Source organism: Pinus tabuliformis, chromosome 1_1 (assembly GCF_031772625.1).
Source record: "Pinus tabuliformis cultivar Carrire ecotype Pingquan chromosome 1_1, CPIR1, whole genome shotgun sequence".
Lineage (NCBI taxonomy): Eukaryota > Viridiplantae > Streptophyta > Pinopsida > Pinales > Pinaceae > Pinus > Pinus tabuliformis.
Window position 1 is genome coordinate 362,868,606 of NC_142297.1, and position 288,358 is coordinate 363,156,963.

The window sequence follows — 288,358 nt, forward strand, 5'->3', positions numbered from 1 at the left end:
TTCCGAATCTTGTTCTTCCAATGATGGGAAGAAGGTTGAAAAATCAAAAGTGTGATGCTTTCATTTTCATGATGGAGACTTGGTGGTTGAGAGGGAGCATGTATTACCACTCAACATGCAGAGCCAGAAGAAGTCTCAGACAATTGTGGAGGAGCCATGATTGGTGCAGCAGCTTCAGGAGGTTGTGGAGTAGCCACAACAAGGGAAGCTGAGAGGAAATTGAGTAGAGACATCTACTCATGTAGAGACCTCTAGTAGGGGGAAACTTCGAGCCAGGTGGGCTGAGGGATCGCATGCACCCATACCTCTAGGTAGGAGGTGGGGTGATGTGGATTGATTGTCCCAAGGAGGAGGGGCAGGATCCTTGAGGTACCCAACCTCTTGGATGAGACCTTGCTATGGGAGCCCCAGATGTGTAGTAGCAGGAAATGACTGATTGGGTAGAGACAGATGCGGATGAAGCGGCAGAGAGAGCGACAATGCAGGGAATCCCAGGACAATGCATAGCTAGCAGGCTACAACAATGCGAGAGGCACAAGTGTTTTGCACAGTGCTAGGTGGCACAGAGAGGTGTGAAATGGTGTGAGATGCATGGAGATGTTGCAGTAGCATAGATGTCAGAGAGGGAGCACTTGTCAGCAGCAGGTAGAGCTTCAGCATCAGAGGGTGTTTCTAGCCAACAGGGAGGTCAGTTGGGAGGTGAAGTGTGGATGCAATGCTGGGAGATAGAACCAGCAGCAACACGGATGCAGTCAGAGATCAAGGTGACAGAGGCTAGAGCAGTCAGATACTGAAGAGCACAGAGATGCAAAGTCTTCAGTCGATAGAGGCAATAGCAGTCAAAGACTTTGATGATAGAGCAAGTGGACCGGCCAGATGTGTTGCATGGAGAACATTCTAGAGTTACAGGATCGGGTTTGAGAGGAAGCCTTTCTTGTTGAGAGGGAGTGTTGAAAAGTGTGCAACAAGAAATTCTTGTTGAGAATGTAACAAGATGATCGAGCTTAGTGAAAAGAGTCACCTTCACTAAGTGGGCCCGCAGGCAAATTATGGCGCAAGTTCTATTTTTGATCACAGTGTGGATGATCACAGTATGAGTGATCACAGTGTGGGTGACCACAATGTGAGTGATCACAGTGTGGGTGACCACAGTGTGAGTGATCACAGTGTGAGTGATCAAAGTCTATTTTTAGACTCGCTGTCAAAAATAGAAAAGTCAAATATTATTGTCTCATAATAATATTTGGACTATAAACTTGATATTATTCTCTTGGAGCATTTCAGGATGAGCTACGGATGTGGTACATGCATATCCCAGAGGGAAATACGTGGTTACCTATGGGATGACTAATATTTGCATGCAGGACTTCAGTTAGAACTCAAGTGAGTTGAGTTTAGTGGACTGGAGGTGCAGTTGATGGAGTTGTGTTCAGTTTAGCTTTGTTAAACTAGTTGTATTTAGTCTAACTGATCAATAGACTAGAGATGAGTTGGGTGAATTAGTTATTAATTAATTCACAAGTTATTAACTCATAATGAAACTATAGAATACATCAGTTAACTTAGTTGCATGTCAGTGCGTGTTCAGTTCAGCAGGGACAGGTGTTAGAGGATCAGATTGCTATCAGATGTGACTATAGTTGTGCATGATGATTTGCTTAATCAGAGGGATTGAGTATGCCAATGAATTGGCCAATATCAAGAATTGTAGCCTATGATCACGTCCAACAGAGTGTGAGTGATTATTTGTAGGTCAAATACGAGTTTGGTAAGCCATTCTCATCAGTTCTTGAGCAGGTATTGAGCTGGAGAGGCAGGCAAGCAGTGGAATAGATTTGGAGATCAGATCTGAGCTGTATTGTGTGTAACAGGTGGAGCTGGTATTGGATTGCTTGTGATAAGCATTGTACTTTGTAATGTTACATGATTCAATCAATATAATATACAAATAGTTGGGGTTTTTAGCGAGATGCTTTCCCCGGGATACATACTGTGTTGATATGTGTGATTGATGCTTCTATGTACGCCTATGAATGTTTCTGCTTCTGTAAATTGATGATCAATGTAGAGGAGATTATGTATTATACATGTTCCGCTTATAATTGTATGATCAGGATAATCTCTGTGAATATGTGTTAAATTATTTAAAGTTTCTACACACTCATTGAACATGCTCATGAAATTTGAGATCATTGGACATGGTTAAGATGCTTTGGTTAACACAATCTAGTATGGTGTGAGGGCCTTGCCTACAATGAAATCTTTCCAACTCCCTTTACAACAACATTTCTTCACAAAAGGCATTTGACATTGATTCATAATTTTCCCTTTGTATATGAGAAAGAAACTAAATGTTACTTCTCCCTTATCCAAGATAATGCTCTTGATTACAAATTGAACAATATATCATGACATTGCCTTTCTCTATTTGTGTGAACTTGCTCATTTAGCATCTAGATACCTTGTGAGACAAAACTCAATGTATTTATTGTATTTGGTATTGTGTCAATTACTCAATTTTTATGTCCTAATATTGTGTTAATGGCCTTCCAATGCATGGTCAGTCTTGAATTAAAATTTTGACATGGAAAATCCCAATTTTACAATTTTGGCAATCAGACGCACAATGTTGGGACAATGTGTATCCATCTTGGTGGAAAATGGGGCAAAAATAAAAAAATATTGATGCACAGTTGGTGGAGTGTAGAGGCATTCATAGATTGGTATATATCCTAAACAATGTGGGCGAGAGAGGATTCCCATGCTTCACCTCAGTTGTCTTATTGATTGTTTGTTTGATATGTTGAGGATATGGTTGATGGTTTGATATTGAAGTCAAAATCCTTCACTGACCCTTTAGCCAAAGAGGTGTCTCCTAAATTATCTCCAATAATATCCTATGAAGAGTCATAACATTTAACCTGGAATTATGGCCCACCATGATCATCTAATAATTAATTGAAATAGCACTAAACCCCAATTTAGGGATTGGGTGAATCATATGGTGGGACTATGCTAGTGGGAACCCTAAATAAATGACTTGAAAACCCCTTGATTTTCTACCTTGATGTCATTCATCTCCCAAATTTCTTGTTGGATACACAAGTCCTAGAAAACATGACAAGGAAGATGAGAGGGAGTTGACAAGGACATTAGGTTGTCCTAGAACATCATAAATTGCATCCACATGGATGAACATGGAATGGGAATTAAGGTCATAAAGTATACTAGAGTGTTAGACAAATAGGGTGCATCAAAATATTTTTGGAGTGTCCCAAAGGGAAATATACAATTCTTATCTCCTCTAAAATACAATATACATTTATTGTGGTGATAGTAACCACAAGATTCTTAGAACTAGTGGTATAGTGTTTGGTCATGAATGAATATGTGGAAAAGAAATCTAAAGCTTTCGACTCACTAGCATAAAATAGTTCATGGGGCCGAATCAAAATTTCAAGGGACATGTCAAGGATCTCTGGTAAAATGGGGTTAGTAGCCAAAGGATACCTTTCAAATAATTTAAGGAGAGTAGGGAATATTTAGAGGAGGCCAACTCAAGAAACCATAAGAAAGAAAAGGGGGAAAGTATCTAACAAATATGGTTAGAGTAGGCATCAAAATCCCCATCCTTGAATGAAATGGTGGTTTACACAAGGCTCATGAGAGAATATGGGATGGAGGGTAGATTGGCATGGTTAAAAAATAAGAGAAGGGTTTTATCTACTAAAGGAATATGGGATGGAGGTTATGTCTAAGTTTAGGGAGGCCTTTAGCATTTTTGACAACGATGGAGGTGGATGTATCACAACAAAGGAGCTTGGGACAGTAATTCATTCTTTGGGTCGAACCCCAAATGTATATTGGAAGTGATCCAAATGTTTTATATTCAATAATCTATTGCCAAAAACAATAAACCACAAAAGAATAGTTTGAATCTGCCTGTAAATGGAACATATTAAATACACCATTCCAAATTGATTTTACTATGGAGAATCAAAGAAATAGATGATTCTAGTCATCCATCACCTCCATACAGAGTAAAAAACAACCAAGCCCACTCTATCCTTTACGACACAAATTGTCCCATGCCAAGATGAAGCCGGAAAGATACATTTACTGATATTCTTAGGTAGAGCAAAAATATGAAGCCAATATACAGAGATGCTCTGAAGGACTACTCGAACTAGAGTCAATTTGCCTCCTAGGGAGAGCCTCTTGTGTGCCCATGATAAAAGTATACAGTGGATTTTATCTATAATTCAACTCCAATCCTTAATTCCATAACAATTAGTTTGGAGCATAAATCTAAGATATTTAAAATCTGCATCCAATGCAGTGGAGATAACACCAAAAATATGATAAATCTCCAGTACCAATGCATCATCTGGGTAATAATAAATCATATGAGATTTAGTATTATTCATAAGGAGTCCAAAGACCAACCAAAAGAAGTCAATCTACCAAATAGTAACACATCATCGACAAAAATCAAAGGAGTAACTATGACTTGTCTACCTACACACATGCAGCCAAAATTACATTTAATCCATCTACCTCCACACCTGCAACCAAAATTACCACCCTTGTGAATTTTGTGACTAATTCTTCGAAAATCCAATCTTTTATCCTCAACATCTTCTTCTCGCAAAAGTTGTCATAGATATTTTGAAGTAGGCATATTGTCTACTAACGAATATTCTGTAATTTGCCTCCACCATCCTTGTAGAAATTATGGTGTAGAGTTGCAACTACTCATGAAGTTTTAATCAAAATCATAAGACACAAGCCTACTCTACTACTCTCCGGAAGTTAATTCACAATTTAGAACCAAAATTTCATACATGCAATAAGAAATAACACACATGCACACAAAATTTTTCCTAAGGAAAATAATATGCTAAAAACCCCAATGTCTGTTTGCATTAATATGATCAATAGAAATGTATTGCAATTTATTTTCTCAACTGAGCACAACCTACAAGTGAATAACCTGTCTCTCTTCTCACTGAGAAGCTCTAAGCCAAACTTAGTAAATTTCTACCTCTTCTTGAGCCCATATTTCCTTGCGCAATTCCTTGAGAAATTAGGCCCTTATTATTTAGGAATTTTTACAAAATGGATTGCGAAATTCCCAAGGTTGATCATCTGACTGTATGCAACACCTGTACACTCAAGGCTAGTCTACAGTTGATGTTACACTGCCTTGGAATCTCCACCACAGTTGGGGAACTCGAATTCTCCATGCATTAGCTATTTTGGGTTGATTGATTAGTTAACTGGATGATCACTGAGTTTGACTAAAGTCCCACTGCACAATTGGCCTTCCACTAGTTCCTCAAGCAGTTGGAACTAGTTTAATTGAAAATAACTTGAGATAACTGACTTTGATTGCTACAAATTAATAATCATACATGCTTAACTGAACTATAACTCCTCCAACTTGAATTTACTATGTAAACCAGGTGACACAAGCCATGTCACACAAGTTAACTGCATCCAAGCTGTCTGTTGATGTGGAAATTCAATTTTTCTCAATTTAATCAAGGAAAAATCAAATTGAGAATTTCTTGCTACATTTTTTAAGACTCCCTCTCTGCAAGAAAGGGATTATCAACCACCCCTATCCTGCACCTAAGGAATTCGAACTTCCCTCTTGACAAATATTTTGTCAAAATGTCAACATCTTACTCCTCTATTAGAATGGAGTGTAGCAACATCATCTGCCTCTAGACACAGTCTCGTAAATGGTGATATTGGATATCTATATGCTTGGATTGATCATGAAATATAAGATTCTTAGAGAGATTGATGCAACTCTGATTATCACAATTGGATCCATCATCTGACCAAATAGTCCAACAAGTATCTTTCTCATCCATATCGCCTCACATGTTTCTTGACTTGCAGCCATGTATTATGCTTCTGTCTAGCTGAGCACCACAGATCTTTGCTTCCTGTCGTACCAAGAAACAACTACAAACCCAAAAACAAAAATTACACTTGATGTACTCTTTCGTTCTAATGGGCTTCGTGCCCAACCTGCTTCTATAAAGCCGCACAACTTCACTCCCTCTGCTCGTCTATACCATAGCCCAAACTGGGTAGTGCCTATGAGGTATTGTAAAACATGCTTAGTTGCCTTCCAAAATAGTTTGGTTGACATAACCATAGTGTGTCTTAGCTCATTGACTGCACATCACATATCTAGTCATGTGTTCACAAGATACATGAGTGGACCCACTAGCTGTCGATAAATGGTAGCATCCACTTCACCTGAAGTGGCATCCTCCTTTCTCTAGTTGTTCGTTAGAGGTGTTTCCATGGGTTTACAACTCTCCATGTAGAATCTCTATAGTATCTCATTTTCACACTTGCCTTGAGTGACAAATAATCACCCATCACCTTGTCATACTTCCAACCCGAGAAAGTAGTGCATGAGACCCATGTCCTTCATTTAAAATTCCCTTGCAAGGTCCTCCTTGTAAGATATGATCAACATCTCATCACTAGTTAAAATAAAATTATCAACATATAAGACAATAATAAGAAATTTACCTTCTATCCATACGTGATGAGGTTTACATCTAGTTCACTTATGGTGAAGCCCAAACCGGTGAGATAACTATTGATCTTGGTGTACCAAGCACGAGGTGCTTGCTTGAGATCATACAGTGCTCACTTGAGTTTGCACACATGAGACTCTTGATCAAATGTCTCAAAACCTTTTTGTTACTCTATGTACACCTCCTCCTTAATAACCCCATTCAGAAATGTTGTTTTTACACCCATCTGGTGGATATTCCACCCAATTTGTGTAGCGCAACGAAGAATTGATCTAATGGATGAGTACCTTACTACAAGAGAAAATGTCTCCTCATAGTCAATTCACTCAACTTGAGAGTACCCCTTGGCCACAAATCTGGCCTTATACTTCCCTATTCTTTCATTTGTTGCCTACTTCACCTTGAAGATCCATCTCAAACCCACTATTGATTTATATGTTGTTATTGGTATCTTTTCCCAAACACGGTTCCTTGCAATGGATTCATATTCCTCCACCATTGCATCAACCCATACAGGTTTCTCTTTTTCTTCCTCAAGGTAGGATGGCTCAATATCTGTAAGCTCAGTCATAAGAGCCATGTCGCCAGTGTACCTCTCAGGTGACCTCCTTTGCTTACACAAATTTGAAGGATATCCCACATTCTCCCTCGCATCCTACACATGTATATCAACTTCCTTATTTATTTTTATGCCTTCTCTGGAGGATTTGCTTTAGTGAATGTCTCCACTCCCTGCTCCACAATTTGTGGTTGCTCTACAACTTCTTGAGGTTCCTCTTTTTGAGCTATAATCTCATCTTTTGGCGGCATCTAAAGATCCCTCTCAAGAGAGCATCACATAGATTTCTCCTCATCAAAATTTACATCCCTTCACATAACTATCATTATGAGTGATGGCAAGTACACATGTTAGCTGTGGGGAGTTTTTGTGTAACCCACAAATACCCCGAATTTTGCTATTGACTAAAGCTTCTTCCTTGATTCTTTGGAGACATGGCAGTAAACAGAGGGTCCAAAAATCTTATAGTGCGATACATCCGACTTTCTTCTCGAGAAATCCTCCTCCAGTGTAATATCATGCCAAGAATCTGATGAGAACTTCAGTTCTACAAACAAACTATTGTATTGCATGCCTCAACCCACAAATGCAGAGGTAGGCCTTGGTCATGCAACATCACCCTTGTTGCTCCAAAAATGCTATGGATATTTCTCTCAACCACCCCAGTCTAATGTGGGTTGTGGGGTGTTGTCAACTCTCGTCGAATGCCTTCTTTCGCACATAAATTTTTAAATTCATTCAACACATACTCACCTCCATTATTGCTCCAGAGAGCCTTCACCTTCTTGTTGGTTTCTTTCTCAAACAGTGCCTTGAATTCTATGAACTTGGAGAATGTCCCATCTTTCTTCTGCATGAAGAGATCCAACACTTATGTGAGAAGTCATCAATAAAAGGACAAAATATTTGTGTCGGGTAGTGGAGGCTATAAAGAAAGGTCCATAGACATCAAAGTGGATCCTTTCTTGGACTGCATGCGCTTTGTTGTCCCAATCATGAAATTCGGATTTTATGTACTTCCCCAAGGTACATCCTTTGCATACATCCTGCTGCTCAAGTGCTCCTTTAGGGAGGCTAGTGGATATTTGTTGTATACTATTCGAGGTGCCATGATGCAAATGGCCAAGGCTTATGTGCTAAAGTTCACCTACATCATGGCCCTGCACTTTCTCTTCCTTAGTTTTTAATGCAACACAATCTTCCACATCTAACTTATATAGATTCTTCACACAAACCTCGATCTTCTTCACCTGTCTCGTGGCTATGTGTCTCAGGAATGTTTTTCCTTTGTTGAAGATCACATCATAACCACGGTCTTCCAAAACTGCAACAGAGATGAGATTTTTCTTTAGGCCTACAACAAACATGACATCCTTGAGCCTGAGAGGGGAGCCTGACTCCCTCTGAAAGTTGACTGTACCAATACTGGTCATGTTGTACCTTCCGTCGTCCCCTAGCTTGATGTACATATGGAGATCTTTCTCCTCCAAGTCACTGAAAAGTCTCTACACCCTGTCATGTGGAACAATGCACCTGAGTCCTAGTACCACACGCTCCCCATCACTATGTTGGGCATGCATGCGATAAGGATAAATTCAAGGTCGAACTATGAATCCAAGGCTTCACCCACTGCTCCTCCTAAGGTCTTCTCACTTGCCTCTTTCTGTGGGCACTTCGTGGCATAGTGCTCATATTCATGACAATGGAAGGATTTAATTTTTGACAAATCTTTCTTCTTTCTCCCTTGGTTGGATTCTGGTTTGGTTTGATATTTCTTCCCATTTTCCCTTCTTTCCCTTTCCAACCAATGCAAATTTTTCTTCATCCTTTCCCTTGGATGAGGTCCCATCTCTAGTATTCTACCTTATTTCCTCTTGTACCAAATCGTACCATAAGTGTTCCCAATTCGGTAGTTTCTCCCTCCTGTTCACTTAATCTTGATAGGTATGCCAACTCTTGGGAAGGCCTAGAAGGGATATTCTTACCAAGTCATCCTTTGAAAGAGTAACACCAACTCCTGCAAGCTCATCATGAACTTGTGTGAACCTCCTCAGATATTGCAGGGTAAAGTCATTCTTCTACATCTTGATATTTCAAAGTTTATCCTTGAGCACCAACTTTTTGTGGTCACTACTATTCTAGAATAGATTTGTGAGTGCCTACCACATTCCATAAGGATTTTCTTTCCCATGGAGATTGCTGACAATGTGGTCTCATACTCCCTCCAATATTATTATCCACACCTTGGCTACAACTTTCTTCCACTGAGCAAGGTTTTGGGCATCAGATTCTGTTGGTTTTGTAACATCTCTCTTGATGTATTCTAGCAATCCATTGTCATCGAATACCTCCTCCATGCGATCCTTGCAGTCAATGAAATTAGAGTTGCCTTCCAAGGAATACTCTAGCCTCAGCCCGTTGAAGGTCATATTTTCAGTTCTTAAGAGATCTTACTACACTGAACTGCAAATTTGAACCTCCTGAGAAACAAATTCAAAATTCATGCTCTAATGTGAATCCTGCTATGATACGATGTAGAAATTATGGTGTAGATTTGCAACTCATCATGAAGTTTTTTCAAAATCATAAGACACAGACCTACTCTACTACTCTACGAAAGTTAATTCACAATTTAGAACAAAAAATTCAGACATGCAATAAGAAATAAAATACATGCACACAATATTTTTCGTGGGGAAAGCAATCTTCTAATAACTCCAATGCCTTCTTGCATCAATCTTATGAATATAGATGTATTACAATTGATTTATTCAACTGTGCACAACTCGTAAGTGAATAACCTATCCCTCTGCTCACTAAGAAGCTCAAACCCAAACTTTGTCAATTTCTACCTCTGCTTGAGCCCCTATTTCCTTGTGCAATTCCTTGAGAAATTAGGCCCCTATTATTTAGGTTTTTTCCAAAATGGATTGCACAATTCCTAAGGTTGATCATGTGACTGCATGCAACACCTATACACTCAAGACTAGTCTACAACTAATATTACACTGCCTTGGAATCTCCACCATAGCTGGGGAACTCGAATTGTTTGCATGCACTAGCAATTTTTGGATGATTGATCACTTAACTAGATGATCACTGCATTTGACTGGAGTATCACTGCATAACTAGCCTTCCACTAGTTCCTCCAACAGTTAGACCTAGTTTAACTGAAAACAACTTGAGATAACTGACTTTGACTACTACAAATTAGAAATCACACATGCTTAACTGAACTCTAACTCCTCCAACTCGAATTGATTGAGTAAAATGGGTGACACAAACCATGTCATACAAGATAATTGCATCCAAGTTGTCTATTGATGTGGAAATTCAAATTTTTTCAATTTAATCAAGGCAAAATCAAATTGAGAATTTCTTGCCACATTTTTCAACAATCCTTCAAGTGAATCTAATCCATGTTGCCAATCTAGCACAAAAATTTTCTAATAACAACAACCAACGTATATAAGTAGCGTTCAAAATAAATAAAACAGTAAAAAAACACATATTAAAAAACAATCGATGGAAACCCCGAAAATTACTCCAACTATGTTACCACCCATTAATGTTCTTCAAAAGTGCCTCCATCGCTCCTCTCACGATGCACACCTCTGTTTTCAGCCTCCATTGCCATAAATCCCATTAGCTGTTGTCAATATCCATCACTCTACTTCCCAAAGAAACCATCAATAGCGTAAAGACAAACCCCTAATCCTTTACCTTTTTTACTAGCGCATCATATTGAAAATTTTAAGACAAAAGATTTATTTTGTCTTAAAATTCCCCTCCATGTAGTAGTCTAGAATGCAACGACATACTTTAGGAAATTGGTTCACTAAATTATTGCCTAAGGTAAAAGAAGGTTTTAATATGTAAAAACCTATCCTACATGGTGCATTTTGATCAACCTAGTAATACATGACTAGGTGATCATTTTTTGGGTGATAATAGATTGTTGCCCAACATAAGAGTTTGAGGAGCACATCGTATGACGAAAATATGTTGTAGCTTCACTTTCGCAAAACACCGAAGGGGAGTCATAGGGAGAGAGAGAGATCACTCAAGTAATAGGAAGGAGTGAAGTTGGAGGGGGTGAAACCTACCTGTGAGATAAAAGTTTCCTTTATTGATGAGTACAAGATCTCAATAAGGCGGGGGAGATATACCCATACCTACGAGATAACCGAGTACAAATGATAATGGTGTGCCTAACAATCTAGGCTTGAGGTACATAGTACATGATACATGATATGCTGGCATCAATGGGGCAAAAAATGATACAATGAGATAGTGATCCCCATATAGATAATTTCCTCGAATATAGTGGCCATGATTGATACAATTAAGTATGTTGATTTGAGGACATGAGACATAATTCCCCCACGTTGGTGTGGTGAAGGGGGGTGGGGCGGGGGATCACAACCAAAGAAGCCCTAATGAATAGGAGAGGTATTTAAATATCTCAATGGACTATTTTAAATATAGGTTCATGTGGTGAGTTATGAAATCGGCAGAAACAAATCCACTCAAATAAAAATGACTTCTTCTGAGGCTAGATCATAATTTTATGACATCTAGGTATGTGAGGGGCTACTTGAAGGGACATCCCCTCATGAGGTCTAGAAAATCTCACACACACCTCAAAAAATCTAGGAAAATCTGCTAGATCACTAAACCACCAAGTGTATGTTTCTTGATCGTGTGATAATGAGTTGAATTTAAGCATGCGAGAAAAAACCAAGTAAAATGGAAATAATGATTCACTTTGCTTGATTAGAGGCACCAAGAAAGGATGAAGGATGAAACAAAGGTACACCATCCTCTAGACTACTCTCCTGGAATAAATGTGTTGATGTTAACAAAAGCAGGCCTACCAGAGTTTAGGCAATTATGAATCCTCAACAAAGGCCCAAGCATCATAGTATTATTCCTAATAATGACTAACACCGGGGATGATAATTGGAAGATATGGGGACTTGTGGAGTTATGATTTACCTTGTCAGAGCATAACATGCAAGGTTGACCTCGTAGTGACTGACATAATTCCATAAGGGATGGTCAATTACTTAGACGGAGGATTTTCAAAGGCACATGAGGATAGATGGAGGTCAAATATAAGAAAAATGGGATGAATGCGACACATAGATGGATAATATATTGTAACAGGACTCAATGGGACTTTGAATAGAGTCCATAGATGTAGGGGTGACTCATCTGTAATGCTTTGAAGAAAGGTGACTATATGATGCTTCCACATGGGAAAGGCCTGCAGCGTGCCATAATAGAATGAGTAAATAGTGATTACTCGTGATAGAACTTGACTCATAATTCTAAAAGTTCAAAGGGAAAGTGGTACAACAGTACATATGAATCATATTAAGAGATTTGATTTAATGCGCCAAAGTGAGACCTCATGGAAAAAATGGCTTTGTGGCAAAGTTTCAAATTACGAGAAACATGGAGACCCATTATAGAGATCAGTGAGAGAATTCCAACAGTGCTAACGGTTTGTCAAACCGAGCTACCATTTACTCCTAATGGCAAAAAAAAACTAGATTTTTTCCTATAAAAGGGCTTCTTGCCCCCAATTCCAATTCATTTGTACATTGATTTGTTGGAGAATTTAGAGAAGAGTAAGAGGTACTAAATCTTGGTGAGCTCGTAGCAGAGTCATTGGATTTCGAATCTATGACTTAGTAGGTGGCCTTACTTGTCTAGAAATGGCCTTAATGCCTCTTGGAAGGATGGTTTCTCATGAAGAATTAAGGAAAGAAGGTTGTCCATTTAATTTATGAAAAAGAGACATTATGTATGGAAAAAATACAAGTGAAAAGATGTTTATTTTGAGAATAGACGATATCTCCTATCACTCTCTCATCCCAATCCCAAAATCAATAAGGAATATCGTTTAAATTTAATGCCCCGAGCAACATTTTTAAGACATAGTTAGGATTCTTGAGAAAAATACCCAAAAGGTAACTCAATTCTTGTTATTGTTAGACATATGCATTAAGGGTTTCTCTAACATCCACTTTAACAAGCATCTTTCCATGTGCTCAATATTCTCAATAAAAAAAACATACTTTGTGGTGTTGATGAGTAACTTCTATTAAGTTTCTGCTTTTATGGATCTTGGGGAATTCCTAAACATAAACTTCTTAGACTAAACAAGAAGCAATCGATTTGTAATATTCTTTTTTTTTGTGGATATGGTTAAAGTGGACAGAATCTACACATGGTATTTACCGTGGTAGTTGCCAATAGCATTGACCCATGGTATTTGCCTTCGTTTTTCGAGTGAAAACAATAAAATAAAGTCTTTAGAGATTCAATGAAGCATATAAAAGGGGATAGGAGCCTAACAATGTAATCATCGAGAGTTATTTATCTTTTTTTCTTTTGTTGAGAGCTTGTCAAGGCAAGTTCTAGTTGATCCCAAGGACGAAAACCCCATGGGAGTAATTTCTCTAGTGTATCCATCGAGGATCTAAGACGTTTCAGCATCTTTAATTTCTTTGTTGATGGGAAGCCATACATGCCAAGGCACGAGCTTTACTAGTGCTTGTGTGGGCATGTAATTTTGTTTATATTTATTTACATAAATAAGAGGTTGTGTTGTCAGATCTTTATTGTGTTCGGTGTTTTTTCTGCAAGAATTTTATTAGAACACCTATAATGTACCAGAATTGATTAAAATTTTGATGATTGGGAAATTATAGTGGTATCAGAGCTGTGCATCCCGCCAGCCTGAGGGTTTTATTGGAAAATTCTAAATTATTTGCAGGGTTATTTGGAGGTTTCATGCAGGGAACTTTGGTGGAATTTATGCTCACCCTAGCCAACATTTCCATCTTCGATGGTATTTCATATCATCCTAGTTGGTTCTATTTTTCGGTTGATTGGAAGGAGAATTTTCTGCATTATTTTGAGAGTTATTATTTTATTGCAAACAAAAGAGAAAACATTACTTTGCCAAATTTTTAGATTGGACCTGGGTCTGCTTTACCATATTTATCCATTCAAGTTTACGGGGTCGAGATCAAACCCCTATCAGATTTGAGGGTCTCTTTTCAATTGTATTGCAAGGCTATGAGATTTGTTGTAGGAAGTACTACCATCTTGACTATAATTTGATTACAGGTCTATAGAAATCCAACGGAAGAGTTCATCTCCTTCTAGTGGGTCAAATACCAAGGGTTCAAAGGCTAAATTTTGAGCACAAGTATCATATCAGATTATATTCGTTTCATTTCAAGATCAATGGTATGAATATATTTTGTAATCTATATTGGAAAGAGGCTAAATCATTTAAATCTAAGGAGGAGACCCTACCTTTCGATGCCATTTTTAACTTTCTCATAGATCTAAAGTGTCTCCTTGAAATAATTGTGGATTGATTTCATTGGAGGTAAAAGAGGTCAAATTGCAAAGGTTGGAAGGTCAAGTTTCTAAACTTGATCCCAAGGAAGAATATAAATTGTTTAATCAAGCTCATCCTAGGATTGAGGTTGAACCCATAGCCAAATTTGGAGATTGATCACTTGGAGGCCACATTTCTTTTCCAAAGACTGAGGGTTTCAAGGGTCCTTGCTCCATGCATTTTCCAGAATTCTTTCTCTTGTAGTGTTTTCTTCTCAAAGATGTACGAAAAGAACCCACTTAAGATTGTGGATGATAAACATTATCAATAATATAAATGGCTGCTAAAAATTGTAAATCTACAACAAATGATAGAGACAAAACTTGCGAAAGTCCTAATCTATGCCACAATCATAGTTAAAAAACAACAAAAAAACAGTAATAACTCAAATAATCCAATGGAAACTATACGTTCAAAGAATAGATTTTATTATAACACCTGTGAAGGGAACAAATAAATGTTACTTGTCCCCCTCTATGGGATAGGTTCTTGTCTATCTTCAAACGTCTTCATCTTCTTTAGTGTCTCTTTCCTCTATAATGTGAAAACCCAACAAATAAAATGTTTGAGCTTAATGGGAACTCAAATGGCAGAGAAATGGAGTGCATCAATGAAAATAATCAGAGTTACAGTAGTGAAACAGTGTAAACTTTGAAACGGAAACTATAAACTCAAAACGAGAACTCTGCCCAAAAAACCCCGAAAAAAGATGAAAAACCATGCTAAAAACGAAAAGTGTGTATACTAGAATGATGGTTTTTTTTTTTAGGGTCATTTGAACATGTTTTAAAAATGGCAGTGAGAACGAATTTTTTGTGCAAAAAACAACCTGAAAATGAAAAGTTCTAATAATGGAATGACAGATGTTTTTTTTAGCATCAATTTTCAACATTTTAAAAAAATGCCAGTAAAACGACATTTTTATGTGCAAAAATTGTGCAAAAAACACCCTCAAAACGAAAAATGTTGATGCTGGAATAACAATTTTTTTTTTTTTTGGTAAATTTTGAACATTTTGAAATAATGGTGTAAAAGATTTTGTTATGACTCCAAAAAACATTAAAATTTCAAAAAAATAATGAAGACCTAAAATAAAAAATAAATTGAAAAAAAAAAGTTAAAAAATTACCAAAACATAAATAAAAATTTATTTAAAAAAAAAAATCATTAAAATGTAAAAAAAAAAACCAAAATTAACCTATAAAGTATAAGAATTAAATTTTTTTAAAGAAAAACATATTTTCAAAAAAATAACATTTTTTTAATGTGGTAAACCATAAAAAAATTTGTAGGAAAACATTAAAAAAAAAAAAAAAAAAAGAGCATTAAGAAAAACTAAAAAAATAAAACAAAATAAAAAACAAACTAGATAAAAAAAAAAAATAACTACAAAAATTATGATTAAAAACATTTTCAAAAAATCCTAAAAAACAAAAATATTCTGAAATTTAAAATAAAACAAAAACCTGAAAAACAATTAAAATTTAAAAAAATACATATTTTCAAATTAAAAAATAAAATAAAAAAACATTTCAAATTTTATATTAAAAAATTTAAAATTTGCATTTGCCAATGATTTAAAATTTGGATTTAAAAACAAAAAGACATTAAAAAAAGAAAAATAAAAAAATAAAAAAATCTAAATATATTTTTTATATTTTTTTAAATAACGTTTAAAATATATATATATTTTACAAATATATATAAAATTTAAAAAAAACATTTAAAATTTGTATATATATATATATATATAATAAACATATTTAACAATTTTTTTTTATTAAAAAAAAATAATTATATTGGCAAACGCCCCCACGGGCGACCGGACGGTGACTATTCGATTCCGAGAATCGAATAGCCACTTCCCGGCCACCCCCACGGGCAGTCAGGGGGTGGTTATCTGATTCCGAGAATCGGATAGCCACCACCTAACCGCCGGTGGGGGTGGTTATCCAATTCTTAGAATAGAATAGCCATCGCCCAACCCCCCATGGGAGTGGCTATCCGATTCTCAGAATCGAATAGCCATCGCCCAGATGCCCGTGGGGGTGGCTATCCAATTCTCGAAATTGAATAGCCATCGCCCGGTTTCCCATGGGGGTGGCTATCTGATTCCGAGAATCGGATAGCCACCGCCCAGCCACCCGTGGTGGTGGTCAGGCGGTGGCTATCTGATTCTCAGACTCAGATGGCCACCGCTCAACTGCACGTGGGGGTGGCCGGGCGGTGGCTATCCGATTCTCAGAATTGGATAACCATCCCCATAGGCGATCGGGCGGTGGCTATCCGATTTCGAGAATCATATAGCCACCGCCTGACTGCCCACGGGGGTGGCTATCTAATTCTCGGAATCGGATAGCCACTGCTTGGCCGCCCATGGGGGTGTGGCCCTGGGTGGCGGAGCTGCGTGCATATATATTTTTTAAATTTTTAATCGTAAATATATGTTTTTTAAAGTTTTAAATGTTTTTTATTTTTTAAAAATTGAAAATATATGTTTTTTTTAAATTTTTAAATGTTTTTTTTTTAATCCAATATATATATATATATGATTTTAATTGTTTTCTAGTTTTTTATTTTTTCATTTGAGTATATTTTGTTTTTTTAGTTTTTTTTTTTTTTAATCTTGATTTTAATAGTTTTTTAGATTTTTGTTGGCTTTTTTTCTATTTTTTAATCTAGTTTTTTTTTTAATTTTTTTTTTTTTTTTGTAGTTTTTTGTTAATGCTTTTTAAAAAAAAAATATTTTTAGTTACTTAATTTTATAGTTTAAAAAAAAAATGATTTCTTTTTTTTCTTTTTCTTTTCTTTTTTTTTGCTTTTTTCTTCTTCTTTCTTCTCTTTTTTTTTTTTTTTTTTTTTTTTTTTCAGCTTTATTTATGGTTTACACACACACACATATATATACATTTTATGTTTTTATTGCCTTTATATATATATATATATATATATATATATATATATATATATATATATATATTTATATTTGCTTTTTATATATATATATATATATATAATTTGACATAAAAAATTTGAAGTGTAAAAAATGTAACATTTAAAAAAAATATCCACACTTAAAACATTAAAAAAGTTAAAGTGTCAAAATTTGTTAAATTTAAAAAATAATTATTTACATTTCATACATTAGAAAATTTAAAATAAAAAATTGTTCTTTTTAAAAAAGGCTTGATGTAGAATCGCCACTTTTTTAAATTAGCATGCAAATTACTAACATTTTAAAACGTAATGTACATAAAAAAATTTAAAGTGCTAAAAACTATGCTCTAAAAAAAATATGTGTGCTTTGCATCCTCCCTTTTCAAAATCGGGTCACTCTTTTGCCATCTCTACAAAACGGGTAACAATATCAGTCTCCGTTTCAATGTTTACATTGTTGTGAGTGTAACAATGAAAATAGTCAAAAGTGAATAATGAATGGAAATCCCTTCTATTTATAAAAAAATATTGAGTTATCCTCGAATAATGAGCAATAATAAAATATTATTAACACCATTCTTGGAATAACCACTTGGAATATTTTATTATATTTGGTTAGGAGGGAAAAAATATTCAAATTTTTATTTAGAAATAATAAATAAATAAATGATTTATTTACCATCTCAACGAATTGGTTAAGGAATAATAAAGAAATAATGATTTATTTAATTATTCCCAAGGGATTTTTCAAATTTGACAAGGAATAATAATTGAACAATGGTTTAATTAATTATTCCTAGAAGAAAATCAAATAAATAGTGATTTATTTAATTATTTTGCATGAGTTTAATTATAAATTACTTAACAAAGGTGGTTTATTAAGTAATTTTTCACAGTGAAAGAAATTTTACTATTGTAAAATTCACTTTACATGGTGTAGTTCGATCCATCTAGTAAATTAGGCTAGATGATCAATATTTTGGTGATAACAGATTTCCCCCCAACGTATGAGTGTTAGGAGGAAAACATATGACCGAACTGTGTTGTAAAGACACAATCACTACACAACAAAGTGGAGTGAGAGAGAGAGAGAGAGAGAGACCAATACAACTGAAGTAGGAGGATAGGGACAGAGGGGGCAAGACCAATGCAAGTCACCTTTTATGTTGTGGTACCAGACCTCAATGAGGCGGGGGAGGCATACATATACCCACCAAGATAACTTAGTACAAAAATAATGGTGTGCTGAGAAACATCAAACTGAGCAATGAAGTACATGCTGAATGGTACATGACATGTTGGCATAATTGAGTCAGAAAATAATACAAAATGTCCCATATATATAATGCACCTGAAAAAATATGAGCGAGGATTGAATATAATATGAACTAATTACATGAGATATAATGGCCTTTCTCTCAAAAAATGGGTTGGAGGGAGGGTACAAAAATCAAAGAAGCCCTGTTGAACAAGGAAGGGATCTGCAAAACTAAATGGATCATCTGAAGGAGATGTGCATGTTATGAACACTGTGATTGGTAGGAACTAAACCCATTATATTTGCGGAACTGCATCTAAGGTTGTAGCATAATAGGAATGCATCCGAGCACGTGGGGGGCTACCTAAAGGGCCACCCCCTCATGAGGTCTCAAACATTTCATGCACACCTAGGAACCACTGGTACAATCTGTTGCATCACTAGACCATCAAGTGTATGGATCACGAACATGAAACAACCAAGTCAAAGGGCAATAATGAGTCCCTCTACTCAATCCAAAGTACCGAACAATAATAGAAGATGAAATCAAGATACACCACCCTTTAGGTCGTTCTTATGGAATAAATGAGCTGATGTCGACAGAATAGGGCCCACGATAGGTGAGGCAATGAGGATCCTCAACTAAGGTATGAGGGAAAATAGTAATGTGAATGATGGACTAACACCAGGTATAATGGAAAATGAGGGATTGAGGGACAGTAGACGACTTCCCTTGTCAGAGCATAAAGTGCATGGTTGACCTGGCAACGACTGACTCAACTCCGAATGGGATGCGGACAGTATGACTGGAGGCCAAAATGGGCAAGACAGGATGAACAATATCAAAATATGGATGGAATACTGTGATATGATATAATGGGATACGAAACAAACTCCATGGATCCAATGGTGACTCATCACGGATGCTCTAAATAAGGGTGATTCGATGACGCTGCCACATAGAATAGGCTCGGTGGGGACCATGAAAAATGAGTAAATGATGGTTACACATGATGGAAATTGACACGTGAGATGAAAAGTTCCAAGTGAAGGTGGTCCCCAAATTACAAGCGCCGCATATGAAGAAATCCGATTTTGAGAGGCGATGAAGTGACCCTTCTTGGAAAAATGGCTTCCTAGTGAAGTTTCAAATCATCCAAAACTGAGAAAGACTCATTATAGTACTCGATGAGAGATTTCCAATGATGTTATGGTTCATCATGCTAAGCTACCATTTGGTCAATGCGAGCGACAGAAAAATTGTGGATTTTTCTATGAAAGGACATTTTCTCTCCAATTGGAATTCATTTTTTAAGTGAGTTATGGTAAATTTGGAGAGGAAGAAAAGGCCCTAAATCTTGTGGAGATCATAGCGGACAAACCGGCCATTAGAATCAGGATCTGCGACTTTCAGGTAGGTGGCCTTACTCATCTCTTCAATTTCAATTATTTATTTCATGATTTTTGGCTCCTGGCAGCTCCCTGGGAGACCCTTGCTCCTCTTCACGGTCTAATCACACTTTTTGTGCCTAGAAGTGCAATTTGGATCATAGGAAACAGGTGAAAACCTGCAAGCTCACACTTTCTGGGCATAAAACTGTGATTTGGGGTTGAAAAGAGGGGTGGTTTTCTCAGGTCTTGGGCAAAAAAAGGGGTGGTTTCCGCATCTGTGCTATGGGTCTTGGGTAGCCATGCGTTCCACCACATCACTGGTGGGCAGATGATGCTGGTTGAGATTGTTTTGGCTAGGACCTACTATGGGTGGGCCAAGATGATGCTATCGTCAGTGAAACGATAGTTAAGTCTATGCAGGTGAGCCATCACTATGCTTTTGGTACAGTACTGTGTGCATTCTTCTTTGAGAAGATACCCACCATCCTTCCTCATGTATAGATCTGATATGGGGGCCCACAAGAGCCCAGGATCCCCCGTTGGGGGTAGCTACTGCGGACAGGATGACAGGGAGTTGGACGGGTGTTCCAACCTACGTTTTTTGCACATTGGGATCAAATGCCCCTCTAGATTAACGATTATCCTCATAGCGGGATGAACTATCAAGGAGATCCTGAGTTGCCACATTCACTCAGGCAGCCGTGGGGACCAAACGGTAATTGTTAAGTTGCTATTTTTATGGTGCATTTCATATTTTTATCACATGTATATGGTACTAAGTGTAAAATATGTGGTATGCAGACATAGCACCGGTAAAACTGGCAAGAAATGTAAGACAAGCCACAGCGCCTGTGGCTGCAGATTGGGGAACATCGTCATCTTGTCAGGGTCCAAAGGATAGTGTGCTACTCGTTTATCTACACTGTAGATGTGGGGTACTCTTGACCAGAGTTTCTAAGCACGGATGGCATGAGCTAGACGATCGATACATATATGAGTGTAACGGCCTTCCCTTAGAGTGGCGAGGTATCATGCGGCGCATGGCGATGGCTGGTCATGCAGTACGTGATCTACATGCAGGTGGGGCAGAGCCTTTGGTGCATGATCCTTCAGATAGTGACTAGATATGGGGACATGTGGGTCCCTTTGATTTTTATTTTTGTAACATGTTATGGGCATGTCAGATGTATTTAGAGCTATGGGATCCGAACACTTATATGATACATAATATGATTATGCATTTTTATATTACGATGATGGTTTGCCATTTGTTTTGTTTATGGTTGTCTTATGTGGTATACATGTGATAAATGCCAATCTAGAATGTTATTTGCAATGGTATCTACATAGTTATTTTGGGCTCTAGGAACTTGACTAAAAGTAATGGTTTCAAATTCACGTACCAACAGCTTAACACGCAGATATTTTCTAAATATGACTTGGTTATGCACATGATACACACCATTAAATTGCATGAAAAGTAGCAAGGAATATAAACGAACATGAAGATGAAGGATGCGATGAGAAATGGAATCGACTAACAAACCTATCACTGCATCATATTCAGCCTAGTTATTGGTGGCATATCCAATGCACATGTCGTTTGAAAGGACTAATGTATGCAAGGGGGTAAAAATGGCCCAGGTTGTTGAGGCTATATTCCTGGAGAAGCGACTTGCACCATCAACATGACCGATATATGGTGTGGATGATGGATCCATATAAAAGGTGCAAAAGATGATAGATGAGATGATGCATCCTACCTAACTTCATGACAGAAATAAAGACATGCAAATCAAAGAGATAAGCTATGAGAAAAATTTCTTTAGGTAGATTGCATTGGGATTATTAGGAAGGAAATGGCCTTTAGAATCCTCCAAAAAATATTCCCCCTTGCCTAAGTGCAAGGGTAATTAGGGGTAGACATAGCTTCCATGATGTCCTCATCAAAATGGAAGATGAGTAGACGAGAGGAATATTGACTACATCATGCGGTGTAGTACCTAGTGCATCAACCTGAGAAAGAAGGTTCACATACACATCATATGGAATGGTAGACGACGAGATAGTAGATGAAGGATCTATGTATGTTGAGACCTGGGATTCTGTCGAAAGAGGTTGAATAGAAGCGCGCTCAGAAACCTCAGAAAGGATTGCCTATGAGGAACTCAAGGATGACGACAGGTAAAGGATATGGCCCGTGGTGTCCATCATCTCGACATCTGGGGAAGGGATCATGATGGTGGGACCAGATTCCCCCTATTCTGGTTTACTATTGGTACAAAAATCCATAGGAAGAGGAGAAGGTGATCCATTATGAGTGGTCTCGTATTCGCGAAGTGCCTTAAGGAAATCACAAAATTCGTTGAGATGAGGGCAACAATGGGAGTAGTCACCATGATGATCACACAGGGCACAAGGGTGATTTTTGCATAACGTTCTGAGTTTCTTGGGTGGACCTGGTAAGTTAACATGGACTTTAGGGATATTTGACTCAGGGAACATTTCATGAACCAAAGGTTTGAGATGAGGAAGCTCAGGACAATTATTGGTCGCGTGCCCCACAACTTTACACAAAGCGCATGGAGGTGACGACTTTGGGGCCTTGGGGACTAGAGGAGGTTGGGGAGCCTTGTCCTTAGGTTCTTTCCTCTTAGCTTTTCCCCCCTATCCAGATGCTTTCGCAACAGGAGTGGGTTTCTCTTGAGGTTGTGATGGAACTAAAGTAGTGGTAGGGGCCGTAGGGACTAGTTGAACTAGGGTCAGAGCATGATAAGGTCTTAGCTGACCAGGAAGAATGCTTGCAGGGGGATCAATGTACCATACGAGGATCCCTAAAGTCATGTTAGGAAGGACCAACGAAGCCATGACAGGGACATAAAATATTGTGGGAGGGGGAAATAAGAAAGGTATCTGGCCTGCAAGGTAATGTCCCAGCGGAACAACAACTGGATGGTTGAGACCTAGAGGAACAGTTCCTGGGGGGAGATAGAAGAGGCACCCACAAATGGAGGAGGTCCTGGGGGGTGGATCTGGATGGCTTGGCTGGGATGGTAACCGCACGGTGCGGAGGAGCTCATTGTGGTTCAAATGTACTAGACTACTTGAGGACAACCCATGACGCTAAAAGATTTAGGCTCTAAGATGAGAGGGGGAGGACCAGGGAAAGAACCCAACAATGAGGAATCTTTATAGACTCTCAGTGAAACACCAGTGAGAGGAGTTGAAGAATTCTTATCTAACACTGATGAGATAATGGACTGGGGGACATCACGGATGTCAGCTCGTAGTAAGTCAACTGATCTATGGTAACGATCTTCCCTTCATGGGGGAAGCACATCTTGCGGAAAACTGTAGATGTGATAGCTGACATGGCATATGTGTAACTATGACCCAAGAGAATGTTGTAATCTAAAGGGGCATCAATAACCTCAATATCTACATGGACAGTCTTGCCCACAAGGGTCACTAGATAGTTGCGGTACATGCTAAGAGGCTAGGAGGAGTGTCTGTCCCAAGCATGCAAAGTGATGGTGGAGGGGGACAACTCAGGTGACTAAAGTTTTTTCCAAATGGTAGTGGACATCACACAGGTGGATGCACCATCATTAGTAATGCATTGGGAGATGATGACATTACGGACTCGGACTAGTACCTAGAAAGCAATGGAGCAAGGCAATGGGGGATGTTCTGATGTATCAACTGGGAAGACAATCAAACAATTGTCAGAAGGATCTACTACGCCCAAAGAAGTTATTAGAGCTTTCTTTTGAGATGGGCACGACTGGAGTATATCCAGCGTCAACATGGTGGCAGGTGATTGCGCCAAGTCATCTGCTATACTGTATGTATGGGCAACTCGGTTAGAAGCCATGTTATGGCATAATGGTTCCTTTGGGATCTTGGGAATTGCCTTAGCTCTAGGTTGAGGGACCTGTAATGGAACATTTGATGTCATAAGAGGCTTAGTAGAAGCTTTGGCTTTGGACTCAGTGGTGGACGAAGTTGATGGCTTATCATATTAACGTGATCGAGTTTGCAAGTTGATATCGGAGGGATTAACCTCATTAGAGCTCATCATGAGGATCTAGTAGTCACCAGGACCAGAAGGTTGGGGAGGGTGGGCTGATTCACCTAGGTGAGGTTGAGAAGAAACAAATCCTTGTTGAGGGAAAGGATTTGTAAGCACTGTTGGTTGAGATGGTGCATGATTCTAAGGCAATTGTTGGCCTCTATAAGTTGCTTAAGCTTCCCACATTTGGCGCATCTGGGGTAAGATAGGACACTCATGTGTATAATGGCCATGTACACCACAACATGCATAAGGCTTGTTCATACGAATAGCCTTGTTCTGCTTGGGTTGGCTTCCCTGTTGCTGGTTGTTGGTGTTAGGTTGGTTCCCTTGGGATTCACTAGGTTGATTACCTTAATTACCCTAGTTACCCTTGTTACTGTTGTTACCCTTCCCCTTATTATTTTTCTTCAAATTTTGGGGATTGGTTGCACTCTGCTGTGCAAACACCTGACCCTAAGGGGGCAGTAGCTGTGGGGGTTGAGGATGCATGGGAGGCTGTGGTGTTAATGCTTGAGGGGCTGGAGTGCTCAACTGTTCATAAGGAGGAGCAATGGTTTGGTAGATAGGTTGGGGCCCTGAAAACATGTTGCTAGCAGGAGGGGCATAAGTGTTGGAGGAACTGGTGCCCCCCTGTGGATGGCCATAACTTTGCTGAGTATATGGGGAAGGATGTGAAAGGGTTCCAATGATACCGTCGGCAACGTGAGATTCCCCCGGTGCATTGGAACCTCCAGGATGGGGAAGGTTTGGAATGATGGTATAGACAGAACCAGATTGCACATAAATCAGGTCATATCTCAGAGCGGTTTGGAGAGCTTCTTCCTCAGTCTGAGGAAAATGGGACGTGGCATCTTTTCCAATGGGTGCTAAAAGGCTCCTGAGAAACCAATCTAGATAGACATGGTCTTCGAAGTGTGGGGCACGACATGTGCTCCTCCTTCTACGCCACTCTTGAACATGGTCGGAAAGGCGAGTGGAAGAGGACTGACAAAATGAGGTCAATATCTTTTTACCAGTGTTGTATCGGAGAGGTAGCTAGAAATATGAGAGGAACAATTTAGCAAGCATCACGAAAATGCAATGCAATGTTGTGGGCTAGACTACATACCATTTTGTAGCGTCTCTAGTGAGTGTGCATTGGAATAGCCGAAAACGAATGAAGTCATCGGTAATGGAGTTGGAATGTGGAAGGAGTGAGCATGATCGGTAGGATCCTCTCCAGAATTACCCTCAAACTTTGGGATATTTGAGGGATGCTTAGTCGGCATAGCATGCCAACCAGCATCATGGTGTATTGGGTCATTTATCAACTGGCTAAAATCCAGGAGACTTAAGCCAGAAATAAAAGGGAGTATGGGAGTTTTCTGGATGGTTCATGAGATTGCTCCTCTAGATGTGATCACTAGGGTAGAACTGGAGCCAACACTAAGTTGGGTTCCTACACCAGCTGTGGGTCCAAACATGGTGACAATATGTGGTGAAGGAGGTTCAGAATCAGATGAGCCAGGAGAAGAGTCGGTATGGGGACTCAGAGGGCTATGAACTCGAACCCAGTGGGGAGGAGTAATATGCTCGAGTGGAAAATGGGGATGAAGCTATAAGAGTCTCTGTGACAAACGCCTTGGTGGTGCAATGGTGGTAGGACACATGTGACATGCAAATGGTGAAGGGAGATCAACAATATGACTTTGTCTCGATGAGGGGAGATAAATTTATTATGTTGGTCTTAGCTTGAGGGTGTAAACCAACTGCCCTTTGCTTAAGGTCTGCTTGTGTGTGCAAGTGCATTTATTGATTAAGCCTAGATCATGTTTTTAAAAAAGAAAAAAGATTGCTGAAAATAAACTAAAATTAACAACAGTAAATGAACAACAAGACCATTAACTAAACCCCACCCAAACTGAGTATGCAAACACTGTGCTGGTTGGTGGTGAAATCGACTGAAAAACACTAAAAAGTTCAAGGGATCTAAGTGTCGGTGTGACTGGGATGAAATGACACTAGGCTACTGGAAGGTGGTGCAGCGAAAAGAAAAAACTAGAGAGGAAGATCACTACAAAAAGATAGGGAGATGTGTGTAAATCCTAGGGCAACCGATGGGACCCTAAGGCCAATGACCAAACAAGGATTAATACAAAATCATGGATGGAAAAAACCTATCTTTGGGGATCTGAAAGAAAAGGGTAAATATTTGGAAAATATGGCTGAAAGTGCTGGAGAAACTCAGACTTCTTACTCAGCTAAACTCCTCCTATAAAGGTGGAAGCATACTAGAAGCCCTAAGGGGATAAATTCCACTTTGACGAGTAAATCAGAGTAGATCAAGGCCTAAGCAGGATGAGACAGAGGTCAAACAACCCAACACATAGCTCTCGACAAAACACAGAAATAGATCTGATAAAAACCTAGAAATCCTAAAATTGCAGGTACTAACCTATTTTTAGGGGGGGATTGCAATTTTTGGTGTGAAATATGCACTCTAGACTCGAGATCGCACTTTTTGGGCTAAAAAGTGTGATTTCTGATCCTTGATTCCCGGTCGAAAAACCTCAGAAAAACTATCGTCTCTGTTGTAGCTCGTTCTTGTGACCTACGGAAAATACCAGAAAACTTGTAGAAGTTAGAAAGTTGACATATCTAGGGTTAGAAAGCTAGTAAATAACATTAAGAGTTTGAACAAATAAGAAACCCTAACCTGAAAACTGAAGGTCACCCAAGTTTCTGGATCTGAAGTAAAAAACCAATGGAGTTGCCAATTTTATTGTAGTGTTTTCATCTCAAAGATGTACGAAAAGAACCCACTTAAGACTGCAGATGACAAATAGTCTGAATAATAAAAATGGCTACTAAACATTGCAGATTTGCAGCAAATGATAGAAACAAAACCTAGAAAAGTCTTGACCTATGACACAATCATAGTTAAACAGCAAAAAGAAACAGTAATAATTCCAATCATCCAACGGAAACTAGATATACAAAGAATATATTTTATTATAACACGTGTGAAGGGAACAAATAAATTTTACCAGTCCCCCTCTATGGGATGGGTTCTTGTCTATCCTAAAACATCTTCAGCTTGTGTAGAGTCTCTCTCCTCTATAATGTGAAAACCCAACAAATAAAATGTTTGAGCTTAATGGGAACTCAAATGGCAGAGAAATGGTGTGCGGCAATGAAAATAATAAGAGTTACAGCAATGAGTGCAACAACGAAAATAATCGAAAGTGAATAATGAATGGAAAACCCCTCTATTTATAACAAAATATTGAGTTATCCTCGAATAATGAGCAATAATAAAATATTATTAACTCCATTCTTGGAATAACCACTTGGAATATTTTATTATATTTGGTTAGGAGGGAAAACGTATTTAAACTTTTATTTAGAAATAATAAATAAATAAATGATTTATTTATCATCTCAAGAAATTGGTTAAGGAATAATAAATAAATAATGATTTATTTAATTATTCCTAAGGGATTCAGTCAAATTTGACAAGGAATAATAATTAATTATTCCTAGAGAAAAATAAGATAATTAATAATTTATCTTTCGATTTTTCATAATTGGGTCAAATATGGCAAGGAATAATAATTGAACAATGGTTTAATTAATTATTCCTAGAAGAAAATAAAATAAATAGTGATTTATTTAATTATTCTTCATGGGTTTAATTTTAAATTACTTAACAAAGGTGGTTTATTAAGTAATTTCTCCCAATGAAAGCAATTTTACTATTGTAAAATTGACTTTACATGGTGTACTTTGATCCATCTAGTAAATTAGGCTAGATGATCAATTTTTGGTGATAACACTTTCATCAAAGGGGACCGAGTTAAACAGGGAGAGAGGGTAGAATATTTTTTCTTTAGCAAGTGAATCTGAGGGCCATTGAGGATAGAACCAATAGCCATAGGCATAGATTGCATCAAAACACTCTATTGACATTACTGAGCCGTGGATCAGGTCAACAATGGTCTGATCCACCGTTTCACCTTTCGGGAGGCACCTCACCACGAAAGGGAGTATTCAAATCACTAGAGCAAGGAGGTCGGCCGAAAATTGCGCAGACCCATCGAATCAATCGCATGGGACTATACCACTGACAGAAGGGAATTCGAGGCACTCATAACCAAACAGTCGCATTGTTGATCTAAAGAGTGATGTTTCTTAGTAGCAGTCAAGGTCGCGAGGAGGGTAATTTTGTGTGTTAAAATGAACACCGAGCCATCTAATGAGTAGAGGTGTTAGATTGGTTTCAGCCTCTGATTCGTTTCAATGGAAGGCGAAAGGGAGTATGAGTGTTGCATGTTGATTAGTTGATATAGCCTGAGCATTGGTCGCATTGCCAAAACACTATCACAACAACTGTCTGAGCAGAGAAAGGAGTTGAGCGTCCCCATATCTGTTCTAGGCGAAAGGAAGTGGACATAGCCTGGGAGTTGCACTATCACGACAACCCTCTAAGCACAGGAAGGAGCCGAGCAAGTTTCATAGGCTTCGGTTCTAGCATTGACCATCAATTGATTACGAGAGCCAAAGTTGTCATCACTCTTAATAACAGAGACAAGATTATTTTTATCATAGCATCGGTCAAGGAGCGAACCATGGTCCTCTTCAGGTGCATGCCAAAGTATTTGTTTAATTACATTAGATAAGTTGATCTTGCTACATCAAGATCACTCACACATTAGTCATAGAGGCAAAGATATTGTGTTTTTGCGGAATCAAGTAAATTATATTTCATCAAAAGATTTTGTGGTGGGTCACCATAATTAAATAAAGTAATGCTATGTCTTTTTTCGTTATGTAGTATGTTGCATTATGTGGTTGGACTGGTGTAGAGGTTTATCATTGTCGAATATAGTCTTATGCCTATACATTTGAAACCTCTAACATCAAATTCAATCTCGAACATGATCCATTGATCACTTACAAGGGCATAATTATTGGGTCCACAAGCTCTTGGTTAGCGTATGAAGATCTAAGTCTTTACCTGATAACTTATTCTCTTTCCATCTAGACAAATATTCCGCTCAAAAATCTCAGTGTGGACACATGAAAGATGGCGGGTTGTGGACTAAACCATGTTTATAGTTTTGAAAATTTTGATTGGTTTTAGCATTTGACAAGGGGTTTGTCAAATTTTGGAGTTTGACGATAGAAAGGAGATTTTGTGTTTAAAAAAAAAAGGGAATAGGAAAGGAAGGAGGTGGTACAATCATCTTACTATTAACAATCAATTTTGTATTTACCTTATCTTGGGGTGAAATCCATTGAAGAATTAGTGTATTCATGCTTTGGTATGAGGGGAGATGGGACTTTCCCTAGAAAACACTCATAAAATTTTGGACAAAATTCTAGATAAAATAAAAGAAGCATGGGGCCTTTTCTTAGCAATACCACTTTATAATAGAATAGCAAGTCTTTCTCAAAAATTGTCTATGCCATTATGCAACAAAAATGCCCATGGGAAGTGAAGGAAGGACAAGGAAGAGGAGCTAAGTTCTTCGCACTTGGATCTTAATTGCAATGAACAAAGTCAACCATAGACCTTCAGAAATTGGAGGAATTAGACACATGGCTCTTAGAGGTGGGGCAACCAAAATGGAGGAAGCTTAGTTGGAATCTCAAGCCATCTATGCTTGCATTAATACAACCCAAACTCTCAGAGCATCCTTGTGAAGAGGTCAAGCTCACAATTACTTCTTGTCTAGCAAGATCATAGCTTTTGCATCCTGAGTATTGTCTTACAATAATGATCTTATGAGGGAGATATTGTAGTTGATAGTGGAAGGCCTTAAAGGGTTGAATAACATCATGCTTCCTACCTTTTAGAATCGATGTAGAAATTTTAACAATCATAGCAGAATTCAACTTTGGCACATTCATACTGAATTTGGAATGTGCTGAGTTGATCGTTTAGTTTCTCCATAACTTTTACACCATTATTACATCAGCTCATTCAGACCATGTTAAAACAAACATGCAAAATATTGTGTCTCTATTATTAGAAGGCCATTCTCACATATTCAAGATATTAAGATGTAAATTGTTGACCATTTGGAGGAAGGAACACAGGGATCCTATGATATAGTTGAGAAGTTTGTCAGGAAAAACATAAAGTTACTCAAAAGGGTGCTCACTACAAAGGAGTTGATAAGTATTGATGGAGGAAGCAAGAAACAAATATGCATCAATAATGAATTAAGGATGAGAGGACTATGCTTTATCTTGAAGGGACCTTGGGCCCTTAACCATTCATGTCTAGGTGATAAGAGGAAACAAGGGTAGATCATGAAGATTCATCCATAGTTGGTTTCACTGGTTTTTAGAAGAGAACCTATGAAGGATCCAAGCAGTCAAGTACAAATGGTGAGCAACAACACCATGTTTTTCAGAGAAACTTATAGGACAAGCCGATGATAATCAATCAACTTGAAAAAGTAAATCGCCAAAGGAAGGAGGGAATTCCTCCTGATGATGAGGTAGTTGAGTCTATGGATATCTAGGAGAACATCCACAAAGAGTATGGACAATCAGGTATAGATAACAGTCCACCAATACATCCATGTTTGACAATCAAAGAGGTTGGACAACTTATGCCCACATGTGAAAAAGGCCAGGAAGAAGACATTAAGGAGAACCAAATGAGGAGCGAATAATAATAAACCGAAATGATAAGCATGATCATGCAAGGTATCATGACAAATGTAGTATGCAGGACAAGCCATTTCTGGAGGGTCAAACAAAAGTTCAAGTTAAAGTTGTGGTCATGGGGCATCCGGTGCAGTCAAATATAGAGACATTCTACAGGGCATGAGAATTTCTAATAGAGGAATTTTGGGAAAGGATCATGCATTTCAAGACAGATCTTACGATGTTGAGGTAGAGAGTCGGGGCAGCCTGAGACACTGTCTTACAGGAGAATAGAAAAATTGAGGACCTCATAGGGTTATGTGTTCAATCAATGACCCAATTGTCTAGTGTTGAGGAACGACTCAAGTCCCTCACAAGGCAGGAAGAGGAGTTGTTGGGTCCCTATAATACTAGTGATTACCCCATTACTATTGTAGTTATACCCCTTATTTATATTGTTGTGCCCCTATTACCCCCATATTGTTATTTCTGTGCCCCATAGAATCCCTCTATTGTTATTTTTGTGGCTTTATATTATTATTGTTAGGTCGGCTGGATTATATTGTGACTCCTTAGACTCCTATATATAGAAAGGAGGTTTTGTCATTTGAATCATCCAAGAATTGTTCATTTATGTAATGTAAAGGAGTTTCCCCCTCGAAGAGGCTGAATTCTAAGGCGTTGATCTATCTTTTCTATCTTTTCTTGAGCTGGTTTCATAACATTTGGTATCAGAGCTTTGGATTCTAGGGTTTCGTTGCTCCAAACAGGTCATCGTGGCATTTTTGCTATAACTTTGTTTCTATGAAGTTTCAAAAGTCGCAAAAATAACCCATTTGAGAAGAAAGCACGTCGAACCTCGGGTCTGAATTTCAGAGATTTTCGAGCGATACTTGTGGAGATATGATCTGAGGAAGTTGGTCTTTTTGCAAACTCTTGAATTACATTCAAAACAGGTGACCTGGGGAAAATCGTCATAACTTTCTCTCTAGGAATCAGATTGAAATTTTGTAAGAAGGTACAGAAAGAGGATAGACTTTAGTTTCTTGTATATCTTTTTCAGAACCAAATATCGAAAATTGTACATGTGGCACTTCATACAAATTCGCTCTTCTGGAAAGGTCTATAATCATGTCATCTTGGGAGATTGTGCATAACTCTTCCTTGGAGAATCCAATTTTGATCAGACTGGTGGCATTGGAAAGAGAACATAGAGAACTACTACAGGTCACAAATTCAGAACTAGATGATTGGAAAGTACAGAGATACATCAGAGGCAATATCGAGCTCCTACAAAGTGAAAAAAGGTGTGTAGATTTTTTTAAATTTTTGCTTAAGCTTGGTTTGAAAATTTATTTTGAAGGAATTCAAAGGGCATAGTAGAGCATTATTATCGGTAACTGATGCCCCGAGGAAAGAAAATGAAAACACCTAGTAAGGAACCTGAAAGCTCTAGCATGACTCATGAAGAAGAGGAAGAAATGCTACATGATATATCAAAATTACAAGAACAAGTGCAACAAATGTCACGCTCACAAAAGTTAACAGAAGCTAAGATAAATGGCGTGGAAGCTAAGATGAAAGGGATGGAAGCTAAGATGGACAATTTGAAGATAGATTTGAACACAAATTTGAAGACAGGCATGGCAGATTTGAAGACAGATTTGACAAATTTTCTACAAGAAATACTTACTAATGGTGAAAAGGTAGTAAAGGAAACTCATGATGAGAACAAAAGAAATAATCATGATTCCATAGATGCTAATGTTGGATCGAAGAATCACCATATTCCAAAAATCGATATGAGGAAGTTTGATGGCAAGGATCCCGCCACATGGATATTACAGATGGAGCAATTCTTCGATCTCAATAATGTGCAAAACACACAAAAGGTACGTATGGCAACTGTATATTTGGAACCAAATCAGTTTGTATGGTATCAATGGCTTTTTTCTCGTAAACAATTTATCACTTGGGCAATTTTTACGGAAGAATTGATAGCACATTATGAGGATACAAAAAGCAACACTTTTTTTAGCCAATTGATAAGTCTCAAACAAAAGGGTTCAATAATGGAGCACATTGAGGAGTTCCAAAAATTGAACATAAGGGTAAAAGATATTCCAGAGGAGCATAGGATTGATGTGTTCATAGGGTCTTTAAAGGATAATATCCAACATGATGTTCGCCTTTGGGAACCTGATTCATTAGAGAAGGCATTCAGGTTAGCAAGAAAAATGGAAAGCAAAATTATGGCAACTAGGAAGCATACCACTCACAACTATAAAGACGGAAGTGTTGTTGCCCCTAGTCTTCCACAACCTACAAGGTTGACACCACAACAATTGGAAGAAAAAAGAGCAAAAGGGCTTTGTTACAGTTGTGATAGCAAATACACAAAAGGTCATAAGTGTGCTGAGAAGAAATTATTCTACATAGATTGTGAAGAGGAAGAAGAAAAGGAGCAAGAAAGGTCAAAAGAAGAGGATATACTCCAGGAACAAAGCCTAGATGAAGAACAAATAAATCCGACCATATCTTGTAATGCATTGGCGGGAATTACCACTCCTCAAACCATCAAGATAGAAGGACAAATCAAGAAGAAAAAGGTAATAGTGTTGATTGATTCAGGAAGCACCCACAATTTTATTCATTGTAGGGTAGCAAAAGAATTGAATTGCTTCCTATATCCAGCACCAGAGTGTCAAGTGATGATTGCAAATGGAGGAACAATAAATTGCTCTGGAAAGTGCCATAATATCAAGCTATCCATGGGAGAATATGTATTGACTAGCCCAATGCTTTCCATTCCAATGGGAGGTGCTGATGTTGTACTAGGAGTCCAATGGCTACAATCCTTGGGTACAATAGCTTTTAATTTTCAAGAACTTTTCATCAAATTTTCTACGGAAGGAAAGGAAGTTGAATTAAGGGGTATTGCAGGGAAACCAGGAAAGATAATCAGCTCTAATGGCATGACAAAGCTTCTAAAAAAGGAGCAAAGAGGTGTAATTGCACAATTATGTTCGCTAGATGTTTCCACATTGGAATCATCTATTTCTCCAGATCTCCAAAAAGTCCTGGACAATCATTCCAAGGTATTTGAGACTCCCAAAGGTCTCCCACCTATGCGTGATCATGATCATGCTATTCATCTGATTCCAGGAAGTGTTCCTCCAAACATCAGGCCGTACAGATATCCCTATGTCCAAAAAAGTGAAATTGAACGTATGGTTGCAGAAATGCTAGAGGCTGGTATAATTCAACCGAGTCAAAGTTCTTTCTCAGCTCCAGTAGTATTGGTGCACAAGAAGGATGGATCATGGCGCATGTGTCCAGGTTATAGGGAGCTCAACAAGCTCACTATTAAAGATAAGTTCCCCATTCCTGTCATTGATGAATTACTGGATGAATTGCATGGATCAATTTACTTCACCAAGTTGGATCTTCGTTCGGGATATCATCAAATCAGAATGAAGATTGAAGACATTTCGAAAACGGCATTTAGAACTCATGAGGGTCATTATGAATTTTTGGTCATGCCTTTTGGCCTTACCAATGCACCTTCAACATTTCAAGGTTTGATGAATTCAATTTTCAAACCATTCCTTAGAAAATTTGTGTTAGTATCTTTTGATGATATACTAATCTACAGCAAATCTTGGTGACAGGGTGCTACAACTATTGGAGGAGAAACAATTATATGCAAAAAGATCCAAATTTTTCTTTGGAGTCCAGGAGGTGGAATATTTGGGTCATATTGTATCTCATGAAGGAGTTAAGGTAGACCCTAGCAAAATTAAAGCCATTAAGGAATGGAAAATCCCCACATCCATAAAGCATCTGCGAGGATTTCTTGGGTTGACAGGGTATTATCGCAAGTTTGTTAAGAATTATGGGAGAATAGCAGCACCTCTAACAACATTATTGAAGAAAGATTCATTTTCATGGACTCCGGAAGCAACAAAGGCCTTTGAACATCTTAAAGAGGCAATGTGCCAAGCACCGGTCTTAGCTACACCGGACTTCACAAAAACCTTTATTGTGGAATGTGATGCTTCAGGAAATGGAATTGGTGCTGTTCTAATGCAAGATGAAAGACCCATTGCTTTTGAAAGTCGTCCAATCAAGGGAAAGTTTTTAAGCAAAGCTATTTATGAGAAGGAAATGTTGGCAATACTCCATGCACTTAAGAAATGGCGACCCTACCTAATGGGAAGACACTTCAAGGTAAAAACGGATCATGATAGCCTTAAATACTTTTTAGAACAAAGATTATCCTCTGAAGAGCAACAAAAGTGGGTCACAAAGATGTTGGGTTATGACTTTGAAATCATCTACAAAAAAGGGAAGCAAAATGTGGTGGCAGATGCACTCTCAAGAAAGGATGAGGATGTGGAAGCATTGTTGTGTGCCATTTCTATTATCCAACCAGATTGGATAAACGAAGCAAGGGAGGAATGGAAGAATGACGAAGAAGTGTGGGCACTTATTCGAAAGCTACAACAAGATTCCAGTACTTCTGATACATTTAGCTGGCAAAATGATTCGTTATGGTACAAAGATCGCTTATACCTCTGTAAGAATTCCCAGCTAAAACAAAAGATTCTTATGGAATTGCACACTTCTCCCTTAGGAGGGCACTCAGGATTTTTAAAAACTTACCACAGGGTTAAGAAGGAATTTTTTTGGGATGGCCTTAAATCAGATATTCAAAAGTTTGTGGCGGAATGTTTGGTTTGCCAACAAAATAAAGTTGAAACAATTAAGACACCGGGTCTATTACAACCTTTATCCATTCCAAGCCAACGTTGGGAGGAGGTTTCAATGGATTTTATCACAGGTTTACCCAAGTCTGAGGGAAAGAGTGTCATCATGGTGGTAGTTGACAGACTTACCAAGTATGCACACTTTTGTGCATTATCACATCCATTTAAAGCCAGTACAGTTTCTACTGCATTTATGGAAACAGTTCAAAAGCTACATGGAAACCCAAAGATTATTGTAAGTGACAGAGATCCCATTTTCACTGGAAATTTTTGGACAGAATTATTTTCTTGTCTTGGTACTCAGTTAGCTCATAGCTCATCTTATCATCCTCAATCTGATGGGCAAACTGAGATAGTAAACAAATGTTTGGAAGGATATCTTCGTTGCTTTGTATCTGATAAACAGACACAATGGGTCAAATGGTTGCCTCTGGCTGAATGGTGGTATAACACTTCCTTCCATACAGCAACAAAAATGACCCCATTTATGGCACTTTATGGGTATCAACCACCATCCATCACATCATATTTAAGAGAAAATTCTAAGGTTCAGGCAGTGGAACATCACATCGAACATCAACAACAAGTCCTCCAACTCTTAAAGGATAACCTCGTGTTGGCACAAAATAGAATGAAACAACAGGCAGATCAACATCGCAGTGAAAGAAGTTTTGATGTAGGTGATTGGGTATTCCTATGGCTACAACCATATAAGCAAATGTCCCTAAAGCAAGCTAAGAAGCTAAGAAGGATAATAAATTATCACCAAAGTATTATGGTCCGTACAAGGTGTTGCAAAAGATTGGTACTATGGCATACAAATTGGAGCTTCCTGCAGCTTCTCGATTGCACCCAGTTTTCCATGTTTCATGTTTAAAGAAGGTTATAGGCGACAAGCTCCCAATTCAAACAATATTGCCAGAACTTGACGAGGAAGGAAAAATTATATTGGAACAGGAAGCAGTCACAGAAACAAGAACTCGACAGCTACGAAATCGATCAATTTCAGAGTATCTTATCAAGTGGAAGAACTTATCCGCTGAAGATTCCACATGGGAGGATGAGAATTTTATGCAGAAGTATCCAGAACTACTCAAGCGTTGAGGACAACACTTTTTTGAAGGAGAGGGGCATGTTGGGTCCCTATAATACTAGTGATTACCCCATTACTATTGTAGTTATACCCCTTATTTATATTGTTGTGCCCCTATTAACCCCATATTGTTATTTCTGTGCCCCATAGAATCCCTCTATTGTTATTTTTGTGGCTTTATATTATTATTGTTAGGTCGGCTGGATTATATTGTGACTCCTTAGACTCCTATATATAGAAAGGAGGTTTTGTCATTTGAATCATCCAAGAATTGTTCATTTATGTAATGTAAAGGAGGTTTCCCCCTCGAAGAGGCTGAATTCTAAGGCGTTGATCTATCTTTTCTATCTTCTCTTGAGCTAGTTTCATACCAGGAGTACATTTCAGAGTTGCAGAGTAGCCCTATACAAGAGTACATAGATAAGGCTTGCAACTCTACCAACCTGCCATTATACATTGGGGATAGCAAGGAAGAGTTATACAAATTGATCATGATGGGTGATCGGGTGCAGCAACATGAGTTGAGAATTAGGCAACATCAGCATGGTAGATTTATTCCATGTGAAGGGATTCATGCATTATATACTTCCCACGAGATGGATTTATGAGAGATTATGAGTTTGAACTCTATTGATGGAATACTCTTAGCCAAGCGCATATTGCAACTTGGGCCCTCAAGCACAAGCAATGATGGAGGGCTGAGGTGGTGTCATAACCAACATGTCGTAGGACTTAGGTGGCATTGAGATCTAGGAGAATCCATTGGGGGTAGGATCGACCAAAGGATTGTTTTGGATTTAGGTATCGAAGGATCCATTCATGATCATTTAGAATGGAGGCATGGAATAACACATTGGGTTGTATGGTATCTTGGTATCAATATACAAATGCTACTTTTTTGGATAGAAGTGGATTATCTGAGGGCAAACAATCTTTGGGCAAGAGGATTTGTAATATATATATATATATATATATATATATATATATATATATCTATATATATATATATATATATATATATATATATATATATATATATATATATATATATCTATATCTATTTGGATATGGTAAAAGTGGATGGAATCTTCCCATGGTATTTAATGTGGCAGTTGCCCATAGCATTGGCCCATGGTATTTGCCTTTGTTTTTCGAGGGAAAACAATAAAATAAAGTCTGTAAAGAGTCAATCAAACCCATAAAAGGGGATAGGAGAGTTATTTATCTATTTGGATTTTGTTGTGAACTTGGAAAGGCTAGTTCTAGTTGATCCTAGGTATGAAAATCCATGGGAGTAATTTGTGTAGTGGATCCATCTAGGATCTACGATTGTGCTTCAATATATTTAATTTCTTTGTTGATGGGCAGCCATACATGCCAAGGCATAGGTCTTGTGTGGGCATGTAATTTTGTTTCTATTTATTTACATAAAGAAGAGGTTGCATTCTTAGATCTTTATTGTGTTAGGTGTTTTTAGTGCAAGAATTTCATTAGAACACGTAGAGTGTACCATATCTCATTAAAATTTTGATGTTGGGATATTACAGGATTCAATCATGCAATATTTGCATGTTAGTGGAGCCCTATAAGCCAAGTAGACTTTCTTCATGGTTTTTCTAATATTTTGACAAAATTATCACCATTCAACAATGGGGTTAAGGTCCATTGCAATTTATTCGTTTTAAATGAAATAGTCAATGAACACTGCTTTTTTGTGGGGAAAAATGCCTATGCAGGACGATCCTATCCACCTAAGGTGTGACAGTGCCTTAGCAACAAATAGAAACAGCTATTCTAGTATTCTTCCTTTATGAATTAAGAATGAAGAGAGATGGATGGACTAACCGGTGTCTTCCGTTTGTCCCTCGATCCGGTTTCTCTTCTCTTTGAGAGCTCCCAGCTACTTGCCTTCTCGCTCACCCAGCTTCACCAAGTTCGTGCAAGATCACGAGAAGGGAACACTACACAAAGACATGGATTCATATTCATAACTAGTTTAGGATTAGAAATAAACTAAACATACTAATGCAATCATACATCAAAGACACATCAGCATGTAGGAGAAACCAAAATAGCTTTATTGATGAAATAACAAGGTTCAGGAGGAGATACAACCAAGAGAGTTCCAATCCAGCATCTACCTCCCAGCGAATGAAATCCTTTCTTCAGCTCCCTTCAAAGCATAAAGCACCCAATGCTTCCAATCTCAAACCAACAGCAATTCTTTGCAATATCCAAATTCCAGCCTCTAGATCTCATGGAGGAGAGATCCATATATAGATGTTTGGAGAGAGGATGAGTCAGCTTGAGATCTGACTAGTGTCCTCTCTCTCTGTCAGTTCTTGCTTCCACTTGGAGACTAAGAGCCTCTTACTCATCACTTAGTCGAACTCAGCAAGGCAAGTGTCATGGAGGAAGATTCTGGAAGCTTCCACAGTCTTTACACCTCGCACAAAGGACCCTGCCATTTGTCATTTCCCACTCAACGCACCCTGGTAGTGCATTTGGGTGTGTTGCAACGCACCTAGCTAGTGTACTGGGGTGCTTTGCAACGTAGGTGGCCAGTGGAGCCACTGAAATGATCCTGATTTGACTTGTTTTTGAGCAGTTTCTGGTGGAGAAATTCTGTGAATTGCTGTGGTTTGCTGGCCTTGTTCCTCTAGGGGTAGGAACAACATGTTTAGGGACTTTGGATCCCTTGGATTATGGACATTTCATGCTTAGATCTGTAAGGCACAAAATTGTCTATAATAGTTGCCCCCTAAAGTATGAGGCCGTTTATCGGGTGAAATGCTTTATTAGGAGGATCCGAAGTTCTTTCAATGCTGGGAGGAGACCTGTAATACAATACAATACAATACATTATTTTCATACTTTTTTCATGATCTAGCTGAGGTGGGCATTCCCATGCTCAGCTTTATAAATTCATTTTCATGTACATATAACAGACAATCGTCTGATGATAGACTGATGATTCTGATAGAGCCATCATCCTTTTGGTAGGATGATTATCTGTGCTGCAAAGCTGTACATTTCCATGTCTTTATTTTCTGAATATATATCGCAGCCCGGATGGATGAAACTAGATCTGGGGTCTTCAATCTCGTCCGATCTTCAATCTAAGTACAAGTCGATCCATGTGAGAATTGCTCTGAAGTCGAACATGGAAAGACATCGCTTGATTACCAGTCAATGATGTAAACTGTTAACAAGCGCGAGAGGAATCACCGATAACGATGATGACCCTCAAGGTACTGCAGTACAATTCACGTGGTGTGAATAGAGGACTTGGCGTCGAACACCACGCAAAATCTTTCGATCGAAGGTCATTGATGTATACCTGTCGCCGGAAGTGAGAAACTTGCCATTGAGGCATGCAAGCTTCAAAGTACTGAAGGGGTTGTTCCTAGATCAACTTCTTGGATAATGAGCTGATGTCGACAAGAAGCGATCCGTCAAAGGAGGGCCTTGATGAATCCCACATCAATGACATGGAACGGAGCTAATGATTTTGATGGAGGTGAAAACGATCTGATGACATATGATTCAGGGTGGCGGTCATGAAAGAGTATAATGTATGGTAGTGGATGGGACACAGGTGACTTCTTTGAACGACTTCTCTTGAACATATGGTGACACTTATGCGATGGATCAGTAGCATTACCCCAAATATGGATGGTATGGTGAGACCATGGTGATGTGACCGGTGAATGAAACAACCCAACCCGATTGTGGTACGGAGGAAAAGTGTCATGTTCAAGAGCGACTTGCTACCATCAAAGTTTCTTTGAGTTTCTCCCAATTTTTCCCCAGTCATTACTGACCAGTACCTCTTTATTTTTGTCAAGCTTGAGGAGGATAACATATGCTTGTTCTATAATTTTCCCTTTGGGCAAACCCATCGCTATGTTTTAACAAGCCTAGCGATAGTGAAACTCGTTCTCGTCTAAAGACAAGTTTGTTGCTATTTAATGCATTTAACGAGTCTAACGACAAGGATAACTCGGTCCTTTTCATTTTTAGAGAGTCTGAAAAGGTACATAAAGCTAACTCGGAAAGTCCTTTTTCGTCATCTAATCCCTTAAGTCCGAAAAAGTATAAAACAATACAGAAGGGATGGATTTTCGATAATTTTAACGAGCTGAATAAAACAAGCGCTTGATCTTTTTGTGCAATAATCCCTCAGGTCCAAAAAGATTAAAATCTAGAGGAGGGATAGCTCTTCCGGTCACTTTAACGAGCTGGGAGGCCAAAACTCGACAATCTTTTCATATTTTACGAGTCAGATGAAAAGAGCTTAAAGAAGACTTGTCTTTTGAGGAACGAGTGATAAAATGGGTAGTAGCTGATTCCAGGGAAGGATTGGAATTTCCAAATCATGGCAGTGTCACAAGGATGGCTAGTGAAATCACTCTTCGCAGCTGTTCCTCAAAATGGGTAAACAATCATATGGAGGTGAATGTTCGGCCAATGGAAAAGTGGAGGTGATGGGCAAACACGACCAAGGCTTTAATGGCTGATGATGCTACATTCATGGTATTTTTTACCGGAATAGTTCATTTTTTAACGAGCTTAAACGTGGGTGGAAACATTTGCTCGATCTTATGTTTATTTTTTAACGAGCAATGAGCTATGTGCTAAAATTGCTCGGATCTTGCGTTTATTTTTTTTAACGAGCATGAACTGTGTGCTAAAACTGCTCGATTCTTGCGTTTATTTTTTAACGAGCATGAACTGTGTGCTAAAACTACTCGATTAATCCAGTCATATGATAAGAATGTCTCATTGCAAAACCAGGCAATCTTTCAAGCGTTGCCCCACATCCTTCCTTTATGCAAGTTAGGAAACGACTAATCCTATGAGTTTAAAGGGTTAGCCTACAGGTTTAAAGGGAAGACCTAAAAATTTTAAAAAAATAAATAGCCGTCCCTTGCTTGCACTCCAAAAGGTTTGCATGCCCCGAGGTATAAAATATGGTTTCAAGGTTACCCCTCAATTTTCAGACAAAACATTTGTTTTATCAGGAAAGGCCTACCTCTTTCAGGTTACCCAAAGATTGTTCTATTTACAACGTAAACAAAACACTTCTTCGGTGATGTTTCTCGAAACAAACAAAGGTGAGTGACGATGCCCGCCAACTCACATAACTTTGACAAAAGAATCTTTTTCTAGAATAACCCCTCTTCCCCACGGACGGGGTATAGACTAGTCATATTCTCCCGCGGAAACCTACTTTATACCCAAAGTTTTCCTGCCGAAGCAGACCAGGACGCATGCCCCCTGGGTTCCAGTCATGTCCTTCCGGATTACTTACGCTCATCAGGAGGACGGACCGTGGGTTGAGACATTTCTTGAGTGAAGAGACCATTTAGGGACGATATATGACTATTTGCGATGCGTGATCCGGGAAATGAAGGTTGGTCCACGAGCTTGACCATTCTTCCTTCATGCGGAAAACACATTACTCTAAAGAGTGAGGAGACTATAGCTCCCATGTAATAAATATAGTCCCGTCCAAGGAGTAGGTTATAATCCAAGGGTCCTTGAACGACCATCACGTTCATTTGAACGGTCTTCCCTTTCAATGTTATTGGCACATTGGGAAGAATCCCTAAAGGTCGACTGGTTCCTTTATCAAAGCCTGTCAGATTTCTCATTTCAGGCAAAAGCGATGGTGAACCAAGTGCTTTTCAAGCAGTAGAGGAAAGGATACTCACAGAAGCCCCCTCATCAATGATGGTACCAGCCATGACCATTCTATATATTTGAACGATAATTCTGAATGGTATGCTTGCTGGTAAGCGGGGTCTGCCTAGTTGATTCCAGTCGAAGGATACAACTAGGTTGCTTGGAGGTGGGACCGAGTATACGGCCGGGTATGACTCTGACGAAGTTCCTTCCTGCGATAAAGGAATGGGCAAATTGCCCCCTTGTTCGTCGGAGTCTGTGTTGATGAAGAGAATTTGGACGGTGTCGTCTTTATTCTCTTCTGTGATGGTATCATTCGAAGATAGAACCTCTGAAGGCAAGACCGGGTCAACTGCCGCCTCGACCTTTTGACTTTCGTCAGGTATGGATTCAGATGGTTCATCCTCAATGATAGGTGCTTCGGCTGACCACCTGAGCGGGCTAGCCGGGTTTTCAACTGGTGAAGGACTCGGCAGGAGTTTTTGATATCCAGGAGGAAGTCGCGCTGGTAAAACCGGGTGATCTTCCAAAACTTTTTTAGCCTTGTCTAAGAAGGGACAACGGTGGATGGCCTGGTCGCCTTCACATAGTTTGCAGTGAAATCTAGTTTTCCCTCTCTATCCTGTGGCTTCACTTTCACTAGTTGACGGTGTGCAGTCAACTTGGCTATCAGAGGTTGACGCCACCGAATTGTGCAAGCGGGGAGACCAGTCCCTTAGTATCCGAGGGATGCAAGGACAATCTCTGTGAAAGTGGTCTCCCTTGCATATGACACATGGCGATTTAGGCCTAGTCAGTGCAGTGTGTGGATTTTCGTTAGACGCCATTCGTTTGCCCCTAGTCGCCTTTGGCTCCTTCTTCTTCTTCTCTTTCTTCTTCTTTTCCTTCTTCTCCTTAGGAGCTTGGCTTTTTGCTTTTCCAGCTCCATCAAGCGAAGAGGAAGGAGGAGAGGAAGAATTAGAGGAAGTGGAAGGTTGGTGGGAAACTCTGGACTGGTCTAACTGTTGATTCGATTGTTCAGGAATAGTGGTGTTTTGATGAACATTGGTTGAGAAGAGCCAGACAGGCAAACCGATTGTCAGTCCTGGAAGCGACAATGTGGCCATATGGGGCGCTCCAACATCTCCCCAAGAGGAGAAGGGACTAGGATTTCCACCAAGGGGAATTCCTTGGTTGGAGGGCTCCATTTTCTCAACTGAAAGATCAACGCAGGAATAAGGGTGATTTATTATTCCGTTTAAAATAAATTTTAACGACGCTTTAGACACAACTTGTTTTTTCAATTTTAAAGAGTCGAGAAAAAACAAAAGATGACTCTAGTCGCCTTCGATGTTTTAACGAGCCCGAAGTGACAAATGCTCGGATGGACTTTTTCTGTTATAGAGTCTGAAAAAGGCCAAAAGGAACTACTCTGGAGATCTAGGTAGAGGGTGTGCCAAACCAATCACAAAACTACAGAATACGTTTTACGGTATGGCAGTCAATCTTCCCAAATGCTGTGTTCAGTGCATTGCGATCAGTAGGGCGGTCGACACGGCTTACTAAGGATAAAGGTTTTGAGCCTATAGGGGTCTCCCAATATATACGTGACGGTACGTGGGAGCACAATCCGTACTGGCACTTTTTGTCCCTCAAGAAGAATCACCCAACCATCAGCTAGGCCAATAGATACCAAGTTTTACGACGCTGGAACACGTCTCTAGCCTAGACCTCTATGTTGTGCGTTATGTTACAAAGCGTTATTAAGTTCATTTAGTTTATTTTATGTTGATCTTTCTTAGAAGTTTGCCTTTTGAGGTTCACCACGAGATGTAGATACAAATCCTAAATGCAATCTAAAAGATGATAAGCAAATCTTTATCTCTTTTTCAACAATGAAAATCCTAGCTACAAAGGGAAAAGAAAGACACCACCTTTTCTCAAAGAGCAATCAGCACTCTATAAATGCACATTTCCTAAATCAATCCAAGCAAAATATCAACATGCAAATGCACAATGCAAGTGTTTGTTTTCCACTTTCTTAATATTGATGCCTAAAAAGAAAGTTTTTGCACAACTTTGAATTTGCTTTTAAATGACAAATACAAACAAGTTTGCTTTTTCGAAATCAAAAAGGGTAGAAGAGATTACAACGCTTTACGATTTTCGAAATGAACACTTATTTCGACACTTAAAAGAGACAAACTCAAACCAAAAGCAAAAGTAAATGTATAACCAATTGTAAACAACCAATGAACTCTCTCCTAAGACCACAATCAACAGATCTGAATCAAGGGCTACAGGATGACTATTTCACTCTTGCAATGGAAAACTGTAAATGACGCCACAAACACATAAAAACACTCACAATCTTTTTGTACAAAGGAGGCGGAATTGAGGTAGAGAAAAGGGGTTATCAGACAGGTACCTATGCTGGTTACAGGCTGCAAAAATCAGAGATCAAAACAAGGCAAAACAGAGCAAAGAACCCCAGCTGCACAAGGCATAAGCTGGATCAGCGCACCTGTATAACAGAGAAACTGAATTGCAGCGCAGGTAGCCCTCTCGGGACCTGCGTTGAAATGCAGAGTCTCTTCACAGAGCCTGTGCTGGAGTAGAAACGAGAGTTCTCTCCGGGTTCTGGGTCACGGTTTGCAATTTAATCTACAGTTTCAGGCCAAATAAAAGCAACAAGCAAGGTACAATCAAAGGGATGATTTGAAGGAGGGCTAAGATCTATCACAAAGGATCATCAAATCATTTGTGAGTCCATTGTTCTGATCATAGACAAATCCAATGATTGGATCAAAGCAGCAGCTATCTACTTTGCATCTGAAAACAGCAAATGCAGTTCGATTGCTGCTCTTGAGTCTATGAAACAAGCAATGCTAGAAACACAAATAAAATGACTAAACATATCTCCCCAGTGGAGTCGCCAATTTGTTGTGGGGAAAAATGCCTATGCAGGATGATCCTATCCACCTAAGGTGTGACAGTGCCTTAGCAACAAACAGAAACAACTATTCTAGTATTCTTCCTTTATGAATTAAGAATGAAGAGAGATGGATGGACTAACCGGTGTCTTCCGTTTGTCCCTCGATCCGGTTTCTCTTCTCTTTGAGAGCTCCCAGCTACTTGCCTTCTCGCTCACCCAGCTTCACCAAGTTCCTGCAAGATCACGAGAAGGGAACACTACACAAAGACATGGATTCATATTCATAACGAGTTCAGGATTAGAAATAAACTAAACATACTAATGCAATCATACATCAAAGGCACATCAGCATGTAGGAGAAACCAAAATAGCTTTATTGATGAAATAACAAGGTTCAGGAGGAGATACAACCAAGAGAGTTCCAATCCAGCATCTACCTCCCAGCGAATGAAATCCTTTCTTCACCTCCCTTCAAAGCATAAAGCACCCAATGATTCCAATCTCAAACCAACAGCAATTCTTTGGAATATCCAAATTCCAGCCTCTAGATCTCATGGAGGAGAGATCCATATATAGATGTTTGGAGAGAAGATGAGTCAGCTTGAGATCTGACTAGTGTCCTCTCTCTCTGTCAGTTCTTGCTTCCACTTGGAGACTAAGAGCCTCTTACTCATCACTTAGTCGAACTCAGCAAGGCAAGTGTCATGGAGGAAGATTCTGGAAGCTTCCACAGTCTTTACACCTCGCACAAAGGACCCTGCCATTTGTCATTTCCCGCTCAACGCACCCTGGTAGTGCATTTGGGTGCATTGCAACGCACCTAGCTAGTGTACTGGGGTGCTTTGCAACGCAGGTGGCCAGTGGAGCCACTGAAATGATCCTGATTTGACTTGTTTTTGAGCAGTTTCTGGTGGAGAACTTCTGTGAATTGCTGTGGTTTGCTGGCCTTGTTCCTCTAGGGGTAGGAACAACATGTTTAGGGACTTTGGATCCCTTGGATTATGGACATTTCATGCTTAGAGCTGTAAGGCACAAAAATGTCTATAACATGCTTCCATAATTAAGTATAATTTGTATAAGTTCAAAATATATATCCAAATATGCATATACCAAATAAATGGCTAACATGCATACATATAAGCATAGTAGTTATATTTCTCATAATGCATTTTCAATGGGGGATTAGCCAAAAAATATATTCCATCATTCCCAACATAGCTTCATCTACAATATCCTAGTACGAATGAAATAACCAAAATTGCTTCTCTAGAAGGCTTTGAGAAGACGAAAACTTCAAAAGGGAAGACAATTTCAAGAGGAGCGACTGCTTTTAGGAGGTAATGAGACAATATGTGTTTTACTTGAATTGTTATTAGAGTTTTAAATATTGTGATGAGGGATTTTCATTGTTTTTAAGTATTTTTAGAAAGTATTGACATCTTGAAAATAAAAATAGAGATGTAGTTAGAGTAAAAATAATTGGGAAACAATCATGAGACATCATGGCTTATTGAGGAGGACATCATAGCTTGCTTAGAAAGATTTTTGAGTTTAGCACACTGATAAATAAATTCTAAAAAATGGTATTTTGGACAATAGCTTGGCAAGGCCACAATAAGTGGTGTCTAAGAGGAGTTATGGCCACAATGCGTGGGTGTCTAAGAAGAATAACTCCTCTGAAATAGTACAGTGAGTAGTTGTCTCTTTAAAAGTCTATGTACATTATTTTTAATGCGAGGACAATAGCTTGGCAAGGCCACAATAAGTGGGTGTCTAAGAGGAGTTATGGCCACAATGCATGGGTGTCTAAGAAGAATAACTCCTCTAAAATAGTACAGTGACTAGTTGTCTCTTTAAAAGTCTATGTACATTATTTTTAATGTGAGGACAATAGCTTGTGAAGGCCACAATAAGTATGAATCCTATATAAATGATAAAGACTCCCCATTGAGATACATCGAGTCTTAGTTTGTAATCGAGGTCTACTCTGTTGGAGGTTTCCCCCTCGAAGAGGCAAGTGAACATTGCTTTCATCTCTTAATAATAAAATACTTGTTGTTTTTCTCATTTTGTTCTATGTTCTCGGTTGTATTTCTTTGCATATTTGGTATTCTGGAATTTCTCGCAGGTCAAGGGCATAACAATTTATGAGTGGTACATGGAGGCTTTTCAAATGGTTTTTAAAACTACCATTCTCCTTCAACATACCATGCGTGGTTCAACAAGTGCAAGGTTATGTTATGATTGTGACACCTTGTTAATCTTTGAAATATCTTGCAACATTTTCTTTGCAAAGTATAAATGAATTTGATCATTCATCCCATAACATTTGTCTTTATATAATCCTTGGATTTACTTCCAACATGTGAATAGATTTTATTGAGACTTGTATATTGAAGATGCCAACTATTAACATGATTTTAATGGTGTCTTGTGCTAATAATAACAAATCATATATAAGCTTACATAACACAATGCCTTAATTTGTGGATGATATCATCAAGGCTAGCTTTATTCATGAAATTTTGAAAATGGCTACAACACTTACAATCTCAAACTCCTTCCTAAAAAACAAAATCATAGGGGTCAAAGGAAAGGTTTTATGAAACCTCTTTTCAACTTGAAACAAAATATAAGGAGGCAGGTGATAGGTTCTCCACCACCCCAACTTAAGTTCAAATGAATGGTTTATAAAGTAGTATGAGAGATTCATCACAACTTATTTGAGAGGTAAATCTTCCAATATGGAACTCAATTATTTTTCCTTAAAGATATCTTCAATAACCACCGAATATCTATAATAGTAATCTTATTATAAATCCAACTAATATTATTACATGAAAGCAATTGATACTAGATAAAACTATATACACTTTTAATAATATTAATTATGTGTATAAAAAACTATATACATTTTTAATAATATTAACCACAAAAATAAATTTCTAGGAAAATAATGAATTGAGTGATTCTATTGAAATAAATTCTCAAAAAGTAAAAAAAAAAGACAAAAACAAAAAAAACAAACCATTTATTAACAAGACTACCAAAACCTATCTTACATAAACAAACTTATTATTATCTTACATAAAAAAACCTCATTATCTTACGAGCAAGGTGTAACATCCACGGCAATAACAACAAGGTCGACCGTAGGTTCAACACCAGCGACAAGAACGTCATTGGCACCAACACCCGGATTCATGGGAATCCCATCTTCGGCGACAACAGTGGCAACAACAACAAGATCGATGACAATCCCGTCATCAAGAGCAACAACACCATGAACAATTCCGTCGTCGAGAGCAACAACACCATGAACAATTCCGTCGTCAAGAGCAACAACAACAACAACAAAAAAAGGAGACACCAACAACAACAAAAACAAAGTTGGTGGCAACAACAGGACGATAAAATTGTAGAGCAACTTATGACACCAGGTAATGGCAACTTAACTAGACCAACTTATACTAAGTGGCTTTTGTTTTCCTCTCTGAAATTTATGCTTCGCTTTTGCTTCAGTACTGCACTATATGCACAAATATGTCATCGTTAATAATTTTGGCATTAAATATTTCATGAATTTCGTTTCCTTAGGGTTAATTACATTGTCATTGTATGGCAGGTATGGGAAAGAATAAATGCAGTCAAAGATTAGCTGTTTATCTAAGATTGACTATGTGTTGATATATAGTTAGTTTAGAGCCAAATAGTCTACTTATAAGGCATTCCCGTATCAATTCAAGGTTTTGGTTAAGTACATTATTATTGCATGCCAGGTATGGGAACGAATAAATGCAGTCGAAGATTCTATATATATCTAAGACTGACTATGTGTTGATATATAGTTAGTTTAGAGCCAATACTCTATTTATTTATAAATAGAAGAAGATGGATGTTGGTATATTGTAATTATGATTTATGTATGAGGAAAACCTACCTGCGTGGTTACTTTGTTTTATTGATGGTCGGGTCGTGATATCTCCTAATAAGTAGTTAATTGAATAATTAATTAAATAAACAAATTAAATAAAAAATTATCAATCAAAATTAAATTAAATGTATATATCCTTTTAAATGTATCTAATTAAATTTAAGTGTACCTATTGTTACATATTTATAGATATTTATGTGTTATCTTGCTTCATATTTCTTTAGTGCATTACATGCAGTTAAATATTTCTTCAGTGTAGTATATGCACAAATATGTCATGGTTCAGGATTTTTCTTTCTTTTTGGTCTACACAAAGGCATCATCGATTTCTTTTGTTTTGGTTTTGGTTAAGTACATTACTATTGCATGACAGGTATGGGAAAGAATAAATGTAGTGCAAGATTATCGGTTTATCTAGGACTAACTATGTGTCGATATACAGTTAATTTACACAAGGAGGGTTTTAAGACAATTTCTGGGTAAATTGTCTTAACATAAGGCAAAAAAAATTGTGTATTGTCTTAAATATTGTCTTTAAGCGGGTGTCTCAAAAAATTTTGTCTTAAAGATTATTGTCTTATAAAATGGGTGTTCTAATTTGTAACTTTGATATAATTCGATTTTTAATTTGATGAACTGCATGCTTATTCTGTTAAAATAGAAACGATGTGTTTCACAATTTGGTGTATGCCACGCTAGAGAAATTGAAACAACAACATTCTCCATTTTTTCATTCAAATAAATTATATATAAAGAAAGCTTTATTTATTTTTGGTTTATGGTGAAGGTCAGATGATATCTAATGCTTAGCATATCAAACAGTACTGAATGTTAAAGACCCTGTAGTGAAAGGCAAAGCAAAAAGAAAGGCAGATGATATTTAATGCTCAGTGTATCAAACATTAATGAATGTTAAAGACATTGTAGTGAAAGGCAAAGCACAAAAAATAATTGAGGACTCAATTGTCCATAAGACCCAAGTGCAATTTACCCATGTAGAAGACCCCACACAGTTGGACATCATATAACAACTAAAAATAATAATAACCTGAATGACTTGAATACAAACATCCCATGTAAGACTAGTGATAGAACAACCCAGAGTACACCAGGACATTTTCAGTTCATTTGGAGACCGATTTCTGCAGTCTCATGAAAGAAAAAAAGTTTTGAAGTTGGCCCCCATTTCTAACATTCAACATAACTGGATATGAATAGCCAAAAGAGTGCAGCTCAATGCACCCTTTAAAAATTTCATTTTGTTTTCCATTTTTCTCCATTATATCATATAGACATGTTATGCTCAATTGAAAAAATGATTCATCACCACCACCACAGCAAAATCTCACTGTTTCAATCCACTCCAAACTTATTTCATCAACTACATAGGTTTACACACATACGCATCTTATAATAGAAGTGAAAAAGGCTCTGCTAGGTATTGGAAACTTTAGATTCAATCTCAGAGAAAAAAAGTAGAAGGAAAAGATAAAATCCAGAGCTGCAACATCGCTATATAAGTTGGGAAAGGGAAAAGAAAAGTGATACAATGAATCTAGTTCTTCCTCAATTGAATGAAACTATGAAATTACAAATGTGTAATGTAGGAATACTCTGATTATCATCTAGAATCCAACTTAAACTCTATCCACTAATTCCTCCAAGAAAGATTTCCAGCAACTAATAAAAAGGCGAATGTAAGAATAAGCCAACTGTCAACAACCATATAGGTAAGGTAGGTCTACCCTTCCCTAAGGGCAAGTGCCGAATAGAATTGTGAGCTTTTGCCATTAAGTCCAGCAACCTTGTTAGATCCTTTGGGGGCAGTGACTAGGCCGAGAGTACCCTAGGTGACCAGGCCACTATGACCTTATCATAAATGTGCAGACTGTAATTGAGACCAAAAGGGATTTAGGAGTGTGGCATACTACATTGAGAGAGCCTCAGGTCACTAGGTCATTATGAACCTAATCGTAAACATGCAGACTGTAACTGATCAAGAATTGTCGCACAAAATATTACATTTGTTGAACCCCGAGCTTTACCAACTCACACCTAAACAATAAATGGATATGGAAAAAAAACTGAAATAACTAATTTGAGGATGTTCTAGTTTCAAATTTTCCTTGAAATAATTTTCCTGACACTATTGGAAAAACAATATATGTAAACCAATCAAAATGTCCATATCCAAAAGACTGAAAGAATATGAAGATGAAGTGTGGGTTTACTGAAAAAACCGCTCTTTTCCTCAAACCTGCTCTTAAGGGCTGTAACAAATCATTCTCAAGTAGCCCATGGACAAGCAAAAATTCAATCAATCCACAGATGCACCAATAAATCAAAAAAATAATACATAGAGAAAGGAATGGGAAAAATGTTTTAAAAAAAGATAAGAAAAAAACCAATTTAAAAATAAATAAATAAAATAAAATAACCCCAAAAAGCAGTTTTCAGAGTGCATGAGAACTTACCCTCTCAATCTCATCCTGGAGATATGTTTTGAAATAGTACCATTGGTAGCAGTGTGTGTGCTGAGCTACCAGGCTGCAATGATGGAACCTAATTTACCAGGAACAAAACTTAGGAAAAGGACTCAAAATAGATGTGCATATACATCCTATTAAACTAGCAATATTTATAGTAAATAGAACTAATATCTCAACTATTTTCACATTTTATGAACTGTACCTGTAGAGTTCCAACAACTGCGAGACCAAAAGAGTTATTCTAAAGCTTCAAGTTGTAAAAAAATTGACCATCGTGCAATATAAGTTTCCCACTGATCTGAAGGCCTTGACATACTGATGTTGCAAGTAAAACAGGCAATGGAGGCTTGCACAAAGCATTAACCAAATATCACAAGTTTCTTTAATCAGTTTGACACTTATCATAGTAAATACAATTCACATCTAACAACAATAAAGCCAATATTTTCCATTTTTTATTTACAAAATGAAATGGAATTTACTATCTAATACCCACCCAGAGCCTATTGCTCACTAATCTCTAGGGACAAGTGCATTCCCTAAACCTATCAAATAACCAAGAAGATCTAGGAGAGGAGGTGGAGTTGCTGCTATGGGTACTACTTTTGATTGAACATTGGGACCTTTGGCATGTGAAACATTGATTTCTGCCTCAGTGGCTAACAATTCTTCATATGGAAGGTAACAGTTTACTTGCAAGTTTGGAGGTAACAAGGTACATTGCGAGGTAACAAGGTACAAGGTACATATGGAAAGACATATGGGAGGTAACCTGTACAAGCATAAAAAGTGCTTAGAAAAATATATGTGTGCTTTGACTTCTCAGAAACATCAAGGAAAGACTTAATTTCAAAAATAAATTCTCTAGTGATCTCTATACCTATTACTTACCACTTCAGATAGAAGTGTTGAGCGTGACAACTTCCAAAAAAATATATTATTATTAGGCATATTGGAAGAAAACTCCTTGAACTAAGCATAAAATATAATACTTATACTAGAAAAACCTATACAAATGCAAACATCTCAAACAGTGACAGATGAACTTAAGCCTTTTCATTGAAATAACTTACCACTTCTTTGGTATCCATTTTAGAATCCAAACTAAATCCCAAAACTTAGAAGACTATCCATTCTTGAACTTCTTTCCTTCTTATTCTCCAGCTCAAAATGGTGAGCCCCATGCTTGTGATCATAGGGCATAATAGAAATGGCATCCAACAATCCAGATGATGCCATCAATTGCAAATCCTTCTATGCTAAGTACTTATTGTAGCTTTTTTAGAGGATATAGAAAATGTACCATGTATAAGCATGAGACAAATGACTTTCTAATATCTAAAATATCTTTGTTAACTTTGAATAGTAGATTGTCGTCATTTGAGGTTTAGGAATATTCTTGAGCATACACAAGGCCATGAATATCTTCTATAGAGTGAAAATCTTCCTGCATATCATATGCCATCCATCATAAGAAATAGTATAAGGAAAAAATATATTAAAAATAAAAATAATTTGCTCACAGATTCTATAGTAGGTTCATGAAATTTCATTCAACCCAAAGCTTCCTCTGCAATAGGGTATTCTCCAATAATTAATTCCTACAAGATCAAACTATATAAACCTTACCATCTACACAAATATAATCCTATATCTAATTCAGTAGATAACATTTTATATTTTTGGCCCCCATTCGATAGTGATACCTTCTTAAAGGTGTGCCAAAAATCTAATCAACATGACATTGTAACTATTTACATCATGGGAAATATGGGTAAACTCCCAACCAAAGATAAATGGTTTCTAGAATATGATTTTTCTACACATTTCCCTCATCCCATTTCACAATGGCAGCCAACAATCTAGATGATGCCATCAGCTACAAATCCTTCTATGCTAAGTATTTATTGTAGCTTTTCTGGAGGATATAGAGCTTGTACCATGCATAAGCATGATACAAATGACTTTCTAATATCCAAAATATCTTTGTTAACTTTGAATAGCAGATTGTCATCATTTGAGGTTTAGGAATCTTCTTAACCATACACAAGGCCATGAATATCTTCTATAGAGTGAAAAGCTTCCTACATATCATATGCCATCCGTCATAAGAAATAGTATAAGGCAAAAATATATTAAAAATAAAAAATTTAGCTCACATATTCTACAGTAGGTTCATCAAATTTCATTCAACCCAAAGCTTCCTCTGCAATACGGTATTCTCCAATAATTAATTCCTACAAGCTCAAACTATATCAACCTTCCCATATAGACAAATATAATCCTATATCTAATTCAATGGATAACATTTTAGATTTCTAGCCCCCATTCGATAATGATACCTTCTTAAAGGTGTGCCAAAAATCTACTCAACATGACATTATAACTATTTACATCATGGGAAATATGGATAAACTCCCAACCAAAGATAAATGTGTTGTGCCTTTTCCCGTAAGCATTTATTAGCATACCCTTTTTAGTTGAGATAAGATCCTTTGGATAGTGGGATACAATCTTTAGTTCTTGTGAGGGCATCCAAAAATCACCCTTGGACAATTGACTACTAGCATCTTTACAACAGTTTTTGCTCACTGACTTGATACTTGTCTCAGGGGAGTTTTCCTTGAGGGTCTTTTGCCCAACACTTTGCCTTAAGGTAAAAGTGTGTATACATTGTTGTATGTAATCTTGATCTTCCATATTATTAATACAAGAAGATACAGATCCACTAGTGGAATATGCAATAAGTGTGAAATTAGACAGCTCAAACTGTTCACACTGTGTTTTCATCGAAGTTCGCTGATGTTGCATGTTCTTCATCAGAATTTGTCCATAATTGTCCATACTATTGTATTTTATTTTTCTACAATACAACTTTCATCCACACTACCCCTTGAATGCGATTTCTCCTCATTCATTTCTTCAACCTTATCCTCATTATACATCATACTAGACAATCATCATTCTAGTATAGAACAACCTTTGGATATTATTGGTGAATAATTATAGTTGATGGGTTCTCATGTAATGATTCCCAATACCAATGGAACAACATATAATTTGAATCACTCAAGTAATGAATCTCAATTTAACAACATTATAATATAATTACATTCTACCATAAATACACATCAAGAATGCTTTGCCTTGTAGATTTTAGCACCCATGTATTCAATGGATTTATGGGAATGAAGGGAAATTGGAAAGCCAATGATCTCCTACAGTTATGTATGGCCTTGTCTAGTACCTATGGCCTCTTAGACAACCAAGATTGAGCTCAAACTCACCCCAACAAATGAAAATAATGCTCAGGGGAGAGGGAAACGACTCTAGTAAGTAGAAATCCACCCAAGAATGCTTAAGAACACTCCAGGTAAGGAGAGAGAAATTCTTAACAGTCGTACAGAAACCAAATTAGCAACTCCTTGAGGAAATGCAACAGCTCCAGAACTGTGGCAGTTGATCTCTAACTCAACAAGAAAGTGGATTATGAGTAACTCAAAGTTGATGCATTTCATAGATCATCAATCAATCAAGAGTTTTTGAATGATACTAATAGAAATTCAATGGAGAGTTATTTATTTCAGCCATGAGCACAAAGACAGGGAGCACATATAATATAACTAAGGAGTAAGAATGATGATAACTCATACAACATAAGTTTATTGTAGCTTAGCAACATATATTAGATGAGAACCTAGCACATTGCCTTCATTGTCAAAAGAGAGATGTCCATGTGCAAATTAACCCTCGCTCCATGTGAGACTATTGCAGCATAGCTACTATGGAAAATGAAGGAATTGGTCATGGCAGTTAAACATCGAATTGAATTAGTTTCAGTGTTATCCAATTAGGGATATTGCATCTTGTCACAGGCAAAGATTGCAGGACATTTCAACATTGCAAAGGCAACAATCCAGGCATAGTCACTCTTTGTTTAGTGAAGTCGAAGCTCATGGAGAATGATATCCAGGCATTTTAGCCTATATTCGACTTATTTTGGATAGCAACCAAGAAAGTGAAAAAGATCGAAGGTTGTAATCCAACGGGAGAGGAAAAACTGAGGATAAAAAGAAGTCTACAACACTTGAAGAAACCGAAGTCTATGACTAAGTTGAATCTCAATATAAAGCTATCTATTTGCAGCAGGATCTGAATATCTGTGGTAAAGAGTCAAGGGTTTGCTGTAGTAGCCGAAGATCAGTAATAGAAGGCAAAGAGTCTGTAATTGGAAGTCAACGTATTATAATAAGAGACTAAACCTGCAATAAGGATAGAAATTCAGAAGCTGCTTCTGACTTTGACTAGGCAGAGACTCAACTATTGACCTTGACTTAAAGAGGAGGGCTAACTTGGAGGGACTCTTTGGTCTTGTGTTGGATATCTCATTTTGAATAAATTCAATAAGAGGAGGATTGTTGGGTTTTCCCCTATTGAGAGGTTTTTCCCTGCCTTGAAAGCCTAAATCTTTGTGTCTCGTACTTCTTTGTGTTCTTGGAAGAACAATTTGTGTAATTACTTGATGAAAGAGAAATATTAACTAACAAAGAAAAGAATACTTATATAGGAGTTTACTTCCAACTATGAAGGAATACAATGAGGACATAAAATTTGTAAATCTTAAACTTGGCTAGGCCACTGCACCTCCAAAAACCTGACTCATTAAGCCATAAACTAGAAACCTTCTATGGAACTCCAAAAACAAATGAATTAGAATGAATTATCAACCAGAATCAAGGGCCTTTACACTTTACATTTGACAATCTATTGCAGTATGAATATTGAGGTCACAACTATTCATTTATATTGCACTGTTGTAAGAAAGGATGATCATATTTTATATATTTTGTCTAGTAAGGCCTGCACTTTGTCATTGCCAGCTCTAACCAAGGTTTCATGTTCCCATTGTAATGAACAACAGCTGCATTGTCAATCTCTGAATAGTCCATGCTAGGATTATATCTTAAACCCAGCACATGCCAAGACTTGTCCAAAGGATGGGTCAAGCCATAAAACGTTCAATCCAAGGGGTAGTGTTCCAAGCTTCCACAACACTCTATCCTCATTCTCACATACAATAAAAGAAAAACTTAGAAATCGAACAAAGAAAAACCATTTAAGTTTTCTAGCTATAACTTTTCCGAGTTGTCTCTAGAAGTCATTTTCCTTTGCTTGATGTACACCGTTAGAAATAGAGAAGCACCCCTACCAATTTCAGTTTTCACTTCCTACTTAATACAACCCTACTCAACTACATAGATCATCATCACACAGGTTTCTTTACATGTTCAATAGAGAAAATAACCAAAATCTTCACCAATTGTAACTCAGAGTTAGTAATATCCCTTTGGTTTACTTCGGAGGGCTTTTCTAATACCCATGAGGAAGATAAATCATTCTGTCCAACAATATATAAGTTTAGAGTTCCTGATTCCTCTATGTTAGCTGTTATGACATCAATCTCCTGCCCAATAAATAAAACTTATTTTCAATTCTCTGCTTAATAGGGGAAAAATCAAAACTAAGATATCCAAATGCAGTAGGTTTCTTATAGTTTCCTCCTTTGGGAAGAGAGAGTCAATGCTCTCTATTAAACTTTGCTTTCTCTAGTCATCTGCCTGTTCCTGTGAACCCCATAGATAAATAGATAAGAGTGATTTTAAACATATGACAGAGCTCCAGTATCCTCAATAATTCCTCTCTATTTCAATCCACTCAAGTCGATTAAATTTCAGTTTAGGGACACTATTTATTTTCTAGGATTAGACTAATGTAAGTGCAAGTGCATTGCCCAGATCCTGAAAAAGAACAAAATGGCCATAGAAAAATAGAATTGGTTTTCAAGATGTGGAAAGAGAATACCATTCTAACAGATCCATCTCCTGAGAAGTTGTGCCCTGCTATTTTAAATGACAAAAAATGCATAAAAGGTCAGGTAGAAAGACTTGATGGAGAAGAATATCTATAAAAATACTGAAATGCTAAAAAGGGGGTTGCTTTGCTATCATGCATATGCTAAGATCAAGATTTCATTACACATCAATAATAAAATGGTGTGTATAATATCTATCGTTTGTTTTGGCCAATGTGCTCTGAACACTGTGGGAACAGTGTGAAAATGATATGTATAGTAGAAAGTAGTTGGTGAACAAGATTGTCGTTGTGAATTGGGTCTAGGTTGGGTGGATCAGAACTGGTTTTAGCTTGACTGATGAGAAGTGGATTTAGCTTTATGGATGGAAAGTGGGTCTGGCTTGGATAATGAGTGGACGGGAAGAATGATTGTTACCCTTCCCACCCAGATTCAATTCCCACAAGATTCAATTCCCATGAGTAAGATGTTGAACTGAACTCTTAACAAATATATTTTTATAATACCCATCCAGCTTATGCAGAATCCAACGCACACTTAGTACCATCCTCCTCAGAATGAGGAGTGCCCAGTGAATTCACCAAGTAGTTGCCCAGCAAATTTACCAGTCATATGCATTTCCCTTTGTTAAAAAATGGAAAGAGAATTGTTATTTCTTGCTATCGGGATGAATGGTTTCATTATCTTTGGCAAGGGAAATTACCCTAGGGGTAGTTGGTAAAACCTTTGCTCTTGCATGAGAGAGGTACAAACTTTGAATCTTTCTCCTGGTAGGTATTGTACCGTGTTAATGCAGAGATGGAGTTCACAGCTTCACACAGATCAAATGAAAGGAAACCTATAAAGAAAACTCACAAAATGTTTGGAAAAATGCTAGAGGTGCTAAACTTTTGACAATAAGCGAGGAAAGTAAGTTTGATAACATTTGCGCCTTCAGATCCTGCGAAAAAGCTAAAAGGAAAATCAAATTCCAAAGTAGGTCCATGGGGTTTTGGTTCAATGGTTAACCGGGGGTGGTGAAGGCAAATCAAATTTTGAAGCAGGTCCATGGGGTCTTGGTTCAATGGTTAACCGAGGGTGATGATAATTCCCCGCCAAGGCTCAAATCACATAAATACATTGTTCAGTGGGTTCTCAATGAAAGGGATCTTTCTAAAATAGTATAAGATGACTACACTTCATTGTAATGGAGATCTTACTTGAATGTTGTAAGAAGTCTACACTTCATTGTAATACTACCAGATTAAGAAAGGGCATGCTTGCCAATAAAGATAAATTAAACATTGACCCACCCAAAAAAAGAGACAGAAGCAACCTAACGAGAGAAGAGGACAGGAAGAAGCTTACCAGCGAGGGAGGAGGGTAGGAAGAAGCTTACCAACGAGGGAGGAGGGAAGGAAGAAGCTTACCAGTTGCAGATGTAGATGCAGAGTGACGAAACCTAGCTGCCAGAAAAACCAATGGCATGACCACAAAGATAACAAGGAAGCCCACCACAGCTATTTGATGATGAAAACCCCAACCTCCCCATCCTCTATTTCTACCACGCTGGTAGCCCTACCACCCTCCATTCCACACACCTCCTCTTTTCATAGACATCTTTAGCTCTCAACCCTAACACCAATTTTCTCCTTCTCCTCCTCCTAAACAGATATCGAGCAATGCAACCCTTACTCAATCATAATCCTCTACATCAAAACCATATCATGGTTAACAAAAATATATGAAGTCAACAACAACCAAAAAAACCCTTAGATCTCATATATACTTCAGAGCATTTGATAGAAAAATTTACCAAAGGCATTACGAAATGGATAGATCAATTGATTTCATGCAGTTTTGAGAAAGAAAGGGACACTGACATGGTAAAAACCTAGATGAAAATGGGCATAGGGGCCAGAAGTAGACATATTTGAGGGTCTCTATCTCTGTTAGCCTTTTTTGTTAAAAAGAAAAACATATAATTAAGGGAAACACATCATTCAGATTCAGATGCCAACATAGATGTTATTATTAATGGGGATCCTCACCAGTCTAGCTGATTGTTCATACACTACAACATAGGAAGAGGAAGAACAAGCGGACAGTGTTGGGTATATATGACGCCCCTCAACTTACTAATTTGACTGAGCAGGTACCGACTTGGCATGCCTTGCATTGAGGCATGTAAAGGTAAAGGGAATGCTAGGGGGATAATTTGATGCAAAGCAAGGGTGAATTATGCCTCCCTAAATGCACATCATGAGACTGTGTTTAAGATTCGCGATTCTGAAGCTACAAGAATACTAGAGTGTAAGCACAAGAGAGAAGCTAAACATATTGTGATCTAACATTTAAAGTGGTGACTTGTTGATTGATTTCTCATTTAGAATGAAGAGAAAAAATTTGATGATTGGGGGAGATAAATGATGAGTGTTGTATTGAGTAAAGGATATACATCATTTTGAGGCCATGGATAGATCTTAATGGTCTGTGATGCCAGTGTTAGTAAAACCTTACCTAAATGCCTTATGACTACCACATGGATGAGTGTTACACTTACATTATTGATGCACTAACCATAGGGAGTTGGTATAATATTCATGGTTATGGGTGCTTACAAAAATGGGTTTTCATATACCTATGAAGTGAAAGGGAAGCAAGTACCCTTTATTCAAGATAGGAGTAAGGATATAAGCTTTAAACCAGTTGACAGAGAAATTTTTTGTTAAAGAATACATTTTACACATCCTGTGTCCATTAGTATGAACTGGTTTATAAACATAGTGTTGGATTAATGTCATAGCACTTCTAGAAGTTGTTTTGATTCTCAGAAAACATGTTGTATGTTGTCATCTACTTCAAATTTTGCATAAGAAATAGTTGGTCCTTTAACAAGACTCGAGTGTGCCAACATGGACTGAAGAAGAGGTTATTAGCATTGCAAACCCTCTTCTCAGATCAGTATGTCAATTTTAAATTTAGCAGAAATTGGCAATAAAACATATGATGTTCTAGAAGCTAAAAGACAGACAACACAGGAATCTACAACTTCTTACCTCTATTGTTGTCATGTTTAGCTTGCCCCGCCAGAATGGTATCAAAGTTAAGGTGAGGGCAAGGTATCAGAGCTAAGGTGAGGGCAAGCCCAAGCAAGGAAGAAAGAAATCACAAGAAGTTTTCTGACAACACTGACCTCCTTCCTCTTCAAAGATCAGTCATTGTGAAGCACTGAAACTCCTATTGCAAAATTCAAGGTTGCAGATACTAGAAAGGAAATGAGATCAAGGCCTCATCAATCCAGCATCTATAGGATAGATCTCTCTGTTAAATTTTTGGTCAAATGATCTATATCTAAGGCATTTTGTCATGATTATAGCCTGGAAGCTTTGGTTGCTTTAGGGTCAAATCTTCTATTATGAAATCACCCTTGAATTGAATTTGGTTTGGAGATAGTGTCTCACTTGGAATTCCTTCTCTGTTGCAAGTTTATATAAAATCATATCTGAAGCTATAAAGTTCCTAGCATCTAAGCTCATATATATAATATTATTCTTGAGCTCATTGACATGCCTTCGGCCTTGTATTAGGGCTTTGTCTGTCTCACAGAGAAGTATAAAAGGCTACAAAAGGTGAAGTATCCTCGGCCCTTGGACATCAATCAAGAGGGTTTGAAAAATAGTGTTCATGGTTTTCCATTGGGTAGATGCTTATTGAAGGTAAAGGATCAACCTTTGTGCATCTCTAAGATTCTAGTATCAAAGGAAAGGGGGTTCATGACAAATAAAGATCATTTCAAGGATCTTGAAATCTGAAACACAATGTTCTAAAATCTCATTTAAATAGGTATGACTGTTATTGGTGTCTAAGCCAAATGCATCTCAACATTTCTTCTCATATCAACTCATTGAGGCAATCAGGACACACATGTGGGTTTAGCCTAGAGCCATCACTTTTTATATGATTTTTACATCTTGGGTTTAAAAAACCTTTATATATTCTAATTAGTAATTTCGAGTACCCATGCTCGGTGCATGCTGCACATTATTTTTCATCACTGCCAAATTTGCATTCCATCAATTAAAGCTTGGATAGAATTAGTCTTAGTCAAAGAAGTCTATTTTATTTGATGGACTTAAACTGAATTTAATTTACTATGGTTTTTCATTTCCTTTAATTTACTCTGGTTTCAATAACCATCAAATCTTCCAAAGACAGAAATTTGATAATAGAACTGGAGTCAGATAGAGACTTACCGTTGCGAGAAATGGATACAATCGAAAGTTCTTTCCGAAGGCTTAGCGGGTTGACAGGCTCTGTGAATTTTTTTCCGTCTTCCCCATATTTATCAACGGCCTTTGTTGCAGCAGCCTCAGAGGGGTTTTTCTTGCCTGTGCTAGGAAAATTGTATGATTCCGAAGGGGATGTCCAACAACCAAAGCTTTTTCATTAGTTACTTGAGTCCACAATTTCTAGAATAGGTCTATCAACCTCTTTCACTGCCTTGGAGGAGAAGGCGACAACCTATAGAGAGAGAGCGGAATTTTTTGGGTGAAGGTGGAAAGGAAACGTCTTGTTTGAACCTTATGTGGGTCTGGGGTTCCATAGCAATATCAAGGAGCCGCACAAGTTCCAGTTGGGTGTCCCGTTCCCTGCAAAAAACCCCAACAATCCCTTACCTCTATCAAACTAGAAGGGAGAAATAGGATACTCTTAGAAAAACGTTGGTCTCCATTGCTAAAACCTCCTCCAGAATTCAAAAATTCATGGTTTGAACAAAATTGTTGAAACCTTCTCCAGAATTCAAAAATCCAGGGTATGAACAAAATCGCATCACCCATTATTCTTATTCCATTGTTGAAAGCTCCTCGAGGGTGCTCCTTGAGGGTGTTAGAGCCTAAATCTGCCTTAGGCTAAAGGAAGGAAAAATTCAGGATAACCACAAACCACGCTCAGCCTTGTAGCTAGCCCTACGAGGACAGGATAGGGCTTTCTCTGGGTCAATCTCAGCAAAAGTGTTTCAGTGAGGCTTGAGATGACTTAAAATGGGAAACTGATTTTAGGCTAGTAAATATATATGAAAAAGAGATAATTGATTGAATGACTGAATTTTCTGGGCTGTATGGGACCAAAGGATAGCATGAGCTGGGAAATTAAATCAAAGACACAGAGTGTTTCATGAGGCAAGATAGGCAGGAGATTTAGCAGTCAAACTGAAATAATATGGAGTCGAAAGACAGTTGATGAGCTGAAAGGGGCATGCACATGAATCCTTTTCAGACAGAAGAAAACACACAAAGTATGAATGCTTTACAAGGCAGAGCATGAACTGGATTCTACCTTTCCTACTTAAGAGCATCCAAATGGAAATGATTCTGAACGAAATGTAAAACATAACAAAGCACATACGAAATAGAAAGTGGAAACATCTGCTAAACTCATATTACATGAATCTCATGAATCAGAGCTACATCATTTTATTAAATTCCTGGCCCAACTGTACAGTGAAGCGCTGAGTTTTTTCTCCACACCTTTCCCAGAAATTCCAACCCTTTACAAACGATTTACAATACAATAAATAGGACCAATTTGTCAGAATATAGATCAACAGAGAGGGGAGCTGTTACAACAGCTCAAGAACTTAAAACTAAAGATAGAGAACAAAAGCCAAATAATCTTCAAAAGGAAGAGCTGCGTTACACTTGAAATCGGTTTGATAACCCACGAGGAAGAAACACCTGTAGCGTAGATCTCGTAACTGAAGACAAACATAGGTAGTCGAATCCTATTTGAATCGCTTTATTTTAAGCTCCGGTATTTGACTTTTCACCTTCCTCGTTTGAATTAAAACCAATTTTATATAATCAGCATCCAGATGTCTAGTTTTACAAGCATATCTCCCAACTTGTCCTGAGAGAATTCCATAGCCACTGTATGTTCTATATTATTTCCATTCTCTCTGTTGTGGTAGATATTTTCACTTTAATTTTGGCTTTTCCCTTAATTGATGTTTGTTTATTTGTTTATTAAAACACTCCATTGCAGATTCTCAGCCTTGATACCTGGTGAATTGTTACAGTTGCAATGAAATCTCCAGATCTGGTGCTTGGTTTGAGATCAAGCTTATAGATGCTTCATTTTAATTGGCTTCTGAAATGATTCCATAGAGAGTTTTGGGTGCCATCGTCTGGCAGTGACATAAGCACGTTGATTCCTCCACAGCAGCTATGGCCTATCACCAGTATATTATTCACCTTGAGATACAAAACAGCATATGCCACAACAGAACCCACTCCTGGAAAACCACTCTTCTCGTAGGGAGGAACCATGTTTGCGACGTTGCGCATCACGAATGCTCCCCCCAGATTGAATTTGAGAACATAGGTTGGGCTTACTCTCGAGTCCACGCAGACAACCACCATGAACTTGGGAGTTTGGCCCTTGGGCAATTTGGAGACCAATTATTTCTTCTTATCATAAACCTCGGTTTTGAAGTTTTTGAATCCATTTTTGACCTTCTGGATTGGATCAAATATAGTCTGCTCTTCTGCAACTGCCTGATTGATGATTGCCCCAATTCTCTTGATAGGCGCACAGATTCGATTTGGGACTTGCCTTATCTGTACAGTATTGAAGCTTCGTGATATATCAGACTGTTGACGAATTTCCGAACCATAGAAACCAATACGTCCGAACCTTGCTACTATGCTTGCATCCATAGTGTGATCTGGCAAATCCGTGCGGGTTATTGGAAATCTGGAGGAAATTTGAGCAGTTTCGGGCCTTCAAGTCTATGCGCCACGCAGTTCTCCCAATGCGCCGCGCGGCCCTTCAACGCACAAGTTCGGCTCTTAAACACAGAATTCGCTCCTCCAACACTCAATTCGATTTCATTTGACCTCTTGATATAGCAATGAATATTTCAAGCAATGAACATGTCTAACGGAGTGATGAGTTTGATTTGTTATTGAAGCCACGATGAGTTTTTGTCTTGAGGTTCTGTGCGTTGCACGCAAGCCCAGTGCACCGCGCCCCATGGATGCACCGCGCCAGAGGAAAAATACATGGTGAATCCACGCCCAATGCGCCGCGCTCCATGGGTGAGCCGCGCCCTATCCCAATGCGCCGCACTATATTCCAACACACAGTTGGCCTTCTAAACTCAAAATTTCGTCCCTTCAAACTCCAACATCGACTTCTCTCTTAGATTTTTAAATATCTCTTGATGCAAATGGATTAATAACTTGAGAAATATCTTATATAGAGATGGATTAAATTTTTGCTTCTCAATAACCCATTTTGTAATGTGTTTAACTTTGGCACCTTCACATTTGAAATGTACTCTGTTTTCTCGTTTCCTATGACTTTAGGACTAATGATGAACTTACTTTGTCAGCTTGCAGGGATGATTGGCAGTGGAATTTGGTAAAGGTGACCAGGGCTGCGAATGAAGGACTGTAGAACTAAAAAATTACATATTTATTACAAAAAACAATGTTAACGATTTCTTCTTCAAAACAGGGTTTTGAAGAAGAAACATTCTCAGCTTTATTGGTGATGAAAACTGTGGAACGAAAACTTATTAGGAACCTCCCTCATGGGTCTACTGGCATTTTTGGACATGGTTGAAGACCAAATCAACTAACCCCAGACCTAGAGACTGAAATGACTCTTGCTGATCAAGAGACTAAAACGGGACTATAAGTGAGTTTAAAACTTGATTTTGATGAACAGACCTGAGCTAGTAGGTACAAAGCATGAGGGGTAATGACTGAAAAAGACCCTTCCGTCAGATTATGGCATGCCCCTAGTGGAATGCAACTGAGTGAATCGAGCGAGACAACTAAAAATGAAATGCAAAAAGAGTTTTGATCTCTGACGGAGGACTGACAGGACCGACTCTAATAGAGGGTTTGAACAAAAATGGCATCGCCCACCTTGAAATTTTATTTGGTGACTGGTACGTGGGAGACAGAATGTCTTATATAAATTTATTAAATTTCCATGGTATGTTTTAACAAGCTCTTATGAAAAATATATATATATATATCTTCTAATGCCTCTCAATGTCTTCCATGGGGAATTTTGATTATGATAAATTTAATAAATAAAATGAAATTTTAAGATGAATTCATGTAGTAGTGATTCAATGGAATGGAATCATTTTTAAATGCTTTGGAAACATTTTTTCACGATGTTTTCAGATATATATTTTTTTCTAGACAGTTTCACCTTTTTTAAAGGGGGAAGAGGCGATAGTCTCTTGTAGTAGTGATTCAATAAAATGGAATCATTCTTAAATTTTTCGAAACCTTTTTCCATGATGCTTTTAGACATTTACACTTTTTCTAAAAAGTTTCACCACTTTCAAAGGGGAAAGAGGTGACAGTCTCTTGTTGCTCTTTCACAAAAGGTGTCATGTCACTCCTTGTCAAAGGGACTAGAGTGACACGCTTCAAAATGTCACATTCTGCCATGGTTTGAGTCTAGATTTTAAGCCAGTGAGGTGGAAGGGTCTCTAAGCTTGTTTAGGTGTACAGTTAAAAATGAACATTTCACTGTCATTCTCATCTTCAAATAAAAGCTCATGGAAGAGCTCAGTCTTCTCTTTTTATCAATCTGATAAATAGTTTACATATGGAAGAGGGTATATCTTGGCTACAAACATGGGCTATAAATTTTGGGGCAGCATGGGACAACAATAAAAGGGTCTGTTGACAAATGTAGATCCTCCCAATCTCCCCCCAGGAATAGGCCTCGGTGCAAAATGGCTACATGAATCTTCAAAGGAAATTTAGGATGAATATTGTGCTCGCAAGTTGAAGTTTCATGAACAAGAGATGGGAAAGGATATTGTTGGGACATTTAAGAAGAATTTAAAGCAAGATACGTAAGCTCAGAAACCCCAAGGAGAAACCCAAGATAAACATATGAGCTCTAACCCTCGTCTTGAGTCATCCAATGCTACTTCTTAACAAAAAGTCTATTATTGGTGTTGGTGGATAAAGAAAAAAAGGAGAGGGATGCTAATGATAGGGAAGGGAGAGTGAAGATGAGATAGATGAGATCGACGTTTCCCCTAGACAACGCCATTTCCCCTATCCGCCAAAGTCTGTTTCCTCTTCTTAATGAAAGGCATATTACATTAAATATATAAATAATTATAAGCCATGCATTTTGACACCCTTGTACATTCTTTTTTATTAATGAAAAATATTCGACTTACAAAAAAAATAACACAATATACTCACACACAATGCAATAAGCAAGCCCCCGTCGATGTTATGCACTACTTTAAATGGGTTTAATAGCCTTGGATGGCTCTATCAATCATAGTTGAAGGTATATGATGTTAACTAATTTAAGCAAAAAAAACATGCCTTCGACAATGGTAACTAGACTTACACTCCATTTACTGCATTAAACAATCAAGTGAGGCTTTAATAATTGTAACCAAACATACAAGTCGTTGAACAAGTTAACCAACCTAACACAACTTTAATAGTGATAACCAAAATGTACATGTTACTAATCAATTGACCATTGTGTCATGCCTCTAACATGTGCAATTGAACATAAATGTTGTTGATGGGGTTGACCTATCTAACATATCTCCCACAATTGTAGTCAAACATGCATGTTGATTCGGTTAATCTCCTAGATAATGTTAATCAAAAATACATATTAATATCCAACCTAACATGTCACTAATAGTGACAATGGAATGTGCATGTCAATGACTAAGCTAATTGACCTTATATGTTGTTCATTGAGATGATTAACACATAGCTCACTAAGCTGACCAAGTTGACAAACCATTGGTTTTGTCATTGAACTAACATGCCTTTAATAGACACAACTAAATGTACATGATGTTACGCCAGTAAACCATCATGAAATGCCTTTAACAGTACTAACAAAGTGCGCAAGTTCTTGATTGGGAAAACCAAACTAATATACCTATGATAATCATAATTGACCATACATGTTTGTTGTGATCAACCCTTCAAGTTTTCCCTTGCTTCTATACAAAATTAAGCATATATTCCATGCAACTCTCAAAGTAACTTTGATACATATACAAATTAAGTTTGTATTTACATGTTCGATTTGTGTTAAAGTGTTTCCTCTTTAGGGGTCACAGGATTCAATCCAATGGAAATTAAGGTATGTACACATCCATAGATTAAATAGTTAAAGCATTGAATGGAGGGCATCCCTTGTCTCACAAACAAGGGGGTCTCATATGTCAACTTGGCAGCTACTTGCATTATAACTTAATATTAAATAATATTCTTATTTTTTCAATTAATATGAATGCTTCTAATATTTAATATATTGTTAAGGAGATTACCCCTTGACTAATTAGTGAAGTATTTAATATTGGATGAGAGAGTTGTAAGGATGAAATTTTGGCTGCCATGGGTTAAGTTTGGTGTTTGTATTATATTAATGCAAAATTAGATTTCACACCTCTCCAGGAATCAATAAAAATCATTTACACATACCAATCAAAGGCATTCAATAGATGGTTAAAGAAGTGGTTGGGAGGAGTTCACTGTCATATCCATCCAAGGGTTTCCAAACTAGAGAAACAAGGGCATGTGTTTGATTTATGGGCTAACGTTTGAAAGATTGCTACAAGGAGAGGAGTTGGTGGGAGTCCTTCTTATGAAAAGGCCCTGCACCTCTTCATTTATTTCTTAAGGTAGGCTTGAAATAAGTGATTATATATATATATATATATATATATATATATATATATATATATATATATATATATATATATATATATATATATATATATATATATATATATATATATATATATGATACATATAATATGCAAACCACTCACAACACAACAATATTGAACATTTGCATGAGATATAGCTTAATTTATTTTCAATATATTTTTGCTTTAAAAAGGAAAGATATGCTACCATGATGTAATACAATGATTCACCGATTTTGGGCACCAAACAAATGACTTGGACCACAGATGTTATGTACGATGACAATCATCCACCATACGCTATGATTATTAGCCACTTTGACACCCCTCATTTATGGTCACTCATTGAACATGCTCATGAAATTTGAGATCATTGGACATGGTTAACATGCTTTGGTTAACACAATCTAGTATGGTGTGAGGGCCTTGCCTACAATGCAAGCTTTCTAACACCCTTTACAACAACATTGCTTCACAAAAGGCATTTGACATTGATTCATAATTTTGCCTTTGTATATGAGAAAGAAACTAAATGTTACTTCTCCATTATCCAAGATAATGCTCTTGATTACAAATTGAACAATGTATCATGACATTGCCTTTCTCTCTTTGTGTGAACTTGCTCAATTAGCATCTAGATACCTTGTGAGACAAAACTCAATGTATGTATTGTATTTGGTATTGTGTCAATTATTCAATTTTTATGTCCTAATATTGTGTTAATGGCCTTCCAATGCATGGTCAGTCTTGAATTAAAATTTTGACATGGAAAATCCCAATTTTACAATTTTGGCAATCAGAGGCACAATGTTGGGACAATGTGTATCCATCTTGGTGGACAATGGGGCAAACAAATTTTTTATTGATGCACAGTTGGTGGAGTGTAGAGGCATTCATAGATTGATATATATCCTGAACAACATGGGTGAGAGAGGATTCCCATGCTTCACCTCAGTTGTCTTCTTGATTGTTGGTTTGATATGTTGATGATATGGTTGATGTGACAAATGTTGAGGATATGGTTCATGGTTTGTGGAGGCCAACTCAAGAAACCATAAGCAAGAAAAGGGGGAAAGTATCTAACAAATATAGTTAGAGTAGGCATCAAAATCCCCATCCTTGAATGAAATGGTGGTTAACACAGGGCTCATGAGAGAATATGGGATGGAGAGAAGATTGGCATCGTCAGAAAATGAGAGAAGGGTTTTATCTACTAAAGGAATATGGGATGGAGGTTATGTCTAAGTTCAGGGAGGCCTTTAGCTTTTTTGACAAGGACGGAGGTGGATGTATCACAACAAAGGAGCTTGGGACAGTAATGCATTCTTTGGGTCGAACCCCCAATGTATATTGGAAGTGGTCCAAATGTTTTATATTCAATAATCTAGTGCCAAATACAATAAACCACAAAAGAGTAGTTCTAATCTGCCTGTAAATGGAACATATTAAATACACCATTCCAAATTGATTTTACTAAGGAGAATCAAAGAAATAGATGATTCTGGTCATCCATCGCCTCCATACAAAGTAAACAACAACCAGGCCCACTCTATCCTTTACGACACAAATTGTCCCATGCCAAGATGAAGCCGGAAAGATACATTTACTGATATTCTTAGGCAGAGCGAAAATATGAAGCCAATATACAGAGATGCTCTAAAGGACTGCTCAAACTAGAGTCAACTTGCCTCCTAGGGAGAGCCTCTTGTGTGCCCATGATAAAAGTATACAATGGATTTTCTCTATAATTCAGCTCCAAACCTTAACTCCATAACAATTAGGTTGGAGCATAAATTTAAGATATTTAAAATCTGCATCCATTACAGTGGAGATAACACCAAAAATATGATAAATGTCTAGTACCAATGCATCATCTGGGTAAGAATAAATCATATGAGATTTAATATTATTCATAAGGAGTCCAAAGACCGATCGAAAGAGGTCAATCTACCAAATAGTAACACATCATCAACAAAAATCAAAGGAGTAACTGTGACTTGTCTACCTACACACATGCAGCCAAAATTACATTTAATCCATCTACCTCCACACCTACAACCAAAATTACCACCCTTGTGAATTTTGTCACTAATTCTTTGAAAATCCAATCTTTTATCCTCAACGTCTTCTTCTCGCAAATGTTGTCATAGATATTTTGAAGTAGGCATATTGTCTACTAATGAATATCCTATAATTTGCCTCCACCATCCTTATGGAAATTATGGTGTAGAGTTATGACTACTCATGAAGTTTTAATCAAAATCATCAAACAAAAGCCTACTCTACTGCTCTCCAGAAGTTAATTCACAATTTAGAACTAAAATTTCATACATGCAATAAGAAATAACACACATCCACACAACATTTTTCCTAAGCAAAACAATATGCTAAAAACCCCAATGTCTGTTTGCATTAATATGATCAATAGAAATGTATTGCAATTTATATTCTCAACTGAGCACAACCTACAAGTGAATAACCTGTCTCTCTGCTCACTAAGAAGCTCTAAGCCAAACTTAGTAAATTTCTACCTCTTCTTGAGCCCATATTTCCTTGAACAATTCCTTGAGAAATTAGGCCCCTATTATTTAGGAATTTTTACAAAATGGATTGCGAAATTCCCAAGGTTGATCATCTGACTATATGAAACACCTGTACACTCAAGGCTAATCTACAATTGATGTTACACTACCTTGGAATCTCCACCATAGCTGGGGAACTTGAATTCTCCATGCATTAGCTATTTTGGGTTGATTGATTAGTTAACTGGATGATCACTGAGTTTGATTGAAGTCCCATTGCACAATTGGCCTTCCACTACTTCCTCAAGCAGTTGGAACTAGTTTAACTGAAAATAACTTGAGATAACTGACTTTGATTGCTACAAATTAACAATCATACATGCTTAACTGAACTATAACTCCTCCAACTCGAATTTACTATGTAAACTAGGTGACACAAGCCATGTCACACAAGTTAACTGCATCCAAGCTGTCCGTTGATGTGGAAATTCAATTTTTCTGAATTTAATCAAGGAAAAATCGAATTGATAATTTCTTGCTACATTTTTTAAGACTCCCTCTTTGCAAGAAATGGATTATCAACCACCCCTATCCTCCACCTAAGGAATTCAAACTTCCCTCTTGACAAATATTTGGCAAAATGTCAACATCTTACTCCTCCATCAGAATGGAGTGTAGCAACATCATCTACCTCTAGACACAGTCTCGTAAATGGTGATATTGGATATCTATATGCTTGGATTGATAATGAAATATAAGATTCTCAGAGAGATTGATGCAACTCTGATTATCACAATTGGATCCATCATTTGACCAAATAGTCCAACAAGTATCTTTCTCATCCATATTGCCTCACATGTTTCTTAACTTGCAGCCATGTATTATGCTTCTGTCTAGCTGAGAACCACAAATCTTTGCTTCCTGTCGTACCAAGAAACAACTACAAACCCAACACTAAAAATTACACTTGATGTACTCTTTTGTTCTAATGGACTTCGTGCCCAACCTACATCTGTGAAGCCGCACAACTTCACTCCCTCTGCTCGTCTATGTTATATCCCAAACTGGGTAGTGCCTGTGAGGTATCATAAAACATGCTTAGTTGCCTTCCAAAATAGTTTGGTTGACCTAACCATATCGCACCTTAGCTCATTGACTGCACATCACATATCTGGTCATGTGTTCACAAGATACATGAGTGGACCCACTAGCTGTCAATAAATCGTAGCATCCACTTCACCCGAAGTGGCATCCTCCTTCCTCTAGTTGTTCATTAGAGGTGTTTCCATGGGTTTACAACTCTCCATGCAGAATCTATACAGTATCTCATTTTCATACTTTCCTTGAGAGACAAATAATTACCCATCACCTTGTCATACTTCCAACCTAAGAAAGTAGTGCATGAGACCCATGTCCTTCATTTAAAATTCCCTTGCAAGGTCCTCCTTGCAAGATATGATCAACGTCTCATCACTAGTTAAAATAAAATTATCAACATATAAGACAATAATAAGAAATTTACCTTCTATCCATACATGATGAGGTTTACATCTGGTTCACTTATGGTGAAGCCCAAATCGGTGAGATAACTATTGATGTTGGTGTACCAAGCACGAGGTGCTTGCCTGAGATCATACAATGCTCACTTCAGTTTGCACACATGAGACTCTTGATCAAATGTCTCATAACCTTTTGTTACTCTATGTACACCTCCTCCTTAATAACCCCATTCAGAAATGTTGTTTTTACACCCATCTGGTGGATATTCCACCCCATCTGTGTAGCGAGATGAAGAATTGATCTAATGGATGAGTACCTTACTACAAGAGAAAATGTCTCCTCATAGTCAATTCCCTCAACTTGAGAGTACCCCTTGGCCACAAATCTGGCCTTATACTTCCCTATTCTTCCATTTGTTGCCTACTTCACCTTGAAGATCCATCTCAAACCCACTATTGATTTATATGTTGTTCTTGGGATCTTTTCCCAAACATGGTTCTTTGCAATGGATTCATATTCCTCCACCATTGCATCAACCCATACATGTTTCTCTATTTCTTCCTCAAAATAGGATGGCTCAATCTCTATAAGCTCAGTCATAAGAGCTATGTCGCCAGTGTACCTCTCAGGTGACCTAATTTGCTTACACAAATTTGAAGGATATCCCACATTCTCCCTCACATCCTGCACAAGTCTATCAACTTCCTTAGTTCTTTTTCTGCCTTCTCTGGAGGTTTTGCTTTAGTGAATGTCTCCACTCTCTGCTCCAAAATTTGTGGTTGCTCTACAACTTCTTGAGGTTCCTCTTTTTGAGCTAAAATCTCATCTTTTGGTGGCATCTAAAGCTCCCTCTCAAGAGAGCACCACATAGATTTCTCCTCATCAAAATTTACATCCCTTCACATAACTATCATTATGAGTGATGGAAAGTACACATGTTAGTTGTGGGGAGTTTTTGTGTAACCCACAAATACCCTGAATTTTGTTGTTGACTAAAGCTTCTTCCTTGATTCTTTGGAGACATGGCAATAAACAGAGGCTCCAAAAATCTTGAAGTGCGACACATCCGGCTTTCTTCCCGAGAAAGCCTCCTCCAGTGTAATATCATGCCAAGAATCCGATGAGAACTTCAGTTCTGCAAACAAATTGTTGTATTGCATGCCTCAACCCACATACTCACCTTCGTTATTGCTCCAGAGAGCCTTCACCTTCTTGTTGGTTTCTTTCTCAAACAGTGCCTTGAATTCAATGAACTTGGAGAATGTCCCATATTTCTTCCACATGAAGAGATCCAACACTTATGTGAGAAGTCATCAGTAAAAAGGACAAAATATTTGTGTCGGGTAGTGGAGGCTATAAAGAAAGGTCCACAGACCTCAAAGTGGACCCTTTCTTGGACTGCATGTGCTTTGTTGTCCCGATCATGAAATCAGATTTTATGTACTTCCCTAAGGTACATCATTTGCATACATCCTGCTGCTCAAGTGCTCCTTTAGGGAGGCTGGTGGATATTTGTTGTATACTATTTGAGGTGCCATGATGTAAATGGCCAAGGCTTATGTGCTAAAGTTCACCTACATCATGGCCCTGCACTTTCTCTTCCTTAGTTTTTAATGCAACACAATCTTCCACATCTAACTTATACATATTCTTCACACAAACTTCGATCTTCTTCACCTGTCTCGTGGCTATGTGTCTCAGGAATGTTTTTCCTTTGTTGAAGATCACGTCATAACCACGGTCTTCCAAAAATGCAACAGAGATGATATTTTTCTTTAGGCGTACAACAAACATGACATCCTTGAGCCTGAGAGGGGAGCCTGACTCCCTCTAAAAGTTGATTGTACCAATACTGGTCATGTTGTACCTTTCGTCGTCCCCTAGCTTGATGTACATATGGAGATCCTTCTCCTCCAAGTCACTGAAAAGTCTCTACACCCTGTCATGTGGAACAATGCACCTGAGTCCTAGTACCACACACTACCCATCACTATGTTGGACATGCATGCAATAAGGGTAAAGTCAAGGTCGAACTATGAATCCAAGGCTTCACCCACTACTCCTCCTAAGGTCTTCTCACTTTCCTCTTTCTGTGGGCACTTCGTGGAATAGTGCTCGTATTCGTGAAGGATTTAATTTTTGACAAATCTTTATTCTTTCTCCTTTGGTTGGATTCTGGTTTGGTTTGAGATTTCTTCCCCTTTTCCCTTCTTTCTCTTTCCAACCAATGCAAATTTTTCTTCATCCTTGCCCTTGGATGAGGTCCCATCTCTAGTATTCTGCCTTATTTCCTCTTGCACCAAATTGTACCATAAGTGTTCCCAATTCAGTAGTTTCTCCCTCTCGTTCGCTTAATCTTGATAGGTATGCCAACTCTTGGGAAGGCCCAAAAGGGATATTCTTACCAAGTCATCCTTTGAAAGAGTAACACCAACTCCTGGAAGCTCATCATGAACTTGTGTGAACCTCCTCAGATATTGCAGGGTAAAGTCATTCTTCTGTATCTTGATATTTCAAATTTTATCCTTGAGCACCAACTTTTTGTTGTCACTACTATTCTAGAACAAATTTGTGAGTGCCTACCACATTCCATAAGGATTTTCTTTCCCATGGAGATTGCTGGCAATGTGGTCTCGTACTCCCTCCAATATTATTATCCACACCTTGGCTACAACTTTCTTCCACTGAGCAAGGTTTTGGGCATCAGATTCTGCTGGTTTTGTAACATCTCTCTTGATGTATTCTAGCAATCCATTATCATCGAATACCTCCTCCATGTGATCCTTGCAGTCAATGAAATTAGAGTTGCCTTCCAAGGAATACTCTAGCCTCAGCCTGTTGAAGGTCATATTTTCAGTTCTTAAGAGATCTTGCTACACTGAACTGCAAATTCGAACCTCCTGAGAAACAAATTCGAAATTCATGCTCTAATGTGAATCCTGCTATGATACAATGTAGAAATTATGGTGTAGATTTGCAACTCATCATGAAGTTTTTTCAAAATCATAAGACACATACCTACTCTACTACTCTACGAAAGTTAATTCACAATTTAGAAAAAAAAATTCAGACATGCAATAAGAAATAAAATACATGCACACAATATTTTTCGTGGGGAAAGCAATCTTCTAATAACTCCAATGCCTTCTTGCATCAATCTTATGAATATAGATGTATTACAATTGATTTACTCAACTGTGCACAACCCGTAAGTGAATAACCTATCCCTCTGCTCACTAAGAAGCTCAAACCCAAACTTTGTCAATTTCTACCTCTGCTTGAGCCCCTATTTCCTTGTGCAATTCCTTGAGAAATTAGGCCCCTATTATTTAGGTTTTTTCCAAAATGGATTGCACAATTCCTAAGGTTGATCATGTGACTGCATGCAACACTTGTACACTCAAGACTAGTCTACAACTAATATTACACTGCCTTGGAATCTCCACCATAGCTAGGGAACTCGAATTGTTTGCATGCACTAGCAATTTTGGGATGATTGATCACTTAACTAGATGATCATTGCATTTGACTGAAGTCTCACTGCACAACTAGCCTTCCACTAGTTCCTCCAACAGTTAGACCTAGTTTAACTGAAAACAACTTGAGATAACTGACTTTGACTGCTACAAATTAGAAATCACACATGCTTAACTGAACTCTAACTCCTCCAACTCGAATTGATTGAGTAAAATGGGTGACACAAACCATGTCATACAAGCTAATTGCATCCAAGTTGTCTGTTGATGTGGAAATTCAAATTTTCTCAATTTAATCAAGGCAAAATCAAATTGAGAATTTCTTGCCACATTTTTCAACAATCCTTCAAGTGAATCTAATCCATGTTTCCAATCTAGCACAACAATTTTCTAATAACAACAACCAACGTATATAAGTAGCATTCAAAATAAATAAAACAGTAAAAAGACACATATTAAAACACAATCGATGGAGACCCCGAAAAGTACTCCAACTATGTTACCACCCATTAACGTTCTTCGAAAGTGCCTCCTTCGCTCCTCTCACGACGCACACCTCTGTTATCAACCTCCATCACCCTAAATCCCATTAGTTGTTGTCAACCTCCATCACTCTACTTCCCAAAGAAACCATCAATAGCATAAAGACGAACCCCTAATCCTTTACCTTTTTTACTAGCACATCATATTGAAAATTTTAAGACAAAAGATTTATTTTGTCTTAAAAAATTGTCTTAAAATTCCCCTCCATGTAGTAGTCTAGAATGCAACAACATACTTTAGGAAATTGGTTCACTAAATTATTTCCTAAGGTAAAAGAAGGTTTTAATATGTAAAAACCTATCCTACATGGTGCATTTTGATCAGCCTAGTAATACATGACTAGGTGATCATTTTTTGGGTGATAACAGATTGTTGCCCAACGTAAGAGTTTGAGGAGCACATCGTATGACGAAAATATGTTGTAGCTTCACTTTCGCAAAACACCGAAGGGGAGTCATAGGGAGAGAGAGAGAGATCACTCAAGTAATAGGAAGGAGTGAAGTTGGAGGCAGTGAAACCTACCTCTGAGATAAAAGTTTCCTTTATTGATGAGTACAAGATCTCAATAAGGTGGTGGAGATAAACCCATACCTACGAGATAACCGAGTACAAATGATAATAGTGTGCCTAACAATCTAGGTCTGAGGTACATAGTACATGATACATGATATGCTGGCATCAATGGGGCAAAAAATGATACAATGAGATAATGATCCCCATATACATAATTTCCTCGAATACAGTGGCCATGATTGATGCAATTAAGTATGTTGATTTGAGGACATGAGACATAGTTCCCCCACGTTGGTGTGGTGAAGGGGGGGGGGGTTCACAACCAAAGAAGCCTCGATGAATAAGAGAGGTATTTAAATATCTCAATGGACCATTTTAAATAGAGGTTCATGTTGCGAGTTATGCAATCAGCAGAAACAAAGCCATTCAAATAAAAATAACTTCTTCTGAGGCTAGATCATAATTTTTAGACATCTAGGTATGTGAGGGGCTACCTGAAGGGACATCCCCTCATGAGGTCTAGAACATCTCACACACACCTCAGAAAATCTAGGAAAATCTGCTAGATCACTAACCACCAAGTGTATGTTTCTTGATCGTGTGATAATGAGTTGAATTTGAGCATGCGAGAAAAAACCATGTAAAAGGGAAATAATGATTCGCTTAGGATGAAAGATGAAACCAAGGTACACCATCCTCTAGGCTACTCTCCTGGAATAAATGTGTTGATGTTAACAAAAGCACGCCCACCAGAGTTTAGGCAATTATGAATCCTCAACAAAGGCACAAGGATCATAGTATTATGGCTAATAACGACTAACACCGAGGATGATAATTGGAAGATATCAGGACTCGTGGAGTTATGATTTACCTTGTCAGAGCATAACATGCAAGGTTGACCTTGTAGTGACTGACACAATTCCATAAGGGATGGTCAATTACTCAAATAGAGTATTTTCAAAGGCATATGAGGATAGATGGAGGTCAAATATAAGAAAAATGGGATGAATGTGACACATAGATGGATAATATACTATAACAGGACTCAATGGGACTTTGAACAGACTCCATAGATGTAGGGGTGACTCATCTCTAATGCTTTGAAGAAAGGTGACTATATGATGCTTCCACATGGGAAAGGTCCGCAACACGTCGTAATAGAATGAGTAAATAGTGATTACTCATGATAGAACTCGACTCATAATTCTAAAAGTTCAAAGGAAAAGTGGTACGAGAGTACATGTGACTCATATTAAGAGATTTGATTTAATGCACCAAAGTGAGACCTCATGGAAAAAATGGCTTTGTGGCAAAGTTTCAAATTACAAGAAACATGGAGACCGATTGTAGAGATCGGTGAGAGAATTCCAATAGTGCTAGCGGTTTGTCAAACCAAGCTACCATTTACTCCTAATGGCCAAAAAAAACTAGAGTTTTTCCTATAAAAGGGCTTCTTTCCCCCAATTCCAATGAATTTGTACATTGATTTGTTGGAGAATTTAGAGAAGAGTAGGACGTACTAAATCTTGGTGAGCTCGTAGCAGAGTCGTTGGATTTCGAATCTATGACTTAGTAGGTGGCTTTACTTGTCTAGAAACAGCCTTAATGCCTCTTGGAAGGATGGTTTCTCATGAAGAATTAAGGAAAGAAGGTTGTCCATTTAATTTATGAAAAAGAGACATTATGTATGGAAAAGATACAAGTGAAAAGATGTTTATTTTTAGAATAGACAATATTTCCTATCTCTCTCTCATCCCAATCCCAAAATCAATAAGGAATATCATTTAAATTTAATGCCCCAAGCTACATTTTTAAGACATAGTTAGGATTCTTAAGAAAATTTCCCAAAAGGTAACACAATTCTTGTTATTGTTAGACCTATGCATTAGGGATTTCTCTAACATCCACTTTAACAAGCATCTTTCCATGTGCTCAATATTATCAATAAAAATAACATACTTTGTGGTGTTGATGAGTAATTTCTATTAAGTTTTTGCTTTTATGGATCTTGGGGAATTCCTAAACATAAACTTCTTAGACTAAATAAGAAGCAATCGATTTGTAATATTCTTTTTTTTGTGGATATGGTTAAAGTGGACAGAATCTACCCATGGTATTTACTGTGGTAGTTGCCCATGGCATTGACCCATGGTATTTGCCTTTGTTTTTTGAGTGAAAACAATAAAATAGAGTCTCTAGAGATTCAATGAAGCATATAAAAGGGGATAGGAGCTTAACAATGTAATCATCGAGAGTTATTTATCTATTTTTCTTTTGTTGAGAGTTTGTCAAGGCAAGTTCTAGTTGATCCCAAGGACGAAAACCCCATGGGAGTAATTTCTCTGGTGGATCCATTGAGGATCTAAGATTGTTCCTCAGCATATTTAATTTCTTTATTGATGGGAAGCCATACATGCCAAGGAACGAGCTTTAGTGGTGCTTCTGTGGGCATGTAATTTTGTTTATATTTATTTACATAAATAAGAGGCTGCATTCTCAGATCTTTATTGTGTTCGGTGTTTTTACTACAAGAATTTTATTAGAACACCTACAATGTACCAGAACTGATTAAAATTTTGATGATTGAGAATTTACAGTGGTATCAGAGTTGTGCATCTCTCCAGCCTGAGAGTTTTATTGGAAAATTCTAAATTATTTGTAGGGTTATTTGGAGGTTTCATGCAGGGAACTTTGGTGGAATTTATGCTCACCCTAACCAACATTTCCATCTTCGATGGTATTTTGTATCATCCTAGTTGGTTCTATTTTTCGGTTAATTGGAAGGAGAATTTTCTGCATTATTTTGAGATTTATTTTTTTATTACAAACAAACGAGAAAACATTACTTTGCCAAATTTTTAGATTGGACCTGGGTCAGCTTTACCATATTTATCCATTCAAGTTTATGGGGTTGAGAATCGAACCCCTATCAGATTTGAGGGTCTCTTTTCAACTGTATTGCAAGGCTGTGAGATTTTTTGTAGGAAGTACTACCATCTTGACTATAATTTGATTACAGGTCTATAGAAATCCAACATAAGAGTTCATCTCCTTCTAGTGGGTCAAACACCAAGGGTTCAAAGGCTAAATTCTGAGCACAAGTATCATATCGGATTATATCTATTTCATTTCAAAATCAATGGTATGAATATATTTTTGTAATCTATATTGGAAAGAGGATGGATCATTTAAATCTAAGGAGGAGACCTTGCCTTTCGATGCCATTTTAACTTGCTCATAGATCTAAAGTGTCTCCTTGAAATAACTGCGGAATAAATTCATTGGAGGTAAAAGAGGTCAAATTGCAAAGGTTGGAAGGTCGAGTTTCTAAAGTTTATCCCAAGGAAGAATATAAATTGTTTAATCAATTTCATCCTAGGATTGAGGTTGAACCCATAGCCAAATTTGGAGATTGATCACTTGGAGGCCACATTTCTTTTCCAAAGACTGAGGGTTTCAAGGGTCCTTGCTCCATGCATTTTCCAGAATTCTTTCTTTTGTAGTGTTTTCTTCTCAAAGATGTACGAAAAGAACCCACTTAAGACTGTGGATGATAAACAATATCACTAATATAAATGGCTTCTAAAGATTGTAGATCTGCAACAAATGATAGAAACAAAACCTGCAGAAGTCCTAATCTATGCCACAATCATAGTTAAACAACAAAAAAAAAGTAGTAATAACTCAAATAATCCAATGGAAACTATATATACAAGGAATAGATTTTATTACAACACCTATGAAGGGAACAAATAAATGTTACTTGTCCCCCTCTATGGGATGGGTTCTTGGCTATCCTCAAACGTCTTCATCTTCTTTAGAGTCTCTCTCCTCTATAATGTGAAAACCCAACAAATAAAATGTTTGAGCTTAATGGGAACTCAAATGGCAGAGAAATGGAGTGCATCAATGAAAATAATCAAAGTTACAGTAGTGAGTGCAACAATGAAAATAGTCAAAAGTGAATAATGAATGGAAAACCCTTCTATTTATAACAAAATATTGAGTTATCCTCGAATAATGAGCAATAATAAAATATTATTAACCCCATTCTTGGAATAACCACTTGGAATATTTTATTGTATTTGGTTACGAGGGAAAAAATATTTAAAATTTTATTTAGAAATAATAAATAAATAAATGATTTATTTATCATCTCAACAAATTGGTTAAGGAATAATAAAGAAATAATGATTTATTTAATTATTCCCAAGGGATTTTTCAAATTTGACAAGGAATAATAATTGAACAATGGTTTAATTATTTATTCCTAGAAGAAAATCAAATAAATAGTGATTTATTTAATTATTTTGCATGAGTTTAATTATAAATTACTTAACAAAGGTGGTTTATTAAGTAATTTTTCACAGTGAAAGAAATTTTACTATTGTCAAATTTGCTTTACATGGTGTAGTTCGATCCATCTAGTAAATTAGGCTAGATGATCAATATTTTGGTGATAACAGATTTCCCCCCAACGTACGAGTGTTAGGAGGAAAACATATGACCGAACTGTGTTGTAAAGGCACAATCACTACACAACAAAGTGAAGAGAGAGAGAGAGAGAGAGAGAGAGAGAGAGAGAGAGAGAGAGACCAATACAACCGAAGCAGGAGCATAGGGACATAGGGGGCAAGAGCAATGCAAGTCACCTTTTATGTTGTGGTACCGGACCTCAATGAGGCTGGGGAGGCATACATATACCTGCCGAGATAACTTAGTACAAAAATAATGTTATGCCGAGAAACATCAAACTGAACAATGAAGTACATGCTGAATGGTACATGACATGTTGGCATAAGTGAGTCAGAAAATAATACAATGTGTCCCATATATATAATGCACCTGGAAAAATATGAGCCAAGATTGAATATAATATGAACTGATTACATGAGATATAATGGCCCTTCCCTCAAAAAATGGGTTGGAGGGAGGGTAGAACAACTGAAGAAGCCCTGTTGAACAAGGAAGGGATCTGCAAAACTAAATGGATCATCTGAAGGAGATGTGCATGCTATGAACATTGTGATTGGTAGGAACTGAACCCATTATATTTGCGGAACTGCATCTAAGGCTGTAGCATAATAGGAATGCATCTGAGCATGTGGGGGGCTACCTGAAGGGCCACCCCCTCATGAGGTCTCAAACATCTCACGCACACCTAGGAACCACTGGTATAATCTGCTGCATCACTGGACCATCGAGTGTATGGATCATGAACATGAAACAACCAAGTCAAAGGGCAATAATGAGTCCCTCTACTCGATCCAAAGTACCGAACAAGAATGGAAGTTGGAACCAAGATACACCACCCTCTAGGTCGTTCTTATGGAATAAATGAGCTGATGTCGACAGAATAGGGCCCATGATAGGTGAGGCAGTGAGGATCCTCAACTAAGGTATGAGGGAAAATAGTAATGTGACTGATGGACTAACACCAGGTATAATGGAAAATGAGGGATTGACGGATAAATAAATGACTTCCCTTGTCAGAGCATAAAGTGCATGGTTGAGCTGGCAGCGACTGACTCAACTTTGGATGGGATGCGGATAGTATGACTGGAGGCCAAAATGGGCAAGACAAGATGAACGGTATCAAAATATGGATGGAATACTGTGATATGATATAATGGGATATGAAACAGACTCCATGGATGCAAGGGTGACTCATCGCGGATGCTCTGAACAAGGGTGACTCGATGACGCTGCCACACAGAATAGGCCCGGTAGGGACCATGAAAAAATGAGTAAATGATGGTTACACATGATGAAAATTGACACGTGAGATGACAAGTTCCAAGGGAAGGTGGTCCCCAAATTACAAGCATCGCATATGAAGAAATCTGATTTTGAGAGGCGACGAAGTGACCCTTCTTGGAAAAATGGCTTCCTAGTGAAGTTTCAAATCATCCAAAACTAAGAAAGACTCATTATAGTACTCGATGAGAGATTTCCAATGATGTTGATGGTTCATCAAGCTGAGCTACCGTTTGGTCAAAGCGGGCGATAGAAAAATTGTGGATTTTTCTATGAAAGGACATTTTCCCTCCAATTGGAATTCATTTTTTAAGTGAGTTGTGGTAAATTTGGAGAGGAGGAAAAGGCCCTAAATCTTGTGGAGATCATAGCAGACAAATCGACCATCAGAATCAGGATTTGCGACTTTCAGGTAGGTGTCCTTACTCATCTCTTCAATTTCAGTTATTTATTTCGTGATTTTTGGCTCCTGGCAGCTCCCTGGGAGACCCTTGCTCCTCTTCACAGTCTAATCACACTTTTTGTGCCTAGAAGTGCAATTTGGATCACAGGAAATAGGTGAAAACCTGCGAGCTCACACTTTCTAGGCATAAAACTGCGATTTGGGGCTGAAAATAGGGGTGGTTTTCTTGCTTGGTGGGGGTTGTAGGTTGATTAGTGTAGACCAATGTTTTCTTCTCTCAACTGACAAGACATGTGGTGTTTTGTAGGCATGGCAGAGCTAAAAATCAACTGGTGTGAGTGAGACTTGGATACCCTCCGATCTAAGATTCAAATGGATTAGGGGGTTCGAGGGGCATTGGCTCACTATGGGGTTCTCAAGTTGGTAGAGAACCCATTGATGAGGGTAGGTGAGCCCTTGCTATTGAGAATTGTGAGCTAGACCATGAGGTATTTGTCGTGTAGGGGCACAATATTGAGCTCACATTACAGGATATTTATTTCTTCACCGGACTCCCTCCCCTCAGAGTGGTGGGGGATATCCATCTAGTGTTTCCTTATGGGAGGAACATTATAGAGTTTGTGGAGCGCCATTATCCACATGATGTGCATGTGAAGGGCATGACTATCCCGATTGGTGATTTAGACCGGCTAGAGACATAGGTTGTTTCTGCAGCTATGCTACGGGTCTTGGGTAGCCATGCGTTCCACCACATCACTGGTGGGCAGATGATGCTGGTTGAGAGTGTTTTGGCTAGGACCTACTGTGGGTGGGTCGAGATGATGCTGTCGTCGGTGAAATGATAGTTAAGTCTATGCAGGTGAGCCATGACTATGCTTTTGGTACAGTATTGTGCGCATTATTCTTTGAGAAGATACCCACCATCCTTCCTCATGTATAGATCTGATATGGGGGCCCACAGGAGCCCAGGATCCGCCACTGGGGGCAACTACTACGGAGAGGAGGACAGGGAGTTGGACAAGTGTTCCAACCCGTGTTTTTTGCACATTGGGATCAGATGCCCCTCTAGATTAACGATTATCCTTATAGCGGGATGAACTATCAAGGAGATCCTGACTTGCCACTTTCGCTCAGGCAAGCATGGGGACCAAACGATAATTGTTAAGTTGCTATTTTTATTGTGCATTTCATATTTTTATCACATGTATATGGTACTAAGTGTAAAATATGTGGTATGCAGACATAGCACTAGTAAAACCAGCAAGAAATGTAGGATGAGCTGCAACACTTGTGGCTGCAGATTGGGGAACATCGTCATCTTGTCAGGGTCCAGAGGATAGTGTGCTACTCGTTTATCTACACCGTAGATGTGGGGTACTCTTGACCAGAGTTTCTGAGTGCGGATGGCATGAGCTAGATGATCGATACATATATGAGTGTAATGGCCTTCCCTTAGAGTGGCGAGGTATCATGCAGTGCATGGTGATGGCTGGTCATGCAGTACGTGATCTACGTGCAGGTGGGGCAAATCCTTTGGTACGTGATCCTTCGGATAGTGACTAGATATGGGGACATGTGGGTCCTTTTTATTTTTATTTTTGTAACATGTTATGGGCATGTTGGATGTATTTAGAGCTATGGGCTTCGAACACTTATATGATACATAATATGATTATGCATTTTTATATGACATTGATAGTTTGCCATATGTTTTGTTTATGGTTTTCTTCTATGGTATGCATGTGATAAATGCCAATCTAGAATGTTATTTGTAATGGTATCTACATATTTATTTTGGGCTCTAGGAACTTGACTAAAAGTAATGGTTTCAAATTCGCGTATCAACAGCTTAACACACAGATATTTTCTAAATATGACTTGGTTATGCACATGATACACACCATTCAATTGCATGACAAGTAGCAAGGAATATAAATGAACATGAAGATGAAGGATGCAATGAGAAATGGAATCGACTAACAAACCTATCACTGCATCATATTCGGCCTGGTTATTGGTGGCAGATCCAATGCACACGTCTTTCGAAAGGACTAATATATGCAAGGGGGTAAAAATGGCCCAGGCTGTCGAGGCTATATTCCTGGAGAAGTGACTTGCACCATCAACATGACCGATATATGGTGTGGATGATGGATCCGTCTGAAAGGTAGAAAAGATGACAGATGAGATGATGCATCCGACCTAACTTCATGACAGAAATAAAGACATGCAAATCAAAGAGATAAGCTATGAGAAAATTTTCTTTAGGTAGATTGCATTGGGATTATTAGGAAGGAAATGGCCTTTAGAATCCTCCAAAAATTATTCCCCCTTACCTAAGTTCAAGGGTAATTAGGGGTAGACATAGCTTCCATGATGTCCTCATCAAAATGAAAGATGAGCGGAGAAGAGGAATATTGACTACATCATGCAGTGCGGTACTTAGTGCATCAACCTGAGAAAGAAGGTTCACATACACATCATATGGAATGGTAGACGACAATATAGTAGATGAAGGATCTATGCATGTTGAGACCTGGGATTCTGTCGAAAGAGGTTGAATAGAAGCGCGCTTAGAAACCTCAAAAAGGATTGCCTATGAGGAACTCAAGGATGATGATAGGTAAAGGATATGGCCCGTGGTGTCCATCATCTCGACATCTGGGGAAGGGACCACGATGGTGGGACCGGATTCCCCCTATTCTGATTTACTATTCGTACATGAAGAGGAGAGGGTGATCCATTATGAGTGGTCTCATATTCGCGAAGTGCCTTAAGGAAATCACAAAATTCGTTGAGATGAGGGCAACAATGGGAGTAGTCACCATGATGATCACACAGGGCACAAGGGTGATTTTTGCGTAACGTTCTGAGTTTCTTGGGTGGACCCGGTAAGTTAACATGGACTTTAGGGATATTTGACTCAGGGAACATTTCATGAACCAAAGTTTTGAGATGAGGAAGCTGAGGAAAATTATTGGTCACGTGCCCCACAACTTTACACAAAGCGCATAGAGGTGATGACTTTGGGGCCTTGGGGACTGGAGGAGGTTGGGGAGCCTTGTCCTTAGGTTCTTTCTTCTTAGATTTTCCCCCCTGTCTAGATTCTTTCACAATAGGAGTGGGTTTCTCTTGAGGTTGTGATGGAACTAAAGTAGTGGTAAAGGCCGTAGGGACCAGTGGAACCAGGGTCAGAGCACGATAAGGTCTTAGCTGACCAGGAAGAATTCTTGCAAGGGAATCAATGTACCATACGGGGATCCCTAAAGTCATGTTAGGAAGGACCAACGAAGCCATGACAGGGACATAAAATATTACAGGAGCGGGAAATAAGAAAGGTATCTAGCCTGCAAGGTAATGTCCCGGCGGAACAACAACTGGATGGTTGAGACTTGGAGGAACAGTTCCTGGGGGAAGATAGGAGAGGCACCCACAAATGGAGGAGGTCCTCTGGGGTGGATCTGGATGGCTCGGCTGGGATGGTAACCGCACAATGCAGAGGAGCTCGTTGTGGATCGAATATACCAGACTACTTGAGGACAACCTGTGACGCTGAAAGATTTAGGCTCTAAGATGAGAGGGGGAGGACCATGGAAAGAACCCAACAATGAGGAATCTTTATAGAATCTCGGTGAAACACTAGTGAGAGGAGTTGAAGACTTCTTATCTAACACTGATGAGATAATGGACTTGGGGGATGTCACGGATGCCGGCTCGTAGTAAGTCAACTGATCTATGGTAACGATCTTCCCTTCATGGGGGAAGCACATCTTGCGAAAAATCGTAGATGCGACAACTAACATGACATGTATAGCTATGAACCAAGAGAATGTTGTAATCTAAAGGGGCATCAATAACCTCAATATCTACATGGACAGTCTTGCCCACAAGGGTCATTGGATAGTTGTGGTAATGCTAAGAGGCTAGGAGGAGTGTCTGTCCCAAGCATGCAAAATGATGGTGGATGGGGACAGCTCAGGTGACTAAAGTTTTTTCCAAATGGTAGTGGACATCATACAGGTGGATGCACCATCGTCAGTAATGCATCAAGAGATGATGACATTATGGACTCGGACTAGTACCTAGAAAGAAACGAAGCAAGGCAATGGGGGATGTTTTGATGTATCAACTGGGAAGACAATCAAACGATCGCCAGAAGGATCTACTATGCCCAAAGAAGTTTTTAGAGCTTTCTTTTGAGATGGGCATGATTGGAGTACATCCAGCGTCGACATGGCGGCAGGTGATTGTGCCAAGTCATCTACTATAATGTATGTATGCAAAACTCGGTTAGAAGTCGTGTTATGGCATAATGGTCCCTTTGGGATCTTGGGAATTACCTCAGCTTTAGGTTGAGGGATCTGTAATGGAACATTTGATGTCGTAAGAGGCTTAGTAGAAGCTTTGGCTTTGGACTCAGTGGTGGACGAAGTTGATGGCTTATCATATTGACACGATCGAGTTTGCAAGTTGATATCAGGCGGATTAACCTCATCAGAGCTCATCATGAGGATCTAGTAGTCACCAGGACCAGAAGGTTGGGGAGGGTGGGTTGCTTGACCTGCGTGAGGCTGAGAAGAAAAAAATCCTTGTTGAGGGAAATGATTTGTAAGCATTGTCAGTTGAGATGGTGCAGGATTCTGAGGCAATTGTTGGCCTCTAGAAGCTGCTTGAGCTTCCCACATTTGGCACATTTGGGGTAAGATAGGACACTCATGTGTATAATGGCCATGTACACCACAACATGCACAAGGCTTGTTCGTACGAATAGCCTTGTTTTGCTTGGGTTGGCTTCCCTGTTGTTGGTTGTTGGTGTTAGGCTGGTTCCCCTGGGATTCACTATGTTGATTACCTTGATTACCCTGGTTACCCTTGTTACCGTTGTTGCCCTTCCCCTTATTATTTTCTTCAAATTTTGGGGATTTTTTGCACTCTGCTGTGTAAACACCTGACCCTGAGGGGGTAGTATCTATGGGGGATGAGGATGCATGGGAGGCTACGGTGTTAATGCTTGAGGGGCTGGAGTGCTCGACTGTTCATAATGATGAGCAATAGTTTGGTAGATAGGTTGGGGCCCTGAAAACATGCTGCTAGCAGGAGGGGCATAAGTGTTGGAGGAACTGATTCCCCCCTGTGGATGGCCATAACTTTGCTGAGTATATGGGGAAGGATGAAAGAGTTCCAACGATACTGTCGGCAATGTGAGATTCCCCCGTTGCATTGGTATCTCCAGGACGGGGAAGGTTTGGAATGACGGTATAGACAGAACCAGATTGCACATAAATTAGGTCATATCTCAGAGCGGTTTGGGGAGCATCTTCCTTAGTCTGAGGAAAATGGGATGCGAAATATTTTCCAATGGGTGCAAAAAGGCTCCTGGGAAACCAATCTAGATAGACACGGTCTTAGAAGTGTGGGGCACGACATGTGCTCCTCCTTCTACACCACTTTTGAACATGGTCGAAAAGGTGAGTGGCAGAGGACTGACGAATTGAGGTCAATATATTTTATCAGTGTCGTATCGAAGAGGTATCTAGAAATATGAGAGGAACAATTTAGCAAGTGTCATGAAAATGGAATGAAATGTGGCAGGCTAGTCTACATACCATTTTGTAGCGTCTCTAGTGAGCGTATGTTGGAACAACTGAAAACAAATGAAGTCATCAGTAATGGAGTTGGATGAACACCACATGTGGATGGAATGAACATGATCAGTAGGATCCTCTGCAGAATTACCCTCAAACTTTGGGATATTTGAGGGAAGCTTAGTCGGCATAGCATGCCAACCAGCATCGTGGTGTATTGGGTTGTTTATCAACTGGCTAAAATCCAGGAGACTTAAGCCAGCCATAAAAGGGAGTATGGGAGTTTTCTGAATGGTTCATGAGATTGCTCCTCTAGATGTGATCACTAGGGTAGAACTGGAGCCAACACCAGGTTGGGTTCCTACACCAGCTGTGGGTCCAAACATGGTGACAATATGTGGTGAAGGAGGCTCAGAATCAAATGAACCAGGAGAAGAGTCGGTATGGGGACTTAGAGGGCTATGAACTTGAACCCAGTGGGGAGGAGTAATATGCCCGAGTGGAAAATGGGGATGAAGCTATAAGAGTCTCTGTGACAAGTGCCTTGGTGGCGCAATGGTGGTAAGACACATGTGACATGAAAATGGTGAAGGGAGATCAACAATATGACTTTGTCTCGATGAGGGGAGATAAATTTATTATGTTCAGTCTTGGCTTGGGGGTGTAAACCAATCGCCCTTCGCTTAAGGTGTGCTTGTGTGTGCAAGTGTATTTATTGATTAAGCCCAGATCACATTTGTAAAAGAGAAAAAAATTGTTGAAAATAAACTAAAATTAACAACAGTAAATGAACAACAAAACCATTGACTAAACCCCACCCAAACTGAATTTGCAAACATTGTGCTAGTTAGTGGTGAAACCGACTGAAAACACACTAAAAGTTTCAAGGGATATAAGTGTTGGTGTGACTGGGATGAAATGACACTAGGCTGCTGGAAAGTGGTGCAACAACAACAAAAAACTAGAGAGGAAGATCGGTACACAAAGATAGGTAGATGGGTGTAAATCCTAGGGCAACCGATGGGACCCTAAGGCCAATGACCAAACAAGGTTTAATATGAAACCATGGATGGAAACAACTTATCTTTGGAGATCTAAAAGAAAAGGGTACAGATCTGGAAAATATGGCTGAAAGTGTTGGAGAAACTCAAACTTCTTACTCAGCTCAACTCCTCCTATAAAGGTGGAAGCACACTCAAAGCCGTAAGGGGATAAATTCCACTTTGATGAGTAAATCGGAGTAGATCAAGGCCTAAGAAGGATAAGACAGAGGTCAAACAACCCAACACAGAGCTCTCAACAAAACCCAGAAACAGATTTGATAAAAACTTGGAAACCCTAAAATCGCAGGTACTAACCTATTTTTAGGGGGGGTCGCAGTTTTTAGGGTGAAATATGCACTCTAGACTTGATATCGCACTTTTTGGGCTAAAAAGTGTGATTTTCGATCCTTGATTCCTGGTCGGAAAATCTCAGAAAAAACTACCATCTTCGTCGCAGCTCATTCCTGTGACCTGCGGAAAAGACCAGAAAACTTGCAAAAGTTAGAAATTTGACATATCTAGGGTTAGAAAGCTAGTAAATAAAATTAAGAGTCTGAACAAATAAGAAACCCTAACCTAAAAACTGAAGGTCACCCAAGTTTCTGGATCTGAAGTAAAAAACCAATGGATTTGCCAATTTTGTTGTAGTGTTTTTGTCTGAAAGATGTACGAAAGGAACCCACTTAAGACTACGGATGAAAAACAGTCTGAACAATATAAATGGCTACTAAACATTGTAGATTTGCAGCAAATGATAGAAACAAAACCTAGCAAAGTCCTGACCTATGACACAATCATAGTTAAACAGCAAAAAGAAACAGTAATAACTCCAATCATCCAATGGAAACCAGATATACAAAGAATATATTTTATTATAACACCTGTGAAGGGAACAAATAAATTTTACCAGTCCCCCTCTATGGGATGGGTTCTTGTCTATCCTAAAACGTCTTCAGCTTGTGTAGAGTCTCTCTCCTCTATAATGTGAAAACCCAACAAATAAAATGTTTGAGCTTAATGGAACTCAAATGGTAGAGAAATGGTGTGCGGCAATGAAAATAATAAGAGTTACAGCAATGAGTGCAACAACGAAAATAATCAAAAGTGAATAATGAATGGAAAACCCTTCTATTTATAACAAAATATTGAGTTATCCTCAAATAATGAGCAATAATAAAATATTATTAACCCCATTCTTGGAATAACAACTTGGAATATTTTATTATATTTGGTTAGGAGGGAAAACGTATTTAAACTTTTATTTAGAAATAATAAATAAAAAAATGATTTATTTATCATCTCAAGAAATTTGTTAAGGAATAATAAATAAATAATGATTTATTTAATTATTCCTAACGGATTTAGTCAAATTTGACAAGGAATAATAATTAATCAGTGATTAATTAATTATTCCTAGAGAAAAATAAGATAATTAATAATCTATCTTTTGATTTTTCATAATTGGGTCAAATATGACAAGGAATAACAATTGAACAATGGTTTAATTAATTATTCCTAGAAGAAAATAAAATAAATAGTGATTTATTTAATTATTCTTCATGGGTTTAATTATAAATTACTTAACAAAGGTGGTTTATTAAGTAATTTCTCACAATGAAAGCAATTTTACTATGGTAAAATTGACTTTACATGGTGTACTTTGATCCATCTAGTAAATTAGGCTAGATGATCAATTTTTGGTGATAACACTTTCATCAAAGGGGACCGAGTTAAACAGGGAGAGAGGGCGGAATATTTTTTCTTTAGCAAGTGAATCTAAGGGCCATTGAGGATAGAACAAATAGCCATAGGCATAGATTGTATCAAAACACTCTACCGACATTGCTGAGCTATGGATTAGGTCAACAATGGTCTGATCCACCATTTCACCTTCCGGGAGGCACCTCACCACGAAAGGGAGTATTCAAATCACTAGAGCAAGGAGGTCGGCCAAAAATCACGTAGACCCATCGAGTCAATCACATGGGACTATACCACTGACAGAGTGGAATTCAAGGCACTCATAACCAAACAGTCGCATTGTTGATATGAAGGGTGATGTTTCTCAGTAGCAATCGAGGTCACGAGGAGGGTAATTTTGTGTGTTAAAATGAACACCGAGCCATCTAATGAGTAGAGGTGTTAGATTGGTTTTATCCTCTGATTCGTTCCAATGGAAGGCGAAAGGGAGTATGAGTGTTACATGTTTATTAGTTGATATAGCCTAAGCATTGGTCGCACCAAAACACTATCACAACCACTGTCTGAGCAGAAAAAGGAGTTGAGAATCCCCATATCTGTTCCAGGCGAAAGGAAGTGGACATAGCCTGGGCATTGCACTATCACCACAACCCTCTAAGTGTAGGAAGGATCCGAGCAAGTTTTATAGGCTTTGGTTCTGGCATTGACCTTCGATTCATTATGGGAGCCATAGTTGTCATCACTCTTAATAGCAGAGACAAGATTATTTTTACCGTAGCGTTGGTCAAGGAGCCAACCATGGTCCTCTTCAAGTGCACACCAAAGTATTTGTTTTATTACATTAGATAAATTGATCTCGCTACATCAAGATCACTCACACATTAGTCATAGAGGCAAAGACACTATGTTTTTGCGGAATTGAGTAAATTATATTTCATCAAAAGATTTTGTGGTGGGTCACCATAATTAAATAAAGTAATGCTATGTCTTTTTTCGTTATATAGTATGTTGCATTATGTGGTTGGATTGGTGTAGAGGTTTATCATTGTTGAATATAGTCTTATGCCTATACATTTGAAACCTCTAACATCAAATTCAATGTCGCACATGATCCATTGATCACTCGCAAGGGCATAATTATTGGGTCCACAAACTCTTGATTAGCGTATGAAGATCTAAGTCTTTACCTGAAAACTGATTCTCTTTCCATCTAGACAGATTTTCCGCTCAAAAATCTCAGTGTGGAAGCATGAAAGATGGTGGGTTATGGACTAAACCATGTTTATAGTTTTGAAAATTTTGATTGGTTTTAGCATTTGACAAGGGGTTTGTCAAATTTTGGAGTTTGATGATAGAAAGGAGATTTTGTGTTAAAAAAAAAAGGGAATAGGAAAGGAAGGAGGTGGTACAATCATCTTACTATTACCAATCAAGTTTGTATTTACCTTATCTTGGGGCAAAATCCATTGAAGAATTACTGTATTCATGCTTTGGTATGAGGGGAGATGTAACTTTCCCTGGAAAACACTCATAAAATTTTGGACAAAATTCTAGATAAAATAAAAGAAACATGGGGCCTTTTCTTAGCAATACCACTTTATAATACAATAGCAAGTCTTTCTCAAAAATTGTGTATGCAAAGAGGAGCTAAGTTCTTCGCACTTGGATCTTAATTGCAACGAACAAAGTCAACCATAGACCTTTAGAAATTGGAGGAATTAGACACATGGCTCTTAGAGGTGGGGCAACCAGAATGGAGGAAACTCAGTTGGAATCTCAAGCCATCTATGCTTGCATTAATACAACCCAAACTCTCGGAGCATCCTTGTGAAGAGGTCAAGCTCACAATTGCTTCTTGTCTCAGCAAGATCATAGCTTTAACATCCCGAGTATTGTCTTACAATAATGATCTTATGAGGGAGATATTGTAGTTGATAGTGGAAGGCCTTAAAGGGTTGAATAACATCATGCTTCTTACCTTTTAGAACCGATGTAGAAATTTTAACAGTCATGGCAGAATTCAACTTTGCCACATTCATACTGAATTTGGAATGTGATGAGTTGATCTTTTAGTTGCTCCATAACTTTTACACCAGTATTACATCAACTCATTTAGACCATGTCAAAACAAGCATGCAAAAGATTGTGTCTCTATTATTAGAAGGCCATGCTCACATATGCAAGATACTAAGATGTAAATTGTTGACCATTTGGAGGAAGGACCACAAGGATCCTATGATCTAGTTGAGAAGTTTGTTAGGATGTAGGTTTTAACCCTGTATAGAAATTAGCTGCATACGAATTCTAAAACACATAAAATAAACAATAGTGAGAGCATAACACATAAAACACATATACACAGAGATTTTCCCCTGGATCCCAAAACCGGGACTACCAGCTTGAATTTTCACTATGTTCCTTTCAATGTTATAATACATATTTATACATGCTGAAGCATCCAATACAATGGACTGAAAAAACCATCGTGTCCAATACCATGGACCGATAACCATCGTGTCCAAAAAAACATGTGCGGAAATCGTGCACAAAACCATAGGTGGGTTTGCCCAACCTAACATAGGGTCCAAAATCAAAATTTTCTGGGGCACTACCCCGGATCCCATAAAGTGGTGTTACGGGTGCCCCTCAAACCCCCTGTTAACTATGTGGAAAGAATATAACACAACCCAACATTATCCCACTTCTTGTTTTCTTTCCATAGGGGGGCCACAAGAGAGCTTAGTCATTTATCCAGCCCTACAACACCCATTGTTTCTCTACACCAAGAGAACTTCTCAGAGCTCACAAATTTTGCCAGTGCATCTACAGTATTCTTCAAAGTGTCCACCTTTATCAGCAACACCTTTTTGTCTTCTATCATATCCCTCACAAAGTGATACTGAACATCAATGTGCTTTGTCTTTGAATGATATGCGGGGTTCTTTGCCAAGAAAATTTCACTTTGGCTGTCACAGTCTATCTTTATAGCTCCCTGTACTAACCCAATACTTGAACACAATCTCTGCAACCAAACTACTTCCTTGCTTGCATGAGTGGTTGCCATGTATTCTGCCTCTGTAGTTGATAGTGCCACTACAGATTGTTTCTTACTCATCCAACTGACTGGCCTCCAAATAGGTTAAACACATACCCACTTGTAGATCTTCTTTGATCCAGATCTCCAGCCCAGTCTGCATCAACAAAGCCATGAATATCCAACATTTTGTCCAATCCTAGTCTTCCTTGGTAGCACAAACCATAGTCACTAGTGCCACACAAATACCTAAAAACTTGCTTCACTGTTGTCGAGTGCTCCTTCCCTAGTTTTGACATAAACCTACTCAATACTGCCACTGCATGTGCAATGTATGGTCTAGTACATACCATTGCATACATCAGGCTACCGACTGTACTTGGATATGGAACACGGGACATGTCCTCTTCCTCTTATTGTGTCTTGGGACACTGTTCAGTTGATAACCTCACACCTACAGGAATAGGAACCTTCACCGGTTTACTATCCTGTATATTAAACCTCTGCAGTATTGTCTCGACATACTTCCTCTGGTTTAACCAGAGCTTCCTCTTTGCCCGATCTCTTTTAATTTCCATGCCCAAAATATAGTTTGCAGCACCAAGATCTTTCATGTCAAATTTGGAGGACAATTGGGTCTTCAAATCATGGATAATTTCTTTGTCATTTACAACCAGCAACATATCATCCACATACAAGACCAAATAAATAACATAGTCACCAATTAATTTAAAATACACACAATGATCTGCTCTGCTTCTGCTGAAGCCAAGTCCTTGTATAAATGTATCAAATTTCTGATACCACAACCTTGGTGACTGTTTTAACCCATATAAAGACTTCTTTAACTTGCATACCAGTTCTTTCTTACACTTCACCGTAAAGCCTTCAGGTTGCTTCATGTAGATTTCCTCTTCTAGATCCTTGTGAAGAAATGTTGTCTTCACATCCATCTGTTCTACCTCAAAATCAAAAGTAGCAACAACAGATAAAAGTAATCTAATAGAAGTCACCTTGGCAACAGGAGAAAAAATATCACCAAAATCAATTCCTGGCACGTGGGAATAACCCTTGGCTACCAACCGAGCTTTGTATTTCTCCACCTTTCCTTCTGCATTTGTCTTCTTCTTGAACACCCATTTGCTGCCAATGGGTTTCCTTCTAGCTGACAACTCCACCAAATCCCAAGCCTCATTTTTGTGCAAAGATGCCATTTCATCAACCATGGCCTCTTTCCAGAGTTTTCCATCCTCTGCATCTACTGCTTCCTTCACAGTTCTGGGATCATCATCAATAATAGATAGAGCAAAATTTTAACAAAAAGCAGATGGACTATACCTTTTTGGCTGCCTTCTTTCTCAAATTGATCTTCTGAGACCCGAAGTTTGTGGCTCTTCATCTTCTGATTCCTCCTCTGCTTTAGAGTATGATTCTTCCTCCTTTAGCTCAAACTCTATCTTCTCAGGTTCCTTTGGTTGGACTTCATGTTTAATAACATCTTTCGCCTCTTTGAACAGCACATCTCGACTGTAAACAAACTTCCTTGTTACTGGCTTCCAAAGCTTATAACCCTTTAAACCATCTTTATACCCAATAAAGATGCACTTTTCAGATTTACTATCCAACTTGGTTCATTTCTCCTTTGGAACATGTACATATGAATCACATCCAAATACCCTCAGATGTGAAAGAGAAGGTTTCTTACCATTCCATACCTCTTGTGGAGTCTTATCCTCCAACACTGATGAAGGTGACCTGTTGACTAGGTAACATGTTGTATCCACTACCTATGCCCAGAATTCCTGCCCTAACCTGGCACCACTGAGTATGCTTCTTGCCCTTTCCATCAATGTCTTGTTCATTCTTTCTGCAACTCCATTTTGCTGAGGTGTATATGGAGTAGTCTTATATCATGCTATACCACACTTCTTATAGAATTCTTCAAATTCCTTGCTGCAAAACTCTCCACCATTATCTGTCCTCAACACCTTTATTTTCTTCTCTGTCTAATTTTCCATGAGAGCATTAAATTCTTTAAACCTGTAAAAGACTTTAGATTTCTTCTTAAGGAAATATATCCATGTATTTCTTGAGAATTCATCTATAAATGATACATAGTACACAGACTTACCCAGTGATGGAACCTTCACAGGTCCAAACACATCACTGTGCACAAGCTCTAATATCTGTTTCGCCCTCTTACCATGAGAGAGGAAACTCACCTGATTCTGCTTCCCATATACACAATTTTCACAGAAATCAAAATCCAGAGAGCTATTACTCATACCTTCTACCATACCTTTACCATGAAGTATTCGAAGGCCTTTCTCTCCTATATGTCTAAGCCTTTGATGCCACAACATGGTCTTCTCTCTAGAGACCACTATATTTTCTGCTCCACTTTCACGAACCATAGAACTGTTGCACCCATCAACAACCGTGCAACCTTGCAGCTTGTACAGAGTTCCAATACGAACTCCCCGCATCAATACCAGTGCTCCCCGAACCATCTTGCAGGTATCTTTCTCGAACACTGTCTTTACACCTGCATCATCCATCTTGCTTACAAAAATCACATTTCTAGCCAATGTAGGAATATGTAGAACACTAGGAAGTGTTCTAACCCTTCCACCTTGCAACTTCAACTTTACTTTTCCACGACCAATGATTCTATCCTTCCTATCATCCCCTAAGAAGACATCACCACCATCGTATTTCTCATACTCACAGAACCACTCTCTATGGGAAGTGAGGTGAAAGGATGCACTTGAGTCAATCAACCATGCCTCATGATCTACATGTGTACTTGAAGAAGCCAAGTACACATCCCCACCTTCATTTGAGGTAGTTTTCGCCTCTGTAGAAGGAGCATCATTAGATCCCTTTACTTTATCAGGAGCTTTAGATTTACAGTCCCTTTTGTAGTGCCCTTCCTTTCTGCATTTCCAGCACACCACCTTTACAGGTTTTCATAAAGACTTAGATCTCCCTCTAGATTAAGATCTCCCACTCGATGACTTATTTTTGTTTCTATTCTGGGACTGTCCTCATACAGACAAGGCATTATCGTTCTGGCTACCTATTTCAATAACTAGACTATCCCAAGAATCTGGTAGAGAACACAACAAACATAAAACACATATACATAGAGATTTTCCCCTGGATCGAAAAACTGGGACTACCAACTTGATTTTTCATTATGTTCCTTTCAATGTTATAATACATATTTATACATGCCAAAGCATCCAATACCATGGACTGAAAAAACCATCGCGTCCAATACCATGGACCGAAAACCATTGCGTCCAAAAAACATGTGCAAAAATCATGCACAAAACCATAGGTGGGTTTGCCCAACCTAACATAGGGTCCAAAATCAAAAAAAATTGAGGCGCTGCCTTGGACCCCATAAAGTGGGGTTACGGGTGCCCCTCAAACCCCTTGTTAACTATGTGGAAAGAATATAACACAACCCAACATAGGAAAAACATAAAATTACTCAAAAGGGTGCTCACTACGAAGGAGTTGATAAGGATTGATGGAGGAAGCAAGAACAAAATATGCATCAATAATGAACTAAGGATGAGAGGACTATGCTTTATCTGCAAGGGACCTTGGGCCCTTAACCATTCATGTCCAGGTGATAAGAGGAAACAAGGGCAGATCATGAAGATTCATCCATAGTTGGTTTCACTGGTTTTTAGAAGAGAACATATGAAGGATCCAAGTAGTCAAGTACAAATGGTGAGCAACAACACCATGTTTTTCAGAGAAACTTATAGGATAGGTCGATGATAATCAATCAACTTGACAAAGTAAATTAGGAAAGGAACGAGGGACTTCCTCCTGATGATGAGGTAGTTGAGTCTATAGATATCCAGGAGAACATCCATAAAGAGTATGGACAATCAGGTATAGATAACATTCCACCAATACATCCATGTTTTACAATCAAAGAGGGTGGACAACTTATCCCCACATGTGAAAAAGGCCAGGAAGAAGACATTCTAGGAGAACCAAATGAGGAGCCAATAATAATAAACCAACATGATGAGCATGATCATGCAGGGTATCATGACAAATATAGTATGCAGGATAAGCCATTTCTGGAGGGTCAAACAAAGGTTCAAGTTAAAGTTGTGGTCATGGGGCATCCGGTGCAGTCAAATATAGAGACATTATGTAGGGCATGAGAATTTCTAGTAGAGGACTTTTGGGAAAGGATCATGCATTTCAAGACAGATCTTACGATGTTGAAGTAGAAAGTCGGGGCAGCCTGAGACACTGTCTTATAGGAGAATACAAAATTTGAGGACCTCATAGGGGTATGTGTTGAATCAATGACCTAGTTGTCTAGTGTTGAGGAACGACTCAAGTCCCTCACAAGGCAGGAAGAGGAGTACATTTGGGAGTTTCAAAGCAGCCCTCTACAAGAGTACATAGATAAGGCTTGCAGCTCTACCAACCTGCCATTATACATTGGGGATAGCAAGGAAGAGTTATACAAATGGATCATGATGGGTGATTGGGTGGAGCAACATGAGTTGAGCATTAGGCAACATCAGCATGGTAGATTTATTCCATGTGCAGGGATTCATGCATTATATACTTCCCACGAGATGGATTTACGAGAGATTATGAGTTGGAACTCTATTGACGAGATACTCTTAGCCAAGGGCATATTGCAACTTGGGCCCTCAAGCACAATGGAGGGCTGAGGTGGTGTCATAACCAACATGTCCTAGGACTTAGGTGGCATTGGGATCTAGGAGAATCCATTGGGGGTAGGATTGACCAAAGGATTGTTTTGGATTCAGGTATCGAAGGATCCATTCATGATCATTTAGAATGGAGGCATGGAATAACACATTGGGTTGTATGGGATCTTGGTATCAATATACAAATGCTTCTTTTGTGGATAGAAGTGGATTACCTGAGGGCAAACAATCTTTGGGTGGGAGGATTTGTAATATATATATATATATATATATATATATATATATATATATATATATATATATATATATATATATATATTTGGATATGGTCAAAGTGGATGGAATCTTCCCATGGTATTTAATGTGGCAGTTGCCCATGGTATTTTCCTTTGTTTTTCGAGGGAAAACAATAAAATAAAGTCTCTAAAGAGTCAATCAAGCCTATAAAAGGGGATAGGAGAGTTATTTATCTATTTGGATTTTGTTGTGAACTTGGCAAGGCTAGTTCTAGTTGATCCTAGGTATGAAAACCCATGGGAGTAATTTGTGTAGTGGATCCATCTAGGATCTATGATTTTGCTTCAATATATTTAATTTCTTTGTTGATGGGTAGCCATACATGCCAAGGCACGGGCTTTAGTAGGTCTTGTGTGGGCATGTAATTTTGTTTCTATTTATTTACATAAATAAGAGGCTGCATTCTTAGATCTTTATTGTGTTAGGTGTTTTTAGTGCAAGAATTTCATTAGAACACCTAGAGTGTACCATATCTCATTAAAATTTTGATGTTGGGATATTACAGGATTCAATCATGCAATATTTGCATGTTAGTGGAGCCCTATAATTTGTGGATGAGATCATCAACGCTACCTTTATTCATGAAATTTTAAAAATGACTACAATACTTACAATCTCAAACTCCTTCCTAAAAAACAAAATCGTAGGGGTCAAAGGAAGGGCTTTATGAAACCTCTTTTCAACTTGAAACAAAATATAAGGAGGCAGGCCATAGGTTCTCCACCACCCCAACTTAAGTTCAAATGAATGGTTTATAAAGTAGTATGAGAGATTCATCACAACTGATTTGAGGGGTAAATCCTCCAATTTTGAACTCAATTGTTTTTCCTTAAAAATATCTTCAATAGCCACCAAATATCTATAATAGTAATCTTATTATGAATCGAGCTAATATTATTACATGAAAACACTTGATACTAGATAAAACTATATACATTTTTAATAACATTAACCACCAAAAATACATTTCTAAAAAAATAATAAATAAAGTGATTCTATTAAAATAAATTCTCAAAAAATAAAAAATAAAAACATTTATTAACAAGACTACCAAAACCAAAATATCTTACATAGACAAACATATTATTATCTTACATAAAAAGACCTTATTATTAGTAATAATTAAAAAATATACCACACATACACTAGATTTTCCTTCAGAAGTATAGAGTTACATGTGATACCTAAATTCAATGCAAGATTACCTTATTATTAATAATAATTAAAAAGTATACCACATACACTAGATTTTCATATAACCACACTAGATTTTCCTTCCGATGTGATACCTAAATTCACATGCAAGATTATGGTAAAAGTCCACCAAAAAAAGAATTCACATGCAAGATTATGCTAAAGGGTCAGTGGGTCCCATGATAAAAGTAAAAGTTTTTGAACAGTCACAAATACTAAAGAAACCATATTTATGATTAAACACTTCAATCCAAATTCCAAGAGCACCAATAATTCAGGTTTGTTTATTTTTCAACTAATTAAATCATATTGGCAATGTTCAAAAACAACGCCTCACCAAACTCATTCCTGTGTTGGTGTACTATTTGTCACGACACAAATAGTACAGCGAATCAAATAGTACAGTGCTTATTCTATTTTTTTTTGTTTTGGAGATGGATTTTTTTTTTCTAACATTTGAAATTTTGACAAAATGAATATAGTACTCTGGATGATCCGAGTCATAATTTTCTAAACAATAATCACAAAAAGTTAAAAATGTACCTTATTTTTAAAAACTAAAAATATTTATTTTTTCACTTTAATCAGAACAAAGATTGTTTTTAAAAATATTGACATTTTTCGCTCTATAATAACAAAGATTTCAATTTTTTTTCCGCCCAAGAAAAATAACTCCTTGGTCACATTGCGCGTGCAGAAATCTCGGCAGAGTTTTTTTCTTTAGCAGAAAACTCGTCTGCCCATCTGTGCGAATAAATCTCAGTAATCCCCGTAATTATGAATGTCTTTATGACCTTATTGTGGAAAAACAGCTTAGTCTTAATTATTGGAGAAACTGAAGGTAGCGTGGCACCGTAATCCCTGCGCGGTGTACTGACATAGAAGGTTTTGGGTGGTACCGTTTATGAATGCACTAACTTAACCATGTGTATCAAAAACTATATACATTTTTAATAATATTAACGACGTGTATCAAAAACTATACAATTTTTAATAATTCTTCATATGGAAGGTAACAGTTTACTTGCAAGTTTGGAGGTAACAAGGTACATTAGGAGGTAACAACGTACAAGGTACATATGGAAAGACATATGGGAGGTAACCTGTACAAGCATAAAAAATGCTTAGAAGAATATATGTGTGCTCTGACTTCTCAGCAACATCAAGGAAAGACTTAATTTCAAAAATAAATTCTTTAATGATCTCTGTACCTATTACTTACCACTTCAGATAGAAGTGTTGAGCGTGACAACTGCCAAAAAAACATATTATTATTAGACATATTGGAAGTAAACTTCTTGAACTAAGCATAAAATATAATACTTATATTAAAAAAACCTATACAAAAATCCCAAAACTTAGAAGATTGGCCATTCTTGAACTTCTTTCCTTCTCATTCTCAAGCTTAAAATGGTGATGCCCATGCTTATGATCATAGGGCATAATAGAAATGCCATCCAATAATCCAAATGATGCCATGAACTGCAAATCCTTCTATGCTAAGTATTTATTGTAGCTTTTCTGGAGGATATAGAGCTTGTACCATGCATAAGAATAATACAAATGACTTTCTAATATCTAAAATATCTTTTTTAACTTTGAATAGTAGATTGTCCTCATTTGAGGTTTAGGAATATTCTTAACCATACACAAGGCCATGAATATCTTCTATAGAGTGAAAGGCTTCCTACATATCATATGCCATATGTCATAAGAAAGAGTATAAGGAAAAAATATATTAAAAATAAAAATAATTTATCTCACAGATTCTATAGTAGGTTCACAAAATTTCGTTCAACCCAAAGCTTCCTCTGCAATAGTGAATTCTCGAATAATTAATGCCTACAAGATCAAACTATATCAACCTTCCCATCTAGACAAATATAATCCTATATCTAATTCAATAGATAACATTTTAGATTTCTGGCCCCCATTCGATAGTGATACCTTCTTAAAGGTGTGCCAAAAATCTACTCAACATGACATTATAACTATTTACATCATGGGCAATATGGGTAAACTCCCAACCAAAGTTAAATGGTTTCTAGAATATGATTTTTCTACACATTTCCCTCATCCCATTTCACAGTGGCAGCCAACAATCCAGATGATGCCATCAGCTGCAAATCCTTCTATGCTAAGTATTTATTGTAGCTTTTCTGGAGGATATAGAGCTTGATACAAATGACTTTCTAATATCCAAAATATCTTTGTTAACTTTGAATAGCAGATTGTTGTCATTTGAGGTTTAGGAATCTTCTTGACCATACACAAGGCCATGAATATCTTCTATAGAGTGAAAAGCTTCCTACATATCATATGCCATCCGTCATAAGAAATAGTATAAGGCAAAAATATATTAAAAATAAAAAAATTAGCTCACATATTCTACAGTAGGTTCATCAAATTTCATTCAACCCAAAGCTTCCTCTGCAATAGGGTATTCTCCAATAATTAATTCCTACAAGCTCAAACTATATCAACCTTCCCATCTAAACAAATATAATCCAATATCTAATTCAATGGATAACATTTTAAATTTCTAGCCCCCATTCGATAACGATACCTTCTTAAAGGTGTGCCAAAAATCTACTCAACATGACATTATAACTATTTACATCATGGGCAATATGGATAAACTCCCAACCAAAGATAAATGTGTTGTGCCTTTTTCCCATAAGCATTTATTAGCATACCCTTTTTAGTTGAGAGAAGATCCTTTGGATAGTGGGATACAATCTTTAGTTCTTGTGAGGGCATCCAAAAATCACCCTTGGATAATTGACTACTAGCATCTTTACAACAATTTTTTCTCACTGAGTTGATACCTGTCTCAGGGGATTCAGGGGAGTTTTCCTTGAGGGTCTTTTGCCCAACACTTTGCCTTAAGGTAAAAGTGTGTATGCATTGTTGTATGTAATCTTGATCATCCATATTATCAATACAAGGAGATACAAATCCACCAGTTGAATATGCAATAAGTGTGAAATCAAACAGCTCAAAATGTTCACACTTTGTGTTTTCATCGAAGTTGGCTAATGTTGCATGTTCTTCATCAGAATTTGTCCATATTTGTGCATACTGTTGTATTTTCTTTTTCTAAAGTACAACTTTCATCCACACTGGCCCTTGAATGTGATTTCTCCTCATTCATTTCTTCAGCCTTATCCTCATTATACATCATACTGGACAATCATCATTCTAGTATAGAACAACCTCTGGATGTTATTGGTGAATAATTATAGTTAATGGGTTCTCATGTAACGATTCCCAATACCAATGGAACAACATATAATTTGAATCACTCAAGTAATGAATCTCAATTTAACAACATTATAATATAATTACATTCTACCATAAATACACATCAAGAATGCTTTGCCTCGTAGATTTTAGCACCCATGTATTTGATGGATTTATGGGAATGAAGGGAAATTGGAAAGCCAATGATCTCCTACAGTTATGTATGGCCTTGTCTAGTAACCATGGCCTCTTAGAAAACCAAGATTGAGCTCCAACTCACCCTAGCAAATGAAAATAATGCTCAGGGGAGAGGGAAATGACTCTAGTAAGTAGAAATCCACCCAAGAACGCTTAAGAACACTCCAGGTAAGGAGAGAGAAATTTTTAACAGTTGTACAGAAACCAAATTAGCAACTCCTTGAGGAAATGCAATAGCTCCAGAACCGTGGCAGTTGATCTCTAACTCAATAAGAAAGTGGATTATGAGTAACTTAGAGCTGATGCATTTCATAGAGCATCAATCAATCAAGAGTTTCTGAATGATGCTAATAGAAATTCAATGGAGAGTTATTTATTTCAGCCATGAGCACAAAGACAGGGAGCACATATAATATAACTAAGGAGTAATAATGATGATAACTCATACACCATAAGTTTATTATATCTTAGGAACATATATTAGATGAGAGCCTAGCACATCACCTTCATTGTCAAAAGAGAGATGTCCATGTGCAAATTAACCCTCGCTCCATGTGAGACTATTGCAACATAGCTGCTATGGGAAAATGAAGGAATTGGTCATGGCAGTTAAACACTGAATTGAGCTAGTTTCAGTGTTTTCCAATTAGGGCTATTACATCTTGTCACAGGCAAAGATTGCAGGACATTTCAATATTACAAAGGCAACAATCCAGGCATAGTCACTCTTTGTTTAGTTAAGTCAAAGCTCATGGAGAATGATATCCAGGTGTTTTAGCCTATATTAGACCTCTTTTGGGTAGCAACCAAGAAAGTGAAAAAGCTCGAAGTCTGTAATCCAATGGGAGAAGAAAAACTGAGGATAAAAAGAAGTCTACAACACTTGAAGAAACCGAAGTCTGTGACTAAGCTGAATCTCAATCTAAAGCTATCTATTTGTAGTAGGATCTGAATATCTGTGGTAAAGAGTCAAGGTTTTGCTGTAGTAGCCAAAGATCAGTAATAGAAGGCAAAGAGTCTGTAACTGGAAGTCAGTGTATTATAATAAGAGACTAAACCTGTAATAAGGATAGAAATTCAGAAGTTGCTTCTAACTTTGACTAGGTAGAGACTCAACTATTGACCTTGACTTAAAGAGGAGGGCTGACTTGGAGGGACTCTTTGGTCTTGTGTTGGATATCTCATTTTGAATAAATTCAATAAGAGGAGGATTGTCGGGATTTCCCCTATCGAGAGGTTTTGCCCTCGGTTGATAGCCTAAATCTCTGTGTCTTGTACTTCTTTGTGTTCTTGGAAGGACAATTTGTGTAATTACTTAATGAAAGAGAAATATTAACTAACAAAGAAAATAATACTTATATAGGAGTTTACTTCCAACTATGAAGGAATGCAATGAGGACATAAAATTTGTAAATCTTAAACTTGGCTAGGCCACTGCACCTCCAAAAACCTGACTCATTAAGCCATAAAATAGAAACCTTCTGTGGAACTCCAAAAACAAATGAATTAGAATGAATTATCAACCAAAATCTAGGGCCTTTACACTTTACATTTGACAATCTATTGCAGTATGAATATTGAGGTCACAACTATTCATTTATATTGCACTGTTGTAAGAAAGGATGATCATATTTTATATATTTCGTCTAGTAAGGCCTGCACTTCATCATTGCCAGCTCTAACCAAGGTTTCATGTTCCCATTGTAATTAACAACAGCTGCATTGTCAATCTCTAAATAGTCCACGCTAGGATTATATCCTAAACCCAGCACATGCCAAGACTTGTCCAAAGGATGGGTCAAGCCATAAAACGTTCAATCCAGGGGTAGTGTTCCAAGCTTCCACAACACTCTATCCTCATTTTGACATACAATAAAAGAAAAACTTAGAAATCAAACAAACAAAAACCCATTAAGTTTTCTAGCTAATTACTTTAGATTTACTTCAAATACTTTAAAGTAAGCATCACAGGAATTAACATAAATAAACCACACTACACACTTACCGTGTTCTACCACTTGTGATATATTCCAATTATATCTTGTTTCTCCCATTCTTTGAGATAAAATACATTCATCCCATATACCCAACCACAAGAATTAGGATCAAAGTGCCTGGCTATGTGCGGATTGGAAAAATTAAGGTATTTGTCAAACCAGGGAAAGCTTTCTCCACAAGTTTCCACTGAACTATTAACCTTTCCATGAAGATCTAGTGACCACAAGAGCGTCAAATCTTTCTGCACCACAATATCATCATCCAAGAAAAAGATCTTGTCCATTTTGGGATAAACTTGTGGAAGATAGAAACGAAGATGATTTAAAATGGATAAATATTTTAGATTTATATATTTCAAATTGGAGGAACGCGCTGAGGGTGTAGTCGAGTGATCTGCCTTGAAATAATACTCTTTCATAGATGCAGATTCAAGTTGGCGAAGCACAGGGCAGTAGGAGGAATTGAGCCATTAAAATCATCAACATTTTCTACATTTATCACAGCGTTCCCTGGGTGATTAAATAAAAACCACATTTTCATGGCCCCAAAATTGAACTTGTCAATGATGAGATGAAATAAATGTTTCTCAGATTCCTGCAAACACATGTAAATCACCTACAATGAGATCCAAATATTAAATGTAAAATGCAGCAAAACTGTTGGACTTCCAAACTTTAGAGTATTTTAAATTAATAACACTTCACCTTAGCATTCATGACAGTTGAATTCACAACCACAGATGTAGCCAATACATTGTCAAAAAATAATGCATAGTGATAAAGAGTCAGATCCTCGAACCTGTCCTTTTTAGCAAATTATCGCTTTTCAAGAGGAAGAAAGTAATAATCTATGGTCAATCGCATGGACAGACAGTGTAGGCCGTTCGGAACAGACTTTGTTGCCACCTGACTTAAAAGTTTACTTTGCTTTTCTAAGGTCCTTACTTGCTTTTCTGTAGACTGAAGCATGGCTTGCAACTTCGTTGTTACTGTCACACAGCCATAAGATTGTTCTCTAGCCTTGGATAGGACATGACCCATAGCCTTGATCTTTTTAGGTGCACTGAAACATTCATATCAATTATCGGTCATGAAAAAGAGAATGAAAAGAAGAAAGATTGACACACAGACTGCAACTTTAAAAGAAACAAAGGATATGAACACCAAATGCAAATGGAAGCACTTACTATGCTTGATTTAGAAGCAGCCAATGTGAAAATCTAGGGGGTAGTGTTCCAAGCTTCCACAACACTCTATCCTCATTCTGACATACAATAAAAGAAAAACTTAGAAATCGAACAAAGAAAAACCCATTAAGTTTTCTAGCTAATTACTTCAGATTTACTTCAAATACTTTAAAGTAAGCATCATAGGAATTAACATAAATAAACCACACTACACACTTACCATGTTCTGCCACTTGTGATATATTCCAGTTATATCTTGTTTCTCCCATTCTTTGAGATCAAATACATTCATCCCATATGCCCAACCACAAGCATTAGGATCAAAGTGCCTGGCTATGTGCAGATTGGAAAAATTAAGGTATTTGTCAAACCGGCGAAAGCTTTCTCCACAAGTTTCCACTGAACCATTAACCTTTCCATGAAGATCTACTGACCACAACGGGGTCAAATCTTTCTCCACCACAATATCATCATCCAAGAAAAGGATCTTGTCTAGTTTGGGATAAACTTGTGGAAGATAGAAACGAATATGATTTAGCATGGATAAATATTTTGGATTTATATATTTCAAATTGGAGGAACGTGCTGAGAGTGTAGTCAAGTGATCTGCCTTGAAATAATACTCTTTCATAGCTGCGGATTCAAGTTGGTGAAGCACAGGGCAATAGGAGGAATTGAGCCATTTAAAATCATCAACATTTTCTACATGTATCACAGCTTTCCTTGGGGGATTAAGTAAAAACCACATTTTCATGGCCCCAAAATTTAACTTGTCTATGACGAGATGAAATACATGTTTTTGAGATTCCTGCAAACACAAGTAAATCACCTACAATGAGATCCAAATATTAAATGTAAAATGCAGCAAAACTATTGGACTTCCAAACTTTAGAGTATTTTAAATTAATAACACTTCACCTTAGCATTCATGACAGTTGAATTTACAACCACAGATGCAGCCAATACATTGTCAGAAAATAATGCATAGTGATAAAGAGTTGGATCCTCCAACTTGTCCTTTTTAGGAAATTTCACTTTTCAAGGGAAAGCAAGTAATAATCCATGGTCAATCGCATGGACAGACAGTGTAGGCCCTTGGGAACAGTCTTTGCTGCCAGCTGACTTAAAAATGTACTTTGCTTTTTCAAGATCCTTACTTGCTCGTCTGCAGACTGAAGCATGGCTTGCAACTTCTTTGTTACTGTCACACAGTCATAAAATTTTTCTCTATCCTTGGATAGGACATGACCCATAGCCTTGATCTTCTCAGGTGCACTGAAACATTCATATCAATTATCGGCCATGAAAAAGAGAATGAAAAGCAGAAAGATTGACACACAGACTGCAACTTTAAAAGAAACAAAGGATATGAACACCAAATGCAAATGGAAGCACTTACTACTCTTGATTTAGAAGCAGCCAATGTGAAAACTATTACCTTTGAGGTAGATCAGAATCTGCATTAGCCTCACCCAATGTACGCTGACATTCTTTAATACGAAGCATCAATTCATGGTATAAATCAAGATTATTCCTAGCCTCGGAAATGCTTGAATACAACCTAGCAATGATCAGTTGGTTTCACATCAATCTAATAGTGGAGTCAGAATTCTCGTTCTCATTCTCCCACCTCCAAATGCTGTATTTTCCCAGGACAGTAGAATCTACCTCCTTGGAACATTTAATTGCTGCGTTTTCAAGCTCAACTCGTTTTTCTTCATCCTGTTGAATCAGCTCTGTTGACCTTTTCTCCCTCCTCTTTTGTCTCAATTGTTGTAAGCATTAAACTACTATAAATTAAAGCATACTATGCTAAAATCTAAAATATATAAAATTTTCTATTGGAGAAGTAACATTCAAAAAGGATTTTGGAAAATAATATAACAATTCCCTTTTCCATGAGAACAAAAAGTAGCGATCTAGTGCAGCAAAGAATTTTACCCTCTGCAAAACTTTTGTTGGACTTTCTTCAAGCTGCAAATGGTCTGCATTACAACAACCATTGTCCTGAGAGTTTGACTAGACATTACCTTATAGTAGGCTACCAACATCATAGACCAGTTAACTAGGGAAAATCAAAACTTACCATCAAGATAATTCTCTTTGACGTCTCAATGTTCACTTCCTATGTCATCCTCTTGAAACCTCATAAGAAGTTCTTCGTCATTGGAAGTTTTTTTCTACACCTCATCATTCATTTTACCCCCCTCAGGATTTTCCTTGCCTTCTTCATTGAAGATCACACCATCTTGTTGCGAATGTAACTTTTCTAAGCTGTCTCCAGAAGTCGTTTGCCTCTGCTTGATGTACACCATTAGAAATAGAGAAGCACCCCTACCAATGTCAGTTTTCACTTCCTGCTTAATACAACCCTACTCAACTACATAGATCATCATCACATAGGTTTCCTTACATGTTCAATAGAGAAAATAACCAAAATCTTCACCAATTGTACCTCAGAGTTAGTAATATCCCTTTGGTTTACTTCGGAAGGCTTTTCTAGTAGCCATGAGGAAGATAAATAATTTCGTCCAACAATATTGAAGTTTAGAGTTCCCGAGTCCTCTGTGTTAGCTGTTATGACATCAATCACCTGCCTAGTAAATAAAATTTATTTTCAATTCTCTGCTCAATAGGGGAGAAAAAAAATTTAAGATATCCAAATGCAGCAGGTTTCTTATACTTGCCTCCTTTGGGAAGAGAGAGTCAATGCTCTTTGTTAAACTCTGCTTTCTCCAGTCATCTGCCTATTCCTATGAACTCCACAGATAAATAGATAAGAGTGATTTTAAACCTATGACAGATCTCCAGTATCCTCAATAATTCCCCTCTATTTCAATCCACTCAGGTCAATTAAATTTCAGTTTAGGGACACTATTTATTTTCTAGGAATAGACTAACGTAAGTGCAAGTGCATTGCCCAGATCCTAAAAAAGAACAAAATGGCCATAGAAAAATAGAATTGCTTTTCAAGATGTGGAAAGAGAATACCATTCTAACAAATCCATCTCCCGATAAGTTGTGCTCTGTTGTTTTAAATGACAAAAAACGCATAAAAGGTCAGGTAGAAAGACTTGATGGAGAAGAATATCTATAAAAATAATGAAACACTAAAAATGGGGTTTCTTTGCTATAATGCATATGCTAAGATCGAGATTTCATTACACATCGATAATAAAATGGTGTGTATCATATCTGTCTTTTTTTTTGCCAATGTGCTCTGAACACTGTGGGAATAGTGTGAAAATGATATGTATAGCAGAAAGTAGCTGGTGAACAAGATTGTCGTTATGAATTGGGTCTAGGTTGGGTGGATCAGAACTGGTTTTAGCTTGACTGATGAGAAGTGGATTTAGCTTTATGGATGAAAAGTGGGTCTGGCTTGGATAATGAGTGGATGGGAAGAATGATTGTTACCCTTCCCACCCAGATTCAATTCCCACAAGATTCAATTCCCATGAGTAAGATGTTGAAATGAACTCTTAACAAATATATTTTTATAATACCCATCTAGCTTATGCAGAATCTAACGCACACTTAGTACCATCCTCCTCAGAATGAGGAGTGCCTAGTGAATTCACCGAGCAGTTGCCCAGCGAATTTACTAGTCATATGCATTTCCCTTTGTTAAAAAATGGAAAGTGCATTGTTATTTCTTGCTATCGGGATGAATGGTTTCATTATCTTTGGCAAGAGAAATTACTCTAGGGACAGTTGGTAAAACCTTTGCGCTTGCATGAGAGAGGTACAAACTTTGAATCTTTCTCCTAGTAGGTATTATACTGTGTTAATATAGAGATGGAGTTCACAGCTTCACACAGATCAAATGAAAGGAAACCTATAAAGAAAACTCACAAAATGTCTAGAAAAATGTTAGAGGTGCTAAACTTTTGACAATAAGCGAGGAAAGTAAGTTTGATAACATCTACGCCTTCAGATCCTACGAAAAAGCTAAAAGGAAAATCAAATTCCAAAGTAGGTCCATGGGGTTTTGGTTCAATGGTTAACTGGGGGTGGTGAAGGCAAATCAAATTTCGAAGCAGGTCCATGGGGTCTTGGTTCAATGGTTAACTGGGGGTGATGATAATTCCCCGCCAAGGCTCAAATCACATAAATACATTGTTCAGTGGGTTCTCAATGAAAGGGATCTTTCTAAAATAGTATAAGACGACTACACTTCATTGTAATGGAGATCTTACTTGAATGTTGTAAGAAGTCTACACTTCATTGTAATACTACCAGATTAAGAAAGGGCATGCTTGCCAACAAAGATAAATTAAACGCAGACCCACCCCAAAAGAAGAGATAGAAGCAACCTGACAAGGGAGGAGGGCAGGAAGAAGCTTACCAGCGAGGGAGGAGGGTAGGAAGAAGCTTACTAGTGAGGGAGGAGGGAAGGAAGAAGCTTACCAGTTGCAGATGTAGATATGGAGTGACGAAACCTAGCTTCCAGAAAAACCAATGGCATGACCACAAAGATAACAAGGAATCCCACCATAGCTATTCGATGATGAAAACCCCGACCTCCCCATCCTCCATTTCTATCGTGCTGGTAGCCCTGCCACCCTCCATTCCACACACCTCCTCTTTTCACAGGCATCTTTAGCTCTCAACCCTAACACCACATTTCTCCTTCTCCTCGTCCTAAACAGATATCGAGTAATGCAAGCCTTACTCAATCATAATCCTCTACATCAAACCCATATCATGGTTAGCAGAAAAATATGAAGTCAGCAACAACCAAAAAAACCCTTAGATCTCATATATACTTCAGAGCATTTGATAGAAAAATTTACCAAAGGCATTATGAAATGGATAGATCAATTGATTTCGTGCAGTTTTGAGAAAGAAAGGGACACTGACATGGTAAAAACCTAGATGAAAATGGGCATAGGAGCCGAAAGTAGACAGATTTGAGGGTCTCTATCTCTGTTAGCCTTTTTTGTTAAAAAAACAAAACATATAATTAAGGGAAACATGTCATTCGGATTCAGATGCCAACATAGATGTTATTATTAATGGGGATCCTCTCCAGTCTAGCTGACTGTTCGTACACTACGGCATAGGAAGGGGAGGAACAGGAAAGCAGCGTTGGGTATATATGACGCCCCTCAACATACTAATTTAACTGAGTAGGTACCGACTTGGCCTGGGTTGCATTGAGGCATGTAAAGGTAAAGGGAATGCTAGGAGGGTAATTTGATGCAAAGCAAGGGTGAATTATGCCTCCCTGAATGCACATCATGAGACTGCGTTTAAGATTCGCGATTTTGAAGCTGCGAGAATACTAGAGTGTAAGGACAAGAGAGAAGCTAAACATATTGTGATCTAACATTTAAAATGGTGACTTGTTGATTGATTTCTCATTTAGAATGAAGAGAAAAAAAATTGATGATTGGGGGAGAGAAATGATGAGTGTTCTATTGAGTAAAGGAAATACATCATTTTGAGGCCATGGATAGATCTTAATGGCTTGGGATGCCAGTGTTAGTAAAACCTTACCTAAATGCCTTATGACTGCTACATGGATGAGTATTACACTTACATTATTGATGCACTAACCATAGGGAGTTGGTATAATAGTCATGGTTATGGGTGCTTACAAAACTAGGTTTTCATATACTTAGGAAGTGAAAGGGAAAAAAGTACCCTTTCTTCAAGATAGGATTAAGGATGTAAGATTTCAACCAGCCAACAGAGAAAATTTTTGTTAAAGAATATTTTTTACACATCCTGTGTCCAATAGTACAAACCGGTTTATAAACATAGTGTTGGATTAATGTCATAGAACTTATAGAAGTTGTTTTGATTCTCAGAAAACATGTTGTATGTTGCCATATAATTCAAATTTTGCACAAGAAACAGTTGGTCCTTTAACAAGACTCTAGTGTGCCAACATGGACTGAAGAAGAGGTTATTAGCATTGCAAACCCTCTTATTAGATCGGTATGTCAATTTAAAATTTAGCAGAAATTGGAAATAAAACATATGATGTTCTAGAAGATAAAAGACAGATAACACAAGAATCTACAACTTCTTACCTCTATTGTTGTCATGTTTAGCTTGCCCCGCCAGAATGGTATCAAAGTTAAGGTGAGGGCAAGGTATCAAAGCTAAGGTGAGGGCAAGCCCAAGCAAGGAAGAAAGAAATCGCAAGAAGTTTTCTGACAACACTGACCTCCTTCCTCTTCAAAGATCAGTCATCGTGAAGCATTGAAACTCCTACTGCAAAATTCTAGGTTGCAGATCCCAGAAAGGAAATGAGATCAAGGCCTCATCAATCAAGCATCTCTACGATAGATCTCTTTGTCAAATTGTTGTTCAAATGATCTATATATAAGGCCTTTTGTCATGACTACAGCCAGGAAGCTTTGGTTGCTTTAGGGTCAAATATTCTATATGAAATCACCCTTGAATTGAATTTGGTTTGGAGATAGTGTCTCTCTTTGAATTCCTTCTCTATTACAAGTTTATATAAAATCATATCTGAAGCTATAAAGTTCCTAACATCTAAGTTCATATATATAATATTATTCTTGAGCTCATTGACATGACTTCAGCCTTGTATTAGGGCTTTTTCTATCTCACAGAGAAGTATAAAAGGCTACAAAAGGTGAAGTATCCTCGGCCCTAGGACATCAATCAAGAGGGTTTGAAAAATAGTGTTCGTGGTTTTCCATTGGTTAGATGCTTATTGAAGGTAAAGGATCAACCTTTGTGCGTCTTTGAGATTCTGGTATCAAAGGAAAGGGGGTTCATGACAAATAAAGATCATTTCAAGGATCTTCAAATCTGAAACACAATGTTCTAAAATCTCATTTAAATAGGTATGACTGTTATTGGTGTCTAAGCCAAATGCATCTCAACATTTCTTCTCATATCAACTCATTGAGGCAATCAGGACACACACGTGGGTTTAGCCTAGAGCCGTCACTTTTTATATGATTTTTACATCTTGGGTTTAAAAAACCTTTATATACTCTAATTAGTAATTTCTAGTACCCATGCTCGGTGCATGTTGCACATTAATTTTCATAGCTGCCAAATTTGCATTCCATCAATTAAAGATAGGATAGAATTAGTCTTAGTCAAAGAAGTCTATTTTATTTGATGGATTCAAACTGAATTTAATTTACTATGGTTTTTCCTTTCCTTTAATTTACTCTGGTTTCAATAACCATCAAATCTTGCAAAGACAGAAATTCGATAATAGAACTGGAGTCAGATAGAGACTTACCGCTGCGAGAAATGCATACAATCGAAAGTTCTTTCCCAAGGCTTTGCGGGTCGATAGGCTCCATGAATTTTCTTCCCTCTTCCCAGATTTATCAATGACCTTTGCTGCAGTAGCCTCAGAGGGTTTTTTTTTCCTGTGCTAGGGAAAATGTATGATTCCAAAGGGGATGTCCAACAACCGAAGCTTTTTCATCAGTTACTCGAGTCCAGAATTTTTGGAATAGATCTATCAACCTCTTTCACTGCCTTGGAGGAGAAGGCGACAACCTATAGAGAGAGAGGGGAATTTTTTGGGTGACGGTGGAAAGGAAAAGCCCTGTTTGAACCTTATGTGGGTCTGGGGTTCCATAGCGAAATCAAGAGCCGCACAAGTTCTAGTTAGGTGTCCCATTCCCTACACAAAACCCCAACAATCCCCTGCCTCTATCAAATTGGAAGGGAAAAATAGGATACTCGTAGAAAAACATTGGTCTCCATTGCTAAAACCTCCTCCAGAATTCAAAAATTCATGGTTTGAACAAAATTGCTGAAACCTTCTCCAAAATTCAAAAATCCAGGGTATGAACAAAATTGCATCACCCATTGTTCTTCTTCCATTCTTGAAAGCTCCTCGAGGGTGCTCCTTGAGGGTTTGAACAAAAATGGCATCGCCCACCTAGAAATTTTATTTGGTGACTGGTACATGGGAGACAAAATGTCTTAAATAAAGTTATTAAATTGCCATGGTATGTTTTAACAAGCTCTTATGACAGAATATATATACATATCTTCTAATGCCTCTCAATGTCTTCCATAGGGAATTTTGATTATGATAAATTTAATAAATAAAATAAAATTTTAAGATGAATTCATGTAGTAGTGATTCAATGGAATGGAATCATTTTTAAATGCTTTGGAAACTTTTTTTCATGATGTTTTCAGATATATATTTTTTTCTAGACAGTTTCACCTTTTTTAAAGGGGGAAGAGGCGATAGTCTCTTGTAGTAGTGATTGAATAAAATGTAATCATTCTTAAATTTTTGGAAACCTTTTTCCATGATGTTTTTAGACATTTACCCTTTTTCTAAAAAGTTTCACCACTTTCAAAGGGGCAAGAGGCGATAGTCTCTTGTTGCTCTTTCACAAAAGGTGTCATGTCACTCCTTGTCAAAGGGACTAGAGTGACACGCTTCAAAATGTCACATTCTGCCATGGTTTGAGTCCAGATTTTAAGCCAGTGAGGTGGAAGGGTCTCTAAGCTTGTTTAGGTGTACAGTTAAAAATGAACATTTCACTGTCATTCTCATCTTCAAATAAAAGCTCATGGAAGAGCTCAGTCTTCTCCTTTTATCAATCTGATAAATAGTTTACATATGGAAGAGGGTATATCTTGGCTACAAACATGGGCTATAAAGTTTGGGGCATTATGGGAAAACAATAAAAAGGTTTGTTGACAAATGTAGATCCTCCCAATCTCCCCCCAGGAATAGGCCTCAGTGCAAAATGGCTACATGAATCTTCAAAGGAAATTTAGGATGAATATTGTGCTCGCAAGCTGAAGTTTCATGAACAAGAGATGGGAAAGGATATTGTTGGGACGTTTAAGAAGAATTTAAAGAAAGATACGTAAGCTCAGAAACCCCAAGGAGAAACCCAAGATAAACATATGAGCTCTAACCCTCATCCTAAGTCATCCAATGCTACTTCTTAACAAAAAGTCTGTTATTTGTGTTGGTGCATTAAAAAAAAAGGAGAGGGATGCTAATGATAGGGAAGGGAGAGTAAAGGTGAGATAGATGAGATCGAAGTTTTGCCTAGATAATGCCATTTCCCCTATCCCCCCAACTCTGTTTCCTCTTCTTAATGAAAGGCATATTACATTAAATATATAAATAATTATAAGCCATGCATTTTGATGCCCTTGTACATTCTTTTTTATTAATGAAAAATCTTCGACTTACAAAAAAAAATAACACACTATACTCACACACAATGCAATAAGCAAGCCCCCATCGATGTTATGCACTACTTTAAATGGGTTTAATAGCCTTGGATGGCTCTAACAATCATATTTGAATGTATATGATGTTAACTAATTTAACCAACAAAACATGCCTTCGACAATGGTAACTAGACTTACACTCCATTTACTACATTAAACAATCAAGTGAGGCTTTAATAATTGTAACCAAACATACAAGTCATTGAACAAGTTAACCAACCTAACACAACTTTAATAGTGATAACCAAAATGTACATGTTACTAATCAATTGACCATTGTGTCATGCCTCTAACATGTGCAATTGAACATAAATGTTGTTGATGGGGTTGACCTATCTAACATATCTCCCACAATTGTAGTCAAACATGCATGTTTATTCGATTAATCTCTAAGACAATGTTAATCAAAAATACATATTAATATCCAACCTAACATGTCACTAATAGTGACAATGGAATGTGCATGTCAATGGCTAAGCTAATTGACCTTATATGTTGTTCATTGAGATGATTAACACATAGCTCACTAAGCTGGCCAAGTTGACAAACCATTGGTTTTGTCATTGAACAAACATGCCTTTAATAGACACAACTAAATGTACATGATGTTACACCAGTAAACCATCATGGCATGCCTTTAACAGTAGTGACAAAGTGTGCAAGTTCTGGATTTGGAAAACGAAACTAATATAGCTATGATAATCATAATTGACCATACATGTTTTTTGTGATCAACCATTCAAGTTTTCCCTTGCTTCTATACAAAATTAAGCATTCCATGCAACTCTCAAATTAACTTTGATACATATACAAATTAAGTTTGTATTTACATGTTCGATTTGTGTTAAGTGTTTCCACTTTAAAGGTCATAGGATTCAATCCAATGGAAATTAAGGTATGTACACATCCATGGATTAAATAGTTAAAGCATTGAATGGAGGGCATCCCTTGTCTCACAAAAAGGGGGTCTCATATGTCAACTTGGCAGATACATACATTATAACTTAATATTAAAAAATATTCTTTTTTTTTCAATTAATATGAATGCTTCTAATATTTAATATATTGTTAAGGATATTACCCCTTGACTAATTAGTGAAGTATTTAATATTGGATGAGAGAGTTGTAAGGCTGAAATTTTGGCTACCACGGGTTAAGTTTGGTGTTTGTACTATGTCAATGCAAAATTAGATTTCACACCTTTCCAGGAATCAATCAAAATCATTTACACATGCCAATCAAAGGCATTCAATAGATGGTTAAAGAAGAGGTTGGGAGGAGTTCACTGTCATATCCATCCAAGGGTTTCCAAACTAGATAAACAAGGGCATGTGTTTTATTTATGGGCTAACGTTTGAAATATTGCTACGAGGAGAGGAGTTGGTGTGTTTCAGGGAAAACTAGTGTCTATTCAGATCTGCTAGTCCCACTAAGACAGGTAGCTATCTTAGAAACAAACAATTCAAAGTAACTTTTGTTTTCCTTTATGGGAGATAGATGAGAGAGACGTAGAGAGCACCAACCTTAGTCTTTCGCTTGGCTCCTTGCTTGTTTCCTCTCTCCTTTGATAGAGCTTCGCCACTCCTTTGTCACTTGTCCTGCTTCAAAGAACACCTATAGAGTCAAAGCAGCAAAATACCATCAAAGCATAGAGATCTATGATACCATAAACAATGTAGAATCAGATGTACACTAACCATACAAATGCATACACAAATACAAGATTCATAAGTACACAAGTATATGGAGGAAAACTCAAATAACTTTATTGATAGTAGAAGTTAGAAGAGAGGATTACAACCCAGTTGTCTGATCCAACATCATCTTCCCAGTATGAAATCCCTCTTCACCTCATGAAAAGCTAGATCACACAACAATACAATGTTTCACAGAGAAACCAACAATACTTCCTTACAAAATACAAAATTCTAGTCTCTGGATCTCTAGGATGAGGGATCCATTTATAGTTATTTGCAGAGAGGTGAGTCAGCCTTTGGGTTTCTGATTAGTGTCATTTCACTGATAGTTCTTGGTTCCACTTGGAGATTTCATGATCTCTTACTCATCTCTGGGCGAATTCAAAGAGGCAAGTGTCATATGCGCAATTTCTAGAAGATTCTCTGAGTTTCCACCTAGCAAACTGCCTCTTCCATTTGTTTGCTCTCTCTCATTGTACCCTATAGAAGGGATTTTCAGTATGCATCACACCCCTTGTGTGTAACAAGTGAGATGCATCACACCCTCAGCATGGAGCAGTTTGTATGGTCTAGTTTTGACCAGTTCTGAGTAGTTTTTTAGGGAGAACTTATGGGAAATGATGTAATCAATTGACCTTGATCCTTTAGGGTTTGAAACAACACTTTTAGGGGTTTGAGAGCCCTTGGTTTATTGACATATGTGATTGGGGTTGCAGTTCCCAAATATGTCTATAACAGTTGCCCCTTAAAGCATGAGGTCGTAAATCTTCTGATGTCGGGTGAAATACTTTATCATGAGGATCCGAGGTTTTTCGAACTGGAAGGTGCCCTGTAATAACATACAATACAATACATTATCTTCATAATATTTTCATGATCTAGCTGAGGTGGGCATTCCCATGCTCAGCTTTATAAATTCATTCTCATGTACATAGGACAGACAACTGTCTGTGTGGTAGACTTATGATTCTGGTAGAGCCATCATCCCTTAGCTTGGATGATTATCTATGCAGCTATGGAGTACATTTGATGTCTTTATTTTCCTGAATATTTCGTAGCCCAGATGGATGAAACTAGATCCGGGGTCTTCAAACTCATTCAATCTTCACCCGATGTACAAGTCGATCCATGTGAAAAAATGTTCTGATGTCGAACATGGAAAGACATCACCTGATTACTAGCCAATGATGTAAGTTGTTAACAGATGCGAGAGGAATCACCGATAATGATAATGACCCTCAAGGTACTGCAGTATAATTCACGTGGTGTGAATACATGAGTCGATGTCGAAAACCATGCAAAATCTTTCAGTCGAAGGCCATTGATGTAAACCTATCGCCGAAAGTGAGAAACTTGCCATTGAAGCATGCAAGCTTCAAAGTACTGAAAGGGTTGTTCCTAAGTCAACTTCTTGGATAATGAGCTGATATCGACAAGAAGTGACCCATCGTAGGAGGGCCTTAATGAATCCCACATCTATGACATGAAACAGAGCAAATGATTTTGTGGAGGTGAAAACGATCTGATGACACAAGGTTCAGGGTGGCGGTCATGAAAGAATGGAGCGTGAAGGTATTGCAGTGGATGAGGTGTTAGCTGGGTTGGTGAATTCTCTGAGTGACTTCTCTTGAACATATCGGTGACACTAAAATGGATTGGTAGCGCTAACCCCAAAAAAGGATGGTACGGAGGACCAATGGTGATATGACCGGTGAACGGAATAACCCAACCTGACTCAATCATGGTGATGGAGTGAAAGTGTCATGTTCAAGAGAGACCTGCTACCAATGAAGTTCTTCAAGTTTTCTTCCCCTTTTCCCCAGTCATTGCTGACCAGTACCTCTTTATTTTTGTTAAGCTTGAGGAGGATAACATATTCTTGTTCTATAATTTGCCCTTCGGGCAAACCTGTCGCTATGTTTTAGTGAGCCTAGCGACAGTGAAACTCGCTCTTGCCCGGATGGACAAGTTTGTCGCTATGGTTTTAACGAGTTTAATGATAAAGATAACTCGGTCCTTTTCATGTTTAGAGAGTTTGAAAAGAGACGGAAAGGAAACTCCAGTAGTCCTTTTTCGTGGTATAATCCCTTAAGTCCGAAAAAGTATAAAATAATATGAAAGGGATGACTTTTCGATAGTTTTAGCGAGCCGAACAAGACAAGCACTCAATTTTTTTGTAATGATCCCTCAGGTCCAAAAAGATTAAAATATAGAGGAGGGATGGCGCTTCCCTTTACTTTAACGAGCTGGAAAGGCCAGTAGCTCGGCAATCTTTTCATATTTTATGAGTCTAAAAAGAGCTTAAAAGAGACTCATTTTTGAGGAACGAGTGATATTTTCAGGTAGCAACTGGTTCCAGGTAAGTTTGGAACTTTTCAAGCACGACAGTCTAAAAAGGTTGGCTAACAGAATCACTCATCACAGTTATTCCTCAAAATGGTAAACAATCAAGTGGAGGCGTATGATCAGCTAAAAGAGTGGAGGTGACGGTAAGAACACGACCAAGGCTCAAAAGGCTGATAGTAATTTGATCACAAAGGTTATTTACAGAAAGGCGGGTTCATTTTTTAATGAGCTTGAACCTTGTGCCAAAATGTGCTCAGTGTCAGGTTTATTTTTTAACGAGCTTGAACTTTGCGGAAACATTGCTCATACCAGCCGTCTTTTAAAGATGTCTCTTATTAGTAGGTTCATTTTTTAATGAGCTTGCCCCATGCGAAACTTTGCTCATGAGCCTTTTGTATGTAGGCTAGGAACAACCAAATACAAAACTAAGAGTTAATAAACTACTAAGGTTAGGTAGGATAGTTTCGTACAAAACATTTCCTTTGCTTTGCCGGGCTGCTGACAAAGGTGAATGGTGGATCAGACCAATCACCTAACCTAAGCAGTTGAAGTTAGTAAAATACTACGGGGTTAGAGTTACGATGGTTGCTTTTCACTTGCATAAAAAAGGTTTGCATGCCCCCAGGTATAAATAAAAGTAGAGTTTCCAGGTTACCATATGGAAGTCCTTACATTAAAGCAAGATTTTTTTGTCCACATAGTAGACAAAACACTTCCTTGGCTTTGTCCATCGAAATAGACAAAGGTGAATGGTGTGAGCTTCCAATCACATAATCATCAAGGAGATCTTGTTTCAGACTGATCGCATATTCTATATGGACGGGTGTGTCAGACCAATCATATAACCTATGGCGAGGAAATCTTTTTCCAGACTGATCCCATATCCTAAACGGACGGGTGTGTCAGACTGGTCATATATCCTACGAGGAAATCTATCTTTTATTTGGGTTTTCCTGCCGAAGCAGACTAGGGTGCATGCCCCCTGGGTTTCGTCACATTCACCGAATCACTCGTGGTCATTAGGTGGACGGACTGGAGGTTGATGAGACATCCCTTGTGCAAAGAGACCATTCAGGGATGGAATTTGACTAGTAGCCATGTTTGAACCGGGGAATGAAAGCTGGTCAACAAGTTGTACCATTCTGCCTTGATATGGGAAACACATCACCCGAAAGAGTGAGGAAACAATAGCTCCCATGCTGTAAATGTAGTCACACCAAGGAGTAGATTGTAATCTAGTGGCCTTTGGACTACCATCACATTCAAATGAACGGTTTTCCTTCTCAAAGTTATAGGCAAATTTGGAAGGATCCCGAACGGTCGACAGGTTCCTTTATTGAAGCCTGACAAATTTTGAATCTCAGGCAGAAGCGATGGCAAACCAAGCGCTTTCCAAGCAGTTGAGGAAAGGATACTCACAGAAGCCCCTTCATCTATGATAGTGCCAACCATGATCATTCTGTAAACTTGTACTATGATTCGGAATGGTACATTAGATGGAAGGCGGGGTGATGCTAGTAGATTCCAATCAAAGGAAACAACTAGATTTCTTGGAGGAGGGACCGAATAAACGGCCGGATGAATCTCTTGAAATGGGGAACTTCCCTCTTGTGGTAGAGGAATGGGTAGATTTTCCCCATGTTCATCAAACTCTATGTTAACAAAAATAATTTGAACGGTGTCTTTCTCATTCTCTTTGGGGACTGTATCATTTGAAGGTGGACCTTCTAAAGATAAGAGTGGGTCAACTGCCATCTCAACCTGTTGACTTTGGTCCGGTGTGGACTTAGAGGGTTTATCTTCAATGATATGCATTTTGACCAGCAATAGAGGTATGTCAGTCAGATTTTCAACTAGCGATGGACTTGGCAAGAGTTTCTTGTATCCAAGTGGAAGTCGCTGCGGTGAAGTAGGATGGTTATCCAAGACTCTTTTAGCTTCATCCAGAAAAGGAAAATGGTGGAGGGCATGATCACCTTCACACAACCTACAAGGAAATTTAGATCTTCCTTTTTGTCCATTGACTTCATTTTCACTAGTTGATGGTGTACTCTCAACATGATCGACAGAGGTTGAAGACACCGGATTGTGCAAGCGGGGAGACTAGTCTCTCAAGATCTGCGGGATGCAAGGAAAATCTCGATGATAGTGGTTTCCTTTGCAAATGACACATGGAGATTTGGGTTTGGAAGGTGCAGTGTGTGGATTTTTGCCGGATGATGCATGGTTGCCCCCTTGCGCGGCTAGCTTCTTCTTCTTCTTCTCCTTCCCTTTCTTCTTCTTCTCAGCTACTTGGTTTTTAGTATCACTAGTTTCACCAAGCGAAGAGGAAGAAGGAGAGGGAGAAACAAATGAAGTAGAAGGTGGGGGAGCAACTCCAGTATCATCTGGTTATTGATTTTATTGCTGAGGAATTACGGTGTTTTGAACGACAGAGGTCAAGAATAGCCATACAGGCAGGCCAATTATGAGTCCTAGAAGGGACAATGTAGCCATGTATGGAGAACCAATATCTCCCCAAGAAGAGAAAGGACTAGGATTTCCCCCAAGGGGAAATCCTTGATTGGTGGACTCCATTACCTCAACCTAAGACCAACGAGGGAACAATGATGTTATTCTGAATTAAATAAATTTTATGACGCTTTGACACAACTTGCTTTTTCAATTTTTAAGAGTCGAGAAAAAGCTAAAGGTGACTCTAGTCGCCTTCGATTTTTAATGAGCCTGAAGTGACAAGTGCTCAAATGGACCTTTTCTTTTAAGGAGTCGAAAAGGAACAAAAGTGACTACTCTGGAAATCTAGATAGAGGGATTATCAAACCAATCGCAAAACTGCAATATACACCTCGGTGGTAAATTATAGAGAAATTACCGAGGGCTTTACGTACAAAAGTCAATCTTCCCAAATGCTATGTTTAGTGCATTGCGATCGATAGGGCGGTAGACACAGCTTCCTAAGGATAAAGGATATTAGCCTATTGTTGTCTCCCAATATATACTCGACGGTACGTGGGAGCACAAGTTCATACTGGCACTTGTCGTATCAAAGAGGAGGAATCACCCAACCTACGATGAAAATGATAGTTACCAGGCTTTACGACGTCGGAATACGTCTCTAGCCTAGACTTTTAGATGTTGTGCATTAAGTTCCAAAGCATTTTTATGTTCATTGAGGTTTATTTTATAGTTGATATTTCTTAAGAACTTTTCCTTTCAAGGTTCACCATGTGATGTAGATGTAAAATTCCTAAATATGCAATCTAAAATGATAAATAGTCGTTTATTTTCTTTCAGCAATGAAAATCCTAGCTACTAAGGAATGAAGAGTAAGATTCTTTCAACAGAGAGCAGAGAGCACACACTAAATGCACTTTTCCTAAATCAATTTCGTCATTCAGTCTAAATGCAAATGCACATGCATGTATTTGTTTTTTTGCTTCCTTAATGTGTGAATGCCAAAAAGGAAAATAAGTACAGATCTGAACTACTTTCTTCAAAGCGACATTTTAGCAATTTCTTTTCAAAAATGAAGGGAAAACTAAGAGGACACTTTCAATTTTGAATGGAAAACTGCTTTCGACACTTCAAAGAATTGACAATTCAAATCAAATACAATGGAAAAAGCACAATCGACTATCTAAAAGAGGAATACTTTACGACACTCTTTTTCTTGATTGAAAACGACAGTTGCGACACTTTCAAATCAAAAGACGACAGTTCGATTAAGCTACTTTTTGCAAAGGAGGACTGCAAATGACGAAAAATACATAAAAACATTCACAATTCCTTATCAATGGAGGCTGAATAATGTAAAGGAAGAAGGCTTCAACAGTTATATACTGATCATAGGCTGCAAAACTACTGAATAGAGTTGAAAACAATGAAGAAAAAACAAAAATAAGGAGAGAGAAACAGTCTCATTCAATCATCGCACTTGTCCTTAAGGGAAACAAGGATGCATCTCACCTGCAGAACGTGGGAGGTGTGATGCATCTAGACTGCCAATGAGAGATAGTGCGATGGTCCAGGGACAAGACTGAGCTTAGTTTTCACCCATAGTTTGCAACTAAGTTCAGGGATTTAGGCTGAGCTTATGATAGACAGTAAACACAAAGTATAGAGGTATGATCTAATGAGGTTATTGAGCTACCACCAGGGCACTTAGGATGTTTGCAAGTCAGATGTTCAGTTCATAAACCAACCCGGAGATTGACTGAAGTAGCGTTGATCTACTTTGCAGTTGCATAGAAAAAGTAGTTCGAAAGCTAGCTGGCTTAACTTCAGGCTTCGTCTGCAGTTTATAAAGCAAACAATAGTAACAAACAAACAAACTATTCACTCCCCAGTGGTGTCGGCATTTTGTTTCTAGGAAAACTAGTGTCTATTCAAATCTGCTAGTCCCACTAAGATGGGTAGCTATCTTAAAAACAAACAATTCAAAGCAACTTGTGTTTTCCTTTATGGGAGATAGATGAGAGAGAAGCAGAGAGCACCAACCTTAGTCTTTCGCTTGGCTCCTTGCTTGTTTCCTCTCTCCTTTGATAGAGCTTCGCCACTCCTTTCTCACTTGTCCCGCTTCAAAGAACACCTGTAGAGTCAAAGCAGCAAAATACCATCAAAGCATAGATATCTATGATACCATAAACAATGGAGAATCAGATGTACACTAACCATACAAATGCATACACAAATACAAGATTCATAAGTAAACAAGTATATGGAGGAAAAATCAAATAGCTTTATTGATAGTAGAAGTAGAAGAGAGGATTACAACCTAGCTGTCTGATCCAGCATCATCCTCCCAGCATGAAAGCCCTCTTCACCTCATGAAAAGCTAGATCATCCAACAATACAATGTTTCACAGAGAAACCAACAACACTTCCTTACAAAATACAAAATTCCAGCCTCTAGATCTCTAGGATGAGGGATCCATTTATAGATATTTGCAGAGAGGTGAGTCAGTGTCTAGGTTTCTGATTAGTGTCATTTCACTGATAGTTCTTGGTTCCACTTGGAGATTTCATGATCTCTTACTCATCTATGGGCGAATTCAGAGAGGCAAGTGTCATATGAGTAGTTTCTAGAAGATTCTCTGAGTTTCCACCTAGCAAACTGCACCTGCCATTTGTCTTCTCTTGCTCATCACACCCTACAGAAGGCATTTTTAGTATGCATCGCACCCCTTGTGTGTAACAAGTGAGATGCATCACACCCTCGGCATGGAGCAGTCTGTATGGTCCAATTCTGACCAGTTCTGAGTAGTTTTTTAGGGAGAACTTATGGGAAATGATGTAATTAGTTGACCTTGATCCTTTAGGGTTTGAAACAACACTTCTAGGGGTTTGAGAGCCCTTGGTTTATCGACATATGTGATTGGGGTTGCAGTGCCCAAATATGTCTATAACAGGTGGGAGTCCTTATTATGAAAAGGTCCTACACCTCTTCGTTTATTTCTTAAGGTAGGCTTGAAATAAGTGATTATAGATATATGATACATATAATATGCAAACCACTCACAACACAACAATATTGAACATTTACATGAGACATAACTTAATTTATTTTCAATCTATTTTTTCTTTGAAAAAGGCAAGATATGCTACCATGATGTAATACAATGATTCGCCAATATGGGGCACCAAAAAAATGACTTGGACCACAGATGTTATGTATGATGACAATCATTCACTATAAGCTATGATTATTAGCCACTCTGACACCCCTCATTTATGGTCACTCATTGAACATGCGCATGAAATTTGAGATCATTGGACATGGTTAACATGCTTTGGTTAACACAATCTAGTATGGTGTGAGGGCCTTGCCTACAATGCAAGCTTTCTAACGCCCTTTACAACAACATTGCTTCACAAAAGGCATTTGACATTGATTCATAATTTTGCCTTTGTATATGAGAAAGAAACTAAATTTTACTTCTCCCTTATCCAAGATAATGCTCTTGATTACGAATTGAACAATGTATCATGACATTGCCTTTCTCTCTTTGTGTGAACTTGCCCAATTAGCATCTAGATACCTTGTGAGACAAAACTCAATGTATGTATTGTATTTGGTATTGTGTCAATTATTCAATTTTTATGTCCTAATATTGTGTTAATGACCTTCCAATGCATGGTCTGTCTTGAGTTAGAATTTTGACATGGAAAATCCCAATTTTACAATTTTGGCAATCAGAGGCACAATGTTGGGACAATGTGTAACCATCTTGGTGGACAATGGGGCAAACAAAATTTTTATTGATGCACAGTTGGTGGAGTGTAGAGGAATTCATAGATTGATATATATCCTGAGCAACACGGGCGAGAGAGGATTTCCATGTTTCACCTCAGTTGTCTTCTTGATTGTTGGTTCGATATGTTGAGGATATGGTTGATGGTTTGATATTGAAGTCCAAATCCTTCCTCGACCCTTTAGCCAAAGAGGTGTCTCCTAAAGTATCTCCAATAATATCCTATGAAGATTCATAACATTTAACCTAGAATTATGGCCCACCATGATCATCTAATAATTAATTGAAATAGCACTAAACCCCAATTTAGGGATTGGGTGAATCATATGGTGGGACTATGCTAGTGGGAACCCTAAATAAATGACTTGAAAACCCCTTGATTTTCTACCTTGATGTCATTCATCTCCCAAATTTCTTGTTGGATACACAAGTCCTAGAAAACATGACAAGGAAGATGAGAGGGAGTTGACAAGGACATTAGGTTGTCCTAGAACATCATAAAGTGCATCCACATGGATGAACATGGAATGGGAATTAAGGTCATAAAGTATACTAGAGTGTTAGACAAATAGGGTGCATCAAAATATTTTTGGAGTGTCCCAAAGGGCAATATACAATTCTTATCTCCTCTAAAATACAATATACATTTATTGTGGTGATAGTAACCACAAGATTCTTAGAACTAGTGGTATAGTGTTTGGTCATGAATGAATATGTGGAAAATAAATCTAAAGCTTTCGACTCATTGGCATAAAATAGTTCATGGGGCCGAATCAAAATTTCAAGGGACATGTCAAGGATCTCTGGTAAAATGGGGTTAGTAGCCAAAGGATACCTTTCAAATAATTTAAGGAGAGTAGGGAATATTTAGAGGAGGCCAACTCAAGAAACCATAAGCAAGAAAAGGGGGAAGGTATCTAACAAATATGGTTAGAGTAGGCATCAAAATCCCCATCCTTGAATCAAATGGTGGTTTACATAGGGGTCATGAGAGAATATGGGATGGGGGTAGATTGGCATGGTCAGAAAATGAGAGAAGGGTTTTATCTACTAAAGGAATATGGGATGGAGGTTATGTCTAAGTTCAGGGAGGCCTTTAGCTTTTTTGACAAGGATGGAGGTGGATGTATCACAACAAAGGAGCTTGGGACAGTAATGCATTCTTTGGGTCGAACCCCCAATATATATTGGAAGTGGTCCAAATGTTTTATATTCAATAATCTAGTGCCAAATACAATAAACCACAAAAGAGTAGTTCTAATCTGCCTGTAAATGGAACATATTAAATACACCATTCCAAATTGATTTTAATAAGGAGAATCAAAGAAATAAATGATTTTTGTCATCCATCACCTCCATACAGAGTAAACAACAACCAAGCCCACTCTATCCTTTACGACATAAATTGTCCCATGCCAAGATGAAGCCGAAAAGATACATTTACTGATATTCTTAGGCATAACGAAAATATGAAGCCAATATATAGAGATGCTCTGAAGGACTACTAGAACTAGAGTCAACTTGCCTCCTAGGGAGAGCCTCTTGTGTGCCCATGATAAAAGTATACAGTGGATTTTCTCTATAATTCAGCTCCAATCCTTAATTCCATAACAATTAGGTTGGAGCATAAATCTAAGATATTTAAAATCTGCATCCAATGCAATGGAGATAACACCAAAAATATGATAAATCTCCAGTACCAATGCATCATCTGGGTAAGAATAAATCATATGAGATTTCATATTATTCATAAGGAGTCCAAAGATCGATCTAAAGAGATCAATATACCAAATAGTAACACATCATCAACAAAAATCAAAGGAGTAACTATGACTTGTCTACCTACACACATGCAACCAAAATTACGTTTAATCCATCTACCTCCACACCTGTAACCAAAATTACCGCCCTTGTGAATTTTGTGACTAATTCTTCGAAAATCCAATCTTTTATCCTCAACGTCTTCTTCTCACAAAAGTTGTCATAGATATTTTGAAGTAGGCATATTGTCTACTAATGAATATTCTGTAATTTGCCTCCACCATCCTTGTAGAAATTATGGTGTAGAGTTGCAACTACTCATGAAGTTTTAATCAAAATCATAAGACACAAGCCTACTCTACTGCTCTCCAGAAGTTAATTCACAATTTAGAACCAAAATTTCATACATGCAATAAGAAATAACACACATGCACACAAAATTTTTCCTAAGGAAAACAATATGCTAAAAACCCCAATGTTTGTTTGCATTAATATGATCAATAGAAATGTATTGCAATTTATTTTCTCAACTGAGCACAACCTACAAATGAATAACCTATCTCTCTACTCACTGAGAAGCTCTAAGCTAGACTTAGTGAATTTCTACCTCTGCTTGAGCCCATATTTTCTTGCACAATTCCTTGAGAAATTAGGCCCCTATTGTTTAGGAATTTTTACAAAATGGATTGCAACACCTGTACACTCAAGGCTAGTCTACAGTTGATGTTACACTGCCTTGGAATCTCCACCATAGTTGGGGAGCTCGAATTCTCCACGCATTAGCTATTTTGTGTTGATTGATTAGTTATCTGGATGATCACTGAGTTTGACTGAAGTCCCAATGCACAATTGGCCTTCCACTAGTTCCTCAAGTAGTTGGAACCAGTTTAACTGAAAATAACTTGAGATAACTAACTTTGATTGCTACAAATTAACAGTCATACATGCTTAACTGAACTATAACTCCTCCAACTTGAATTTACTGTGTAAACTAGGTGACACAAGCCATGTCACACAAGTTAACTGCATCCAAGCTGGCTGTTGATGTGGAAATTCAATTTTTCTCAGTTTAATCAAGGAAAAATCAAATTGAGAATTTCTTGCTACATTTTTTAAGACTCCCTCTCTGCAAGAAAGGGATTATCAACCACCCCTATCCTACACCTAAGGAATTCAAACTTCCATCCTAACAAAGATTCTGTCAAAATGTCAACATCTTACTCCTCTATTAGAATGGAGTGTAGCAACATCATCTACCTCTACACACAGTCTCATAAATGGTGATATTGGATATCTATATGCTTGGATTGATCATGAAATATAAGATTCTCAGAGAGATTGATGCAACTCTGATTATCACAATTGGATCCATCATCTGACCAAATAGTCCAATAAATATCTTTCTCATCCATATCGCCTCACATGTTTCTTGACTTGCAGCCATGTATTATGCTTCTGTCTAGCTGAGCACCACAAATATTTGCTTCCTGTCGTACCAAGAAACAACTACAAACCCAACACTAAAAATTACACTTGATGTACTCTTTCATTCTAATGGACTTTGTGCCCAAACTATATCTGTGAATCCACACAACTTCACTCCGTCTGCTAGTCTATACCATAGCCAAAACTGGGTATGGCCTGTGAGGTACCGTAAAACATGCTTAGTTTCCTTCCAAAATAGTTTGGCTGACCTAACCATAGCGTGTCTTAGCTCGTTGACTGCACATCACATATCTGGTCATGTGTTCACAAGATACATGAGTGGACCCAGTAGCTATCGATAAATGGTAGCATCCATTTCACCTGAAGTGGCATCCTCCTTCCTCTAGTTGTTCGTTAGAGGTGTTTCCATGGGTTTACAACTCTCCATGTAGAATCTCTACAGTATCTCATTTTCATACTTGCCTTGAGAGACAAATAATTACCCATCACCTTGTCATACTTCCAACCCGAGAAAGTAGTGCATGAGACCCATGTCCTTCATTTAAAATTACCTTGTAATGTCCTCATTGCAAGATATGATCAACGTCTCATCACTAGTTAAAATAAAATTATCAACATATAACACAATAATAATAAATTTACCTTCTATCCATACGTGATGAGGTTTACATCTGGTTCACTTATGGTGAGGCCCAAACCGGTGAGATAACTATTGATCTTGGTGTAGCAAGCACGAGGTGCTTGCTTGAGATCATACAGTGCTCACTTGAGTTTGCACACATGAGACTCTTGATAAAATGTCTCAAAACCTTTTTGTTATTCTATGTACACCTCCTCCTTAATAACCCCATTCAGAAATGTTGTTTTTACACCCATTTGGTGGATATTCCACCCCATCTATGTAGCAAGACGAAGAATTGATCTAATGGATGAGTACCTTACTACAAGAGAAAATGTCTCCTCATAGTCAATTCCCTCAACTTGAGAGTACCCCTTGGCCACAAATCTGGCCTTATACTTCCCTATTCTTCTGTTTGTTGTCGGCTTCACCTTGAAGATCCATCTCAAACCCACTATTGATTTATATGTTGTTCTTGGGATCTTTTCCCAAACATGGTTCTTTGCAATGGATTCATATTCCTCCACCATTGCATCAACCCATACAGGTTTCTCTATTTCTTCCTCAAAATAGGATGGCTCAATCTCTATAAGCTTAGTCATAAGAGCCATGTCGCCAGTGTACCTCTCAGGTGACCTCCTTTGCTTACGCAAATTTGAAGGATATCCCACATTCTCCCTCGCATCCTGCACAAGTCTATCAACTTCCTTAGTTCTTTTTCTGCCTTCTCTGGAGGTTTTTCTTTAGTGAATGTCTCCACTCTCTGCTCCACAATTTGTGGTTGCTCTACAACTTCTTGAGGTTCCTCTTTTTGAGCTAAAATCTCATCTTTTGGTGGCATCTAAAGCTCCCTCTCAAGAGAGCACCACATAGATTTCTCCTCATCAAAATTTACATCCCTTCACATAACTATCATTATGAGTGATGGCAAGTACACATGTTAGTTGTGGGGAGTTTTTGTGTAACCCACAAATACCCCGAATTTTGTTGTTGACTAAAGCTTCTTCCTTGATTCTTTGGAGACATGGCAGTAAACAGAGGCTCCAAAAATCTTGAAGTGCGACACATCCGGATTTCTTACCGAGAAAGCCTCCTCCAGTGCAATATCATGCCAAGAATCCGATGAGAACTTCAATTCTGCAAACAAACTTTTGTATTGCATGCCTCAACCCACAAATGCAGAGGTAGGCCTTGGTCATGCAACATCACCCTTGTTGCTCCCAAAATGCTATGGATATTTCTCTCAACCACCCCAGTTTGATGTGGGTTGTGGGGTGTTGTCAACTCTCATCAAATGCCTTCTTTCGCACATAAATTTTTAAATTCATTCAACACATACTCACCTCCATTATTGCTCTAGAGAGCCTTCACCTTCTTGTTGGTTTCTTTCTCAAATAGTGCCTTGAATTCTATGAACTTGGAGAATGTCCCATCTTTCTTTCACATGAAGAGATCCAACACTTATGTGAGAAGTCATCAATAAAAAGGACAAAATATTTGTGTCGGGTAGTGGAGGCTATAAAGAAAGGTCCACAGACATCAAAGTGGATCCTTTCTTGGACTGCATGCGCTTTGTTGTCTCAATCATGAAATTCAGATTTTATGTACTTCCCCAAGGTACGTCCTTTGCATAAATCCTTTTGATCAAGTGCTCCTTTAGGGAGGCTAGTGGATATTTTTTGTATACTATTCGAGGTGCCATGATGCAAATGGCTAAGGCTTATGTGCTAAAGCTCACCTAATTCATCGCCCTACACTTTCTCTTCCTTATTTTTTAATGCAACATAATCTTCCACATCTAACTTATATAGATTCTTCACAAAAACCTCGATCTTCTTCAGTTGTCTCATGGCTATGTGTCTCAGGAATGTTTTTCCTTTGTTGAAGATCATGTCATAACCATGGTCTTCCAAAACTGCAACAGAGATAATATTTTTCTTTAGGCCTACAACAAACATGACATCCTTGAGCTTGAGAGGGGAGCCTAACACCCTCTGAAAGTTGACTATACCAATACTGGTCATGTTGTACCTTCTGTCGTCCCCTAGCTTGATGTACATATGGAGATCTTTCTCCTCCAAGTCACTGAAAAGTCTCTACACCCTGTCATGTGGAGCAATGCACCTGAGTCCTAGTACCACACGCTCCCCATCACTATGTTGGACATGCATGCGATAAGGGTAAAGTCAAGGTCGAACTATGAATCCAAGGCTTCACCCACTGCTCCTCCTAAGGTCTTCTCACTTGCCTCTTTTTGTGGTCACTTTATGGCATAGTGCTCGTATTCGTGACAATGGAAGGATTTAATTTTTGACAAATCTTTCTTCTTTCTCCCTTGGTTGGATTCTGGTTTGGTTTGAGATTTCTTCCCATTTTCCCTTCTTTCCCTTTCCGACCAATGCAAATTTTTCTTCATCCTTTCTCTTGGATGAGGTCCCATCTCTACTATTCTGCCTTATTTCCTCTTATACCAAATCATACCATAAGTGTTCCAAATTCGGTAGTTTCTCCCTCCCGTTCACTTAATCTTGATAGGTATGCCAACTCTTGGGAAGGCCCAGAAGGGATATTCTTACCAAGTCATCCTTTGAAAGAGTAACACCAACTCCTGCAAGCTCATCATGAACTTGTGTGAACCTCCTCAGATATTGCAGGGTAAAGTCATTCTTCTACATCTTGATATTTCAAAGTTTATCCTTGAGCACCAACTTTTTGTGGTCACTACTATTCTAGAACAGATTTGTGAGTGCCTACCACATTCCATAAGGATTTTCTTTCCCATGGAGATTGCTGACAATGTGGTCTCGTACTCCCTCCAATATTATTATCCACACCTTGGCTACAACTTTCTTCCACTGAGCAAGGTTTTGGGCATCAGATTATGCTAGTTTTGTAACATCTCTCTTGATGTATTCTAGCAATCCATTGTCATTGAATACCTCCTCCATGTGATCCTTGCAGTCAATGAAATTAGAGTTGCCTTCCAAGGAATACTCTAGCCTTAGCCCGTTGAAGGTCATATTTTCAGTTGCTACACTGAATTGCAAATTCGAACCTCCTGAGAAACAAATTCGAAATTCCTGCTCTAATGTGAATCCTACTATGATACGATGTAGAAATTATGGTGTAGATTTGCAACTCATCATGAAGTTTTTTCAAAATCATAAGACACAGACCTACTCTACTACTCTACGAAAGTTAATTCACAATTTAGAACAAAAATTTCAGACATGCAATAAGAAATAAAACACATGCACACAATATTTTTCATGGGGAAAGCAATCTTCTAATAACTCCAATGCCTTCTTGCATCAATCTTATGAATATAGATGTATTACAATTGATTTACTCAACTGTGCACAACCCGTAAATGAATAACCTATCCCTCTGCTCACTAAGAAGCTCAAACCCAAACATTGTCAATTTCTACCTCTGCTTGAGCCCCTATATCCTTGTGCAATTCCTTGAGAAATTAGGATACTATTATTTAGGTTTTTTCCAAAATGGATTGCACAATTCCTAAGGTTGATCATGTGACTACATGCAAAACCTGTACGCTCAAGACTAGTCTACAACTAATATTACACTGCGTTGGAATCTCCACCATAGCTGGGGAACTTGAATTATTTGCATCCACTAGAAATTTTGGGATGATTGATCACTTAACTAGATGATCACTACATTTGACTGAAGTCTTACTACACAACTAGCCTTCCACTAGTTCCTCCAACAGTTAGACCTAGTTTAACTGAAAACAACTTGAGATAACTGACTTTGACTGGTACAAATTAGAAATCACACATGCTTAACTAAACTCTAACTCCTCCAACTCGAATTGATTGAGTAAAATGGGTGACACAAACCATGTCATACAAGCTAATTGCATCCAAGTTGTCTGTTGATGTGGAAATTTAAATTTTCTCAATTTAATCAAGGAAAAATGAAATTGAGAATTTCTTGCCACATTTTTCAACAATACTTCAAGTGAATCTAATCCATGTTGCCAATCTAGCACAAAAATTTGCTAATAACAAAAACCAATGTATATAAGTAGCATTCAAAATAAATAAAACAGTAAAAAAACACATATTAAAACACAATCGATGGAGACCCCGAAAAGTACTCCAACTATGTTACCACCCATTAACATTCTTCGAAAGTTCCTCCATCACTCCTCTCATGACGCACACCTCTATTTTTAGCCTCCATCACTCTAAATCCCATTAGTTGTTGTCAACATCGATCACTCTACTTCCCAAAGAAACCATCAATATTGTTAAGACGAACCCCTAATCCTTTACCTTTTTTACTAGCGCATCATAATGAAAATTTTAAGACAGAAGATTTATTTTGTATTAAAAAATTGTCTTAAAATTCCACTCCATGTAGTAGTCTAGAATGAAATGACATACTTTAGGAAGTTTGTTCACTAAATTATTGCCTAAGGTAAAAGAAGGTTTTAATATGTAAAAACCTATCCTACATGGTGCATTTTGATCAACCTAGTAATACATGACTAAGTGATCATTTTTTGGGTGATAACAGATTGTTGCCCAACATAAGATTTTAAGGAGGACATCGTATGATGGAAATATGTTGTAGCTTCACTTTCACAAAACACCAAGGGGCAGTCATAAGGAGAGAGAGAGATCACTCAAGTAATAGGAAGGAGTGAAGTTGGAGGGGGTGAAACCTACCTGTGAGATAAAAGTTTCCTTTATTGATGAGTACAAGATCTCCATAAGGTGGGGGAGATATACCAATGCCTACGAGATAACCGAGTACAAATGATAATGGTGTGCCTAACAATCTAGGTCTGAGGTACATAGTACATGATACATGATATGCTGGCATCAATGGGGAAAAAAATAATACAATGAGATAATGATCCCTATATACATAATTTCCTCGAATACAATGGCCAGGATTGATACAATTAAGTATGTTGATTTGAGGACATGAGACTTAATTCACCCACGTTGGTGTGGTGAAGGTGGGGGGGGGAGATCACAACCAAAGAAGCCCTGATGAATAGGAGAGTTATTTAAATATCTCAATGGACCATTTTAAATAGAGGTTCATGTTGTGAGTTATCCAATCGGCAGAAACAAAGCCATTCAAATAAACATAACTTCTTTTGAGGCTAGATCATAGTTTTTTGACATCTAGGTATGTGAGGGGCTCCCTGAAGGGACATCCCCTCATGAGGTCTAGAACATCTCACACACACCTCAGAAAATCTAGGAAAATTTGCTAGATCACTAAACCACCAAGTGTATGTTTCTTGATCGTGTGATAATGAGTTCAATTTGAGCATGCGAGAAAAAACCAAGTAAAAGGGTGTTATAGACATTTTTGGGCACTGTAACCCCAATCATACATGTCCATAAACCAAGGGATCCTAAGTCCCTAAAAGTGTTGCTTCACACCCTAAAGGAACAAGGTCAGCTGATTACATCATCTCCCAGAAGTTCTCCATAGAAAACTGGTCAAAACTGGTCAAAACTGGACCATACAGACTGCCCAGTGTAGAGGGTGCGATGAATCTCACCTTCTCAGAGTAAAAAGTGTGATGCATACTGGAATTCCCTTCTATAGGGTACGATGGGTGAGAGTAGAAAAATGGAAGAGATAGTTTGCAAGGTGGATGATCATGGAATCTTCCAGAAACTTCTCCTGTGACACTTGCCTCTCTGAATTCGCCCAGGGATGAGTAAGAGATCATCAATCTCCAAGTGGAATCAAGAACTATCAGAGAGAGGACACTAATCAAAATCCCAAAAGCTGACTCACCCCCCTGCAATCATCTATATATGGATCCCTCATCACAGAGATCCAGAGGCTGGAATCTTGTATCTGGTAAGGAAGTGTTGTTGCTTTCCTGGTGAACCATCATAGTGTTGGGTGATCTAAGCTTTTCATGAGGTGAAGAAGGGATTTCATGCTGAGAGGATGATGCTGGGTCAGAACAATTGGTTGTAATCCTCTTTGCTATTCTTGATATTAATAAAGCTATTCAAGTTTTCCTTCACATTCTTGTATGTTTGATGATATATGCATTTGTGTGGTCAATATATATCTAGTCCTGTATTGTTTATGATTGTAGATCTTTGTTCTTCGATAGTATTATGCTGCTTTGATTCCATAGGTGCTCTTTGAAGCTGGGTAGACGAAGGAGGAGTAGCTAAGATCTATCAGAAGAGAGAGGAACCAAGCAAGGAACCAAGCGCAAGACTGAGGTTGGTGTCCTTTGTTTGCCTCTTATCTACTTCTCATAAAGGAAAGCGAAAGTAGTTTTTGTTTGTTTGTTTCTAAGATAGCTACTAGTCTTAGTGGGACTAGCAGCTCCGAGTGGACACTAGATTTTCCGATAACAAAATGGAGACTCCGCTGGGGAGCGAATAGACTGTTTGCTTGTTTATATTTGTTTGTTTTATAAACTTACAAACGAAGCCTGAAGTCAAGCCAGCTAGCATTTGAACTACATTTGCTACACAAGTGCAAAGTAGATCAATGCTGCTTCAGTCTATCTCCGGGTTTTATTTATAAACTAAACAATCGATTTGGAAACATTCTAATTGCCCTAGTGGTGGCTCTAGTAACCTCATTAGATCAGCCCCTGTGATTTATATTTACTGAACATCGCTTGCTCGGCCTAAATCCCTGAACTGAGTTGCAAACTGTGACTAAGAACCAAGTAGAAGTCTCATCCCTGGACCATCGCACCTTCTACTCTTAGGAATCTGGATGCATCGCACCTACCATGTGCAGTAGGTGCACTGCATCGCACTTTCCCTATGTTAGAGGTGCACTGATTAGACAAGACCTCTTCTGCTTCCAGATTTTGGGGTTTTGTTCACTCTCTTTAGCTTTATTCTAGAGTTTTGCTGTCTGTGATCAGTACACCTCTGTGGAAACCCCCTTCCTTTCATCATTCCGCCTCCATCGTGCAAAGAATTGTGAATGTTTTTATGTATTGTGCGCCATTTTCAGTGATTTGGAAGTGTCGCAAGTGTCGTTTTCAGTCATAGAAGAGAATCTTATTGTTCTTGATGGTCGATTATACTGTTACTCTTGTATTTGATTTGAATTAGTAGTTTTCCAAGTGTCGAAAGCAGTTTTCAATTAAAAATTTCAAAGTGTCGTCATTATCTTCCTTTCATATTTTGAAGAAAAAATTGTTAGTACTGTCGCTTTGAAAAGATAATTCAGATTTGTACTTAGCATTCTTCTTGTCATTCACACATTAAGAAGGCTGAAAACAAATACATGCATGTGCATTTGCATTTAGACTACTCGTTGGTTTGATTTAGGACAATGCATCTAGTGTGTGCTCTGTGCTCTATGTTGAAAGAATCTCATTTCTCTTTCATTAGTAGCTAGGATTTTCATTGCAAAAAGAAGATTAAACGATTGTTTATCATCTTAGATTGCATTTTAGGAATTATAAATCTACATCACGCGGTGAACCTAAAAGGCACTTTTCTTAAGCAAGATCAACTGTAAAATAGATTCAATGAACATAAAAACGCTTCGGAACCTAACGCACAACATTTAGAAGTCTAGGCTAGAGACGCATTCCGACGTCGTAAAGCCTGGTAACTATCACTTTCATTGCCGGTTGGGTGATTCCTCCTCTTTGAGATGACAAGTACTAGTACAGACTTGTGCTCCCACGTACCGTCGAGTATATATTGGGAGACCACAATAGGCTATATCCTTTATCCTTAGGAAGCCATGTCTGCCACCCTATCAATCGCAATGCACTGAACACAGCATTCGGGAAGATTGACTGCCATACCGTAAAAAGTATTCTGCAGTTTTGCGATTGGTTTGGTAATCCCTATGTCTAGATTTCTAGAGTAGTCTTTTTCGTTCCTTTTTAGACTCCTTAAAGGAAAAGGTCCATCTGAGCACTTGTCACTTCCGGCTCATTAAAAATCGAAGGCGACTAGAGTCATCTTTTATTTTTTTTCGACTCTTAAAAATTGAAAAAAAATGTTGTGTCAAAGCGTCTAAAATTTATTTTAATCGAAATAATATCACTATTCCCGCGTTGGTCTTAGGTTGAGGAAAATGGAGTCCACCAACCAAGGATTTCCCCTTGGAGGAAATCCTAGTCCTTTCTCCTCTTGGGGAGATGTTGGTGCACCTCATATAGCCACATTGTCACTTCCAGGATTGATGATTGGCTTGCCCATATGGCTCTTCTCGATCTCTGTCGTTCAAAATACCGTGATTCCTGAACAATAAAGTCAGCAACTAGATGATACTAGAGTTACCCCCCAACCTTCTACTTCATCCGTTTCTCCCTCTCTTCCATCCTCTTCGCTTGATGGAGCTGGTAAAGCTGAAAATCAAGTAAATAAGAAGGAGAAGAAGGAAAAGAAGAAGAAGGAGCCAAAGGCAAAAAGGGGAAATCGTGTATCGTCTAATGAAAATCCACACACTACACCGTCCAAGCCTAAATCTCCATGTGTCATTTGCAAAGGAGACCACTATCATCGAGATTGTCCTTACATCCCTCAGATCTTAAGGGATTGGTCTCCTCGTTTGCACAATCTGGTGTCATCAACCTCTGATCGTGTTGAAAGTACACTGTCAACTAGTGAAAGCGAAGTATCTGGACAGAAAAGGAAATGTAAATTCCCTTGTAAACTATGTGAAGGCGATCACATCGTCCACCGTTGTCCCTTCCTAGACGAAGCTAAAAGAGTTTTGGATAACCTTCTGGCTTCACCGCTACAGCTTCGTCCTGGATATAAGAAACTCTTGCCGAGTCCATCACTGGTTGAAAATCTAACTGACACGCCATTGTGGTCGATCGAAGCGTCCATCATTGAAGATAAACCCTCTGAATCCACACCAGACGAAAGTCAAAAGGTCGAGGTGGCAGTTGACCCGGTCTTGCCTTCAGAAGGTCCATCTTCGGATGATATAGTCACTGAAGAGAATGAGAAGACACCGTTCAAATTCTTTTCGTAAACACAGACTCCGATGAACATGGGGGCAATCTACCCATTCCTTTACCACAGGAAGGAAGTTTGTTAGAGTCATATCCGACTGTCTATTCGGTCACACCTCCAAGCAACCTAATAGTTCCCTTCGATTGGAATCTACTAGGCAGACCTTGTTTACCGTCTAATGTACCATTCCGAATCATTGTACAAGCTTGCAGAGTGGTCATGGTCAATGCCATCATGGATGAAGGGGCTTCTGTGAGTATCCTTTCCTCAACTGCTTGGAAAGTGCTTGGTTCACCATCGCTTCTGCTTGAGATGAGAAATCTGACAGGCTTCAACAAAGGAACCAATCGACCGTTAGGGATCCTTCCAAATGTGCCTATTACTTTGAGAAGGAAAACCATTTATATGAACGCAATGGTAGTCCAAGGACCTCTAGACTATAATCTACTCCTTGGGCGTGACTATATTTATAGCATGGGAGCCATTGTCTCCTCACTCTTTAGAGTAACGTGTTTTCCGCATGAAGGCCAAGTGGTCCAGCTCATAGACCAGCTTTCGTTCCTCGGCTCACACATAGCTAGTAGTCAAATGCCATCCCTAAATGGTATTTTCACACAAGAAATGTCTCATCAATCTCCAGTCCGTCCACCTGAAGAACGTGAGTAATTCAAGAGGGCATGACTGAAACCCAGGGGGCATGCACCCTGGCTTGTTCCGGTAGGAAAACTCTAGGCAATAGAGTAGGTTTTTGCGAAGGATATATGACTAGTCCGATACCCATCCGTATAGGAAGAGGGAATTAGACCAGAATAAGATACCTCCATTAGAAGGTAGGCCTTTCCTGATAGAACAAATGTTTTGTCTGAAAATTGAAGGGTAATCTAGAAACTCTACTTCACTATGCTTGGGGCCATGCTAACATTTTGCAAGCAAGTGAAAAGCGACCAGTGTAACACTAACAGTAGTTCCGCTAACTTCAACTGCTTAAGCTGGGTGAATGGTCAAATTGACCGTTCACCTTTGTAGGGGCCAAATGGCACCGGAGAAGTAAAGGAAAAATTTTCCTACCTGACCTTAGTAGTTAACTAACCCCTAGGACAATAGTTGGTCTTTCCTAGCTTTCATGCGAAAGGATGTGGGGCAAAGCTTCGAAAGGTGCAAGCTCCATAAAAAATGGAATCTATCGATGAGATGTGTTTATTATATAATTGGCACGAGCAGTTTTTATGTTAAGTTCAAGCTCGTTAAAAATTAAACCTAAGCAATGAGCAAATGTTTCCCACAGAGTTTAAGCTCATTACAAAATGACCCAATCTCTGGTAAATAACCTTTGTGAATGCATTATCATCAGCTTTTGAGCCTTTGTCGTGTTCTCATCATCACCTCCACTCTATTTTAGCCGATCATATGCCTCCATTTGATTGTTTACCCTTTTTGAGGAACATCTGCGACGAGTGATTTTGTTAGCCATCCTTGTGACACTGTCGTGATTGGAAATGTTATGAAACCAGCTCAAGAAAAGATAGAAAAGATAGATCAACGCCTTAGAATTCAGCCTCTTCGAGGGGCAACCTCCTTTACATTACATAAATGAACAATTCTTGGATGATACAAATGAGAAAACCTCCTTTCTATATATAGAAGTCTAAGGAGTCACAATATAATCCAGCCGACCTAACAATAATAATATAAAGGGATTCTATGGGGCACAGAAATAACAACATGGGGGTAATAGGGGCACAACAATATAAATAAGGGGTATAACTACAATAGTAATGGGGTAATCACTAGTATTATAGGGACCCAACATGCCCCTCTCCTTCAAAAAAGTGTTGTCCTCAATGCTTGAGTAGTTCTGGATACTTCTGCATAAAATTCTCATCCTCCCATGTGGAATCTTCAGCGGATAAGTTCTTCCACTTGATAAGATACTCTGAAATTGATCGATTTCGTAGCTGTCGAGTTCTTGTTTCTGTGACTGCTTCCGGTTCCAATATAATTTTTCCTTCCTCGTCAAGTTCTGGCAATATTGTTTGAACTAGGAGCTTGTCGCCTATAACCTTCTTTAAACATGAAACATGGAAAACTGGGTGCAATCGAGAAGCTGCAGGAAGCTCCAATTTGTATGCCATAGTACCAATCTTTTGCAACACCTTGTACAAACCATAATACTTTGGTGATAATTTATTATCCTTCTTAGCTTGCTTTAGGGACATTTGCTTATATGGTTGTAGCCGTAGGAATACCCAATCACCTACATCAAAACTTCTTTCACTGCGATGTTGATCTGCCTGTTGTTTCATTCTATTTTGTGCCAACACGAGGTTATCCTTTAAGAGTTGGAGGACTTGTTGTTGATGTTCGATGTGATGTTCCACTGCCTGAACCTTAGAATTTTCTCTTAAATATGATGTGATGGATGGTGGTTGATACCCATAAAGTGCCATAAATGGGGTCATTTTTGTTGCTGTATGGAAGGAAGTGTTATACCACCATTCAGCCAGAGGCAACCATTTGACCCATTGTGTCTGTTTATCAGATACAAAGCAACGAAGATATCCTTCCAAACATTTGTTTACTATCTCAGTTTTCCCATCAGATTGAGGATGATAAGATGAGCTATGAGCTAACTGAGTACCAAGACAAGAAAATAATTCTGTCCAAAAATTTCCAGTGAAAATGGGATCTCTGTCACTTACAATAATCTTTGGGTTTCCATGTAGCTTTTGAATTGTTTCCATAAATGCAGTAGAAACTGTACTGGCTTTAAATGGATGTGATAATGCACAAAAGTGTGCATACTTGGTAAGTCTGTCAACTACCACCATGATGACACTCTTTCCCTCAGACTTGGGTAAACCTGTGATAAAATCCATTGAAACCTCCTCCCAACGTTGGCTTGGAATGGATAAAGGTTGTAATAGACCTGGTGTCTTAATTGTTTCAACTTTATTTTGTTGGCAAACCAAACATTCCGCCACAAACTTTTGAATATCTGATTTAAGGCCATCCCAAAAAAATTCCTTCTTAACCCTGTGGTAAGTTTTTAAAAATCCTGAGTGCCCTCCTAAGGGAGAAGTGTGCAATTCCATAAGAATCTTTTGTTTTAGCTGGGAATTCTTACAGAGGTATAAGCGATCTTTGTACCATAATGAATCATTTTGCCAGCTAAATGTATCAGACATACTGGAATCTTGTTGTAGCTTTCGAATAAGTGCCCACACTTCTTCATCATTCTTCCATTCCTCCCTTGCTTCGTTTATCCAATCTGGTTGGATAATAGAAATGGCGCACAACAATGCTTCCACATCCTCATCCTTTCTTGAGAGTGCATCTGCCACCACATTTTGCTTCCCTTTTTTGTAGATGATTTCAAAGTCATAACCCAACATCTTTGTGACCCACTTTTGTTGCTCTTCAGAGGATAATCTTTGTTCTAAAAAGTATTTAAGGCTATCATGATCCGTTTTTACCTTGAAGTGTCTTCCCATTAGGTAGGGTCGCCATTTCTTAAGTGCATGGAGTATTGCCAACATTTCCTTCTCATAAATAGCTTTGCTTAAAAACTTTCCCTTGATTGGACGACTTTCAAAAGCAATGGGTCTTTCATCTTGCATTAGAACAGCACCAATTCCATTTCCTGAAGCATCACATTCCACAATAAAGGTTTTTGTGAAGTCCGGTGTAGCTAAGACCGGTGCTTGGCACATTGCCTCTTTAAGATGTTCAAAGGCCTTTGTTGCTTCCGGAGTCCATGAAAATGAATCTTTCTTCAATAATGTTGTTAGAGGTGCTGCTATTCTCCCATAATTCTTAACAAACTTGCGATAATACCCTGTCAACCCAAGAAATCCTCGCAGATGCTTTATGGATGTGGGGATTTTCCATTCCTTAATGGCTTTAATTTTGCTAGGGTCTACCTTAACTCCTTCATGAGATACAATATGACCCAAATATTCCACCTCCTGGACTCCAAAGAAACATTTGGATCTTTTTGCATATAATTGTTTCTCCTCCAATAGTTGTAGCACCTTGTCAACATGTTCAACATGATCCTTCCAAGACTTGCTGTAGATTAGTATATCATCAAAAAATACTAACACAAATTTTCTAAGGAATGGTTTGAAAATTGAATTCATCAAACCTTGAAATGTTGAAGGTGCATTGGTAAGGCCAAAAGGCATGACCAAAAATTCATAATGACCCTCATGAGTTCTAAATGTCGTTTTCGAAATGTCTTCAATCTTCATTCTGATTTGATGATATCCTAAACGAAGATCCAACTTGGTGAAGTAAATTGATCCATGCAATTCATCCAGTAATTCATCAATGACAGGAATGGGGAACTTATCTTTAATAGTGAGCTTGTTGAGCTCCCTATAATCCAGACACATGCGCCATGATCCATCCTTCTTGTGCACCAATACTACTGGAGCAGAGAAAGAACTTTGACTTGGTTGAATTATACCAGCCTCTAACATTTCTGCAACCATACGTTCAATTTCACTTTTTTGGACATAGGGATATCTGTACGGCCTGATGTTTGGAGGAACACTTCCTGGAATCAGATGAATAGCATGATCATGATCACGCATAGGTGGGTGACCCTTGGAGGTCTCAAATACCTTGGAATGATTGTCCAGGACTTTTTGGAGATCTGGAGAAATAGATGATTCCAATGTGGAAACATCTAGCGAACATAATTGTGCAATTACACCTCTTTGCTCCTTTTTTAGAAGCTTTGTCATACCATTAGAGCTGATTATCTTTCTTGGTTTCCCTGCAATACCCCTTAATTCAACTTCCTTTCCTTCCATAGAAAATTTGATGAAAAGTTCTTGAAAATTAAAAGCTATTGTACCCAAGGATTGTAGCCATTGGACTCCTAGTACAACATCCGCACCTCCCATTGGAATGGAAAGCATTGGGCTAGTCAATACATATTCTCCCATGGATAGCTTGATATTATGGCACCTTCCAGAGAAATTTATTGTTCCTCCATTTGCAATCATCACTTGACACTCTGGTGCTGGATATAGGAAGCAATTCAATTCTTTTGCTACCCTACAATGAATAAAATTGTGGGTGCTTCCTGAATCAATCAACACTATTACCTTTTTCTTCTTGATTTGTCCTTCTATCTTGATGGTTTGAGGAGTGGTAATTCCCGCCAATGCATTACAAGATATGGTCGGATTTATTTGTTCTTCATCTAGGCTTTGTTCCTGGAGTATATCTTCTTCTTTTGACCTTTCTTGCTCCTTTTCTTCTTCCTCTTCACAATCTATGTAGAATAATTTCTTCTCAGCACACTTATGACCTTTAGTGTATTTGCTATCACAACTGTAACAAAGCCCTTTTGCTCTTTTTTCTTCCAATTTTTGTGGTGTCAACCTTATAGGTTGTGGAAGACTAGGGGCAACAACACTTCTGTCTTTATAGTTGTGAGTGGTATGCTTCCTGGTTGCCATAATTTTGCTTTCCATTTTTCTTGCTAACCTGAATGCCTTCTCTAATGAATCAGGTTCCCAAAGGCGAAAATCATGTTGGATATTATCCTTTAAAGACCCTATGAACACATCAATCCTATGCTCCTCTGGAATATCTTTTACCCTTATGTTCAATTTTTGGAACTCCTCAATGTGCTCCATTACTGAACCCTTTTGTTTGAGACTTATCAATTGGCTAAAAAAAGTGTTGCTTTTTGTATCTTCATAATGTGCTATCAATTCTTCCGTAAAAATTCCCCAAGTGATAAATTTTTTAGGAGAGCAAAGCCATTGATACCATACAAACTGATTTGGTTCCAAATATACAGTTGCCATACGTACCTTTTGTGTGTTTTTCACATTATTGAGATCGAAGAACTGCTCCATCTGTAATATCCATGTGGCAGGATCCTTGCCATCAAACTTCCTCATATCGATTTTTGGAATATGGTGAGTCTTCGATCCAACATTAGCATCTATGGAATCATGATTAACATTTCTTTTATTGTCATCATGAGTTTCCTTTAGTACCCTTTCATCCTTAGTGCCCATTTCTTGTAGCAACTTATTCATATTTATCTTCAATTCGTCCATGTCTGTCTTCAAATATATCTTCAAATCTGCCATGTCTCTCTTCAAATCTGTGTTTGAATCATCCATCTTAGCTTCCATTCCCTTTATCTTAGATTCCACGCCATTTATCTTAGCTTCTGTTAGCTTTTGTGAGCGTGACATTAGTTGCACTTGTTCTTGTAATTTTGATATATCATGTAGCATTTCTTCCTCTTCTTCATGAGTCATGCTAGAGCTTTCAGGTTCCTTACTAGGTGTTTTCATTTTCTTTCCTCAGAGCATTAGTTACCAATAATAATGCTTTACTATGCCCTTTGAATTCCTTCAAACCAAGCTTATGCAAAAATTAAAAAAAAAACTACACACGTTTTTTCACTTTGTAGAAGCCTGATATTGAATCTGACGTATCTCTGTAATTTCAGATCATTCAGTTCTAAAATTTTGCCCTATAGTAGCCTTTTCAGTCCTCTTTCCAATGCCACAAGTTTGACCCAAATTGGTTTCTCCAAGGAAGAGTTATGTGAAATCTCCCACAATGACTTGCTTATAGATTAGTTCAGTAGAGCAAACTTGTACGACATGCCACGAGTCACCGTTTCGACCTATCGATCTAAAAAATGCATAAAAGAAACTTCGGTCTGTCCTTTTTCTGTACCTTCTTACGAAATTTCAATCCGATCCTCAGAGAGAAAGTTATGACGATTTTCCCTAGGTCACCTGTTTTGAATGTAATTCAGGAGTCTGCAAAATGACCAACTTCCTCAGATCATATCTCTGAAAATATCGCGCGAAAAGCTCTGAAATTTGGACCCAAGGTTCAACACGATTCCTTCTCAAATGGGTTTTTTTTTGCGACTTCTGAAACGTCACATAAAAAACGTTATAGTGAAAATTCCACGATGACCTGTTTGGAGCAACGAAACCCTAGAATCCAAAGCTCTGATACCAAATGTTATGAAACCAGCTCAAGAAAAGATAGAAAAGATAGATCAACGCCTTAGAATTCAGCCTCCTCAAGGGGGAAACCTCCTTTACATTACATAAATGAACAATTCTTGGATGATACAAATGAGAAAACCTCCTTTCTATATATAGGAGTCTAAGGAGTCACAATATAATCTAGCCGACCTAACAATAATAATATAAAGGGATTCAGTCCACATGGGGTAGCTCAAGCGGCAAGGGCCATGGAAATGAAGTCTCACCGAACTGGAAGTATTGGGTTCAAATCTTGGGCTACCCCTCCCCCGTAGAGCGGTACATAATGGACATGTAAATCAGAGAGTCTCGCCCCAGCTTACAAAAAAAAAATATATATATATAAAGGGATTCTATGGGGCACGAAAATAACAACATGGGGGTAATAGGGGCACAACAATATAAATAAGGGGTATAACTACAATAGTAATGGGGTAATCACTAGTATTATAGGGAACCAACAGGAAAATTCCAAACCTTACCTGGAATCAGCTGCTACCCGAAATTATCACTCGTTCCTCAAAAAATGAGTCTCCTTTAAGCTCTTTTCACCTGACTCGTAAAATATGAAAAGATTGCCGAGCGGTTGGCCTCTCTAGCTCGTTAAAGCTACCGTAAGTGTTATCCCTCCTCTAGATTTTAATCTTTTTGGACCTGAGGGATTATTACACAAAAATATCGAGCGCTTGTCTTGTTCGGCTCGTTAAAACTATCGAAAATTCATCCCTTTCGTATTATTTTATACTTTTTCGGACATAAGGGATTATATGACGAAAAGGGATTATTGGATTTTCCTTTCCATCCCTTTTCAAACTCTCTAAAATTGAAAAAGGACCGACTTATCATTGTCATTAAACTCGTTAAAATCAATAGCGACAAACTTGTCCAAATGGACGAGATCGAGTTTCACTATCGCTAGGCTCATTAAAACATAGCGATGGGTTTGCCCGAAGGGCGAATTATAGAACAAGCATATGTTATCCTCCTCAAGATTGATAAAAATAAAGAGGTACTGGTCAACGATGACGGGGAAAAATTGGGAAGAAAAGTTGAAAAAACTTTATCGGTAGCAAGTCGCTCTTGAACATGACACTTTCACTCCACGTCCGAGTCGGGTTGGTGTTGGCATTATGATTCAAGTGTAGATTGTTGGCATTATGATTCAAGTGTTGTCCTTGATGGCAACTCACTCAGAGGTTGGTACAGGTGATGGCAAATTAATCAGAGGACAGATCTTAGTACAGCAGGCCAAGAAAGTTCATACACGCAGGTTCATTAAGACCAAGTCGCGTATACACGCTGGTTCACTATATACCAAGTCACGTGTACGCAGGTTCGCTATATACCAAGTAGGGTATACACGCAGTTTCATGAACGGAAAATATCGTACATGTCGGAAAGCTTACTTTTGGTCCGTGGTAGTTAGTCCTTGGAATTTGTGCCTATGGTTTTGGACCATGGAGTCTCGACAGACATGTTGATCCCTAGTATTGAGTTGATGGTATTGTGTTACTATGGTTTTGGACCGTGGTATTGTGAAGGACCTAAGCCTATATAAGGAGAAGATCATTAGGCCAGATGGGTAAGGGAGTGTGTGTGAGTGATGAAGATCTGAGGAAGTGTGAGATCCAAATGCTTGTTATGGGTTGGTGATCTGAACCAAGGTTTCACTCATGTGAAAGATGATGGAACGAGATCTCAAGGCTTGGAATGATTATCTTCATATGGTTTGACTGTGGATAGACTAGATGTACTGACGCATGTTTATTATTATGATCTGGGTATGTTTTGATGTCTGATATAGCTGCGGAATTTTAAGCTTGAATTTGCAGATCTGTACACAGGTTGGTTTTGGTAAAAGAGCGTATACACGCAGGTTGGGTTCCTCCAAGTAGCGTATACAATGTGAAGTATGATATTTGAAGATGGAGTTGGATCTGGTTGTTGTTATGATGTTGTTGACAGGGTTTCAGTGATTCAGTATTGGGTGTTTCAGTGATTGATGATGCAGGTTGTACTACAATGGTGATTGTCTTATGGATCCAGTATGAAAATGTATGAAACGTGGTTCTGGGAAGATCGTAGGCCGGCACCTACGTACTGGTAAACATATCAGCCAGTACAAGAGCCAGGGGGTTGTAGCTCCCTTCCAGTAGCAGCTGGAAAACAAGTAAAGGTTGGAGCATTCTGTAGGCAGGTACCTACGTACTAGTAAATGGATCGGCTAGTACAAGAGCTATGAGGGTTGTAGCCCTCTGCAGGTTGTAGCCTACGTGCTGGTAAAGGACTGCACCAGTACATTGTAAAAGAAGTTTCTTATTAAAGGAAGATAGAAACAAATTGCAGCAGGTGGTTTTCACCCACATTGGGTTTCCACCTTATATCATGGTGTTCATGTGTGTGCCTTATGTGTGATGATCTGTTCTGTTATACTGCACCTGTTTACTGTTAATATGGTTAATAATGTTCTGAAGATAAGCTAACTGAATCATAAGATTACTGCATGTACGCTAGTTGCCCTTAACAAAGTCGCGTATATATGCTGATGTCCTTAACTGAAGCTGCGTGTATGAATTTGAGTATGAAATTGAAAAAGTTTTATCTGATCTGATAATACTGATTCACCCCCCCTCTCAGTATTATTTCCAACAGTTGGGTTATTCCATTCACCGGTCATATCACCATTGGTCCATCATACCAACCATCTTTGGGGTTAACGCTACCAATCCATTTCAGTGTCGCCGGTATGTTCAAGAGAAGTCGCTCAGAGAATTCACCTGTGTCTCATCCACTACAATGCATTCATGCTCCATTCTTTCATGACCACCACCCTAAACCTTGTATCATCAGATCGTTTTCACCTCCAAAATCATTTGCTCCGTTCCATGTCGTAGATGTGGGATTCATTAAGGCCCTCCTACAACGGGTCGCTTCTTGTCGACATCAGCTCATTATCCAAGAAGTTGACCTAGGAACAACCCTTTCAGTACTTTGAAGCTTGCATGCCTCAATGGCAAGTTTCTCACTTCTGGCGACAGGTTTACATCAAAGGCCTTTGACTAAAAGATTTTGCATGGTGTTTGATGCCAAGTCCCTTTTTCACACCATGTGAATTGTACTGTAGTACCTTGAGGGTCATCATCATTATCGGTGATTCCTCTCGCGCCTATTAACAGTGTACATCATTAGCTGGTAATCAGGCGATGTCTTTCCATGTTCGACTCTAGAACATCCTTCACATGGATCGACTTGTACTCCGAGTGAAGATTGAACGAGTTTGAAGACCCTGGATCTAGTTTCATCCATCCGGGCTGCGATATATTCAGGAATATAAAGACATCAAATGTACATCATTTCCAAACAGATGATCATCTGAATCAAAGGATGATGAATCCGTCCGAATCATCAGTCTGCTACACAAACGGTTGTCTGTCCTATGTGCATGAAAATGAATTTATAAAGCTGAGCATGGGAATGCCCGCCTCAGCTAGATCATGAAAAATATTATGAAGATAATGTATTTTATTGTATCTTATTACAGGTCGCCTTCCATCTCGAAAAAACTTCAGATCCTCATGATAAAGCATTTTTCCCGACATCAAAAGATTAACAACCTCATGCTTTAGGGGGAAACTGTTATAGACATTTTTGGGCATTGCAACCCCAATCATACATGTCCATAAACCAAGGGATCCTAAGTCCCTAAAAGTGTTGCTTCACACCCTAAAGGAACAAGGTCAGCTGATTACATCATCTCCCAGAAGTTCTCCACAGAAAACTGCTCAGAACTGGTCAAAACTGGACGATACAGACTGCCCAGTGCAGAGGGTGTGATGCATCTCACCTGCTCAGTGTAAAAAGTGTGATGCATACAGGAATGCCCTTCTGTAGGGTGTGATGGGTGAGCGTAGACAAATGGCAGAGACAGTTTGCAAGGTGGATGATCATGGAATCTTCCAGAAACTTCTCCTGTGACACTTGCCTCTCTGAATTCACCCAGGGATGAGTAAGATATCATCAATCTCCAAGTGGAATTAAGAACTATCAGAGAGAGGACACTAATCAAAATCCCAGAAGCTGACTCACCCCCTTGCAATCATCTATATATGGATCCCTCATCACAGAGATCTAGAGGCTGGAATCTTGTATTTGGTAAGGAAGTGTTGTTGGTTTCCTGGTGCAACATCATAGTGTTGGGTGATCTAAGCTTTTCATGAGGTGAAGAAGGGCTTTCATGCTGAGAGGATGACACTAGGTCAGAACAATTGGTTGTAATCCTCTTTGCTATTCTTGATATTAATGAATCTATTCAATTTTTCCTCCACATTCTTGTATGTTTGTTGATATATGCATTTGTGTGGTCAATACATATCTGGTCCTGTATTGTTTATGATTGTAGATCTTTGTTCTTCGATAGTATTATGCTGCTTTGATTCCACAGGTGCTCTTTGAAGCTAGTTAGACGAAGGAGGAGTAGCTAAGATTTGTCAGAAGAGAGAGGAACTAAACAAGGAACCAAGCGCAAGACTGAGGTTGGTGTCCTTGTTCCCCTCTTATCTACTTCTCATAAAGGAAAGTGAAAGTAGTTTTAGTTTGTTTGTTTCTAAGATAGCTACCAGTCTTGGTGGGACTAGCAGCTCCAAGTGGACACTAAATTTCCCAATAACAAAGGGAAATAATGATTCACTTTGCTTGATTAGAGGCACCAAGAAAGGATGAAAGATGAAACCAAGGTACACCATCCTCTAGACTACTCTCCTGGAATAAATGTGTTGATGTTAACAAAAGTAGGCCCACTAGAGTTTAGGAAATTATGAATCCTCAACAAAGGAACAAGGATCATAGTATTATGGCTAATAACAACTAACACTGGGGATGATAATTGGAAGATATGGGGACTCGTGGAGTTATGATTTACCTTGTCAGAGCATAACATGCAAGGTTGACCTCGTAGTGACTGACACAATTCCATAAGGGATGGTCAATTACTCAGACAAAGGATTTTCAAAGGCGCATGAGGATAGATGGAGGTCAAATATAAGAAAAATGGGATGAATGCGACACATAGATGGATAATATATTGTAACAGGACTCAATGGGACTTTGAACAGACTTCATAGATGTAGGGGTGACTCATCTCTAATGCTTTGAAGAAAGGTGACTATATGATGCTTCCACATGGGAAAGGCCCGCAATGTGCCATAATAGAATGAGTAAATAGTGATTACTCGTGACAGAACTCGACTCATAATTCTAAAAGTTCAAAGGAAAAGTGGTACGAGAGTACATGTGACTCATATTAAGAGATTTTATTTAATGCGCCAAAGTGAGACCTCATGGAAAAAATGGCTTTGTGGTGAAGTTTCAAATTAGGAGAAACATGGAGCAACATTGTAGAGATCGGTGAGAGAATTCGAACAGTGCTGATGGTTTGTCAAACCGAGCTACCATTTACTCCTAATGGCAAAAAAAAACTAGAGTTTCTCCTATAAAAGGGCTTCTTGTCCCCAATTCCAATTCATTTGTACATTGATTTGTTGGAGAATTTAGAGAAGAGTAAGAGGTACTAAATCTTGGTGAGCTCGTAGCAGAGTCATTGGATTTCGAATCTATGACTTACTAGGTGGCCTTACTTGTCTAGAAATGGCCTTAATGCCTCTTGGAAGGATGGTTTCTCATGAAGAATTAAGGAAAGAAGGTTGTCCATTTAATTTATGAAAACGAGACATTATGTATGGAAAAGATACAAGTGAAAAGATGTTTATTTTTAGAATAGACAATATCTCCTATCTCTCTCTCATCCCAATCCCAAAATCAATAAGGAATATCGTTTAAATTTAATGCCCTGAGCTACATTTTTAAGACATAGTTAGGATTCTTAAGAAAATTACCCAAAAGGTAACACAATTCTTGTTATTGTTAGACCTATGCATTAGGAATTTCTCTAACATCCACTTTAACAAGCATCTTTCCATGTGCTCAATATTCTCAATAAAAATAACATACTTTGTGGTGTTGACGAGTAATTTCTATTAAGTTTATGCTTTTATGGATCTTGGGGAATTCCTAAACATAAACTTCTTAGACTAAATAAGAAGCGATCGATTTGTAATATTCTTTTTTTTGTGGATATGGTTAAAGTGGACAGAATCTACCCATGGTATTTACCGTTGTAGTTGCCCATAGGATTGATCCATGGTATTTGCCTTCATTTTTTGAGTGAAAGTAATAAAATAAAGTCTCTAGAGATTCAATGAAGCATATAAAAGGGGACAGGAGCCTCACAATGTAATCATCGAGAGTTATTTATCTATTTTTCTTTTGTTGAGAGCTTGTCAAGGCAAGTTCTAGTTGATACCAAGGATGAAAACCCCATGGGAGTAATTTCTCTAGTGGACCCATCGAGGATCTAAGATTGTGATTTAGCATATTTAATTTCTCTGTTGATGGGAAGCCATACATGCCAAGGCACAAGCTTTAGTATTTATTCTATGGGCATGTAATTTTGTTTATATTTATTCACATAAATCAGAGGCTGTATTCTCAGATATTTATTGTGTTCGATGTTTTTACTGCAAGAATTTTATTAGATCACCTACAATGTACCAGAACTGACTAAAATTTTGATGATTGGGAAATTATAGTGGTATCAGAGCTGTGCATCCCGAGAGTTATTACTTTATTGCAAACAAAATAGAAAACATTACTTTACCAAATTTTTAGATTGGACCTAGGTCTACTTTACCATATTTATCCATTCAAGTTTACGGGGTCGTGATCGAACCCCTATCAAATTTGAGGGTCTCTTTTCAATTATATTGCAAGGCTATGAGATTTGTTGTAGGAAGTACTACCATCTTGACTATAATTTGATTACAGGTCTATAGAAATCCAATGGAAGAGTTCAACTCCTTCAAGTGGGTCAAACACCAAGGGTTCAAAGGCTAAATTCTAAGCACAAGTATCATATTGGATTATATCCATTTCATTTCAAGATCAATTGTATGAATATATTTTTGTAATCTATATTGGAAAGGGGTTGGATCATTTAAATATAAGGAGGAGACCCCGCCTTTCGATGCCATTTTTAACTTTCTCATAGATCTAAAGTGTCTCCTTGAAATAGTTATGGATTCATTTCATTTGAGGTAAAAGAGGTCAAATTGCAAAGGTTGGAAGGCAGAGTTTCTAAACTTGATCCCAAGGAAGAATATAAATTGTTTAATCAAGCTCATCCTAGGATTGAGGTTGAACCCATAGCCAAATTTGGACATTGATCACTTGGAGGCCAAATTTCTCTGCCAAAGACTGAGGGTTTCAAGGGTCCTTGCTCCACGCATTTTCCAGAATTCTTTCTCTTGTAGTGTTTTCTTCTCAAAGATGTATGAAAAGAACCCACTTAAGATTGTGGATGATAAACAATATCAATAATATAAATGGCTACTAAAAATTGTAGATCTGCAACAAATGATAGAAACAAAACCTGCGAAAGTCCTAATCTATTCCACAATCATAGTTAAACAACAAAAAGAAATAGTAATAACTCAAATAATCCAATGGAAACTATATATACAAAGAATATATTTTATTATAACACTTGTGAAGGGAACAAATAAATGTTACCTGTCCCCCTCTATGGGATGGGTTCTTGGATATCCTCAAATGTCTTCATCTTCTTTAGAGTCTCTCTCCTCTATAATGTGAAAACCCAACAAATAGAATGTTTGACCTTAATGGGAACTCAAATGGTAGAGAAATGGAGTTCATCAATGAAAATAATCAGAGTTACAGTAGTGAATGCAACAACGAAAATAGTCAAAATGAATAATGAATGGAAAACCCTTCTATTTATCCTCGAATAATGAGCAATAATAAAATATTTTTAACCCCATTCTTGGAATAATGACTTGGAATATTTTATTGTATTTGGTTAGGAGGGAAAAAATATTTAAAAATTTATTTAGAAATAATAAATAAATAAATGATTTACTTATCATCTCAACAAATTGGTTAAGGAATAATAAAGAAATAATGATTTATTTAATTATTCCCAAGGGATTTTTCAAATTTGACAAGGAATAATAATTAATTATTCCTAGAGAAAAATAAGAAAATTAATAATTTAGCTATTGAATTTTCATAATTGGGTCAAATATGACAAGGAATAATAATTGAACAATGGTTTAATCAATTATTCCTAGAAGAAAATCAAATAAATATTGATTATTTAATTATTTTGCATGAGTTTAATTATAAATTACTTAACAAAGGTGGTTTATTAAGTAAATTTTCATAGTGAAAGAAATTTTACTATTGTAAAATTCGCTTTACACGGTGTAGTTGATCCATCTAGTAAATTAGGTAGATGATCAATATTTTGGTGATAATAGATTTCCCCTAATATACAAGTGTTAGGAGGAAAACATATGATTGAACTGTGTTGTAAAGACACAATCACTACACAACAAAGTGAAGTGAGAGAGAGAGAGAGAGACCAATACAACTGAAGCAGGAGGATAGGGATAGAGGGAGAAAGACCAATGCAAGTAACCTTTTATGTTGTGGGATCAGACCTCAATGAGGTGGGGGAAGCATACATATACCCGCCGAGATAACTTAGTACAATAATAATGGTGTTCTGAGAAACATCAAACTGAGCAATGATGTACATGCTGAATGGTACATGACATGTTGGCATAATTGAGTCAGAAAATAATACAAAATGTCCCATATATATAATTCACCTGAAAAAATATGAGCCAGGATTAAATATAATATGAACTGATTACATGAGATATAATGGCCCTTCCCTCAAAAAATGGTTTGGAGGGACGGTAGAACAACCGAAGAATCCCTCTTGAACAAGGAAGGGATCTGCAAAGCTAAATGGATCATCTGAAAGAGATGTGCATGCTATGAACACTGTGATTGGTAGGAATCGAACCCATTATATTTGCGAAACTGCATCTAAGGCTGTAGCATAATAGGAATGCATCCGAGCATGTGGGGGGCTACCTAAAGGGCCACCCCCTCATGAGGTCTCAAACATCTCACGCACACCTAGGAACCACTGGTACAATCTGCTGCATCACTGGACCATCGAGTGTATGGATCACAAACATGAAACAACCAAGTCAAAGGGCAAGAATGTGTCCCTTTACTCAATCCAAAGTATCAAACAAGAATGGAAGTTGGAACCAAGATACACCGCCCTCTAGGTCGTTCTTATGGAATAAATGAGTTGATGTCGACAGAATAGGGCCCACGATAGGTGAGGCAATGAGGATCCTCAACTAAGGTATGAGGGAAAATAGTAATGTGACTGATGGACTAACACCATGTATAATGGAAAATGAGGGATTGAGGGACAAATAGATGACTTCCCTTGTCAGAGCATAAAGTGCATGGTTGACCTGGCAGTGACTGACTCAACTCCAGATGGGATGTGAACAGTATGAATGGAGGCCAAAATGGCAAGACAGGATGAACGGTATCAAAATATGGATGGAATACTGTGAGATGATATAATGGGATATGAAACAAACTCCATGGATGCAAGGGTGACTCATCGCGGATGCTCTGAATAAGGGTGACTCGATGACGCTGCCACACAGAATAGGCCCGGTGGGGACCATGAAAAAATGAGTAAATGATGGTTACACATGATGAAAATTGACCCGTGAGATGACAAGTTCCAAGGGAGGTGGTCCCCAAATTACAAGCATCACATAAGAAGAAATCCAATTTTGAGAGGCGACGAAGTGACCCTTCTTGGAAAAATGGCTTCCTAGTGAATTTTCAAAACATCCAAAATTGAGAAAGTCTCATTATAGTACTCAATGAGAGATTTCCAATGATGTTGATTGTTCGTCAAGCTGAGCTACCGTTTGGTCAAAGCGGGTGACAGAAAAATTGTGTATTTTTCTATGAAAGGACATTTTCCCTCCAATTGGAATTCATTTTTAAAGTGAGTTGTGGTAAATTTGGAGAGGAGGAAAAGGCCCTAAATCTTGTGGAGATCATAGCGGACAAACCGACCATTAGAATTAGGATCTGCGACTTTCAGGTAGGTGGCCTTACTCATCTATTCAATTTCAGTTATTTATTTCCTGATTTTTGGCTACTGGCAGCTCCCTAGGAGACCCTTCCTCCTCTTCACAATCTAATCACACCTTTTGTGCCTAGAAGTGCGATTTGGATTACAGGAAACAGGTGAAAACCTGCGAGCTCACACTTACTGGGCATAAAACTATGATTTGGGGCTGAAAAGAGGGGTGGTTTGATTGCTTGATGGGGGTTGTAGGTTGATTAGTGTAGAACAATGTTTTCTTCTCTCAACTGACAAGACATGTGGTGTTTTGCAAGCATGGCAGAGCTAAAAATCAACTGGTGTGAGTGAGACTTGGATACCCTCCGATTTGAGATTCATATGGATCAGGGGGTTCGAGGGGCGTTGGCTCGCTATGGGGTTCTGAAGTTGGTAGAGAACCCATTGATGAGGGTAGGTGAGCCCTTGTTATTGAGAATTGTGAGCTATTGGGATCTAGACCATGAGGTGTTTGTCGTGCAGGGGCACAATATTGAGCTCACATTACAGGATATTTATTTCTTCACTAGATTCCCTCCCCTTAGAGTGGTGGGGGATATCCATCTGGTGTTTCCTTGTGGGAGGAACATTGAAGAGTTTGTGGAGTGCCACTGTCCACAGGATGTGCATGTGAAGGGCATGACTATCCCGATTGGTGATTTAGATCGGCCAGAGACACAGGTTGTTTCCATAGCTGTGTTATGGGTCTTCGGCAGCTATGCGTTCCACAACATCACTGGTGGGTAGATGATGCTAGTTGAGAGTGTTTTGGCTAGGACCTACTGTGGGTGGGCCAAGATGATGTTGTCGTTGGTGAAATGATAGTTAAGTTTATGTAGGTGAGCCATGACTATGCTTTTGGTACAGTACTATGCGCATTCTTCCTTGAGAAGATACCCACCATCCTTCCTCATGTATAGATCCGATATGGGGGCCCACAGGAGCCTAGGATTTGCCACTGGGGGCAGCTACTACGGAGAGGAGGATAGGGAGTCGGACGGGATTTCCAACTCGCATTTTTTGCACATTGGGATTAGATGCCCCTCTAGATTGACGATTATCCTTATAGCGGGATGAACTATCAGGGAGATCTTGACTTGCCACTTTCGCTTAGGCAAGCATGGGGACCAAATGGTAATATTTAGGTTGCTACTTTTATGGTGCATTTCATATTTTTATCACATGTATATGGTACTAAGTGTAAAATATGTGGTATGCATACATAGCACTGGTAAAACTGGCAAGATGTGGGTTACTCTTGACCAGAGTTTCTGAGCGTGGATGGCATTAGCTAGACGATCGATACATATATAAGTGTAACGGTCTTCCCTTAGAGTGGTGAGGTATGATGCTATGCATGGCGATGGTTGGTCATGCAGTACGTGATCTACGTGCAGGTGGGGCAGAGCCTTTGGTGCATGATCCTTCGGATAGTGACTAGATATGGGGGCATGTGGGTCATTTGATTTTGAATTTTGTAACATGTTATGGGCGTGTCGGATGTATTTAGAGCTATGGGCTTCGAACACTTATATGATACATAATATGATTATGCATTTTTATATGATGATGATGGTTTGCCATGTGTTTTGTTTATGGTTGTCTTTTGTGGTATACATGTGATAAATGCCAATCTAGAATGTTATTTGCAATGGTATCTACATAGTTATTTTGAGCTCTAAGAACTTGACTAAAAGTAATGGTTTCAAATTCACGTACCAACAGCTTAACATGCAGATATTTTCTAAATATGACTTGGTTATGCACATGATACACACCATTCAATTGCATGACAAGTAGCAAGGAATATAAACGAACATGAAGATGAAGGATGTGATGAGAAAGGGAATCGACTAACAAACCTATCACTACATCATATTCGGCCTGGTTATTGGTGGTAGATCTAATGCACACATCGTTCGAAAGGACTAATGTATGCAAGGGGGTAAAATGGCCCAGGCTGTCGAGGCTATATTCCTGGAGAAGCGACTTGCACCATCAACATGACCGATATATGGTGTGTGTTGTAGGGAAAAGTATCCAATACAGAATGACCCTATCCCACTCTAAGGGTGATAGTACCTCAGCAACAAATGAATACAAAGCTATTCAAGATTACTTCTTTATGAGATGTAAGAGAGAGGAGAAAGGGATCCACTAACCGTTGTCTTCCGCTAATGGTTGATCCAATCTTCCCTCTTTGCTGCTTGCTCCCAGCTCCTTGCTCTTTCACTGGCCCAGCTACACAAAGATCCTGCAAAAGCACAAGAAAGGGAAACTACAAGAAGCATACATCCATAATTGATTCAAGGATTAGAATAAATCAGATATACAAGCATCAATACACCATCAAGACACATGCATATAGAAAAACCTCAAATGCTTTATTAATGGAAGAAGTAAAGTTCTGAGAGTGTTACAACCATAAGAGGCCCAATCCAACAACACCTCCCAGCAGAAAGAAATCTCCTCTTCACCTCCTTCAAAGAAATCACCCAATAGTTCTATGCACAAACCAACATCACTTCCTTACATTCACAAAATTCCAGCCTCCCTAGACCTCATGAGAGAGCTCTATATATAGGAGATTTGGAGAAAGGATGAGTCAGCTTGAGGCTGGCATGAAGCTGACTAGTGTCCTCTCCCACTTTAGTTATACTTCAGTTCTTGAGTCCACTTGGAGTTTCTTGCTTCCACTTGGAGATCTAGATCCTCTTACTCATCACAAGGCGAATTCCCTGATCCAAGTGTCATTTTGGAAGCTTCCTGGGCATTTGACACCTTGCAGAATGACTGTGCCACTTGGCCAATCTCGCCCAACGCAGGTAGCCTTCATTGCTTTTGACATTCAGCGCAGGTACAGAGTGGAGCAGTTGACATTCAGCGCAAATGCTCAGTGGAGCAGTTGACATGATCCATAAATAGCTTGTTTTTGAGTGTTTTCAGGTGGAGAACTGATTTTCAGTGCTGTGGTTTGCTGACCTTGTTCCTCTAGGAGTAGGAACAACATGTTTAGGGACTTTGGATCCCTTAGATTATTGACATTTCATGCTTCATGCTGTAAGGCACAAAAATGTCTATAACAGTTGCCCCCTAAAGTATGAGGTCGTTTATCGGGTGAAATGCTTTATCAGGAGGATCCAAAGTTCATTCAATCGCTGAGAGGTGTCCTGTAATAAAATACAATACAATACATTATTTTTCATTCTGCTTTCATGATCTAGCTGAGGCGGGCATTCCCATGCTTAGCTTTATAAATTCATTTTGGTACATAGAACAGACGATCGTCTGATGGTAGACTGATAATTCTCTGCTGAAATTATCATCCTTTGAGTAGGATGATCATCTGCTGCAATGATGTACATAACAAATGTCTTTATATCCTGAATATACATCGCAGCCCGGATGGATGAAACTAGATCCAGGGTCTTCAAACTCGTTCGATCTTCACTCTAAGTACAAGTCGATCCATGTGAGAATTGCGCTGAAGTCGAACATGGAAAGACATCGCTTGATTACCGGTCAATAATGTAAACCGTTAACAAGCGCGAGAGGAATCACCAATAAGGACAATGACCCTCAAGGTACTGCAGTACAATTCACGTGGTGTGAATAAAGGACTTGGCGTCGAACACCACGCAAAATCTTCTGGTCGAAGGTCATTGATGTATACCTGTCACTGGAAGTGAGAAACTTGCCATTGAGGCATGCAAGCTTCAAAGTACTGAGGGGGTTGTTCCTAGATCAACTTCTTGGATAATGAGCTGAAGTCGACAAGAAGCGATCCGTCAAAGGAGGGCCTTAATGAATCCCACATCAGTGACACGGAACGGAGCTAATGATTTTAGTGGAGGTGAAAACAATCTGTGAAATATGATTCAGGGTGGCGATCATGGGTGGATGAAGGATAATGTATGGCAGTGGATGGGACACGGTTGACTCTTTCTGAACAACATGTCTTGAACATATAACGACACTGATGTGATGGCTCGGTAGCATTACCCCAAATGTGGATGGTTTGGCGAGGACCATGGTGATGAGACCGGTTAATGAAACCACCCAACCCGATGTGATACGGAGGACAAAGTGTCATGTTCAAGAGCGACTTGCTACCATTAAAGCTTTGAGGTTCTCCCAATTTTTCCCCAGTCATTTCTGACCAGTACCTCTTTATTTTTGTCAAGCTTGAGGAGGATAACATATGCTTGTTCTATAACCTGCCCTTCGGGCAAGCCCATCGCTATGTTTTAACGAGCCTAGCGATAGGGAAACTCGTTCTCGTCTAAAGACAAGTTTGTCGCTATTTAATCATTTTAACGAGTCTAACGACAAGGAAAACTCGGTCCTTTTCATTTTTAGAGAGTCTGAAAAGGTACAGAAAGTTAACTCCAAAATTCCTTTTTCTTCATCTAATCCCTTAAGTCCGAAAAAGTATAAAACAATACAGAAGGGATGAGTTTTCGGTAATTTTAACGAGCCGAATAAAACAAGCGCTCGATCTTTTTGTGCAATAATCCCTCAGGTCCAAAAAGATTAAAATCTACGGGAGGGATAGCTCTTCCGGTCACTTTAACGAGCTGGAAGGCCAAAACTCGACAAACTTTTCATATTTTACGAGTCAGGAGAAAAGAGCTCAAAGAAGACTCGTCTTTTGAGGAACGAGTGATAAACAGGGATAACAGCAGATTCCAGGTGCAGGTTGGAATTTTCCAATCACGACAGTGTCACAAGGATGGCTAAGTGAAATCGCTCTTCGCAGCTGTTCCTCAAAATGGGTAAACAATAATATGGAGGTGAACGATTGGCCAAATGAAATGGAGGTGGCGGGTGCAAACACGACCAAGGCTTTTATGGCTAATAAATTTACGATCACAATGGTTATTTACCGGTACTGGGTTCATTTTTTAAAGAGCTTGAATGCGCCAAAACACTGCTCAAAAGCTTATGTTTATTTTTTAACGAGCATGAACTATGACGCTAAAACTGCTCGGATCTCGCTTTTCTATTTTTTAACGAGCATAAATTCCGCGGTAAAACTGCTCGATTGTATGGTCAAATTTTGATTTTTTACCATTACTAGATTTTCTCTTTTCAAATATAGTACTGCTTTTCAATTGCTGCAACAAAATTTGTTAGAAATGAATAATATTTGCATGAAAATGAGATTATAACCCTAATATTTTACTTTAAACTGTGTAAAAAGCCATTAAAAGGTGTTTTTACCTCTCATTTACCATTTCATTTGCATTTGGTTTGTTGGAGCTCTGGAGGTGCCTCTTCCCCCTTGATTTTCACCAGCTGATTCTGGGAGATTCTGCGGACGATTTTCGGTGCCGTCTGGACCAGGTAGGAGCTAAACCCTAGCTCTTTCTTTTCATGGTTTCCTTTTCCTGTTTTTTACCTGTTTTCCAGTCTTTCTGAGCCCCTGGGGTTTTGCCAGGGCGCCCTAGGATCAGCGTAGGTTTCCCTTTCAAAACCTGCGTTGAAGGTCAAGCTGCCTTAAGGCAGCCTGACCCTCAGCGCAAGTGGGAGACTTCCTGCCTGCGCTGGGCTCAAAAAGACTGAGTTTTAAGGTTATTTTTGATGATTTTTTCGCCAGTTTTTCATCAAATCAGGAATTCACTCTTTCTCTTGTTTGCTTTGCAGGGAACCTTGAACAAAATGTCCCTTACATGGCGAGAACGAGAACATGAAGAGGAGGACATGATTGCCCTCCATGACCCGGTCACGGTGAACGCGCTGCGGAACTGTGGCCTGCTGAAGTTCTTCCGTATCTCTAGCATGAGAGCACAGATTTCTTTACTGCAGTATATGCTTGATGCTTGGGATCCTGTTAACCAAGTGTTACAGATTAGGGGGAAGACCATCCCCTTGACCATAGAGGACATGTACTTCTTGACTAGACTGTCAAGACGAGGTGCCCCCATTTCCTTATCAGGTACGGCCCGGGGGACCGATTCCACCAGAGATTATGTCCGCCAGTATTGCAGGGAAGGTTCTCAGCCGAGCAGAGACGGTAAGATTGTTATCCGTGAGATTACTGATCGGGATCTCAGGTCCATTCTGTTCACTATTGGTAGGATGGCCGGCAGCGTAGCTCTACATGTTGCCAACATGTCTTATATGCAGCACGCCTTTGAGTGTCTCCAACCGAAAGTATTCAACTGGTGTGATGCAGTACTTGTTCAGATGAAAAGTCAATTGACCAAGGTAAAGGATGGGAAGCTGAAGAACTTTGGGTTTGGTTCTATTCTGACTGCCTTCGCCTTGGAGAAAATCCCACTGATGCAGCCTCAGTACATCATACTTGACTTGCCTTCTCCGACCGAGCCACGCATGCAGAGGTGGGTTGACCACATGTCCAGGCATGCAGGTCAACCTCAGATTACTTTTACTGAGGCCTTCTATAGGTGGTTCGAGCGCCAGGAGATGGCGTTTTCTGAGTATCCATATGTGGGTATGGATTTCCGAGGTGATCCGGATTTGGTGCTACCGGATGGCGAGCAGTGGGGTGCCACTGGTAAACTCTTTGACCATATTATTGTTTATTGTTCTTATTCATAATGTTGATGTGCTTTATTCTATCAAGACTTTTAATTGTACTCTTTGGTGCATGCAGATATTGGTCCTGTTCGTCTAGCAGTTCGTCCGAGATCGCCAGTTGCTGCCCCGGCAGGGGAGCCTGCTAGGAGAGTTGTTATTCGTGATCTTGACGACATCGAGACCCTTACAGCTATGCAGGAGCAGGTTGAGAGCCTTACTCGTGGCCTTCCGGATGTACAGATTGACGAGCTACCTTTACAGATGCAGCGGCATACCATTGGTGTGCCTAGACGATGGACTCGTCTCTTGCGCATGATTGCACAGGCCGTGACGTACTATCATGAGCACCACTAGGCTAGGGTGCCCCCTAGCATCTTTTTGAGTTTTTAGGTCATATGACCAATTTTGTCTTGGTTACAGAACATTATGTATGAACTTATATAAAGAGCTTATATATTTTGATTTTCGGGTTTTATTCTGTTTTGAGTTATATGATCCATATGTACAATCATTAATGATGTGTCCTTTTTATAGATTTTGTAAATGTCTATCTAACACATAGTTTGTTAATGAGTCGGTTAATGTGTTTAAGTTTCTTGAAATATGTTGATATTGAATCGAATCAAATTGTCTTTCCAAGATCTTAACCCTTAGGAACATGCGATAAATAGCTGGATTGCGAACAGAATATATACCATTGAGTTGTAGTATTACGAGCTGTGAGTCTAGCCTGACAATTAGTCGGCGTATGCCACGTGTGATGGCATCAGAGAGTAGTTCTATCAACGCGCTATACTCAACGATGTTATTCGTTGATTTCCCAAGACATACACCTCTGAAACTTACTAACTCGCCGCTTGGATCAAAAATGGCCCAGGCTGCGGAGGATAGGTTCTGCGAACTACGACTCGCTTCGTCGGCATATCCAACACATGTCTCCGTAAGGTTCGACATCTGCAACGAACGAAAAAGGTGGATCACTCGACTAGAACCAACACTTTAGCGAAAACAAAATACAGCAAAAGCATACAGGTTACTACTTAAGCATAGTAACGCTTGAGGTACAGCCCGTTGCGGGGCTGCGCCAGCGGAATTCCGTCGTAATCCATTAACTCGTAGGCTCCTTTCGCTAACACCCTCTTAACAATATAGGGGCCCATCCATAAGGACTTGAATTTACCTGCTCCCAATTTATCGGATTCTTGGTCATAAAGCAAGACCAAATCACCTTCTGAGAAGACACGGGGTTTGACATTTTTGTCGAACTGAGTCTTGACTCGTTTCTTATGAGCTTCATTAGCCAAAGCGGCGTCACGATGGGTTTCATCCAATTGGATTAGTTCCAAGAAACGAGCCTCTTCTTCTGAAGTTCCGGGGAGAAGATCAATTGCGAGTTTAAGCGACGAAATTTCGCACTGGATTGGTAAGACTGCTTCCAGGCCATACACCAGCTGAAAAGGTGTGAACCCGGTTGCATTATTTACCGACGTTCGGTAAGCCGACAAGGCTGAGTATAGGATTAGGTGCCACCTTCTTTTATGAACCCCAATCATCCTTTGCAACATACGCTTCAGGACCTTGTTGATTGCCTCAACTTGTCCGTTGGCTTGCGAATAATATGGGGTAGAGCTGTCGTGAGATAGCCCTAGCTTGGCAGCTAATTCGACCATCATGTGGTTGCGAAAATGCGACCCATGATCTGTAACTATAGCCTGTGGTACGCCGAACCTGGCAACTACATGATTGAAAAAGAAAAGGGCAGCTGTTTCACCAGTGTTATCTAATGTAGGCATCGCCTCGGCCCATTTGGTAAAATAGTCAACAGTGACTATATTATACCCATGCCCCCCGGTCGAGGTGGGGTCACATTGCATGAAATCGATGCCCCACTTGGCGAAGGGCCCAACAGCAACTATCGGCTGTAAAGGTGTGGGTGGTCATCTGGTTTTGCTATCAAAAATTTGACAAGCATGGCAACTTCTAACTGTGGTTATGCAATCTTTGAACATGGTTGGCCAGAAGTATCCTGCTCGTAAGATTTTATGTGCTGTTGCATATCCAGACTGATGCCCCCCACATGCGCCTGAATGACAATCATTCAGGGCTTTTTCGGCCTCCTCATGGGTTAGGCACCTCCTCAGAACTGTATCGACACCACGACTGTAAAGTGTATCACCGACGATCATGTAGTCTTTTGCTTGGTATCGTGTACGTTTTTGTTCGGAGCAAGAGGTGTTAGGCCTGAACTTTTGGGTTTGGAGATAAACTATGATATCTCCATACCACTCATCGCTTACAGATATTAGAAACAAACTTTCATCCACGATTGACTCTTCTGATGTTTCATCGTTGGACGACGATGGGAGATCGCATAATAATTCTGCGAAAACTAGAGCTTTCTTTGACTTGGATTTCACAAATTCCAGATCAAACCCTTGAAGGATCGCTATCCATTTTGAATATTTGCCCCCCAGCAACTGTCGCGACAATATATAAGTCATGGGGTTGCAATCTGACAAGAGGGTAGTTTTCCGAAAGAGGACATAATGTCGAAACCTTTGAATCGCTTGAACAGCTGCAAGCGCTAGTTTTTCCACATAAGAATATTTACTTTCTGTGTCATTTAAGTTTTTACTTAAATAATAGATAGGATGTTCAATTCCATCGACTTCTTGAACTAAAACCATCGCAATGGTCGTATCCGCTGCAGCCAGATACAGGTTAAAATCTCTTTGATAGTCTGGGGCGTACATTAATGATGCTTTTGCTAGACAATCTTTCAGAGCATCAAAGGAAGCTTGCGCCACCTGGTCCCAGACAAAAGGTACATCCTTTTTCAAAAGACGAGTATAACCTTTAGCAAGTTCTGCGTAATTTGGAATGAACCTCCTCAGAAAGTTTGCTTTCCCTTGGAGTTTTTGAATCTGAAGCAAATTCGAAGGTGGAGGCAAATTAATGATTGCCTGAACCTTACAGGGGTCGAGACGAATCCCATCCTTAGAGACTACAAAGCCAAGTAAACGACCAGAACCGACGCAAAACACACATTTGTGTGGATTGAGTCTTATCTTGTAGTGTCGGCAACGTAGAAATATCGCTCTTAAATGCTGCGGATGATCAGTCCGCCTTCGCGAATGAGCCGGAAGATCGTCGATATAAGGTTGAACAATGTTCTTGATGTCATGGAAGGCATAATTCATTGCCGTCTGAAACGTCGCCCCTGCGTTCTTTAAACCAAAGGGTAATTTTCGATAAGCGAATGTGCCCCACGGACAGATAAATGCAGTCTTTGACTGGTCCTGTGGGTGGATATTTATTTGATTATACCCAGAAAATCCGTCCATAAATGAAAAGATTTCACATCCGGCGCATTCATCAATTATCTGGTCGATGAAGGGTGTAGGGTAGTTGTCCTTTGGACAAGCTTGGTTTACATCCCTATAATCAACACACACTCTAATCGTCCCTTGTTTTTTCATAACAGGGACAATATTCGATACCCAATCTGTTAGAGGAACCGGGTAGATGAATCCAGCATGGAGAAGTTTTTCAACTTCTGCCTTAATGGCAGCGGCTTTCTTCGGGTGCACTTGCCGAAGTCACTATCTTACTGGTTTGACATCAGGATACATTTTAATTTCATGTTCAACGATACTCGAGTCAATGCCTAGCATTTCATCATATGACCAAGCAAAGACATCTCTAAAGTCGCGAAAAAGAGCGTTATATATTTCCATTTCTGAAGCGGAACAACCTTTGCCGACATAAATATTCTCTACAACATCTGTTTTAGTCGAGATATTTATGGCTATAGTCTCTTCGATATTGGATAGGTTTCACTCGGAATCCACCGTGTTTACAGTATTTGTTAGGAATTCAAAAATGTAGGGTGATAAAGGTCACTTTGAGTATCTTCTTCATATTCCGAAAGAAGGGAACGATGGTGGTGATCATTCCATGGTGTCCCCTCAATCATCATTGATTGTAAGATTCCTTCATCAGTCCCATGTACTTTCGACCAAGGATCTAATGGGGTACCGTATTCTCTAGACCTATCTACCCAAACGCTTGACAAGCATTGATTTGGGCTCGCCTCCCATGCTTGAAACACTGATTGCTACAATATTTCTAAAGGGCTTGGGGGAAAAACCATTGTATGATCCATGTTGACCTTCGTGGAAGATATCATGTTGCAGGTTGCTACAAAAGGTACATTTCCTGTATAAATAGGAGGTGGTAGCGTGAAAGTTCCCATCAATGTGGGGTCTTTCAATAATCCTACTCCGATATCTTGAATTGAATGGTTGATCTCATGGATCATGGGAATGCTTCCTGTAACTTGTGAACCATTAGCGAGGAAATTCTGTTGGTTGATGATCGTAATCCCTCCTTCAAACGGGAATGCGATCTTCCTAAAATAAGTCAACACGACAGCTGCCATGGCATAAATCCATGGTCTACCTAGTAGGATGTTATAGTCAAGATTTCCATCAATGACTTCTACATCAATTTCTACTGTCTTTCCTCCTAGTTCAATTTTCAAGTTATTAAGGATACCGTAAGGGGTATAAGTCCTTCCGTCGAAAGCTTTTAATGTCGTCGAAGATCGCGACAAGGTTGGAGATCCTAAATATTTCCAGCAACTCATTGACATAATACATGTCGAGGCTCCCTCATCAATTATTGTTCTGTGAACAGTTTTGTTGAGTGCTTTCACTTGTATAAGGAAAGCTAGCTGAGCTAGTAACTGAGGATCATATCCCTTGTGATCAAAGGATACAAGATTGGAATCCTTAGGATCAACCCCACCAATTGCCGATAACAATGCCTGCCTTTGGGTTGGACAATTTTGTAGTACTTCAAGAGTCGACATAGCGGATGGCGATTGGGCCAAATCTTCCACTATGTTATAATGCTGCGCCGCTCTGGCGCGAGGATTAAATGTCGACTTGTGGACTACACCCTTTGGCAGTTTTATTGTTAATTCAGGGATGGTGGGTGTTACAACTTCTGACGAAGTCGTTGTCGAACTACTTGGTTGATCTTTACCTTTTTCGTTCGACAGCTAAGAATTCCCATAATCTTTGTTCCTTGTCGAAATCAAAGCATCATCATGCTGTTTCGAAACCGACAACATAAGCACTTGAGACGGGGAAGCATTTCCACTATCAACCAGATTTTGACCTGGGTTGGGAAATGGATCAGTTAACACAGCTGAGGTTTGGGAACTTTTAAAGAACCTCTTTAACTCAGCTTTGAATGGGCAATTCTTTGTGGTATGATCCTTATCATCACATATTAGACATGGATAATTTTGTTTCCCTTTGCCAGGAGGGTTTGAAGAATTTTTTCCAGGGGATGACTCACCCTGTTTCTTCTTCTTCCCTTTGTTTTGTTTCTTCTTGCTTCCTGGTTGATTGGTTTCTTTGCCTTTATCTTCTGATACGGCATTTACTTTCGAAGCAAGAATTTCTTCTTTTGCATTTTGATCCGAATTCTTACGGGCTTTCTTTGACGAAGCCTTTATCGATTTCGCGTTTGCTGTGCCAATCACACCGTCACCGGAATGAGAGTCACTATTTGATTTAGGAGGGGGAGGAATCGAAAATTACGGTCTAGGGGCGTCAGGTATTTTGTCATAGAGTGTGCCGGACTAAGTATAAACTAAGTCCAAATATTGTGCACGAGCAATCACTTGCTCCTCTGTTACGACTCCCCCCTTGGCCTCATCTTCCGTAATAGCCGGAAGTAACGACTTTATAAACCATTCAGCTAATAGCTGATCGGGAACATATGTTTTCACCATCCTACGATGACGACGCCACTCATGTATATGATCAGATATATGGGTAGCAGTTGTCTGTTTAAAGTTGGTTAATATTTCTGTTCCCGTTTCATACCTTATCGGTAATTGAAAATGGGTTAAGAAAGTCGTGGCCAGGGAACTAAAATTGTCAAAAGAGGCTCTTGGCAATTCAATATACCATTTAGCCGCTAGACCTGTCAATGTCCTCTGAAAAAGGCGAAGCCTTATCGAATCGTCATTAAGGGTGTTCGACGAACACCATAGATGAAAAGTCATCACGTGATTCGATGGGTCTTCACCTGGATTTCCATTGAATTTAGGAATGTCAGATGGAAGTTTGTGAGAAATCGCTGGCCACCAAGGGGCATAAGCAATCAGATCGTTGGTTAACTGGTGTAAATCGGGTAACTCTAAAGTTTCCACGAATGGTAATTGTTGATTCAGGTTAGGCGAAGCGTAACCAGGATACGATGGAATCAATTGAGCAGTGGGTCTTTGCATACCAGCATAATGTAATTGATGTTGGTATGACTGATACGGTTGGTGGACTTGACCACTGTAAAGTGGTTGGTTTTGACCGTTTTGGATATACGGTTGTCCACTGTTTGCAAAGATCTGTTGCTCAGAACCTTGGTACACTTGTTGGAACTGCGGTTGTTGGTATTGCACAAGCCATGGTTGTGACGCCATGTTCTGTTGCGCCATGCTAACCATTGGACCAAGGTGTGGGGTAATTGTACATGTTTGTACTTGTGTCGTCCCTCCAGTGGGCGATTGTGGTTGTGACCCATGGTCAAGCGACTGTTGCATTACAACCTGAGAAATCTGAGGTTGACATGTAACAGGTATCGCTTGAACTTGCGACACGGTTACAATAGCCGGTGTGGTTGGGATGTTCGTCACAGGTACACACTGTTGCATAGAATATACAATCCTTGGTTGTTTAGGTAGCATAGGTACCCAACTACTTGATGCAATTCCAGTATAACCTGAATACTGTTGAGAACTGCCATATGGATATCCTCTCGGAGGAGGTAATGAAAAGGCATACTGCCCCCCATATGGTAGCAATCCGGAACTCAGAGGGATTGTTAGTCCTTGAGGACTAGATGGCCCAAATTTACCTCCATGAGGATCAATCTGTCGAGTTTCAACATAAGAATTACCGGGTATTACTCCGGATGAACAAACTGGAACAGACCATACTGTCGAAATAGTCCCTTGGTGGACTCCTTCTAGCTGTTGAGAGCTAGTTGGGACAGCTGGTATGCCGGCAAACATCGTTGGAGTGATGGCAGGGACTTCTGCCGTCGCTGTGTCGTTTGACACAGTCCTAGATGATGACGGTTGTTCAGACATCTTAAGTCTATCCAATAGATTGCCTAGCGATTCTACAGGGACTTCCACTTGTGGTGGATTAACTTCTGATGAAGGAAATAGAGTGATCCCGACTCCAAAATGGGTTGGAGTACTTGCTTGCGGATCCTCTGCAATTTCCTCTATCACAATCAAACTCGGTGGAAGAGGAAGACCGTCAGGTCCGTAAAATATTTCTGGTGCCGAAGAAGTGGTTACTTCGACAGCGACAGTTGTTTGAGGAACAAAACTTTCTGGACCGGTTACAGATGGAACTGGTTCAGTTACACAAGTATTTGCCCCCAGACTAGGATCAATATTACTGTCCTTCTGTGGCTATTGAACTTCTTCTATAGAGGCAGGGTTTCCAGAAATGTTAGGAGTAACCGGAACCTCGGATGCAGTAGGAACACTTGTTCTAACTTTCAAAGGAGATTTTGAACCGGTTAAACGAGTTCGCTTTGCCCGTACTGTTTTCGATTCCGGGGACAAAGACGGTTGACTCGTAAGCCTTCGCGAATGACAGGGTTTCAATTGACTTTCTTCCACGATTGTGGATTACTCGATCAACCAAAATATTAAAAGGGAAAATTTGTGTTTCCGGATTGAATGAATTTTATTAGACGCTTTTAGACACAACTTGCTTTTTCACTTTTTAAGAGTCGAGAAAAAGCTAAAGATGACTCTAGTCTCCTTCGATGTATTAACAAGCCCGAAGTGACAAATGCTCGGTTGGACTTTTTCAGTTATAGAGTTTGAAAAAGGCCAAAAGAAACTGCTCTGGAGATCTAGGCAGTGGGTGTGCCAAACCTTTCGCAAAACCACAGAATACGTTTTACGGTACGAGTGGTCGATCTTCGTGAATGCTGTGTTCACTGCATTGCGATCAGTAGGGCGGCCGACACGGTTTCCTATTGGATAAATGATTTATTCCTATAGGGGTCTCCCAATATATACGCGACGGTACGTGGGAGCACAAGTCCGTATTAGTGCCGCCGACTCTCAGGAGGAATCACCCACCTTCGCCGAGATCGACAGTCACTACGTTTAACGACGCCGGAACACGTCTCTAGCTTAGACCTCTAGATGTTTGCGTTATGTTTCAAAGCGTTGTTAGGTTCATTCAATATATTTTAAGTTGATCTTTTTAAAGTTTTCCTTTCAAGGTTCACCACGAGATGTTTTGATACAAATTCCTAAATGCAGTCTAAGATGAGAAGCAAGCTTTTTCAATCTTTTCGACTTATGAAAATCTTAACTACTGAGGGAAAAGAAAGACAACATCTTTTCACACAGATCAAAGAGCACTCACTAATGCACTTTTTCCCTAAATCAACATACAAACTTATATGTAAAATGCAAAAATGCAGGTATTTCTTTTCTCTTTCTTAATGTTGATGTAATACAAAAAGAAAGTTGTTGTATAATTTTGAATTCAATTTCAAGTGAAAGCAAACAAGCTTGTCCAAAATCAAAAGACACCTTAAGGTTTACTTGTTTCGACACTAGAAATATATAAACTCAAACCAAATGACGAAAGTAAAAGCTCAATCAGCTATGAACAACAAACAAACTAACTCTTAAGATCAAAACGACTCTTTATCACAGGTCTAGATCTAAGAGGCCACAGCAAGATTAGTTCACTTTCGTTATCGGAAACTGTAAATGTATAAGAAATACACAAAGAACAAACACAGTTTCTTTATACAACTGAGGCGGAATAATGACAAGGAAAGTTGGTTTCTGATACGCCCACTGACTGGTAACAAACAGCAAAAACAAGAGTGAAAACAGGGCAAGAAACAGCAGGAAACCCCTGTAGCACAAGGCAAGACTGGTCCAGCGCAGGTGGAACACTGCTTGTTTGACCTTCAGCGCAGGCAGCCCCTTCGGGAACTGCATTGAAATGCAAACAGCCTTTGTACAGCCTGCACTGAAGAACGAAACTTTCGTTTCTGGTGGTTTCCGGGTCACAGATTGCTCAAAAATTCACAGTTTTTGCTCAAATCAGAAGCTATCAGTCAAGGACACACTAATGGATGACAAGGAGGATGAAAAGCTATCACTAAGAGCTTATTAGAGTCCTTGTGGATCAGCTCTTCAAATCATAAACTTGCCCAGAAACTGAGCTAGAGTAGCTGCCCTCTACTTTGTATTTGAAGGATTCAAACACAGTTCGATTCGGTACTCCCTTTGTTTATGAAATGAATAGCAAAAAACACAAACAACCAACAAGATACGATCCCCAGCGGAGTCGCCAATTTGTTGTAGGGAAAAGTATCCAATACGGAATGACCCTATCCCACTCTAAGGGTGATAGTACCTCAGCAACAACTGAATACAAAGCTATTCAAGATTACTTCTTTATGAGATGTAAGAGAGAGGAGAAAGGGATCCACTAACCGTTGTCTTCCGCTAATGGTTGATCCAATCTTCCCTCTTTGCTGCTTGCTCCCAGCTCCTTGCTCTTTCACTGGCCCAGCTACACAAAGATCCTGCAAAAGCACAAGAAAGGGAAACTACAAGAAGCATACATCCATAATTGATTCAAGGATTAGAATAAATCAAATATACAAGCATCAATACACCATCAAGACACATGCATATAGAAAAACCTCAAATGCTTTATTAATGGAAGAAGTAAAGTTCTGAGAGTGTTACAACCATAAGAGGCCCAATCCAGCAACACCTCCCAGCAGAAAGAAATCTCCTCTTCACCTCCTTCAAAGCAATCACCCAATAGTTCTATGCACAAACCAACAGCACTTCCTTACATTCACAAAATTCCAGCCTCCCTAGACCTCATGAGAGAGCTCTATATATAGGAGATTTGGAGAAAGGATGAGTCAGCTTGAGGCTGGCATGAAGCTGACTAGTGTCTTCTCCCACTTTAGTTATACTTCAGTTCTTGAGTCCACTTGGAGTTTCTTGCTTCCACTTGGAGATCTAGATCCTCTTACTCATCACAAGGCGAATTCCCTGATCCAAGTGTCATTTTGAAAGCTTCCTGGGCATTTGACACCTTGCAGAATGACTGTGCCACTTGGCCAATCTCGCCCAGCGCAGGTAGCCTTCATTGCTTTTGACATTCAGCGCAGGTATAGAGTGGAGCAGTTGACATTTAGCGCAGATGCTCAGTGGAGCAGTTGACATGATCCAGAAATAGCTTGTTTTTGAGTGTTTTCAGGTGGAGAACTGATTTTCAGTGCTGTGGTTTGCTGACCTTGTTCCTCTAGGAGTAGGAACAACATGTTTAGGGACTTTGGATCCCTTAGATTATTGACATTTCATGCTTCATGCTGTAAGGCACAAAAATGTCTATAACAGTGTGGATGATGGATCCATCTGAAAGGTGCAAAAGACAACAGATGAGATGATGCATCCTACATAACTTCATGATAGAAATAAAGACATGCAAATCAAAGAGATAAGCTATGAGAAAATTTTCTTTAGGTAGATTGCATTGGGATTATTAGGAAGGAAATGGCCTTTAGAATCCTCCAAAAAATATTCCCCCTTGCCTAAGTGCAAGGGTAATTAGGGGTAGACATAGCTTCCATGATGTCCTCATCAAAATGGAAGATGAGTGGACGAGAGGAATATTGACTACATCATGCAGCACAGTACCTAGTGCATCAACCTGAGAAAGAAGGTTCACATACGCATCATATGGAATGGTAGACGACGAGATAGTAGATGAAGGATCTATGTATGTTGAGACCTGGGATTCTGTTGAAAGAGATTTTATAGAAGCGCGCTCAGAAATCTCAGAAAGGATTGCCTATGAGGAACTCAAGGATGATGACAGGTAAAGGATATGGCCCATGGTGTCCGTCATCTCAACATCTGGGGAAGGGATCACGATGGTGGGACCAGATTCCCCCTATTCTGGTTTACTATTGGTACAAAAATCCACAGGAAGAGGAGAAGGCGATCCATTATGAGTGGTCTCATATTTGCGATGTGCCTTAAGGAAATCACAGAAATCGTTGAGATGAGGGCAGCAATAGGAGTAGTAACCATGATGATCACACAATGTTCAAGGGTTATTTTTTCATAACGTTATGAGTTTCTTGGGTGGAACCGGTAAGTTAACATGGACTTTAAGGATATTTGTCTCAGGGAATCTTTCATGAACCAAAGGTTTGAGATGATGAAGCCCAGGACAATTATTGGTCACGTGCCCCACAAGTTTACACAAAGCGCATGGAGGTGATGAATTTGGGGCCTTGGGGATTGGAGGAGGTTGGGGAGCCTTGTCCTTAGGTTCTTTCCTCTTAGCTTTTCCCCCCTGTCCAGATTCTTTTGCAACAAGAGTGGGTTTCTCTTGAGGTTGTGATGGAACTAAAGTAGTGGTAGGGGTTGTAGGGACCAGTTGAACCAGGGTCAAAGCATGATAAGGTCTTAGCTGACCAGGAAGAATGCTTGCAGGGGGATCAATGTACCATACGGGGATCCCTAAAGTCATGTTAGGAAGGACCAATGAAGCCATGACAGGGACATAAAATATTGCGGGAGGGGGAAATAAGAAAGGTATCTGGCCTGCAAGGTAATGTCCCGGTGGAACAACAATTGGATGGTTGAGACCTGGAGGAACAGTTCCTGTGGGAAGATAGGAGAGGCACCAACAAATGGAGGAGGTCCTGGGGGGTGGATCTGGATGGCTCGGCTGGGATGGTAACCACACAGTGCAGAGGAGCTCATTGTGGATCGAATGTACCAGACTGCTTGAGGACAACTCGTGACGCTGAAAGATTTAGGCTCTAAGATGAGAGGGGGAGGACCAAGGAAAGAACACAACAATGATGAATCTTTATAGACTCTCGGTGAAACACCACTATGAGGATTTGGAGACTTCTTATCTAACACTGATGAGATAATGGACTTGGGGGACGTCATGGATGTTGGTTCGTAGTAAGTCAACTGATCTATGGTAACGATATTCCCTTCATGGGGGAAGCACATCTTAAGGAAAACCGTAGATGCGATAGTTGACATGGCATATGTGTAACTATGACCCAAGAGAATTTTGTAATATAAAGGGGCATCAATAACCTCAATATCTACATGGACAGTCTTGCTCGCAAGGGTCACTGGATAGTTGTGGTACATGCTAAGAGGCTAGGAGGAGTGGCTGTCCCAAGTATGCAAAGTGATGGTGGAGGGGGACAACTTAGGTGACTAATTTTTTTTCCAAATGGTAGTGGACATCACACAAGTGGATGCACCATCGTTAGTAATGCATCGGGAGATGATGACATTACAGACTCAGACTAGTACCTAGAAAGCAACGGAGCAAGGCAATGGGGGATGTTTTGATGTATCAACTGGGAAGACAATCAAACGATCGTCAGAAGGATCTACTATGCCCAAAGAAGTTATTAGAGCTTTCTTTTGAGATGGGCATGACTGGAGTACATTCAACGTCGACATGGGGAGGGTGGGCTGCTTGACCTGGGTGAGGTTGAGAAGAAACAAATCCTTGTTGATGGAAAGGATTTGTAAGCTTTGTCGGTTGAGATGGTGCAGGATCCTGAGGTAATTGTTAGCCTCTAGAAGCTGCTTGAGCTTCCCACATTTTTCACATCAGGGGTAAGATAGGACACTCATGTGTATAATGGCCATGTACACCACAACATGCACAAGGCTTGTTCATAAGAATATCCTTGTTTTGCTTGGGTTGGATTCCCTGTTGCTGGTTGTTGGTGTTAGGCTGGTTCCCCTAGGGTTCACTAGGTTGATTACCTTGATTACCCTGGTTACCCTTGTTACCGTTGTTACCCTTCCCCTTATTATTTTTCTTCAAATTTTGGGGATTGGTTGCACTTTATTGTGCAAACACTTGACCCTAAGGGGGCAGTAGCTGCGGGGGCTGAGGATGCATGGAAGGCTGTGGTGTTAATGCTTGAGGCGCTGGAGTGCTCGACTATTCATAAGGAGGAGCAATGGTTTGGTAGATAGGTTGGGGCCCTAAAAACATGTTGCTAGCAAGAGGGGCATAAGTGTTGGAGGAACTGGTGCCCCCCTATGGATGGCCATAACTTTGCTGAGTATATGGGGAAGGATGTGAAAGGGTTCCAACAATACCGTGGGCAACATGAGATTCCCCCGGTGCATTGGAACCTCCAGGACGGGGAAGGTTTGGAATGACGGTATAGATAGAACTGGATTGCACATAAATCAGGTCATATCTCAGAGTGATTTGGAGAGCTTCTTCCTTAGTCTGAGGAAAATGGGATGTGACATCTTTTCCAATGGGTGCTAAAAGGCTCTTGAGAAACCAACCTAGATAGACATGGTCTTTGAAGTGCGGGGCATGACATGTGCTCCTCCTTCTATACCACTCTTGAACATGGTCAGAAAGGCGAGTGGTAGAGGACTGACGAAATGAGGTCAATATCTTTTTACCAGTGTTGTATCGGAGAGGTAGCTAGAAATATGAGAGGAACAATTTGGCAAGCATCACGAAAATGGAATGAAATGTGGCAGGCTAGTCTACATACCATTTTGTAGCGTCTCTAGTGAGCGTGCGTTGGAATAGCCGAAAACGAATGAAGTCATCGGTAATGGAGTTGGATGAACACCACATGTGGAAGGAGCGAACATGATCGGTAGGATCCTCTCTAGAATTACCCTCAAAATTTGGGATATTTGAGGGAAGCTTAGTCGACATAGCATGCGAACCAACGTCGTGGTGTATTGGGTCGTTTATCAACTGGCTAAAATCTAGGAGACTTAAGATAGCCATAAAACAGAGTAAGGGAGTTTCTTGAATGGTTCATGAGATTGCTCCTCTAGATGTGATCACTAGGGTTCCTACACCAGTTGTGGGTCCAAACATGGTGACAATATGTGGTGAAGGAGGCTTAGAATCAGATGAACCAGGAGAAGAGTCGGTATGGGGACTCAGAGGGCTATGAACTCGAACCCAGTGGGGAGGAGTAATATGCCCGAGTGGAAAATGGGGATGAAGCTATAAGAGTCTCTGTGACAAACACCTTGGTGGCACAATGGTGGTAAGACACATGTGACATGAAAATGGTGAAGGGAGATCAACAATATGACTTTGTCTCGATGAGGGGAGATAAATTTATTATGTTCAGTCTTGGCTTGGGGGTGTAAACCAACCGCCCTTTGCTTAAGGTGTACTTGTGTGTGCAACTATATTTATTGATTAAGCCCAGATCGTGTTTGTAAAAAAGAAAAAAGATTGTTGAAAATAAACTAAAATTAACAACAGTAAATGAACAGCAAAACCATTAACTAAACCCCACCCAAACTGAATTTGCAAACACTGTGCTGGTTGGTGGTGAAATCAACTGAAAACACACTAAAAAGTTCAAGGGATCTAAGTGTTGGTGTGACTGGGATGAAATGACACTAGGCTATTGGAAAGTAGTGCAGCAACAACAAAAAACCAGAGAGGAAGATCGCTACAAAAAGATAGGGAGATGGGTGTAAATCCTAGGGCAACCGATGGGACCCTAAGGCCAATGACCAAACAAGGTTTAATATGAAACCATGGATGGAAACAACCTATCTTTGGAGATCTGAAAGAAAAGGGTACAGATCTGGAAAATATGGCTGAAAGTGCAGGAGAAACTCAAACATCTTACTCAGCTAAACTCCTCCTATAAAGGTGGAAGCATACTAGAAGCCCTAAGGGGATAAATTCCACTTTGACAAGTAAATCAGAGTAGATCAAGGCCTAAGTAGGATGAGAGAGAGGTTAAACAACCCAACACACAGCTCTCGACAAAACCTAGAAACAGATCTGATTAAAACTCGGAAACCCTGAAATCATAGGTACTAACCTATTTTTAGGGGGGATCGCAGTTTTTGGGGTGAAATATGCACTCTGGACTCGAGATCGCACATTTTGGGCTAAAAAGTGTGATTTCTGATCCTTGATTCCTAGTCAGAAAATCTCAGAAAAAACTACCGTCTATGTCGCAACTCATTCCTGTGACCTGCGGAAAAGACCAGAAAACTTGCAGAAGTTGGAAATTTGACATATCTACTATTAGAAAGCTAGTAAATAACATTAAGAGTCTCAACAAATAGGAAACCCTAACTTGAAAACTAAAGGTCACCCAAGTTTCTGGATCCGAAGTAAAAAACTAATGGAATTGCCAATTTTGTTGTAGTGTTTTTGTCTTAAAGATGTACGAAAAGAACCCACTTAAGACTGCGGATGACAAATAGTCTGAACAATATAAATGGCTACTAAACATTGTAGATTTGTAGCAAATGATAGAAAAAAAACCTAGCAAAGTCCTGACCTATGACACAATCATAGTTAAACAGCAAAAAGAAATAGTAATAACTCCAATCATCCAATGGAAACCAGATATACAAAGAATATATTTTATTATAACACCTGTGAAGGGAACAAATAAATTTTACCAGTCCCCCTCTATGGGATGGGTTCTTATCTATCCTAAAATGTCTTCAACTTGTGTAGAGTCTCTCTCCTCTATAATGTGAAAACCCAACAAATAAAATGTTTGAGCTTAATGGGAACTCAAATGGCAGAGAAATGGTGTGTGGCAATGAAAATAATAAGAGTTACAACAATGAGTGCAACAACGAAAATAATCGAAAGTGAATAATGAATGGAAAACCCCTCTATTTATAACAAAATATTGAGTTATCCTCGAATAATGAGCAATAATAAAATATTATTAACCCCATTCTTGGAATAACGACTTGGAATATTTTATTATATTTGATTAGGAGGGAAAGTGTATTTAAACTTTTATTTAGAAATAATAAATAAATAAATGATTTATTTATTTATCATCTCAAGGAATTGGTTAAGGAATAATAAATAAATAATGATTTATTTAATTATTCGTAAGGGATTTAGTCAAATTTGACAAGGAATGATAATTAATTAGTGATTAATTAATTATTCCTAGAGAAAAATAAGATAACTAACAATCTATCTTTTGACTTTTCATAATTGGGTCAAATATAACAAGAAATAATAATTGAACAATGGTTTAATTAATTAATCCCAAAAGAAAATAAAATAAATAGTGATTTATTTATTTGTTCTTCATGGGTTTAATTATAAATTACTTAACAAAGGTGGTTTATTAAGTAATTTCTCACAATCAAAGCAATTTTACTATGGTAAAATTGACTTTACATGGTGTACTTTGATCCATCTAGTAAATTAGGCTAGATGATCAATTTTTTGTGATAACACTTTCATCAAAGGGGACCGAGTTAAACAGGGAGAGAGGGCAGAATATTTTTTCTTTAGCAAGTGAATCTGAGGGCCATTGAGGATAGAACCAATAGCCATAGGCATAGATTGCATCAAAACACTCTACTGACATTGCTGAGCCGTGGATCAGGTCAACAATGGTCTGATCCACCATTTCACCTTCTAGGAGGCACCTCACCACGAAAGGGAGTATTCAAATCACTAGAGCAAGGAGGTCGGTTGAAAATTGCGCAGACCCATCGAATCAATCACATGGGACTATACCACTGATAGAAGGGAATTCGAGGCACTCATAACCAAACAGTCGCATTGCTGATCTAAAGGGTGATGTTTCTCAGTAGCAGTCGAGGTCGCGAGGAGGGTAATTTTGTGTGTTAAAATGAACACTGAGCCATCTAATGAGTAGAGGTGTTAGATTGGTTTCAGCCTCTGATTCATTTGAATGGAAGGTGAAAGGGAGTATGAGCGTTACATGCTGATTAGTTGATATACCCTAAGCATTGGTCACATTGCCAAAACACTATCACAACAACTGTCTAAGTAGAGAAATGAGTTGAGCATCCACATATTTGTTCCAGGCAAAAGGAAGTGGAGATAGCCTGGATGTTGCACTATCACCAAAACCCTCTAACCACAGGAAGGAGCCGAGCAAGTTTCATAGGCTTTGGTTCTGGCATTGACCATCGATTCATTATGGGAGCTGAAGTTGTCATCACTCTTAATAGTAGAGAAAATATTATTTTTACCGTAGCATCAGTCAAGGAGCCAACCATGGTCCTCTTTAGGTGCATGCCAAATTATTTGTCTTATTACATTAGATAAATTGATCTCGGTACATCAAGATCACTCACACATTAGTCATAGAGGCAAAGACACCGTGTTTTTGCGGAATCGAGTAAATTATATTTCATCAAAAAAAATTGTGGTGGGTCACCATAATCAAATAAAGTAATGCTATGTCTTTTCTCGTTATATAGTATGTTGCATTATGTGGTTGGATTGGTGTAGAGGTTTATCATTGTTGAATATAGTCTTATACCTATACATTTGAAACCTCTAACATCAAATTCAATGTCGCACATGATCCATTGATCACTCGTAAGGGCATAATTATTGGGTCCACAAACTCTTGATTAGCATATGAAGATCTAAGTCTTTACCTGAAAATTGATTCTCTTTCCATCTAGACAGATTTTCCGCTCAAAAATCTCAGTGTGGAAGCATGAAAGATGGTGGGTTATGGACTAAACCATGTTTATAGTTTTGAAAATTTTGATTGGTTTTAGCATTTGACAAGGGGTTTGTCAAATTTTGGAGTTTGACGATAGAAAGGAGATTTTGTGTTTAAAAAAAAGGAATAGGAAAGGAAGGAGGTGGTACAATCATCTTACTATTACCAATCAAGTTTGTATTTACCTTATCTTGGGGCGAAATCCATTGAAGAATTAGTGTATTCATGCTTTGGTATGAGGGGAGATGGGACTTTCCCTAGAAAACACTCATAAAATTTTGGACAAAATTCTAGATAAAATAAAAGAAGCATGGGGCCTTTTCTTAGCAATACCACTTTATAATAGAATAGCAAGTCTTTCTCAAAAATGGTCTATGCCATTATGCAACAAAAATTCCCATGGGAAGTGAAGGAAGGACAATGAAGAGGAGCTAAGTTCTTCGCACTTGGATCTTAATTGCAATGAACAAAGTCAACCATAGACCTTTAGAAATTGGAGGAATTAGACACATGTCTCTTAAAGGTGGGGTAACCAGAATGGAGGAAACTCAGTTGGAATCTCAAGCCATCTATGCTTGCATTAATACAACCCAAACTCTCGGAGCATCCTTGTGAAGAGGTCAAGCTCACAATTGCTTCTTGTCTCAGCAAGATCATAGCTTTAACATCCCGAGTATTGTCTTACAATAATGATCTTATGAGGGAGATATTGTAGTTGATAGTGGAAGGCCTTGAAGGGTTGAATAACATCATGCTTACTACCTTTTAGAACCGATGTAGAAATTTTAACAGTCATGGCAGAATTCAACTTTGGCACATTCATACCGAATTTGGAATGTGACGAGTTGATCTTTTAGTTGCTCCATAACTTTTACACCAGTATTACATCAGCACATTCAGACCATGTCAAAACAAGCATGTAAAAGATTGTGTCTCTATTATTAGAAGGCCATGTTCACATATGCAAGATATTAAGATGTAAATTGTTGACCATTTGGAGGAAGGACCACAGGGATCCTATGATCTAGTCGAGAATTTTGTTAGGATGTAGTTTTTAACCTTGTACAGAAATTAGTTGCATATGAATTCTAAAACACATAAAATAAACAATAGCGAGAGTATAACACATAAAACACATATACACAGATATTTTCCCCTGGATCCCAAAACCGGGACTACTAGCTTGATTTTTCATTATGTTCCTTTCAATGTTACAATACATATTTATACATACCGAAGCATCCAATACCATGGACTGAAAAAAACATTGCGTCCAATACCACGGACCGAAAACCATCACGTCCAAAAAAACATGTGCGGAAATCATGAACAAAACCATAGGTGGGTCCGCCCAACCTAACATAGGGTCCAAAATCAAAATTTTCCGGGGCGCTGCCTTGGACCCCATAAAGTGGGGTTAGGGGTGCCCCTCAAACCCCCTATTAACTATGTTGAAAGAATATAACACAACCCAAAATTCTCCCACTTATTGTTTTCTTTCCACAGGGGGGGCACAAGAGAGCTTAGTCATTTATCCAACCCTGCAAAGCCCATTGTTTCTCTACAGCAAGAGAGCTCACAAATTTTGTCAATGCATCTGTAGTATTCTTCAAAGTGTCCACCTTTATCAGCAACACCTTTTTTTCTTCTATCATATCCCTCACAAAGTGATACTGAATAACAATGTTCTTTGTCTTTGAATGATATGCGGGGTTCTTTTCCAAGAAAATTGCACTTTGGCTGTCACAGTCTATCCTTATATCTCCCTGTACTAACCCCATACTTGAACACTATCTTTGCAACCAAACCACTTCCTTGCTTGCATGAGTGGCTGCCATGTATTTTGCCTCTATAGTTGATAGTGCCACTACAGATTATTTCTTACTCATCCAACTGACTGCACCTTCAAATAGGTTAAACACATACCCACTTGTAGATCTTGTTTTATCCAGATCTCCAGCCCAGTCTGCATCAACAAAGCCATGAATATCCAACATTCTGTCCAATCCTGGTCTTCCTTGGTAGCACAAACCATAGTCACCAGTGCCACGCAAATACCTGAAAACCCGCTTCACTACTGTCAAGTGCTCCTTCCCTGGTTTTGACATAAACCTGCTCAATACTCGCACTACATGTGCAATGTCTAGTCTAGTACAGACCATTGCATACATCAGGCTATCAACTGCACTTGCATATGGAACATAGGACATGTCCTCTTCCTCTTCTTGTGTCTTGGGACACTGTTCAAAAGATAACCTCACACCTACAGGAATAGGAACCTTCACCGGTTTACTATTCTGGATATTAAACCTCTGCAGTATTGTCTCAACATACTTCCTCTAGTTTAACGAGAGCTTCCTCTTTTCTTGATCTCTTTTAATTTCCATGCCCAGAATACAGTTTGCAGCACCAAGATCTTTCATGTCGAATTTGGAGGACAATTGGGTCTTCAAATCCTGGATAATTTCTTTGTCATCTCCAACCAGCAACATATCATTCACATACAAGACCAAATAAATAACACGGTCACCAATTAATTTAAAATATACAAAATGATCTGCTTTGCTTCTGTTGAAGCCAAGTCCCCATATAAATGTATCAAATTTCTGATACCACATCCTTGGTGACTATTTTAACCCATACAGAGACTTCTTTAACTTGCATACCAGTTCTTTCTTACCCTTCACCGCAAAGCCTTCAGGTTGCTTCATGTAGATTTCCTCTTCTAGATCCCCATGAAGAAATGTTGTCTTCACATCCATCTGTTCTACCTCAAAATCAAAAGTAGCTGCAACAGATAAAAGTAATCTAATAGAAGTCACCTTGGCAATAGGAGAAAAAATATCACCAAAATCAATTCCCGGCACCTAGGAATAACCTTTTTCTACCAACCGAGATTTTTATTTCTCCACCTTTCCTTCTGCATTTTTCTTCTTCTTGAACACCCATTTGCTGCCAATGGGTTTCCTTCTAGCTGGCAACTCCACCAGATCCCAAGCCTCATTTTTGTGCAAAGATGCCATTTCATCAACCATGGCCTCTTTCCAGAGTTTGCAATCTTTTGAATCTACTGCTTCCTTCATAGTTCTAAGATCATTGTCAGTAATAGATAAAGCAAAATTTGAACAGAAAGCAGATGGAGTATACCTTTCAAGCTGCCTTCTTTCTCAAACTGATCTTCTCAGACCTGGAGTTTTTGGCTCTTCATCTTTTGATTCCTCCTCTGCTGTAGAGTCTGATTCTTCCTTGTTTAGCTCAAACTCTATCTTCTCAGGTTCCTTTGGTTGGACTTCATGTTTAATAACATCTTTCACCTCTCTGAACACCACATCTCGGCTATAAACAACCTTCCTTGTTACTAGGTTCCAAAGTTTACAACCCTTTAAACCATCCTTACACCCAATAAAGATGCACTTTTCAGATTTACTATCCAACTTGGTTTGTTTCTCCTTTGGAACATGTACATATGCATCACATCCAAATACCCTCAAATGTGAAAGAGAAGGTTTCTTACTAGTCCATACCTCTTGTGGAGTCTTATCCTCCAACACCGATGAAGGTGAATTGTTGACCAGGTAACATGCTATATCCACCACCTCTGCCCAGAATTCCTGTCCTAACCCGGCACCACTAAGTATGCTTCTTGCCCTTTCCATCAACATCTTTTTCATTCTTTCTGAAACTCCATTTTTCTGAGGTGTATATGGAGTTGTCTTCTATTGTGCTATACCATACTTCTTACATAATTCTTCAAATTCCTTGCTGCAAAACTTTGCACCATTATCTTTCCTCAACACCTTTATTTTCTTCTCTGTCTGATTTTCCACAAGAGCCTTAAATTCTTTAAACCTGTAAAAGACTTTAGATTTCTTCTTAAGGAAATATATCCATGTATTCCTTGAGAAGTCATCTATAAATGATACATAGTACACAGACTTACCTAGTGATGGAACCTTCACAGGTCCAAACACATCACTGTGCGCAAGCTCTAATATCTGTTTCACCCTCCTACCACCAGAGGGGAAACTCACCCGATTCTACTTCCCATATACACAATTTTCACAAAAATAAAAATCCAGAGAGCTATTACTCATACCTTCTACCATACCTTTACCATGAATTATTCGAAGGCCTTTCTCTCCTATTTGTCCAAGCCTTCGATGCCACAACATGGTCTTCTCTCTAGAGACCACCAGATTTTCTGTTCCACTTTCAGAAACCATAGAACTGTTGCACCCATCAACAACCATGCTACCTTGTAGCTTGTACAGAGTTCCAATATGAACTCCCTTCATTAATACCAGTGCTCCCCAAAGCATCTTACATGTATCTTTCTCGAACACTGTCTTTCCACCTGCATCATCTAGCTTGCTTACAGAAATCAGATTTCTGGCCAATGTAGGAATATGCAGAACACTCGGAAGTGTTTTAACCCTTCCACCTTGCAACTTCAACTTTAATTTTCTGCGACCAACGATTCCAGCCTTCCTATCATCCCCTAAGAAGACATCACCACCATTATATTTCTTATACTCACAGAACCACTCTCTATGGGGAGTGAAGTGAAAGGATGCACCTGAGTCAATCAACCATGCCTCATGATCTACATGTGTACTTGGAGAAGCCAAGTACTCATCCCCACCTTCAACTGAGGTAGCTTTTGTCTCTGCAGAAGGAGCATCATCAGATCCCTTTCTTTTTTCAGGAGCTTTAGATTTACAGTCCCTTTTGTAGTGCCCTTCCTTTTCATATTTCCAGCTCACCACCTTTACAGGTTTTCTTGGAGACTTGGATCTCCCTCTAGATTTAGATCTCCCACTCGATGACTTATTTTTATTTCTGTTCTGGGACCGTCCTCGTACAGACAAGGCATCACCGTTCCAGCTCTCCATATTCTTTCGTCTCACCTCCTCTGTCAGCAAGTGTTATGAAACCAGCTCATAAAAAGATAGAAAGGATAGATAAATGCCTTAGAATTCAGCGTCTTCGATGGGGCAACCTCCTTTACATTACACAAATGAACAATTCTTGGATGATACAAATGACAAGACCTCCTTTCTATATATAGGAGTCTAAGGGGTCATAATATAATCAAAGCCGACATAACAATAATAATGTAAGGGCACAATAATAACAATGGTGGGCTTCTATGGAGCACAATAGTAACAATATGGGGACTACATGGGTACAACAATATAATAAGGGGGTTGTACTAATAACAATAAGGGGTTACACTAGTAGTATAGGGGCCTAACATGCCGCTCTCCTTCAAAAAGTTTTGTCCTCAACGCTTGAGTAGTTCTTGATGCTTCTGTATAAAATTCTTGTTCTCCCATGTCGAATCTTCAGCAGGAAAGTTCTTCCACTTGATGAGATACTCTGAAATTGATCGATTTCGTAGCTATTGGGTTCTTGTTTCTGTGGCTACTCCTTGTTACAATATGATTTTTCCTTCCTTTTCAAGTTCTGGAAATATTATTTGAATTGGGATCTTCTGCAACTTTTGAATGAGTGGCCACACTTCTTCGTCCTTCTTCCATTCATCCCTTACCTCATTTATCCAATCTGGTTGGATAATAGAAATAGCACAAAACAATGCTTCCACATCCTCATCCTTTCTTAAGAGTGCATCTGCAACAAAATTTTGCTTCCCTTTTCTGTAGATGATGTCAAATTCATAACCCAACATATTTGTGACCCATTTTCTCTGTTCTTCTAAAGATAATATTTGTTCTAAAAAGTATTTAAGACTATCATGATCCATTTTTACCTTGAAGTGTCTTCCCATTGGATAAGGTCGCCATTTCTTAAGTGCATGTAGTATTTCCAACATTTCCTTCTCATAAATAGCTTGCTTGAGATGTAACCATGAAAATACCCAATCACCTACATCAAATGTTTTTTCACTGCGATGTTGATCTACTTGTTGTTTCATTTGATTCTGCACCAAACTAGTGTTATCCTTTAAAGGTTGGAGAACTTGTTGTCGATGCTAGATGTGATCTTTCACTGCTTGAACCTTTTTCTTCTTGATATGTCCTTCTATCTTGACAGTTTGAGGAGTGGTAATTTCTTCCAATGCTTTACAAGATATGGTCGGATTCATTTCTTGATTCTCGATGTGATCTTTTACTTCGTGCACATTTTTCTTCTTGATATGCCCTTCTATCTTGGTTGTTTGAGGAGTCGTAATTCTGGCCAATGCATTACAAGATATGGTTGGATTCATTTCTTCTTTCTCAATGTGATATTTCACTTCTTGAACCTTTTCCTTCTCGATATGTCCTTCTATCTTGACAGTTTGAGGAGTGGTAATTCTTGCCAATGCTTTACAAGATATGGTCAGATTCATTTCTTCTTTCTCTGGGGTTGTATCCTGGTGTATATCCTCTTCTTTCGATGTTTCTTGATCCTTTTTTTCATCCTCTTCATACTCTATGTAAAATATTTTCTTCTCAGCACACTTATGACCTTTAGTGCATTTGCTATCACAATTGTAACAAAGCCCTTTTTCTCTTTTTTCTTCCAATTGTTGTGGTGTAACCCTTATAGGTTGTGGAAGGCTAGGAGAAACAACACTTCCATCTTTATAGTTGTGAGAGGTAGAATTCCTTGTTGCCATAATTTTTCTTTCCACTTTGTAACAAAGACCTTTTTCTCTTTTTTCTTCCAATTGTTGTGGTGTTGCTCTAAAGAAGGTGTTGCTCTTTGTATTCTCATAATGTGCTATAATTTCCTCCATGAAAATTGACCACGTAATAAGTTGTTTATGAGGACTAAGCCCTTTATGCCATAAAAATTGATCTTGTTCTAAATATGAAGATGCAATACATACCTTTTGTAATAGTGGTGCACCATGTAGATCAAAACATTTCTCCATCTATAGTATCCAATTTACCGGATCCTTGCCATCAAAATTCCTCATCTCGCTTTTTCTTGATTTTAGGAGCTCGATCTTGAAATGACTGTAACTCTGTACTTTCAGATCTATCTGTTTTGCAATTGTGACCTGTAGTAGCCCTCTGCATCCTCTTTCTAATGCCACCAGTCTAATCGAATTTAGATTCTCCAAGAAAGAGTTATGCACAATCTCCCAAGATGACTTGATTATATACCTTTTTAGAAGAGCGAAATTGAATCAAGTGCAACGTGTCACTATTTTGACATTAGGATCTCAAACACATTCACATGAAACTACAGTCCATCCTCTTTCTGTAACTTCTTACGAAATTTCAATTTGATGCTGAAAACAAAAGTTATGACTATTTTCCCCAGGTCACCTGTTTGGAATGAAATTCGGGAGTCTACAAAAAGGCCAACTTCCTCAGATCCTATCTCCACAAATGTAGCGCAAAAAGCTCTGAAATTCATACCGAAGGTTCATAACGATTTCGGCCCAAATGGGTTTTTGTTTTAGCATCTGAAACGTCATACAAAAAAGTTATAGCGAAAATACCACGATGACCTGTTTGGAGCAGAAAAACCCTAGAATCCAAAGCTCTGATACCAAATGTTATGGAACCAGCTCACAAAAATATAGAAAAGATAGTTAAACACCTTAGAATTCAACCTCTTCGAGGGGGAAACCTCCTTTACATTACACAAATGAACAATTCTTAGATGATACAAATGACAAGACCTCCTTTCTATATATAGGAGTCTAAGGGGTCATAATATAATCAGAGCTGACATAACAATAATAATGTAAGGGCACAATAATAACAATGGTGGGCTTATATGGGCTTATATGGCGACTACATGGGTACACCAATATAATAAGGGGATTGTACTAATAACAATAAGGGGTTACACTAGTAGTATAGGGGCCTAACAGCAAGGCTGAGACTATTTCATCAAACTGAAAGGCAGATGCATTGCTACCTATTGCAATAACTAGACTATCCCAAGAATCTAACAAAGAACACAACAAACTGATGCACTTATCTTCATCTAAAATTTTAATATCAACAGATGCTAACTGACTTACCACAGTATTAAATGGATTCAGATGCTCTATCACCGAGTCTCCATCTTTCATCCTCAGGTTATATAGCTTTCTCTGCAGGAACAGTTTATTCACCAGAGACTTAGATTGGTACAAAGTCCCTAACTTGTCCCACAAAGCCTTCGTTGTAGCTTCCCCTGATACATTCAGCAATACTGAATCTGAGACACACAATCGTATTGTGCTCTTTGCCTTCCGATCCAACTTCTTCCATTCTTCATCAGACACTCCCGTTGGTTTAGTACCTAGATCTACCGTGATCCACTGATCTTTATCCACCAACAGATCCTCCATCTTGAGTTTACACAACTCAAAACTCTGACCATTAAATTTCTCGATCTCTATCTTTCCACTGCTCGCTATCTTCTTTCACCACTAGAATCGATCTCGCAGATCTCCCACTAAACAAGGTCTACCACAGGCTCGAACGAAACCCCTCAGAAACAAAGGCGTCCCCTTGAAGCCAAAATTGCTTCGATACCAAATGTAGGTTTTAACCCTGTACAGAAATTAGATGCATTCGAATTCTAAAACACACAAAATAAACAATAGCGAGAGCATAACACATAAAACACATATACACAAATATTTCCCCTGGATCCCAAACTCGGACTACCAGCTTGATTTTTCATTATGTTCCTTTCAATGTTATAATACATATTTATACATGGCGAAGCATCCAATACCATGGACCGAAAAAACCATCGTGTCCAATACCATGGACTGAAAACCATTTCGTCCAAAAAAACATGTGCGGAAATCATGCACAAAACCATAGGTGCATCCGCCCAACCTAACATAGGGTCCAAAATCAAAATTTTCCGGGGCACTGCCCCGGACCCCATAAAGTGGGGTTACGGGTGCCCCTCAAACCCCCTGTTAACTATTTCAAAAGAATATAACACAACCCAACACAATAAAAACATAAAATTACTCAAAAGGGTGCTCAATACAAAGGAGTTGATAAGGAGTGATGGAGGAAGCAAGAACAAAATATACATCAATAACGAACTAAGGATGAGAGGACTATGCTTTATCTGCACGGGACCTTGGGCCCTTAACCATTCATGTCTAGGTGATAATAGGAAACAAGGGTAGATCATGAAGATTCATCCATAGTTAGTTTCACGGTTTTTAGAAGAGAACCTAAGAAGGATCCAAGAAGTCAAGTACAAATGGTGAGCAACAACCCCATGCTTTTCAGAGAAACTTATAGGATAGGTCGATGATAATCAATCAACTTGAAAAAGTAAATCGGGAAAGGAAGGAGGGAATTCCTCTTGATGATGAGGTAGTTGAGTCTATAGATATCCAGGAGAACATCCATAAAGAGTATGGACAATCTGGTATAGATAACAGTCCACCAATATATCCATGTTTGACAATCAAAGAGGGTGGACAACTTATCCCCACATGTGAAAAAAGCTAAGAAGAAGACATTATAGGAGAACCAAATGAGGAGCCAATAATAATAAACCGACATGATGAGCATGATCATGTAGGGTATCATGACAAATATAGTATGCAGGATAAGCCATTTCTGGAGGGTCAATCAAAGGTTAAAGTTAAAGTTGTGGTCATGGGGCATCCAACGCAGTCAAATATAGAGACATTCGGTAGGGCACGACAATTCTAGTAGAGGACTTTTGGGAAAGGATCATGCATTTCAAGACAGATCTTATGATGTTGAAGTAGAGAGTTAGGGCAGCCTGAGACACTGTCTTACAGGAGAATAGAAAATTTGAGGACCTCATAGGGGTATGTGTTGAATCAATGACCCAGTTGTCTAGTGTTGAGGAGCGACTCAAGTCCCTCACAAGGCAGGAAGAGGAGTACATTTGGGAGTTGCAAAGTAGCCCTCTACAAGAGTACATAGATAAGGCTTGCAGCTCTACCAACCTACCATTATACATTGGGGATAGCAAGGAAGAGTTATACAAATGGATCATGATGGGTGATTGGGTGGAGCAACATGAGTTGAGAATTAGGCAACATCAACATGGTAGATTTATTCCATGTGCATGGATTCATGCATTATATACTTCCCATGAGATGGATTTACGAGAGATTATGAGTTGGAACTCTATTGACGGGATACTCTTAGCCAAGGGCATATTGCAACTTGGGCCCTCAAGCACAAGCAATGATGGAGGGCTGAGGTGGTGTCATAACCAACATGTCCTAGGACTTAGGTGGCATTGGGATCTAGGAGAATCCATTGGGGGTAGGATTGACCAAAGGATTGTTTTGGATTCAGGTATCGAAGGATCCATTCATGATCATTTAGAATGGAGGCATGGAATAACACATTGGGTTGTATGGGATCTTGGTATCAATATACAAATGCTTCTTTTTTGGATAGAAGTGGATTACCTGAGGGAAAACAATCTTTGGGCAGGAGGATTTGTAATATATATATATATATATATCTATATCTATATCTATATATATATATATATATATATATATATATATTTGATATATATATATATATATATCTATATATATATATATATATATATATATATATATATATATATATATATTTGGATATGGTCAAAGTGGATGAAATCTTCCCATGGTATTTAATGTGGCATTGGCCCATGGTATTTGCCTTTGTTTTTCGAGGGAAAACAATAGAATAAAGTCTCTAAAGAGTCAATCAAGCCTATAAAAGGGGATAGGAGAGTTATTTATCTATTTGGCTTTTGTTGTGAACTTGGCAAGGCTAGTTCTAGTTGATCTTAGGTATGAAAACCCATGGGAGTAATTTGTGTAGTGGATCCATCTAGGACCTATGATTGTGCTTCAATATATTTAATTTCCTTGTTGATGGGCAGCCATACATGTCAAGGCACGGGCTTTAGTAGGCCTTTTGTGGGCATGTAATTTTGTTTCTATTTATTTACATAAAGAAGAGGTTGCATTCTTAGATCTTTATTGTGTTAGGTGGTTTTAGTGCAAGAATTTCATTAGAACACCTAGAGTGTACCATATCTCATTAAAATTTTGATGTTGGGATATTACAGGATTCAATCATGCAATATTTTCATGTTAGTGGAGCCCTATAAGCCAAGTAGACTTTCTTCATGATTTTTTTAATATTTTGACAAAATTATCACCATTCAACAATGGGGTTAAAGTCCATTGCAATTTATTCTTTTTAAATGAAATACTCAATGAACACTGCTTCCATAATTAAGTATAATTTGTATAAGTTCAAAATATAGATCCAAATATGTATATACCAAAGAAATGGCTAACATGCATACATATAAGCGTAGTAGTTATATTTCTCATAATGCATTTCTTCATCTACAATATCCTAGTATGAAAGAAATAACCAAAATTGCTTCTCTAGAAGGCTTTAAGAAGACAGAAACTTCAAAAGGGAAGAAAATTTCAAGAGGAGCAACTGCTGCTTTTGGGAGGTAATGAGACAATATGTGTTTTACTTGAATTGTTATTAGAGTTTTAAATATTGTGACGAGGGATTTTCATTGTTTTTACGTATTTTTAGAAAGTATTGACATCTTGAAAATAAAAATAGAGATGTAGTTAGAGTAAAAATAATTGGGAAACAATCATGAGATGTCATGGCTTATTGAGGAGGACATCATAGCTTGCTTAGAAAGATTTTTGAGTTTATCACACTGATAAATAAATTCTAAAAAATTCTATTTTGGACAATAACTTGGAAAGGCCACAATAAGTGGTGTCTAAGAGGAGTTATGGCCGCAATGCGTGGGTGTCTAAGAAGAATAACTCCTCTGAAATAGTACAGTGAGTAGTTGTCTCTTTAAAACTCTATGTACATTATTTTAATGCGAGGACAATAGCTTGGCAAGCCTATAATAAGTGGGTGTCTAAGAGGAGTTATCGCCACAATGCATGGGTGTCTAAGAAGAATAACTCCTCTAAAATAGTACAGTGACTAGTTGTCTCTTTAAAAGTCTATGTACATTATCTTTTAATGTGAGGACAATAGCTTGTGAAGGCCACAATAAGTATGAATCCTATATAAAGGATAAAGACTCCCCATTGAGATACATCAAGTCTTATTTTGTAATCGAGCTCTGCTCTGTTGGAGGTTTCCCCCTCGAAGAGGCAAGTGAACACTGCTTTCATCTCTTAATAATAAAATACTTGTTTTTCTCATTTTGTTCTATGTTCTGGGTTGTATTTCTTTGCATATTTGGTATTCTGGAATTTCTCGCAGGTCAAGGGCATAACAATTTTTGAGTGGTACATGGAGGCTTTTCCAATGGTTTTTAAAACTACCATTCTCCTTCAACATACCATGTGTGGTTTAACAAGTACAAGGTTATGTTATGATTGTGACACCTTGTTAATCTTTGAAATATCTTGGGACCTTTTCTTTGCACAGTATACATGAATTTGATCATCCCATCACATTTGTCTTTCTATAATCCTTAGATTTACTTCCAACATGTGAATAGATTTTATTAAGACTTGTATATTGAAGATGCCAACTATTGACATGATTTTAATGGTGGCTTGTGCTAATAGTTACAAATCATGGATAAGCTTACATGACACAATGCCTTAATTTGTTTATGAGATCATCAAGGCTACCTTTATTCATAAAATGAATATAGTACTCTGGATGATCTGAGTCATAACTTTCTAAACAATAATCACAAAAAGTTAAGAATGTACCTTATTTTTAAAAACTAAAAATATTTACATTTTTCACTTTAATAAGAACAAAGATTGTTTTTAAAAATATTTACATTTTTCACTCTAATAATAACAACGATTTAATTTTTTTTCCGCGTGAAGAAATAACTATGCCCCTTTGCGCATGAAGAAATCTTAGTTACATCAGTAGTTACGTCAACTCGCCCCCGTAATCCCCACGCGGTGTACTGACATACAAGGTCTTGTTTTGGAGCGGCGTGTCGGTGGCGCGCCCACCCCATTAATACATGGGTTCAATATAGTACGTGAAAACATGACATACTAGGTCCAAGTGCTCAGACTTACTTGGCCCACACCACAACTTTGACCAAAAAATTCACTAGCCCATTCTTCCTCATATGAGTTCAGATTGACGAACCGTTCACACTTCCGCGATCAGGATGACGAGATCTACACTCTGGTCCTGGGTCTAAGTAATTCTGAGCTTTTTGATTTTCGAGCATTCATAAGCCCTCTTTGTCCCGTGTATCTCTCCGGAGCCACCTGGATCACTCCTTGATGTTGCTGAGGTCATTTCTTGTTTATCTATCATTTTCCAACATTTTCGGGTTCTTAGGGTGTTACAAGCCCACATGCAAGCTAGAAAGTTTTTAAAAATTTGGATAATACTACAATTCAGAAGATAGTTTTAGCAGCTTGGATCAAAATATCCAAGTTACTTATGGCTCCTTTCTTTATCATGGAAATGGACCACGTTGGATTCTTCATTAACATCTTTGTCTTTAAACCCTTGTTTTTTTGTTCGAGTACTTTATTTGTCTTCTTTAGCCTAGAGATTTTCTAATACCAATAATACATTCACTTTAGTATCTCATAACTGTTTTCTTTGAGATTCTCATTTTCCCCTTTCACATGTTTCTCTAGGATTTATAATTGAGTTATTTCTTCTTTTAATTTTATAATATTATCTTTATCCCTAGAAAAATTTAAATCGTTATTATGTATAAGATTGTGAATGGTAGATGTTGGAATATCACTGTTGAAAGTACACTGAAGAGTAGCAGAGGGATCCTTCACTTTTTATTTTTGTGCTTCTTGATCCCAAAAAAAAAAAAATACATATGTTTCTAAATTCCATTGACCGTTAGACTTTAGGAGAGGGATCCCTTACCTCTTCCTTTTGTGTTTTTTGATCCAGACTATCAAAATAATAATACTAGATATGTTGCTAAGTTTCATAGACCTTTGAACCTTTTCTTTCAGGATTTGTCGCTAATCTTTCCGATTCTTTTAGCTCTGCAACTTTCAAATTCTCAAATGAAACAACATTGTCTACTTTTTTCATGCTTCATGTGACGCTTCTACATTTGTTTTGCCTTCTGGTGTCTTCATTCCTTACAAAATCTTCCTTTTAATGCTCTTTTACTTCAGTTCAGATATCACAATGGTTTTTTTTGTAGTTTCCCATGGATTCTTCGTAACTGCTTTTGTCACCTTTCTTTTTGGTTCTAGCATGATCCTTTTTATTCTTCTTCCTTTCATATCTTATTTTCAACAATTATCCTTTCTGAAGTAGCATTGATTTTATGGTATCTTCAATTTGAGTAGCATCTTCGTCTTCCAATATCCTCATAGACTCTAGTCTTAAAATTTATATTGTTTCTATGATTTCAGTGGCCTCTCTGTACTAGAGTTTGTTTGACTTCTTTATTTTCTTCTTGAGGGTAAGGGTTTGAAAAAACCCTACCTCTTCTTCCTTTTCTCTTTGGACAAATATTTTTTTCTTCTAATGCCTCAATAAAATAATTTATTACTAAACAAGGTTCCCAATTGTCACTTCTTAATTTTGTTTTTCCTCAACAAGAATTTTGATTAACCCAAACTAATATAAGGCTTTGTCAAGATTCCTAGAATTCTTCTAGATATTAAATGCCATTATTCTAGGGCTACTGATCAACTAGTAGGCTAAAATTATCTCCTTCCCCTTTAGAAAATGCATCAAAATCCTAATATGGTAGAAAAAAATAGTTTCATACCTACCTTCATAACTAATAAATTTGTAGAGAATGAACAATCACTCCTTTGACATTGTTACACTATATAGAAAGTATCCTCTAATTCTATCTCGGAATTTGTGAACACCATTAAATGAATTAGAGCTTACAAAGGAGAAAACTATGCAACACAAAATCAATGAACTTTTTTACATAATGTGATTCATTGGACGATATCAGTAGCCTTAAATCTCTCAGTATGGCTCCCATTGCTTACGAATTAATCCTCTAGCTAATCATAAATTGGAATAAGCCTATATGAACTATTTCAATTTTTTTATTTTTATATAATGCTCTATGTAAATGGATTTACTTCAAGTTTGTGCACATTAAATAGGACTTATATCCATTATCAATTTTACAGGCATATCAGGAAGCCCATTAGAGGAGTAATGTAGTCTACCTACTCCATTAACGATGATATATGCATCAATAAAACATTGAGCCATCATCCTTAATTCCATTACATGAGAGATATAATATTGTGACCTTATTATCACTCCGAAATCATTTCCTGACGTAAATATGGCATTCATAGGTTTTAGTTGAGGTTCCATTTTTAGTTGGGTGGCCAATTTGGAGAATTTCACTTATTATGGCTTCAATGCTAGAAACGATTACTAAGACATTCAAGCACCATTTTTAATAGTTCTGATAGTGCTTTTGTTAATTCCCAAAGGCTTGAGGACAAGGCATAAGGCCTAAATCACGAACTCAATGTTAAGAACCTATAATACTTTATTAGGCCCAAAGGCCCCAATACTGTTAACTTTAGAAGCCTTCACAAAACCAGGCCCTTGGTGCACTTGTTGTAAATTGACAAAAAGAGTTAATCTATAGGAATGTTTGCTTCACATGGTCCATTTATTAGCCATACCTCTCATAGAACATTGCATGCTTATTTATAGTTTTACATTAGCCTCAACTCAAAAAAGCAACCTACTTTTACCATGGGCAATTCCTAATGTTATGGGTAAAAATCCCAAAAAAACTATCCTAAAGTATTTCATGTTTAGGGGTTGCTCTTTAGTTGACATTAATGTGCCAGATATCCATTTAACCCCAGCCATCAAGATACAAATTGTGAAAATCGTGGGTTCATTTCATTTCTCCAACAAAGATTGCTGGAAATACTAGTTTAATTAATGTGAAAGATATGGGAATACTATAGATGTTGAAGATAAAGATTTTAAGATGAAGATTGTTGGAAATATTGTTGTTGGACTTTTGATGCCTAGATTGGATGTCTTATCTTTGAATTCATTTTTACTCTAAATACCTAGTTTAAATGGGAGCATAGGATATATGGTTCAAATGATTATTCTTGGACATTCCCAATGGTATATGTTGATATATGTTGCTCGTGCTAACTCCAACACAATGAGGACATATGAAATAAGATTATGTCAAGTTGACTAAGCCATGTAGTATGAGTTAGCTCACCCAATTTTACAACTAGGGGTGACTTGAATATAATTGAAAAACATCTAAGCTCAAAGAGATTCAAAGTGTGCAAAAGAACCTAGGGAATACTATTGACATTTTAGAAATGGAGCAAAAATTTGGTTTAGGAAGTGAATCAATCATTTTTCCATTTTGTGATGTTTTAGACAGTGAAAATTTGAGGAGATAAAAGTAAGATATTCATGTTACATGAGGTAAAACTTTTATCCATTGATTTTTTATATTTTCCAAGATATTCCCTATGGAAGCTTTCCTAACTCATTGGTCCATTATACCTTTTGATATATGCCCTATTTATGCACATGACAAGCTTTATAATATTATTAGAAAAAATTGGTACATGGTGCGAGGTAAAAAAGGGACATTATGTATGGAAAAGTGAGTGTTTACTTTGAGAATGGTCAATCTCTCTTGTATCTCTCTCATCCCAAGCCCAAAATCAATAAGTAATATCTTGTATAACATTAACGCTTGCAGATACATTTTTAAGGCATAGTTAAGATTCTTTAGAAATTTATGGAGAAGGTATCACAATTCTAGTTATAATTAGATCTATGAATTAGGGATTTGTCTCTAGCAGCCAGACTAACATACATCTTTGCATTTGCTAAGAGATTAAGTGAATAATCTATATTCTCAATTAGGGTAGCATACTTTGTGATCTTCATGATTAATTTATTTTAACTTTGTGGTTTTATAGATCTTGGAAAGCTCTTAATCATAAACTTCTTAGACTAAATAGAAAGCAATGATCCAATCATAAAATATTTGCATGTTAGTAGAGCCCTATAAGCCAAGTAGGATTTCTTAAGATACTCTATAATGTTTTGATAGAATTATCACCAATAGTGTCCATTGCAATTTCATTTTTTAAGTAAAATATTCAAGAAACATTACTTCCACTATTAAGGATAATATGATATGCTCAAGATATAAATCCAAGAGGTAGTGTTTATGCACTATATTTATCTACTAAATAAATCCCTAACATGTATATAAGCATGGTATTTATGTTTCTCATAGTGTGTTTTTAATTGGGGAGTTAGCAAAAAATGTTTTCCATCATTCCCAAGGTAGCTTCATCTATAGTATCATCATCATCATATTCTAGTATGAAAGAAATCACCAAAATTGCTTCTATAGAAGGATTTGAAAAAACTCTCCCTCTTCTTCCTTTTCTCTTTGGACAAATATTTTTTTCTTCTAATGCCTCAATAAAATAATTTATTACTAAACAAGGTTCCCAATTGTGACTTCTTAATTTTTTTTCCTCAACAAGAATTTTGATTATCCCAAACTAATATAAGGCTTTTTCAAGATTCCTAGAATTCTTCTAGGTATTAAATGCCATTATTTTAGGGCTACTGATCAACTAGTAGGCTAAAATTATCTCCTTCCCCTTTAGAAAATGCATCGAAATCCTAGTATGGTAGAAAAAATTAGTTTCATACCTACCTTCATAACTAATAAATTTGTAGAGAAGGAACACTCGCTCCTTTAACATTGTTACACTATATAGAAAGTATCCTCTAATTCTATCTTGGAATTTGTGAACACCATTAAATGAATTAGAGCTTACAAAGGAGAAAACTATGCAACACAAAATCAATGAACTTTTTTACATAATGTGATTCATTGGACGATATTAGTAGCCTTAAATCTCTTAGTATGGCTCCCATTGCTTACGAATTAATCCTCTAGCTAATCATAAATTGGAATAAGCCTATAAGAACTATTTGGAATATTTCATTTATTTAATTCTCTATGTAAATGGATTTACTTCAAGTTTGTGCACATTAAATAGGACTTATATCCATTATCAATTTTACAGGCATATCACGAAGCCCATTACAGGAGTAATGTAGTCTACCTACTCCATTAATGATGATATATGCATCAATAAACCATTAAGCCATCATCCTTAATTCTATTGCACGAGAGATATAATATTGTGACCTTATTATTGCTCTAAAATCATTTCCTGACGTAAATATCGCATTCATAGGTTGTAGTTGAGGTTCCAATTTTACTTGGGTGACCAATTTGGTGAAATTCACTTATTATGGCTTCAATGCTAGAAACGATTACTAAGACATTCAAGCACCATTTTTAATAGTTCTGATAGTGCTTTTGTTAATTCCCAAAGGCTTGAGGACAAGGCATAAGGCCTAAATCACGAACTCAATGTCAAGCACCTGTAATACTTTACTAGGCCCAAAGGCCCCAATACTGTTAACCTTAGAAGCCTTCACAAATCCAGGCCCTTGGTGCACTTGTTGTAAATTGACAAAAAGAGTTAATCTACAGGAATGTTTGTTTCACATGGTCCATTTATTAGCCATACCTATCATAGAACATTGCATAATTATTTATAGTTTTACATTACGCTCAACTCAAACAAACAACCTACTTTTACTGTCGGCAATTCCTAATGTTATGGGTAAAAATCCCAAAAAAAAACTATCCTAAAGTATTTCATGTTTAGGGGTTGCTCTTTAGTTGACATTAATGTGCTCGATATCCATTTAAGCCTGGTCCTCAAGATAGAAATTGTGGAAATCGTGGGTTCATGTCATTTCTCCAACAAAGATTGCTGGAAATATTATTTTAATTAATGTGAAAGATATGGGAAGACTATAGATGTTGAAGATAAAGATTGTAAGATGAAGATTGTTGGAAATATTATTGTTGGGCTTTTGATGACTAGATTGGATATCTTATCTTTGAATTCATTTTTACTCTAAATACCTAGTTTAAATGGGAGCATAGGATATATGGATCAAATGATTATTCTTTGACATTTCCAACAGTGTATGTTGATATATGTTGCTCGTGCTAACTCCAACACAATGAGGACATATGAAATAAGATTATGTCAAGTTGACTAAGCCATGTAGTATGAGTTAGCTCACCCAATTTTACAGGTAGGGGTGACTTGAGTATAATTGAAAAGCATCTAAGCTCAAAGAGATTCAAAGTGCGCAAAAGAACCTAGGGAATACTATTGACATTTTAAAAGTGGAGAAAAAATTTGGTTTAGGAAGTGAATGAGTCATTTTTCGATTTTATGATTTTTTAGATAGTGACAATTTGAGGAGATAAAACTAATATTTTCATGGTACATGAGGTAAAACTTTTATCCATTGATTTTCTATACCTTCCAAGATATGCCCTATGGAAGCTTTCCTAACTCATTGGTCCATTATACCTTTTGATATATGCCATATTTATGCACATGACAAGCTTTCTAATATTATTAAAAAAAATTGGTACATGGTGCGACGTAAAAAAGGGACATTATTTATGGAAAAGTGAGTGTTTTCTTTGAGAATGGTCAATCTCTCTTTTATCTCTCTCATCCCAAGCCCAAAATCAATAAGTAATATCTTGTACAACATTAATTCTTGGAGATACATTTTTAAGGCATAGTTAAGATTCTTTAGAAATTTATGGAGAAGGTATCACAATTCTAGTTATAATTAGATCTATGAATTAGGGATTTGTCTCTAGCAACCAGATTAACATAGATCTTTGCATTTGCTAAGAGATAAAGTGAACAATCTATATTCTCAATTAGGGTAGCATACTTTGTGATCTTCATGAGTAATTTATTTTAACTTTGTGGTTTTATAGATCTTGGAAAGCTCTTAATCATAAACTTCTTAGACTAAATAGAAAGCAATGATCCAATCATAAAATATTTGCATGTTAGTAGAGCCCTATAAGCCAAGTAGGATTTCTTAAGATACTCTATAATGTTTTGATAGAATTCTCACCATTAGTGTCCATTGCAATTTCATTTTTTAAGTAAAATATTCAAGAAACATTACTTCCACTATTAAGGATAATATGATATGCTCAAGATATAAATCCAAGAGGTAGTGTTTATGCATTATATTTATCTACTAAATGAATCCCTAACATGTATATATGCATGGTATTTGTGTTTCTCATATTGTGTTTTTAATTGGGGAGTTAGAAAAAAATATTTTCCATCATTCCCAAGGTAGCTTCATCTACAGTATCATCATCATCATATTCTAGTATGAGAGAAATCACCAAAATTGCTTCTCTAGAAGGATTTGGAAAGGAAAGATAATTTCAAGAAGAGGGACTCCTTTTCGGAGGCAATGAGGCAATAGGTGTTTTACTTGAATTTTTTTTATGGTTTTAAATATTGCGATGAAGGATTTTCATTGTCCAAGTGTGCAACATTATTATATAGTATTGACATCTAATACATAAATGTAGTAGTTATAGGAAAATATATAGTTCATGGTGAATTAGGCTCTCATCTTTAGGGTTGTGAGAAATGGTTTTTAGAAGGAACAACATATTTCTTTGGAAGCCATAGGAAATGTTATTAATCCTACAACTAATTCAAAATGTAAAATGAAAGTAGAAAAACAAGCATATGTGAATATTTTACAACTTTGGGGTAGTGGATAACGCTTGATATTTGAAATGGGGCACATTTTGGCAGGTTCTATGCTTGTAAATTTTAACGGAATTCCATGAATAATAACTTTCTAGATGATATTTTCAAACCATGAACTTGAACTTCCATTGGACATAATTAGTTGGGATTAATAATGCCTTGTCATTTAGATAAATTCCCCTTTTTATTTATTGTGGTTGAAAATCAAGTCATCACTTATTACTTTTCCAACCATTGTATAAGGATTGCAAGAAACCTCGTTGGGATTTATGTTAGGGTCCAACCCTAACCCCTTTATTTATGTAATAGGGTCGAGTCATAGTTATCGTTAGTCAAAGAGTCAATAAAGCTCATATTAATAATTGTAAGTGGTTGCCCAACATTTAAGAAAGGGACCATAGTTAGTTGCAAAGGGACCATGGTATTAGATAGATGGTATTGAGAGAACCATGGTAATGGCCCATGGTATTGTATTTATGAATCCTATATAAAGGATAGAGACTCCCCATTGAAATATATTGAGTCTTATTTTGTAATTGAGCTCTGCTATGTTGGAGGTTGCCCCCTCGAAGAGGCAAGTGAACACTGCTTTCATCTCTTAATAATAAAATACTTGTTGTTTTTCTCATTTTGTTCTATGTTTTGGGTTGTATTTCTTTGCATATTCTGGAATTTTTCGCAGGTCAAGAGCATAACAATTTATGAGTGGTACATGGAGGCTTTTCCAATGGTTTTTAAAACTACAAATCTCCTTCAACATACCATGTGTGGTTCAACAAGTGCAAGGTTATCTTATGATTGTGACACCTTGTTAATCTTTGAAATATCTTGCAAACTTTTCTTTGCAAAGTATACATGAATTTGATCATCCATCCCATCACATTTGTCTTTCTATAATCCTTGGATTTACTTCCAACATGTGAATAGATTTTATTGAGACTTGTATATTGAAGATGCCAACTATTGACATGATTTTAATGGTGTCTTTTGCTAATAATTACAAATCATAGATAAGCTTACATAACACAACGCCTTAATTTGTGGATGAGATCATCAAGGCTAGATTTATTCATGAAATTTTAAAAATGACTACAACACTTACAATCTCAAACTCCTTCCTAAAAAACAAAATCGTAGGGGTCAAATGAAAAGGCTTTATGAAACATCTTTTCAACTTGAAACAAAATATAAGGAGGCAGGCCATAGGTTCTCCACCACCCCAACTTAAGTTCAAATGAATGGTTTATAAAGTAGTATGAGAGATTCATCACAACTGATTTGAGAGGTAAATCCTCCAATTTTGAACTCAATTATTTTTCCTTAAAGATATCTTCAATAACCACCGAATATCTATAATAGTAATCTTATTATGAATCCAACTAATATTATTACATGAAAGCACTTGATACTAGATAAAACTATATACATTTTTAATAATATTAACCACGTGTATCAAAAACTATATACATTTTTAATAATATTAACCACAAAAATACATTTCTAGGAAAATAATGAATCGAGTGATTCTATTGAAATAAATTCTCAAAAAGTTAAAAAAAAATAAAAAAAATAAAAATAAAAATAAAACATTTATTGACAAGACTACCAAAACCTATCTTACATAAACAAACTTATTATTATCTTACATAAAAAAACCTCATTATTAATAATAATTAAAAAATATACCACACATATATTTCCTTCGGAGTATAGAGCTACATGTGATACCTAAATTCAATGCAAGATTACCTTATTATTAATAATAATTAAAAAGTATACCACATAGACTAGATTTTCATATAACCACACTAGATTTTCCTTTCGGAGTATAAAGCGACATGTGATACCTAAATTCACATGGTAAAAGTCCACCAAAAAATTGTAGAGAAACTTATGACAACAGGTAATGGCAACTTAACTAGACCAACTTATACTAAGTGGCTTTTGCTTTCCTCTCTGAAATTTATGCTTCGCTTTTGCTTCACTACTGCACTATATGCACAAATATGTCATCGTTAATAATTTTGGCATTAAATATGTCATGAATTTCTTTTCCTTAGGGTTAATTACATTGTCATTGCATGGCAGGTATGGGAAAGAATAAATGCAGTCGAAGATTATCTGTTTATCTAAGACTGACTATGTGTTGATATATAGTTAGTTTAGAGCCAAATAGTCTACTTATAAGGCATTCCCATATCAATTCAAGGTTTTGGTTAAGTACATTATTATTGCATGCTAGGTATGGGAAAGAATAAATGCAGTTGAAGATTATCTGTTTATCTAAGACTGACTATGTGTTGATATATAGTTAGTTTAGAGCCAAATACTCTATTTACTTATAAATAGAAGAAGATGGATGCTGGTATATTGTAATTCTGATTTATGTATGAGAAAAACCTACTTGCCTGGTTACTTTGTTTTAATGATTTTATGGTCAGGTTGTGATATCTCCTAATAAGTAGTTAATTGAATAATTAATTAAATAAACAAATTAAATAAAAATTATGAATCAAAATTAAATTTAATGTATATATTCATTTAAATGTATCTAATTAAATTTAAGTGTACCTATTGTTACATATTTATAGATATTTATGTGATATCTTGCTTCATATTTCTTTAGTGCAGTACATGCAGTTAAATATTTCTTCAGTGTAGTATATGCACAAATATGTCATGGTTCATGATTTCACTTTCTTTTTGGTCTACACAAAGGCGTCATCGATTTCTTTTCTTTTGGTTTTGGTTAAGTACATTATTATTGCATGGCAGGTATGGGAAAGAATAAATGCAGTGCAAGATTATCGGTTTATCTAGGACTGACTATGTGTTGATATACAGTTAGTTTACACTACTACATAAAGGAGGGTTTTAAGACAATATTTGAGACAATTTTTGGGTAAATTGTCTTAACTTAAGACAAAAAAATTGTGTATTGTCTTAAATATTGTCTTTAAGCGGGTGTCTAAAAAATTATTGTCTTAAAAAATAGTGTCTTAAATATTATTGCCTTAAAAAATATTGTCTTAAAGTATATTGTTTTAAAGATTATTGTCTTAAAAAATATTGTCTCTATAAAGAGAGTATATAACACAACCATTATTGTCTCTTAGGAGACAATTTCATTTTTGTCTCACTCGAGACAATTTCATTTTTGTCTCTCTAAAGACAACACTTGGATTAGAGACAATATGTCTTTAATACTAGCTATTGTCTCTCTAGAGACGATAAAAAATTTATTTAAAGATCACTTTTGTCTCTTTAGAGACAATATAAAACAATGAATCCAAAAATATCTCACCATTGAAATAAATCGATATAAAAAACATTTAATTAAAAATGAACTACAAAATCATTGATTAATTCATGTTACCTCCTAAAGAAGATGCTTTCCATTGAGCTAGCACACTTTAAAAAATTATGTGAAGAGTTATGCCAATCCTTAAAATTACATTTATAGTCATTGATTTTAAATTAAAGAAAAAAGTTAAAAGATAAAAATTAAAAACTACGAACAAACCCAAACACCAAACCAAGTGAAGAGTTATGGCAATCCTTAGAATTACATTTATAGTCGTTGATTTTAAATTAAAGAAAAAAGATAAAAATTAAAAACTATGAAAAAACCCAAACACCAAACCCAAATAGCTTGTGGAAGCTATGAAATTTGTGACCGGGGCACTAGTGTCTTTGCACACCGTTTTGTTTATGCGATGGGATCTCAGGTGGGATAACGTGATGAAGAACATTGAATCAGATGAGTGGTTTATAATAGATTTTGAGGATGCCATTGGTGCACCTTAGATTTACCCTCATAATCTTAGTGGCTTGAACCATGCTCCTGAGATGTCTAGGGGTGTTCATGGGGTTAAAGTTGATGTGTGGAGTACTGGACACCTTATCAGCACAAGTGGGCTGAATGTGTCTGTGCCGTTGAAGAATTTACAAAATAGATGCTTGGAACAAGACCCAGATCAGAGGCCCTCTGCTGCAGATTTCTATCATCACCTTCTTCAGTTGTAGTCTTCCCTACCTAATTACTGAGATTAGACATTGCCAACCATGGTCAATTCTTAGTCCTATGTATCCCATTATTACTATTCATAGGATCTAGAATCACATGATTATTGAATGTTGTATTATCAGAAAATTTGATATATCTAACGAAGAACTTGTTTCAGATTGTACACAAGGAAGACATCCCTTCCTAGAATTCCATTAGTTCACAATGGCGATCTCATGTAAACAGGCTGCAATGTTCATAACATTAAGATGCGTATCATAGCCTTGACACTCGATTTTAATGGAAATAATCATATTTCGATGTTGTTCCCTGATAGGGGGGACTTTTAAAAATGGGTGTTCTGATTTGTAGCTTTGATATAATTCGATGAACTGCATGCTTATTCTGTTAAAATAGAAACGATGTGTTTCACAGTTTGGTGTATGCCACGCTAGAGAAATTGAAACAATAGCTCTCTCTTTTTTTCATTCAAATAAATTATATATAAAGAAAGCTTTATTTTTCTTATGGTTTATGGTGAAGGGTAGATGATATTTAATGCTTAGCATATCAAACAGTATTGAATGTTAAAGACCCTGTAGTGAAAGGCAAAGCACAAAGAAGGGCAGATGATATTTAATGCTTAGTGTATCAAATAGTAATGAATGTTAAAGACCCTATAGTGAAAGGAAAAGCACAAAAAATAATTGAGGACTCAATTGTCCATAATACCCAAGTGCAATTTACCCATGTAGAAGGCCCCACACAGTTGGACATCATATAATAACTAAAAATAATAATAACCTGAATGACTTGAATACAAACATCCCATGTAAGACTAGTGATAGAACAACCCAAAGTGCACCAAGACATTTTCAATTCATTTGGAGATGATTTCTACAGTCTCATGAAAGAAAAAATGTTTTGAAGTTGGCCCCCATTTCTAACATTCAACATAACTGGAGATGAATAGCCAAAAGAGAGCAGCTCAATGCACCCTTTAAAAATTTCACTTTGTTTTCCATTTTTCTCCATTATATCATATAGACATGTTATGCTCAATTGAAAAAATGATTCATCACCACCGCCACAGCAAAATATCACTGTTTCAATCCACTCCAAACTTATTTCATCAACTACATAGGTTTACACACATATGCATCTTATGATAGAAGAGAAAAAGGCTCTGCTAGGTACTAGAAACTTTAGATTCAATCTCAGAGAGAACAAGTAGAAGGAAAAAATAAAATCCAAAGCTGCAACATCGCCATATAAGTGGGGAAAGGGAAAACAAAAGTGATACAATGAATCTGGTTCTTCCTCAATTGAATGAAACTATGAAATTACAAATATGTAATGTAGGAATACTCTGATTATCATCCAGAATCCAACTTAAACTCTATCCACTAATTCCTCCAAGAAAGCTTTCCAACAACTAATAAAAAGACGAATGTAAGAATAAGCCAACTGTCAACAACCATATAGGTAAGGCAGGTCTACCCTTCCCTAAGGGCAGGTGCCGAATAGAATTTCGAGCTTTTGCCATTAAGTCTAGCAACCTTGTTAGATCCTTTGGGGGCAGTGACTAGGCCAAGAGTACCCCAGGTGACCAGGCCACTATGACCTTATCATAAATGTGCAGGCTGTAATTGAGACCAAAAGGGATTTAGGAGTGCGGCATACTACATTGAGAGAGCCTCAGGTCACCAAGTCATTATGAACCTAATTGTAAATAGGCAGACTGTAACTAATCAAGAATTGTCGCATAAAATATTACATTTGTTGAACCCCGAACTTTACCAACTCATGCCCAAACAATAAATGGATATGGCAAAAAAATTGAAATAACTAATTTGAGGATGTTCTAGTTTCAATTTTTCCTTGAAATAATTTTCCCGACACTATTGGAAAAACAATATATGTAAACCAATCAAAATGTCCATATCCAAAAGAGTGAAAGAATATGAAGATGAAGTGTGGGTTTAATGAAAAAATAGCTCTTTTCCTCAAACCCGCTCTTAAGGGTTGTAAGAAATCATTCTCAAGCAGCCCATAGACAAGCAAAAATTCAATCAATCCACAGATGCACCAATAAATGAAAAAAATAATACATAGAGAAAGGAATGGGCAAAATGTTTAAAAAAAATATAAGAAAAAAGCCAATTTAAAAATAAATAAATAAAATAAAATAACCCCAAAAAGCAGTTTTCAAAGTGCATGAGAACTTACCCTCTCAAGTTCATCCTGGATTTCCTACAGCTTTTCAAAGGAGAGAACAAGCTCACCGTCTATGTGCTCTTCCTCTTCCCCTTTTGATCTCTTGGACTTGTCCATCCTGCCCAGTCCTTCTGACCCAAAAATCCTAAAAATCCAATAGAGTCGAAGGCACAGGCAGAGTGGCAGAGAGGGAATGGTCCTAGCATTCATTATTACCTCCAGAAACGTTGCACGCTCCATCTTGCCATCCTCAATGAAGAAAACTTCCAAAGCTTAAAATTTAGATCCTATCATTCATTATTACGTCCAAAAATGTTGCATGCTCCATCCTGCCATCCTCAGTGAAGAAAACTTCAAATGAAATATTATCATTAAAATACCAAACAAGTTGTTGATTATTTTTTACTTCCACCTACAAAAGAGCATTTGCCAGTCCAAGAGATATGTTTTGAAATAGTACCATTGGTAGCAGTGTGTGTGCTGAGCTACCAGGCTGCAATGGTGGCACCTAATTTACCAGGAACAAAACTTAGGAAAAGGACTCAAAATAGATGTGCATCTACATCCTATTAAACTAGTAATATTTACAGTAAATAGAACTAATATCTCAACTATTTTCACATTTTATGAACTGTACCTGTAGAGGTCCAGCAGCTGCAAGACCAAAAGAGTTATTCTAAAGCTTCAAGCTGTAAAAAAATTGACCATCACGCCATATAAGTTTCCCATTGATCTGAAGGCCTTGACATACTGATGTTGCAAGTAAAATAGGCAATGGAGGCCTGCACAAAGCATTAACCAAATATCACAAGTTGCTTTAATCAGGTTGATGCTTATCATAGTAAATACAATTCACATCTAACAACAATAAAGCCAATTTTTTCCATTTTTTATTTACAAAATGAAATGGAATTGACTATCTAATACCCACCCAGAGCCTACTGCTCACTAATCTCTAGGGACAAGTGCATTGCCTAAACCTATCAAATAACCAAGAAGATCTAGGGCAAGAGGTGGAGTTTCCGCTATGGGTACTACTTTTGATTGAACATTGGGACCTTTCGCAGGTGAAACATTGATTTCTGTCTCAGTTGATAATAATTCTTCATATAGAAAGTAACAGTTTACTTGCAAGTTTGGAGGTAACAAGGTACATTGGGAGGTAACAAGGTACAAGGTACATATGGAAAGACATATGGGAGGTGACCTGTACAAGTATAAAAAGTGCTTAGAAGAATATATGTATGCTCTAACTTCTCAGCAACATCAAGGAAAGACTTAATTTCAAAAATAAACTCTTTAATGATCTTTGTACCTATTACTTACCACTTCAGATAGAAGTGTTGAGTGTGACAACTGCCCAAAAAACATATTATTATTAGACATATTGGAAGAAAACTCCTTGAACTAAGCATAAAATATAATACTTATACTAGAAAAACCTATACAAATGCAAACATCTCAAACAGTGATAGATGAACTTAAGCCCTTTCATTGAAATAACTTACCACTTCTCTGGTATCCATTTTAGAATCCAAACTAAATCCCAAAACTTAGAAGACTAGCCATTCTTGAACTTCTTTCCTTCTCATTCTCCAGCTCAAAATGGTGAGCCCCATGCTTGTGATCATAGGGCATAATAGAAATGGCATCCAACAATCCAGATGATGCCATCAACTGCAAATCCTTCTATACTAAGTATTTATTGTAGCTTTTATGGAGGATATAAAGCTTGTACCATGCATAAGCATGATACAAACAACTTTCTAATATCTAAAATATCTTTGTTAACTTTGAATAGTAGATTGTCGTCATTTGAGGTTTAGGAATATTCTTGACCATACACAAGGCCATGAATATCTTCTATAGAGTGAAAAGCTTCCTACATATCATATGCCATCTATCATAAGAAATAGTATAAGGCAAAAATATATTAAAAATAAAAATAATTTAGCTCACAGATTCTATAGTAGGTTCATGAAATTTCATTCAACCCAAAGCTTCCTCTGCAATAGGGTATTCTCCAATAATTAATTCCTACAAGATCAAACTATATCAACCTTCCCATCTAGAAAAATATAATCCTATATCTAATTCAATGGATAAAATTTTAAATTTCGGGCCCCCATTCGATAGTGATACCTTCTTAAAGGTGTGCCAAAAATCTACTCAACATGACATTATAACTATTTACATCATGGGCAATATGGGTAAACTCCCAACCAAAGATAAATGGTTTCTAGAATATGATTTTTCTACACATTTCCCTCATCCCATTTCACAATGGTAGCCAACAATCCAGATGATGCCATCAGCTACAAATCCTTCTATGCTAAGTATTTATTGTAGCTTTTCTGGAGGATATAGATCTTGTACCATGCATAAGCATGATACAAATGACTTTCTAATATCCAAAATATCTTTGATAACTTTGAATAGTAGATTGTCGCCATTTGAGGTTTAGGAATCTCCTTGACCATACACAAGGCCATGAATATCTTCTATACAGTGAAAAGCTTCCTACATATCATATGCCATCCGTCATAAGAAATAGTATAAGGCAAAAATATATTAAAAATAAAAAATTTAGCTCACATATTCTAGAGTAGGTTCATCAAATTTCATTCAACCCAAAGCTTCCTCTGCAATAGGTTATTCTCCAATAATTAATTCCTGCAAGCTCAAACTATATCAACCTTCTGATCTAGACAAATATAATCCTATATCTAATTCAATGGACAACATTTTAGATTTCTAGCCCCCATTCGATAATGATACCTTCTTAAGGTGTGCCAAAAATCGACTCAACATGACATTATAACTATTTACATCATGGGCAATATGGATAAGCTCCCAACCAAAGATAAATGTGTTGTGCCTTTTTCCCAATGGTTTTTAAAACTACCATTCTCCTTCAACATACCATGTGTGGTTCAACAAGTGCAAGGTTATGTTATGATTGTGACACCTTGTTAATCTTTGAAATATCTTGCAACCTTTTCTTTGCAAAGTATACATGAATTTGATCATCCCATCACATTTGTCTTTCTATAATCCTTGGATTTACTTCCAACATGTGAATAGATTTTATTGAGACTTGTATATTGAAGATGCCAACTATTGACATGATTTTAATGGTGTCTTGTGCTAATAATTACAAATCATGGATAAGCTTACATAACACAATGCCTTAATTTGTGGATGAGATCATCAAGGCTACCTTTATTCATGAAATGAATATAGTACTCTGGATGATCTGAGTCATAATTTTCTAAACAATAATCACAAAAAGTTAAAAATGTACCTTATTTTTAAAAACTAAAAATATTTACATTTTTCACTTTAATCAGAACAAAGATTGTTTTTAAAAATATTTACATTTTTCACTCTAATAATAACAAAGATTTATTATTATTATTATTATTATTATTATTATTATTTTTTTTTTTTTTTTTTTTTTCGCGTGAAGAAATAACTATGCCCCTTTGGGCATGAAGAAATTTTAGTTACATCAGTAGTTACGTCGGCCCGCCCCCGTAATCCCCACGCGGTGTACTGACATACAAGGTCTTGTTTTGGGGCGGCCCGTCGGTGGCCCGCCCACCCCATCAATACATGGGTTCAATATAGTACGTGAAAACATGACATACTGGGTCCCAGTGGGGGTCGGGTCTGTAATCCCCACGTGGTGTACTGACATACAAGGTCTTGTTTTGGGGCGGCCCGCCGGTGGCCGGCCCACCCCATTAATACATGGGTTCAATATAGCACATCAAAACATGACATACTGGGTCCCAGTGGGGGTCGGGTCCATAATCCCCATGTGGTGTACTGACATACAAGGTCTTGTTTTGGGGCGGCCCGCCCACCCCATTAATACATGGGTTCAATAGTTCAATATAGTACGTGAAAACATGAAAGCATGAAAGTCAAGCTTCAACAAATTTTTCTTTTTAAGTTTGGAAATGGTGAGACTATATTATTGTCATATACATCCATCACTGTTTATCTAAAATCCCATAAACTATTAATAGATATTTTAAAAAATACAAGTTAGTAGTTATAATTTATCAACATATTTTAGAATTTTTAATGGAGTCGTCTAACGAGGCGGAGGAATTGCCCGGGTGGCCAAAAGTGGCCGGAATCCGCCCAAAAAAAATTCAAAAAATCTTGTAGAGGCAGTGTTTGAATCATGTTTTTGATGGTGGAAATGGATTCAACACCATCAAAAACGTCTAGGACACCTAAAATTTTGAAGTTTAACAATTATAATTTGGATTTACAAAAATCCTTGCCGGATTTTCTCTAAATATAATCGGAATTTCCATAACTTTCTGGGCAACTCCTCCGCCTTGTTAGACTACGTGATTTTTTATATTAGAAATTTATATACTTCAATTTGAAAATTTATATAGAATGATAATTATTGCACTTTTATCTTTAACATTGATATTAAAATAAATTATTAATATATGAATTTTTATCCTTTTATTTTGGTTTTAGAATATATTTTATTAATATAAACACTAATTCGGTATATAAGATAGTTGAGACTATATTTAAATAATTAATATATAATTTAATGTTATTTTTAAAATATTTTTGTTATGAAATTTTGGGGTGGCGGGGGTGGTGGCCCGCCACCTCATTTATGATTTTTTTTTTTTTTTTTTTTTTTTTTTTATAATGAAGGGGTTGTTTTTAAATTTTTAGAAAATAAGGGTCATTGGGAAAATTAACGAGGCCGCAATTTCGACCGATTCCGGGAGCTAGGTTTATGCCTCGGGGTCGGTCAAATTGTAGGACACTTAAACTTGGCCCACACCCCAACTTTGACCAAAACTTTGACTAGCCCATTCTCCCTCATACGAGCTCAGATTGATGAACCGTTCACACCTCCGCGATCAAGACGACGAGATCTACACTCTGGTCCTGGGTCGAAGTAATTCTGAGCACTTTGATTTTCGAGCATTCATAAGCCCTCTTTGTCCTGTGTGTCTCTCTGGAGCCACCTGGATCACTCCTTGATGTTGCTGAGGTCATTTTTTTTTTATCTAACATTTTCCAACATTTTCGGGTTCTTAGGGTGTTGCAAGCCCACATGCAAGCTAGAAAGTTTTTAAAAATTTGGATAATACTGCAATTCAGAAGATAGTTTTAGCAGCTTGGATCAAAATATCCAAGTTACTTATGGCTCCTTTCTTTATCATGGAAATGGACCACGTTGGATTCTTTGTCTTTAAACCCTTGTTTTTTTGTTCGAGTACTTTATTTGTCTTCTTTAGCCTAGAGTTTTTTTGATACCAATAATACATTCACTTTAGTATCTCATCACTGTTTTCTTTGAGATTCTCATTTTCCCCTTTCACATGTTTCTCTAGGATTTCTAATTGAGTTATTTCTTCTTTTAATTTTATAATATTATCTTTATCCCTAGAAAAAGTTAAATCATTATTATGTATAGGATTGTGAATGGTAGGTGTTGGAATATCACTGTTGAAAGTACACTCAAGAGTAGCAGAGGGATCCTTCACTTTTTATTTTTTTGCTTCTTGATCCAGAAAAAAAATAGATATGTTTCTAAATTCCATTGACCGTTAGACTTTAGGAGAGGGATCCTTTACCTCTTCCTTTTGTGGTTTTTGATCCAGACTATCAAAATAATAATACTAGATATGTTGCTAAGTTTCATAGACCTTTGAACCTTTTCTTTCAGGATTTGGTGCTAATCTTTCCGATTCTTTTAGCTCTGCAACTTTCAAATTCTCAAATGAAACAACATTGTCTACTCTTTTCATGCTTCATGTGACGCTTCTACATTTGTTTTGTCTTCTGGTGTCTTCGTTCCTTACAAAATCTTCCTTTTAATGCTCTTTTACTTCAGTTCAGATATCACAATGGTTTTTTTTTGTAGTTTCCCATGGATTCTTCGTAATTTTTTTTGTCACCTTTCTTTTTGGTTCTAGCATGATCCTTTTTATTCTTCTACCTTTCATATCTTATTTTCAACAATTATCCTTTCAGAAGTAGCATTGATTTTATGGTATCTTCAATTTCGGTAGCATCTTCGTCTTCCAATATCGTCATAGACTCTAGTCTTAAAATTTATTTTGTCTCTATGATTTCAGTGTCCTCTCTCTGTTGGCATTATGATTCTGGTGTTGTACTTGATGGCAAACGCTTTCAGGTGGTAAATCAAGAAGGACGCAGGAAATTTTGTTCAGCAAGCGCGTCCCCGCAGGTATTCCATACAGAACCCGCGTCCAGGGACGCCGGCCAGCCGTTCAGAAGGTGCGTCCGCCCAGTGCACACATTTCAAGGTAGAGAAAAGCTCGTGGGGGCTTCTTGTGTGGTATCTAGCCGACGGTTGCGTGTTTCTATGGTGTCGGCTCGTGGTATTGTTCCACGCTTTGGGGAGAAGCTTGCCTATATAAAGCAAAGGAGTTCATTTGGATTAATCATCATCTTGGTTGATCATCTATTGGTGTGATCTAGTCCATATCTTTAAGGGTAAATCTTCTAATGGACTACGATCTATATGGCGCATGATCAGATCTGTGGATCTGAGTGTTTGGGTTGTTTCTGAACTCCTCTTGTCTTCTATATCTAAAGGGACGCAGATTCAGTGAAAGGAAAGTGCGCCGGGACGCAGTACAGTAAAGGATCAGGTGCGTCTCTGAAGCGAAGGACGCGGCGCGACTGTGGTATTGGGTGCGTCACTGAAGCGAAAGACGCGGCGCAATAGTGTTGTTGTGTGCGTCGGTCGCAGACAAGCAAAAGGAACAGTGCGTCTGCACGCAGAACAGCATAAGGTATACTGCGTCCAGTCGCAGGCCACAGAAAGAAAATATGCGTCCCTGTCTCAAGATGATCTGTTAACTGTATATTTCTGTTCATAAGGTGTTCTAGGTTGTTTCTGTAATTACTGATCTGTTAACTGTAGTAGACTGTATCTGTTGTATACTTGTTGATCATTTTGAAAAGAAGTAGGGGGTTGTAGCTCCCTTCCAGGAGAAATCTGGAAAACGAGAAAGAGTTGTAGCTCTTTGCAGGTTGCAGCCTGCGTGTTGGTAAAGGACTGCACCAGTACAAAATCATTGTAAAAAGAATTTCTTGAAAGAAGATAGAGACATTATTGCAGCAGGTGGTTTTTCTCCCGCATTGGGTTTCCACCTTACATCTTGTGTTCTTTGGTGTGACTGTCTATTTTCTTTATTCATGCTCATTGTTTTATGGTACTGATATGCAAGAATATTTCAAAAGATCAAATAAGGAAGATTTGGTAAATTGCTAGATAATACTGATTCCCCCCCCCTCAGTATTATTTCCAACAATTGGTATCGGAGCAGGTCCTTCAGAACAGCTTGATCGCTTGAAGGTAGATCGTTCATCATGAGCAACTACGAGAGAGAAGCATCAATCAGGCCACCCGTCTTCGATGGAACAAACTTCAATTATTGGAAGGTAAGAGTTACTGCATATCTTCAATCTCTTGGTACAGAAGTTTGGAACATTGTAGAATCAGGCTATGCCTTTCCTTCAGTTACTCCTACAGATCCAGCTGAGAAAAAGCAGTATGAAACAAATGCAAAAGCAGTCAATACTCTATTAGGAAGTATATCTCAAACAGAGTTCATGAAGGTCATGCACTTCAAATCAGCAAAAGAGATATGGGACAAAATGATCACTAGCTATGAAGGAGATGAACAGGTAAAAGAAGCTAAACTTCAAACTCTCAGGATTCAATATGAGACTCTCAAGATGTATAATGATGAAAGTGTGGCTAATTATTTTCTTCGAGTAGATGAGATTGTTAATTGTATGAAAATTTTGGGTGAAGAAATAAAAGAGACTATAGTAGTTCAAAAGATTCTAAGATCTTTATCTCCCAAGTTTGAATCTAAAGTATCTGTAGTAGAAGAAAAGGAAAATCTCCGTGTTCTCACTATGTCTCAGCTGCATGGAATTCTAACTGCTTATGAAATGAGAAAGGGAGGTCCATCAGACAGAAGGGAAGCTGCTTTTAAAGCATCAGGCAAAGAAGATCACTATGAAGCATGTCATGTTCCAGAAGAAGAGGAAGAAGAATCAAACTTTGTCAGAAATCTTCAAAGGGGTTCTGGAAGGTTCAGAGGTAAGCTACCTTTCAAATGTTTTGCTTGTGGAAGAGTAGGTCATTATGCTGCAAAATGCTCTTATAAAGATAAAGGAAAGGAACCAGTTAGATGGAACAAGAAACAGGGTACAAATAAGAAAAGCTACTACACCCATGAAGATAGCGATGGCTTATCAAACAGTGATGAAGATGAACAAGGTAACAAATATAGATTGTTAATGGCATTTGAAGATGATAATTATGAGGATGCTATAGATGTGGATAACCTTTATGATGAAATTACTAGACTCAAGAGATGTATAGAAGAAAAGAACATGATTATTGATACTCTACAATTTCAGATTGATGAAAAGGAAAAACATCTTGAAAAATTAGAAGGTGAAATTGTTGGTCTTAGAAAAGAAATTGAGAAAACAAAAACTATTAATCTCAAGTTTGTCAAAGGATCTGAAACGTTGAATGAGATTATCAGTGTGCAGCGATCTCCTCTAAATAAGACAGGTCTGGGCTACAATGGAGAAACTTCTCAAGCTTCCACTTCAAAAAGTTATCTTGATGCCGCAAGAAGAAATGAGCAAGAACACAAGGAAGATCATCAGGTAAAGCAGGGACAAACTTCAAACTATCAGGGGCAATCCAGCTTAAGGGTGAACAAAAGTCACAACCAGCCACAGGTAAAACCTTCTCAATTTGGTTCAAGAATAGATGAAAATAGAAATTACAATCAGTCGGCTGGTAGATTCAATAATCGCAGAAACTTCTTCAATGGACAATGCTTTTCTTGCCATAACTTTGGTCACAAAGCAGCCCAATGTGTTGCGTATAAAACAATCATGACTAGGGAAGCTCAAAAACAAAGAAGCATGACAGGGAATACAAAAAGGACCTATAACAATTTTTCAGCTCTTGAAAATGAAGTTGAATGCTCTATTTGCAATAATTTTGGACATGAAGATTTTGAATGCAGAAGCAGGTTTCCGGAAAGAAAGGTACAAGAACAAAAAAGGGAACAAACCTCAGGCACCAAAACATGGAAAATAAAGGAACCTCAAACAGAAAGATGTGGGATAGCATTCTATGCAGAAGGACAAGAAAATCTATGGTACATTGACAGTGGATGTTCAAAGCACATGACAGGTGATAAAGAAAAACTTGAATCTTATTCTAATTTAGAAAAGGGAAAGAAAGTCTCTTTTGGAAATGATACTCCTGCAACTATAAAAGGAAAAGGTATTGCTCCTTTAAAAGAAGATGTTAAGGCTGGAAATGTTTTGTTTGTTGATGGACTAAAGCATAATCTTCTAAGTGTAAGCCAGATGTGTGATCAAAGAACCGAGGTTATATTCAGATCAAATGGATGTCTTGTTCGTGATCTTGATACAGGTAAAACAGTTCTCAAAGGAAAAAGAACTTCAAATAATCTATACATTTTTGATGAAGAACAACAACAATGCTATTTAAGCAAGGATGAAGAGCACTGGTTATGGCATCGAAGATTGGGACATCTAAGTTTCTCACAAATAAGGAAAGCTTGCAAATATCAGGCAGTTCGCGATCTTCCAGATATCAAAATTCCTGACAACACCATGTGCAGATCATGTCAGTTTGGAAAACAGACTAGAACTAACTTTCCAGAGAAAGAAGGATCAGCCAGTATGCCTCTGGAGCTAGTACATACAGATGTATGTGGACCATTCAGAAAAAGAACACCTAGAGGAGAGGAATACTTGATATTATTTATTGACGATTTCTCCAGGTTTGTTTGGTTGGGACTTATGAAGCACAAAGATGAAGCTTTCGAAAAATTCAAATCCTTCAAAGCCTTGGCTAAAAATGAATCAGGTCACAAGATTAAGTGCCTCAGATCCGACAGAGGTGGAGAATTTACTTCAAATGAATTTTTCGATTTCTGTGATGAACATGGAATAAGGAGAGAATTTTCTACAGCTAGAACTCCTCAGCAAAATGGAGTAGTGGAAAGAATGAACAGAACAGTCCAGCAAATGGCTCGTGCTATGCTTGATGAATCAGGAACTCCTGCAACCTTCTGGGGTGAAGCTGCACATGCGGCAGTTATTATTCTCAACAAGACAAATGTCCGAGTGAACAGCACTCAAACTCCTCATGAGCTCTGGAGTGGTAAAACTCCTTCAGTAAAGCACTTCAAAATCTTTGGGAGCAAATGCTATATCAAAAATACTGAGGAGCAGCTTGGCAAACTTGATCCTAGAGCAGATGAAGGAATTCTTCTTGGCTACTCTCCACATAGCAAAGCATACAAATGCTACAATAAAAGACTTGGCAGAATTGTTGAAAGCATTGATGTAGTGGTTGATGAGAAAGGATACATTCCTAGGCAAATACATCGTGAAGACATTGAAGAAGATGAAAGCTACCCTCAAAGACAGAATGATGAAGAAGAAGAACCACAGGAACAATTTCAAGACGGACCTCACGAAGAAGCAGAAGAAAGAACAAGAATAGAAGAAAAGACTCCATCCAGATATGTTCAAAAGAACCATCCAGAATCTCAGATCATGGGACAAAAGGAAGCAGGTATACAAACTAGAAGAACAGTTGCAGAAGCTTCAAGTTATTTGGCGTTACTCTCCTCTACTGAACCACAAAATGTGAAAGAAGCATGCAAAGATGAATGTTGGGTGAAAGCAATGGATGAAGAACTTGAGCAAATCGAAAAGAACAATACTTGGGAGCTGGTTCCTAGACCAAAGGATAAGAATGTTATCGGAACAAAATGGGTTTTCAAAAATAAATTGAATGAAAATGGAGAAGTAATTAGAAACAAAGCCAGACTTGTTTGTAAAGGGTATGCACAGCAAGAAGGAATAGACTTTGAAGAAACTTTTGCTCCTGTTGCAAGACTTGAGGCCATCCGAATGTTTCTTGCTCTCTCAAGTTGTCAGAACTTCAAAGTATTTCAAATGGATGTGAAATCAGCCTTTCTGAATGGAGACTTGGATGAAGAAGTGTACATTGAACAGCCAGATGGTTTCATTCTTGGAAACGATCCAAATCTTGTATGCCGATTAAAAAAGGCTCTCTATGGTCTCAAACAAGCTCCAAGGGCTTGGTACTACCGGTTGGACAAATATCTTCATCAACAAGGTTTCTCAAAAGGTTCAGCAGATAGCAATCTTTATATAAAAGTTGAAAATGACAAATTACTAATACTTGTTGTGTATGTAGATGACATTATTTTTGGCAGTAATGAAGAAGCTATGAGTCAAAGCTTTGCCTCAGTCATGCAGAAAGAATTTGAGATGTCCTTGCTAGGAGAACTGACATACTTTCTTGGTTTGCAAATCCAACAAAAGAAAGGAGGAATCCTTTTATCTCAAACCAAGTATCTCAAGCAGATTTTGAAGAAATATGGCATGGAAGATGCAAAACCAGTATGTACACCCATGGTTACAGGATGTAGTCTCAGTGCAAATGACGAATCTGCAGCAGTTCATCAACCAACCTACAGATCTATGATTGGAAGTCTACTATATTTGACAGGTACCCGACCAGACATCATGCATGCAGTTGGAATAGTTGGAAGGTTTCAGGCAAATCCAAAGGAGACTCATCTTCAAGCAGTAAAGAGAATCTTCAAATATCTTCAAGGGACTCAAAATTATGGCCTATGGTATCCTAGAGATACAGATCTCACTCTTCATGCTTATACAGATGCAGATTGGGCCGGAAGCGTGGATGACAGGAAAAGCACAAGTGCTGGTGCATTCTTTATGGGTTCTAGACTGGTATCTTGGTTCAGCAAGAAACAGAGTTCAATTGCCTTGTCTACAGCTGAAGCGGAATATGTTGCGGCTGCATCTTGTTGCACCCAACTTCTTTGGATGATGCAGACTTTGCAGGATTATCAAATCACTTGTACACCTCCTATTCCTATCTTATGTGACAACACAAGTGCAATCAGCATCTCAAAGAATCCGGTTATGCATTCAAAAACCAAGCACATACCAATCAAGTACCATTTTCTCCGGGAACAAGTACTTGAACAGAAGGTCAAGTTGGAGTATGTTCCTTCTAAGGAACAAGTTGCTGATATTTTCACCAAACCGTTGCCCAGGGACACTTTTGAATACCTCAGGCAAAAGCTGGGGGTTGTTGATGCATCATCTCACTGTTGACCATCTTCCTATTGATGGTATAGGCTCAGGGGGAGCACATAATGCATTGTTGGCATTACGGAGAAGGAGATCTTGGAAATAGCTGCAATATGTCTCTGTCTTCTTCATGATGGATTTCTGGTTACAATTCTGGAGAAGCATGAGCATAGGGGGAGCATACCCTTTGCTCTTGATGTCAAAGGGGGAGAATGATGAAGCTGAAGATTATGTGGTTGCCATCAAGTCCAAAGGGGGAGTTTGTTGGCATTATGATTCAGGTGTTGTACTTGATGGCAAACGCTTTCAGGTGGTAAATCAAGAAGGACGCAGGAAATTTTGTTCAGCAAGCGCGTCCCCGCAGGTATTCCATACAGAACCCGCGTCCAGGGACGCCGGCCAGCCGTTCAGAAGGTGCGTCCGCCCAGTGCACACATTTCAAGGTAGAGAAAAGCTCGTGGGGGCTTCTTGTGTGGTATCTAGCCGACGGTTGCGTGTTTCTATGGTGTCGGCTCGTGGTATTGTTCCACGCTTTGGGGAGAAGCGTGCCTATATAAAGCAAAGGAGTTCATTTGGATTAATCATCATCTTGGTTGATCATCTCTTGGTGTGATCTAGTCCATATCTTTAAGGGTAAATCTTCTAATGGACTACGATCTATATGGCGCATGATCAGATCTGTGGATCTGAGTGTTTGGGTTGTTTCTGAAGTCCTCTTATCTTCTATATCTAAAGGGACGCAGATTCAGTGAAAGGAAAGTGCGCCGGGACGCAGTACAGTAAAGGATCAGGTGCGTCTCTGAAGCGAAGGACGCGGCGCGACTGTGGTATTGGGTGCGTCACTGAAGCGAAAGACGCGGCGCAATAGTGTTGTTGTGTGCGTCGGTCGCAGACAAGCAAAAGGAACAGTGCGTCTGCACGCAGAACAGCATAAGGTATACTGCGTCCAGTGGCAGGCCACAGAAAGAAAATATGCGTCCCTGTCTCAAGATGATCTGTTAACTGTATATTTCTGTTCATAAGGTGTTCTGGGTTGTTTCTGTAATTACTGATCTGTTAACTGTAGTAGACTGTATCTGTTGTATACTTGTTGATCATTTTGAAAAGAAGTAGGGGGTTGTAGCTCCCTTCCAGGAGAAATCTGGAAAACGAGAAAGAGTTGTAGCTCTTTGCAGGTTGCAGCCTGCGTGCTGGTAAAGGACTGCACCAGTACAAAATCATTGTAAAAAGAATTTCTTGAAAGAAGATAGAGACATTATTGCAGCAGGTGGTTTTTCTCCCGCATTGGGTTTCCACCTTACATCTTGTGTTCTTTGGTGTGACTGTCTATTTTCTTTATTCATGCTCATTGTTTTATGGTACTGATATGCAAGAATATTTCAAAAGATCAAATAAGGAAGATTTGGTAAATTGCTAGATAATACTGATTCCCCCCCCCCCTCAGTATTATTTCCAACACTCTCTACTAGAGTTTCTTTGACTTCTTTATTTTCTTCTTGAGGGTAAGGGTTTGAAAAAACCCTACCTCTTCTTCCTTTTCTCTTTGGACAAATATTTTTTTTCTTCTAATGCCTCAATAAAATAATTTATTACTAAACAAGGTTCCCAATTGTCACTTAATTTTTTTTTCCTCAACAAGAATTTTGATTAACCCAAACTAATATAAGGCTTTGTCAAGATTCCTAGAATTCTTCTAGATATTAAATGCCATTATTCTAGGGCTACTGATCAACTAGTAGGCTAAAATTATCTCCTTCCCCTTTAGAAAATGCATCAAAATCCTAATATGGTAGAAAAAAATAGTTTCATACCTACCTTCATAACTAATAAATTTGTAGAGAATGAACAATCGCTCCTTTGACATTGTTACACTATATAGAAAGTATCCTCTAATTCTATCTCGGAATTTGTGAACACCATTAAATGAATTAGAGCTTACAAAGGAGAAAACTATGCAACACAAAATCAATGAACTTTTTTACATAATGTGATTCATTGGACGATATCAGTAGCCTTAAATCTCTCAGTATGGCTCCCATTGCTTATGAATTAATCCTCTAGCTAATCATAAATTGGAATAAGCCTATATGAACTATTTCAAATTTTTGATTTATTTAATTCTCTATGTAAATGGATTTACTTCAAGTTTGTGCACATTAAATAGGACTTATATCCATTATCAATTTTACAGGCATATCAGGAAGCCCATTAGAGGTGTAATGTAGTCTACCTACTCCATTAACGATGATATATGCATCAATAAAACATTTAGCCATCATCCTTAATTCCATTACATGAGAGATATAATATTGTGACCTTATTATCACTCCGAAATCATTTCTTGAAGTAAATATGGCATTCATAGGTTTTAGTTGAGGTTCTAGTTTTAGTTGGGTGGCCAATTTGGTGAAATTCACTTATTATGGCTTCAATGCTAGAAACGATTACTTAGACATTCAGGCACCATTTTTAATAGTTCTGATAGTGCTTTTGTTAATTCCAAAAGGCTTGAGGACAAGGCATAAGGCCTAAATCGCGAATTCAATGTTAAGCACCTATAATACTTTATTAGGCCCAAAGGCCCCAATACTGTTAATGTTAGAAGCCTTCACAAAACTAGGCCCTTGGTGCACTTGTCGTAAATTGACAAAAAGAGTTAATCTACAGGAATGTTTCTTTTGCATGGTTCATTTATTAGCCATACCTATCATAGAACATTGTATGCTTATTTATAGTTTTACATTAGGCTCAACTGAAACAAACAACCTACTTTTACCATGGGCAATTCCTAATGTTATGGGTAGAAATCCCAAAAAAACTATCATAAAGTATTTCATGTTTAGGGGTTGCTCTTTAGTTGACATTAATGTGCCCGATATCCATTCAACCCCAGCCATCAAGTTAGAAATTGTGAAAATCATGGGTTCATGTCATTTCTCCAACAAAGATTGCTGGAAATATTAGTTTAATTAATGTGAAAGATATGGGAAGACTATAGATGTTGAAGATAAAGATTTTAAGATGAATATTGTTGGAAATATTGTTGTTAGACTTTTGATGCCTAGATTGGATATCTTATCTTTGAATTCATTTTTACTCTAAATACATAGTTTAAATGGGAGGATAAGATATATGGTTCAAATGATTATTCTTGGACATTTCCAATGGTATATGTTGATATATGTTGCTCGTGCTAACTCCAACACAATAAGGACATATGAAATAAGATTATGTCAAGTTGACTAAGCCATGTAGTATGAGTTAGCTCACCCAATTTTACAAGTAGGGGTGACTTGAGTATAATTGAAAAACATCTAAGCTCAAAGAGATTCAAAGTGTGCAAAAGAACCTAGGGAATACTATTGACATTTTAAAAGTGGAGCAAAAATTTGGTTTAGGAAGTGAATGAGTCATTTTTCCATTTTGTGATGTTTTAGACAGTGAAAATTTGAGGAGATAAAAGTAAGATATTCATGTTACATGAGGTAAAACTTTTATCCATTGATTTTCTATACTTTCCAAGATATGCCCTATGGAAGCTTTCCTAACTCATTGGTCCATTATACCTTTTGATATATGCCCTATTTATGCACATCACAACCTTTATAATATTGTTAGAAAAAATTGGTACATGGTGTGAGGTAAAAAAGGGACATTACGTATGGAAAAGTGAGTGTTTACTTTGAGAATGGTCGATCTTTCTTTTATCTCTCTCATCCCAAGCCCAAAATCAATAAGTAATATCTTGTACAACATTAACACTTGGAGATGCATTTTTAAGGCATAGTTAAGATTCTTTAGAAATTTATGGAGAAGGTATCACAATTCTAGTTATAATTAGATCTATGAATTAGGGATTTGTCTCTAGCAGCCAGATTAACATACATCTTTGCATTTGCTAAGAGATAAAGTGAAACATCTATATTCTCAATTAGGGTAGAATACTTTGTGATCTTCATGATTAATTTATTTTAACTTTGTGGTTTTATAGATCTTGGAAAGCTCTTAATCATAAACTTCTTAGACTAAATAGAAGGCAATGATCCAATCATAAAATATTTGCATGTTAGTAGAGCCGTATAAGCCAAGTAGGATTTCTTAAGATACTCTATAATGTTTTGAGAGAATTATCAACATTAGTGTCCAATTCAATTTCATTTTTTAAGTAAAATATTCAAGAAACATTACTTCCACTATTAAGGATAATATAATATGCTCAAGATATAAATCCGACAGGTAGTGTCTATGCACTATATTTATCTACTAAATAAATCCCTAACATGTATATAAGCATGGTATTTATGTTTCTCATAGTGTGTTTTTAATTGGGGAGTTAGCAAAAAATATTTTCCATCATTCCCAAGGTAGCTTCATCTACAGTATCATCATCATCATATTCTAGTATGAGAGAAATCACCAAAATTGCTTCTCTAGAAGGATTTGGAAAGGAAAAAGCTTGGAAAGGAAAGATAATTTCAAGAAGAGGGACTCCTTTTCGGAGGCAATGAGGCAATAGGTGTTTTACTTGAATTTTTTTTATGGTTTTAAATATTGCGATGAAGGATTTTCATTGTCCAAGTGTGCAACATTCTTATATAGTATTGACATCTGATAAATAAATGTAGTAGTTATAGGAAAAGTAATTCAAGAATAATCAATGGACATCATGGCTTGCTGAGAAGGATTATCAATTTTGGCACATAGAGAGACACAATCCTAGGTGGGAATTCAATCACAAGCATCCTAGAATTTTCCAAACGTTACATGGAAAATCTTGTATGGTGTTTCCCTAGTAACGTAGGTTGTGAAAATATATAGTTCATGGTGAATTAGGCTCTCATCTTTAGGGTTGTGAGAAATGGTTTTTAGAAGGAACAACATATTTCTTTGGAAGCCATAGGGAATGTTATTAATCCTACAACTAATTCAAAATGTAAAATGAAAGTAGAAAAACAAGCATATGTGAATATTTTACAACTTTGGGGTAGTGGATAATGCTTGATATTTGAAATGGGGCTCCAAATTTTGGCAGGTTCTATGCTTGTAAATTTTAATGGATTTCCATGAATAATAACTTTCTCGATGATATTTTCAAACAATGAACTTGAAATTCCATTGGAAATATTTAGTTGGGATTATTACTCCCTTGTCATTTAGATAAATTCCCCTTACTTATTTGTTTTGGTTGAAAATCAAGTCCTCACTAATTAATTTTCCAACCATTGTATAAGGATTGCAAGAAACCTCATTCGGATTTATGTTAGGGTCTAACCCTAACCCCTTTATTTATGTAATAGGGTTGAGTCATAGTTATAGTTAGTCAAAGAGTCAAGAAAGATCGTATTAATAATTGTAAGTGGTTGACCTGGATTTAAGAAAGGGACCACAGTTAGTTGCAAACGGGCCATGGTATTAGATAGATGGTATTGAGAGAACCATGGTAATGACCCATGGTATTGTATTTATGAATCCTATATAAAGAATAGAGACTCCCCATTGAGATATATCGAGTCTTATTTTGTAATTGAGCTTTGCTATGTTGGAGGTTGCCCCCTCGAAGAGGCAAGTGAACACTGCTTTCATCTCTTAATAATAAAATACTTGTTGTTTTTCTCATTTTGTTCTATGTTCGGGGTTGTATTTCTTTGCATATTTGGTATTCTGGAATTTCTCGCAGGTCAAGAGCATAACAATTTATGAGTGCTACATGGAGGCTTCTCCAACGGTTTTTAAAACTACCATTCTCCTTCAACATACCATGTGTGGTTCAAAAAGTGCAAGGCTATCTTATGATTGTGACACCTTGTTAATCTTTGAAATATCTTGCAACATTTTCTTTGCAAAGTATAAATGAATTTGATCATTCATCCCATCACACTTGTCTTTATATAATCCTTGGATTTACTTCCAACATGTGAATAGATTTTATTGAGACTTGTATATTGAAGATGCCAACTATTGACATTATTTTAATGGTGTTTTGTGCTAATAATTACAAATCATAGATAAGCTTACATAACACAATTCCTTAATTTGTGGATGAGATCATCAAGGCTAGCTTTATTCATGAAATTTTAAAAATGACTACAACACTTACAATCTCAAACTCCTTCCTAAAAAACAAAATCATAGGGGTCAAAGGAAAGGCTTTATGAAAACTCTTTTCAACTTGAAACAAAATATAAGGAGGCAGGCGATAGGTTCTCGACCACGCCAACTTAAGTTCAAATGAATGGTTTATAATGTAGTATGAGAGATTCATCACAACTGATTTGAGAGGTAAATCCTCCAATTTTGAACTCAATTATTTTTCCTTAAAGATATCTTCAATAACCATCGAATATCTATAATAGTAATCTTATTATAAATCCAACTAATATTATTACATGAAAGCACTTGATATTAGATAAAACTATATACATTTTTAATAATATTAATCATGTGTATAAAAAACTATATACATTTTAATAATATTAACCACAAAAATAAATTTCTAGGAAAATAATGAATCGAGTGATTCTATTGAAATAAATTCTCAAAAAGTTAAAAAAAAACAAAAAAACAAAAAACAAAACAAAAAAAACAAACCATTTATTAACAAGACTACCAAAACCTATCTTACATAAAAAAGACCTCATTATCTTACGAGCAGGGTGTAACGTCCGCGACAATAACAACAAGGTCGACCACAGGTTCAACACCGGCAACAAGAACGTCATTGGCGCCAACACCCAGATTCATGGGAATCCCATCTTCGGCGACAACAGCGGCAACAGTAACAAGATCGATGGCAATCCCGTCGTCGAGAGCAACAACACCATGAACAATTCTGTCATCGAGAGCAACAACAACAACAACAAAAAAAGGCGGCGGCAACAACAAACACAACAACAACAACAAAAAAAGGCGGCAGAAACAACAACAACAACAAAGTCGGCGGCAACAACAAGCTGATAAAATTGTAGAGCAACTTATGACACCAGGTAATGGCAACTTAACTAGACCAACTTATACTAAGTGGCTTTTGTTTTCCTCTCTGAAATTTATGCTTCACTTTTTCTTCACTACTGCACTATATGCACAAATATGTCATCGTTAATAATTTTTGCATTAAATATGTCATGAATTTCTTTTCCTTAGGGTTAATTACATTGTCATTGTATGGCAGGTATGGGAAAGAATAAATGCAGTCGAAGATTATCTGTTTATCTAAGATTGACTATGTGTTGATATATAGTTAGTTTAGAGACAAATAGTCTACTTATAAGGCATTCCCGTACCAATTCAAGGTTTTGGTTAAGTACTTTATTATTGCATGCTAGGTATGGGAAAGAATAAATGCAGTCGAAGATTCTACGTTTATCTAAGACTGACTATGTGTTGATATATAGTTAGTTTAGAGCCAAATACTCTATTTACTTATAAATAGAAGAAGATGGACACTGGTATATTGTAATTCTGATTTATGTATGAGAAAAACCTACCTGCGTGGTTACTTTGTTTTAATGATTTTATGGTCGGGTCATGATATCTCCTAATAAGTAGTTAATTGAATAATTAATTAAATAAACAAATTAAATAAAAAATTATCAATCAAAATTAAATTTAATGTATATATTCATTTAAATGTATCTAATTAAATTTAAGTGTACCTATTGTTACATATTTATAGATATTTATGTGATATCTTGCTTCATATTTCTTCAGTGCAGTACATGCAGTTAAATATTTCTTCAGTGTAGTATATGCACAAATATGTCATGGTTCATGATTTCGCTTTCTTTTTGGTCTACACAAAGGCATCATCGATTTCTTTTCTTTTGGTTTTGGTTAAGTACATTATTATTGCACGACAGGTATGGGAAAGAATAAATGTAGTGCAAGATTATTGGTTTATCTAGGACTGACTATGTGTTGATATACAGTTAGTTTACACTACTACATAAAGGAGGGTTTTAAGACAATATTTGAGACAATTTTTGGGTAAATTGTCTTAACTTAAGACAAAAAAAATTGTGTATTGTCTTTAAGCGGGTGTCTCAAAAATTATTGTCTTAAATATTATTGTCTTAAAAAATGGGTGTTCTAATTTGTAACTTTGATATAATTCGATTTTTAATTTGATGAACTGCATGCTTATTCTATTAAAATAGAAACGATGTGTTTCACAGTTTGGTGTATGCCACGCCAGAGAAATTGAAACAACAACATTCTCCCTTTTTTCATTCAAATAAATTATATATAAAGAAAGCTTTATTTTTTTATCGTTTATGGTGAAGGGAAGATGATATCTAATGCTCAACATATCAAACAGTACTGAATGTTAAAGACCCTGTAGTAAAAGGAAAAGCACAAAGAAGGGCAGATGATATTTAATGCTCAGCGTATCAAACAATAATGAATGTTAAAGACCCTGTAGTGAAAGGCAAAGCACAAAAAATAATTGAGGACTCAATTGTCCATAATACCCAAGTGCAATTTACCCATGTAGAAGGCCCCACACAATTGGACATCATATAACAACTAAAAAAAATAATAACCTAAATGACTTGAATACAAACATCCCATGTAAGACTAGTGATAGAACAACCCAGAGTGCACCAAGACATTTTCAATTCATTTGGAGATTGATTTCTGCAGTCTCATGAAAGAAAAAAAGTTTTGAAGTTGGCCCCCATTTCTAACATTCAACATAACTGGAGATGAATAGCCAAAAGAGAACAACTCAATGCACCCTTTAAAAATTTCACTTTGTTTTCCATTTTTCTCCATTATATCATATAGACATGTTATGCTCAATTGAAAAAATGATTCATCACCACCGCCATAGCAAAATCTCACTGTTTCAATCCACTCCAAACTTATTTCATCAACTACATAGGTTTACACACATATGCATCTTATGATAGAAGAGAAAAAGGCTCTGCTAGGTATTGGAAACTTTAGATTCAATCTCAGAGAGAAAAAGTAGAAGGAAAAAATAAAATCCAGAGCTGCAACATCGCTATATAAGTGGGGAAAGGGAAAACAAAAGTGATACAATGAATCTAGTTCTTCCTCAATTGAATGAAACTATGAAATTACAAATATGTAATGTAGGAATACTCTGATTATCATCTAGAATCCAACTTAAACTCTATCCACTAATTCCTCCAAGAAATATTTCCAGCAACTAATAAAAAGACGAATGTAAGAATAAGCCAACTGTCAACAACCATATAGGTAAGGCAGGTCTACCCTTCCCTAAGGGCAAGTGCCGAATAGAATTGCGAGCTTTTGCCATTAAGTCCAGCAACCTTGTTAGATCCTTTGGGGGTAGTGACTAGGCTGAGAGTACCCTAGGTGACCAGGCCACTATGACCTTATCATAAACGTGCAGACTGTAATTGAGACCAAAAGGGATTTAGGAGTGTGGCATACTACATTGAGAGAGCCTCAGGTCACCAGGTCATTATGAACCTAATCGTAAACAGGCAGACTATAACTAATCAAGAATTGTCGCACAAAATATTACATTTGTTGAACCCCAAGCTTTACCAACTCACACCCAAACAATAAATGGATATGGCAAAAAAACTGAAATAACTAATTTGAGGATGTTCTAGTTTCAATTTTTCCTTGAAATAATTTTCCCGACACTATTGGAAAAACAATATATGTAAACCAATCAAAATGTCCATATCCAAAAGACTGAAAGAATATGAAGATGAAGTGTGGGTTTACTGAAAAAACTACTCTTTTCCTCAAACCTGCTCTTAAGGGTTGTAACAAATCATTCTCAAGCAGCCCATGGACAAGAAAAAATTCAATCAATCCACAGATGCACCAATAAATCAAAAAAATATACATAGAGAAAGGAATGGGCAAAATGTTTTAAAAAAAGATAAGAAAAAAACCAATTTAAAAATAAATAAATAAAATAAAATAACCCCAAAAAGCAGTTTTCAGAGTGCATGAGAACTTACCCTCTCAAGCTCATCCTGGAGATATGTTTTGAAATAGTACCATTGGTAGCAGTGTGTGTGCTGAGCTACCAGGCTGCAATGATGGAACCTAATTTACCAGGAAGAAAACTTAGGAAAAGGACTCAAAATAGATGTGCATCTACATCCTATTAAACTAGCAATATTTACAGTAAATAGAACTAATATCTCAACTATTTTCACATTTTATGAACTGTACTTGTAGAGTTCCAGTAGCTGCAAGACCAAAAGAGTTATTCTAAAGCTTCAAGCTATAAAAAAATTTGACCATCGTGCAATATAGGTTTCCCATTGATCTGAAGGCCTTGACATACTGATGTTGCAAGTAAAACAGGCAATGGAGGCCTGCACAAAGCATTAACCAAATATCACAAGTTGCTTTAATCAGGTTGATGCTTATCATAGTAAATACAATTCACATCTAACAACAATAAAGCCAATATTTTCCATTTTTTATTTACAAAATGAAATGGAATTGACTATCTAATACCCACCTAGAGCCTACTGCTCACTAATCTCTAGGGACAAGTGCATTGCCTAAACCTATCAAATAACCAAGAAGATCTAGGAGAGGAGGTGGAGTTGTTGCTTAATTCTTCATATGGAAGGTAACAGTTTACTTGCAAGTTTGGAGGTAACAAGGTACATTGCGAGGTAACAAGGTACAAGGTACATATGGAAAGACATATGGGAGGTAACCTGTACAAGCATAAAAAGTGCTTAGAAAAATATATGTGTGCTCTGACTTCTCAGCAACATCAAGGAAATAATTAATTTCAAAAATAAATTCTTTAATGATCTCTACACCTATTACTTACCACTTCAGATAGAAGTGTTGAGCGTGACAACTTCTGGAAAAACATATTATTATTAGACATATTGGAATAAAACTACTTGAACTAAGCATAAAATATAATACTTATACTAGAAAACCCTTGCAAATGCAAACATCTCAAACAATGATAGATGAACTTAAGCCTTTTCATTGAAATAACTTAGCACTTCTCTGGTATCCATTTTAGAATCCAAACTAAATCCCAAAACTCAAAAGACTAAAAAGTCTTGAACTTCTTTCCTTCTCATTCTCCAGATCAAAATGGTCAGCCCCATGCTTGTGATCATAAGGCATAATAGAAATGGCATCCAACAATCCAGATGATGCCATCAACTACAAATCCTTCTATGCTAAGTATTTATTGTAGCTTTTCTGGAGGATATAGAGCTTGTACCATGCATAAGCATGATACAAATGACTTTCTAATATCTAAAATATCTTTGTTAACTTTGAATAGTAGATTGTCGTCATTTGAGGTTTAGGAATATTCTTGACCATACACAAGGCCATGAATATCTTCTATAGAGTGAAAAGCTTCCTACATATCATATGCCATCCGTCATAAGAAATAGTATAAGGCAAAAATATATTAAAAATAAAAATAATTTAGCTCACAGATTCTATAGTAGGTTCATGAAATTTCATTCAACCCAAAGCTTCCTCTGCAATAGGGTATTCTCCAATAATTAATTCCTACAAGATCAAACTATATAAACCTTCCCATCTAGACAAATATAATCCTATATCTAATTCAATAGATAACATTTTAGATTTCTGGCCCCCATTCGATAGTGATACCTTCTTAAAGGTGTGCCAAAAATCTACTCAACATGACATTGTAACTATTTACATCATGGGCAATACGGGTAAACTCCCAACCAAAGATAAATGGTTTCTAGAATATGATTTTTCTACACATTTCCCTCATCCCATTTCACAATGGCAGTGAACAATCTAGATGATGCCATCAGCTACAAATCCTTCTATGCTATGTATTTATTGTAGCTTTTCTGGAGGACATATAGCTTGTACCATGCATAATCATGATACAAATGACTTTCTAATATCCAAAATATCTTTGTTAACTTTGAATAGTATATTTTCGTCATTTGAGGTTTAAGAATCTTCTTAACCATACACAAGGCCATGAATATCTTCTATAGAGTGAAAAGCTTCCTACATATCATATGCCATCCGTCATAAGAAATAGTATAAGGAAAAAATATATTAAAAATAAAAAAAATTAGCTCACATATTCTATAGTAGGTTCAACAAATTTCATTCAACCCAAAGCTTCCTCCGCAATACGGTATTCTCCAATAATTAATTCCTACAAGCTCAAACTATATCAACCTTCCCATCTAGACAAATATAATCCTATATCTAGTTCAATGGATAACATTTTAGATTTCTAGCCCCCATTCGATAATGATACCTTCTTAAAGGTGTGCCAAAAATCTACTCAACATGACATTATAACTATTTACATCATGGGAAATATGGATAAACTCCCAACCAAAGATAAATGTGTTGTGCCTTTTTCCCATAAGCATTTATTAGCATACCCTTTTTAGTTGAGAGAATATCATTTTGATAGTTGGATACAATCTTTAGTTCTTGTGAGGGCATCCAAAAATCACCCTTGGACAATTGACTACTAGCATCTTTACAACAATTTTTGCTCACTGACTTGATACTTGTCTCAGGGGAGTTTTCCTTGAGGGTCTTTTTCCCAACACTTTTCCTTAAGGTAAAAGTGTGTATACATTGTTGTATGTAATCTTGATCTTCCATATTATCAATACAAGAAGATACAGATCCACTAGTTGAATATGCAATAAGTGCGAAATTAGACAGCTCAAACTATTCACACTTTGTGTTTTCATCGAAGTTGGCTGATGTTGCATGTTCTTCATCAGAATTTGTCCATATTTGTCCACACTATTGTATTTTATTTTTCTACAGTACAACTTTCATCCACATTGCCCCTTGAATGTGATTTCTCCTCATTCATTTCTTCAACCTTATCCTCATTATACATCATACTGGACAATCATCATTCTAGTACAGAACAACCTTTGGATATTATTGGTGAATAATTATAGTTAATGGGTTCTCATGTAACGATTCCCAATACCAATGGAACAACATATAATTTGAATCACTCAAGTAATGAATCTCAATTTAACAACATTATAATATAATTACATTCTACCATAAATACACATCAAGAATGCTTTGGCTCCTCGTAGATTTTAGCACCCATGTATTTGATGGATTTATGGGAATGAAGGGAAATTGGAAAGCCAATGATCTCCTACAGTTATGTATGGCCTTGTCTAGTAACCATGGCCTCTTAGAAAACCAAGATTGAGATAAAACTCACCCCAACAAATGAAAATAATGCTCAGGGGAGAGGGAAACAACTCTAGTAAGTAGAAATCCACACAAGAACGCTTAAGAACATTGTAGGCAAGGTGAGAGAAATTCTTAACAGTCGTACAGAAACAAAATTAGCAACTCCTTGAGGAAATGCAATAGCTCCAGAACCTTGGTAGTTGATCTCTAACTCGAAAAGAAAGTGGATTATGAGTAACTCAAAGTTGATGCATTTCATAGATCATCAATCAATCAAGAGTTTTTGAATGATGCTAATAGAAATTCAATGGAGAGTTATTTATTTGAGCCATGAGCACAAAGTCAGGGAGCACATATAATATAACTAAGGAGTAAGAATGATGATAACTCATACAACATAAGTTTATTGTAGCTTAGGAACATATATTAGATGAGAACCTAGTACATTGCCTTCATTGTCAAAAGATAGATGTCCATGTGCAAATTAACCCTCACTCCATTTGAGACTATTGCAGCATAGCTGCTATGGGAAAATGAAGGAATTGGTCATGGCAGTTAAACACTGAATTGAGCTAGTTTCAGTGTTATCCAATTAGAGCTATTGCATCTTGTAACTGGCAAAGATTACAGGACATTTCAACATTACAAAGGCAACAATCCAGGCATAGTCACTCTTTGTTTAGTTAAGTCAAAGCTCATGGAGAATGACATCCAGGCATTTTAGCCTATATTCGACTTCTTTTGGGTAGCAACCAAGAAAGTGAAAAAGCTTGAAGGTTGTAATCCAATGGGAGAAGAAAAACTGAGGATAAAAAGAAGTCTACAACACTTGAAGAAATCGAAGTCTATGACTAAGCTGAATCTCAATCTAAAGCTATCTATTTGCAGCAGGATCTGAATATCTGTGATAAAGAGTCAAGGGTTTGTTGTAGTAGCCGAAGATTAGTAATAGAAGGCAAAGAGTCTATAATTGGAAGTCAGCATATTATAATAAGAGACTAAACCTGCAATAAGGACAGAAATTCAGAAGCTGCTTCTGACTTTGACTAGGCAGAGACTAAACTATTGACCTTGACTTAAAGAGGGGGGCTAACTTGGAGGGACTCTTTGGTCTTGTGTTGGATATCTCATTTTGAATAAATTCAATAAGAGGAGGATTGTTGGGTTTTCCCCTATTGAGAGGGTTTACCCTGCCTTAAAAGCCTAAATCTTTGTGTCTCGTACTTCTTTGTGTTCTTGGAAGAACAATTTGTGTAATTACTTGCTGAAAGAGAAATATTAACTAACAAAGAAAAGAATATTTATATAGGAGTTTACCTCCAACTATGAAGGAATACATTGAGGACATAAAATTTGTAAATCTTAAACATGGCTAGGCCACTGCACCTCAAAAAACTTGACTCATTAAGCCATAAACTAGAAATATTTTGCGGAACTCCAAAAACAAATGAATTAGAATGAATTATCAACCAGAATCAAGGGCCTTTACACTTTACATTTGACAATCTAATGCAGTATGAATATTGAGGTCACAAATATTCATTTATATTGCACTGTTGTAAGAAAGGATGGTCATATTTTATATATTTTGTCTAAAAAGGCCTGCACTTTGTCATTTCCAGCTCTAACCAAGGTTTCATGTTCCCATTGTAATGAACAACAGCTGCATTGTCAATCTCTGAATAGTCCACGCTAGGATTATATCCTAAACCCAGCACATGCCAAGACTTGTCCAAAGGATGGGTCAAGCCATAAAACGTTCAATCCAAGGGGTAGTGTTCCAAGCTTCCACAACACTCTATCCTCATTCTGACATACAATAAAAGAAAAACTTAGAAATCAAACAAAGAAAAACCCATTAAGTTTTCTAGCTATAACTTTTTCGACCTGTCTCTAGAAGACGTTTGCCTCTGCTTGATGTACACCGTTATAAATAGAGAAGCACCCCTACCAATGTCATTTTTCACTTCCTTCTTAATACAACCCTACTCAACTACATAGATCATCATCACACAAGTTTCCTTACATGTTCAATAGAGAAAATAACCAAAATCTTCACCAATTGTACCTCAGAGTTAGAAATATCCCTTTGGTTTACTTCGGAGGGCTTTTCTAATACCCATGAGGAAGATAAATCATTCTGTCCAACAATATTTAAGTTTAGAGTTCCTGAGTCCTCTATGTTAGCTGTTATGACATCAATCTCCTGCCCAGTAAATAAAATTTATTTTCAATTATGTGCTCAATAGGGGAGAAATAAAATTTAAGATATCCAAATGCAGTAGGTTTCTTATAGTTACCTCCTTTTGGAAGAGAGAGTCAATGCTCTCTGTTAAAATTTTCTTTCTCTAGTCATCTGCCTATTCCTGTGAACCCCACAGATAAATAGATAAGAGTGATTTTAAACATATGACAGAGCTCTAATATCCTCAATAATTCCTCTCTATTTCAATCCACTTAGGTCGATTAAATTTCAGTTTAGGGACACTATTTATTTTCTAGGATTAGACTAACGTAAGTGCAAGTGCATTGCCCAGATCCTGAAAAAGAACAAAATGGCCATAGAAAAATAGAATTGGTTTTCAAGATGTGGAAAGAGAATACCATTCTAACAGATCCATCTCCTGAGAAGTTGTGCCCTGCTATTTTAAATGACAAAAAACGCATAAAAGGTCAGGTAGAAAGACTTGATGGAGAAGAATATCTATAAAAATACTGAAATGCTAAAAATGGGTTTGCTTTGCTATCATGCATATGCTAAGATCGAGATTTCATTACATATCAATAATAAAATGGTGTGTATAATATGTATCATTTGTTTTGGCCAATGTGCTCTAAACACTGTGGGAACAGTGTGAAAATGATATGTATAGTAGAAAGTAGCTGGTGAACAAGATTGTCGTTGTGAATTGGGTCTAGGTTGGGTGGATCAAAACTAGTTTTAGCTTGACTGATGAGAAGTGGATTTAGCTTTATGGATGGAAAGTGGGTCTGGCTTGGATAATGAGTGGATGGGAAGAATGATTGTTACCCTTCCCACCCAGATTCAATTCCCACAAGATTCAATTCCCATGAGTAAGATGTTGAACTGAACTCTTAACAAATATATTTTTATAATACCCATCCAGCTTATGCAGAATCCAACGCACACTTAGTACCATCCTCCTCAGAATGAGGAGTGCCTAGCGAATTCACCAAGTAGTTGCCCAGCGAATTTACCAGTCATATGCATTTCCCTTTGTTAAAAAATGGAAAGAGCATTGTTATTTCTTGCTATTGGGATGAATGGTTTCATTATCTTTGGCAAGGGAAATTACCCTAGGGGCAGTTGGTAAAACCTTTGCTCTTGCATGAGAGAGGTACAAACTTTGAATCTTTCTCCTGGTAGGTATTGTACTGTGTTAATGCAGAGATGGAGTTCACAGCTTCACACAGATCAAATGAAAGGAAACCTATAAAGAAAACTCACAAAATGTCTGGAAAAATGCTAGAGGTGCTAAAATTTTGACAATAAGCGAGGAAAGTAAGTTTGATAACATCTGCACCTTCAAATCCTACGAAAAAGCTAAAAGGAAAATCAAATTCCAAAGCAGGTCCATGGGGTTTTGGTTCAATGGTTAACTGGGGGTGGTGAAGGCAAATCAAATTTCGAAGCAGGTCCATGGGGTCTTGGTTCAATGGTTAACTGGGGGTGATGATAATTTCCCGCCAAGGCTCAAATCACATAAATACATTGTTCAGTGGGTTCTCAATGAAAGGGATCTTTCTAAAATAGTATAAGACAACTACACTTCATTGTAATGGAGATCTTACTTGAATGTTGTAAGAAGTCTACACTTCATTGTAATACTACCAGATTAAGAAAGGGCATGCTTGCCAATAAAGATAAACTAAACACTGACCCACCCCAAAAAAAGAGACAAAAGCAACCTAACGAGAGAGGAGGGCAGGATGAAGCTTGCCAACGAGGGAGGAGGGCAGGAAGAAGCTTACCAGCGAGCTAGGAGGGAAGGAAGAAGCTTAACAGTTGCAGATATAGATGCAAAGTGACAAAACCTAGCTGCCAGAAAAACCAATGGCTTGACAACAAAGATAACAAGGAAGCCCACCACAGCTATTCGATGATGAAAACCCCGACCTCCCCATCCTCCATTTCTACCACGCTGGTAGCCCTGCCACCCTCCATTCCACACACCTCCTCTTTTCACAGGCATCTTTAGCTCTCAACCCTAACACCAATTTTCTCCTTCTACTCCTCCTAAACAAGTATCGAGCAATGCAACCCTTACTCAATCATAATCCTCTACATCAAAACCATATCATGGTTAACAGAAATATATGAAGTCAGCAACAACCAAAAAAACCCTTAGATCTCATATATACTTCAGAGCATTTGATAGAAAAATTTACCAAAGGCATTACGAAATGGATAGATCAACTGATTTCATGCAGTTTTGAGAAAGAAAGGGACACTGACATGGTAAAAACCTAGATGAAAATGGGCATAGGGGCCAGAAGTAGACAGATTTGAGGGTCTCTATCTCTGTTAGCCTTTTTTGTTAAAAAACCAAAACATATAATTAAGGGAAACACGTCATTTAGATTCAGATGCCAACATAGATGTTATTATTAATGGGGATCCTCACAAGTCTAGCTGACTATTCATACACTACAACATAGGAAGAGGAAGAACAGGCAGGCAGTGTTGGTTATATATGACGCCCCTCAACTTACTAATTTAACTGAGCAGGTACCGACTAGGCATGCCTTACATTAAGGCATGTAAAGGTAAAGGGAATGCTAGGGGGATAATTTGATGCAAAGCAAGGGCAAATTATGCCTCCCTAAATGCACATCATGAGACTGTGTTTAAGATTCGCGATTCTGAAGCTACGAGAATACTAGAGTGTAAGCACAAGAGAGAAGCTAAACATATTGTGATCTAACATTTAAAATGGTGACTTGTTCATTGATTTCTCATTCAGAATGAATCGAAAAAATTTGATGATTGGGGGAGATAAATGATGAGTGTTCTATTGAGTAAAGGAAATACATCATTTTGAGGCCATGGATAGATCTTAATGGTCTGTGATGCCATTTTTAGTAAAACCTTACCTAAATGCCTTATGACTACCACATGGATGAGTGTTACACTTACATTATTGATGCACTAACCATAGGGATTTTGCATAATATTCATGGTTATGGGTGCTTACAAAACTGGGTTTTCATATACCTATGAAGTGAAAGGGAAGCAAGTACCCTTTCTTCAAGATAGGAGTAAGGTTGTAAGCTTTAAACTAGTTGACAGAGAAAATTTTTGTTAAAGAATACATTTTACACATCCTGTGTCCATTAGTATGAACTGGTTTATAAACATAGTGTTGGATTAATGTCATAGCACTTCTAGAAGTTGTTTTGATTCTCAGAAAACATGTTGTATGTTGTCATCTACTTCGAATTTTGCACAAGAAATAGTTGGTCCTTTAACAAGACTCAAGTGTGCCAACATGGATTGAAGAAGAGGTTATTAGCATTGCAAACCCTCTTCTCAGATTAGTGTGGCAATTTTAAATTTAGCAGAAATTGGCAATAAAACATATGATGTTCTAGAAGCTAAAAGACAGACAACATAGGAATCTACAACTTCTTACCTCTATTGTTATGTTTAGCTTGCCCCGCCAGAATGGTATCAAAGTTAAGTTGATGGCAAGGTATCAGAGCTAAGGTGAGGACAAGCCTAAGCAAGGAAGAAAGAAATCACAAGAAGTTTTCTGACAACATTGACCTCCTTCCTCTTCAAAGATCAGTCATTGTAAAGCACTAAAACTCCTACTGCAAAATTCTAGCTTTCAGATCCCAGAAAGGAAATGAGATCAAGGCCTCATTAATGAAGCATCTATAGGATAGAGCTCTCTGTAAAATTGTTTGTCAAATGATCTATATCTAAGGCCTTTTGTCATGACTACAGCCTGGAAGCTTTGGTTGCTTTAGGGTCAAATCTTCTATTATTAAATCACCCTTGAATTGAATTTGGTTTGGAGATAGTGTCTCACTCGGAATTCCTTCTCTGTTGTAGGTTTATATAAAATCATATCTGAAGCTATAAAGTTCCTAACATCTAAGCTCATATATATAATATTATTCTTGAGCTCATTGACATGCCTTCGGCCTTGTATTAGGGCTTTGTCTGTCTCATAGAGAAGTATAAAAGGCTACAAAAGGTGAAGTATCCTTGGCCCTTGGACATCAATCAAGAGGGTTTGAAAAATAGTGTTCATGGTTTTCCATTGGGTAGATGCTTATTGAAGGTAAAGGATCAACCTTTATGCATCTCTGAGATTCTAGTATCAAAGGAAAGGGGGTTCATGACAAATAAAGATCATTTCAAGGATCTTGAAATCTGAAACACAATGTTCTAAAATCTCATTTAAATAGGTATGACTGTTATTGGTGTCTAAGCCAAATGCATCTCAACATTTCTTCTCATATCAACTCATTGAGGCAATCAGGACACACATGTGGGTTTAGCCTAGAGCCATCACTTTTTATATGATTTTTACATCTTGGGTTTAAAAAACCTTTATATACTCTAATTAGTAATTTCTAGTACCCATGCTCGGTGCATGCTGCACATTATTTTTCATAGCTGCCAAATTTGCATTCCATCAGTTAAAGCTAGGATAGAATTAGTCTTAGTCAAAGAAGTCTATTTTATTTGATGGATTCAAACTGAATTTAATTTACTATGGTTTTTCCTTTCCTTTAATTTACTCTGGTTTCAATAACCATCAAATCTTCCAAAGACAGAAATTTGATAATAGAACTGGAGTCAGATAGAGACTTACCGTTGCGAGAAATGGATACAGTCGAAAGTTCTTTCCCAAGGCTTGGCAGGTCGACAGGCTCTGTGAATTTTTTTCTTCGTCTTCCCCAGATTTATCAATGGCCTTTGCTGCAGCAGCCTCAGAGGGGTTTTTGTTGCCTGTGCTAGAAAAATTGTATGATTCCAAAGGGGATGTCCAACAACCGAAGCTTTTTCATTAGTTACTCGAGTCCAAAATTTCTAGAATAGGTCTATCAACCTCTTTCACTGCCTTGGAGGAGAAGGCGACAACCTATAGAGAGAGAGGGGCATTTTTTGGGTGACGGTGGAAAGGAAAAGTCATGTTTGAACCTTATGTGGGTCTGGGGTTCCATAGCAAAATCAAGGAGCCGCACAAGTTCCAGTTGGGTGTCCCGTTCCCTGCACAAAACCCCAACAATCCCTTACCTCTATCAAACTAGAAGGGAGAAATAGGATACTCTTCGAAAAACGTTGTTCTCCATTGCTAAAACCTCCTCCAGAATTCAAAAATTCATGGTTTGAACAAAATTGCTGAAACCTTCTCTAGAATTAAAAAATCCAAGGTATGAACAAAATTGCGTCGCCCATTATTCTTCTTCCATTCTTGAAAGCTCCTCGAGGGTGCTCCTTGAGGGTTTGAACAAAAATGATATCGCCCACCCTGAAATTTTATTTGATGATTTGTACGCGGGAGACAGAATGTCTTAAATAAAGTTATTAAATTTCCATGGTATGTTTTAACAAGCTCTTATGAAAAAAAATATATATATCTTCTAATGCCTCTCAATGTCTTCCATAGGGAATTTTGATTATGGAAAATTTAATAAATAAAATGAAATTTTAAGATGAATTCATGTAGTAGTGATTCAATGGAGTGGAATCATTTTTAAATGCTTTGGGAACTTTTTTTCACGATGTTTTCAGATATATATTTTTTTCTAGACAGTTTCACCTTTTTCGAAGGGGGAAGAGGCGATAAACTCTTGTAGTAGTGATTCAATAAAATGGAATCATTCTTAAATTTTTGGAAACCTTTTTCTATGATGTTTTTAGACATTTACTCTTTTTCTAAAAAGTTTCACCACTTTCAAATGGGCAAGAAGCGACAGTCTCTTGTTGCTCTTTCACAAAAGGTGTCATGTCACTCCTTGTCAAAGGGGCTATGTGACACGCTTCAAAATGTCACATTCTGCCATGGTTTGAGTCTAGATTTCAAGACAGTGAGGTGGAAGGGTCTCTAAGCTTGTTTAGGTGTACAATTAAAAATGAACATTTCACTGTCATTCTCATCTTCAAACAAAAGCTCATGGAAGAGCTCAGTCTTCTATTTTTATCAATCTGATAAATAGTTTACATATGGAAGAGGGTATATCTTGGCTACAAACATGGGCTATAAAGTTTGGGGTGGCATGGGACAACAATAAAAAGGTCTGTTGACAAATGTAGATCCTCCCAATCTCCCCCCAGGAATAGGCCTCGGTGAAAAATGGCTACATGAATCTTCAAAGAAAATTTAGGATGAATACTGTGCTCGCAAGCTGAAGTTTCATGAACAAGAGATGGGAAAGGATATTGTTGTGACATTTAAGAATAATTTAAAGCAAGATACGTAAGCTCAGAAACCCCAAGGAGAAACCAAAGATAAACATATGAGCTCTAACCCTCGTCCTGAGTCATCCAATGCTACTTCTTAACAAAAAGTCTATTATTGGTGTTGGTGGATAAAGAAAAAAAGGAGAGGGATGCTAATGATAGGGAAGGGAGAGTGAAGATGAGATAGATGAGATCGACATTTCCCCTAGACAACGCCATTTCCCCTATCCCCCAAAGTCTATTTCCTCTTCTTAATGAAAGGCATATTACATTAAATATATAAATAATTATAAGCCATGCATTTTGACACCCTTGTACATTCTTTTTGATTAATGAAAAATCTTCGACTTACAAAAAAAAATAACACACTATACTCACACACAATGCAATAAGCAAGCCCCCATCGATGTTATGCACTACTTTAAATGGGTTTAATAGCCTTGGATGGCTCTAACAATCATAGTTGAATGTATATGATGTTAACTAATTTAACCAAAAAAACATGCCTTCGACAATGGTAACTAGACTTACACTCCATTTACTGCATTAAACAATCAAGTGAGGCTTTAATAATTGTAACCAAACATACAAGTCGTTGAACAAGTTAACCAACCTAACACAACCTTAATAGTGATAACCAAAATGTACATGTTACTAATCAATTGACCATTGTGTCATGCCTCTAACATGTGCAATTGAACATAAATGTTGTTGATGGGGTTGACCTATCTAACATATCTCCCACAATTGTAGTCAAACATGCATGTTGATTCGGTTAATCTCCTAGATAATGTTAATCAAAAATACATATTAATATCCAACCTAACATGTCACTAATAGTGACAATGGAATGTGCATGTCAATGGCTAAGCTAATTGACCTTATATGTTGTTCATTGAGATGATTAACACATAGCTCACTAAGCTGACCAAGTTGACAAACCATTGGTTTTGTCATTGAACTAACATGCCTTTAATAGACACAACTAAATGTACATGATGTTACACCAGTAAACCATCATGACATGCCTTTAACAGTAGTAACAAAGTGCACAAGTTCTGGATTGGGAAAACCAAACTAATATACCTATGATAATCATAATTGACCATACATGTTTGTTGTGATCAACCCTTCAAGTTTTCCCTTGCTTCTATACAAAATTAAGCATTCCATGCAACTCTCAAAGTAACTTTGATACATATAAAAATTAGGTTTGTATTTACATGTTCGATTTGTGTTAAAGTGTTTCCTCTTTAAAGGTCATAGGATTCGATCCAATGGAAATTAAGGTATGTACACATCCATAGATTAAATAGTTAAAGCATTGAATGGAGGGCATCCCTTGTCTCACAAACAAGGGGGTCTCATATGTCAACTTGGCAGCTACCTGCATTATAACTTAATATTAAATAGTATTCTTATTTTTTCAATTAATATGAATGCTTCTAATATTTAATATATTGTTAAGGAGATTACCCCTTGACTAATTAGTGAAGTTTTTAATATTGGATGAGAGAGTTGTAAGGCTGAAATTTTGGCTACGATGGGTTAAGTTTGGTGTTTGTATTATGTTAATGCAAAATCAGATTTCACACCTCTCCAGGAATCAATAAAAATCATTTACAAATACCAATCAAAGGCATTCAATAGATGGTTAAAGAAGTGGTTGGGAGGAGTTCACTGTCATATCCAACCAAGGGTTTCCAAACTAGAGAAACAAGGGCATGTGTTTGATTTATGGGCTTATGTGTGAAAGATTGCTACAAGGAGAGGAGTTGGTGGGAGTCCTTATTATGAAAAGGCACTGCACCTCTTCGTTTATTTCTTAAGGTAGGCTTGAAATAAGTGATTATATATATATGATACATATAATATTCCAACCACTCATAACACAACAATATTGAACATTTGCATGAGACATAACTTAATTTATTTTCAATATATTTTTGCTTTAAAAAAGGAAAGATATGCGACCATGATGTAATACAATGATTCACCAATATTTGGCACCAAACAAATGACTTGGACCATAGATGTTATGTACGATGACAATCATCCACTATAAGCTATGATTATTAGCCACTTTGACACCCCTCATTTATGGTCACTCATTGAAAATGCTTATGAAATTTGAGATCATTGGACATGGTTAACATGCTTTGGTTAACACAATCTAGTATGGTGTGAGGGCCTTGCCTACAATGCAAGCTTTCTAACACCGTTTACAAAAACATTTCTTCACAAAAGGCATTTGACATTGATTCATAATTTTGCCTTTGTATATGAGAAAGAAACTAAATGTTACTTCTCCCTTATCCAAGATAATGCTCTTGATTAAAAATTGAACAATGTATCATGACATTGCCTTTCTCTCTTTGTGTGAACTTGCTCAATTAGCATCTAGATACCTTGTGAGACAAAACTCAATGTATGTATTGTATTTGGTATTGTGTCAATTATTCAATTTTTATGTCCTAATATTGTGTTAATGGCCTTCTAATGCATGGTCAGTCTTGAATTAAAATTTTGACATGGAAAATCCCAATTTTACAATTTTGGCAATGAGAGGCACAATGTTGGGACAATGTGTATCCATCTTGGTGGACAATCGGTTAAACAAAAAAAATTTTGATGCACCATTGGTGGAGTGTAGAGGCACTCATAGATTGATATATATCCTAAACAACGTGGGTGAGAGAGGATTCCCATGCTTCACCTCAGTTGTCTTCTTGATTGTTGGTTTGATATGTTGATGATATGGTTGATGGGACAAATGTTGAGGATATGGTTGATGGTTTGAGGAGGCCAACTCAAGAAACCATAAGCAAGAAAAGGGGTAAAGTATCTAACAAATATGGTTAGAGTAGGCATCAAAATCCCCATCCTTGAATGAAATGGTGGTTAACACAGGGCTCGTGAGAGAATATGAGATGGAGAGTACATTGGCATGGTCAGAAAATGAGAGAAGGGTTTTATCTACTAAAGGAATATGGGATGGAGGTTATGTCTAAGTTCAGGGAGGCCTTTAGCTTTTTTGACAAGGATGGAGGTGGATGTATCACAACAAAGGAGCTTGGGATAGTAATGCATTCTTTGGGTCGAACCCCCAATGTATATTGGAAGTGGTCCAAATGTTTTATATTCAATAATCTAGTGCCAAATACAATAAACCACAAAAGAGTAGTTATAATCTTCCTGTAAATGGAACATATTAAATACACCATTCCAAATTGATTTTACTATGGAGAATCAAAGAAATAGATGATTCTGGTCATCCATCACCTCCATACAGAGTAAACAACAACCAGGCCCACTCTATCCTTTACGACACAAATTGTCCCATGCCAAGATGAAGCCAGAAAGATACATTTACTGATATTCTTAGGCAGAGCGAAAATATGAAGCCAATATACAGAGATGCTTTGAAGGATTGCTTGAACTAGAGTCAACTTGCCTCCTAGGGAGAGCCTCTTGTGTGCCCATGATAAAAGTATACAACAGATTTTCTCTATAATTCAGCTCCAAACCTTAACTCCATAACAATTAGGTTGGATCATAAATTTAAGATATTTAAAATCTGCATCCATTGCAGTGGAGATAACACCAAAAATATGATAAATCTCCAATACCAATGCATCATCTGGGTAAGAATAAATCATATGAGATTTAATATTATTCATAAGGAGTCCAAAGACCAATCGAAAGAGGTCAATATACCAAATAGTAACACATCATCAACAAAAATCAAAGGAGTAACTGTGACTTGTCTACCTACACACATGTAGCTAAAATTACATTTAATCCATCTACCTCCACACCTGCAACAAAAATTATCTCCCTTGTGAATTTTGTGACTAATTCTTTGAAAATCCAATCTTTTATCCTCAACGTATTCTTCTCGCAAAAGTTGTCATAGATATTTTGAAGTAGGCATATTGTCTACTAACGAATATTCTATAATTTTCCTCCACCATCCTTGTAGAAATTATGGTGTAGAGTTGCAACTACTCATGAAGTTTTAATCAAAATCATAAGACACAAGCCTACTCTACTGCTCTCCGGAAGTTAATTCACAATTTAGAACTAAAATTTCATGCATGCAATAAGAAATAACACACATGCACACAAAATTTTTCCTAAGGAAAACAATATGCTAAAAACCCCAATGTCTATTTGCATTAATATGATCAATAGAAATGTATTGCAATTTATTTTCTCAACTGAGCACAACCTACAAGTGAATAACCTGTCTCTCTGCTCACTAAGAAGCTCTAAGCCAGACTTAGTAAATTTCTACCTCTGCTTGAGCCCATATTTCCTTGCGCAATTCCTTGAGAAATTAGGCCCCTATTATTTAGGAATTTTTACAAAATGGATTGTGAAATTCCCAAGGTTGATCATCTGACTGTATGCAACACCTGTACACTCAAGGCTAGTCTACAGTTGATGTTACACTACCTTGGAATCTCCACCACAGCTGGGGAACTTGAATTCTCCATGCATTAGCTATTTTGGGTTGATTGATTAGTTAACTGGATGATCACTGAGTTTGACTGAAGTCCCACTGCACAATTGGCCTTCCACTAGTTCCTCAAGCAGTTGGAACTAGTTTAACTGAAAATAACTTGAGATAACTGACTTTGATTGCTACAAATTAACAATCATACATGCTTAACTGAAATATAACTCCTCCAACTCGAATTTACTGTGTAAACTAGGTGACACAAGCCATGTCACACAAGTTAACTGCATCCAAGCTGTCTGTTGATGTGGAAATTCAATTTTTCTGAATTTAATCAAGGAAAAATCGAATTGCGAATTTCTTGCTACATTTTTTAAGACTCCCTCTTTGCAAGAAAGGGATTATCACCCACCCCTATCCTCCACCTAAGGAATTCAAACTTCCATCTTGACAAATATTTTGTCAAAATGTCAACATCTTACTCCTCTATCAGAATGGAGTGTAGCAACATCATCTACCTCTAGACACAGTCTCGTAAATGGTGATATTGGATATCTATATGCTTGGATTGATCATGAAATATAAGATTCTTAGAGAGATTGATGCAACTCTGATTATCACAATTGGATCCATCATTTGACCAAATAGTCCAACAAGTATCTTTCTCATCCATATCGCCTCACATGTTTCTTGACTTGCAGCCATGTATTATGCTTCTGTCTAGCTGAGCACCACAGATCTTTGCTTCCTGTCATACCAAGAAACAACTACAAACCCAACACTAAAAATTACACTTGATGTACTCTTTTGTTCTAATGGACTTCGTGCCCAACCTGCATCTGTGAAGCCACACAACTTCACTCCCTCTGCTCATCTATACCATAGCCCAAACTGGGTAGTGCCTGTGAGGTATCGTAAAACATGCTTAGTTGCCTTCCAAAATAGTTTGGTTGACCTAACCATAGCGTGTCTTAGCTCGTTGACTGCACATCACATATCTGGTCATGTGTTCACAAGATACATGAGTGGACCCACTAGCTGTCAATAAATGGTAGCATCCACTTCCCCTGAAGTGGCATCCTCCTTCCTCTAGTTGTTCATTAGAGGTGTTGCCATGGGTTTACAACTCTCCATGCAGAATCTCTACAATATCTCATTTTCATACTTGCCTTGAGAGACAAATAATTACCCATCACCTTGTCATACTTCCAACCCGAGAAAGTAGTGCATGAGACCCATGTCCTTCATTTAAAATTCCCTTGCAAGGTCCTCCTTGCAAGATATGATCAACGTCTCATCACTAGTTAAAATAAAATTATCAACATATAAGACAATAATAAGAAGTTTACCTTTTATCCACATGTGATGAGGTTTACATCTGGTTCACTTATGCTGAAGCCCAAATAGGTGAGATAACTATTGATCTTGGTGTACCAAGCACGAGGTGCTTGCTTGAGATCATATAATGCTCACTTGAGTTTGCACACATGAGACTCTTGATCAAATGTCTCATAACCTTTTTGTTACTCTATGTACACCTCCTCCTTAATAACCCCATTCAAAAATGTTGTTTTTACACCCATTTAGTGTAGCGAGACGAAGAATTGATCTAATGGATGAGTACCTTACTACAAGAGAAAATGTCTCCTCATAGTCAATTCCCTCAACTTGAGAGTACCCCTTGGCCACAAATTTGGCCTTATACTTCCCTATTCTTCCATTTGTTGCCTACTTCACCTTGAAGATCCATCTCAAACCCACTATTGATTTATATGTTGTTCTTGGGATCTTTTCCCAAACATGGTTCTTTGCATTGGATTCATATTCCTCCACCATTGCATCAACCCATACAAGTTTCTCTATTTCTTCCTTAAAATAGGATGGCCCAATCTCTATAAGCTCAGTCATAAGAGCTATGTCGCCAGTGTACCTCTCAGGTGACCTAATTTTCTTACACAAATTTGAAGGATATCCCACATTCTCCCTCACATCCTGCACAAGTCTATCAACTTCCTTAGTTCTTTTTCTGCCTTTTATGGAGGTTTTTCTTTAGTGAATGCCTCCACTCTCTGCTGCACAATTTGTGGTTTCTCTACAACTTCTTGAGGTTCCTCTTTTTGAGCTAAAATCTCATCTTTTGGTGGCATCTAAAGCTCCCTCTCAAGAGAGCACCACATGTTAGTTGTGGGGAGTTTTTGTGTAACCCACAAATACCCCGAATTTTGCTGTTGACTAAAGCTTCTTCCTTGATTCTTTGGAGACATGCTAGTAAACAGAGGCTCCAAAAATCTTGAAGTGTGACACATCCGGCTTTCTTCCCAAGAAAGCCTCCTCCAGTGTAATATCATGCCAAAAATTCGATGAGAACTTCAGTTCTGCAAACAAACTGTTGTATTGCATGCCTCAACCCACATACTCACCTTCATTATTGCTCAAGAGAGCCTTCACCTTCTTGTTGGTTTCTTTCTCAAACAGTGCCTTGAATTCTATGAACTTGGAGAATGTCCTGTATTTCTTCCACATGAAGAGATCCAACACTTATGTGAGAAGTCATCAATAAAAAGGACAAAATATTTGTGTCGGGCAGTGGAGGCTATAAGGAAAGGTCCACAGACCTCAAAGTGGATCCTTTCTTGGACTGCATGCGCTTTTTTGTCCCGATCATGAAATTCGGATTTTATGTACTTCCCTAAGGTACATCATTTGCATACATCCTGCTGCTCAAGTGCTCCTTTAGGGAGGCTAGTGGATATTTGTTGTATACTATTCGAGGTGCCATGATGTAAATGGCCAAGGCTTATGTGCTAAAGTTCACCTACATCATGGCCCTACACTTTCTCTTCCTTAGTTTTTAATGCAACACAATCTTCCACATCTAACTGATACAGATTCTTCACACAAACCTCGATCTTCTTCACCTGTATCGTGGCTATGTGTCTCAGGAATGTTTTTCCTTTGTTGAAGATCAGGTCATAACCACGGTCTTCCAAAACTACAACAGAGATGATATTTTTCTTTAGGCGTACAACAAACATGACATCCTTGAGCCTGAGAGGGGAGCCTGACTCCCTTTGAAAGTTGACTGTACCAATTCTGGTCATGTTGTACCTTCTGTCGTCCCCTACCTTGATGTACATATGGAGATCCTTCTCCTCCAAGTCACCAAAGAGTCTCTACACCCTGTCATTTGGAACAATGCACCTGAGTCCTAGTACCACACACTACCCATCACTATGTTGGACATGCATGCGATAAGGGTAAAGTCAAGGTCAAACTATGAATCCAAGGCTTCACCCACTGCTCCTCCTAAGGTCTTCTCACTTGCCTCTTTCTGTGGGCACTTTGTGGAGTAGTGCTCGTATTTGTGACAATGGAAGGATTTAATTTTTGACAAATCTTTCTTCTTTCTCCCTTGGTTGGATTCTGGTTTGGTTTGAGATTTCTTCCCCTTTTCCCTTCTTTCCCTTTCCAACCAATGAAAATTTTTCTTCATCCTTGCCCTTGGATGAGGTCCCATCTCTAGTATTCTACCTTATTTCCTCTTATACCAAATTGTACCATAAGTGTTCCCAATTCAGTGGTTTCTCCCTCCCGTTCACTTAATCTTGATAGGTATGCCAACTCTTGGGAAGGCCCTAAAGGGATATTCTTACCAAGTCATCCTTTGAAACTGCAAGCTCATCATGAACTTGTGTGAACCTCCTCAGATATTGCAGGGTAAAGTCATTCTTCTACATCTTGATATTTCAAAGTTTATCCTTGAGCACCAACTTTTTGTGGTCACTACTATTCTAGAACAGATTTGTGAGTGCCTACCACATTCCATAAGGATTTTCTTTCCCATGGAGATTGCTGACAATGTGGTCTCGTACTCCCTCCAATATTATTATCCACACCTTGGCTACAACTTTCTTCCACTGAGCAAGGTTTTGGGCATCAGATTCTGTTGGTTTTGTAACATCTCTCTTGATGTATTCTAGCAATCCATTGTCATCGAATACCTCCTCCATGTGATCCTTGCAGTCAATGAAATTAGAGTTTCCTTCCAAGGAATACTCTAGCCTCAGCCTGTTGAAGGTCATATTTTCAGTTCTTAAGAGATCTTGCTACACTGAACTGCAAATTCGAACCTCCTGAGAAACAAATTCAAAATTCATGCTCTAATGTGAATCCTACTATGATACAATGTAGAAATTATGGTGTAGATTTGCAACTCATCATGAAGTTTTTTCAAAATCATAAGACACAGACCTACTCTACTACTCTACGAAAGTTAATTCACAATTTAGAACAAAAAATTCAGACATACAATAAGAAATAAAATACATTCACACAATATTTTTCGTGGGGAAAGTAATCTTCTAATAACTCCAATGCCTTCTTGCATCAATCTTATGAATATAGATGTATTACAATTGATTTACTCAACTGTGCACAACTCGTAAGTGAATAACCTATCCCTCCGCTCACTAAGAAGTTCAAACACAAACTTTGTCAAATTATGCCTCTGCTTGAACCCCTATTTGCTTGTGCAATTCCTTGAGAAATTAGGCCCCTATTATTTAGGTTTTTTCCAAAATGGATTGCACAATTCCTAAGGTTGATCATGTGACTGCATGCAACACCTGTACGCTCAAGACTAGTCTACAACTAATATTACACTGCCTTGGAATCTCCACCATAGCTGGGGAACTCAAATTGTTTGCATGCACTAGCAATTTTGGGATGATTGATCACTTAACTAGATGATCACTGCATTTGACTGAAGTCTCACTACACAACTAGCCTTCCACTAGTTCCTCCAACAGTTAGACCTAGTTTAACTGAAAACAACTTGAGATAACTGACTTTGACTGCTACAAATTAGAAATCACACATGCTTAACTGAACTCTAACTCCTCCAACTCGAATTGATTGAGTAAAATGGGTGACACAAACCATGTCATACAAGCTAATTGCATCCAAGTTGTCTGCTGATGTGGAAATTCAAATTTTCTCAATTTAATCAAGGCAAAATCAAATTGAGAATTTCTTGCCACATTTTTCAACAATCCTTCAAGTGAATCTAATCCATGTTGCCAATCTAGCACAACAATTTGCTAATAACAACAACCAACGTATATAAGTAGCATTCAAAATAAATAAAACAGTAAAAAAACACATATTAAAACACAATCGATGGAGACCCCAAAAAGTACTCCAACTATGTTACCACCCATTAACGTTCTTTGAAAGTGCCTCCATCGCTCCTCTCATGATGCACACCTTTGTTATCAGCCTCCATCGCCCTAAATCCCATTAGTTGTTGTCAACCTCCATCACTCTACTTCCTGAAGAAACCATCAATAGTGTAAAGACGAACCCCTAATCCTTTACCTTTTTTACTAGCACATCATATTGAAAATTTTAAGACAAAAGATTTATTTTGTCTTAAAAAATTGTCTTAAAATTCCCCTCCATGTAGTAGTCTAGAATGCAACAACATACTTTAGGAAATTATTTCACTAAATTATTGCCTAAGGTAAAATAAGGTTTTAATATGTAAAAACCTATCCTACATGGTCCATTTTGATCAACCTAGTAATACATGACTAGGTGATCATTTTTTGGGTGATAACAGATTGTTGCCCAACATAAGAGTTTGAGGAGCACATCGTATGATGGAAATATGTTGTAGCTTCACTTTCGCAAAACACCGAAGGGAAGTCATAGGGAGAGAGAGAGATCACTCAAGTAATAGGAAGGAGTGAAGTTGGAGGGGGTGAAACCTACCTGTGAGATAAAAGTTTCCTTTATTGATGAGTACAAGATCTCAATAAGGCGGGGGAGATATACCCATACCTATGAGATAACCGAGTACAAATGATAATGGTGTGCCTAACAATCTAGGTCTGAGGTACATAGTACATGATACATGATATGCTGGCATCAATGGGGAAAAAAATGATACAATGAGATAATGATCCCCATATACATAATTTCCTCGAATACAGTGGCCAAAATTGATACAATTAAGTATGTTGATTTGAGGACATGAGACATAATTCCCCCACGTTGGTGTGGTGAAGGGGGGGGGGGGAGATCACAACCAAAGAAGCCCTGATGAATAGGAGAGGTATTTAAATATCTCAATGGACCATTTTAAATAGAGGTTCATGTTGTGAGTTATGCAATCGGCAGAAACAAAGCCATTCAAATAAAAATAACTTCTTCTGAGGCTAGATCATAATTTTCTGACATCTAGGTATGTGAGGGGCTACTTGAAGGGACATCCCGTCATGAGGTCTAGAACATCTCACACACACCTCAGAAAATCTAGGAAAATCTGCTAGATCACTAAACCACCAAGTGTATGTTTCTTGATCGTGCGATAATGAGTTGAATTTGAGCATGCGAGAAAAAACCAAGTAAAAGGGAAATAATGATTCACTTAGGATGAAAGATGAAACCAAGGTACACCATCCTCTAGACTACTCTCCTGGAATAAATGTGTTGATGTTAACAAAAGCAGGCCCACTAGAGTTTAGGCAATTATGAATCCTCAACAAAGGCACAAGGATCATAGTATTATGGCTAATAACGACTAACACCGAGGATGATAATTGGAAGATATGGGGACTCGTGGAGTTATCATTTACCTTGTCAGAGCATAACATGCAAGGTTGACTTTGTTGTGACTGACACAATTCCATAAGGGATGGTCAATTACTCAGACAAAGTATTTTCAAAGGCATATGAGGATAGATGGAGGTCAAATATAAGAAAAATGGGATGAATGCGACACATAGATGGATAATATATTGTAACAGGACTCAATGGGACTTTGAACAGACTCCATAGATGTAGGGGTGACTCATCTCTAATGCTTTGAAGAAAGGTGACTATATGATGCTTCCACATGGGAAAGGCCCGCAGCACGCCATAATAGAATGAGTAAATAGTGATTACTCATGATAGAACTCGACTCATAATTCTAAAAGTTCAAAGGAAAAGTGGTATGAGAGTACATGTGACTCATATTAAGAGATTTGATTTAATGCTTCAAAATGAGACCTCATGGAAAAAATGGATTTGTGGCAAAGTTTCAATTTAAAAGAAACATGGAGACCGATTGTAGAGATCGGTGAGGGAATTCCAATAGTGCTAACGGTTTGTCAAACCGAGCTACCATTTACTCCTAATGGCCAAAAAAACTAGAGTTTTTCCTATAAAAGGGCTTCTTGCCCCCAATTCCAATGAATTTGTACATTTATTTGTTGGAGAATTTAGAGAAGAGTAAGAGGTACTAAATCTTGGTGAGCTCATAGCAGAGTCGTTGGATTTCGAATCTATGACTTAGTAGGTGGCCTTACTTGTCTAGAAATGGCCTTAATGCCTCTTGGAAGGATGGTTTCTCATGAAGAATTAAGGAAAGAAGGTTGTCCATTTAATTTATGAAAAAGAGACATTATGTATGGAAAAGATACAAGTGAAAAGATGTTTATTTTTAGAATAGACAATATCTCCTATCTCTCTCTCATCCCAATCCCAAAATCAATAAGGAATATCATTTAAATTTAATGCCCCAAGCTACATTTTTAAGACATAGTTAGGATTCGTAAGAAAACTTCCCAAAAGGTAACAGAATTCTTCTTATTGTTAGACCTATGCATTAGGGATTTCTCTAACATCCACTTTAACAAGCATCTTTCCATGTGCTCAATATTCTCAATAAAAATAACATACTTTGTGGTGTTGATGAGTAATTTCTATTAAGTTTCTACTTTTATGGATCTTGGGGAATTCCTAAACATAAACTTCTTAGACTAAATAAGAAGCGATCGATTTGTAATATTCTTTTTTTTGTGGATATGGTTAAAGTGGACAGAATCTACCCATGGTATTTACTGTGGTAGTTGCCCATGGCATTGACCCATGGTATTTGCCTTCGTTTTTCGAGTGAAAACAATAAAATAAAGTCTCTAGAGATTCAATGAAGCATATAAAAGGGGATAGGAGCCTAACAATGTAATCATCGAGAGTTATTTATCTATTTTTCTTTTGTTGAGAGCTTTTCAAGTCAAGTTCTAGTTGATCCCAAGGATGAAAACCCCATGGGAGTAATTTCTTTGGTGGATCCATTGAGGATCTAAGATTGTGCTTCAACATCTTTAATTTCTCTATTGATGGGAAGCCATACATGCCAAGGAATGAGCTTTAGTAGTGCTTCTGTGGGCATGTAATTTTGTTTATATTTATTTACATAAATAAGAGGCTGCATTCTCAGATCTTTATTGTGTTCGATGTTTTTACTGCAAGAATTTTATTAGAACACCTACAATGTACCAGAACTGATTAAAATTTTGATGATTGGGAAATTACAGTGGTATTAGAGCTGTGCATCTCGCCAGCATGAGGGTTTTATTGGAAAATTCTAAATTATTTGTAGGGATATTTGGAGGTTTCATGCAGGGAAATTTGGTGGAATTTATGCTCACCCTAGCAAACATTTCCATCTTCGATGGTATTTTGTATCATCCTAGTTGGTTCTATTTTTCGGTTGATTGGAAGGAGAATTTTCTACATTATTTTGAGATCTATTATTTTATTGCAAACAAACGAGAAAAAATTACTTTGCCAAATTTTTAGATTGGACCTGGGTCTGCTTTACCATATTTATCCATTCAAGATTCCGAGGTTCAGATCGAACCCATATCAGATTTGAGGGTCTCTTTTCAATTGTATTGTAAGGCTGCGAGATTTGTTGTAGGAATTACTACCATCCTGACTATAATTTGATTACAAGTCTATATAAATTCAACGGAAGAATTCATCTCCTTCTAGTGGGTCAAACACCAAGGGTTCAAAGGCTAAATTCTGAGCACAAGTATCATATCGGATTATATTTGTTTCATTTCAAAATCAATGGTATGAATATATTTTTGTAATCTATATTGGAAAGAGGACGGATCATTTAAATCTAAGGAAGAGACCCTGCCTTTCGATTCCATTTTAACTTGCTCATCGATCTAAAGTGTCTCCTTGAAATAATTGTGGATTGATTTCACTGGAGGTAAAAGAGGTCTGCAAAGGTTGGAAGGTCGAGTTTCTAAATTTTATCCCAAGGAAGAATATAAATTGTTTAATCAAGCTCATCCTAGGATTAAGGTTGAACCCATAGTCAAATTTGGAGATTGATCACTTGGAGGCCACATTTCTTTTCCAAAGACTGAGGGTTTCAAGGGTCCTTGCTCCATGCATTTTCTAGAATTCTTTCTTTTGTAGTGTTTTCTTCTCAAATATGTACGAAAAGAACCCACTTAAGACTGTGGATGATAAACAATATCAATAATATAAATGGCTGCTAAAAATTGTAGATCTGCAACAAATGATAGAAACAAAACCTGCGAAACTCCTAATCTATGCCACAATCATAGTTAAACAACAAAAAAAAGTAGTAATAACTCAACTAATCCAATGGAAACTATATATACAAGGAATAGATTTTATTATAACACCTATGAAGGGAACAAATAAATGTTACTTGTCCCCCTCTATGGGATGGGTTCTTGGCTATCCTCAAACATCTTCATCTTCTTTAGAGTCTCTCTCCTCTATAATGTGAAAACCCAACAAATAAAATGTTTGAGCTTAATGGGAACTCAAATGGCAGAGAAATGGAGTGCATCAATGAAAATAATCAGAGTTACAGTAGTGAGTGCAACAATGAAAATAGTCAAAAGTGAATAATGAATGGAAAACCCTTCTATTTATAACAAAATATTGAGTTATCCTCGAATAATGAGCAATAATAAAATATTATTAACCCCATTCTTGGAATAACCACTTGGAATATTTTATTGTATTTGGTTACGAGGGAAAAAATATTTAAACTTTTATTTAGAAATAATAAATAAATAAATGATTTATTTATCATCTCAACAAATTGGTTAAGGAATAATAAAGAAATAATGATTTATTTAATTGTTCCCAAGGGATTTTTCAAATTTGACAAGGAATAATAATTAATTATTCCTAGAGAAAAATAAGATAATTAATAATTTATCTATTGATTTTTCATAATTGGGTCAAATATGACAAGGAATAATAATTGAACAATGGTTTAATTAATTATTCCTAGAAGAAAATCAAATAAATAGTGATTTATTTAATTATTTTGCATGAGTTTAATTATAAATTACTTAACAAAGGTGGTTTATTAAGTAATTTTTCACAGTGAAAGAAATTTTACTATTGTAAAATTTGCTTTACATGGTGTAGTTCGATCCATCTAGTAAATTAGGCTAGATGATCAATATTTTGGTGATAACAGATTTCCTCCCAACATACGAGTGTTAGGAGGAAAACATATGACCGAACTGTGTTGTAAAGACACAATTACTACACAACAAAGTGGAGTGAGAGAGAGAGAGAGAGAGAGAGAGAGAGAGAGATACCAATACAACTGAAGCAAGAGCATAGGGACGGAGGGGGCAAGACCAATGCAAGTGACCTTTTATGTTGTGGTATTGGACCTCAATGAGGAAGGGGAGGCATACATATACTCACCGAGATAACTTAGTACAAAAATAATGGTGTGCTGAGAAACATCAAACTGAGCAATGAAGTACATGCTGAATGGTACATGACATGTTAGCATAAGTGAGTCAGAAAATAATACAATGTGTCCCATATATATAATGCACTTGGAAAAATATGAGCCAAGATTGAATATAATATGAACTAATTACATGTGATATGATGGCCCTTCCCTCAAAAAATGGGTTGGAGGGAGGGTAGAACAACTGAAGAAGCCCTGTTGAACAAGGAAGGGATTTACAAAACTAAATGGATCATTTGAAGGAGATGTGCATGCTATGAACACTGTGATTGGTAGGAACCGAACCCATTATATTTGTGGAACTGCATCTAAGGCTATAGCATAATAGGAATGCATCTGAGCATGTGGGGGGCTACCTGAAGGGCCACCCCCTCATGAGGTCTCAAACATCTCACGCACACCTAGGAACCACTGGTATAATTTGCTGCATCACTGGACCATCGAGTGTATGGATCATGAACATGAAATAACCAAGTCAAAGGGCAATAATGAGACCCTCTACTCGATCCAAAGTACCGAACAAGAATGGAAGCTAGAACTAAGATACACCACCCTCTAGGTTGTTCTTATGGAATAAATGAGCTTATCTCGACAGAATAGGGCCCACGATAGGTGAGGCAGTGAGGATCCTCAACTAAGGTATGAGGGAAAATAGTAATGTAACTGATGGACTGACACCAGGTATAATGGAAAATGAGGGATTGAGGGATAAATAAATGACTTCCCTTATCAGAGCATAAAGTGCATGGTTGAGCTGGCAGCGACTGACTCAACTCCAGATGGGATGTGGACAGTATGACTGGAGGCCAAAATGGGCAAGACAAGATGAACAGTATCAAAATATGGATGGAATATTGTGATATGATATAATGGGATATGAAACAGACTCCATGGATGCAAGGGCGACTCGATGACGCTGCCACACACAATAGGCCCGGCAGGGACAATCAAAAAATGAGTAAATGATGGTTACACATGATGAAAATTGGCATGTTAGATGACAAGCTCTAAGGGAAGGTGGTCCCCAAATCACAAGCGTCGCATATGAAGAAATCTGATTTTGAGAGGTGACGAAGTGACCCTTCTTGGAAAAATGGCTTCCTAGTGAAGTTTCAAATCATCCAAAACTGAGAAAGACTCATTATAGTACTCGATGAGAGATTTCCAATGATGTTGATGGTTTGTCAAGCTAAGCTACCGTTTGGTCAAAGTGGGCGACAGAAAAATTGTGGATTTTTCTATGAAAGGACATTTTCCCTCCAATTGGAATTCATTTTTTAAGTGAGTTGTGGTAAATTTGGAGAGGAGGAAAAGGCCCTAAATCTTGTGGAGATCATAGCGGACAAACCGACCATCAGAATCAGGATCTGCGACTTTCAAGTAGGTGGCCTTACTCATCTCTTCAATTTCAGTTATTTATTTCATGATTTTTGGCTCCTGGCAGCTCCCTGGGAGACCCTTGCTCCTCTTCACGGTCTAATCACACTTTTTGTGCCTAGAAGTGAAATTTGGATTACAGGAAATAGGTAAAAACCTGCGAGCTCACACTTTCTAAGCATAAAACTGCGATTTGGGACTGAAAATAGGGGGGGTTTTCTCGCTTGGTCGAGGTTGTAGGTTGATTAGTGTAGACCAATGTTTTCTTCTCTCAACTGACAAGACATGTGGTGTTTTGTAGGCATGGAAGAGCTAAAAATCAATTGGTGTGAGTGAGACTTGGATACCCTCTGATCTGAGATTCAAATGGATTATGGGGTTCGAGGGGCATTGGCTAGCTATGGGGTTCTCAAGTTGGTAGAGAACCCATTGATGAGGGTAGGTGAGCCCTTGCTATTGAGAATTGTGAGCTATTGGGATCCAGACCATGAGGTATTTGTTGTGCAGGGGCACAATATTGAGCTCACATTATAGGATATTTATTTCTTCACCGGACTCCCTCCCCTCAGAGTGGTGGGGGATATCCATCTGGTGTTTCCTTATGGGAGGAACATTACAGAGTTTGTGGAGCACCATTGTCCACAAGATGTGCATGTGAAGGGCATGACTATCCTGATTGGTGATTTAGATCGGCTAGAGACATAGGTTGTTTTTGCATCTATGATACGGGTCTTGGGCAGCCATCCATTCCACCACATCACTAGTGGGCAGAAGATGTTGGTTGAGAGTGTTTTGGCTAGGACCTACTATGGGTGGGTCGAGATGATGCTGTCATCGGTGAAACGATAGTTAAGTCTATGCAGGTGAGCCATGACTATGCTTTTGGTACAGTATTGTGCGTATTCTTCTTTGAGAAGATACCCACCATCCTTCCTCATGTATAGATCCGATATGGGGGCCCACATGAGCCCAGGATCTGCCACTGGGGGCAACTACTGCAGAGAGGAGAACGGGGAGTTGGAAAAGTGTTCCAACCCGTTTTTTTTGCACATTGGGATCATATGCCCCTCTAGATTGACGATTATCTTTATAGCGGGATGAACTATCAGGGAGACCATGACTTGCCACTTTCGCTTAGGCAAGAATGGGGACCAAACAGTAATTGTTAAGTTGCTATTTTTATGGTGCATTTCATATTTTTACCACTTGTATATGGTACCAAGTGTAAAATATGTGGTATGCAGACATAGCACCAGTAAAACTGGCAAGAAATGTAGGACGAGATGCAGTGCTTGTGGCTGCAGATTAAGGACCATCGTCATCTTGTTAGGGTCCAGAGGATAGTGTGTTACTCGTTTATCTACACCGTAGATGTGGGGTACTCTTGACCATAGTTTCTGAGTGTGGATGGCATGAGCTAGATGATCGATACATATAAGAGTGTAATGGCCTCCCCTTAGAGTGGCGAGGTATCATGGAGTGCATGGCGATGGCTGGTCATGTAGTACGTGATCTACGTGAAGGTGGGGTAGAGCCTTTGGTACGTGATCCTTCGGATAGTGACTAGATATGGGGACATGTGGGTCCCTTTAATTTTTATTTTTGTAACATGTTATGGGAATGTCGGATGTATTTAGATCTATGGGCTTCGAACACTTATATGATACATAATATGATTATGCATTTTTATATGACATTCATGGTTCACCATATGTTTTTTTTATGGTTTTGTTCTGTGGTATACATGTGATAAATGCCAATCTAGAATGTTATTTGTAATGGTATCTACATAGTTATTTTGGGCTCTAGGAACTTGACTAAAAGTAATGGTTTCAAATTCACGTACCAACAGCTTAACACGCAGATATTTTCTAAATATGACTTGGTTATGCACATGATACACACCATTCAATTGCATGACAAGTAGCAAGGAATATAAATGAACATGAAGATGAAGGATGCAATGAGAAAGGGAATCGACTAACAAACCTATCACTGCATCATATTCGGCATGGTTATTGGTGGCAGATCCAATGCACACGTCGTTCGAAAGGACTAATGTATGCAAGGGGGTAAAAATGGCCCAGGTTGTCGAGGCTATATTCCTGGAGAAGTGACTTGCACCATCAACATGACTGATATATGGTGTGGATGATGGATCCATCTGAAAGGTGCAAAAGATGACAGATGAGATGATGCATCCTACCTAACTTCATGATAGAAATAAAGACATGCAAATCAAAGAGATAAGCTATGAGAAAAATTTCTTTAGGTAGATTGCATTGGGATTATTAGGAAGGAAATGGCCTTTAGAATCCTCCAGAAAATATTCCCCTTTACCTAAGTGTAAGGGTAATTATGGGTAGACATAGCTTCCATGATGTCCTCATCAAAATGGAAGATGAATAGACAAGAGGAATATTGGCTACATCATGCGGCGCGGTACTTAGTGCATCAACCTGAGAAAGAAGGTTCACATACACATCATATGGAATGGTAGACGACAAGATAGTAGATGAAGGATCTATGAATGTTGAGACCTGGGATTCTATCGAAAGAGGTTGAATAGAAGTGCACTCAGAAACCTCAAAAAGGATTGCGTACGAGGAACTCAAGGATGACGACAGGTAAAGGATATGGCCCGTGGTGTCCATCATCTCGACATCTGGGAAAGGGACCACGATGGTGGGACCGGATTCCCCCTATTCTGGTTTAATATTGGTACAAAAATCCACAGGAAGAGGAGAGGGTGATCCATTATGAGTGGTCTTGTATTCGTGAAGTTCCTTAAGTAAATCACAAAATTCGTTGAGATGAGGGCAACAATGGGAGTAGTCACCATGATGATCACACAGGGCACAAGGGTGATTCTTGTGTAACGTTCTGAGTTTCTTGGTTGGACCCAGTAAGTTAACATGGAATTTAGGAATATTTGACTCAGGGAACGTTTCATGAACCAAAGGTTTGAGATGAGGAAGCTAAGGACAATTATTGGTCATGTGCCCCACAACTTTACACAAAGCGCACGGAGGTGATGACTTTGGGGCCTTGGGGACTGGAGGAGGTTGGGGAGCCTTGTCCTTAGGTTATTTCCTCTTAGCTTTTCCGCCCTGTCTAGATGCTTTCGCAATAGGAGTGGGTTTCTCTTGAGGTTGTGATGGAACTAAAGTAGTGGTAAAGGCCGTAGGGACCAGTGGAACCAGGGTCAGAGCACGATAAGGTCTTAGCTGACCAGGAAGAATTCTTGTAGGGGGATCAATGTACCATATGGGGATCCCTAAAGTCATGTTAGGAAGGACCAACGAAGCCATGATAGGGAAATAAAATATTATAGGAGGGGTAAATAAGAAAGGTATCTGGCCTGCAAGGTAATGTCCCGGTGGAACAACAACTAGATGGTTGAGACCTGGAGGAAGAGTTCCTAGGGGAAGATAGGAGAGGCACCCACAAATGGAGGAGGTCCTCGGGGGTGGATCTGGATGGCTCGACTGGGATGGTAACCACATGGTGTGCAGGAGCTCATTGTGGATCGAAGATACCATACTGCTTGAGGACAACATGTGACGCTGAAAGATTTAGGCTCTAAGATGAGAGGGGGAGGACCATGGAAAGAACCCAACAATGAGGAATCTTTATAGAATCTCGGTGAAACACCAGCGAGAGGAGTTGAATACTTCTTATCTAACACTGATGAGATAATGGACTCGGGGGACGTCACGGATGCCGGCTCATAGTAAGTCAACTAATCTATGGTAACGATCTTCCCTTCATGGGGGAAGCACATCTTGCGGAAAATCGTAGATGCGACAGCTAACATGGCATATGTGTAACTACGACCCAAGAGAATGTTGTAATCTAAAGGGGCATCAATAACCTCAATATCTACATGGACAGTCTTGCCCACAAGGGTCACTGGATAGTTGTGGTAATGCTAAGAGGCTAGGAGAAGTGCCTATCCCAAGCATGCAAAGTGATGGTGGGGGGGGACAACTTAGGTGACTAAAGTTTTTTCCAAATGGTAGTGGACATCACACAGGTGGATGCACCATCATCAGTAATGCATCAGGAGATGATGACATTATGGACTCGGACTAGTACCTAGAAAGAAACGAAGCAAGGCAATGGGGGATGTTTTGATGTATCAACTGGGAAGGCAGTCAAACGATCGCTAGAAGGATCTACTGTGCCCAAAGAAGTTATTAGAGCTTTCTTTTGAGATGGGCATGACTGGAGTACATCCAGCGTCGACATGGCGGTAGGTGATTGTGCCAAGTCATCTACTATACTGTATGTATGGGAAACTCGGTTAGAAGCTGTGTTATGGCATAATGGTCCCTTTGGGATCTTGGGAATTGCCTCAGCTTTAGGTTGAGGGATCTGTAATGGAACATTTGATGTCGTAAGAGGCTCAGTAGAAGCTTTGGCTTTGGACTCAGTGGTGGACGAAGTTGATGGCTTATCATATTGACGCGATCGAGTTTACAAGTTGATATTAGAGGGATTAACCTCATCAGAGCTCATCATGAGGATCTAGTAGTCACCAGGACCAGAAGGTTGGGGACGGCGGGTTGCTTGACCTGCGTGAGGCTGAGAAGAAAAAAATCCTTGTTGAGGGAAAGGATTTGTAAGCATTGTCAGTTGAGATGGTGCAGGATTCTGAGGCAATTGTTGTCCTTTAGAAGCTGCTTGAGCTTCCCACATTTGGCGCATTTGGGGTAGGATAGGACACTCATGTGTATAATGGCTATGTACACCACAACATGCACAAGGCTTGTTCATATGAATAGCCTTGTTTTGCTTGGGCTGGCTTCCTTGTCGCTGGTTGTTGGTGTTAGGCTGGTTCCTCTGGGATTCACTATATTGATTACCTTGATTACCCAGGTTACACTTGTTACCATTGTTACCCTTCCCCTTATTATTTTTCTTCAAATTTTGGAGACTTGTTGCACTCTATTGTGCAAACACCTGAACCTAAGGGGGCAGTATCTAAGGGGTCTGAGGATGCATGGGAGGTTGCGGTGTTAATGCTTGACGGGCTGGAGTGCTCAACTGTGCATAAGGAGGAGCAATAGCTTGGTAGATATGTTGGGGCCCTGAAAATATGTTGCTAGAAGGAGGGGCATAAGTGTTGGAGGAACTGATGCCCCCCTGTGGATGGCCATAACTTTGTTGAGTATATGGGGAAGGATGAAAGGGTTCCAATGATTCTGTCGGAAACGTGAGATTCCCCCGGTGCATTGGAATCTCCAGGGCAGGGAAGGTTTGGAATGATGATATAGAGAGAACCAGATTGCACATAAATCAGGTCATATCTCAGAGCGGTTTGGAGAGCATCTTCCTCAGTCCAAGGAAAATGGGATGCGACATCTTTTCCAATGGGTGATAAAAGTCTCCTGAGAAACCAATCTAGATAGACACGGTATTAGATGTGGGGGGCACGACAGTTGATCCTCCTTCTACACCACTCTTGAACATGGTCGAAAAGGTGAGTGGCAGAGGACTGACGAATTGAGGTCAATATCTTTTTATCAGTGTCGTATAGAAGAGGTAGCTAGAAATATGAGAGGAACAGTTTAGCAAGTGTCATGAAAATGGAATGAAATGTGGCAAGCTAGTCTACATACAATTTTGTAGTGTCTCTGGTGAGCGTGCGTTGGAACAGCCGAAAACGAATGAAATCATCAGTAATGGAGTTGGATGAACACCACATGTGGAAGGAGCGAACATGATCAGTAGGATCCTCTGCAGAATTACCCTCAAACTTTGGGATATTTGAGGGAAGCTTAGTTGGCATAGCATGCCAACCAGCATCGTGGTGTATTGGGTTGTTTATTAACTGGCTAAAATCCAAGAGACTTAAGCCAACCATAAAAGGGAGTATGGGAGTTTTCTGAACGGTTCATGAGATTGATCCTCTGGATGTGATCACTAGGGTATAACTAGAGCCAACACCAGGTTGGGTTCCTACACCAGCTGTGGGTCCAAACATGGTGACAATATGTGTTGAAGGAGGCTTGGAATCAGATGAACTAGGAGAAGAGTCGGTATGGGGACTTAGAGGGCTATGAACTCGAACCCAGTGGGGAGCAGTAATATGCCCGAGTGGAAAATGGGGATGAAACTATAAGAGTCTCTGTGATAAGTGCCTTGGTGGCGCAATGGTGGTAAGACACATGTGACATGAAAATGGTGAAGGGAGATCAACAATATGACTTTGTCTCAATGAGGGGAGATAAATTTATTATCTTTAGTCTTGGCTTGGGGGTGTAAACCAACTGCCCTTCGCTTAAGGTGTGCTTGTGTATGAAAGTGTATTTATTGATTAAGCCCAGATCACATTTGTAAAAGAGAAAAAAGATTGTTGAAAATAAACTAAAATTAACAACAATAAATGAACAAAAAAACTATTAACTAAACCCCACCCAAACTGAATTTACAAACATTGTGCTGGTTGGTGGTGAAACTGACTGAAAACAAACTAAAAAGTTCAAGGGATCTAAGTGTTGGTGTGGCTGGGATGAAATGACACTAGGCTACTGGAAATTGGTGCAGCAACAACAAAAAGCTAGAGAGGAAGATCGATACAAAAAGATAGAGAGATGGGTGTAAATCATAGGGCAACCGATGGGAACCCAAGGCCAATGACCAAACAAGGTTTAATATGAAACCATGGATGGAAACAACCTATCTTTGGAGATCTAAAAGAAAAGGGTACATATCTAGAAAATATGGCTGAAAGTGTTGGAGAAACTCAGACTTCTTACTCAGCTAAACTCCTCCTATAAAGGTGGAAGCATACTCGAAGCCCTAAGGGGATAAATTCCACTTTGATGAGTAAATCAGAGTAGATCAAGGCCTAAGCAGGATGAGACAGAGGTCAAACAACCCAACACACAGCTCTCGACAAAACCCAGAAACAGATCTGATAAAAACCCGGAAACCCTAAAATCGCAGGTACTAACCTATTTTTAGGGGGGATCGCAGTTTTTGGGGTGAAATATGCACTCTAGACTTGAGATCACACTTTTTGGGCTAAAAAGTGTGATTTCTGATCCTTGATTCCTGGTCGGAAAATCTCAGAAAAAACTATCGTCTCTATCGCAGCTCGTTCCTGTGACCTGCGGAAAAGACCAGAAAACTTGCAGAAGTTAGAAATTTGACATATCTAGGGTTAGAAAGCTAGTAAATAACATTAAGAGTCTAAACAAATAAGAAACCCTAACCTGAAAACTAAAGGTCACCCAAGTTTCTGGATCTGAAGTAAAAAACCAATGGAGTTGCCAATTTTGTTGTAGTTTTTTGTCTCAAAGATGTACGAAAAGAACCCACTTAAGACTGCAGATGACAAACAGTTTGAATAATATAAATGGCTACTAAACATTGTATATTTAAAACAAATGATAGAAACAAAACCTAGCAAAGTCCTGACCTATGACACAATCATAGTTAAACAGCAAAAATAAACAGTAATAACTCCAATCATCCAATGGACACCAGATATACAAAGAATATATTTTATTATAACACCTGTGAAGGGAACAAATAAATTTTACCAGTCCCCCTCTATGGGAGGGGTTCTTGTCTATCCTAAAATGTCTTCAGCTTATGTAGAGTCTCTCTCCTCTATAATGTGAAAACCCAACAAATAAAATGTTTGATCTTAATGGAACTCAAATGGTAGAGAAATGGTGTGCGGCAATGAAAATAATAAGAGTTGCAGCAATGAGTGCAACAACGAAAATAATCGAAAGTGAATAATGAATGGAAAACCCTTCTATTTATAACAAAATGTTGAGTTATCCTCTAATAATGAGAAATAATAAAATATTATTAACCCCATTCTTGGAATAACAACTTGGAATATTTTATTATATTTGGTTAAGAGGGAAAACGTATTTAAACTTTTATTTAGAAATAATAAATAAATAAATGATTTATTTAGCATCTCAAGAAATTGGTTAACGAATAACAAATAAATAATGATTTATTTAATTATTCCTAAGGGATTTAGTCAAATTTGACAAGGAATAATAATTAATGAGTGATTAATTAATTATTCCTAGAGAAAAATAAGATAATTAATAATCTATCTTTTGATTTTTCATAATTGGGTCAAATATGACAAGGAATAATAATTGAACAATGGTTTAATTAATTATTCCTAAAAGAAAATAAAATAAATAGTGATTTATTTAATTATTCTTCATGGGTTTAATTATAAATTACTTAACAGTCCACATGGGGTAGCTCAAGCAGCAAGGGCCGTGGAAATGAAGTCTCACCGAACCGGAAGTCTTGGGTTCAAATCTTGGGCTACCCTGGCCCCGTAGAGGGGTACATAATGGACATGTAAACTGGAGAGTCCCACCCCAGCCTTACAAAAAAAAATTATAAATTACTTAACAAAGGTGGTTTATTAAGTAATTTCTCACAATGAAAGCAATTTTACTATGGTAAAATTGACTTTACATGGTGTACTTTGATCCATCTAGTAAATTAGGCTAGATGATCAATTTTTGGTGATAACACTTTCATCAAAGGGGACCGAGTTAAACAGGGAGAGAGGGCTGAATATTTTTTCTTTAGCAAGTGAATCTGAGGGCCATTGAGGATAGAGCAAATAGCCATAGGGATAGATTGTATCAAAACACTCTACCGACATTGTTGAGCTATGGATTAGGTCAACAATGGTCTGATCCACCCTTTCACCTTCCGGGAGGCACCTCACCACGAAAGGGAGTATTCAAATCACTAGAGCAAGGAGGTCGGACAAAAATCGCGTAGACCCATCGAGTCAATCACATGGGACTATACCATTGACAGAAGGGAATTCGAGGCACTCATAACCAAACAATCGCATTGCTGATCTGAAGGGTGATGTTTCTCAGTAGCAATCGAGGTCGCGAGGAGGGTAATTTTGTGTGTTAAAATGAACACCGAGCCATCTAATGAGTAGAGGTGTTAGATTGGTTTTAGCCTCTTATTCGTTCCAATGGAAGGCGAAAGGGAGTATGAGTGTTACATGTTGATTAGTTGATATAGCCTAAGCATTGGTCACACCAAAACACTATCACAACAACTGTCTAAGCAGAAAAAGGAGTTGAGAATCCCCATATCTATTCCAGGCGAAAGGAAGTGGACATAGCTTGGGCATTGCACTATCACCACAACCCTCTAAGCGCAGGAAGGATCCGAGCAAGTTTCATAGGCTTTGGTTCTGGCATTGACCTTCGATTCATTATGGGAGCCAAAGTTGTCATCACTCTTAATAGAAGAGACAAGATTATTTTTACCATAGCATTGGTCAAGGAGCCAACCATGGTCCTCTTCAGGTGCACGCCAAAGTATTTGTTTTCTTACATTATATAAATTGATATCGCTACATCAAGATCACTCACACATTAGTCATAGAGGCAAAGACACTATGTTTTTGCGGAATTGAGTAAATTATATTTCATCAAAAGATTTTGTGGTGGGTCACCATAATTAAATAAAGTAATGCTATGTCTTTTTTCGTTATATAGTATGTTGCATTATGTGGTTGTATTGGTGTAGAGGTTTATCATTGTTGAATATAGTCTTATGCCTATACATTTGAAACCTTTAACATCAAATTCAATGTTGCACCTGATCCATTGATCACTCGCAATGGCATAATTATTGGGTCCACAGACTCTTGATTAGTGTATGAAGATCTAAGTCTTTACCTGAAAATTGATTCTCTTTCCATCTAGACAGATTTTTTGCTCAAAATTCTCAGTGTCGAAGCATGAAAGATGGCGGGTTATGGACTAAACCGTGTTTATAGTTTTGAAAATTTTGATCGGTTTTAGCATTTGACAAGGGATTTGTCAAATTTTGGAGTTTGATGATAGAAATGAGATTTTGTGTTAAAAAAAAAAGGGAATAGGAAAGGAAGGAGGTGGTACAATCATCTTACTATTACCAATCAAGTTTGTATTTACCTTATCTTGGGGTGAAATCCATTGAAGAATTACTGTATTCATGCTTTGGTATGAGGGGAGATGGGACTTTCCCTAGAAAACACTCATAAAATTTTGGACAAAATTCTAGATAAAATAAAAGAAGCATGGGGCCTTTTCTTAGCAATACCACTTTATAATAGAATATAAAGTCTTTCTCAAAAATGTTCTATGCCATTATGCAACAAAAATTCTCATGGGAAGTGAAGGAAGGACAAGGAAGAGGAGCTAAGTTCTTCGCACTTGGATCTCAATTGCAATGAAGAAAGTCAACCATAGACCTTTAGAAATTGGAGGAATTAGAAACATGGCTCTTAGAGGTGGGGCAACCAGAATGGAGGAAACTCGGTTGGAATCTCAAGCCATCTATGCTTGCATTAATACAACCCAAACTCTCGGAGCATCCTTGTGAAGAGGTCAAGCTCACAATTGCTTCTTGTCTCAGCAAGATCATAGCTTTAACATCCCGAGTATTCTCTTACAATAATGATCTTATGAGGGAGATATTGAAGTTGATAGTGGAAGGCCTTAAAGGGTTGAATGACATCATGCTTCTTACCTTTTAGAACCGATGTATAAATTTTAACAGTCATGGCAGAATTCAACTTTGCCACATTCATACTAAATTTGGAATGTGATGAGTTGATCTTTTAGTTGCTCCATAACTTTTACACCAGTATTACATCAACTCATTTAGACCATGTCAAAACAAGCATGCAAAATATTGTGTCTCTATTATTAGAAGGCCATGCTCACATATGCAAGATACTAAGATGTAAATTGTTGACCATTTGGAGGAAGGACCACAAGGATCCTATGATCTTGTCGAGAAGTTTGTTAGGATGTAGGTTTTAACCCTGTATAGAAATTAGCTGCATACGAATTCTAAAACACATAAAATAAACAATAGCGAGAGCATAACACATAAAACACATATACACAGAGATTTTCCCCTAGATCCCAAAACCGGGACTACCAGCTTGATTTTTCATTATGTTCCTTTCAATGTTATAATACATATTTATACATGCTGAAGCATCCAATACCATGGACCGAAAAAACCATCGTGTCCAATACCATGGACCGAAAACCATCGCGTCCAAAAAAACATGTGCGGAAATCATGCACAAAACCATAGGTGGGTCCGCCCAACCTAACATAGGGTCCAAAATCAAAATTTTCTGGGGCGCTGCCCCGAACCCCATAAAGTGGTGTTACGGGTGCCCCTCAAACCCCCTGTTAACTATGTGGAAAGAATATAACACAACCCAACATTCTCCCACTTGTTGTTTTCTTTCCATAGGGGGGCCACAAGAGAGCTTAGTCATTTATCTAGCCCTGCAACGCCCATTATTTCTCTACACCAAAAGAACTTCTCAGAGCTCACAAATTTCTTCAAAGTGTCCACCTTTATCAGCAACACCTTTTTGTCTTCTATCATATCCCTCACAAAGTGATACTGAACATCAACGTGCTTTGTCTTTGAATGATATGCGGGGTTCTTTGCCAAGAAAATTGCACTTTGGCTGTCACAGTCTATCTTTATAGCTCCCTGTACTAACCCCATACTTGAACACAATCTTTGCAACCAAACTACTTCCTTGCTTGCATGAGTGGCTACCATGTATTCTACCTCTGTAGTTGATAGTGTCACTACAGATTGTTTCTTACTCATCCAACTGACTGACCTCCAAATAGGTTAAACACATACCCACTTGTAGATCTTCTCTGATCTAGATCTCAACCCCAGTCTGCATCAACAAAGCCATGAATATCCAACATTTTGTCCAATCCTAGTCTTCCTTGGTAGCACAAACCATAGTCACTAGTGCCACGCAAATACCTGAAAGCCCACTTCACTGCTGTCGAGTGCTCCTTCCCTGGTTTTGACATAAACCTACTCAATACTACCACTGCATGTGCAATGTCTGGTCTAGTACAGACCATTGCATACATCAGGCTACCGACTGCACTTGCATACGGAACATGGGACATGTCCTGTTCCTCTTCAGTAGATAACCTCACACCTACAGGAATAGGAACCTTCACCAGTTTACTATCCTACATATTAAACCTCTATAGTATTGTCTCGACATACTTCCTCTGGTTTAACCAGAGTTTCCTCATCTCTTTTAATTTCCATGCCCAAAATATAGTTTGCAGCACCAAGATCTTTCATGTTGAATTTGGAGGACAATTGGGTCTTCAAATCCTAGATAATTTCTTTGTCATTTCCAACTAGCAACATATCATCCACATACAAGACCAAATAAATAACACAGTCACTAGTTAATTTACAATACACACAATGATCTGCTCTGCTTCTGCTGAAGCCAAGTCCCTGTATAAATGTATCAAATTTCTGATACCACATCCTTGGTGACTGTTTTAACCCATACAACGACTTATTTAACTTGCATACCAGTTCTTTCTTACCCTTCACCGTAAAGCCTTCAGGTTGCTTCATGTAGATTTCCTCTTCTAGATCCCTGTGAAGAAATGTTGTCTTCACATCCATCTATTCTACCTCAAAATCAAAAGCAGCAACAACAGATAAAAGTAATCTAATAGAAGTCACCTTGGCAAGAGGAGAAAAAATATCACCAAAATCAATTCCTGGCACGTGTGAATAACCTTTTTCTACCAACTGAGCTTTGTATTTCTCCACCTTTCCTTCTGCATTTGTCTTCTTCTTGAACACGCACTTGCTGCCAATGGGTTTCCTTCCAGCTGACAACTCCACCAGATCCCAAGCCTCATTTTTGTGCAAAGATGTCATTTCATCAACCATGGCCTCTTTCCAGAGTTTTCCATCCTCTGAATCTACTGCTTCCTTCACAGTTATGGGATCATCGTCAGTAATAGATAAAGCAAAATTTGAACAAAAAGCAGATGGACTATACCTTTCTGGTTGCCTTCTTTCTCAAACTAATCTTCTGAGACCTGAAGTTTGTGGCTCTTCATCTTCTGATTCCTCCTCTACTGTAGAGTATGATTCTTCCTCCTTTAGCTCAAACTCTATCTTCTCAGGTTCCTTTGGTTGGACTTCATGTTTAATAACATCTTTCACCTCTTTGAACACCAAATCTTGGCTGTAAACAAACTTCCTTGTTACTGGGTTCCAAAGCTTATAACCCTTTAAACCATCCTTATACCCAATAAAGATGCACTTTTCAGATTTACTATCCAACTTGGTTCGTTTCTCCTTTGGAACATGTACATATGAATCACATCCAAATACCCTCAGATGTGAAAGAGAAGGTTTCTTACCATTCCATACCTCTTGTGGACTCTTATCCTCCAACACTGATGAAGGTGACCTGTTGACTAGGTAACATGCTGTATCCACCGCCTCTGCCCAGAATTCCTGTCCTAACCCGGCACCGCTGAGTATGCTTCTTGCCCGTTCCATCAATGTCTTGTTCATTCTTTCTGCAACTCCATTTTGCTGAGGTGTATATGGAGTAGTCTTCTATCGTGCTATACCACACTTCTTACAGAATTCTTCAAATTCGTTGCTGCAAAACTCTCCACCATTATCTGTCCTGAGCACCTTTATTTTCTTCTCTGTCTGATTTTCCACGAGAGCATTAAATTCTTTAAACTTGTCAAAGACTTCAGATTTCTTCTTAGTGAAATATATCCATGTATTCCTTGAGAAGTCATCTATAAATGATACATAGTACATAGACTTACCCATTGATGGAACCTTCACAGGTCCAAACACATCACTGTACACAAGCTCTAATATCTGTTTCGCCCTCTTACCACGAGAGGGAAAACTCAGCCGATCCTGCTTCCCATATACGCAATTTTCACAGAAATCAAAATCCAGAGAGGTATTACTCATACCTTCTACCATACCTTTACCATGAAGTATTCAAAGGCCTTTCTCTCCTATATGTCCAAGCCTTTGATGCCACAGCATGGTCTTCTCTCCAGAGACCACTAGATTTTTTGCTCCACTTTCACGAACCATAGAATTGTTGCACCCATCAATAACCGTGCTACCTTGCAGCTTGTATAGAGTTCCAATACGAACTCCCTGCATCAATACCAGTGCTCCCCGAACCATCTTGCAAGTATATTTCTCAAACACTGTCTTTACACTTGCATCATCCATCTTGCTTACAGAAATCAGATTTCTAGCCAATGTAGGAATATGTAGAACACTAGGAAGTGTTCTAACCCTTCCACCTTGCAACTTCAACTTTACTTTTCTGCGACCAATGATTCTAGCCTTCCTATCATCCCCTAAGAATACATCACCACCATCGTATTTCTCATACTCACAAAACCACTCTCTATGGGGAGTGAAGTGAAAGGATGCACCTGAGTCAATCAACCATGCCTCATGATCTACATGTGTACTTGAAGAAGCAAAGTACACATCCCCACCTTCATCTGAGGTAGTTTTCACATCTGCAAAAGGAGCATCATCAGATCCCTTTCCTTTATCAGGAGCTTTAGATTTACAGTCCCTTTTGTAGTGCCCTTCCTTTCTGCATTTCCAGCACACCACCTTTACAGGTTTTCCTAAAGACTTAGATCTCCCTCTAGATTTAGATCTCCCACTCGATGACTTATTTTTGTTTCTGTTCTGGGACTGTCCTCATACAGACAAGGCATCACCGTTCTGGCTACCTATTGCAATAACTAGACTATCCCAAGAATCTGGTAGAGAACACAACAAATTGATGCACTTATATTCATCTGAAATTTTAATATCAACAGATGCTAACTGACTTACCACAGTATTAAATGCATTCATATGCTCTGTCACCGAGTCTCCATCTTTCATCCTCAGGTTATATATCTTTTTCCGCAGGAACAATTTATTCACAAAAGACTTAGATTGGTACAAAGTCCCTAACTTGTCCCACAAAGCCTTCGCCGTAGCTTCCCCTAATACATTCAGAAATACTGAATCTGAGACACACAATCGTATTGTGCTCTTTGCCTTCTGATCCAACTTCTTCCATTCTTCATCGGACACTCTCGTTGGTTTAGTACCCCGATCTACCGCGATCCACTGATCTTTATCCACCAACAGATCCTCCATCTTGAGTTTCCACAACTCAAAGCTCTAACCATTAAATTTCTCGATCTCTATATTTCTATTGCTCGCCATCTTCTTTCACCACCAGAATCGATCTCGTAGATCTGCCACTGAACAGGGTCTACCATAAGCCCGATCGAAACCCCTGAGCAACAAAGGCATCCCCTTGAAGCCAAAATTTCTTCGATACCAAATGTAGGTTTTAACCCTGTACAGAAATTAGATGCATACGAATTCTAAAACACATAAAATAAACAATAGCAAGAGCATAACACATAAAACACATATACACAAAGATTTTCCCTTGGATCGAAAAACCGAGACTACCAACTTGATTTTCCATTATGTTCCTTTCAATGTTATAATACATATTTATACATGCCGAAGCATCCAATACCATGGACTGAAAAAACCATCGCGTCCAATACCATGGACCGAAAACCATTGCGTCCAAAAAAACATGTGCGGAAATCATGCACAAAACCATAGGTGGGTCCGCCCAACCTAACATAGGGTCCAAAATCAAAAAAAATTGGGGCGCTGCCCTGGACCCCATAAAGTGGGGTTATGGATGCCCCTCAAACCTCTTGTTTACTATGTGGAAAGAATATAACACAACCCAACATAAGAAAAACATAAAATTACTCAAAAGGGTGCTCACTACGAAGGAGTTGATAAGGATTGATGGAGGAAGCAAGAACAAAATATGCATCAATAATGAACTAAGGATGAGAGGACTATGCTTTATCTGCAAGGGACCTTGGGCCCTTAACCATTCATGTCCAGGTGATAAGAGGAAACAAGGGCAGATCATGAAGATTCATCCATAGTTGGTTTCACTGGTTTTTAGAAGAGAACCTATGAAGGATCCAAGTAGTCAAGTACAAATGGTGAGCAACAACACCATGTTTTTCAGAGAAACTTATAGGACAGGTCAATGATAATCAATCAACTTGACAAAGTAAATCAGGAAAGGAAGGAGGGAATTCCTCCTGATGATGAGGTAGTTGAGTCTATAGATATCCAGGAGAACATCCATAAAGAGTATGGACAATCAGGTATAGATAACAGTCCACCAATACATCCATGTTTGACAATCAAAGAGGGTGGACAACTTATCCCCACATGTGAAAAAGGCCAGGAAGAAGACATTCTAGGAGAACCAAATTAGGAGCCAATAATAATAAACCGACATGATGAGCATGATCATGCAGGGTATCATGAAAAATATAGTATGCAGGATAAGCCATTTCTGGAGGGTCAAACAAAGGTTCAAGTTAAAGTTGTGGTCATGGGGCATCTGGTGCAGTCAAATATAGAGACATTTTGTAGGGCATGAGAATTTCTAGTAGAGGACTTTTGGGAAAGGATCATGCATTTCAAGATAGATCTTACGATGTTGAAGTAGAAAGTCGGGGCAGCCTGAGACACTGTTTTACAGGAGAATACAAAATTTGAGGACCTCATAGGGGTATTTGTTGAATCAATGACCTAGTTGTCTAGTGTTGAGGAATGACTCAAGTCCCTCACAAGGCAAGAAGAGGAGTACATTTGGGAGTTGCAAAGCAGCCCTCTACAAGAGTACATAGATAAGGCTTGCAGCTCTACCAACCTGCCATTATACATTGGGGATAGCAAGGAAGAGTTATACAAATGGATCATGATGGGTGATCGGGTGGAGCAACATGAGTTGAGCATTAGGCAACATCAGCATGGTAGATTTATTCCATGTGCAGGGATTCATGCATCATATACTTCCCACGAGATGGATTTACGAGAGATTATGAGTTGGAACTCTATTGACGGGATACTCTTAGCGAAGGGCATATTGCAACTTGGGCCCTCAAGCACAACGGAAGGCTGAGGTGGTGTCATAACCAACATGTCCTAGGACTTAGGGGGCATTGGGATCTAGGAGAATCCATTGGGGGTAGGATTGACCAAAGGATTGTTTTGGATTCGGGTATCGAAGGATCCGTTCATGATCATTTAGAATGGAGGCATGGAATAACACATTGGGTTGTATGGGATCTTGGTATCAATATACAAATGCTTCTTTTGTGGATAGAAGTGGATTACCTGAGGGAAAACAATCTTTGGGTGGGAGGATTTGTAATATATATATATATATATATATATATATATATATATATATATATATATAGATATGTATATATATATAAATATATATATTTCGATATGGTCAAAGTGGATGGAATCTTCCCATGGTATTTAATGTGGCAGTTTCCCATGGCATTGGCCCATGGTATTTGCCTTTGTTTTGAAAGGGAAAACAATAAAATAAAGTCTCTAAAGAGTCAATCAAGCCTATAAAAGGGGATAGGAGAGTTATTTACCTATTTGGCTTTTGTTGTGAACTTGGCAAGGCTAGTTCTAGTTGATCCTAGGTATGAAAACCCATGGGATTAATTTCTGTAGTGGATCCATCTAGGATCTACGATTGTGCTTCAGTATATTTAATTTCTTTTTTGATGGGTAGCCATAAATGCCAAGGCACAGGCTTTAGTAGGGCACCATCGTAATATGACATGGTGGACGACGTTCGGGCATGGGCCCGCGCACCCCATATGCACGCAGGGAGACACCCCTTCCTGGAATGCCATTAGTTCACAGTGGCGATCTCATGTAAATAGGTTGCAGTGTTCATAACATTAAGTTGTTTATCATAGCCTTGACACTCGATTCTAATGGAAATAAGCATATTTCGATGTTGTTCCCTGATAGGGGGATTTTTCAAAATGGGTGTTCTAATTTGTAGCTTTGATATAATTCAATTCTTAATTTGATGAACTGTATGCTTATTCTATTATACAGTTTGGTGTATGCCATGCTAGAGAAATTGAAACAACAGCTCTCTCCCTTTTTTCATTCAAATAAATTATATATAAAGAAAGCTTTATTTTTTTATGGTTTATGGTGAAGGGTAGATGATATTTAATGCTCAGCGTATCAAACAGTATTGAATGTTAAAGACACTGTAGTGAAAGGCAAAGCACAAAGAAGCACAGATGATATTTAATGCTCAGCGTATCAAACAGTAATGAATGTTAAAGATCCTGTAGTGAAAGGCAAAGCATAAAAAATAATTGAGGACTCAATTGTCCATAATACCCAAGTGCAATTTACCCATGTAGAAGGCCCCACACAGTTGGACATCATATAATAACTAAAAAAAATAATAACCTGAATGACTTGAATACAAACATCCCATGTAAGACTAGTGATAGAACAACCCAGAGTGCACCAGGACATTTTCAATTCATTTGGAGACTGATTTCTGCAGTCTCATGAAAGAAAAAAAGTTTTGCAGTTGGCCCCCATTTCTAACATTCAACATAACTAGAGATGAATAGCCAAAAGAGAGCAGCTCAATGCACCCTTTAAAAATTTCACTTTTTTTCCATTTTTCTCCATTATATCATATAGACATGTTATGCTCAATTGAAAAAATGATTCATCACCACCGCCACAGCAAAATCTCACTATTTCAATCCACTCCAAACTTATTTCATCAACTACACAGGTTTACACACACATGCATCTTATGATAGAAGAGAAAAAGGCTCTGCTAGGTACTGGAAACTTTAGATTCAATCTCAGAGAGAAAAAGTAGAAGGAAAAAATTAAATCCAGAGCTGCAACATCGCTATATAAGTGGGGAAAGGGAAAACAAAAGTGATACAATGAATCTGGTTCTTCCTCAATTGAATGAAACTATAAAATTACAAATATGTAACGTAGGAATACTCTGATTGTGATGCAGAATCAAACTTAAATTCTATCCACTAATTCCTCCAAGAAAGCTTTCCAGCAACTAATAAAAAGACGAATGTAAGAATAAGCCAACTGTCAACAACCATATAGGTAAGGCAGGTCTACCCTTCCCTAAGGGTAGGTGCCAAATAGAATTGTGAGCTTTTGCCATTAAGTCCAGCAACCTTGTTAGATCCTTTGGGGGCAGTGACTATGCCGAGAGTACCCTAGGTGACCAGGCCACTATGACCTTATCATAAACATGCAGACTGTAATTGAGACCAAAAGGGATTTAGGAGTGCGGCATACTACGTTGAGAGAGCCTTAGGTCACGAGGTCATTATGAACCTAATCGTAAATAGGAAAACTGTAACTGATCAAGAATTGTCGCACAAAATATTACATTTGTTTAACCCCGAGCTTTAACAACTCATGCCCAAACAATAAATGGATATGGAAAAAGAAAATTGAAATAACTAATTTGAGGATGTTCTAGTTTCAATTTTTCCTTGAAATAATTTGCTCGACACTATTGGAAAAACAATATATGTAAACCAATCAAAATTTCCATATCCAAAAGACTGAAAGAATATGAAGATGAAGTGTGAGTTTACTGAAAAACTACTCTTTTCCTCAAACCCGGTCTTAAGGGCTGTAACAAATCATTCTTCGGACAAGCAAAAATTCAATCAATCCACAAATGCACCAATAAATCAAAAAAATAATACATAGAGAAAGGAATGGGCAAAATGTTTTAAAAAAAGATAAGAAAGAAACCAATTTAAAAATAAATAAATAAAATAAAATAACCCCCAAAAGTAGTTTTCAGAGTGCATGAGAACTTACCCTCTCAAGCTCATCCTGGATTTCCTGCAACTTTTCAATGGAGAGAACAAGCTCACCGTCTATGTGCTCTTCCTCTTCCCCTTTTGATCTCTTGGACTTGTCCATCCTGCCCAGTCCTTCTGACCCAAAAGTCCTAAAAATCCAACAGAGTCGAAGGCGCAGGCAGAGTGGCGGAGAGGGAATGGTCCTAGCATTCATTATTACCTCCAGAAATGTTGCACGCTCCATCTTACCATCCTCAATGAAGAAAACTTCCAAAGCTTAAAATTTAGATCCTATCATTCATTATTACGTCCAGAAATGTTGCATGCTCCATCCTGCCATCCTCAGTGAAGAAAACTTCAAATGAAATATTATCATTAAAATACCAAACAAGTTGTTGATTATTTGTTACTTCCACCTACAAATGAGCATTTGCCAGTCCAGGAGATATGTTTTGAAATAGTACCATTGGTAGCAGTGTGTGTGCTAAGCTACCAGGCTGCAATGGTGGCACCTAATTTACCAGGAATGAAACTTAGGAAAAGGACTCAAAATAGATGTGCATCTACATCCTATTAAACTAGCAATATTTACAGTAAATAGAACTAATATCTCAACTATTTTCACATTTTATGAACTGCACCTGTAGAGGTCTAGCAGCTGCAAGACCAAAAGAGTTATTCTAAAGCTTCAAGCTGTAAAAAATTTGACCATCACGCCATCTAAGTTTCCCATTGATATGAAGGCCTTGACATACTGATGATGCAAGTAAAATAGGCAATGGAGGCTTGCACAAAGCATTAACCAAATATCACAAGTTGCTTTAATCAGGTTGACACTTATCATAGTAAATACAATTCACATCTAACAACAATAAAGCCAATTTTTTCCATTTGTTATTTACAAAATGAAATGGAATTGACTATCTAATACCCACCCAAAGCCTACTACTCACTAATCTCTAGGGACAAGTGCATTGCCTAAACCTATCAAATAACCAAGAAGATCTAGGATAAGAGGTGGAGTTGCTGCTATGGGTACTGCTTTTGATTGAACATTGGGACCTTTGGTAGGTGAAACATTGATTTCTGTCTCAGTGGCTGATAATTCTTCATATGGAAGGTAACAGTTTACTTGCAAGTTTGGAGGTAACAAGGTACATTGGGAGGTAACAACGTACAAGGTACATATGGAAAGACATATGGGAGGTAACCTGTACAAGCATAAAAAGTGCTTAGAAGAATATATGTGTGCTCTAACTTCTCAACAACATCAAGGAAAGACTTAATTTCAAAAATAAATTCTTTAATGATCTTTGTACCTATTACTTACCACTTCAGATAGAAGTGTTGAGTGTGACAACTGCCAAAAAAACATATTATTATTAGACATATTGGAAGTAAACTTCTTGAACTAAGCATAAAATATAATACTTATACTAGAAAAACCTATACAAATGCAAACATCTCAAACAGTGACAGATGAACTTAAGCCTTTTCATTGAAATAACTAACCACATCTCTGGAATCCATTTTAGAATCCAAGCTAAGTCCTAAAACTTAGAAGACTGGCCATTCTTCAACTTCTTTCCTTCTCATTCTCAAGCGCAAAATGGTGATTCCCATGCTTATGATCATAGGGCATAATAGAGATGGCATCCAATAATCCAGATGATGCCATCAGCTGCAAATCCTTCTATGCTAAGTATTTATTGTATCTTTTCTGGAGGATATAGAGCTTGTGCCATGCATAAGAATGATACAAATGAATTTCTAATATCTAAAATATCTTTGTTAACTTTGAATAGTACATTGTCGTCATTTGAGATTTAGGAATATTCTTTACCATACACAAGGCCATGAATATCTTCTATAGAGTGAAAAGCTTCCTACATATCATATGCCATCTGTCATAAGAAATAGTATAAGGAAAAAATATATTGAAAATAAAAATAATTTAACTCACAGATTCTATAGTAGGTTCTTGAAATTTCATTCAACCCGAAGCTTCCTCTGCAATAGGGAATTCTCGAATAATTAATTCCTACAAGATCAAACTATATCAACCTTCCCATCTAGACAAATATAATCCTATATCTAATTCAATAGATAACATTTTAGATTTCTGCCCCCCATTCGATAGTGATACCTTCTTAAAGGTGTGCCAAAAATCTACTCAACATGACATTATAACTATTTACATCATGGGCAATATGGGTAAACTCCCAACCAAAGATAAATGGTTTCTAGAATATGATTTTTCTACACATTTCCCTCATCCCATTTCACAGTGGCAGCCAACAATCCAGATGATGCCATCAGCTGCAAATCCTTCTATGCTAAGTATTTATTGTAGCTTTTCTAGAGGATATAGAGCTTGTACCATGCATAAGCATGATACAAATGACTTTCTAATATCCAAAATATCTTTGTTAACTTTGAATAGCAGATTGTTGTCATTTGAGGTTTAGGAATCTTCTTGACCATACACAAGGCCATGAATATCTTCTATAGAGTGAAAAGCTTCCTACATATCATATGCCATCCGTCATAAGAAATAGTATAAGGCAAAAATATATTAAAAATAAAAAATTTAGCTCACATATTCTACAGTAGTTTCATCAAATTTCATTCAACCCAAAGCTTCCTCTGCAATAGGGTATTCTCCAATAATTAATTCCTACAAGCTCAAACTATATCAACCTTCCCATCTAGACAAATATAATCCTATATCTAATTCAATGGATAACATTTTAAATTTCTAGCCCCCATTCGATAATGATACCTTCTTAAAGGTGTGCCAAAAATCTACTCAACATGACATTATAACTATTTACATCATGGGCAATATGGATAAACTCCCAACCAAAGATAAATGTGTTATGCCTTTTTCCCATAAGCATTTATTAGCATACCCTTTTTAGTTGAGAGAAGATCCTTTGGATAGTGGGATACAATCTTCAGTTCTTGTGAGGGCATCCAAAAATCACCCTTGGATAATTGACTGCTAGCATCTTTACAACAATTTTTGCTCACTAAGTTGATACTTGTCTCAGGGGAGTTTTCCTTGAGGGTCTTTTGCCCAACACTTTGCCTTAAGGTAAAAGTGTGTATGCATTGTTGTATGTAATCTTGATCTTCCATATTATCAATACAAGGAGATACAGATCCACCAGTTGAATATGCAATAAGTGTGAAATCAGACAGCTCAAACTGTTCACACTTTGTGTTTTCATCGAAGTTGGCTGATGTTGCATGTTCTTCATCAGAATTTGTCCATATTTGTCCATACTGTTGTATTTTCTTTTTCTACAGTACAACTTTCATCCACACTGGCCCCTGAATGTGATTTCTCCTCATTCATTTCTTCAACCTTATCCTCATTATACATCATACTGGACAATCATCATTCTAGTATAGAACAACCTCTGGATGTTATTGGTGAATAATTATAGTTAATGGGTTCTCATGTAACAATTCCCAATACCAATGGAACAACATATAATTTGAATCACTCAAGTAATGAATCTCAATTTAACAACATTATAATATAATTACATTCTACCATAAATACACATCAAGAATGCTTTGCCTCGTAGATTTCAGCACCCATGTATTTGATGGATTTATGGGAATGAAGGGAAATTGGAAAGCCAATGATCTCCTACAGTTATGTATGGCCTTGTCTAGTAACCATGGCCTCTTAGACAACCAAGATTGAGCTCCAACTCACCCCAGCAAATGAAAATAATGCTCAGCGGAGAGGGAAACGGCTCTAGTAAGTAGAAATCCACCCAAGAACGCTTAAGAACACTCCAGGTAAGGAGAGAGAAATTTTTAACAGTTGTACAGAAACCAAATTAGCAACTCCTTGAGGAAATGCAACAGCTCCAGAACCGTGGCAGTTGATCTCTAACTCAACAAGAAAGTGGATTATGAGTAACTTAGAGCTGATGCATTTCATAGAGCATCAATCAATCAAGAGTTTCTGAATGATGCTAATAGAAATTCAATGGAGAGTTATTTATTTCAGCCATGAGCACAAAGACAGGGAGCACATATAATATAACTAAGGAGTAAGAATGATGATAACTCATACACCATAAGTTTATTATATCTTAGGAACATATATTAGATGAGAGCCTAGCACATTGCCTTCATTGTCAAAAGAGAGATGTCCATGTGAAAATTAACCCTCGCTCCATGTGAGACTATTGCAGCATAGCTGCTATGGGAAAATGAAGGAATTGGTCATGGCAATTAAACACTGAATTGAGCTAGTTTCAGTGTTGCCCAATTAGGGCTATTACATCTTGTCATAGGCAAAGATTGCATGACATTTCAATATTACAAAGGCAACAATCCATGCATAGTCACTCTTTGATTAGTTAAGTCAAAGCTCATGGAGAATGATATCCAGGTGATTTAGCCTATATTAGACCTCTTTTGGTTAGCAACCAAGAAAGTGAAAAATATCGAAGTCTTTAATCCAACAGGAGAAGAAAAACTGAGGATAAAAACAAGTCTACAACACTTGAAGAAACCGAAGTCTGTGACTAAGCTGAATCTCAATCTAAAGCTATCTATTTGTAGCAGGATCTAAATATCTATGGTAAAGAGTCAAGGTTTTGCTGTAGTAGCCAAAGATCAATAATAGAAGGCAAAGAGTCTGTAACTGGAAGTCAGTGTATTATAATAAGAGACTAAACCTGTAATAAGGACAGAAATTCAGAAGTTGCTTCTAACTTTGACTAGGCAGAGACTCAACTATTGACCTTGACTTAAAGAGGAGGGCTGACTTGGAGGGACTCTTTGGTCTTGTGTTGGATATCTCATTTTGAATAAATTCAATAAGAGGAGGATTGTTGGGATTTCCCCTATTGAGAGGTTTTTCCCTGGGTTGAAAGCCTAAATCTCTGTGTCTCGTACTTCTTTGTGTTCTTGGAAGGAAAATTTGTGTAATTACTTAATGAAAGAGAAATATTAACTAACAAAGAAAAGAATACTTATATAGGAGTTTACTTCCAACTATGAAGGAATGCAATGAGGACATAAAATTTGTAAATCTTAAACTTGGCTAGGCCACTGCACCTCCAAAAACCTGACTCATTAAGCCATAAACTAGAAACCTTCTGTGGAACTCCAAAAACAAATGAATTAGAATGAATTATCAACCAAAATCTAGGGCCTTTACACTTTACATTTGACAATCTATTGCAGTATGAATATTGAGGTCACAACTATTCATTTATATTGCACTGTTGTAAGAAAGGATGATCATATTTTATATATTTTGTCTAGTAAGGCTTGCACTTCATCATTGCCAACTCTAACCAAGGTTTCATGTTCCCATTGTAATGAACAACAATTGCATTGTCAATCTCTAAACAGTCCACACTAGGATTATATCCTAAACCCAACACATGCCAAGACTTGTCCAAAGGATGGGTCAAGCCATAAAACGTTCAATCCAAGGGGTAGTGTTCCAAGCTTCCACAACACTCTATCCTCATTCTGACATACAATAAAAGAAAAACTTAGAAATCGAACAAAGAAAAACCCATTAAGTTTTCTAGCTAATTACTAAGTTTTCTAGCTAAGTTTCAGTGCACCTAAGATAGTTGATATGAATGTTTAAGTTTTCTACCACTTGTGATATATTCCAATTATATCTTGTTTCTCCCATTCTTTGAGATCAAATACATTCATCCGATATGCCCAACCACAAGAATTAGGATCAAAGTGCCTGGCTATGTGCGGATTGGAAAAATTAAGGTATTTGTCAAACCGGCGAAAGCTTTCTCCACAAGTTTCCACTGAACCATTAACCTTTCCATGAAGATCTAGTGACCACAAGGGCGTCAAATATTTCTGCACCACAATATCATCATCCAAGAAAAGGATCTTGTCCATTTTGGGATAAACTTGTGGAAGATAGAAACGAAGATGATTTAACATGGATAAATATTTTGGATTTATATATTTCAAATTGGAGGAACATGCTGAGAGTGTAGTTGAGTGATCTGCCTTGAAATAATACTCTTTCATAGATGCGGATTCAAGTTGGTGAAGCACAGGGCAATAGGAGGAATTGAGCCATTTAAAATCATCAACATTTTCTACATGTATCACAACTTTCCCTGGGGGATTAAATAAAAACCACATTTTCATGGCCCCAAAATTTAACTTGTCTGTGATGAGATGAAATACATGTTTCTCAGATTCCTGCAAACACATGTAAATCACCTACAATGAGATCCAAATATTAAATGTAAAATGCAGCAAAACTGTTGGACTTCCAAACTTTAGAGTAATTTAAATTAATAACACTTCACCTTAGCATTCATGACAGTTGAATTCACAACCACAGATGTAGCCAATACATTGTCAAAAAATAATGCATAGTGATAAAGAGTCAGATCCTCGAACTTGTCCTTTTTAGCAAATTATCGCTTTTCAAGAGGAAGAAAGTAATAATCTATGGTCAATCGCATGGACAGACAGTGCAGGCCCTTGGGAACAGACTTTGTTGCCACCTGACTTAAAAGTTTACTTTGCTTTTCCAAGGTCCTTACTTGCTTGTCTGCAGACTGAAGCATGGCTTGCAACTTCGTTGTTACTGTCGCACAGCCATAAAATTGTTCTCTAGCCTTGGATAGGACATGACCCATAGCCTTGATCTTCTTAGGTGCACTGAAACATTCATATCAATTATTGGTCATGAAAAAGAGAATGAAAAGCAGAAAGATTGACACACAGACTGCAACTTTAAAAGAAACAAAGGATATGAACACCAAATGCAAATGGAAGCACTTACTACTCTTGATTTAGAAGTAGCCAATGTGAAAATCTAGGGGGTAGTGTTCCAAGCTTCCACAACACTCTATCCTCATTCTGACATACAATAAAAGAAAAACTTAGAAATCGAACAAAGAAAAACCCATTAAGTTTTCTAGCTAATTACTTCAGATTTACTTCAAATACTTTAAAGTAAGCATCACAGGAATTAACATAAATAAACCACACTACACACTTACCATGTTCTGCCACTTGTGATATATTCCAGTTATATATTGTTTCTTCCATTCTTTGAGATCAAATACATTCATCCCATATGCCCAACCACAAGCATTAGGATCAAAGTGCCTGGCTATGTGCAGATTGGAAAAATTAAGGTATTTGTCAAACAGCGAAAGCTTTCTCCACAACTTTCCATTGAACCATTAACCTTTCCATGAAGATCTACTAACCATAACAGGGTCAAATCTTTCTCCACCACAATATCATCATCCAAGAAAAGGATCTTGTCTAGTTTGGGATAAACTTGTGGAAGATAGAAACGAAGATTATTTAGCATGGATAAATATTTTGCATTTATATATTTCAAATTGGAAGAACGTGCTAAGCGTGTAGTCGAATGATCTGCCTTGAAATAATACTATTTCATAGATGCGGATTCAAGTTGGTGAAGCACAGGGCATTAGGAGGAATTGAGTCATTTAAAATCATCAACATTTTCTACATGTATCACAGCTTTCCTTGGGGGATCAAGTAAAAACAACATTTTCATGGCCCCAAAATTTAACTTGTCTGTGACGAGATGAAATACATGTTTTTGAGATTCCTGAAAACACAAGTAAATCACCTACAATGAGATCCAAATATTAAATGTAAAATGTAGCAAAACTATTGGACTTCCAAACTGTAGAGTATTTTAAATTAATAACACTTCACCTTAGCATTCATGATAGTTGAATTTACAACCACAGATGCAGCCAATACATTGTCAGAAAATAATGCATAGTGATAAAGAGTTGGATCCTCCAACTTGTCCTTTTTAGGAAATTTCACTTTTCAAGGGAAAGCAAGTAATAATCCATGGTCAATCGCATGGACAGATAGTGTAGGCCCTTGGGAATAGTCTTTGCTGCCAGCTAACTTAAAAATGTACTTTGCTTTTTCAAGATCCTTACTTGCTCGTCTGCAGACTAAAGCATGGCTCGCAACTTCTTTGTTACTGTCGCACAGTCATAAAATTGTTCTCTAGCCTTGGATAGGACATGACCCATAGCCTTGATCTTCTCAGGTGCACTGAAACATTCATATCAATTATCGGCCATGAAAAAGAGAATGAAAAGCAGAAATATTGACACACAGACTGCAACTTTAAAAGAAACAAAGGATATGAACACCAAATGCAAATGGAAGCACTTACTACTCTTGATTTAGAAGCAGCCAATGCGAAAACTATTACCTTTGAGGTAGATCAGAATCTGCATTAGCCTCACCCAATGTACACTGACATTCTTTAATATGAAGCATCAATTCATGGTATAAATCAAGATTATTCCTAGCCTGGGAAATGCTTGAATACACCCTAGCCATGATCAGTTGGTCTCACATCAATCTAACAGTGGAGTCAGAATTCTCGTTCTCATTCTCCCGCCTCCAAATGCTGTATTTTCCCAGGACAGCAGAATCTACCTCCTTGGAACATTTAATTGCTGTGTTTTCAAGCTCAACTCGTTTTTCTTCATCCTGTTGAATCAGCTCTGTTGACCTTTTCTCCCTCCTCTTTTGTCTCAATTGCTGTAAGCATTAAACTACTATAAATTAAAGCATACTATGCTAAAATCTAAGATATATAAATTTTTTCTATTGGAGAAGTAACATTCAAAAAGGATTTTGGAAAATAATATAACAATTCCCTTTTCCATGAGAAAAAAAAGTAGCTATCTAGTGCAGCAAAGAATTTTACCCTCCGCAAAACTTTTGTTGGACTTTCTTCAAGCTGCAAATGGTCTGCATTACAACAACCATTGTCCTGAGAGTTTGACTAGACATTACCTTACAGTAGGCTACCAACATCATAGACCAATTAACTAGGGAAAATCAAAACTTACCATCAAGATCATTCTCTTTGACGTCTCGATGTTCACTTCCTATGTCATCCTCTTGAAACCTCATAAGAAGTTCTTCGTCATTGGAAGTTTTTTTCTACACCTCATCATTCATTTTACCCCCCTCAGGATTTTCCTTGCCTTCTTCATTGAAGATCACACCATCTTGTTGCGAATGTAACTTTTCTAAGCTGTCTCCAGAAGTCGTTTGCCTCTGCTTGATGTACACCGTTAGAAATAGAGAAGCACCCCTGCCAATGTCAGTTTTCACTTCTTGCTTAATACAACCCTACTCAACTACATAGATCATCATCACATAGGTTTCCTTACATGTTCAATAGAGAAAATAACCAAAATCTTCACCAATCGTACCTCAGAGTTAGTAATATCCCTTTGGTTTACTTCGGAGGGCTTTTCTAATACCCATGAGGAAGATAAATCATTTCGTCCAACAATATTGAAGTTTAGAGTTCCCGAGTCCTCTGTGTTAGTTGTTATGACATCAATCACCTACCTAGTAAATGAAATTTATTTTCAATTCTCTGTTCAATAGGGGAGAAAAAAAATTTAAGATATCCAAATGCAGCAGGTTTGTTATACTTCCCTCCTTTGGGAAGAGACAGTCAATGCTCTTTGTTAAACTCTGCTTTATCCAGTCATCTACCTGTTCCTATTGTTAGCACCCAGGTTGTTCCCTTTGAATCCTGAGGGAATACGGCCGGGGTAACCACTAACCAAGCTTTGGATTACAAGTCCTAGCCTACCTGTAATTAGAGAGGGCTCTCTCTTTTAGTTTTAACTTTGTTTTTTGAAGATTTTAGGCTAGTTATGAGGTGAGAGTTTTGTTGGAATTTTGGTTGTAGGCTATTGTTCAAAGAAGGGCATGCAAGCATCAAAAAGAATTCAGTCCATTGGGCATGCGGAGTCCAGTAATGAATAGGATTTGGTGTCTGTGACAAAGAGAGGTTCACTGCAGGGCTAGATGGTTATTCATGATACAAAATTTGATTTTTAGAAAACAAAAAGTATAACTTACACCAGGAAAGGAAATCAAGAGTTCTTTCATAGTGCAACAGGAAATGAAGAATAAATCCCACTCAGCAGCAACAGAGAATTACCGAATGAAGATTTATCATGTGATTAGAGCAAATAGGAGCATTTAAGAATTCCATAGTTGCAGCTAATCCTGAAGAAAACATATTTAGTAGTAAGGATTGAGTTTAGGGTGTCTTTAATGGACAAATCCTGAAACTAGTCTTTTACCTTCGTACTAAGATTAATCACCATACATCACAGACAAATTACACAAGAAATGAAACACAAATACAGTTAGAGAACACTTATTGTATCACGCCATAACACGATAATCCTGCAGCAGTCAATAGTTTCATCACAGCACTACCAAGCCAAACATATCTTCTGGAAACCAACAGCTCCTTTGTATTATATCTTTCAGAGGATATACAACCGAGTTCTCTTGAGCAAAATAGTAACAACAACCCCCAATAAGCTAAGCGGGGGTGCATATATACAAAATATCATAAAAATATCTCAGTTGTGAGTTATTGCACAATAACTGCTCTTACCAACTTTCAAAGATATTTCTTACAAAATTAAAAGCTACTTTAATGAATATACAACAGCTGTTTGCTGTTTGTCAGAAGTTCTTGACTTTTGAGGGCAACTGGGTCTGTCGGGTGCTTTGTATTAATTCTGAGTAATACGCCTTTATTGCTTTGTTGTGCTGTAGCTATCTCGGCCCTGTCATCTGCATCTGTCGGTGTTGCTTTAGTGTCCAAATTTGTTTGCTGAGTTGGCTCTGTCCA

The 288,358-nt window shown here is 37.8% G+C and overlaps 1 long non-coding RNA gene and 2 pseudogenes across 1 annotated transcript; 1 reads left to right on the forward strand and 2 right to left on the reverse strand.

Annotated features, from left to right (window-relative positions):
* Positions 1–48,712: 48,712 nt before the first annotated feature.
* On the forward strand, positions 48,713–203,885 carry LOC149213106 (uncharacterized). Its single transcript, XR_016250301.1, has 2 exons — positions 48,713–48,753; positions 203,548–203,885. It is a non-coding gene; the product is annotated as an uncharacterized LOC149213106 (long non-coding RNA).
* On the reverse strand, positions 63,722–64,306 carry LOC149213107 (carbonic anhydrase, chloroplastic pseudogene; annotated as a pseudogene).
* Positions 105,639–111,833, reverse strand: LOC149213108 (polygalacturonate 4-alpha-galacturonosyltransferase-like; annotated as a pseudogene).
* Positions 203,886–288,358: the final 84,473 nt, after the last annotated feature.